Source organism: Acartia tonsa, chromosome 6, assembly GCF_053477335.1.
Source record: "Acartia tonsa isolate MP-2025a chromosome 6, ASM5347733v1, whole genome shotgun sequence".
Taxonomy (NCBI): domain Eukaryota; kingdom Metazoa; phylum Arthropoda; class Copepoda; order Calanoida; family Acartiidae; genus Acartia; species Acartia tonsa.
Genome location: NC_137265.1, coordinates 42,497,596 through 42,785,953, shown reverse-complemented (window position 1 = coordinate 42,785,953; position 288,358 = coordinate 42,497,596). Strand labels below are relative to the sequence as shown.

At 33.0% G+C, this 288,358-nt stretch overlaps 7 protein-coding genes and 1 long non-coding RNA gene across 15 annotated transcripts in view; 3 read left to right on the top strand and 5 right to left on the bottom strand.

Annotated features, from left to right (window-relative positions):
- The window catches only part of LOC145323390 (uncharacterized), a 16,116-nt gene extending 1,510 nt beyond the window's left edge, over positions 1-14,606 (bottom strand). The window contains exons 1-14 of the mRNA XM_080165812.1: positions 14,495-14,606; positions 13,372-13,419; positions 12,875-12,914; positions 12,338-12,425; positions 6,975-7,061; positions 6,584-6,629; positions 6,009-6,109; positions 5,484-5,514; positions 3,932-3,967; positions 3,470-3,538; positions 3,014-3,119; positions 1,234-1,277; positions 1,062-1,093; positions 433-518 (exon numbers count right to left, since the gene is read on the bottom strand). Of these exons, the coding sequence (XP_080021938.1) occupies positions 433-518; positions 1,062-1,093; positions 1,234-1,277; positions 3,014-3,119; positions 3,470-3,538; positions 3,932-3,967; positions 5,484-5,514; positions 6,009-6,109; positions 6,584-6,629; positions 6,975-7,061; positions 12,338-12,425; positions 12,875-12,914; positions 13,372-13,419; positions 14,495-14,546 (866 nt within the window). The 5' untranslated portion in view covers positions 14,547-14,606. The remainder of the gene's footprint in view (positions 1-432; positions 519-1,061; positions 1,094-1,233; positions 1,278-3,013; positions 3,120-3,469; positions 3,539-3,931; positions 3,968-5,483; positions 5,515-6,008; positions 6,110-6,583; positions 6,630-6,974; positions 7,062-12,337; positions 12,426-12,874; positions 12,915-13,371; positions 13,420-14,494) is intronic.
- A 24,321-nt stretch (positions 14,607-38,927) lies between these two features.
- LOC145322720 (protein unc-45 homolog B-like) lies at positions 38,928-42,766 on the bottom strand. The gene is made up of 2 exons (XM_080164951.1): positions 40,150-42,766; positions 38,928-39,794 (listed from the first exon to the last, which is right to left on the bottom strand). The coding sequence occupies exons 1-2, from the start codon at positions 42,610-42,612 to the stop codon at positions 39,243-39,245; spliced, it is 3,015 nt and encodes a 1,004-aa protein (XP_080021077.1). The 5' UTR covers positions 42,613-42,766; the 3' UTR covers positions 38,928-39,242.
- Positions 42,767-66,610: 23,844 nt separating this feature from the next.
- On the top strand, positions 66,611-114,970 carry LOC145322719 (putative G-protein coupled receptor Mth-like 11). Of its 2 annotated transcripts, none has more exons than XM_080164950.1 (33): positions 66,611-66,729; positions 67,266-67,335; positions 68,129-68,190; positions 69,393-69,461; positions 69,954-70,013; positions 70,342-70,380; positions 70,648-70,758; positions 71,479-71,536; positions 72,075-72,125; positions 72,688-72,758; positions 73,223-73,317; positions 73,747-73,841; positions 74,254-74,296; positions 74,725-74,804; positions 75,523-75,604; positions 76,346-76,396; positions 76,920-77,005; positions 77,345-77,423; positions 77,807-77,900; positions 78,332-78,372; positions 81,307-81,373; positions 81,722-81,749; positions 81,989-82,025; positions 82,813-82,878; positions 106,685-106,760; positions 107,093-107,119; positions 107,562-107,628; positions 110,419-110,532; positions 111,247-111,327; positions 111,837-111,957; positions 112,482-112,611; positions 114,190-114,228; positions 114,702-114,970. In XM_080164950.1, exons 1-33 carry the CDS (start codon positions 66,699-66,701, stop codon positions 114,770-114,772), a joined length of 2,292 nt encoding a protein of 763 aa, XP_080021076.1. In that variant the 5' UTR covers positions 66,611-66,698; the 3' UTR covers positions 114,773-114,970. The 2 variants fall into 2 exon arrangements, with proteins under 2 accessions (XP_080021076.1, XP_080021075.1); XM_080164949.1 differs by having other exon boundaries at positions 114,190-114,224; positions 114,702-114,904.
- LOC145323460 (uncharacterized) lies at positions 92,731-94,503 on the top strand. The gene is made up of 4 exons (XM_080165862.1): positions 92,731-93,176; positions 93,416-93,472; positions 93,910-93,950; positions 94,288-94,503. Exons 1-4 carry the CDS (start codon positions 92,987-92,989, stop codon positions 94,501-94,503), a joined length of 504 nt encoding a protein of 167 aa, XP_080021988.1. The 5' UTR covers positions 92,731-92,986.
- Positions 94,782-97,428, top strand: LOC145322718 (uncharacterized). 3 transcript variants are annotated; one of them, XR_013880798.1, is made up of 4 exons: positions 94,782-94,883; positions 95,277-95,361; positions 95,548-95,613; positions 96,435-97,428. It is a non-coding gene; the product is annotated as an uncharacterized LOC145322718 (long non-coding RNA). The 3 variants fall into 3 exon arrangements; XR_013880796.1 differs by having other exon boundaries at positions 94,797-94,883; positions 95,277-95,613; XR_013880797.1 differs by lacking the exon at positions 94,782-94,883 and having other exon boundaries at positions 94,900-95,613.
- Positions 114,971-116,626: 1,656 nt separating the features above from the next.
- On the bottom strand, positions 116,627-197,494 carry LOC145322717 (uncharacterized). Of its 4 annotated transcripts, XM_080164944.1 has the most exons (18): positions 197,368-197,494; positions 194,915-195,505; positions 192,235-192,293; positions 191,806-191,884; positions 190,856-190,933; positions 179,406-179,488; positions 179,013-179,100; positions 178,616-178,672; positions 178,052-178,417; positions 176,258-176,457; positions 175,384-175,494; positions 136,141-136,209; positions 135,634-135,722; positions 131,331-131,484; positions 130,922-130,985; positions 126,122-127,253; positions 124,802-124,870; positions 119,892-121,905 (listed from the first exon to the last, which is right to left on the bottom strand). In XM_080164944.1, the coding sequence occupies exons 3-18, from the start codon at positions 192,267-192,269 to the stop codon at positions 121,592-121,594; spliced, it is 2,988 nt and encodes a 995-aa protein (XP_080021070.1). In that variant the 5' UTR covers positions 192,270-192,293; positions 194,915-195,505; positions 197,368-197,494; the 3' UTR covers positions 119,892-121,591. The 4 variants fall into 4 exon arrangements, with proteins under 4 accessions (XP_080021071.1, XP_080021074.1, XP_080021070.1 ...); XM_080164945.1 differs by lacking the exon at positions 124,802-124,870 and having other exon boundaries at positions 116,627-121,905; XM_080164947.1 differs by lacking the exon at positions 190,856-190,933.
- A 17,125-nt stretch (positions 197,495-214,619) lies between these two features.
- On the bottom strand, positions 214,620-221,337 carry LOC145322716 (uncharacterized). Its single transcript, XM_080164943.1, has 8 exons — positions 220,288-221,337; positions 219,010-219,508; positions 217,769-218,024; positions 217,409-217,532; positions 216,917-216,980; positions 216,462-216,666; positions 216,131-216,324; positions 214,620-215,326 (listed from the first exon to the last, which is right to left on the bottom strand). The coding sequence occupies exons 2-8, from the start codon at positions 219,114-219,116 to the stop codon at positions 214,693-214,695; spliced, it is 1,584 nt and encodes a 527-aa protein (XP_080021069.1). The 5' UTR covers positions 219,117-219,508; positions 220,288-221,337; the 3' UTR covers positions 214,620-214,692.
- Positions 221,338-247,279: 25,942 nt separating this feature from the next.
- Positions 247,280-277,694, bottom strand: LOC145322714 (putative aminopeptidase PLBD2). Of its 2 annotated transcripts, none has more exons than XM_080164941.1 (23): positions 277,559-277,694; positions 274,088-274,140; positions 270,800-270,862; positions 270,483-270,533; positions 267,589-267,648; positions 262,022-262,081; positions 261,457-261,531; positions 261,224-261,284; positions 260,890-261,006; positions 260,242-260,338; positions 255,630-255,670; positions 255,109-255,201; positions 254,707-254,794; positions 254,309-254,396; positions 253,871-253,952; positions 253,679-253,707; positions 252,799-252,878; positions 252,013-252,078; positions 251,232-251,298; positions 250,869-250,951; positions 248,974-249,048; positions 247,929-247,994; positions 247,280-247,485 (listed from the first exon to the last, which is right to left on the bottom strand). In XM_080164941.1, the coding sequence occupies exons 1-23, from the start codon at positions 277,674-277,676 to the stop codon at positions 247,395-247,397; spliced, it is 1,704 nt and encodes a 567-aa protein (XP_080021067.1). In that variant the 5' UTR covers positions 277,677-277,694; the 3' UTR covers positions 247,280-247,394. The 2 variants fall into 2 exon arrangements, with proteins under 2 accessions (XP_080021067.1, XP_080021068.1); XM_080164942.1 differs by having other exon boundaries at positions 270,483-270,539; positions 270,806-270,862.
- Positions 277,695-288,358: the final 10,664 nt, after the last annotated feature.

The following is a 288,358-nucleotide window of genomic DNA, read 5'->3' as shown; positions in this document are numbered from 1 at the left end:
TTGATGATAAACAAATTTCCCTTTCTTTATATTAAAATTATTGGTTCTAGTTTAAACCAATAAATTAAGATCATACTACCAATGTCCCTCATTCCTTGGATTTAATACAATCATATTTTTAAATTTTATCAAGAATGGAGGTAGGGGTCATTTGGCACTCTCCTATTTGTTTTGTCTATCCGTTCGTAAGTCAGACCATAAAGCTATTGGGGATTCCGATTTTCATGACTGCTCTTCTAGATAAAATGATCGGATAGTCTATCAGTCATTAACAAAAATATAAATATCAAAACATTTATGAGACATATGTTAAAGGTTTCGTAATTTATCTTTAAGTTTATTTTCATAATTATCTGCTAATAAAGCACTTTGTCGGTACAACCATTATTTTGTTTTTGTCATCTTTGTTATCTTTGTTATATTTCAGTTTACCTTGGTGGTGGGGGTGGAGAGTGAAATCTGAATCTGTTTTGTCTGGTTGGTCGAATATTTTCAGGCAGGGTGGCTGCTGACAAATTCTGAGAAAATATTTTTGTATAAAAACTTTTGAGCGTATTGAACATTATAAAAGTAACAGATTCTGTGTCTGTCTGTATATATACCCATTAGTCTTGGAAAGTTTATGACTGTTTTGGGGAAGGTATCACTTCCCTCCCAAAAGAAATCACCGCTAGAAAAAAATGTATCCGCTCCTCTTAAAAATATTTCTTTTAACATTTTCTTTTTAAAATCAAATTAGAAGTGAAGGTTTCCCTTTTTCAGACCTCTTGGGGCGTAGCCGCTAGTTAGGTATATATTTATGGCTAAAAGTTTGGTTTGCATTAGAAGAAGCAAAGCTTACTTTGACTGTTTGTCCATACATAATTTTTAGATTATGGATGTTGTCATCCTTGTTTTTATTTAGTTTGAAAGATAAAGGTGACAAGACCTTCCAATTAAACAAAACTCCCCACACCCTTGAATTTACCAAGAAAATCTGGCGATCCTTTTCTGAGATCCTACAGATATTAAAAGAATACACAAAAATCGAGAGAAAAAATGAGCAAATGATTAATTATTACCTCAGGTTCTAATGCCGCTTTGTGTTCTTTAACTAGAAAATAAAAAAAAAATTAAAAATGTATTAGAAAAATGAATTTAAAATCACATCATGGACGGAAATTAATTCTTTAATTCTAAATTTTAGTATCTGCAGAAAACGGTCTATTATTCGAACTGATAAATAACTATTACCTGGTGATTCCTGAACAGGGCCAAATTCTTCCAGAATATCAGGTCTAAACAAAGTATTTTATCAAAAATTTTATCAATAATAGTTTTGCTGTTAGAATTCGATTTTTAAATTTACTTTCGGACTTGTTATGAAATGGATGTAGAATATACAAGGAATCATGACATGGGAAAAAATGTGGTAAATTTAGCTTGCAAAAATTCGTTTATTGGTCAGTTTGTTCATCAAGAAGAAGGGGATGGGAAAAATTCCATGGAACTTTGGTGTGAGATCCAAGATGTAATATATCCTTTGTAATATCATAATGTTTTTTTCCTTCTAATTTTCAAACAAAAGCTTTATGACATATTTTTTTTGCATAGTTTGTAGTTGTAAGACAAATGTGTTTTGAAACTTAATCAACCACAAGATTTTCACGATATTGGTTAGTAAAAACCATAAGTATGCTTTCATTTTAGCAAAAACAAACAGCAGACAAATAGCAAAGGGATCTAAAATTTTATATACAATGTTTGATTAGAGGCGGAGCTGCTCTTTAAGTGACTGTGTCTCCCTTTATTTTCTATGCGTCACGCTTGTTTTATTTTCCTGTTTTTTCTCTCACATTTTTAGATTCCTTTTTTTTCTAAATTCAATATCTCATATAATTAAATCATGACGAAGTTTAAGTTAATTGACTTATTTTTGCTTTTGGCTTTAGTATAAGTGAAACCAGATGCCGGGATTCAACAATTTTTTTCAAGTTAAAATTGTCGAAAAAAGAAAATTCTTCTGCGGAATCTTGAGGTAAAATTGAATTCGGGTTGTATGTAACCAAAAAGGCCAAGGGAAAAATTGTAAGGTATAAAGGAAATTATTTACGAAATTGTTTCAGATATTTTAATTTTAAGAATGTTCGCTTGTCCCTGAGTAAAACAATGAGAGCCTAGTTATGATATCCAAAGGTTCCGCCAAGATTTCATGATGGCTATTTTCAACCCGTTACATTTTTGTACGATACTAATAATTTAATAAGACTCTAAATTTATTTTAAAAGAAAGATTCTTAAGGTTATGTGCGGAATCACTAGTTGTTTAATAAAAGAATATTATTAAATAAAAATCGGTTAAATTCATCTAAGCCTTTAAGATAAATTGTTCTACTAAATAAACTTCAAAATATGAATATGACATAGAATATTTTTTTTGTAAATCCCTTGTGTATTCACTTATTTCTTATGGAAAAAAAGTATATATTGTGTCATAATATTTGTAACGTTTGATTTGCATTCTTTCTTTTGTTTTCTGAATTTTTTTTATCAATCATATTATTTTATTTTTCTAATAGCCACATCAAAAAAGGCAAAAAAACACCAACTTTCAAAAAAAATATGCCAGACGACTGACAAATCCTTTAGAGTCAATGTTTAGAGGCCTGTAGAGTCATACAAATATCCTAAAAAGTAAATTGGTGGAAAAGTTTAAAACACTACGATGCTTTTCCTGAAAGTGCCTACTTAGCACAACCCCCCCCCCCCACCACCCTTGTTTTTAGAATAAATTGAAAAATACCCTGCGGAGCATATACTATCGTTGTCATGTCATAACCCCCCGTGCTACCCTGCACCCAATATAACCAACCCCAGCCTAACAAAAGTTGACAAGAAAAACAAGAAAAAATCACCCCCCCCCCTTCCTTACTTTTATTTAATTTCAAAAGGGGAGTTCTGTCCTCGATTAGTCACTTTGACACAAACTGTCAAACACTTTTTTTGGCATATAAATCAGGTAAAAAAATGCTTACTTGAGATGTAGATCTGAGGAAGGATAGGCAATGGAGAAAGGAGTGGAGGAGTGGAAAAAGGAGAAAAATGAAGGAAAATAATTGTCAGGAGATGGGGCGCTGGATACTGGAATATAGGATTATCAGGATTAAGGAGGGGAGCATGCAGCCCCCTTAATTAGTACTGAGGACCATCCAACAAATTAATTTATTTAGTTGGTATTAGGAATACACCAATGGATTATGGTCCCCCCTTCCCTCCAACTTTTTTTGAGTTGAAATTAAAGAATTTGCTATAAGAAAATAAAATCAAGGCTAAAATACTTTTATTATATTTAAGGTCTCAAAATTTACTATTTTTAATGATATAATAATACATTAAATATATTAAATACATTGAGAATAAAATGAAAATATTGAGGCAAAGATTATTCATCATCAAATGTTCATCATTAAAAATAAAAAAATGTACTTTACCACTACGTCTGTATCTTCCATTTTGTTGGGCTGTTATTTCATCAATTATTTCTTCACTGCTCTGGTCACCTGTCCCAATAGTTTATAAAAATTGGTTAGCTAACTCATTTCGCAAAAAAAATATTTTTGGCGCTTTCACATAAAGTACACTTTTGAGTAATGAACCCTCCCGCCCCTTTTTGTATTAAATGAAAATAGGGGAAGTGCTTTAGTTTGTTTGCTTTTTGCTTTAGGTCAGGTTAGGTTAGGTCATAATCGTAGTTGGCATCGTAAAAAAATTCAGCCCCTCATTTTAAATTTTTTTTAAAATAAGGAGGGCGTTATCAGGATTTTTAAAAGACATTTAAATCAATGCCGGGCACACGCTTTGATTTTTAAAAAGTAATATGATAGGTCGATGTACCGGGCCTTCATAATCATATTATACAAAAAAATATCAGAATATAATGTGATATACTCAACCTTGATCACCACTTGAAACCACTGGTTGTGCTTCTTCTAAAATTAAACAACATTTCAAATTCTTTACTTTATTAATCACTAGGTGCTGCGCCCCTAAAAGCCTCTAGGGATCCTTGGTAGGATGGGGTAAATTTGACCCCCCCTCCTCAATTTTAATTTGAGTTATCTATAAGAAAAAAGTAAAATATGAGAGTCATATAAGAAGCTTTACTGTAAAGGAGAACCATATCGGTCTAGTGGTCAGAGGAATCCTCGCTATAGACAAAAAAGCTTATTATTTAATATAGCATGATATACAAAACTTGCGTCTAATTCTTAATCTAATCAAGTTGTGCAAATACACCATTCCATCCCTCCTAAGTTAATTTTTAATGCAAAGCTATTTTAAAGTCAACATATTCTTCGTTAAAATTGGTGGTTTCCTTCAAAGTACCAACTAGAGTTAGAAACCCTCCACTGGGGCATTTTTTTGGAGTGTTTTGTTTTACTTCAGGTTCGGTGAGGCAAGGTTTTCAATTATCTTATAGAATAGGTGGAACCTAGTAATAGTGTCTAACTTTTTATCGTTGTGACGTAACAAAAATCGAAGGATGAGAGGGGAGGTGGGAAAGGAAACTCCTAAAAATGAGATGGATTTTTGTTACGTCACAAAGATAAAAAGTTAGACACTAGTACTAGGTTCAATAGGTGGAGTGGGTACTTTTAAGGAAAGCACACAAAAATAAGAATATACATATGTATATTGCATTATACAGTGTGTTTTTTTATGAGAACTTTTTTGAAAGCAATTTTACCCCACTTATAGTTATCAGAATTTAATGATTAATGGCTTATTTTCTTCGTTTTTTAAGGCAATTAGTAGAACAACAAAAAAATATTTCAGTTTTTATTTAAAAAGTACAGTAAAATCTAAAATTCAAAACTTAGGTGTCAACATATAAAATGGTTTTAGCGCATTTTTCTTTAAAAAATGGATTTTCTGTAGTCGACTTTGGGGGGCCAGTACTCCCTCCCTGGTTGAGATATGACCTTCAAACTTTGATAGGTTCTAGTACATGTCCCTAATAGTATCTGTATACATTTTTAGCTCTATATCTCAACTTTGAAGTGTTTAGCAGCCATTCTTGCAAAAGGTTGATTATTTGAGCATAAGAAAAATGCGCTAAAACCATTTTTAGATGTTGACACCTAAGTTTTGAATTTTAGATTTTACTGTACTTTTTAAATAAAAATTTAAATATTTTTTTGTTGTTCTATTAATTGCCTTAAAAAACGAAGAAAATAAGCCATTAATCATTAAATTCTGATAACTATAAGAGGGGTAAAATTGCTTTCAAAAAAGTTCTCATAAAAAAAACACACTGTATATCTCTCTCTTACTTCTACAATTCTCTTTCTTATTTCCTTTTCTCTCTCTTTCTTTCCCTTTATTTTAAGCTTGTTGTTATATTACAGCTTCGCTATAACTAAACGAATTGTGGCTCGTCCTTGTTAATTTTCACCTCTATTACACCCTGCGGGGCTTATTAGAAATTTAGAAAAAAAATGCTACCTGCTGTTTCAACAATGGCTGTGATCACTGAACAAAAAAGCATGCTTTGGATCAATAATTTTATTTTTATTCAATGATAATAATAATTTCTTTTGTAGATTTTTATGACAATATAATCAACTAATAAATATTGTGAAATAAAACCATAGATTTTATTAGTATTCCAATATAATTTTTGGTTTTACAATTCTTCTAGAAACAAAAAGACATTGTATAAATTACATGGATCTGAAGGGATAAGACATTAGACGATAAATTTAAGGACATCCCCAAAGATGATAGACAAAATTACCCCTTCTGTATATTGTATGACAAAACAATTTTTGAGAGGTACATTTTTTCTATAGCAATTTATCGTTGGAGAATGGTGATATTCTCCAGAAAAATGGTTATAAACCTTCCCTTGAATCCTTATTGTAAACCATATCGGCTCAACGGTTATTGAGATCCTTCCTTAAACACACACTCAGACAACCATATCATATCAGGATTATTGAATCTAGATGAGCATGTTTTGTTTCCTGAGGCAGCAGTACTGAAGAGGTTTGGATCAGATCCAGGTACAGAGGAGAATAGCAGCGGGTCCTCTCCAACTATTGCCGGCTCATCCAGGTTAAGGGGGATCTTCAAGCGCAGAGTTTATAATCATTTTCAAAATCGTCACTTTTAGTTTAGAATTAATCTATTGATATAAGAAATACATAATAAAATCTTGATAACTATTTACCGCAAAGTCCCCAGTTCAGTACAACCTCCATCCCCCCTTTAATTTTAAAACAAATTTAAAATAAGGACTAAGAAAATTAGAGATACTTTTTCGTTTGTCTGTAAGGTTATATCAGGTTATATTGGTTACTGGGTATTCCCGCAGGGTCATTCCCCCCCCCCCCCCACACAAGCAGGGGTTAGTAACATTGAAGAAAAAACCATCCCATCCCCTCCTTATAATTTTGCAGTATTTTAATGAAGTGTTTATATAATGATGAATTCATTTTGTAAATATAAATTATATTACTGTTAAAATAAAAAAAAATCACTTTTATTATTACATTGTAATGCATGAATTTGTATTTTTCCATAATTAAAATGATTAGAATCCTGGGGAATGGAAAATGTTTCTGGAGTGATCCCAACATGAGCGGGCTCCTAAATATTTGCATATTTATTATACTATAAGCGGCTTCACCTCTAGTATCTAGGGAAGCTTCTCGAAAATTAGAAATTAATAACTCAATCACTTCAGTAGTTAACGAGATCATAACAGACAACGAAAAAAATATAATAGATGAACCGATAGTCGACTCTAAATTTTTTTTCCCTTTCTAATAGCAATTGCTCTTGATAGGCTGGAGGTTCCCATCACCAAAATAATTATAAACCTTCCATGGACCTATAAGAAGCTTTGGTTCACTGAAAAGAATAACCATATAGGTAAGCAAGATTTCTTAAAACACGTAGATAGACATCCTGTTACTTCTATATAAGGATTACCTTGAGGTTAGGTTTAGGTAAGCCCGCCAGGGAATCAAAAGAATTGAATCTGTCCGCTGAAAAGAATCTTGTAGGGCTCAAATCAGCCTAAATAATAAAAAGAAATTAGAATTGAAACTTTCATTTAAGCAAATCAAACAATAAAAATATATTGTAATAAACTCATTCTTTTTAACATAAAATTTGCATTATAATCTGTATACAAAATGAGCATAGTTATTTATCACATCGTATAATATACAGCTTTCCGAGGATAAAAAAATTAAAAATAATAAAATTAATTCAAGTTTTTATGGCCCCGGGGAATTTATGGTTTTTTTTGTGCAAAATTGTCTATAATACATGGTTTTTCAGTATGGCCTGAGAACCGGTTCTCATACAACAGATATCAATCGGTTTCGAAGACATACTGGAAAAACTTATAAGTCTTTTTAAAGGTGACATTCAAGCCTAAACTCGAACTCGCCACCTCCCTGACAAAGCTGCAATGTTAATACGTGTAAAATCATTTAATTATGAATCAGCAGTTTAGACAACGAGCAATTTTTGCAAGTATATAAGCACGAGCAGAGATTTAAAAAATATATTATCCAGGGCTTGGCAGTAGATGTCTGGTTCTAGATTTTTCCCCCCAACAACTTTACTTAGTTCAAGCCGCCACCAGATGCTGCCTATCAACCTAAGACGGCTATGTAGCGACTAGCATTTTTGTTTGAAATCATTTAAAAGAAAAGAGGTTAGATTTATTCTGCACTTTTGAGGCTAATCTTATCATAGAGCGGTCTGTTAAGGCTGACTGTAAAAGTGCTGTCGGTACTTTCGCTCGAAGTGCCCAGCGAGCATAGGAACCCGTACATTTGAAAGAAAGAAATAATAAGTTTTTTTAGTTTTTACTTTTTTTGCCTAATCACCGCAAAGGGGACTAACCCTACGGGTTCTACACTTGAGGGGCTACCTTGTTTAAAATTTACTTAAGGTAAAACACTTACACACACAAAACTTGCCCCATATCTGCCGAGCCCCATTCTTGGTCATCATAATCTCTCTTTTTCTCTCACTCTTTGTCTCTTCATATTTATCTATGTTTGTCTTTATCTCTTTCTTTTAGCACCTTTGTTATAAGTATAATATACATATTTATAGTTTATTGGTATCGTCAAATCAAACTGACCAAAAATAAGAATAAGGTTGTTAATGAAAATTCCACCTTTATGTACGCCAAAGCAATACTCGTTTACTATTCTTGGGTGGTTTTGCCTAACCCCAGTTGGGTTCATTAACCCCCCGGGACATTTATACATGCGGTGCCCCAACCATGCAGGGCTATTCAGTACCCAGTTTAACATAATAACCCAAATAAAAACAAGGATGACAACATCCATAAAAGCGAAGCACTGAAACGGTAGGACAAACGGACATTACCACTTGAATAGTGTCAGAACTGAATAATCATAATATAAATTCATAAGGGTCAAAGCAAAATTGTAAGTAAATTTGTTAAAACACTGCTTGATACAGGATAATGTTTATGGACATACTTACATTTTTAGGACTTAATTATAGCGTTGCTTCGCTTATTACATTATACTTTGTCGTCCCAGGAATCAATATAACAAAAATCAGATCAATCAGATGATTAGTTCAGATTAGTTCAGATGAAGTAAAAAAATCAACATGTTTAAAATGGACGTACGGACATTTTGGTAATGATTATAGAGTTGCTACGCTTTCTAAATCGTACCTAACTACTGAAGGAATCACCATGCAAAATTTGAAATCTCTAGAGTTTTTGTGTTCATAGATAAAAGGACAAATCGATTTTTTTCTTCGCCTATTTTTATCTTCTATACTGATGTTTGAGATTTATTTTGTGGATACCTTGTCCAAAAAAGCATCCAGTATACAACTTACTTAAACATTTATAATGTCTTTAATTCTTTTGCTTTGCTGCTCATGGATGTTGTCATCCTTGTTACTAGATTTGCCTCTGTCGAATATAAAATTTACATTTGAAAGTTCTCTAAATTAAGTCCTAGTTGTAATCAGAAGTAAATTGACCCCCGTTACATGGATTTGGCAGAATAATATTAGGTGTGCCTTTACTTTCGCATATTTTCACATCCGCTTATTCATTTTAGCCTAGTAAGATTGATAAAAAAACATAAAAAAATCATGAAATAGACTTACGGACAAAGAGAGTAATTGTTCAATAGTCAAAGCAAAGAAAAGAAAGAAAGAGAATATGCAAAAACTAAAAGACAAACTTCAAAATCTTTAAAAAATATGGCATATGTTTATTGCAGAATGACCTACAGACAGACGACAATATATGGACTAGATGCGTATTGCGAATATGTCATAAGAACAGTATTATTGATGAAATAGCAATAATACTGTTTTAATAATTCGCGGTTTTGATGATTTTACAACGTGATGCATGTACAGAAGTGAATAAACACCTTATCATATTAATGTCGATTCAATGTAGCTTTAGGCTACTTAACTAAATTTGATACTTTGTAACTACAAATGAAACAATTTAATGAATTAATTAAATAAAACTCTAAAAAAAATTTCTATTAATCTATACAGTTTAATTATGAACCAAAAATTTCAATAATTTGATCTGCAATAGGGTTTATAAGAAACACAGCTAAACAAAAACATAGACATCAAAAAGACATGGAAATTTATGCTGAAGCGTAATTGGTATTTCAAACAGTGAAAAAAATGAACAATGTAAAAATCTACCTATCTTTAAAATACACACAGTGATAACCCTTTAGATTGTGTTTTACATTTCAAAGAAGCTTCATATGGGTCCTTGTATGGTTTTAGGCTATTTTATTTTTAGACTTAAGTCAGGGGATGGGTTTATGCTATTTTTTAACCCCTCCCTACACATTCCAATATAGAGACCCAATAAGCTAGGCGCGCAACCGCTAGTACAGTCATAAAGAACTTATTTTTAAGATTAAGCTATAATCTTATATAAAGAGATTTCCAAACCTTATTTGTATAATAAACTGTGTCATAAAACATGCACACAAACATTCTATTATTTGTTTTTAAGAACCTTTATCACTTTCTGATTGTGTGCTCAAAGTAAATTCAATTATAAAATGCATTAATTTTTCTTACACCCAATTTATATAACGTTACTAACGCAACAAATTGGGTTCAGGGAGGGAAATGACATTGGACTGTAAAATACACTAGTACCCAAAGTAAAAAAATAGCTGTCTCATTTTTTGCCCAGTGATTAAACTTTTGTTATTCTTATTTATTCTGATTGGTTGTTTAATAAAATTGGACTAATAATTTTCATCTACAGAAGGGGTAATTTTGTATATTATAATTTACAGTTTACATCAATTTATTGTCCATTGTCTTATCTCTTTAGATCCCTGATTGGAATGCAGTTAATCAAGGCGTAAACTGGGGTTGATGATGGTTTTTCAGATTAAAATATATTTTTTATAAACATTTAAATTTTTTATATTTTTATTATGGTACCTTTTTTTTCAAGAAATCCTTTCTGAAGTTTTAAGGACTGTGTAAGAAAATTTAATAATTTTGGATGCATTAAAATAACTGTAAGAGAAATCTTTTAAAAATAGTTTACCCTCAATTTTTCCTTAAAATTAAAACTAAAGAATCGAACCCAATTTGTCCAGCGATTACCCAGATCTTAAGATTCAGGCGGACAGAATGATAGACATCTTTCTACTTTATATTATAGATACCCTTTACCAAAAACCAACCTAAAAATATATGAAAATTGGGATATATAGGTAAAGTTTTTGTTACATAAAGAGTTAGTTATCTGTTGAATGAAGTATACGTTATCATTTTAGATAATGGTTTAGGCTAATTTATTTTTAGTTTAATGTTTTTTTTTTTATGGTTATGAGCTATTTGTCTAGCCTTTCGAATACAAAACCCTTAGATGCTAGGGGCGTAGAAACTAATATGAGTAAAAACTAAAACTTATGTGTTTAATATTTTAAATGCTAAATAGTCAGGGAGATTGGGAACTGTAAATACTTGTCCCCAATGTTTTCATGCGTAAACAGGCTTTTACCAGGGGGGCTAATAACCTTTAGGGGGTAAAAAGTTTCCGATATTTTTTAGGGGAAGTGGACAACACCATCAGCATTATGGTTGGCATAAAAACTTTGGGTATTTTTATTTTATTTTGAGTTCTTGGTTAAACAGTATCTAAACTTTTATGCCAATGTAGTTTTAATCTACAGAAGAGGTTATTTTGTTTATAATAATTTTGGATATACATCAATTTATCGTCTATCGTCTTATCCCCTCAGATCCATGTAAATATAACACAATTGTTATTGTCGTGACAAAAAAATGTCGATGGTGTTTTCGTATTACGACAAAGTTGTTCATGTCAACAACAAGGACGACAACGTTTGATAAAAGCTAGGTTTTAAATCATCTACTAAAATATTGCTGTGTTTCTTTTAAAAAAAGCATGGTTTTGGTTCAATGTTTAATACAATAAAAAAAAAACTGTTTTTATATTTTTTAACATTTTTGAGAAAACTCTAACACAGATATAAAAGATACATTTTATGATAGCCCATTTTGATTTAGTTGTCTTTAAGGCATTTTCTAAAAAGTCAACACATAGATAATATTTATGATACGCTAAACACATGGTTTTGTTAATTCTAAGTTTTTTTTAAAAGCAAAGAGATTTTTATAAAGCTTCGTTTTCCTTAAGTTTTCTGTTTTTTCACATTGTGACTTAACATCTTACAGTCAGCTACAAAAAAGGTTGTACAAGGTTAAAAATCATACAAAATAGAATGATGTCTGTCCGTCCGTCCCTTAAGATCTCGGTAACCACTGAACAAATTCTAACATCAAACTCTACTCTACAGGGTATATACCTGTTGGTCCTGTGGTGGTTTAAGCTATTTTCTTGGGGGGTGAGACAACCCCAACTCCCCCCCCCCAAAAAAAAATGTAAATTATTTTCTGGGGAAACTACTTAAAGATAAATGTCAGTACCAGAAATTGTTAATTAAATTTTTTTTAATTACGTCTTGGGGCAAAGCAGTCCCAGTGATCTTAAGGAATAAGACAATGGACGATAAATTAATTTATACATCACCAATGATGTTTCACAATTTTACCTCTTATAAAGATTGAAATTATTTGTTAAATTGTGGGATACTACTGGAATTAACCAATCAAACTTCAATTACGTTTTTGAGCCAACGAATAAGATAAGGTGGTTAAAAAACGTTGGATATTAATCAAATTTACAGTCCGATGTCCCCACCCTACTTATAACAGCTTAATTAAATATATCAAAAAAATTACTTAAAATAAAATACCTGTGGTGTTTGAAGCTGATCGAATGAATCCAGGTGCAGAAATGTTGAAATACTTGGGAAGTTATTGTTCAGTATGGCTTTTCCCTGCCTAAAACATTGGTATAAATCTATCAATGATAAAGGGCCAGGATGTCTATCTGTTTGTCTGTTTTTTTGCTATTAAGATAGCTACCTCTGGGGATGGATAATAACAACGTAAAACCAGAAATTTATTGTAGGTCCCAAGGCACTAGCTTCCCAACTATGGTAGACCTACAATTCATTGATTGCACGACCTATGTCTGGAAGTTTTAACAAAACATGGTAATGAGTTGCGCCTGTTTTAGCCAAGGCATTCCCTCTCATCTAACTATTGATGTAAAGCACCTGACCTATCAAAAGTAGGTACTTCTTTAGCTGTTACCAACCCTCATCTCCACAAGGACGAGAAACCTATATCTTCAATGTAAAGCTATTCTAATAATAACATTGTGACAACCCCAATATTCTCTCAATGTTCTATGTTGATATGTTAACAGCACAATTGTTTAAATGTACCTGGTAGGTTCCTGTACAGGATCTTGCAGGTTGGAATCTCCTGAAATAAATGCCCATATTTAAAATATACGGTGTCCAATATGTTGCAATATTTTGAATATGTCACTATATTATATTCTAACTAACGGCAACTCCCCCTAGAAGTCTCTAGGAGCATTTGAGAACTGGGGGAGTTGAATTCGCTACCCCAATTTTTTTTTTAGATTTGTAAAGAAAAAAATTTTAAAAAAAGTTTCGCCCCCCATTTTAAATTTTGTGTTTTTTGGGGGGTGGGGGGTAATTTTTTTTCTAGGGGCGATATCTCTTGAGAGGGTAGTTATAAACCTTACCAGGATCTATGAGAAGCTAACCTGTAAAGGAGAACTATATCGGTTTAGCGGTTAGCGAAATCAAACACACAGAAGACAGACATTCTGTTACTTTATTACAAGGATTGTAGCTTCTCCCTGCAACCCCCAACCCCTTCATGTTTTTAAGAACCCAGGATCTAATTATACCTGTAGCTTGGCGGTCATTTTGAGGGTGTCCATGCGCTACTCCTGCCACTAAAATAAATTTACATTTATTTTTTTTTAAATGAAACATAAATGTTTATAAGTATCGAAGCATAATAACTTCATGGATGGACAAACGGATAAAGTGAGTTATAGCTTAGATTATCAGTGGTCATAAAACAAAGAGGAGAAGGAGAAGAAAATTTTTAAAAATATTAGAAAATCACGAAACCTTTACACATCAATATTTAAATGTCTGCATATAGCATGACGGACATACTGCCTGATAAAGCAGATAAAATATGTTCTTATGGTTAGAGATAAATTTGCAAAAACGAATTTGCAGTATGTCCTAAAAAGCAAAAGAGAAAATCACGTTACCAACGGGCAATTCTATGTTGATGCAATTCAAAGAGATCCTTAAATACGGATTGCTTTAAAATTAGATTTAACTTTGAAACCGTTGTAATTAAAACTACTCAAACTACGTCAATAACTGTCATAAAATTAAGTTTAAAGTAAGTAAGCATGCATCTAAATTTAAGAAAAGCTATGCTTCAAATAAAAAAAAACCATAGACATGTTGCATTTTAAACCTACTTTGGTAAATTAAATTTTGGTTGCTAATTATTAGTAAATATTAATTAGGAGAGGGAACAAATAAAAATTAAATTTGCGGAATAATTTTGGTTATTTTTGTGTAAAGCTTCCTTGTAGTTGTAAGAGCAAAGCATCTTTATAATCTTACATTAAAAAGATCTTTCAGAAACATGTTTTTTTTTTTCAAGTATGGGACCTGCAAGTAACAACATCAATAATTAGGTCGTTCAGAGTTGGGTTTAAAAAAAAGTTCTCTGCCTTTAAAGTTTAAATCAATCAATTAAAAATCTATTCTACCATGTTACAGAGAATTTAATTGATTGATTTTAAATGCAGTTACCTTTTCGTCTTCAAAACCTAACTTTGGAGTTAAACTCACCACCGAATTGAAAATGTGTTTGACTTTGAGTCTATCAGTCTGTCTTTCTGTAAGTATATGCAAATGCCGCGCAGAATTTTATATACCTATGGATAGGGTGAGAAGAAAGGTATAGTATACGTAGATGCCGCGCATCAAATTCTATACCTGTGAATAGGGTGAGAAGAAAGGTAGTGTGTACGCAGATGCCGCGCAACATTTTTTAGATTCACATTCACTACACAGAAACAACTAATACAGATTAGATTTTCAATAATTGATCTGAAATGAATCTCATAATATTGATTCAGAGGCATGCAAACTGAGGTTGTGTATCCAAAATTAAGGAGGGTTAATACACCTCCCTACATTGCATGCATTACCTTTTAGGCGCTTTGCATAAAAAAAAACAAGGGTGACAACATCCATAAGTAGCGAAGCTCAAAATTTATTAATAGACATTAGGAAAAAATAATCTTTTGAGTATGTTAAAAAGACATAAATGAAATAAATCACGAAACCTTTTAAAAATGTATAATATCTTTAAGCTAAGAAGAAAAACGTGAAATCTAGGAATCGATCTAGCACCCCAACCAATAGCAAGTCTTTAATAAACTTGGTGAAAATATGTATAATGTTAACTTAATTAATCCCTAAAAATTCCAGCTGTTTATCTTGAACAGGAGTCGAAAAAATCATGAAAACTTGAAAAACTAGGAATCGATCTAGCACCCAAACCAATAATCATATCTTTAAAAAAGCTTTATAAAAATGTGTAGAATGTTGACTTAATTAATCCCTAAAAATTCCAACCGTTTATCTTGAACAGGAGTTTAGATAATCATGAAAAATTGAAAAACTAGGAATCGATCTAGCACCCCAATCAATATACAAATCTTAATGAAACTTATCAAAATTATGTAGGATGAAAATTTACTTAATCCCTGAAAATTTCAGTTGTCTGTCTTGAAAAGGAGTCGAGAAAATTATAAAAACAAGAACATCTAGGAATAGATCTAGCACCCCAATTAACATACAGATGGACTAAACAATGTATAGATTAGATGCGCATATGTCATGGGAATCTTCACTAAAAATTTCAGCTGTCTATCTTTAATAGGAGCCGAGAAAAAGCAAAAAACAAGTGTTTCAATTCTTAAAGTATATATTGTATGGCTACAATTGACATGTGAATATTGCAATACATATCTTAGACGGTAGCTGTAAAAAGGCCTTAGATATTTTAACACTCCTAGGAAGGTTCCATGGTCTATTTGTTACATTAATTTAACTTTTAAACTACAGTTAGTAGGAGCAAAGCTACTCCTCGTTTCGTCCGTCCGTAACTAAAATAATCTAGTATCTACACAGCCTGCGTGATTTACGCACGTAAATTCCCACTCACCCACAGTAAACTTTCTTTAGATGTATTTTAAACTTTTGTCATTTTAACTCAGTATATGAAGTAGTAAGTTTTTTGTTCATCCGAATAAATCTTACTATTCACAGCTCTATTTCATGGGAGATTCGCACATGTTCCGGCATGGTTTTTGGCTATTTTACTTCCATCTCAACCCTGTATACTAGGGGCGCAAACGTTTGTGCAACAACCTGTAGTTATTTTATTTTGACTTTTGGTTGCTGCGCAACTTGTGGACAATAATTTGCCCGTTTTGTTCTGAATTGTTGATGGTATTTGGAGAGATTGCTTATCTAAATTGGCCAACACAAAATACTCGAGTTTTAAAATATAGTGTGCAATTATCTCCGCGCATTTTTTTTTATCGGAAGAAAGCTTTGAATTCAACCAAAGTCACAATTACATAGATTGACGTTTTCTATTTAAAGTGCCCAGTTGAACATAAAACACAATAATACCTTAGGTTAGGTTACAGCCCCACAGGGTTGTGGCTACTCGTAGGTGTTAGGCATGAAGAAGGAACAACTGCCTCCCTTAATTTTCAATGTCAAAAAGAAGAAGGAGGGAGCTATGTACCTTGTGGGTAAGCAACACGGCTGTTGGGGTGGTTTAATGATCAGAATGAAATGAAGGGGAAATGAAAAATGTAGTTTTGTGTCGATTTTTTGTATAATTTTGTGATACATTTCGCGAAAATGAATGCACACTGAGATTAAAAACATATAGGCAACAACTAGTTTACATATAGGTATGTAATAAATTTTTAAGAAAGGGTTACTCGTAATACCCAGGGATCTAAAGGGATAAGACAATGGCCGATAAATTGATGTACATCCCCATTGATTATGCACATTATGTGACAAAATTATCCTTTTATGTAGATTACAATTAGGGGTTGTAAACTTGTAACGTTTGGACACTCAACTTAATGAAACAAACAAATCAAAATTCAATGAAAGTCCCCAAAGTTGTTAGTCAAACGAATAAAAAAACGTTATTTTTAAACTTTGGTGACCAGTGTAATAAACAGCCCAATGCCCCCTTCCTTCCTGTGTAGTACCAATGTTTTTAGAGTGCGGCTATTATATATTTAGTCTGTCTGTACGTTCGTCATTATAGAAGATTACTTAGCTTTGTTTTATTTATTGCATACCGACCTCGGAGGATTAAAAAATAGCCTAAAAATATCCCCATTCTTATGTCTAAATCTTAAATTGCCTAAAACCATCTTAAAAGCTTAGACAAATATACATACTAATACATAATTATTAGGATAGGGGCTAAGCAACTTATTTTATACATGCCCCATGAGGTATTTTTTTTTTTAAATTAAAAAAAAAATTCTGTTGCTGCTGTCAATAATTTATGTGAAGTGTGATTTTTTTTTTTGGGGGGGGGGGATTTTCATTTTTGGGGGGGTTAGGGGTGTCCCACCCCCCAAGAAAATAGCTTAAAAGCACCACAGGACTAATATGTATATACCCTGAAGAGTAGAATCCGATCGGTTCAGTGGTTACCGAGATCTTAAGGGATAGACGGACAGACAGACGGACCTAGAGACAGACGGATGAACAGACATCATTCTACTTTGTATTATAGATTAAACATTAATAATAAAGAATTTTGGCCAAAACAACGGTAAATTTTCTTTAAATTAATGAATTTATGCATGGAAATTTCATTAATAAAATCTTCGTGTTAGTGTGCATCCATTATCGCATCAAAACATTTTTATTTGAAGCGCTAAAATTACAAGATCTAAAAACTATCGGTTGCGCCGTCTCTGTATCGAAAAGTTGGGAAAGGGTAAAAATGCGTAAATCCATCCCAAAACATATATCTAAAAATATTAAGACAATCCTGTAACCTATTTGTGAAGGTTTCCTAACGTGGAGAACTTTATCGGTTCGGTAGTTATCAAAATTTCAAGCAACAGACTAAATGAACCTAATTTCTTTTTAAAAAATGACTAGCGGCTGCAACCACTAAATTAAAACAGTTTTTTTTTTTTAAATTGAGGGGGATTTTTTTGGTGGGGTTGGGGGTGTCCCACACCTAAGAAAATAGCCTAAAACCACCATAAGACCAGTAGGTATATTCTCTGAGGTGTAGAATCCAATAGGTTCAGCGGTTACCGATATCTTAAGGGACAGACGGACGAACGGACAGATGGACGGACAGACAGACGGATAGATATCATTTTACTTTGTATTATAGGATATAAAATAATTTCATAAACTCCAAACGACAAACATCTTATTAAATTTTTATGTGTGTATGTCCTAAAGGATCTCCTAAACGGTTAGACCGTTTAATGATCCAAAGAAGGTTTTAGGCTATTGTTCGATACATTCAACCAGACTAAAGAAAGTGCCGATATATATTTTTTAAAATAAATACTATGAATTTATACATCAAAATATATACTTAAATTATTGACAAATTAATCACAAGCGTTTCTTTTTTTAAAAATTTCGCTATTTTTTTTATTGAAAAAGGAAGGGACACCGTTTATGTTTGAAAATGATGTATCAACACATAGAAAACAATGGTAAAATTAAAGCATTGTTTTGGTTACGCTTAGCTTAGGCTTCTCTGCACTTTATTATTATATTAAGTCAAATTGATAAACATTTAACAGTAGGGCTTTTGAGTTGACTGCTCTCTACTGAAGTGGATGTAAAATATCTTCTTCGGACGGCTACGCCCCTAGAGGCCTCAGAGCAATATATCTAACCTCCACTTGAACTAGGAAACTCCACAGAAAAGGAAACCGCTAAATGGTTCAACGTTAGCGAGAACCTTCGCTACAGATGAACATCCTATTTATATCAGAATTATCACAAGTTACCCCATCCCTAGCCTCTAGGGCATCTAACTTTATTCGTTTTTTTTGCATTTTAAGAAAAGGTAATTTTACATGAAAAAAGGAATAGTTTTTGTTGACTTTTAGGTACATAAAAGCAAATATTTAAAAAAAAACTTGATAATGTTGAATTATACGCATAAGTATTCAATAGTACATTCAAACTTTAAAAGTCCATACTGTAGAAATAATATGCTATAATTTTATAATAATTTCACATACCAAATTTAGATCATATCATAATCATATATTAATTACTATTAATTAAAAAATTAAATTATTTTATTATTTGTCTTGGACAAAGCAATAAGATTTTATTTTTAACAACGATTTGTTATTCTATAATAGTGATGTTTATCTATAATACAAAGTAGCTTGATGTCTGTCCGTCCGTCCGTCCGTCTGTCTGTCCGTCCGTCTGTCCCTTAAGATCTCGGTAACCGCTGAACCGATCGGATTCTACTCTTCATGGTATATACCTATTGGTCCTGTGGTGGTTTTAAGCTATTTTCTTGGGGGGTGGGACACCCCTAACCCCCCAAAAGAACACCCCCCCCCCATTTTTTTTTTTAATTTTGAATTATATACTGGGCAGATCCAATTTTTTTCCCCGAAAATTTTTAAATTGATTCTGGGGCAGCTGCAATTTTTTTTTGAATTACCTCTTGGGGCAAAGCCCCCAGAGGCTAGGGGCGAAACCGCTAGTTAAAATATAAAGTAATAAGATTTTTTTAAACTAAAGCTTATGATCTCAATAACTACTGTACAAATTAAGCTGTGATGGATCCTGTGATAGTTTAAGTCTTTTATATTTTCAAATTTAAATCTTGCAATGGTTTTAAGTTATTTTTTTACCCCTTCGAATAAAGAGCCACTAAATGCCAGGGGCTTAGTTGTTATTCCTAAATAAAAGTAGTAAGGTTTTTTTGCCTGAATCTAAAGATTGAATTGCTGATCTGAAAAGTTTGTAATTTTCAGTGAAGCTTTATAAATTTCGTGGTATGGTTTTAGGGTATTTTCCTGACCTCTTCCACACTTCCCAATACGCTTAGTGCGAAGCATCTAGTTGAATATAATGGATCACTTAGAAACTAGAAAATGATGTCCCAAATTTAAACAGTGTGAAAAATATGCCTTTCAGACTTAGGGATGAATATGTAAGTGTCCACTGCCTAAATAAATTAGACTGTAAAGTTTTGAAAATTAGACCCTTGACAATTGGGGGTGTATCAAACCTCCTTAATTTTGCCAGGGGGTAAAAATAATCCCTTTCTGGAGCCTCTGATTCAACGCTTTTAAAATTATACCGTTATGTTAAATCAATAGAACGAAAATATAAATAAACAATCAAAGCCCAAAATGTATTTTTTCATATCAAAAAAAAAAAAAAAAATTAGAAAGCGAAAAATAATAAAGAACAATTATCAAACTTGCCCAAAAGTTGAATTTCTAATTTCCTTTAAGAAATTTTTATCTCTTATATTTTAAATTTTGTAGTACATTATTATAATTATGACTTTTTATCATTAAAGTTATAATAATAATGAAAAGATGAGACCTAAAAACTTTAAAATAAACTAATGTTGATAAATGTCAAAAAATCACAAAAATGTATAAAAAAAAAGTATATTATCACACTTTACACAAAGCTCGAGTTGTTTATTTAGCGTTAAAATCTTTAAAACTGCACGAAGAAATAATTTGTCGAATACGCAGCTTTCCTCTCTCCTCACACCACTACTCATTCCCAATTAGCAAACATACGCAGTGCGTCAAAGGGGCGTCATTTCACTCCCCCCACACTGCCCTTAGTCTCCGTTTGACGCGTGCGTAAAGAAATTATTGGACGCATGGTTGGCAATTATCCACGAAAAATCTTCGAGTTTTTCATTTCGATATTATCAGGGTTCTTAAGGCATAGGACCATGGACGATGAATTGAAATCATCCCCAATAATGATAAACAAAATTAACAATTAAGTATATTAAAGGGTTGATAAGAGGTTGATAAAAGAATAAAGAAAAATCTAGAGGTATTGGCGGTTTCGTGGCATACTTTCGTGAAAATCGACGAAACGCTCCTTAAGAGGCAAGGTCAAGAAACCGATAACACCCAAATTTTTTTTTTGTGAATTTAGTCCCCTAACAAAATTAAGACATTTTGAAAAAGCTGTTAAAATAAATGATCCATTTAATAAATATTGTCTTAATATGTAACATTTTTTATAATGCAAAATATGTTCTGTAAATCTTAGCTTTCCATCTTTCAATTTAGTAACACATTGACAAATTTATATCTTTAAAAGAAATCTTAGCTTGCGCTTGCCTTTTATGGTATCTACGAGCGGCTACGCCCCTAGAGGCTTGTAGGGGCACTTGAGAAGTAGATAAGTTGAACTGTTTTTATAGTAGATTTTAAAAAGAAAAAGTAAAAAAAATTGGGTGGAGGGGTAATTTTTTTCTAGAGGCGATTTCTCTTGGGAGGGCGGTGGTACCCTCCCCCAAAATAGTTATGAACCTTCCTAGGACCTATGAGAAGCCACCCTGTAAAGGAGAACCATGTCGGTTCTGCGGTTAGCGAGATACTTCGATACAAACAAACAGACAGATAAACATCCTGTTATTTTATTATAAGAATTTTCGTAGGGTTAGATAGACCCTTTTAAATTCTTTCGACTCAAAGCAGTAGGCTTTCTGTCGCTGTACAATTTTTAAGGTTTAGCTATTATAAAATAAACACATCTAACTTTAGCTTTAGTTATTTCATCTTTATATTAATGCAACAAGAGGTCTTTAAGTCTGTCTGTGTGTGTGTTTGTCTGTTTGATCTCGCTAACAACAGAACCGATATGGTTCTCCTTTACGAAGTAGATCTTCATTTCTTTTTTCTTTTCTTTCTTGTTTATATTCTGAACTTGTTGATAATGAAAATTGCAGGGAGTAAGGGAGGGGACAATGGGCAATTAATTCAATATAAGAGTTATCAAAGAAAGGGCATGAAATCCAGTTTAATCCAATAAATTTGTAGGAAATTATAAAGGGATTGTTAATTGAATAATAGATTTCCATAGCGTCATGTAAAGTGAAATCACAACTTGTTTTTGATGAAATATATTGAGGTTTTTTGGTGTGATTTTTAAAGATTAAAAGATTATTGGACCCGTCCAGCTCCTAGCAAGAATATGACTGCCCCTTTTTATTCTGTTTATTTCCCTTGCCCCTTGCCCCTTTCCCCCACCTCCCTTCTCCCCGTCTGCTACATTCCAAACTAACACAACGAGTGTTTATTTCCCTTCCCCCACTTCCCTTATCCCGTCTCCCCGTCTGCAATATTCAAAACATACATAATGAGTAGCGGCATTTTATGCGCAAGTCCCCAAACTCAGTCAAAAACTGCTAAATACTTGCACATTCCCTTTAAGCCAGTCCCCAAAGTCTGAGACTCCTAAAAATTGAATATTCGATCTATTGTCCCCTCCCTTACTCCCTGTGAAAATTGGGTCATAAAGCAAAGATATTTTATGTTTGAAGTTTTTAGTAATTGGTTTGCTAACAATTGATTATTAAATAAACAATATTAAACAAAATAACACAATTGACTCAAACTAATAAATACAAATTATTATTACTTTATGTACCTGGACTAATTATTATTTTTAAAATTTAATAGCTTGAACATATTATTATCCCATTAAATAAAGTAGTAACATTGTAACATTGTTTTGTCTGAACGATTGAGTTGCTCATTTCAGGAAGGCATTGCATTGATCTCGGGATGGTTTACTTTAAGATTTATGTCTTGGGAAATTTCTTTCTCGTTTTCATTCGAATACGGTGGATAGGAACCGGTTCTCATCCATACGAAAAAACTATGTCTAGCATCGTATTATATCCAGCTTTCTACGAATTATCAGGCATGGTGTCCTGACATCTATGTATGTCGGGTCACAATCATAAGATTAAAACAAGTTTTTAGCCCGTGCCTTTGGCACCTCGGAGCTGAAAAAAACTGGTTTTAATCTTATAATTGTACATTCTTTATCCGCGGAAAGCTGTTTATAATACGATGCGAGAAATAACTATACCATTACTATAGATGAAAATAATTGTTTAAAGGTTTGAACACTTCTAGTTTATAACCAACTAATCAAGATTTAATAAAAGTAATCATCGTTTTAAGCCAACTAGTGAGAGAACCTGCTTATAAAACTTTGAGCACCAGTATAATTTACTTTCGAATATCCCTCCCCCCTGTTTCTAACTAAACATATGATGAAAAAGCTAAAATAAAAAGTCTTTATTTGGCCGCTTAACGTTTTCTTTGATAGATCAAGAAACAGAGATAATAATTCTATGAATATTTCTAAAAATACTCTTTTGAATAAATTGACGTCATACAATACAAATGACCAGCGATAGGCCAATATACATTGTAATTGACCAATAGTAAATTATTTATTGGCCTGTCATTGGTCATTTGTATTGTATGACGTCATTTTTTATGGACACTATACGTTGTTTCAAGAAAATTTAAATTTCTATATAAATATAGCATTTAAATTTGTTGATAGGAAAGGGAGGGAAAATTTAAAGAATGAGTAGTTATGGGAAAGTGAAGGGAAGGTGGTGCATTATCGGCAAACAGACAGAAGTACTGACATACACAATACCAAGAATTTTCTGCTATTAATTTTTGGATTCTTTATCCCAATTATGGGTTAGACCCATTTTACAACAAAAATACATGTTGTCTAACATCTAACAAGGAAAAATTTGTTCATAAGTAGGGCAGCATTAGTAATCAGCTAAAGAAAACTTATTACAGTAAAAACATAAAATCTTGGTTGGGTTGTCTAAAAACAGATTTAAGTGAAAGAGCCAATTTAAAAAATAAATTTACTATTTAAAGTTCAGAACACCAAAAAATATTATATCGGATGGTGGACATGACTTAAATGTAAATAAGTTTTGCTTTTTAAATTAAATGTACGTCAGGGAAAGGACATTGGTCGGTAAATTTGTGTATGGCCCAAATTTAACCTTTCTCTAAATTAAAACTATTGGTTGAAAGTTTAGACACTGCTAGTTTGTACCAACCAATCAAGATTTTTTAAAAGTACCCAAAGTTTTTAATCAAACTAATAAAACTTTGGGTGCTAGTATAATTTACAGTCCAATGTCCCCTCCCTACCTCCATGAATGTAGGTATTTACATGTGGTGGCGCGTATGCGTCCTAGGGGCTTTTTTACACTTCGCTCTAAAAGCTTCAATTATAAAGTTTTAGATCGGTTGGATTCATTGATTTTTGTAAATCGAGTACAAAAAAAGTAGAATTATGTTTGTATGTCCCTCTGTCTGAAGTTGAATTTTAATAATGATAGGGAAGCCCTTCAAGGTAAAAAAAACAACAGAGAATTGAATCATTTAAAAATAGGGGGGGGGGATAAGGATGAAAATGTTTTTAACCAACCAAAACTAAATTCGCCGATGTCCTGGGGTTGATCCGAGTTTCCAGATCAAATTCTCGATCAATCCACTTGAAAATTCTGTAATGAAAGGCAATAATTGGTATATTAATCATAGAGAAAGATGTTTTGGGCCAGTTTTAAAAAGCGGGGCATTTTTAAAATTGGTTTGTCTGTCGGAAAAATTATAATTTTTAGTCATGTTGTATTTGGGATGTCATAATGTCGATAATATGTCAGCTATGACCACTTTTAGTCATAGTGTCAACATGTATATTATGTCAATGAATTTAGTAGAATGATTAATCAATAAATGTATGTCGATAATTTGTAAGCATTAACCACTTTTATTGAAGGCCATTTAGTCGACATAAACTGTCAAAATTGTATAGAATAATTAATAAAATTAATTTAGCGTTAAGTATTAAATAATATTTTTCAAGATAGAATAACCCCATTGATTTAAAACTTAACATTGCGATTTATAGGAAGATAAAGAAAAAATGAAAAGAAACATAAAAAACATACTTTGCTAAATTGCTATTTTCGCTTTAATTTTATTCTCCATAAAAGTTTTTAAATCAGCCTTTTTGTGTTGTGTCGTTCTTGTTAACATAAAGATTCCGTTGTTTTTTATGATGTCTTAGTCTAATTCTCGATACATCATTTAATAGTTATATTATGCTTTATCTAAACTATATATAGCTTTTGTTGTTAGATCATAATTATTGTCTAGTCGTTTGCTGTAAACTAGCGGCTACGCCCCTAGAAGCAATTGAGGGAGGGGATTGATTCCACCCCTCATATTTTTAATTTAATTTAAAGAAATATTGGGGGGAGGATATTTTAGGGCGATTTCTCTAGGGATGGAAGCGGTACCCTCCACAAAAACATTTATAAACCCTGTCAGGATCTATGTGAAGCTACATGTTAAAGACTCATAAAAAGGACTATTTCGGTTCAGCGGTTTTAGAGATGCCTCGATACACACAAACAAGCTCATGGACATCTTGTTACTTTGATGTTATGATGAAATATACTAAAGCAGCTGGGTAAGATCATAATTTTAGATCAATATCAAGAACAACATTTCGAACACACATACATATTTATTCACGGTTGCGATAATCATGCATTGATATAATAGTCCTTGTCTTTTAGGACCCTGGCCTCACGACCTTGCTGCCAAATAAGAAAATTATAATTTCATATTCATTAGTTTTGTTAATTAGATTTTTGTGAAATTTAAACAATACATTAGGAGTTGTGCAGGTTCTCTTTAACTAACGTATCAATATCCTATTTTATAAGTAGTAAGGTTTTCTTTGTTCTCCATTTTAGGTTAGCTTTCTAGGTCCTTAGATAGTTTAAGGCTTTTCTATTTTTAAATTTAAATATATGGATGGTTTTAGGCTGTTTTTTACACCCCTATCTCCCCTAAATGCTAGGGGCGCATACGCTAGTAATATGTATAGAATCCTTATTCATTGTCAAAAACAATAATGTATGTGTTAAGGTAAAGCAACTTTGATATGATCTGAGGGGGGGGGGGGAGGGTCTTTTGTCTTTTTGGTAAGATAGTAATTTTGTATCAAATTTAATTTTTACCTCTCCATGTTTAGGTAAATAATTGAAAATATTATCTAAAAATCTATTTCAAGAGAAAATTATGTTTGTTTATTAAGAACTTCTTTACATTCATTTGATTTAATTTATGATTGCTGCGCTGTTCATTGATATTGTTGTTCTTGTTGAAGCATATTTTATTGTGTTTATGCATCGATAAATTTCATCTTAGAAAGAAATTACGATAAAAAACAACAGATTTTACACAGAAATCTAAATTATTTTGTTTAGATAGTTAATTTAATAAGGGGTCGGCAGCCGGCTGCGGCTGAGCAATACTGCAATATTGTCGGCTCATCGTTGACTGTATCTCACAGCTGCGGCTATAAAGTATCCCAAATAAGTGTTGCTGCAATTTGGCTGCGGTTGTTATGTTTAGCGGCTGAACAGTATCCAAGGGCGGCTGTCTGTAGCCGCTAATTGTCCAAAACTATATTTCGTAGACCCACAAGAGATTAATTACGCTTGCAGCTGCAGATCCTCAATTAAAACAACAGATTTTACATAGAAAGTTAAATTGTTTTGTTTGAAAAGTAAAATTTAATTTAATTGTTAACAAAAGCTTTTACTTTTTAATCAGATCAGTTGTCTCAACCATGACACTTTGGTTGAGCTTGACTTCCGAATTAGCGGGAAGTTCACGAGATCAGTTGGCGAACATACAAACCCCCAATACCAGGAACCATCAAGTTTCAACAGCAGGTTTGAATATAGATTTATTGATGAAATTATTTCAAAGACCTGAAATTACAATATCAATTAGTTCATAATTCCAGTTATTTATAACCACGTAATCTTATTTGCTTTTTTAAAAATCATTTTTCTCTACGGTAAAAATCTTTGGAAACTTTGGCTTTAAAGGAAAATTATTTGGTTTAATAAATCATTGTTAAATGCAAAAATAAAGGCACATAAAAATTACTAAAACATATATTAAACATAATTAAGTTTCATGCTTAGCTGGCTAAAGCCTTTTTAAAACTACATATAATCGTCCTATACACCATACTTCTTAATCAAATTAACAAATTCTACCTGAAGCTCTTATGGTTTCAAATCCCTGATATACAAGGGTCGTTCACACACTATGAGACCAATGATAGGCCCAATTTTGTTCTCCGAAATCTTCACACACTCATGTCTCATTCAAAAGTGAAAAACGTGGGCGCATATAAACAATCCATGCTGCGTCACTTTATGAAGGGAAAGTCAAAAAGACGACATTTGCGCTTAATTCTAGGATTAATGATAAGGAATTAATTTTGCACTTGATAAACACAAAGCTTCCTCGAAAAGAGGTTAAGACACACCCCCCGTTTGAAAGTCAAATTAACTTCCTTAACGAGATTCAAGGTTTTTTTCGCGCTGAGCATTAGCAACATTTCTCACTAAACTCAACTCACCATAATCACATGAGAATGGCCACATCCCGAAAACGTGACAATTTTGCTCCTAACTAAATGAAACCCCGTGAAATGCATACACAATATTATACTCCTCACTAGGACTCATAATACCTCACATTTTAGGATAGAAGGATGGGGATTGGTTTGTACCATACAACATTCCATGCACATGACAATCACAAGATCACATACACAAATCCTAAAATGGATAATCCTATTAATCATGATGTTGTAAATATAACAACTTATACTAAATAATAATCATTTCATAATCAATAGGTAATAAATCATTATTAATAAATCAATAAGTACCTACGAAATCAGGTCGAAATGTAAACAATAATGGTAAAATAAAACGAAATAAATCTTAGACAAGAAAATTAAGATTTATAGGTACTTAAAACTAATTTGTTAAGCATCAAAAAGAGTAGTAAGAAAAAATGTTTCAAAATCCTTGGGCAGAAAGTTTTTCAAACTTAATGAATAAGAACTGTAATATCTTAATCAACAATAAAACTTTTTAATACTTAAAGAATAGCAAAATAATATCTTCGTTAGAATTTTCATTGAAATTATGAAAAAAAAATACCAATTTTTCTTTGTAAAAGAAATATGAGACTTTAAATATGAATTTTCAATCATTCCTTGATCTGAATAAAAATGTTTTACTTGATTGAAATTCATATATAATTTTAAAAAAAATCTGCTAAAATTATACTTGATTTTTTTCTTAGAATAAATATCGAATCACGCAACCTCGACACATTTATTCTTTTTGGTAAACTTTTCAGGTAAGTTTTTTTGATGAATTGTACTTTTGAAAAGAATTTAAACTCAATAAAATTAAATTTGAGCATATGAAATAGAATAAAAATTAATCGCATTTCATTTGATTCTTATTTTAGGCATAAAAATAGGCATATGAAAATGTGGCTTTTTTTACTAAAAAAAAATCTCAATTTCCATAAAATAAGAATCAATTATTAATCATAATTTTTAATAACCGCTTTTATTTTAATATCTGCGATAAAAATGAAGGAAAGGTTAATTTAAAATATGCATAGTTTATCTTAAATTAATTCTGTGATATTCATATAAATAATAATCAATAATTTAATAATATCATACATCGTGTTCATTATTATAAATGCTTATCTCATAGAAAATAGAGTTTATATTTAAACATGAACGAAAATATATGTACCTAGGAAAATAATTGCTATAAAATACTTCTCAAGGTTTAAAATGGCCCTGTCCGAAATCGCTAGGTACATATATTACTACGAATCTCTGCTCTCGGAATGAAGAAAAATCTTTACGCGTGGATTATTAGGAATCCTTGCCTCCGGAGTGAACGAAAAACCTTTATTTGCTTACAAAATAAAACAAATATCTTGATTTTTTGCGATAATCTTTTTAAAATAATAATCAGAAATATTTTAAACATTATCATAATAATTTTACATGTTGTGTTCTTTACTTTAATGCATTATCTCATATGAGAATCTGAGAAATAACATTTTTTAAGCAAACGTGAACCATGAAAAAAAAATACCTCGAAAAATAATTTTAAAAAATCTATTTTTCTCAATCTAAAAAAATCTGCAAAAATCATTTGGTAGTTAATACACACAACTTTTGCTTTTCGAAGTCATACTTAAAGAAACAAAATCTTTTAAAATCTGCTTTAAAAGTCTAAACAATTTTGTAGAATTTTTGTGCTTAAATATGAACAATAAAATTAGTTGAATAATGAATACTTATTCTTTACAGAACCTTTTTAGGTTCCCTTCACAAGCTTAATATATAACTTGTATTATTTTTTCTTTAAAAGATCATTTTCACACATAAATAGTTTATGTTGTAAATTAGATTTGTGGGTTGGTAGACTTTCAATAACTTTCTGGCGGCAACACCCGCCATATTGCAGGCCCTTTACCCTGTGTCGGGCGGCCAGCTTGGCAGCAGCCAGGTCGATTCTTGATTCACAACAGCACCAACCTCTATATCAGAACCGGCTGCAACACAACCAATTTCAGCATCATCATTGTGAACGGCTACAGCCTCACCTGCCGTAGCAATGTTATCAACAGCTATGGCAGTATCTTTAACATCAGATTTGACTGCAACACAAACAACAGCGTCAACTGCAGAAATAACAGGTTTCTCAATAACAGCATCACAAGCAGAACCAACAGGTTCATCATTAACAGCTACGGCAGACCCAACCGGTTCATTATCAACAGCTACGGCAGTACCAACCGGCTCATTATCAACAGCTACGGCAGTACCAACCGGTTCATTATCAACAGCTACGGCAGTACCAACCGGCTCATTATCAACAGCTACGGCAGTACCAACCGGTTCATTATCAACAGCTACGGCAGTACCAACCGGCTCATTATCAACAGCTACGGCAGTACCAACCGGTTCATTATCAACAGCTACGGCAGTACCAACCGGCTCATTATCAACAGCTATGGCAGTACCAACCGGTTCATTATCAACAGCTACGGCAGTACCAACCGGTTCATTATCAACAGCTACGGCAGTACCAACCGGTTCATTATCAACAGCTACGGCAGTACCAACCGGCTCATTATCAACAGCTATGGCAGTACCAACCGGTTCATTATCAACAGCTACGGCAGTACCAACCGGTTCATTATCAACAGCTACGGCAGTACCAACCGGCTCATTATCAACAGCTATGGCAGTACCAACCGGTTCATTATCAACAGCTACGGCAGTACCAACCGGTTCATTATCAACAGCTACGGCAGTACCAACCGGCTCATTATCAACAGCTACGGCAGTACCAACCGGTTCATTATCAACAGCTACGGCAGTACCAACCGGCTCATTATCAACAGCTACGGCAGTACCAACCGGCTCATTATCAACAGCTACGGCAGTACCAACCGGTTCATTATCAACAGCTACGGCAGTACCAACCGGCTCATTATCAACAGCTACGGCAGTACCAACCGGTTCATTATCAACAAAGAAGGTACAGGGGCTGGGTGCAGAACTTGACTTGTAGACTGTATTCACACCAGCACTAGCCTCATGGAGCAACCTACGACTATAATAACTGTCGCAATTATTGGTGCCACAGACACCAAGCTTATCCGAGTTAGATGAACGACGTTCCATCTCTCTAAGCCTTCGGTATATATCACGTACTTCTTGGCGCAACTCCATGGAAATTTTAAGCACTCCCATGTCCATCCTCACCTTCTCAACGACGTCGAGGTTCCTGGCGACAGTGCTCGACCTCGCGTCGTCTGAATCATTGTCAAGCCAGTGCAGAATTTTCGTACACTGCTCCAACGACGCATAAACTTTAACTGCAACAGTTTTCTGTTCACTAGCTTCATACAAATCACGCTTGAACTTGCGCATCTCACTAGTCTCCACGGCAGATTTTAGACTTTTTATTAGGTCAGATTGGTCCTTGACCTCACTAAAAATGTCACGAATTGATTTTAAATTCACATTTTCACATGAACTAAAACTTTGGCAGGCTTTTAGATTTTCATAAAACACTTTTATCTGTTCGTCAAACACCTCTAGCCTTTCATTGCCAATAGCGATAGCTCGCTCAATTTTCTGCTTTTTAGTGAGCACCATATTGATTCACTAGGTAATTATTTCACAGAAAAATTGTCAATGTTTTTTTTTTCATCAATACACTATATGCTATTGATCTATTGAAGAATGCTAACGCCTATTCTCCAGATTCTTTGAAGAATGCTAATGCCTATTCTTCAGAACCATTTGAAGTTGCTTGTGCAGCTCCTTCAACCATCAGGTTATTTGAAATTTGCTAATGCCTAAACTTCAACCTTCACTTCTTTGAAATTGCTTGTGCAGCTCCTTCAACCATCAGGATATTGAAATTTGCTAACGCCTAAACTTCAAGTCCTTTGAAATTGCTTGTGCAGCTCTTTCTTTTTTGCATCAATACACTATATGCTATTGATCTCTTGATGAATGCTAACGCATATTCATCAGATACTTTGAAATTGTCTCAACCATGACACTTTGGTTGAGCTTGACTTCCGAATTAGCGGGAAGTTCACGAGATCAGTTGGCGAACATACAAACCCCCAATACCAGGAACCATCAAGTTTCAACAGCAGGTTTGAATATAGATTTATTGATGAAATTATTTCAAAGACCTGAAATTACAATATCAATTAGTTCATAATTCCAGTTATTTATAACCACGTAATCTTATTTGCTTTTTTAAAAATCATTTTTCTCTACGGTAAAAATCTTTGGAAACTTTGGCTTTAAAGGAAAATTATTTGGTTTAATAAATCATTGTTAAATGCAAAAATAAAGGCACATAAAAATTACTAAAACATATATTAAACATAATTAAGTTTCATGCTTAGCTGGCTAAAGCCTTTTTAAAACTACATATAATCGTCCTATACACCATACTTCTTAATCAAATTAACAAATTCTACCTGAAGCTCTTATGGTTTCAAATCCCTGATATACAAGGGTCGTTCACACACTATGAGACCAATGATAGGCCCAATTTTGTTCTCCGAAATCTTCACACACTCATGTCTCATTCAAAAGTGAAAAACGTGGGCGCATATAAACAATCCATGCTGCGTCACTTTATGAAGGGAAAGTCAAAAAGACGACATTTGCGCTTAATTCTAGGATTAATGATAAGGAATTAATTTTGCACTTGATAAACACAAAGCTTCCTCGAAAAGAGGTTAAGACATCAGTAAATCTATACACCAATTTCAACAAGGCTGAACATTCTAAAATAACGTAGCATGGAAATATGAAGAAAAAAATAAATCCAAACCCAGTAGAAGAAATGAGTAAATAATTAGATAAATCTTCAGAATATGTTAGACTTCTATCTTTAATAGCAACTGAATAAATTTGATGTCTCCTTTACGACAAAGACAAACAATAATATAGAGTAACTACTAAAAATAAAAACACATATCTACAATAAACTTTGACTAATATAAATATCTAGATCGGCAATCTGCCTCTATAATCCGTCAAACTTAAAAATCGTTTTTCCATTGCTTTGTTTTGGATTTGCATATCTTTTTGGTTCACCAGTTTTTCCCCCAAATGCTGTTTTTGAGATCTTGTGCTTCATTAGTGCCGATTAAAAAAAATAACATGGAAACTTGTAACCAAAAGATGCATCTACATTTTATATTTACAGTAAAATCATCCTAAATGAATAATAAAGCTGCTATTATGAAAATTCAGATTTGCATATTTTTTTGGTTCGCAGTTTATGAATTTACATTTACAGCTGTCAAGTTACACGAATAAATAAAAAAACTAATATTTCGTACCTAAATCTGTACTTTCCTACCAATAATATGATCGGATTGTTCCTCCGCTGTTTCCTATTGGCTGATTTAAAGAGTATGTATCTAGATCTTAAACATCTATTATTTGACTGTACAGAAACATTTTAACATGACAAATAGAATCCAATTACTTAAATACAATCTTTGCGGTTTACAAATTATCTTCATGAATTTTAAAAGTATTTTGTTACAAACACAGGACATAAAAAGCAAATAAGTTATATGACTTATTTTTTTCTTGAAAATAGTTGTATTCAGGGACGAAGGGGACAGTGGGCTGTTTATTACACTAGTCCCCAAAGTATAATAATAACGCTTTCTTATTCTATGGGGACTTTTAGTCAATTTTGATTGGATGGTTTATTCAGTTGGGTGTCCAAACGTTTCAACCACTAATTATTATCTACAGAAGGGGTCATTTTGTACATCATTATGTGCATAAATATATCGGCCCTTTACATCCCTGAGTTGAAATTGTCATATTTTTTGAGTAAAGGTGTTCTATTTTTTTGGTCAGTTCGTAACGAATTGTTTTGAAAGTTAATTAACACTTTCTTTAACCATTGAACCGATATGGTTCTCATATACAATATAGCTCTTGATAGGTAGGGTATAGCACTATCCTCCAAAGAGAAATTCCTTGCACACCCTCAAAGAAAATTGTCTTTAATTTTTCTTTTTTAAAAATTAAAAAGAAGTGGATGGGGGCAACTTCACATCCCTCACCACAAGTGCCCCTAGAAGCTCTAGAAGGATAGCCGCTAGTATTCAATAATTAATCTAGTAAATGAAAGTCAAAGTCATATTTTTTGTTTTGTTTTGCTAACAATTAGTTCAAGTCTTTAATAATAATTTCTAGACCAATTATTTCTAGAATTAAAGCAACTCTACAACTGGCTTTGTATCAATTTTAAAAATTTTATGTTTTATGACAAATCCTGTAACACTATGGTAAAACCAAAAAAGCAGGGCAACTTTAAAAAAAAAATAATGTTAAAATACAAATTATTAAGTATCTCAAATTTTAATTAAGTTTAAATTTAAAAAAAATAATATTTCTTTATCTTTAAAAATTTCCTCACTCTTTTCTTTTGTTAATATTTATTTGTACCATTTTATGATTGACTTAGCTTCACATTTAAGGATATCATCATACTTATTTTTTAGTGTATAGTCTCTAATTGATTATTATTTTAGAATTCGAAGCGTAACAAAGTCGACTATTTTGGCAGGCAGAAAGTAATTGGTACTTTATCTAGTATCTCAAAATGTCAGTTCATATACTAAGGGCTATAATATACTTCACTATGAAGGGGGGGGGGGGGGGGATGAAAGGAAATGAAAAAAAAACCAAGAGGCAATTTTAAAGATTTCCAGAAAAGCATTATCTAATCAGAATAGCCAATTCTAATAACTTTAGCTAAAAAAGAATAATTACTACTTTATTAAATAAGATAACATCTTCCATTCCCCTCCCTCGGATAGGATACATTAATAGAAAATGTAGAAAGCTGCAAAAATAAATCAATTTTTTTTTCGACTAAAATTCCTTTTCCTTTATCCATCCTTTATGATTCCAGATTTTTAAAAAGGCTACTTGACTCCATCTCATAAACAAAAATAATTATTTTAATTACTGTAATAATAAATATAAGAATTTATCATCTCGGTCCGTGTTTTATAATTTTTGTAATATTATAATCTGGAGGTTTCATACCAACTAATCGAAAATTTAATAAGGTTCTAAAGTAATTCAGTCATCAAATGAGAGAATGTTTTTCTAAAACTTTGGGTACCAGTTTAATTCACTTTCCAATGTTTACTTCCTCCCCATTATTTTGCGGATAAACCTGATCAATAACAGTGTAATACTATTTTTCCTTGGAACAGGGCTGCCTCTTATGTATAGGCCCGCAGGGGTTTACACAAAAAGGAAAACTCTTTTCTCTTATAATGATAATTTTAAAAAAAAGGGGGAGAAGGGTTTTGTGCTCGCTTTGAGAGAAAGCACAGAAAAGGTTGGCTATAATGATCAATTCGAATTGGACACGAATAAGACCATGTTGATAAACAAAAAACAGGCTCCGATTTGTACATAATTTTTAGTTCTTTTACGTTTTAAACACAACTATTCAATTGGTTGCGCGACCATTGTACCAAGGTCTTGCAGGGCATTTTAAAAGGTTGTACAATGTTTTTAAGGTAATTTACTTTTCATTATAATAATGTAAAAAAACCTATATTGATATAAAAAGTGAAAATAAGCAAATAAATTCTTAGTTTCCAATCTTGTTCCTCTTTATCAAAATTGTATGATATTATCAAATTGGTAGCAATGGTATTGTTATTATATAACAAAATTTCACGCTGGCATACTCTTACAAACAAAAATTAAACATCAAGCAAAAATGTGTTTTTAAAACATAACATTTTTTTTCTAGTATGGCTTTGAAATTGATTAATATCCGCTGCATTAGAACCGATTCTCGACTATTCTGAAAATCATATACTGCAGACAATTTTCCAAGGAAATAAACATCATACAATTTGTTGATCCAAGTCTCCGACAAAACTGGAATTAATCTTATTATTTTTTAAATTTTACTTTCCGTGGAAAGCTGTCTTTGATACGAATTGATAAAATAAAACTGTTGATACTCCATTTTTAGTAGCGAAGCTACTCTATAATTCACTATGTCCGTCCGTCCGTCCGTCCGTCAGTCCGTCAGTCCGTCAGTCCGTAACGCTATGGGGGAAATGGGATTTACTCAGCTCCTATAAAAGATAGAATTCTGAAATTTTTTGACAACATTCCCATCATTAAGGAGCACAATTGACTATAAAACATCATTGGCGGTCGGACCGCTTTTTAGCAGGTTTTAGGCTATTTTTATATTTTTCACATTTTTCTCCATATCTTCAGTGTTTATGGTCCGATTTTCAAAATTTTTTCAGTTATAGATATCAAAATCAAATTTCCCGTTGTTTAAAGAAAACAACCATGAAGGCCAGACTGCCTTTTTAGCAGGTTTTAGGCTATTTTTATGTTTTTCACATTTTTCTCAATATTTTCAGTGTTTATGGTCCAATTTTCTAAATTTTTTCAATTATTGATATCAAAATTAAATTTCCCGTCTTTTAAAGAAAACAACCATGACGGCCAGACTGCCTTTTTAACAGGTTTTAGGCTATTTTTATATTTTTCACATTTTTCTCCATATCTTCAATGTATATGGTCCGATTTTCCAAATTTTTTAAGTTAAGGATATAAAAATTTAATTTTTTTCTGTCGTTTTAAGAAAACAACCATAGCGGCCAGACTGCCTTTTATCAGGTTTTTGGCTATTTTTATATGTTTTACATATTTCCTCATATCTTTGTTTTTTTATCCAACTTTTTTGGGATATCAGTATCAAAATAATTTTCCCCATTGTTATGTGCATCTTAAATGTAATTTACTTTGACCATCGTCATCATACAAAATAAAACAAGGTTTCGTGTTTATTTTATCCAATAAATCTATTCTTGATTTTAATAAATACCCTTTAAATCTACTTATACGTATTCCCATCTACGATATTTTGTGCTTCGCTACTTATGGATGTTGTCATCCTTGTTAAATCTGTCAATCTTAAATTGCATTTTCAGGGTCTTAACAATTGAACTGGCAAATTTGGTGGCTGAGACTGTTTTTATTCAGCCAACAACATCTTTCTCCCATCCAAATATTTTTTCTTTTGTCGCAGAGATTTAACCAAAAAAGTTGCTACAAGCTATAACTCCATTTTTTAATACAATTTTAAAATATTGGTTTTATCGAATAAACATAAAAGACAAAAGATACAGATAGCCTGATATCTAGTTGCCGAAAGTGTACGCAGTTTCCTGGGTGTTTCCTCATCCTAGCTCAATATTTACTACTAGCTAAAAAAGCTTCAAACTTAAAAAAAAATAAAAATTTAAAAAATTCAAATGTATAATGTATAAATCGTTTATACATTCAAATTTTGATTTTTTTAATGGAAGTTTGAAGATTTGTAGCTAGTAGTAAATATTGAGCTAGGATGAGGAAACACCCAGGAAACTGCGTACACTTTCGGCAACTAGATATCAGGCTATCAAGATACAACAACACTTTTATTTGATAATAGTGTTTTTACATTAATTATACTTTATTTGGCATTTTAAAACTTCATGGTAAATTTTGCAGAAATACAAATGATTTTTTTAAGGGTCAACTTTATGGGTCTCAAGCTTTAGCTTTTTCGGCGCTTTACATTAATTAGAAGAATTCACTGGCTCATAAACAACTTATTAGAACTTCAAGACAAAGGTCTTGTAATCAAGCAATTGGTTGTCTGTTGGATGTTGATTTTAGAACTTTATACTTTTTTGTATGGACCGAAAATGTACACTAATACCCAAAGTTTTCCTATTTATAAAAAATATTCTTTTGCTTTTTCAAATTTGTGGTTTGCAGAAAACATCCGATAATAAATATATAGATCATAAAGATTTACTGATGTGATGACAAAATTGTGTGCATACAAAACAACTAATATATTATTTGGAAAAAAGCTGCATTTGTCGTCTGTAAATATGTAGGATGGTGATGCCCTTAAGTTTATTTGTTTGTGTAAGTGTAGCGGACAGCCCTACATTAGGAATGGCTGCACTCCTTTTAATAACAATGTAAATATATAGCTATTTTAGGTTAACCATGATTTAGATTTTTTATAGCTTTTGTGTTGTTGATTCCTTCCCCCAAAATATATAAAGGGAAGGAATCCATTATTATCGAATTTAACCCGCCTTAATTCTGCAAATATTCCTTCTATTATGTTGTTGATGCCTTACCCCAAAATATAAAAGAAGAATGAATCTATTATTATCGCATTTGACCCATCCTAATTCTGTAGATATTGATTTTAGTATTGTTAAACTTATGTACCAATAAACTTGTGATTTTAAATTTTGTGCTATTGGAAATAGAAGCGAAGTTTCTCTACTCTGAATCTATTTAAAGTCCGTCCGTCGTGTCCTCAGCTTAAGCCTGTTACGCTAGATAACAATCTATCAAAAGGAGCTTTTCTAAAAGCTGGTTTTGATTTTAAAAGTTTGAATTTTGCAGCAATGTATGGGCTTAAATGACTGATGAATGCATGGATATATGGTCATAACTGTTACAATATAATTTATAACAAATTAGAATATTTTTCAACAGAAAAAAGGATTTATTTTGTCTGAGAAAAAACTTGGGTCTTTTTGTCAGTTGAAGAAATTGCGGCCTTCGAGCTCTAGTAAAATACAAAACTTTCCTACATTTAAGATCGGTCGGTCGGTCCGACATTTCTATTGTTAATTTAGGAATGTTAAATTCCATTGATTTTAAACTTGGCCATCTGATTTGTTGAGCTTCGCTTTATGGATGTTGTTATCCTCCTTTGGTTATATGGGATCTTAAATAATTGTTTATTTGACATTTTAAAAACAAAATATAAATAATTTTCTTTTTATTTAAACTGTACACAAGTTTAAAAACATTATATGTAAATTAGCCTTACTATAATTTAGTGCTTTTTGTTAGCTCAGCACTCACATAGACATCCAACTACTTCAGTGAAACTTTGCTTATAATAACCTATGTAAATCTACCCTAAAATGAAAAAAAGTCAATTGTATCAGTCGTTATCGAAATCTTTAGTTACAAACAAAAAAAATCCTACTGCTTTATATAATAGGATTGAATTTTCATACTACTATAAGGTAGAATTTAACATATAATGATTTGCAGCAATTTTTATCATTAATTGTGCTATCCCTGTATTCTTAACTTTATTGTGCATCCCAGCGCACAAATGCACATAGAGAGAATGATATTAAAGACTTTGTTGTTAGAAGCAAAGCTACTCTGTAATTTACTTAGTCTATCCGTCTGTCAGTTGGTAACATTATTTAAGGAGATTTTCTTGGCTGCTATTCAAGAGAGATTGCTGTTTTTTTTGCTGAGGTACCTCTTTCTGATTTTTTTACTTACTTTCTTTTTTATACTTTTTCTCCCCTTCTTTATTATGACCACTGAACATCCTTTCACTTTGTCCATACGTTATTCGCCTTATATGGATATTGTCATCCTTGTTTTTTTATACTTTATTATACAATACTGTCATTATATTGTATCAACCCTTTAGTATCATAACAAGGACATTATGTCCATAAGTAGCACACAAACAGGTTAAGAATAAAGTATTTAGTATGCCCCTGTCATTATGTTAATTTTAAAATAGTGTATGAGCCAAATTATGAATAACAAAGTTACCCATTCTATAAATCAAAACGCATTAAAACGATTTCATAAAACATTGGGTACCAGTATAAATTACAGTCCGATATCGTTGGTTATAGAGTAGCCACACCATTGAAAAGCATCAATAAATTCAAACAATGAATTTGAATTGGGTATAAATCATTTTTATTTCAATATCTATTTAATATGTTCACTTTACATTTCATTATAATTTACTAAATCATAAACACCTTAGGATTTTTTTTCAATGGAAATTTATTACTTAGAAATCAAATAAGCTAACTAACAGTCTATAATATAATATTTGGCATTAAATAATATATTTTTATGTGGCAAAGGAAAAATTAATTTTCTGTAAAATTTTAGAATTATTCTCATAACTGTGTTTTACAAGATGTCAATTCAGAACAATGTTTAAATACAAATTATTTCATATCTAAAGTACAAAACAGATCATTTAATTTGCACAGCCTTTGTTATAAGGTTCTAACTGTGCAGGATTTGAATTCTTTTTAGATCCTGGATGGTGGGCCCATTCTTCTAATTTTTCATCCTCTTCATCCTCCTTGACTGCTTCAGCATACTTCTTAATGACATTAAGCTTATAAGCAGCCTCCAGAGAGGCCTCACAAACAGGTCTGATCTTCTGGAGTAGCTCATTCTTCTCAAAGTTGCCCTCATCAAGTTTTGCCTTCATGATAAGAGCCTGGAGCACCTCCGTGATCTTGGTATCATACAGTCTGTCTGCAATTTCTTTGCCAGCCTCGGTCATGTTTTTGATGACAACAACACCGCGGAAGGTAATTTCATAGTCGGTGTTGGCGAGTAGATTCAGGAAGCATTCCTCCCACTGGGTGGAGTCGAATACCTTCTTGCACACCTTGGAGGACTGAGAGGTGAGCATAGCTAGGGAGCCAGCAGCTGCTTTTACAACTTCAGGATCATCTGGGTCACCACAGAGCAGCACCAGGTACTTCACCTTGTCGTTATTGCCTTCTGCTCTGGTCACCTTAAAAAAAAACATTTATTAAATAAAATAGTAACATTTTTTATTTATTTTTATGTAGCTTGATTAATAATTATTCTAAAACTTTTAAATGTTTGTTCCTCAATCTATTTAACTTGTAAACTTTGCCACCCCCCCACCCCCTCAAATTAAATTTGAAATGGTGGATTGAAATAACTTTACGCCACATAACATACCGTTAACTAATTCTAAGCTTCCCTAAAAAATAAACTTTATCTGAGTAATTGATTCACTTCTAAGATAAAATATTAATTTAGACTTTATCAAGATATACAATACAATGCAAGCTTGCTGTTGCTGCGCTATTATGGACAAATTTTGTTATTAAACTATTTACCTGAATAGGTGACTGGCAAAGATTCAGGTAGCACTGGACAGCAGCTCTCTTCAGCATGGGGTGATCCTCATACATATAATTCTCAATACTCATAACAACATCTGACTCCTTCATCATCCTGCCCCTGGTGGATTCATTAACTGTTGCCAGATTACCCAAGGCCATCAGAGCCTCAAAGTTCTCCAGAGATGTGCAGTCATCCTTGAGCAGGCTGGCAATTGGTCGGACAACATCACAGCTTCTCTGTCCAGGAAATGCAATGGTGGGGTCCTGTGTAATGCCGATTCTTGACAAAGCACTGGCTGCTGCTCTCTTACCCTTGTCGGTACCCTCAAGAGCTACTGGTATTAATGCTTTGCTGCCTCCTTGTTGCACAACCAAACCTCTCAGCTCAGCATGTTTGCAGAATGCATTGATAACTCTGGCAATTAATTCTTTCATGTTCTTTGAGTCTGTTTTGGAAAGAGCAACCAGAGCTGATGTTGCACCATACTGGCAAAGTGTAAAAATTCTTTTGTCAACAAAATCAGGGTCATCCAATTCGTGTTCTTGTGGAATATGATGTTTGGCAAACTTAGCAAGCTGGATCATCTCTTCAGAAATTTCTTGTTTGTCATAGCTGTTGGTAAGATTAACAAGTGTGGTGACAACTCCATACATACAATCCTGACCTCCAGTTCTGCCAAGATCAATCAGAGCTTTGATAGCAGGTTCATCGTCAACAAGTTTTTCCTTAACATCAGCATCAAGTGTGAGGAAAGCAAGACCTTCAGCAGCCCACTTTCTCAGGTCTCTGTCTTTAGCTGGGTTAACCAAGAATCTTCTGCAAGCCTCAGCAAGCTTCTCACTGGATCCATCAGCCAGAGGTCTAATACTAGCATCATGACCACCACTAGCACCAAGCTTACACATACCAACAAGAGCTCTCACTTTGATGTGATCATTCTTAGATTTGTACAGAGTTTTGAGAATATCCATACCCTGGTTAATGATGGCGCTAGCATCCTTCTTCTTGGCAGTGGCAGCAATAAGAGCCTCACTGGCAACTAGTTGTTCAATATAAACATCTGACTGGGCCATGGCAAGTAGCATTTGTAAGAAGCCATCTTTTGTTAGCTGTGAGTTTCCTAGATCAGGGGCATGCTTGAGTAGAGTTGTGACAGCAACTGTTATTCTAACCTTACTTTCAAGACTTGGATCCATTAGAGCTTCTTTAGTAAACTCATCAATCTTCTCAATAAGCTTGTTTCTCATTTCATCGTCCCACATCTGATCATACAAATGTCCAAAGCAGATACCAGCAATAGTGTTGGTTGAGTCAGTGATCTCCATAGCAGACTCATGCTTGTAATGTGACAGCTCACTGGCAACCTCCATCAACCTGTTGTAGGCATCAGATTTCAACATTTTTTCAGCCCACCTCATCTTGTCCCAGGAACAGTTGGCAATAATAAGATTAAGCAGAGAATCTCTGCCCATACCTGTTAATGTTCTGGAGACAACATTGAATGTGATAACATGCATAATAGCATTCAGTTCCTTGGCATTTTCTTTCATCAGAACATCCCTAAGCTCCTCATCTTTTCTCATCTGCTTTCTCTCCTCATTTGTCATTCTCTTTTGATCCTTTCTCTTCTCCATCCACTTCTTTACAAGATCAAACCTGGAGATTGAATCAAGAAGACACTGAATAGCATATTCCACAGCATTTACCATCTCCTCATGTTTACAATTCAATGCGGATAAAAAGAAAGTAACACCAGCCTCTGTAAGAATCAGTTTTGCCCTTTCATCACTCTTTTTGGACAACTCTCCAAGGACACGAACACAGGATAGTCTAATCTTCATATCCTTTTCAACCTTCAGCAACCTGGTGATCTGTTGAATGATTCCATGCTTGAACAAAAGCTCAGCCCCGGCCCTTTCTCTTGATAGAACAATAAGGTTATCAGCAGCCTTCTCACGCTTTTCAGAGTCAGCCTCAATGTTGAAAACAATATCAAACATGCTCTGTACTTTGTTAGCAGTTTGAGACATTTCATCCATCTTTGCCTGTACAGCTTTGTGCAGTCGGACAAGCATTGGCTCAATTGACTTGTCCTTTGGGTTAAGATTATGAATAAGTTTAGCATCGCCATAAGCTTTGTCAATCTTACCAAGAAATTCATAAGCCTGACATCTTCTAAACAGCGCCTTGGGATCATTTGGTGTAATATCAAGAGCTAGGTCACAGTCAAGCACTGTCCTCTTGTATTCTTCAAGCTTAAGATAAGCAGCAGCCCTATTTTTGTAGTAAACTGACTTCTCCTTGCAACCATCAGGGGCCAGATCAATTGCCTTGGTGTACTGCTCAATAGCTTCATCCCAATCTTCATCCTTGAAAGCTTTATTGCCCAACTCCTTGGCTTTGTTGGCCTCTACAAGGAAATCTTCCTCATTGATAACCGCCTCTATAACCCCCATTTTCAAAGAACTTTGTCTATATTATATATGTTTAGATTACAGCTTTATCTGTATATAACTAAATGATTGTATTTCGGGCACCTGGGTTATATTACTGTGAGCTAATTCTAGCACCTACTAGAAGTTTCATTCTATTTTGAAAAGAAAGCATTGACATGCCTCTATGTATTGTATATATATAAGAAAAGGAGAGTAAGAATACGGGAAAGTAAAATAATACAATTGTCTTTTCTGATGCAACAATAGTGAAAGTTCTAGAAAAATCATAAAATTTGCTTTCATCTTAATTCTACTTTAAAAAATTACTAAATCTATAAAATGAAAAATGTATTAGATTATTAAGAAAAAGGCATAGAGCCCTATTTACAATAGATACGTTTTTATTTCAATCTCCCTTTCTTTTCCCCTAAATTTTAGGGTGCATGCATACGGGCTTTCTTCGGCTTTAGAATTGACTTGTATGTGTGTGTGTGTGTGTGTGTGTGTGTGTGTGTGTATATAAGTCAGTGTAGTAAAAGGGGAAAATTCTACTTCTCTAAATTTCAAGAAAATTCACATTATGAGAAAAAGGACAATTATGTACATTGTATATAAGTAGCGCAGCATTATCATTCAATTTAGGATTATTCTTTTTCAGGAACTAGTGGCTTCGCCCTTAGCATCATGAGCTATGTATTCTAAAGAGGAGGGAGAGGAGACAAATAGCCTAAAACCATCCCTAGACTCGAATGAAAATAAAAATGACAAACTTAAAACTATCCTGGAATCTATGTGAATCTTTCATAAAAGGGAGAACTCAATCGGTTCTTTAGTTTTCGAAATCGTAAGCCACAGACAAAAATTCTTACTATTTCAAATAATAAGATTGTCAATTTACCCCAAAGTCGATCACTGACCCAACCCCCCTCAATTACATTTGAAACAAATTATAAATTAGGGGGTAGTGGGTAGTTTTTCGTTTGTTTTTAATGGGTTGAGTGGGAAATTTAGTTAAGTTATTATTGGGTACTATTACATTGTGTACTGGTAGCCCCCCAGGACTTTGTTTCAGTGCTCGATAAGCACCATGAGGGAAAGCATCGGGAATTCTTGAAAAAGGTTTTAAACAACACATAAATTCAATCTCGTTAGAAATATTGACGGACAAATTAAGTTTAAGTATAAGGTAAAGATACCTTTTCTACTATTTCTTGATTTACAACAGACCCACCCCCCCCTTATTTTAAATTTTTGAAAACTAATTTCTTATGTAACTTAGAATCTAATTTTTTATTTTTATTTAAAATAAATTAGTTTGACGATTAGTCAATTTTTATTGAAGATAGTAGGTAATTTTTTGCATTTTTAGTTTCGAGTATGACGCGGTTTGGGAAAAGAAACAAACAGTAATGAATTATAGACTGAACCAACAACCTACAGTTTCACAGAATTTTTGTTAAGACATCTAAAAAATTTTAAATACATTGTTTCTTTTATATTTGTCAATATTTGAATATTCATTCTCTGTCTGAATAGTTAAGTTTCGCTTTTATAGATGTTGTTATCCTTTTGTTTTATTAATAGCGAAGCTACTCTATAATTTACAATGTCCGTCCGTCTGTCCGTAATTAATGAATTGGGGGAAACGTGATTTTCTCGGCTCCTATTCAAGATAGACAACTGAATTTTTTGTGAAGATTTCCACTATACATGCTCATCTATTATATACATTGTTTTGTCCGTCTGTTTGTTATTTGGGGTGCTAGATCGATTCCTAGATTTTTACGTTTTCGTGATTTTCTCAGCTCCTTTTCAAGATAAAGGGCTGAAATTTTCAGGGATTAATTAATTTTATATTCTACATATTTTCACTAAGTTTTATTAATATTTTTTTTATTAATTGGGGTGCTAGATCGATTCCTAGATTTTTAAAGTTTTCATGGTTTTCTCAATTCCTATTCAGGATTGACGATTGAAATTGTCAGGGATTGAGTATGCACATGTTCTACATATTTCCATCAATTTTCATTAAGACTTGTCTATTAATTGCGGTGCTAGATCGATTCCTAGATTTTTAAGCTTTCATGATTATAAGGTTGCGTGATTTTAAATATTTATTATATGACACTGCTTTATAGTATTTTTTTCCTGATATACAATCATAATTTTTGAGCTTCGCTACTTATGGATGTTGTTTTCCTTGTTTTAATTATGTTTTGGTCAAATGTTAGAATAACGTGACAATTGCTTAATATTTTAAGAAACATTAAGTATGTAAGAATTTTAAAAATTTAAGTCTACTTCCGTTATTACGTCGAAGCTCCTCTATGTCACAAAGAAGATTTGACCAATATGAAACTTTTTGTCAAGTTTTTTTATACCCAAAATTTTATTAATTAATTCGTTAGATAAAAAGCTATGGGTATTTACATAGATTTGATAGGTTGGTTCCGAAAAAGTAACGTTCAAAATTTTCAGGTAGATATTATTTTTTATCTACTTAGGGGCTAATTTTGTTTATCATGATTAAGGAGATGTATATCAATTCATTATCCATTGTCTTATCCCTTATGATCCCTGGTATCTTATAATTGCTTATTATACAGACTAAAAATAGGTACTAAAGTTTTTATAACATCAATATAACAGAATACTCTCTATAATATTTAAGTCACATTTTTTATGTGATCCAGTTTATTAAATGACTCCAGAAATCTGACATTAAATGCTTTCTATTCTGTCTAATCCCCTATATTATCTATTTAATTTGCAGAGAAAGGGGGGGGGGGGGAGATTCTATTGTTACTCTAAGTTTTATAAACAAGCACCTTTGATAACTTTGGCGATTTTTAACTTGTCCACCAATAATGTTCATCTAACAAGGGACTAATTTTGCACAACCTGGGGGTTTACATCAATTTATTTATTATTGTTTAATTTTATTGACTTTGCTATGATCTGCTTTAACACTCTTTTTTGGTATATACAATTTTTTTTAAATCTTACATCAATTTTAAAAAATAATTCTTGATTTTATCTACAAGATTATGAAGTTTTTAGGAAAATTTTTTAAAAGGGTATTCCCCCCTCCCCTCTCTGTCTGAATCTCTAATTTCTAACTATTGGATATAATTGTTTTGCTTTAAAAGTAAAAGTTTTCAAAATGTTACAAAACAAAAATGTTGTGATATGAAATGTTTACAAAAAATAGCACATAAAGAACTAATGTCTCCTATTTATGAAGAAACAAAAAAAACATTCTTGATTCATGTTTTTGAATATTCTTTGACAACAAATAAACATATGAAATATCTCTCTCTAAAACCAATCAAACAATTCTTGCGCTAAAATTACTATAACTTGTTGTTGTTTAAAAATTTATTTCAATGAAACAAATTAAACACATTTAATATTTGGTATAATTATCATGTTATGATAATACAATATTGTAAATTATAATATCTAACTAATGCGAAATAAGTGGACATTATTTTTACTGAGCATCAAATAATCAATAAATTTATCAATTAACCCTTAACGGTCGGGGGGGGGGGGGGGGCGTTGAACGCCCCCCCATCCGGTTTTTTCTATCTCATTTTCTGTGTATGAAAGATAAAGAGCCCAAACTGCTTGACTTTTTAAGTATGGGTATGACACATAACTGAGAGTTGGAATTTTTTGAATATCTTCATCCTGGCGGGCACAGGATGCCAGCAAACCTGGCAGGGTCATCCAGGTAAAGAACAAAAAATTGTTTTTAACTTTAACAAAGCATTTTATCTTACCAAAATACTGAAATATCCTCTAGTAGTACATCCTCATATTAAATACAGGTGTTCAAGTCAATTTCAGGTTCCAGGTATGATCCTGCAGGTCCTGATCCTCCAGGTCTCCAGAAATCTTTAAAATGCTCCTGTGGCCGCAATTTTTGACTTAGAAACTTCAAATTTTAAACTTAAGCTATTCTTACATGTCTACATAATGTATTAAAACTTCATAAAGATCCGCCGCCGTTTTCCCGCCGACTGCCGACTGCGGCGGCTGGCAGCTGCCAAGTACAGCTGCAGCCGCTGAAACTTATGTTTTGATATTTCAAATATAAAATTTAAAAAAAAATAAACATTTTCTGCAAAAAAAATTTTCTTCTAGCTTTAAAAATAAAAAAATTACAGCCGTTTGAAATTTTTAAGTAAAAAAGGACCTAAAAACAAAGGTTGTTAAATAAAAGGGTGAAGGAAGCGGAAATTGACCTTGACTTACTTAAGGTCGGAAATTTACCATAGCACAGGGAACTTGCACAAAAATTTTTAGCTCTCTAGCTCTAATAGGAACTGAGATAATGAGGGGGGGCGTTGAACGCCCCCCCCCCCCGACTGATTAAGGTGCGGCAAGGGGCCCGACTGTTAAGGGTTAAGTTACTATTAATTCCAGTGTTATTGAGAATTTTAGAAGCAAATTGAGCAATAAACATTGTCTGAGCAAAACAATTAAAATCGCATTGTAAGAATGTGCACTAGAATAAACAAAATTTATATCAAAAACATTTATATATAATAAATTGTACAAAAAAAACAATTATACATTTTTACAATCATTCAAAAAATAAAACATAAATATTATCTTAGCTAATACATTTATGTACGATTACAAAGAAAATTTATGTGAAAAACATTTATATCTAATGAATCAAAATTTACAACTGAATTAATGTCTTTCAGTAGCACAACAATGACAATCAAACAATATTTTTACTAGTAGAAAACAGTAAGATAAGACTTAAATCTTATTAATAATAAAAGAGCCTAAACTATCCCTGGACCTATGTGAAGCTTTCCTAAAAAAGAAAACTCAAACTTTTTAGTATTTGTATGATCATTGATCAAGCTTGACATTGACAAATAGGGATTTAAAAAGTCACAATTATTTGGGTTATAAAAGCCATTCATCTACAACATTTTGTAATACATATTTTGAGTTAAGCATTAGAAGGAAATAGCAAGAAAACATGAAAAGGGAAAAATTTATATTAATTAGATCTGTTTATTTTAAATGTCCTTTATTTAGCCCTCTTGACTTTTCCTTTTCAACTGAGTTAATTTTAATCCTCGCTTTCAATCATTATGTATAAAAAGAGTTTAACTGCTAATCTTTCATCTTTCATTAACTTGAGATTGGGAGGACACTTGCCGAAGTTATAGTTATCTTTTATGTCACTAATGGGTTAAGCTATCATCCTGGTCTAGTTTATATTACAATTGACATATTTACACTAGATACTTGATGGAGTAGTGTTCCTGCTGCTCTTATATCAGGTTGTCCATATTTTTTAATGGTAGCACTTGCTTCTACTCAGATTGTAAAATTCTAAGATTTTGTCAAAGATACTGAGAGCAGATAACCCCAGCCACAATCCCAGAGCACTCCCTACATCAACAACAAGGTTGAAACCATCATAAGCATACACATCTTTAAATACTGTAACTGCTTCAGCAAAACTAATTATCATAGTTGACTGTTTTAAACGTTTCTTGATATGTCTCCTTAGATTGTAATTCAGTTGCATTGTCATACAGGGTTGCATGCAGTGTTTGAATATGTCCATTTCATTTCCTGTTACAAGCTTTTCCATTTCATTGTACATATCAGTAATATTTTCTTCATTAGAAATTATCTTGAACATGTTTGTTTCACATGTACTGATTGAATCATTCTGTACCCAAGTTGGTAGGCATCCATACCCTTCTAAGAACATGTTTTTAAATATGGTTTCTGTACACTCTCCATAACTGGATCCTGTTCTTGCATAGTTAATACAGTCACTTCCATCGTGGACGCTTAAATCATGTAGACTGAGTTTAATTTCATAGTGATAAGTCTCAAAGAAGCCATCAGGAGTAGGACCAAATCCAAATGTTCCGTACTGAATTCCCGGTATCCTTATTTCTGTTTCCAATGCAGGATCAGTAAGTATGACAACTGTTTCTACTGTTGATAAAACTTTTGTTTGTTTTGTTGGCCTTTTCAACTTCATGCAATAACCATATGGGATAATAAAGATACTGTCATTATAAGATTGCACATAATGGAAATCATTATCCCTAGTTTCAGATGAGTGAACAGTTGTTGAATTGTAGGTGACATTGAATAAAATTTGCTGAAGTTTGGCAAATGATTGATTTCTATCATTTCCTGTCCAGGTAAAGTTGTTTGAATCCTCCAGTTTTCCAATAAGGAACTTCCACAGTGTAGGATAACCATGAAGGCTAGCTTTTGCATAGTCAAACTGTGCATCTTGACAAATATACATAACAGGCATTTGATCTATATCATCAATAGAAATAGTAGATGTTTCTTGGACAATAGGTTTGTCAGTATATTTCACCAAAGAGGAGTACATCTGATACAGAAATATTCCTATGGATATTAACTGAAATAATCTTCTTGAAAATTTAAAGTCTATCATGTCAAAGCATTTAATATTTGATCTGATATAAACTTAAAAATTATATCAAGTTTAAATATTGAATGCAAAGTAATAACTAAGTAAAAGGTGTTGAACCTGAATATTGTATAAGAATAGACACCAAATTATATTCATTATTGATTATAGAAAAAACTCTATAAATAAAAAACATAAATTACATTTCAGCATAATTTCATATGAGCTAAAAATGAAAATAAGAGGATAATAATTAAGGGACAGTAAACCAGTAAAGTCTAAATTCAATAATAGTTATTTCTCGCATTGTATTATAAATGGCTTTCCGCGGATATAGAATGTACAATTATGAGATTAAAACCAGTTTTTTAGCCCCGAGGTGCCGAAGGCACCGGCTAAAAAAACTGGTTTTAATCTTATGATTGTACATTTTTATATTCGTAGAAAGCTGGATATAATTCGATGCTAGACATAATTTTTTCGTATGGATGAGAACCGGTTCCTATCCACCGGATTCGAATGAATACGAGAAAGATATTTCTTTAACAATCTTGAAAAAGGCAATTCAAATACAATTTGAAAATTTAGCTGAATTAGGCGGATGTTCATTTAACACTAATTTTGAAAAAACTTTTTATTAACAATATTGGAAAATGGTTTAATAATCAAACTAGAAACCACCAATAATTTATAGAAATAGAAAAAATATTATGTAGTTTTAAACTTTAATATTAGATTATGAAGAGTTTATCATATTAAATACAATTAAAAATTATAGGATTAATAGGAGTTGATAGCCTGGCCAAATAGAACAGTAATTTATCTTATATTTTTATTTTATTATCCGTTGAATTTCCTCTACATATAGCATGATACAATATAAGATTTTCAAGTATGGCTCAAAACCGGTTTGGAGCCATACTGAAAAATATTGGTTCCATTGGAATTCAGTCCACACAGGATTCAACCCACGAAATTCAGCCCAGCGGGATTCAACCCAACGGTATTTAGTCCACAAGGGATTCAACCCACGGGATTCAGCCAATCCGAGATTCAGCCCACATGGGACTCAACCCACGGAATTCAGTCCATATGGGACTCAACCCACGGAATTCAGTCCAATACGGGACTCAACCCACGGAATTCAGTCCATACGGGACTCAACCCATGGAATTCAGTCCACAATAATTTCTACAATAAAAAAAATTACATAAACTCTTTTTAAAACTTTTTTTTTAAATTTCTATAAATTTTGTTCTCAAATTTAAAAAAGAAAATTTTTTTTTAAACTGGTAATTTTACATATATAATGGGTTGAATCCCGTGTGGACTGAATTCAGTGGTTTGAGTCCCGTATGGACTGAATTCCGTGGGTTGAGTCCCGTATGGATTGAATACCGTGGGTTGAATACCGTGTGGGCTGAATACCGTGGGTTGAATCCCGTGTGGGCTGAATACCGTTGGGTTGAATCCCGCTGGGCTGAATTCCGTGGGTTGAATCCCGTGTGGGCTGAATTCCAATGGAACCAAAAATATTATATAAAAGAAATCAAAAACTACACATTTTTTACTAGGAAGTAGAGGGATATTGAACCGTAATTTATACTGGTACCCAATGTTTTATAAACAAATTTCTCATTAGAGGGATTAAAACATTGGAGATTTTCATTACATCTTGGTTTGTTGGTTCAAACTAATATAACAGTGTCCAAACTTTTACAACAACGATTTTAATCAACAGTAGGTTAATTTTGTTTATTTCAATTGGAGGAGTATATCAAATACCGATTTTTTTTCATCCTTGTAAAATCTAGGGATCTGATGAAATAAGACAATGGCCGATAAATTGATGTACATTTAATTTATGATACACAAAAATCGGTAGATTACAATGAGTGGTTGAAATGTTTGGAGACTCAACTAAACGAACCCACCTACTAAAATTCAATAAAAGTCCCCAAAGTTGTTAAGCCAACAAATAAGAAAATGTTATTATAAAACTTTAGAGATTAGATTAATAAACAACGCATTGTCCCCTCCTTCCCTGATAAAATAATTTGTTGAAAATCAATCAAAAAGAAACCTTTGTACAAAAATGATAAATAATTGGATTCTCATGCATCGGTACAAGGATAAGATATCTGCGGGTAGCGCAGAAATATAATGATTATAACTGCAAATTAGTTAATCCCCACTATTTAATTAAATTTGAAAGCAAAGGTTTAGCTGAGCCGATATAATAAAATTATTTAATATGCATATTAAGGAGTGGGGACAAAACACCTAATTTAAAAATGCCTAACTAAAAATGCCTAACTAAAAACACCTAAGTTTAAAAATACCTAATGTTAAAAACACCTACGTTAAAAACACCTAATTTAAAAACACCTAATTTATAAATGCCTAATTTAAAAACGCCTAACTAAAAATGCCTAACTAAAAATACCTAATTTTAAAAATGTCTAATTTTAAAAATGCCTAATTTAAAAATACCTAATTCTAAACTATCTAAATGCCTAATTTAGAAATGCCTAATTCTAAAATATCAAAATACTTAAAATTTTGAAAACATTAATCCAATCGCTGATTGTTCTTTTGGGGGGGGGATAAACAAAATTTACCCCTGCCAACAGATTTTAAGGGGGGTAATTACCCCCCCAAGCAAATTTAACCCCCGGGGTAAAAATTTTATGGGGGGGGGGAATAAAAATTAACCCCTCCCAAAAATGAATTACCCCCCCCTTTAAAAAATTTTCCTCCCCACCCCAAAAAAAAAAGCTTGGACGCCCCTGCTCTAGGGAGCGTAGCTGGTTTAATATATTTAACAACAGTTTTAAGATATGCTTAAAATTAGGTTTTTTTAAATTAGGTATTTTAAAATTAGGTATTTTTAAACTTAGGTATTTATAGTTAGGTGTTTATAAAATTAGGCATTTTTAAAATTAGGTGTTTTGTCACATTAGGCATTTTTAAAATTAGGTATTTTTAAATTAGACATTTTTAAAATAGGTATTTATAAATTAGGTGTTTTGTCACATTAGACATTTATAAAATTAGGCATTTTTAAATTAGGTATTTTTAAATTAGGTGTTTTGTCCCCACTCCCATATTAATACATCAATTTTATTTATTCAACAAAATATATTTAAGATAAGCTACGCGCAAAAAAATATGCATGAAATTTTGCATATACTATACTACTACAATACTTAATAACAAAAACACACTTTCATGTATAATAGAGCACCTGAAGGTTGGTCATGTTGAAATGCTGAAACCTGACCCTAGCTCTAGAATATGTTTTAATTGCAAATAATAAAGTGTACCTAACACAGAGCCTGGATCTTAATTACAGAACAAATTTTTAAAAGGTTGGTTTATGAGTAACCGAAAATAATGCTCTCAAAACAATTGTAATCTTTCATATAAAAAAGTTTATCAGAACCAGACCATTTAATGTGATTTAAAGAGTAACCCATGAGCATACGAAAGGCTAGGTGTGTCATCACCCCCCTTGAATGTATAAAGATGAAATAAAGAAGTTTTGCCTTGTCTTTTTCTTCACCCCCTCTGTTATGTACTCTAAATGATCAAGTTCTTAGGTTCTTTAAACTGTAATAACAAGGTCTTTCGCGTCATCTGCTGTTCATTTTATCATGCACGCAAATGAACTAGAATGAAAACTTGCATAGCATTTAAATACCAGTGGTTTCCCTTAAATAGCCTATCAATCGCTATAAAACCAACCACCCCTTTTTCTAGAAAAAAAACTTGAAAATAAGTGAGGTGGAGTTTTCCCCCAATACCTAATCGCTGCGGGGAACCTAACCCTTTTTGGAGCTACCCTAAAGCCCAACATAAACTAAACAAAAATATCATCCACAGATATTTTCAATTTTATTTAAAAATGGGAGGGGGGGTGTTTGGTCCTCAGATAGGAACTTTGAGAAAGTGTTCAAAGCCGGCCAGGCTTCACGGATTAACGCAGTTATTAGCGGTTTCTACTTCAGTTTGGTCTAATCTGTTTCACTAGGTATTACAGCGTCAACAGCTGGTAAAAAAGCCGCTATAAAGGCTGCTACAAGGTTCTAGAGTTGTGGATCCTGATCTAAAAATTCAGTGGCTGTTGTGCTCTGAGGCTTATTAGGTAGCTAAAAGCCACGCGGCTAACATAAAGAATTATTATTTGGGTTAAAAAGCAGCGCGGCTGTTAGTAGCTGTGGCTGCCGAGCCCAAAATAAAACAAGAAATAAAACCAAATAAAAGTTAGCATGTGATTTCAGCTAACATTATAATTTTACACCAATTAGTTTCCACGTCATAAATATCTAAAATATTTACCAAGAACATATGTAAAATCTAGATATTAAGTTAAAACAAAAAAAAAGCAATTAGATCCTTTTGTCATAAAAACCAACACATTTTAGTTGCTAACCTACTCTTTAACTTCTTTTCCGTCTGTAAAGGTATTAGGAAAAGTTTATTTTCTCAGAAGCTATTAAGGATGGACAGCGTTTTAAAAAAGATTCTGCCTACCCATAAGCATTCAGTCTTTTGTCTGTCAATACGTCGGTAATGGTGTGGGAATGATTTTAAAACAAATTCAAATAGACATTTACGTTATGACTTACTTTGTGCATCTGTTTTCAACTTCTTCATTTGTCATTCTTGTTTTACATTTATATTCTTTATAATTAGAATAATCATATAAGACATATGGTTAAACGATTTCTTTCACAGATAAATAGATCATATATTAGTGAAAATTTATGAGTGAGGAATTTTGTAAAATAAAAGCTATTTAAGTACAGTCCATTTGTATCAGCAATTATCGATATCTTAATCTTCAGACAAAAAAACGTTACTACTTTATGTTATACTATGTGGTTACCGAGATCTTAAGGGACGGAGGGACAGACGGACGGACGGACATTATTCTACGTTGTATTATACACAGATGATGGAAAGAAACCTATTATCTATCTTAATTTGAGAATTTTTTTCTAAAAAGTGAAAAACAGACTCTAAATTAGTTTTTCCCTCAAACTTTTAAATCTTATCTGCTATTGGTTATCTCAAACTTGTTGGGGTAAAGGTTTGATAAGAATTGTATTAGACATGACAAAGAAGGGGAGATTTATTTGTGTTTCTCAGGTTGCAGAGGAGATCTCATCTCCCTTAATTCCAGATTTTTTTAAGAATAAAAAGCCACAAGGTCAAGCACTGTGATTATTCAAATTATAAACCAGTAAAGTAATAAATCAGGGATTGTACAATGGATGATATATCATTCTTCTCGCCTTCAATTCAGTGTAAGATTTTATCTTGTTTAGAGTTAATTTATCATCATTAAGTGTATGGAAAATCAACCGCTATATGATTACTTGGATATTGCACCAGATTTCCGCATACTCTAAGTAATAAAACAGATCTTCCAATTGGCTAAACTAACGATACCTTATCCCCTCCCCTCCTACTGGAGGACCGTACTGACCAATAAATGAGAACTATGGTAGTTAACTAAATTGACGACAATTTAGAGTTATATTTTTGTATTTTACATTTTGTATTTTGTTAGCCTTGAGGAAAATAAGGACTGGGTTAACAAAACTAGTGCTAATTTTATTATTTTTGCATAATATTCGTGGAAAATTGTCTGTAATACGATGCTATTTTTTAGTATGGCTGAGAACTGGTTCTAATCCTGGGGATATCAATGGGTTTCGTAACCATACAGGAATATATTTTTCATAGGAGTGTAAACTGAATTAACCGTTAAATATACGAAAATGAATGTTAAAGAGCAGCAATGCTAAGAAATAACAAAAAAAAATTTTAAATGTCGTCGTAGATGTATGATATTTAATAGTTTTCTTTTTACAATTTTTTTATTTTTTCCAAATATATCAAGGGTTCTTCAAATTTATGATTCAGCGATATAAAAATAGAAATCTATAAAATCTTTAAACTGATTCTTATATTTAGATATGAAAAATAGTTAACAAATTATTTTGTTTGTTTTGGAGAACCCTATTTTCATCTACCTTTTTCAACCAAGAAGAGATAACCATCTTTCGTGGTGTCAAATGTACACTCCTTTTTTTCTGCTTAAACGTGCAGCTTACTTTTATGGTTTGGTATAGTCCCATTTGTAAAATAGTTCAAGCAATTTTCTTTACAGAATAAATAGCTGCTTTTGAGGGGGGTGAGAGGGTTGGGGGAATATAGGCACGCGTTCATACTTTATATTAGGATTTAAGTCAATTTCGGGCCTCATTGAGAAAGCAATAAAAGGTAAAACTGCTCAATAAATTGGTAATATTCTGTCTTAATTTGAATTTTACTTGTTGCTTATCCCTATCCCTAGGAAAGGAAGGTCAGAAAATGTCCTAAAACAACCCCATCAAATTTACAAAGCTTCCCTGAAAATTACAGTCCATTCAGATCAGTAAATTCCGAGATCTTTAGCTTCAGACAAAAAATTACTTCTTTATATTATAGGATTTAAAATTATCTAAATCATATTTAGCAGCAAGAGCATAATTTTTATATCCCATCGTCTTCGTTCAATCAATCAATGTCTAAAAAATTGTCGAAAAAACGCGGCATTTTTAAAACCCCATCTCTGTTTCGGTAATTCACAGTTAAATTGAGTTTGAGAGCCCCAACAATACCGGACCCAATCTTAGTCTGCATAATTTCTATTCAGTTTTATCATTTAACTGTGAGGTTATTATATATGTATGAACTTGGTGTGATGTGTTGGAAATATTGTGGATTTTTTGTAAAGTTTATTGTTGGTGTGATCCTGCCTATCGTTGATTTGGGCACAGATATCAACTTTACAGTCACAATGTTTATTACTGGACATCCAATATACGGGTATATTTCAGGAAATTTATGATAAACTATATATCAATAATACAAAGTAGTACGATGTCTGTCTGTCTGTCTGTCCGTCCGTCCGTCCGTCTGAAGCTTAAGATCTCGGTAACCACTGAATCGATCGTATTCTACTCTTGAGGGTATATACCTATTGGTCCTGTGGTGGTTTTAAGATATTTTCTTGGGGGGTGGGACACCCCTAACCCCCAAAAAAATAAAAAAAATCCCCCCCACAATTTTTTTTTGCAGTAGATTTCCTTGGTCCTTTTTATTGCAGGAGATTTCCCTGGTCCTTTTTGTTTTTGCAGAAGGTTTCCTTGGTCCTTTTTATTTTTTTTTACGAATTTTGCCAAAAAAAATGTTTTGATCCCCTCTTGGGGCAAAGCCCCTAGATGCTAGGGGCGAAGCCGCTAGTGAAAAAATATAATACCAACTCAAACCAATTTTTAAAGGCGAAGCTTTCTATGATTAGAGTCTGTCTGTCCTTAACAGATCCTAGGCATATTATAATTGTCTTATAGATTTCAAACTTTGCCAAGTGATTCTTGTAGTAAAATTTCGTTGAGACTTATACATTTATATTCTGATAATTCAGTTCTGACACTCTACAATTATTAATATTAAATTGTCCAACAGTTCGCTTTCATGGATGTTGTTATCCTTGTTTTAATAATATTGGAAGTTTAGATAACAGTTTAATCATAAAGTTTATAATTAGTGATTGTATTGTTTCTACCCATCCTGTTCAACCTGATAAAAACTGCCAGAAATGTGACCACCAGGTGGACACTTGGAGAGTATGGCAAGTGCCTGCTTTGCCAGTTCCTAGTTCCATACTATGCCTTCAAGAGTATGAGAAATCCTGAGAATGCACAACTGAAGGCCAATCTCTGGAAATATAAGGTTAAAGTTGGAGACATAATTCATTTGGATACCGTAGTTCAAGAATCTTGCACTTTTAGACTGGAATTAGGTATAACCAACAAGAGAATTAATTATTTGGGTGGGCCTATTTCACCAGAGTTGCTAAAAACATGTTTTTTGGGATTATACAATTGTTAGCATCAAAACAGTCCACAGTGCGTTCGAAGGTGCTTTGACTTTTGTGTCAGAACCTAAATTGGGACAAAGTGCATCTCATTACCCTAGATTAGGTAACTCTCTATATGTGATTTATTTAAGGCCGAATTTCCGTGACCTTGGCAAAGCTTACATGCAACTGATAAAAATGGCCATGAATCAACTCACTTGAGGAGTGGTTTTATGAAGAAACATGTTCAAAATTTTAAATAAATAATCTTTGCTTTTCTTGTCATGATTATGCGGTAACTCCTAGGGGATGAAAATTGAACTTGAAATTTTCAAATCTAATTTTCTCAAAAACAGCTGCATTTTAGATTTTATTGAAAAGTGAAATAAAGGTACCTAACCTAGGGTAATGAAATGCACTATGTCCCATTTTAGGTTTTGACACAAAAGTCAAAGCACCTCCGAACGCACTGTGAGTCATACTATTGCGGCATATAGGAAAAAAGAAAAGATAGAATAACCTAAAAGTTGGAGGTCAGACTTTTCAAAGTGATTAAAGGAACACTACAAGAAATACACTACATTAGCTGCTGAAAGACTGCCACACGTAGACCCAATACCCCAATTCCAAAGCCTTCAGCTTTAATAACAAAAAAGTTGTGGGCATTTCTAAATGATATTTTAGATATATGAAAATTTTAAAAGTTTTCTATTGCTTGTGTTAGAAATTTCAATATGAAATAAAGTTGCATAGAAACAAAATTATAAGCTTATTTTGGGCAAAAAGTTAGGTTGCCTGTAACTGATTACATTTCTTTTAGATAAAAATGCCCTTCTTCATAGTAAAAATCTGTCTAAATATTATTTCAAAGTAGATTATAAAAAAACAGTAGAAATATGTACTGATTTTGATTTTTAGTTGGCAACTTCATGTTGATAAGTGTTCTGATAAACAGATCTAAAGTATGGATAGATGTATATACAGAAAACTACCTCCCTTCCTTTTTGAACGACCTTCTTCGTCTGCTTCTAAATTATTTTCTGCTATTTGGCTGTACTAATATAAGCAACACCATTGGTTGATTTTCAATGACCCAATAGAAAGGTTGCACAAGGTGGTTGCGATGGGGAGATACAGTTATTTAACCCTTTCTCCCTCTAGTGTTTTACTTTCAGCAAAATTAAAACGCTGTTTAATTTGGTAACTGAATGTAACTGATTGATTTAAACACTGACGACAGAAAGAACAAATACAGAGAAAATCTATTGAAAACTCACCTCTGCTGTTAAAAGATTTTTTGTTTAGAGACAATGCTCACAATGACACGATTCACCTATATTTTATTCATGGTGAAATACAAATCCTTGCCCTTCAATGATAACGAAAGAGGCTATTTAATAAACTTTGCGTCATTTTGCCCCCCATTAAATTTTTTAATTAATTTGATTGTTGGTTATACCTTATTCCTGACTTTATTCAAACTAAACATTCATATCCCTTTTTAAAAGGGAAGCTTTTCTATAATTAGGGTCGGTCCGTCCGTCCGTCCGAGATAGATAGCTTTTATTAGTTAATTTAGGCATGTTAGAATTGTCCTATTGATTTCAAACTTTGCATAGTGATTCCTGTAGTAGTTAGGTACGATTTAGAAAGCGTAGCAACTCTATAATCATACCAGAATGTCCGTACGTCCATTTTAAACATGTTGATTTTTCTACTTTTTAACAACAAATTTTTATGTGATCTAATTAACCGTTTGATCTGATTTTTGGTATATTGATTCCTGGGACAACAATGAACAATATTATAAGCGAAGGAACTCTATAATCAAGTCCTAAAAATGTAAGTATGTCCTTAAACAATATCCTGTATTTAAGCAGTTTTTCATCAGATTTACTGACAATTTTGTTTCCTTCGACTTAATTGGATCAATAGACTTGTGTGGTATTATTCCATCAAATATTTCTGATCATTACGTGCTAGTCAACTTAATTAAACTTAATGTAAATCCTAAGAATAAAGTTAAACCTCCACCAATATATAAAAGGTCTTTTTGCAACGAGAACTTAGAAAAATTTAGGACAGCACTAGCAGTTACGGACTGGAGACACGTTATGGCAGAGAAAGATGACGTTGACAGAGCCTATTCCATATTTATCGATAAATTCTTGACAATACTAGACCAGAATATACCAAAAAGACTGATTAAATTTAATGACAGAACTACTCCTATAAATCAACACATGACTAAAGACCTAATGTTGAGCAGACTGAAAAAGAGGCAACTTTATCTTGCCAGACGGAACTCACCCCAGGACGCAGAGAACTACAGGATTTTTCGTAACAACTTTAATAAGGCAAATAGGAAAGCAAAGAAATTACATTACAGAGAGAGAATTGAAGACTCCAGAGGAAACTCGAAAAAACTTTGGGACGTTTTAAAGGACACAATGGGCACAAGTAAGAAGGACACACGGATAGAATATATTGAAGTCAACAATAAAAAAATCTTTGATGACATAGAAATTGCAAATAACTTTAACGAATATTTAGCTAACATTGGCCATAACTTAACACCTCTTTTGCCCAAAATACATAGCAAAAATTTTCAAGATTACCTCCCCCCACCAGCCAAAGATACTTTTTTCATTAGACCAGTAACTGAGAGGTCCTTGCTTGAGATTTTGGGCAAAATGAAGCATAAAAAGTCATCTGATGACAATGATATAAGTTTATTTCTAGTTAACTTTGTAAGAATAACAATAGTTAGGCCACTTCTACATATAATTAATCTTAGTTTTAAATCAGGCAAAATGCCTGATAAGCAAAAGATCACGCGCACCATCCTCATCCATAAAAGCGGACCTTTTTATCTATTAGATAACTATAGAGGAGTATCTCTAATTAATAGTTTTTCAAAAATTCAGGAAAAGTGTCTTTACATTCAACTAATGGACTTTTTAAATCAAAAACAATACTTCAATAAGTTACAATATGGCTTCAGACCAAAAAGGTCTACCTATCATGCAGTATTACACCTGATAAACAAAATAACACAATGCCTCGCATCTGGCAGACTAGCAATGGTAGTCTTACTGGATGTGAGGAAGTGTTTTGATATGTTGGATCGCAACTTATTATTGAAAAAACTTGAAAACTTAGGAATTAGAGGCCATAGCCTGGATTGGTTCAGGAGTTACTTTTCAAATAGGAGGCAGAGGGTTTTCTACAAAGGGATTAACTCATCAAATTTAAAGGACATAGACTGGGGGGTACTACAGGGTTCGATTTTAGGGGTTTTGTTGTTTTTGATTTATATAAATGACATTGATGCCTGTTCTGATATTCTTTTAAGCTACCTTTTTGCTGATGATAACTGCGCCTATTTGGAAAGTGACACTTTAACCAATCTTATTAACCTAGCCAATACTGAATTGCCCAAACTATTGGACTGGTACAACAGTAATAAACTTTTGTTACATCCAGGTAAGACGAAGGTCTTAATCTTTGGATTAGCCAGGAACGACAGATTTTTGACAGACACTGACCTAGGACTTTTAAATGAATTTCCAGTTTATTTTGACATGAACGACGAAGGACAGAACCTACCCGAAAAGATAACCAAGTTAACCTTAACACCAAATGACAAAGAGAAATTCTGCAGACACTTGGGAGTATTAATAGATAATAAGTTGTCCTTTAAATACCACTTTGAAAACCTTCGTAACAGAATCAGTAAAATTATATTCTCCATGAAAATGATGAAAAATCTCTTGCATAAACGTCACTTACTTTTAATATATAATTCATATTTAAAAAGTATTTTAGAATATTGCGCGCCTATTTTTTCCGGGGTTTCGGAAACCTACTTAAGGCCAATAACCATTTTGCAGAAACTCATACCAGAGACTTATTTATCGAATTAAAACTCCTTACTTACAAAAAATTACTGCAATATAACTCAGCCCGTTTTATGTACATGTACAAAAGAAATGCAGTTCCAGCTACATTCGAAAATACCTGGCAGCTGAACAGGGAGGTAAGGGATAGGGACTTAAGGAACAACGAAGATTATCACATACCCTTCACAGGGAAAAATTATCTTAAAGCCCTCCCAAAGTACAGGTTCCCAACAATTTGGAACAACTTACCCACCTACATTAAAAACATAGACGATAAAAACGAATTCAACCGGAAGCTATTTTCTTATTTATTAAATTTAAACTAAATTCAGGTTATCTTTCTTCCTTTTTTCTGCATTATTTTTCCTTTTTTCTCGCAAGGCACGTATGATAAAAGAACCACAAATTATCTAACAGTCATCCTATTACCTTACTTTATATTTCATCGTAATAGTTTCTTATTCACCAAATTTATAGTATTCAATCAATGACATGTCTTTGAATTAGAAGCTTACTAAATTATTTTCTCTCAACAAATAGTGTTAATAAAATTCTTTTTTATGTTCAGCCTCTTATAAATTTCCTTATATACTTTTTATTCTCGCAAGGCATAAACTATCAAACAGACATCCTATTACTTTACTACTTTCATCATAATAGTTTTATGTTCAGCTTTTTATATTCTCGCAAGGCACGTATGATATAAGAATCATAAATTTTTTCTTTCAAACAGACATTCAATTACTTTATTAATTTATACCTCAACATAATATTTTCTTATTTACCATTTTTATAATAAATCGAACGTTAAAACATCCAGCGATCCGTAACCTAAAAAGAACATTTATGCCAATACTCTTAAAACTCTTTTCTTTCATTTCAACGTTAATATCAGCAATATTAATTTGATTAGAACTTAACGCAAATAAACAAACATCGTATCTACTTTCAACTATCTTAAATGATAAACAATTGATATTTACGATATCACTGTTATATTTTGCAAGTTATTAACATAGTAAATATATTGTGAAATGCATAACTAGATAATAACTACATATATAAGCTGTTGAATGGGTGATTGATCGGTGCTAACCGGGACTAGGCAGATAAGTTGGGCAGCTGAGACCAATTGAACTCATCGTCCGAACTAAAGGTGGGCTCCTCTACACAGACGGGCTCGGCGGCAGCATTGGATTCGATGCTACCATCACCCTCAGGACCACCCTCCTCTTCTTCCTCGCCAGAATCCTCGGGAAGTAGATCACTCAGATCACCGGCGGCGGAACCAGGCGCATCGCTGAGCTCGATGGTCTCATTCAAGTCCAAGACCGCATCCGCTACTTCCAAGGAAGTCCAGACATCTTCTGCGTATTCGCGGGACCGGACTTCCATTGTATTGAGAGCCTCCATGTTGGCAGAATGTGACCGGTGTGTGATCGGTAACGTCTCAAATAACTGGCCGACTAACGCGGCGCCGGATTGAACGAGGCTTAATGCATGTTCATTTGCAGATTCTTGAAGCCCAGTTCTATAAGATAGCCTAATTGCCTCGTCGAACCGTGCCCGCAGAAACTTGGACTGATTATACCAGATGGTGATCAGCTCGCGGTCGATGGGGGCGATGTCGATGACCGGCGGAACACTGTCGATGACCGGCGGAATACTGTCGGCAGAAGTGTCGGCGGAAGACACTGGCCCGTTGATCGCAGCGGATGCTATGCTATCAAAAACCAAATCTGGTATACAGGGCGGCAGTGTAGGATCAACCGGCTGATAATCACTGTCCTCACTATCGGACATTTCTATTCTTTTTAACGATCGATTTAAAGCACGTGTTGATGAGAATATAGTATTAATTACGTTGACCTCTTGTGAGTTAGAAAGTCGGAATGCAATTAAATAGAATTTTTTGTAGGAGCAACCCCTTCCCCTTTATTATTGATAATCTCACCCCTTTCCCTCCCCTTCTCTTAACTGATCCATAAAATCTCTCTTTTCATTAAAATTGAACCCTTTCCCCCATTACATTATTGAATATGATATTCTCTTAATCCACACTCATTTCCTGGAATTGCGCAATTGTGCTAATACAATTAGGTATTTATGTAACTCCGTCAACACCTCCCCTCTTTCTCTCTTCTCTCTTTACTCACCATTTTCTAACTCTTTTCCTCCCCCCCTCTTTCACTTACTGTCGCCTTCCAAACACTTGTTGGCATTTCAATAATTTACCCCTTTTCCCAAATAACACCCACTACCCCTTTATTTATTTATTTGTACTATATCCTATACTAGCCTTACTAAGTGTGTTGCTATGCAAAACTTTATTACGGATTTTGGAAAGTTCTTATTTTCGCTGACATTATTACTAAACCTAAAAATTTCTCTTTTATAAAAAACGGAAGTCGTCTCCTATAGCATACTATAGTATATTACTACATCGTCATTCTTTCCTTTTAGCATCATAACAAACAAATTTTTACTACTTTATTCTTTCTTTATTTTACAATATTATTTCCTGAGATCTCTCATTATAATATAGCGAAAACACAATCAGTAGATCAAGCATAATATAATATAATGTAATAAAATAATAATAAATAGATATCAAACAAATTTGGTAACTTCTTATCATTGCAACCATTTATCCACCACAAACCCAAGTGCGCCCGCCCCTGCGCGCTACCACACCCAACCATTGGAACTCGTGTTATCCTTTGATGCTTGGATCAGATACAAAATGTACTGTTTCAGGATAAGGACGATAACCGAGGGGACTAACGCATACGGTATGTCGGCCAATCCGGCCACAATCGCAAATGTGATTGGGGAAGCTTCTTATCATAAGCTTCCCTATGACAGTATCTGTAGGGTAGGTTTTTGTACAGCATAATGATTGAATTGTTCACTAATTTATCTCACATGTTACATCATATTATTGTAAACCGGATGGGTCAACGACATCAAGTCTTCGGCCAATCCGAATAGTCAGTGGACTATTTTCTCTATGCAATATTGTACCATTATCTTCCTGAAATAAATTATTATTATTATTATAAACATTTATATTCTGATTATTCAGTTCTCACACTATAAAGAGTTAATTTTCGTTTGTCCTAACGTTTCAGTGCTTCGCTTTTATGGATGTTGTCATCCTTGTTTAACAAAAAAAATGTTAAACGCGATACAAAAACTGTACTAAAGACCAATAGAAAAGTTTTTACATAAATCAAAATGAATTTTCCAAAGTTTTGTGTTTAAATTTATTTTTTTCTTGGCTTTATATAACTGTTAATTGTATATTCCTGTCAGCAATAAAAAATTTATGACATAAGATGAAAAATAATTAACGTATCCTTATAAATGATTTTAGGTTGAAGAACTGACAGGAGAGAGTCTATTCCAGCTTCATCTGCAACTATTCAAAGTTTTAAATGATGGATTTACTACATGGTCAAATACTTCTACTGCCATATTCATAGACATTTTTAGTATTTGTGTTTCAATTATGAGTATCTTTTATGGATTTGCAAATTATAATTTATTTCAATTATATCAAAACAAAGAAATCTCCCCTTCAAAAGTGGTGAAGCATGCTTGTCTTAATATTTTACATTATTCAGTTTTGGTAGTAAGAAATATCTATGATGTAGTTTGTCTTATGTATGTGATAAACTTTTTCATACAAAAACAAATTTTGAATAACTCTTTCATTATTTTTTTACCTTTCTTTTATTTTTTAACATTTATCTTTAATGTGATCATTATTTCAATTGTATTGTTTACAGATGAACAATCTGAGAATTTCTGCAGATTTTTTGTAGAAAAAATACTTGTAGAAGTAAAATGTGAGGTTAATTGTTTAATTAATCCTATAAATCTGATATATAAATATAAAAGTGAAAAAGTTACAAATGAAAGGATACTGCAACTTCGAAGAACTTCTGCAAGTGTCCTATTTTGTTTGTCTATGAGTATGATTCTAGTTGTTGTTCTGGTTACCTTTTTTTTCTTTTCTGGTGTTCAGTCTGATAACCATGGCATGGAAAGAGACAAGTTTGGAAGATATTACATATTTTTAAATTACTGCATAGGACTTATGACACTAGGAACTATAGTTGGATTTGCAGAAGTGTGTTCACTTAATATGAGAAAGTTTGTAGCTCATCATGCCTATATACTTGAGGATGAGACTCAGAACAATCTAGAGAATTGTGATAGTGTGGTAAGCCGAACGTTTCAGCTCACAGCTGTAAACTGCCCGTCCGTCTGGTTGTCGTATTACCACAATAGATATAAAATACAAATTTCAATAGTTTTTGTTATAATAATTGTTATAATAATTGTTGCTTTTTATATGCTGTTTATATTGTTTTAGATAAAGTATTATTATTTAATTGTAGATGTTATCTGAATACTTTTTTTCTGTATATAAAAGTTGATATTTCAAACTTATTTATATAATTTAAAATATAAAAGTAAAATATCGTTATTTAGTTTCTTTTTAAAATTATAATTAGCAATATGGCTAATATCTGAAAAAAGGACAATAACATTCATAAAAGGATAATCTAAAAGCAGACAGTAGGACAAACAAATATCAACACTTGTAGAGAGTCAGAACTTAATAATATTAATTTATAGGTCTAAACAAAATTGTAGATGAATTTGTTGCAAAAATGCGAACAGTCAGGATACTGTTTATTTAAGTACATTTTTACATTTTTGGGACTTGATTATAGGGATGCTTCGCCTAAAATTTTATACCTGTATACTAGAAATCATAGAACAGTTCTAACATTCATAAATTAACAGTAATAGCAATTCATACAGAAGTACATACGGACTGACCTTAATTTTTAAAAAAGCTTTGCCTTAAAAATTACAGCCCTATTCATGTTTTCATAAAATTTGGGTTCAAATCAGGTAGTTTCTTGACATTTCACACCTAATTGCAGGAATTTCCATAGGAAAGTAACTTTGTGCTATTATGCCCCCTTCCCCCTCCGAGATATTGAGATTTTGTTACCCCTGTCCATAAAATAAAAGCTAAGACGTCCATGAATTCAATACAAGTTTTGCAGTTCTTATTCTCGGCAAATTATTCCTTATCAACTATCTATTAACATTTAAGTTGGGTGGTGGAATCTTTTACTTAGACTAAATTTTTTTTTATTTTTAAAGGAGACGCCAATCTAGATCTATGGTTATAGCATGTTAGAATTGTCTAATCAATATCAAACTTTGCAGGTACAATTTTGAAGGCTCTAAGTTTATTTTAGATTTGTTGTTTTTACCTATGAAATGTTTATGAGAAATGATTGTCCTAAAGCTTCTCAATCGTGTTAATAGTTATTGAAATCTTAAGCTACATACAAATATTACTACTTTATTTAAATAACAAGTGGCCATAACCATAGAAGCCTCTATGGGCTCTTGATGGAGGGTGGGGGGGGGGGGAAATAAGTGCACCCTCCCCTTTCAATGTTAGTTTTTTTCAAAAATTAAATGTAGAGTATTTTTTTCCAGGGGCAATTTCCTCTTGGGATATTTGAGTTACACTTCCCTAAATAGTTTTCCTTAGTTAATAGACTTTCCTGGACATATAAGAAGCTTCACTTTAAAGAGGAATGATATTTGAAATCAACTTTTTAGATGTCAAACATTTTTCATTAAATTAATTTGACAATAACATTATAGGAAACAGAAAGGAAGTTAAATTTTTATCAAAATATTCTAATATTTATGATTTTTCAAATTGGAATTCTCTTTTTTTAGTCATAGCCTTTATACTACAAAATAATGTTCTAAAAGTTTAAACGGTGTTTGTTATTTGTAAATGTGAAAAATGAAGAAAATAATATTTCTCCTAATTTTAGGTATTTGGGTTTTTATTAACAGGCCGTCTTAGTCCCTCCATCCGTCTGTCTACTAATGAGAGAACATAAAATTTACATTGTGGAACCTTTTACTTAATTTTCACAACTGTAATGAAAAATACTGTTGTTTATTTTTGAGCTGAGCAAATTATGGATTTTGTCATCTTTGTTTATTTTATCGGTTTCAAACACGACTTGATGATTCCTGTCACAGTTAGGTACAAAATCATTACAAGAATCTCCATTTTTAACATGTCAAACACAATATTTTATGTAATTCAATCATTCCCTTTGATTTTTAGAATATTGATTCCTTGGATTATTAGGTACAATAAAAGCGAATCATCTCTATAATCAAGTCTAAAAATGTAACTATAATCATTCAAATAATTTTGTGATATATTTTTATGTTTATTTTTGTTTAAACTTATTGATTACTTTTGAATAAGAAATGGTTTGTCAATCGTTTGTTTGTCTAGTATGACTGATTTATTAAGTTTCGCTTTTATGGATGTTGTCATCCTTGTTACTTTTAGGTAACCTTGTGTTTGTGAATGGTCAAATTGATCAAGATCAATGGAAAGATATTGACTGGGAAATAAGAAGGAAGCCATTTGAAACATAATAATTAGAAGCAGGGCTTGGCAGTTAGCTATACATTTTTGCTTTCCCTCCCTCACTTATGTTGCAAGCTCTTACACTCCAAACAAAAACCAAATAGAAAAGTTGGGACTTGACTCCAGGGGCGTTGTGACGCTTCGGGTACAAGTCCTCTATACGTTACCTTTGAACATACTCCGCATTGTAAATTGCAATGTAAAGCACTCAATCGCCCAGGGTATTATCAGACAACCAACCCTTTGATTGCACGAACTTTGTCTGAGATGTCATATCTGTGCATGGTAATAAGTTGCGCCAAGGCATTCCCATTACTCTAACTATTTATGTCGTGCATCTGACATAGCGGCAGTAGGAAACATTTTAACATCTTTAGTTATGACGCGGTGTCGGACCGAGATTCAAACCTACAACCTTTCCGACGACGAGCGGATGCTCTACGTATTGAGCCACGGTCGCGGGTTAAGCTGGCACTTAGTGCCATGTCTTAAAACCATTAATTTTCACAATAAAAGTGCATTTTTAGTAGCGAAGCTACTCTATAATTCCAAAAATGCGCCTGTCCGTCTATTCGTCCGTAAGACACAAAATGGTGAAACGTGATTTTCACGGGCGTTAATAAAGCTATTATCTTGACAACATTTTCTTCATTATATAAGATCCCTGGCGGTCCGACTGCTTTATCTTTTTTTTATTGATTTTTATATATTACACGCTTTGTTACCTTAATTGTCCCCTCCCTCCCTGAATGAATAAAGGTTTTCAAAGGTTTGGTTTAAAGAGAGATGGAATTTGACGTATCTGCAACTGCCTGTACAGACATTGAAAGAAAAGTCAACTTCAGTATGTTTTTTTTATGCGAACTTTTTTGAAAGCAATTTTTCCCTTACTTATAGTTATCAAAATTTAGTGATTAATAACTTATTTACTTCATTTTCAAGGCAGTTTTAAAATCCGCGAAAAAAAGTTAAAAAAATATTTAAATTATTTTGTGACACAAAACGTCATGGCACACAAACCTGCGTATTCTCCAGATCAGCAAGAAATTTGCACAAAAAAATTGCCATTTCGAGGTTTTTGCTTGAATGTATGTAGAACGCTTCAAAGTTGAGATCTAGAGGTAAAAATCAATACAGATACTATTGGGCATATGTACTAGGACATAATGTTTGAAGGCCATATCTCAACCAGAAAGTGAGTACTGACTTCCTAAGTCGACTACTGAAAATCCAAGTTTTGAGATTTTGTGTCAAAATTTTTATACCCTGTTTTTTTTGTTCTAATATGCACCAGCATAGTCCCCCACACCTAAAAACAACTTTGTAAGTGTTTTTTGACATCTAGAACTGATTCTATGGGAGTATAAAAAATGTATCAACAACTCATTGACTCAATTTTGAATTTTTTTTCGATTCTCGTCTTTGAGGGGCCACTTCTCCCTCCCTGGTTGAGATAATGGCTTCAAACTATAGCATGTTCTTGTACATCTGCATCTATTTTTAGCTCTATATCTCAGCCATTCTTGCAAAGGGTAGAAGATTTGAGCATGAGAAAAATGCACTAAAACCATTCTTAGATATTGACAACTAAGTTTTGAATATTAGATTTTACTGTACTTTAAAAAAAAATTAACTATTGTTTTGTTGTTCTATTAACTGTCTTAAAAACGAAGAAAATAAGCTATTAACCATTAAATTCTGATAACTATATGTGGGTAAAATTGCTTTAAAAAACAAATAAAAAAATAATGGAAAGTGATGTCTAGTATAAAAATTCACAGGTTCTGAGCCTAACTGAAAAATCGTGTATCGTATTATAGTCAATTAAAAAACTTTGGGCACTTCTCTTAAATCTTGATTGGTTGGGACAAACTAGAGTGCCCAAACATTTCAACCAAAAGTTTCAATCTTCAGAAGGGTAACATATATTTATAATCTTCGGGGATCAATTTATTGTCTATTATCTTATCACTTAAGATCCCTGACAAAAGTTTAGCTTTGCACAGGTTTCAAGCCATATTACAAGTTTACAATTGTTTGCTATAGAGGACTACTATGAATACGAATACGGAGAGTGCAATGAAAAAGACAATGATAATGTAATTGATCATATAGGTAAATTTAATGTATTTTTAGTATCGAAGCTACCCTATAAATCTTATTGTCTGACTGTCCTTCCATCTGTCTGTAAACAAGAGTAAGGCTGCTATTCAAGATAGAGGTGTTAAATTTTTGTAAAGATCATCCAGAATATTAAATTTTCTTAGTCCATTTCAGCGAGAGAAAAAAAATAAAGCCTGTAAAATATGTATACTGGTAAGTTTCATAAATACTTTCTCTCATTCGTTGGCTTAAAAACTTGGTGAAGTTTTCTTAAATATTGATTATTTCAAACTAGTCGTATTGGGACTTTCAACTAATAATTTGAATCACATGAGATATTTTTGTTTATCATTATTGGGATGTACATTATCTAAAAGCTTATCGTTGGATCTGGATTGAGTAGCCCAAAATAGCAATAACCAATGATTTTGGGGTAATTTTGTTCATTATTATTAGAGATGTAGATAAATTTATCATCCCTCATTATTAAAATCAATGTTTCAGGCTTTGAAGTTGACCGCTGTTGTGGATCTCATGGATTTATGACAAAAGCGACTTGTCCAGGTATAAGAACAATTTAGACTATTACCAGAGTTACAGACAGATATACAGACATACAGAGTATTCTAGAGCCATTACCTATAATAAAAGAAACAATTCAGTCTGCTAGTAGTGCAACAAATTCAGCGACATTATGCCACTATGTGTGCTTGTCCCCAAAGAATAGTTGATTTTAGATTCAATGTCTCATCTCCATTTTCCTTGAGTAAATGTTGCTTTTGTGAAACAATTTTTCGTACACGCAGTGAGACAGATGAACAAACTTACATATTTATATATCATGATTTAAGAGTAGCTTTGCTAACAAAAGTATAGGAAGAAAATATTTCAGGTGGTTTGCCACAAAGTGAAAAGAAGGATATACTAGGAGGTAACTAAAAATTTAGTAGATTTATTTAATGAATACAAATTAATTTCTTTATTGATCTATCTATCTGTATATATATCTTTCTATCAATATAATTATCTATCTATGTGTCTATCTATCTAGTGAATGTATATATAATTATATCTATCTAGTCCCTGTATGCCTACACCATGAGCCTGGAGTAAAAAGAGAGGATATAGAAGTTCATCAACTTCAAACTTATATATATCTACCTATCTAGTGCCTGTATACATATATCTATCTATCTAGTGCCTGTATGCCTACACCATGAGCCTGGAGTAAAAAGAGAGGAAATAGAAGTCCACCCGCTTCAAACAGATTTCTGTCCTAAACATTGTTTACCTACCGAGGTGGACGAAGGTATTGTAAAGAATAGAGAGAGAGAGAGAGAGAGAGAGAGAGAGAGAGAGAGAGAGAGAGAGAGAGAGAGAGAGAGAGAGAGAGAGAGAGAGAGAGAGAGAGAGAGAGAGAGAGAGCGAGAGAGAGAGAGACAGGGAAAGAGAGAAGGAAAGAGAGAAAGAGAGAGAGAGAGAGAGAGAGAGAGATAGAGAGAGGGAAAGAGGGAGAGAGAGAGAGGAAAAGAGAGAGAGAGAGAGAGAGATAGAGAGAGGGAAAGAGAGAGAGAGAGATAGAGAGAGGGAAAGAGAGAGAGAGAGAGAGAGAGAGAGAGAGAGAGAGAGAGAGAAGGATTGAGAGAAGGAGAGAGAGAGAGAGAAAGAGAGAGAGAGAAAGAGACAGAGAAAGAGACAGAGAGAAAGGGAGGGAAAGAGAGAGGGAAAGAGAGAGAGAGAGAGAGATAGAGAGAGAGAGAGAGAGAGAAGGATTGAGAGAAGGATTGAGAGAAGGAGGAGATAGAAGGATTGAGAGAAGGATTGAGAGAAGGAGAGAGAAAGAAAGAGAGAGAGGGAGAGAGACAGAGAGAGAGGGAGGGAAAGAGAGAGAGAGAGAGAGAGAGAGAGAGAGAGAAAGAGCGGTAAATAGATAAATAGATACGAGGGAGAGAGAAAGAGACAAACAAATACATAGAAAGGTATTCTGTTTATGCTTCGCTACTTGTTGTTATAATTTTTATTATTCTAGTAAGAAAAGAAATGTTCATAAAAGAAGGAAATAAAACATTCTTTAAATCTCTAACCAGGTAAAAAGTATTTTAGTATCGCAACTGCTCTATGATAAGGGTATGTCTATGCATCAGTACGTCCATCTGTCACCCTTTCCTCTCTTTAAAGTAGGCTAATAGTTAGAGAAGATATAGGCTTACTAATCCTTCCCGTTAAATTTACCGTCCTTTTTTTATAATAAAATGTTTTTGTTGAAAGTTTTTTTTTGATGCACTTCTTAAGAACATAATTGCTTATGGTGAACCTAGTAAAAGTGTCTGACTCTGATTATGACGTAAAAAAATTAGACAATGAGAGGCCACTATAAATTTTACCATTGGTCAATTACAGTGTATACTGGCCTCTCATTGGCTAATTTTTTTACGTCATAATCAGAGTCAGACTTTTTTTTACTAGGGTTATTTTAGTTATAGATAAAGCCATGGGATTGTTTTGGTATATTTTTGCCCCTCTTTGAATTCCTAGATGCAAGGGACACAGCCGCTATTATTATATATTATACTCTAAAAAATCAATGAAGAAATAAGATTAAAGAAATATTTTCATATGTTTCAGGAAGCATCCTTTTTGTGTAGATTTTCATTGTCCTGACGGTGTAGAGTACAGGTAAACATGGTTCCTACTATGTCAGGTGCACGGCATAGAGTAGGTGGAGTGGCTCAAAATAGGTTCAACTCATTACCGTGCACAGTTAGGACTTCTACACAAAGATCGTTCAATCAAAGAGTTGGTTATGTATTGGGTGTTCAAGGTGGCGTGAAGAGGTCTTGTACCCATAGCGTCAACGAGCACCCAAAGGTCATGATAATTATTAGAAAATTACAAAATAAAGACTGTGCTAAAATTTAAAAGATTTATTATTTTACAGCAAGTCCTATATTATGCTTGATGTGTGTCTCTATCTAAAGATTTGTAACTTATGAATCTATTGGGTTGAGATTTTTAGGGAAGTCGCTAGTTTGTTATAAGATGAATGAGATTTTGCATTCATAAACGTGTAGAATCTAAATTTATCTCTGATACAGCTTAGAAATATTTAGTAGATAAACAAAAAAATATTATCTATCTAGCTACCATCTTTAAGAAGCTAACTTGGACAAAGAGAAGTATCGACTCTAGCCCTAAGAAAAAATAATAAGATAAAAGATCAAAAAATTTTTTTTTTCAGTTGGAAATTGAAAGTTATTGAGTGTATATGTGACAGTGCTTTGGAGAAGAACAAAAATCTTGTTAAAAAAGGTATGACAATTTTTCTAGCTAATTTATGAAATCCTTTAGTCTGAAGCTTAAGATCTCAAAAACTACTGAACCAATGCATGGGGGTTTTCTATTTTATTGAAGCTTCACATAGGTCCCAGAATGGTTTTAGGTTATTTCAATTCTGTGGGCGACTTTTTTTTCGAAGATTTTATACACCTTCAAATACAGATATCTTAGATGCTAGGTGCATAGCCGCTAGTAAATTTATAATAAGTTAATAACTGATTTTGACAATATGATACATAATTAGTTCATTTCAGAGGCAATGATTTTATACTAAAATATAAAGTATTAAGTTTTTTTTTGTCAGATCTCGAAAACTGTAGGTCCGAATGGGTTGTGGTTTTCAGAGTAGGTGTTCATGTTTGGTTTTATGCTATTTTTCTGATCTTTCTTGCCCTCCTCCAGAGGCTAGGGGCAAAGTAACTATTATTTTTATTAAGTACCCGACAAGCCTCTCTGCTGCAAGCCAACAGAGTTTCTCCGAGTAACAGAACAAGATACTTTGGTCTGTGATGAGGATGAAAATCAAGATCAGGTACTCAAAGTTTTAAACAACTTTTGTAGGAGGGCCTTTTGTAATTATTGATAAACCCCTTAAAAATGTTGGGTTTTAAAGTCATTTCTCAAGCTATGAGCAAGATATTTGTGTCGATAATTCTACCCCTGAAGACCTGTTCTGATGCAATTAATTTTTGATCCCCATTAAAGGGGCTTAATAAATACAACTGCACTTCTTTAATTTTTAAAAAAGGATAGAAAAAAATTCTGATTACAGAGGAATAGTCAAAATTGTGTAAGAGTAATATGTTTTATGGCAGGAAAGAAGGGGGCATTAGATGGATTGTTGATTACGCTTTTGTACCCAAAGTTTTATAAACAGATATTAAATTTAAACTTTGGGTAATCTATTTTATTAACTCTTGATTGGTTAGTATCAGTTACCAAAATATCTATTGTTAAATAGGAATTGGGGGATTTAGCTGAAAAAGATGTACTGAATCCTACATGTGATTGGAAACATAAAAAGAGCTTCCAACTTGTCGACCTTTCAAAATTCAGGTAAAAGTAAAACATATGAGATGCCTTGATATTGCTTAAATGAAACATTTTTGAATATTATGTCAAAACATTTATCATATATTTTATCCTGAAACCTCTGCTTCAAAATAAAAGATGATTCTTAAGTAAAAGATATTAATGATAATTTTCCTAATGAAAATTATTGTGTCAAATTTTGATATTTTTGAAATCTGTCAACAAGCTGAAACTATTTATGGGTGCATTCTCTAAAATAAATCCAAGACCAAATAAATCGCCCTCCGTATCCACTTATTTTAAAAAGATTGAAATAAGATAAGTAGAGTGTTTTTTTCGCAAAGGAACCGACTAAAAGTCTAGTCAGTTGGACACACAATTGTGGCCAAAGTTATAGAGTATCTGAAACAAAAAAAGTAATTTTATGAATTTGTAGGTTACCAGATTTAAATGATGTTGTTTGTATTGGTGCAACACAGGTATTGCAAAAGCCGGGATAGGTGACTAGGAAAAACCTATTAGACTTCTAAAAAAGGATTACAATTAAAATAAGCAAATGTTATCTAACAAGATAGTTAAATAAGACAGTAACACAAAAGTTTTGTAACGTATTCAATCTATACCCATTACCCAAGGGTACATTGCTACATTTAAATCAAACTTTTCATACCTTATGAAATTCAATGAATGTTGGTTCTAAAATACTCAAACAACAAATTGAAAAAAGTAGGATTTTCTCATATATAATAATCTCAGAAAAAGCAAAATAGTGTTATACCTTTTCTTAGTTAATAAGATACTTTACAGTATAGGAGGACCATATTGGTCCAGCAAATTACGAGATCCCTCGTCAAATACACAGTCAGACATCATGTTACTTTTGTATAAGGAAGATGATATTTACTAGGAGAAAAACAGTGATCTTCTATCTGAAAAAGGAGTAATATGTGGACAAATTTGTAATGGAAAAGGGCATCCTTGTATCAGGTAATAGAAATCAGAGAGTGAGGGGACAATGGGCTATTTATTACACTAGTCATCAAAGTTTTATAATAACGTTTTCTTATTCGTTGGCTTAAAACATTGGAGAATTTAGTGAATTTTGATTAGTTAATTCATTGAGTTAAGTGTTCAAACGTTTCAACCACTAATTTTAATCTGCTGAAGTGGTAAATTTGTGTATCATCATTGGATATGTACATCAATTTAGCAGCCATTATCTTATCACTTTTTAACCTTGAATAATAATAAACTATTCATATATTTAGTAGCAAATGTACTCTATATTTCACTTTGCCTGTCCGTCAGTACATCTTAAAAGCTATGGAGGAAATGGGATTTACACATTTTTTATTATATCTGCTACTATTGAGGATGATTTTTTTTATAAAGATAACCCTTTCAAAAGAGCATTCAGTATTCAACATTGTCCATCTGTAATGCAACTTTCACTACTTTCACTTATTCTTGTTTTCTTTTATGCTCACGTCCTTCATTCTCTTTCTTTTTCTTCCTCTATTTTTTATGATTACTGACCATTTGCATGATTATTCACTTTGTTCGTTTGTCCATCCATGTTTCGCTGCCATCAGTGTTACATATATATTTTAGATTACAGAGATTATTAAAAAGATTAATTTTACTTTAAACCATACTATTTGTATACTTGTATTAAATAATCTTTAGATCCTTATTACTTGTTTAGAAAATGTTGCCCTGATGGTGAATATAAGATTAAGTTGATCACATGTTCCACGACTAATAAAAGCCTCACCTATTTCTCCGATGTAAGTTTTGAATAGCTACTTTGATACTTTATAAGTGTGTATATTCGTCAATAGTTGATACTATGTTTTTTATATATCATCCTTGCCTTATATAAATCTGCTCTAGGGGCACATAATAAAAGTTAAACAAAGAGCCTAGAGGAAGGGGATGTTTGTACTGTTGATATCTATAATACAAAGTAGAAAGATGTCTCTCTATCCGTCTGTCCCTTAAGATCTCGGTAACCACTGAACTGATCGGGTTCTACTCTTCAGGGAATATACCTACTGGTCCTGTGGTGGTTTTAGGCTATTTTTTGGGGGGGGGGTGGGACACCCCCAACCCCCCCAAAAAACAAAAAATCACCCCCATTTTTTTTTTTAGGAGATATCCTTGGTCCTTTTTTTTGCAGAAGATTTCCTTGGTCCTTATTTTTTTTGCAGAAGATTTCCTTGGTCCTTATTTCTTTTTTTTTACTATTTTCACCTTAACCTTTTTTTATCATCTCTCGGGGCAAAGCCCGTAGAGGCTAGGGGCGAAGCGGCTAGTTTTAGATATATAGTGATACATTGACTAAAAGACTGCATTATCTTTGTGAATAAAATAATCATGCTTTTTAAACGTAAGAATAAATAATAAATCGAATTTCATTCATTGATCATTATGTTTCTGAAATAACCTAAACTATAATTTCTTGGCATGATATTTAAATAAAGTCGTGAAGCTCAGCTGCTTTTTAAAGTAATTATTCTTATATTTAGAGAAAATTGAATACAGAATATATGCCAGTGGTATCTCCATTGCAGAATCAGGTGTTTCAATATATTTGAGTTAAAAATCCTCCAAATAAAATATGAAAACACTCGAAAGGTTTCGTAATTTTTAGTGTAAATAGAAGATGACTTAAAAGATATTTGATGTTTGTTTTTGCCTCTAATTTGAAAACAAAACATAACATCTTTAACTTTAATTTTTGTTATCAAAGATTTTTTATCTTTAAATTTTTAACAGTATAAAAAAAAGATAAATTAGTGTACTTTCCACTTAGCACCTAGAGAGAACCCCTTCCATGAGTATTTTGTATAATTGAAAATAATGGGGGGGGGGGGGAGTGGGGGGGGGATAGAATGTAGTATCGAGATATGAGGATACTTCTTATTAGACCCCCCTTAATACCCGCGACCGTGGCTCAACACGTAGCGCATTAGCATTATTATACCCCCTTTAGAATTAGTAAAAAAAAGTTTATTTCATGACCAACCCCTGAATGGGGATTCCTAACTTTATATGAAACTTTAAAGGAAATTATGAATTAATGTTTTATATGTTTACTAGGAGAAAAGAATTTTGTATCCTGAAGATATGTGCGAGAATAGATTTGAATTCAATAATGAAGATAGCTCTATCATTCTTGTAGAAAGGTTATTAGTAGTTAAGCTACTCTATAGTTAGAAATGCCTGTCTGTATCTTGTCTTGGGAAATTTTGCACGTTGATCTGTCGGCAAGGCTATTTTGGAGCATTTTTATATTTATATTTGCACAATAACTTTCTTTCTTTCGTCCATCGATGATTTTTGTGCTTTGCTACTTATGAATGTTGCCATCCTTTTAAAATCTTACGAAAATTCTCGCCCCTCCCCCAAATTTAATGAGTGTTTGATGCATCTCTTGGAAGCTTTAGGGGGTGTGGTTTAAGGAATGATGAACCTTGAACCAGAAATCCCACTTTGCACGCCTCTGCTTAAAATTCTTTTTTTAGAGGTATTAAGCTAGAATATGGAGAATTCTGTTTAGCTGAAATGGACGAAAACGACGGTAAAGGTGGTCTCTATTTAGAGGTATTAACATTATTAACAATAGATCTATCACACTAGTTGGTCAATCAAACAAAAATTTCTGACAATGTTTTTATTTATGTTTTACACAATTTTTTAGATTTAGCTTTGGAATATAATAAAAAATTTGGAAAATTTTAAAAATGTTTATTTAGGATGCTGTGAGTATTGGTGCAAAAAATGGGGACATGATTCCAGTGACGTCAAATTTTTCTTTCCCGAAAAAGGGAAGGGGGGAAGAAAATCTCTTCAAAAGAGATGGGGAAAACCCCCTTTTCTCCCATATCTTTTTTTCTTCCCCCCTTCCCTTTTTCGGGAAAAAAATATGACGTCACTGGAATCATGTCCCCATTTTTTGCACCAATACTCACAGCATCTTTATTTAGGCTCTGTTTAAACATGAAAACCGTCCAATGCACTATACTGCTCAAACCTCTATTCTGTTTGTATCTATTGGATGTCTAATTATTACAATAACAGGCAAGAACCCTATTATTTTTATATCCATTGATGAATGAATTAGTTATTACAATAAATGTATAAGTGTAGATGTGTAACCCAGACAACTACCAAGTTTTGGGGACTTTTTCCGTATGCTACCAAATTGCTCATTTATAGCAACTTAGCTGCGTTTATATTTCCGACGCAATTGTGTGATAATTTAAAGAAATGGAAAGTCGGCACAGGATCCACACCCCGTTGGTAGATTTACATAAAGCTCGTGCCGTGCCCCCTTTATCATTTAACTTTAATGGAATTATATGTATACAAGTTATAAATTTATTCTTCTTATATCTAATATATGTCTAATCATTATGATAGCAGGTTATAAATCTATTATTTTAATGTCTACGCTTATGAAAATATGTTTTGCTGTTTTCTAAATATATCTTATTTTTATTATATTTTAGTTTATACAGTTCTTCCACCACTAAGAAATGCCTATTCGAAGGTAATATAATGATTATACAAATAATTTTGTTTTATCACCAAACCTCTTCTGGTAAAATTTTGAAAGTAGTTAGTTTGTGGTATCCGCCTAGGGTAAATGGCAGACACCAGAGTTCGAATAAAGACTACGGCAGTGTGAACAGACGTGGACACCTTACTATAGAGAAGCTACGCTTCTCTAGCATTCACTAGACAAGAATCAACATCTATTTCAGTTGTCACTTTATTGAAGGTGTAAAGGATACTAAAGCTATATACAACAAACATTAACTACAATGGATAGGAATAAATAATCATAACATAAAAGCATTGTAATACATATACAATAGTCAGTTTGGGCAATCATGGTCCCCCATCCCTGGAAAGGGTGGGGGGAATTAAGAATACAGTTAACCATAATATAAATACATATGGATTAGGAATAAAGATAGTTAAAGATAAATCATACAGTAAAACATAGATAATTGCAATGGTTAGGTAGATGGCTATCCCTGTCTGGGGCAGGCAGGATAGCCCATGGAGCAGCACAATAGGTAGATAAGCATAGAGGGGTTGAGTGGTAGGTCTGGGTACTAAAGAGGGAAGGTTTGATGATTACTTGTGACAACAACAGTCTGTGTGGGGGTGATTATATTAGGTGAGGGCAGGTTTAGATCCTTTATCCTCAGGGTTGAGGTGGTGCTGATAACTGGGTGGTTGAAGGGGAAGGTTCCGGTGCTTAAGATGGGAGAGGGAGGGGTAACACCCCTCCCTCCATTTGCAGGACAACTGAGAGATAAAATCAGTACCGTTATCTGACATCTTTTCAGGTGGCTTCATAATTGTAGAATAACAGGATTTAACTAGGTGCGTAGCATCACTATAATGTCTTGGTTTCTGCATGGTCCAGAGCTGCCGCATACCACAACTCTCCCCTCGGAAGGCTGGAGGGGTTGTCTGCACCGCCAGACTTCCGACAGTGGTTGCGGCCTTCAGTTTGTTGTCCTTGTGGAATGGGTCCGCCAGGATACCAGTTGCTGGACGGTGGTGGACTCCAGCCCTCCCCAGGTCTAACGGAATCGGCTATATCTGCTGGAGTAGCTGGTCCTGTTGGATCTTCTGGCCGTTGGATGTGTACCTCTGAGGCCACCCTGGCAACCTCCAGGGGTGGCACAGCACTTGAGGGGGCTTGGACCAACAGCCGCCTGGTATACACCTCTGCAGGTTTCTCCACTGGGCTGGTGGTCTCCATCGTGTTGGTCACCTTGCTGCTGGCAGGCTGGCTACTGGATGCAGGCGCAGTTTTCTTCGCCCTCGGGGCTGGTCAGGTTCATTCGGCTTCCAGGGTCTCTGTCAACGCGGGCAGGTGGTGGTTGCCATACTGTAGGAGCGTTGCCTCCTTCAGGCTCATTCTGGACATTGGCAGGGTGGTGCATGGCAGTCCGACCTGCGGGGTAGGGAAAGGTAACAGTCCACCCTTTATGCCGGAGGCTGTCTTGGATCTGCAAGGGTGGCTCCGCTCTAGTTGGCTGGGAGACAGGCCCATCCACGGACACTGCTGCTAGTGGACTGGAGGCACAAGGCTCCGGATTTCCTCCCCTAGCCTGAAGGGGTCCAGGCACATTGTCTCCATCTTGGGTAGACATAATTGTTGGGGATCCTCTACTTCTATGGTTAGGCTCGGCACTTGGCGCATCTAGTTGTGTTACTCCCCAGGCAGCGGTCAAAGCTTCTTCAGTTTGGCTGGTAATGGCTGATATCCTGGCTCCTGGGGCAGATGCAGGGGGCGCAGGCAAGTTTGGCCCAGCCCAAACTTCCTGGTACACCAGTGCAATACAATTACCCTGGCTTGGTTGAGGGAGGTAGACAGCTGGATGCAGTTGAGGGTGAGGGACAGCTGGACTCTCCCTGCTGGCTGGGGGCTCTGGCTGGCTGGGGGTGACGGGTGTCACCCCTTCCTCTGGGGCTGCGGGCTCATTCCGGGGTCCAGGTATCTCGGTGGCGGCGACGGTTGTCGCCCCGGGCACCAGTGTGGGGGCGCTGGATAGCACCCCCCCAGTCTTCACAGGGGTCCAGGTCTCTCGGTGGCGGCGACGGTTGTCGCCCCAGGCACCAGCGTGGGGCGCTGGATAGCACCCCCCCAGTCTTCACAGGTGGCGGCGACGGTTGTCGCCCCAGACATCAGCTTGGTGGTGCAGGGAAGCACCTCTCGTTCCTTCCAGGTGGCGACGCCGGTTGGCGTCCCATACATCGACTCAGACTCGCTGGGTAGCGCCCCTCGGCTCTTGCTGGGGGTGACAGGGGTTACGGACACCGGTCCCCTGTGATTGAGGCTGAGGTCCAGGCCAACCCGGTTGGGTTCAGCCGCTCCTCCCAGCACGTTGCTCCTGGCCACTATGGTCCCAATCTGAGACACAGACTCCTGGGTAGCCGCGGCCCCAGCGGCGGCAGCTAGTTGGGGTGACGGCTGGGCATCTCCCTCCAGGTGGACCTGGGTGGCAGACTGGTTGCATGCAGGTTGTTGGGCGGCCTGGTGTTTCTTCATTGCTTGGTCCCAACCGGTTCTACACTTGGCGGCTGTGTGGCCGTTGAAGCGGCAGCGCCCCTTCGTCCAGCTGGGTCCCATCAGGCCGGCTTCCCCAGGGTGTATCAACCTGCCAGGTCTCTCCTCCTCCAGTTGGGGCACCAGCTGACAAACAGGGTCTCCCCTACTAGGGGTCAGGCGGTGCTGGGCTGCTTGTGGTGGCTCCTTGGTTACATTCAGCCTCCTCCCCATACACACAGGTTCCTTCCATCCAACAGCGGCTCTCCTCCCCTGGGTGGCGAGGCCAGCCTCGGCCTTAGCTTCTGCAGGTGCTTCTTCACATGAGGGATCCTGCCTCTGGGTATGCCAGGTAGTTGGTAGCAAAGGCCGTTGATAAATCCGGAAATTATAAAATTTATGTTAAATTTTTAGATTATGCTAAATTTCTGTATCTCGATGTTGGCAGCATTCCTGTCACTTACTGTCATTAAGAAACCAGGTATTTAACCTCATATCCTTATAAAACTAACAGGATATTTTTCTGGATGTCTCTCTGTAGCGAAGGCTGCCCTGATCGCTGAACAAATATTGTTTTCCATTACATTCCTATGGGTCCAGAAAAGGTTTATAATGATTTTCCCCTACACATCCTACGCTCTAGAAAGAAAAAAACATTGTGATGGTATTATTTTGTTTAATGTAATTTATTTTAAAATTAATACATTAGAAAGACAAAATATAAACATCTAGAGTTTCAACACTGTACATAATATTTTAATTTAAAAATTTTGAGATCTTCATCAAACTAAACCCAGTTTAGTTTTCACAATATTTTAAATTTATTTAGATTGGTTTACCGAATCACATGTCCTTAGGTAAGAAATTTATAATTTTAAGGTATCATACAACAATGTCACTATAATACCTCCTAAATTTTAAAACAAATTAAAAAGTTCTTCAATTTCCTGCAGGTATAGACACGTCAGGTATTTGTTCGCAGAGTGAGATCCCCCACAATGGTTTTGCATAGAAAGAGGATAAGAGCTAAGAGTACGGACGGTCCGATTATTAGAGAAAGCTTCGCTATTAAAGATTAATCAAATATTACTTTTAGTTATAAGTCGTGTAAGTTTGTTGGTTACTTCAATCAGGTAATAGTTATCTATCGCATCGTATTATAGAGGGCCTTCCGTGGATATTAAAATGAAAGGTTAGATCAAGTTTTGTTCACCCCAAAGGGCTAGAGGTCAGGGCTAACAAAACTGGTATTAATATTATCATTTTCATTATAGTATTCGTGGAAAATTGTCTCTGATAATACACTATTCGCGATTTTTCAGTATGGCTGTGTACTGGTTTTAATCTGTGGGATATTGATCAGTTTCAAGGCCACAATGGAAAAGATAATTTTAATTTTAAGTTATCAAACGCGTTGTTAAAGTCAAAGGAACGTAAATTGTTTATTACGACATTTTTCTATTAGATTTTGTTAGAAAAAAGAACACCATAATGTTTATATTACCATATTAAACAAAAACAATAAGGACAATGTCACCCATAATTTTCCCAGAAATTGTTTTGAGTTCAAGTACAGAGTAGCGAAGCCAATCCATAATCTCAAATTTCAATCTGTATGTCTTTCCGTCTGTCTAAAAAATAAATTTATTAGTATACATTTATAGCCCAGACAACAACCTGGCCCAAGTGGTGGGGACCTTCTTTGTCTGCTGAAAAATTTCTTTTTGTTCTTTTGTAGCGACTTGACAATATTTCCGATGCTATTGACTGAAATTCAAAGACCTAATTTACAAATGATTTTGTAGTATTTTAACTATTCATTATCATCACGTTCTCTCTCTAACTCTCTTACTACTGTAAAATTTTTGCATTCATTTTTTTTTGCTACCCTTCTTATGTCAGTTATTATCCTTGTTTTAGTATTGCTTTCTGTCAATGTTCATGTGGATGACAATTATGAGCTACGACATATTCAAACAAATCAGGGTAAGCATTTGTGGATGTTGTCATTCTTGTTTGGATACTACTTAGTATTTCATGGAAGGATGTTACACAAAGTAATTTTTACTTTTTTATTGAACAACCTTGTTTTTTTTAGGGCCGTTTTTACTTAGAAATTTCAAAAGGCTGTAATTTCTGTACTCTTAAAGCTAGAAGAAGAATTTTTTTCAGAAAATGTTTACCTTTATGTATATACTAGCGGCTACACCCCTAGAAGCCTCTAGGGGCACTGGTAGGAGGGGGAAAAGTCGACCTTATCCCATTTTAAATTTGCGTTTAAAAAGAGTTAAAAAATATTTTTGGGGGGAGGGGGGTAAAGAAACCCTCTCCAAAAATAGTTCAAAACCTTCCCAGGACCTATAAGAAGCTTCACAGTAAAGGAGAACAATATCGGTTTAGCAGTTAGCGAGATCCTTCAGGACAGACAAAAAACGCTTACTACTTTATATAATAGGATAATATTAGAAATCCCAAATATAAATTTCGGCGGCGGCAGCTGTACTTGGCAGTTTCCGGACGCTGCAGACAAAAGTCGGTAAGAAAATATGTCATGTATACATGTTAGAACAGCTTAGGTTTAAAATTTCAAGTCTCTAAGTCGAAAATTGCGGTCACAAGAGCCTTACAAAAAAAAGTTCATGAAATCAAAAGGTTTGTTGTTTGATTGATATGTGGGGGGGGGGGGGCGGATCTGACACTTTTGCGTAAACAGAGAGTATAGGCCTTGTCTTAGGAGTGAGAGGATAGGTTATTTGGGAAAAAAGTTTAGTTTTGGGGTGTATTTTCCTTATATTTAAAATTTTTTTGATAGGTCTCCAGGTTCAGGTGCTGCAGGCTGGAAGGTCACTTCTGGACAGGTATAAATGAAAAAAACTAGTTTGAAGAGTTAGAGATAAACTTATTAAACCAAATATGCATCTTTTGGGATGTTATGAGCATATATGAAGAAAAAATAAAAATCAGCCTCCAGGTTCAGGTCCTGCAGGCCTCCAGGTGAATCCTGGACAGGTAAAAAATAAAAATTTTCACTTTTAAAGTTAGATTATAACTTCTTTAACAAAAGTTGCTACTTAATGGATATTATTAACTAATTTGAAGAAAAATTTTAAATCGGGCTCCAGGTTCAGGTACTGCACGCCTCCAGGTGGATCCTGGACAGGTAAAACTAAAAATTTTCACTTTTAAAGTTAGAGCATAACTTCTTTAACAAAATTTGCTACTTTATGGATAGTATTATCTAACTTCAAGAAAAATTTGAAATTGGGCTTCAGGTTCAGGTACTGCAGGCCTCCAGGGGGATCCTGGATAGGTAGAAAATAAAAATTTTCCCTTTAAAGTTAGAGCATAACTTATCTAGCAAAAGTTGCTACTTTATGGATAGTATTAACTCATTTGAAGAAAAATTTGAAATCTGGCTCAAGGTTCAGGTAATGCAGGCCTCCAGGTGGATCCTGGATAGGGGAAACTAAAAATTTTCACTTTTAAAGTTAGAGCATAACTTATTAAAGAAAGTTGCTACTTTATGGATAGTATTAACTCATTTGAAGAAAAATTTGAAATCTTGCTCAAGGTTCAGGTAATGCAGGCCTCCAGGTGGACCCTGGATAGGTAAAAACTAAAAATTTTCACTTTTAAAGTTAGAGCATAACTTATTAAAGAAAGTTGCTACTTTATGGATAGTATTAACATATTTGAAGAAAAATTTGAAATCGGGCTCCAGGTTCAGGTACTGCGGGGCCTCCAGGTGAATTCTGGACAGGTAAAAACTGAAAATTTATATTTTTGAAGTTAAAACTTATTTAACAAAAGTTGCTACTTTATGGATAGTATTAACTTGTTTGAAGAAAAATTTGAAACCGAGCTCAAAGTTCATATACTGTATGCCTCCAGGTGGATTCTGGACATGTAAAAATTAAAATATTTAACTTAAGAGTTAGAACTATATCTATTTAACTAATTCAAAGAGAAATTTTAAATCGGGCTCAAGGTTCAAGTTAAATCCAACCATTTTGTTACATTTTGAATTATATCTGCAAAAAAAATAATATAAATTGACTAAAATAAAAAAAACATATTGTCAACAGGTCAGTCACTAAAGGAAGCCTGCAGGAAATACACTGCTCTAACTGTGGTAAAATTCCAACAAGTAGACACAATACCCCTAATTTAATGAGTTAATACTATCCATAAAGTAGCAACTTTTATTAAATGAATTATTCCCTAATTTTAAAAGTGAAATTTTTAGTTTTGAGCTGTCCAGGATCCACCTGGAGGCCTGCAATACCTGAACCTGGAGCCCAATTTCAAATTTTTCTTCAAATATGTTAATACTATCCATAAAGTAGCAACTTTGATTTAATAAGTTATGTTCTAAATTTAAAAGTAAAAATTTTCAGTTTTTACCTGTCCAGAATTCACCTGGAGGCCTGCAGTACCTGAACCTGGAGCCCGATTTAAAATTTTTCTTCAAATTGGTTAATACTAGTCATCTTGTAGCAACGTTAAATTAATAAGTTATGCTCTAACTTTAAAAGTTAAAATTTTTAGTTTTTACCTTTCCAGGATCCACTTGGAGGCCTGCAGCACCTGAACCTGGAGCCTGATTTCCAATTTTTCTTCAGATGAGTTAATACTATCCATAAAGTAGCAACTTTTGTTAAATAAGTTATGCCCTAACCTTAAAAGTTAAAATTTTTAGTTTTTACCTGTCCAGGATACACCTGGAGGCCTGCAGTACCTGAACCTGGAGTCCGATTTCAAATTTTTCTTCAAATATATTAATACTATCCATAAAATAGCAACTTTAACTTAATAAGTTATGTTCTAACTTCAAAAGTAAAAATTTTCAGTTTTTAACCTGTCCAGAATTCACCTGGAGGCCTGCAGTACCTGAACCTGGAGCCTGATTTAAAATTTTTCTTCAAATTGGTTAATACTAGTTATATTGTAGCAACTTTTGATTAATAAGTTATACTCTAACTTTAAAAGTTAAAATTTTCAGTTTTTACCTGTCGAGAATTTATCTGGAGGCCTGTAGGACCTGAACCTGGAGCCCGATTTAAAATTTTTCTTCAAATATGTTACCACTATCCATAAAGTAGCAACTTTTGTTAAATAAGTTTTGTTCTAACTTCAAAAATAAAAATTTTCAGTTTTTACCTGTTGAGAATTTATCTGGAGGCCTGTAGGACCTGAACCTGGAGCCTGATTTCAAGTTTTTCTTCAAATTAGTTCATACCATCAATAAAGTAGAAACTTTTGTTAAATAAGTTCTGTTCTAACTATAAAATTAAAAATTTTCAGTTTTTACCTGTCCAGAATTCACCTGGAGAACTGCAGGACCTGAACCTGGAGGCTGATTTTTATTTTTTCTTTATATATGCTCATGACATCCCAAAAGATGCATATTTGGTTGAATAAGTTGATCTCTAACTCTTAAAACTAAATTTTTTTTCATTTATACCTGTCCAGAAGTTACCTTCCAGCCTGCAGCACCTGAACCTGGAGCCCCTTGCCGCACATTTATCGGTTGGGGGTAGGGCTCAACGCCCCCCCCCCTTCTCTATTATCTCAGTGCATGGCCCTTGTTGGATAATGAATTTCCGACTATAACTGAACCTAAGTCAATTTTCGCTTTCTTCACCCTTTTATTTAACAACCTTTGTTTTTAAGTCCTTTTCTACTTAAAATTTTCATTTTTTATCTTTGAAGCTAGAAAAATATTTTTGTCAGAAAATGTTTATATTTATATAAATTTTATATTAGAAATCTCAAAACATAAATTTCTGCGGCCGCAGCTGTACTTGGCACCTGCCAGCCACCGCAGTCGACGGTCAGCGGGAAAACGGCGGATCTTAATAAAATTTTGATACGTTATGTAGGCGTGTAAGAAAAGCTTAAGTTTAAAATTTGAAGGCTCTATGTTAAAAATTGCGGTCACAGGAGGCTTTTAAATCATTCTGGAGACCTGGAGGATCAGGACCTGCAGGATCATACCTGGAGCCTGAAATTGACTTGAACACCTATATTTCAAATAAATTAACCAGAATAGCTAACTGTCCCATAATGATAAACTCACATACAGACGGACAGACCCTAATTATAGAAAATCTTTGCTTTTAAAAAACTAATATTTATTCACTCACTAACAAAATTAAAATGTTGGCAGATAAACACATTTTTTAAAGCAAATCTACTCTGTAACTCACTTTGTTTTTCTACCTGTTAATCTGTCACTCTGTTTCAAAAGCTCTGAGGAAAATACAAAAAAATATAAAAATTAAAAATAAAAGCAGAAAAAAAGTTACATTGACAAGCTGACAGACATTTCAAATTATAGATAAACTTCGTCAACAATTTCAAGATCCATATTTCAACTAAATTTATTCCTGTAAACATAATTCACTTTGATACGAACTTATTTGAACACATGCGAACGAATTCAAATTAATAGATACTTAATCTAAAGTTGCTTGTAACTGTTCAAATAAACGTTGCTAAGGAATTAAATTTATAACATATATAAAATACATTATTATATAGATTTTTATTTTTTTTAAATCTTAATTATTGGTGGTGAATAAACCACTTTTTTGAACCGCCCCCATAAAACGTTCCCATGTATAAATTAAAGAATTATTTCTCTTAAAGAAAGTACACAAGTGTGATATAGACAGACTTACATAAGTTAATGATAGAGTAGACTTAATGTTCAATTCAAAATGCAAACAGATTTTTAAGTATTTATTATATTGGATTAAATGCAGTTTTTGAGTAAATAAGATTATATATTGATACTATATTTAGAAATGATTAAATATGTTAATAAGTCAAAACTACTGATTATTCAAAGCTGGATAGTTCTGAAGTAGCAGGATGTCTGTCTGTATATCAGGACACCAATCAACAGGATGACTGTCTGTTTAATTAATACAATGTATTAATTAACTATGCACTTTGAAGGGGTAGAATATCTGCCTATACAAACTATCTAAAGTAGTAGGATGTCTGTGAATAGCTGTATTGGTCTTAATAAAGACTCGAACCCAAACCAGATAATGTTCTGTGTTAGGACTCTCAATATCAACTGACTTAAATATATTTTCTCTTTATTCTTTCTGAGAGCAATTAAAGAGTAATTAAGAGTAACAACTAACATATGTCTGCAAACTTAAATATATGACATCACAACATAAATATATGACATTTACCCCCTTCTGAAACCATCCAGCTAAGCATGGTTTCACCATCCATCAGGCTGATCCAATAAACTGGGATCAATGTCTTCACTGGGTGAACCTACATCGAAATTAACCCCGGCCTCAAGTCCTTCCTCTCCTTCACCCACTGGAGGAGGAGTGTTCAGCGCCCCTCCACCAACCTCAGCCGAGACACCCACTGTTGCCGCCATGACAGCATTACCCGCTGCAGCAGTTACGGGCCCTCCTACAGCAACCATCACAGCATCATTTACCGCTGAGGCGGTATCATTCGCAACAGCCACCTCTGCAGCAACCGCTGGTCCATCTGCCGGCATTGCCACCTCCATATCAACACCACCAGTGACCTGAACACCTCCCGAAACCAACATCACCCCGTTGTTAGCCTCAGCACCACCAGAAGTTCCAGCCTGTTGCAACTGCCAATATGCCGCCGCCGGTAAGTCATTGTTTATTCTGCGCCGGATCTCGCTAAGCTCACTAAAAATATTAGACAGGTGCCGTTGCACTTCAGCCTCTTTTTTGGCCATCTCAGAAATAGCCTCTTGAACCTTAGTTCCCTGTCCTGCCAAAACACTTTCCACCTGTTGGCCCACCTGCTGTCCCAACTTGGTTGAACTACTTTCCCAATTATCAGTCATTGCTGTCTGTACACTCTGTACCATATAAGAAGCCTTTTGCTGTGCAGTAGTAGCCACCATTTGCTGCATCTCCGTATCGACCTTCCTTATACAGTCCATTAGATCCCTCTTATGCGAGGCCAACATATCTTTAACCCGATTATGACTGTCCGTCTGCCAAAGTTTCTGTGCAGTGTTCAAACTTTTGACTGATTCTCTTACAGCTTCACGAATTTTTTCCTCAATCATAGGCTTTAGAGTCACAGCAACAGAATTACTGATTCTACCTATATCTTCATCACTGAGCGGCGCTAAGCCCTGTCTGTCATTCTTGCGTTCAGCCTTATTTCTCTCAACCTCAGCACGTAAATCTGGTAACTCCCTCTTTTGTTTAGGCCCAAGAGAATCTGCCCCAGCAGGCCGCTTGACCACGCCCCTTCTGGAAGTACCTTCCCCAGCATCATTATAAGCCTTGCTGGCTCCCCTTGTGGAAGTACCTTCCCCAGCATCATCATAAGCCTTGCTGGCTCCCTTAGTCCTGACCGACCCAGCAGCCTGATTTGGCACAAACTTACCAAACCTGCGCCGTCCCTCACCAGAACCAGTATCTGCCACCTTTCCAGGCTTGTCCGTTGGAGGCTCAATCCAACTGTCTACCTCTGAACCACTCTGTTCACTAGGCAGACGATCCCTGGAATCAAGCTCAACCTCAAGACTCACGTTGCCAACATTGTCTTCATCATCATACCCAGGCTCATACCTGGGCGATTCTACATCATACTGCCTCCTATCATCTCTTCTATACACAACATGCCGCCGATTAGCTCTACCAGCATCCAACATCTCAACAGACGGTTCACGCTCCTCCCGCCGACCAGACCCCCGTTGATACCGCCTTTCGTTTCCATCTCCATTTCCTGATTTGAATTTATTATTATGACCAGACATTATTAGCTGATAACTGTTCACCAATTCACCCGCAAATATCAACTGATTTAGCCTTTCATTGCAGGACAACTTTCTACCTACTAGCTTTGTCAGCACATATTTGTTATTAAAATAATCAAATAACAATTCATGAACTCTTATTATAATATATTTTTTAAATATTTATATATATTTATATAATATTTTTTTTTCAAAAATAATTATTATCAGCTCTCCTTTCCCTACTTTCTCCGTCCTCGAGTTCCTATCTGAACATGTACCACAGGACCCCCTACCTGAGATCTTAACCTCCTCCCAGTGTCCCATAAATATTTCGCCACCCGTGATCCACTTTTCTTAATTGTAACTAATCTTTCAGGTGAAGATTGCGGCGGCGCCGTAGTCAAAAACGACTGTTCCGATGGAAGCTCAACCTCGTCAAAATTACCCTCAACTACAGGAGCAGGCACCACAGATTCATCTGTCACTCCCACCTCTACTCCTTCACCTACAGGTATAATTTCTCTATTTCCATCCCCTGAAACTCTGTCATTATCAACCTCAACCTCACTCTCCTTCTCCTGAATCTCGTCACTCTGTTTTTCCTCTGCCAATTCAAAACCATCATTTTCAGATGACAAATACACAACATCTTCACTCTCTCTCTCCTCTACAGTTTCTCTCTCTACAGGCATATTGTCAACCTCCAAAAATATCTCATCGGACGGACAATTTTCAGGTAAAGGAAAAACGTTAAAATTAACCTCCTCCCCTAAAACTTCCGTTCGAGCATGAATTTTTCGAATTTTATCCCTAGCCACAACCTGATTTTTCTTGATGGGATTATTCCCAAAAGGTGCCAACTCATACAATGCATCCGAAAATTTCTTAACTACAATAAAAGGCCCTCCATAGAAAGACTGTAATTTCTTGGACACATCAGTTTTCACAATATTAAAGAAAGCATAACAAACATCTGTCACTCTTAATGCTTCCCTCTGTACTCTGTGTTTATTTTGAACCTCTAAATATAACTTGGATTTTGTAGAAATTCTCTTAATTACATCCTCCATATTTTTCAGAAATTCCAAATACGACCGCGAGGATGAAGATTCAACAGACGGGACTGGTGATAGAAAATCGAGGGGAATACGTGGCTGCCGACCAAAAACTAGAAAAAATGGAGAATATCCAGTTCTAGTACTCTTGGAGCAGTTAATCACCAACGTAGCCAAAGGTAATTTTTTAGCCCAATCCTTTGTTCCATGATTTTCATCTACTTTCAAAGCAGCATACAAACTTTGATTTTGCCTCTCTACAGGATTCGAATTTGGATTCCTGGGGGGAATTAGGACAGTATCCACCCCCAATCCTTTCATCACGCCTTTAAACACACTGCTTGTAAAATTTGTACCTCTATCCGATCTCAAAGCTCTAAATAAACCATAGGTAGGTACAAAATTTTCCAATATAGCCTTTACAGTTGTTTCAGTTTTAGCATCAACCAACGGACATGTAAAAACATATCTAGAAAATAGACAAACCATGATTAAGACAAATTTAACCGTCTGTCCCTGATGATAACATGGAGTCCAAGGTCCAACTAGATCCACTGACATATTAGCAAAAACTTCACTACTTTGAACAGAATGAGTTATAGGTGAAACATGTTTAGGATTACTTCCAGCCTTTTTCAAACATGTAATACAACTTCGTATTCTCGATTCCACAAACTTGTTCACGCCAGGCATAAAAAATCTCTCATTTATCTTACGTATTGTCTCCTGCACACCTCTATGTCCAGAACCATATCCACCATGGGCTGAATCAAATATATCATTGTATAAAGAAAGAGGCACTACAGGCCTCTCGACAAAACCCCCTTCGGCCAAAGGCTGTCTGAAAATTACAACCCCCTCTAGCACATACATATGGCCAATAAGATTGTACAATAGTTCTTTTCTGCCCGATAGCTCCGCCCTCTCATAAGACGACAACTGTCTCCTTTCCAATATCCATAACCTTATTTCATTTAGGATCTCGTCCTGCTGAAGACTACTTTGCCAGACAAACTCAACATCCGCCTCATCCTCTGCAAAATGTACCTGCATAATAGAATAGATTTGATCCAGAAATGGTGAATCATCCAGGTAAGGATCCAAAATTTTATTATCTGTCTCTCTACACTCCTGACAATCCTTCAGTCGATGGTCCTTACAATCTAACTCAGTTCTCGACAAATAATCTACATTCACATGCTTAGTCCCCTGTCGATGGATAACTGTAAAGTCAAAACTTTGCAAGAAAGTTATCCATCGATAGGTGACACCGTTTATTGATCCTTTAGCCCAACGTTTATAATGCACTAGTGAAATACTGTCTGTCCGAACCAAAAATTCACGAAACCTACAAAAGTGTAAAAAATTCTTTAATGCATATACTAATGCACCTAATTCTCCTTTATAGGAAGGATAATTTTGTTCTGCAGCATTACACTTTTTACTACAGACACCAAACACTCTCTCTACACCATCCTGTTCTTGCGAAATAATCCCTGCAAAATACTGAGAACTATAATCTACATCCACGATAAAAAGATTAGGATTATCCCATTGAGGATAGCCTTTACACATCTCAGTCTTGAACATTTCCATAAATTCAGTCCATACTCTGTTCAATTCTTCTGTCCACTTTATTATAGTATCATTCCTGTGACTATCCAACATGCACGACCTCTTGGCATAATCAGCAAAATATCCTCTGTAATAATTAGTAAATCCCAAAAATTTCTGCAACTCCTTCCCTGTTCTAGGCTTGCCCCAATCCTTAATCCGTTCCAAATATGCAGGATTCATTTTCAATCCATCGGCACTAATAATATGCCCCAAATAATGGCATTCTCTAGTCAATAAATCACACTTATCTAAATTCAATTTCAGGTTGACCTGCCTAAGAACTTGAAACAGTGCCTGCAGATGCTCTACATGTTCCTCTGGACTTGATGAAAACACGATCAGATCGTCCAAGTAACTGATACAGAATCCATACATACCTGGCAGGATAGACAGCACCTTATCCATCAGAGCACAGAACAGGCTGGGTGCATTACACAACCCAAATGGCAACCTGTTAAACAAATACATCCTGTTTGCTGCACTAAAAGCTGTCAACGGTTTAGAGTCTTCATCCATAGTCATCGAATGATAGGCAGCTGTCAAATCAAGAGTACTGAACACCTTGCCAGAACCCAGCTTCGTCAGATTATCCGAGATCAGTGGCAGCGGCCACGCCACCAGCTTAGTCACGTTGTTCAGATTGCGGAAATCGATGACAAACCTCAACTTAGCCTCTGCTCCAGGTGCAGCCTTCTTTTTCACAGCAAAAATAGGACTAGACCGATCCGAGAAACCCTCCTCAATAATGCCAGCATCCAGCCATTTGGTTAACTGTTCCTTCAATTTAGCATCGTACTCTGGATTCAAAGGAATATTTCTGGCCTTCACAGGTTTAGCTCCAGGTAACAATTCTATATTATATGTCATTAATCTACAATCACCAATATCTGAATCATTCATTGAAAAGATATCAAAATTTTCCAAACAAATTTTAATAATCCTGGGTTTCAATTTTGGATTTTCCTTAATCATCTGGTTTTCATCTAACTTCAATTTTTGAATAATAAACTGTACCCGTTCATGCATTTTTTGCCCCGACAACTTTTCTGGCTTATCCAATTCATTAATTGTTTTATTACAGGTGACATCTTGATTATCCATGATGAAACAATGCCCCATCTTCACATTTCTCAGCAAGGTAATAGGTTTTATTGACGCATTAACCACATTAACCACGCAGGACCCATCTTTCCGTGGCTGATACACCCCCTCAATAATCATAATCCCATTGCCACTTGTCATCTTAGAAGAATTAGGGGACACGTACCAAAGCCCATCATTCTTTAATCCAGTCACATGCACCACAGCGGTAGATCCTCCAGGATAAAAAATAGTTTTATCCAGCAACTTCACATTATACTTCGTTGAATATAACTCTCCAAACCCACCCCCCTCCTTTAACCCTGGCAAGGTAGGTTTAGATGGAATTTCAGAATTCATTCGTCCGGACAACATAGGAATTTTCTGTATCTCCGCCACCACCTGTTTCTGTAAACAGGAATTAATAGGAACAGATTCCCCACAAAATTCAAACTTATCTTCATCCAAACAAATATTAATTTTATTCTTTTTCAGGAAATCAGATCCAAGATTTACCAACCTACTCGTCACCTCAGGTACATAAAATATCTCCGTAAACACAGCTTGAGTTCCAGCAAATCTAAATTTCAACTCAACATATCCAATAATATTAACTTTCTTTAAATCTACTGAATACGCTGATAATTTAGCAGGACAAAACTCAATTCCATGTTTATCAAGAATTTCTCTAGATATCAAAGAATTAAAATTATTTCCTGTATCAATAATTCCTAACTCCTTCACCGGAATATCAGCCCCAGGCACAAGAAATTCTAAATCCGCACAAATAGGCATTTTCGTTATCTTCAAAAACTTCACAATCTCTTGAAAACACTAGTCATTATAATTAATTAATATATCCATATATTTTAGATATACACCATTCCACTACACAGCAGTCAGCCCCCCATCTGTCACCAGCCGCCAACATACTGTTCAATTTATGAAATCCTGTACATCTCCCAAACTACCAGCATCACACAGCTACACTCCAAGCCTTTTCTTATACAAGTAAGTACCTCTCGAAGTATTCAACCTTGCATAGGTACCTATCAAAATATAATATATAGTAGATATATATATATATAATTATATATATAATGTTTTCATTAACACGATCACACCTTGACTGAAGAACAAACAAGACAGTAATACTTTATAAAGTTGAGAGCAATAATGTGAATACAAAACAGCAAAATTAACTATTTACAGTACTATAGCCTATATAATGAATATGAATAAAAGAACGATCTATAAATTTCATCCTAAAATGAGATTTATACATCGAATCAATCATATCCATTACATAGGATATTGCTGAAAATTGTTTCTGGCTATGTCAGCAATCATAGCCTCATACTGTTTCTCATCTCTGCTTTTTTCAGAATCCACAACAGGTCCCACCTGATTGCCCCACCTATCCACAACAGGCCCCACCTGATTGACTGTCTTCTTCAGAAACTGCTCAGGTATTACCCTATTATTAGGCACTCCAGGACCCTCTTTCTTCTCGCTACCGACTGAGAAAAACTTAGCTTTGGTCTTTCCTATGCGAGAATCAGGAGCTGGCGGCTTGCCGTCTCTCTTCTGCCAGCAACTAGCCACTACATGACCTTTTTTCCCACAATACCAACAAATCATAGTTTTAGCCTTCGAATTCAGAGCCCCAATCACGTTCTCAACCTGATCCCAAGGAATATCATCATCCCCTTCAATCCACGCATTATTATCGCCAACCTCTGTCCTGCCCTCCATATCAGATACATGCACTTCACTGATTACAGGCCTAGCTTTTACCTCCCTAGAATCCTCTAGCCTCAACCCTTCCATAGCCTGAGAATAACAGGACGTTACATTTTCAGGTGACACGTGTCCAGAACGAGCCCAGCTTATATAATGCTGACCTCTGCGAATCAAATAAGTCAAGAAAGCACTGTAATCTTCCAGGTAATGCATAGATTCAATGAAATTAGCCATATCTCTAGCTAAATCAGAAAACAGCAAATTCTTAGCCACATTATTGTAAAAATCACGCCAAGATTGTCTAGAAATTTGACCAGGATGCATAAGCCTAAACAGCCGCAACTTAGCATTGAAAAACACATCCACATTCTGACCACTCTTTTGTTTCAGGGCGTAAAAGAATTCGGTAGCCGACTCTGTATCAGCAAAGGGTATCACCAACCTTCTTATCAACAGGTAATAACCTAAAGCACTTAAGGAAGCATTAGCCTCCGGCGTAATAAGCCTCCCCATCTTCTTCCCTTTGCACTCAAAAATCCTATTGTACAGGACGTCCTTGAAAAGCATAGGATCCTCCAACTTTGCGAACCTAGCAACCCTCCATAAAGATAAGAAATAATCCTCAAAATCAATGTTTCCATCCCAAAATGGAGCATCCCGCACAAAATCACTATCCCACTTGACTCCTCTTACAAGACAAAACTCCTTAAACTGCTCCTCTACAGTCTGTTGGCTTACACTACCGCCGGCCACCTTTTTATAGGCCTTAAGCACTTCAGCCCTTTCCTCAATTAAAGGAAATATATCCAACAATTGATTCTCATATTCGGTCAGACAACTCTCACGAACATTCATCCAATTTCCATTCCCAACAGGACCCAAAAACTCAATCTGCGAAAACTTCAAATGTCCAGGAGCACTTTTCACCCTTTTAGCCTCAAAATTTGTAGAATCCAATTTAGCCTCCACACTCAAACGATTAATGAAAGATGTATTAAACGAATCATCTCCCGTCGCTTTGACTGCAGATACACTAGCCCCCATACTTGTCTCATACAAAAAACCGCTAATATCCCCATCCACTGGCAATTGCGCCACCTTTTTCTTAATAGTAGCCAAATCAACATCATAACCTAACTTCTTATGCTCATCAGAGTTCTTAAACTCTTTCACCTTATTCTCCAGCCGTTTATTCGCCGCCGTTAACTTATCCACCTGACCTTTGACAGTCGTATGCTCCTGCAACATTGCCCTAACATATTTTTTTATGCTTTCAGGCACAACGTCATTCTCCACCTCGCCCAACGCCAACTCCACATTCGCATTGGCACCTGCACCAGCATCCTCAGCCGCAGCATCCTCCTCCTCCCAATTTTCGGGAGTTCCATCATCATCCCGACTGTCATTCTCCCGCGGACGTTTAGGCGGCCGTCCACGCTTGCCTTCATTTTTACCCCGCTCTCCTTTTTCTCCATCAGCCATATCCGAGCACTGGAACTAGATCCGCCGTGAAATTTAGATCAAAAGAGTTAAAGAATGAAATCCCACAAAAACCTGAAATATAAATCAAGTTAGAAATATAAAAATTAAAACAAAACTGTGAAAAATCCGAGATAAAAAAATATCTCAAAAAGTGATTGACTTCAAATTAAACACCACTTCCCCCACCCTTAACTCAGCAGCAGGTCTAAATAACACGTAGCACAATAAGACTGCGCCAAATGTGATATAGACAGACTTACATAAGTTAATGATAGAGTAGACTTAATGTTCAATTCAAAATGCAAACAGATTTTTAAGTATTTATTATATTGGATTAAATGCAGTTTTTGAGTAAATAAGATTATATATTGATACTATATTTAGAAATGATTAAATATGTTAATAAGTCAAAACTACTGATTATTTAAAGCTGGATAGTTCTGAAGTAGCAGGATGTCTGTCTGTATATCAGGACACCAATCAACAGGATGACTGTCTGTTTAATTAATACAATGTATTAATTAACTATGCACTTTGAAGGGGTAGAATATCTGCCTATACAAACTATCTAAAGTAGTAGGATGTCTGTGAATAGCTGTATTGGTCTTAATAAAGACTCGAACCCAAACCAGATAATGTTCTGTGTTAGGACTCTCAATATCAACTGACTTAAATATATTTTCTCTTTATTCTTTCTGAGAGCAATTAAAGAGTAATTAAGAGTAACAACTAACATATGTCTGCAAACTTAAATATATGACATCACAACATAAATATATGACACAAGATTAATTATTTTTTTCTTCTTAGTATTTAAATTAATTTTTGAAACAAAGTTGGAAAAGAAGAGATTTTAATAATCAACTATTATTTCTTTTAAAAAAATTAATTTAAATATCTGAAAATTTGCCGTAAGTTCTTAGTTGGTAAAAAACAAAATGATTTCTAGTAGCGGGGCTACTCTATTACTATTAATATTACAGAAATTTTACATGAGTATTAAAGTAAATATCATAAGATTAGCGCCAGTTTTGTTAGCTCAGGCATTTGGAACCTTGTTTTCACTTATTATCCACGGAAAGATGTCTATAATACGATGTGTTAAATTAATCAACTCAATTTATTTAGGATCTACAATATTTTGATATATAAAATATATTTGTTTTATTTAATGAAAAAAATATATTTCTTTTATTTCATGAAAAAAAATATTTTCTACTTTTCATCCCTTTTGTCCTTGTTAACACAGTATAAACTTTGTACAGCAGAGAAAGAGTGGGCAATGACAATAGTCCCCAAAGTTTTAAAATAACGTTTTTTCATTAGTTGGCTTAACAATTTTGGGGATTGGGTCAATTTAAATTGGTTGCTTCATTAGGTTGATTGTTCACACTTTTCAACCACAAATTTTAATCTACTGAAGGGGTTATTCTAAGTATCATCATTGGGGTATATATTAATTTATCGGCCATTGTCTTATTATCATTATCCCTTTAGATCCATTATACCCACTACTGTATACCCCTTCTAATTTAATTTGCTTTTGTGTATTGATGAAACAATATGCTGAAGTGATAGCATGCGGAAATGAACGCCCACCGTTGAATTGGTACTTTCCCCCCCAACTAATTTGTCTAACTACGCCTCCCACAATACAAAACTGTATAAAAAGTCGTAAGAAATTAAGACGGAAAAAACTCGAGATATCTGTCATGCACGTAATGCGTGGACCCACCATTTTAGGGGTCACCGTTTTAATTTTGTACCTAAATTTCAGCAGAAATGTTGAACATTTTTTTGTACAGTCTAGTCTCCTGATATTTTAATGCTCGTATTTACTTTGAGTTCTTTATGTTGTAAACCCGCGACCGTGGCTTAACACGTATCGCATCCGCTCGTCGTCGGGGGTGTGATGGTATCGTGTCTCGGCTCAACACCGCGTCAAAACTAAAGTCGTTAAAAATGGTTCCTACTGCTGTTGTGCCAAATGCGCGATATCTATAATTGGGGGTAGAGGGAAATCCTTGGGCTAAAATAATTTCCATTCAAAGTTAGGATTTCCAGACAAAGGTCATGCAATTAAAGAGTTGGTTGTCTGTTGGTTGTTACCTCACAGAATACACTTGGCGATTGAGTGTGTTACACTGCAATTCACACGCAGAGTATGTTCAAGGTGGCATGGAGACGACTTGTACCCGGATCGTCACCTAGCCCCCAAAATGTCATCATCAAATCCGTATAGTTGTTTTAGAAAGACCTTATAGGTTCAGCGGTTAGTGAGATTCTTTGCTAAAGACAATAATGCTTTATAGAATAGGATTGATTCTAGCGTTTGTCGTATCTAATGTTAGTCTCCTTTAGAAAAAAATCTAGCATTTGTAATATTCTAACGTTTGTCACATTCCCGTGTTTGTCGCATCTAGGGTAAATCGTTTCGAGGGTTTGTCTGTATAGCGTTTGTCGCATCTATTGTTTTACGTATCTAGGGTTTGAAATAGTACCGTTTTATAGAATGAAGTACAAAATAATATTTTGTACACTGCCAAGTTCGGATTAAATCTTATTAGACTTTAATATAATTTTCAACTTTTTGTTTGAAGTAATTAGATTTCAATAAACTTACTCTATACTTATGGACAGGGATCTTAAGGGATAAGACAATAGGCGTACATCCCCAATGGGTGACATACATAATGATGATAAATAAAATTTTACCCTCTGTAGATAAACCTTATTATTAGACCCAACCAATCACATTCAATGGAAGTACCCAAAGTTTTCATACTAACTGATTCTAATATCTTGGGTACCAGTGTAGTTTAGAGCCAAATGTCCCCTTAATCCCTGACTTATAAGTCTGGAAAAGATACATTTACATAATAATTTTCATTTATATTTTCCCAGAGTATTTTGCGACTGTATAAAACTTTGTTCAATTCTGTACAAGATTGGATATGTTTTTTTAAAACTTCTATAAAATGTACTATTGGAATCTATTGGTGTTATTTTAATTATTTGTAGGTGGTTTTGAGCTTCCCCAAAATTTCATAGTTACACTAACCATTAAGTTTAAGTTTTAGGAAGGATTAGTAGGACATACACAGACAGACAATCCACCTACTTTTTTATTGGATAAAATTATAAAATTAGATTTCAAAAAATAATTTTGCTAGGTATAGTTATGAAATTGAAAGTGGGTCGACTTCCTCCCCATTCGATTAAGCGACCCTCCCCCAAAATATCTAAAAACAAGCCCTCTATTCGCTTTCAAAGAGAAACTTATCGTTCAAACATTTATGTAAAAATAGGAACAAAAATATGGAAAATTTTACTCATACTTTGAATTAAAAGTTTTAAAGAAAACTATAACAGCATGGGATCTCTCTTCTATTAATATTTTTTACTCTTTTTATCATGTCTGCTATTGATGTTTTCTCATATAATTAAAGACGTGACCTAATTAAAAAAAAATCATTGTTCATTCCCTTCCGCTTATTAATAAACTACCAAAACCGTATTAAAACGACATAAATGTCCTTACCCTAATCAATATATTATTACTTGGATGTTGCACATGGTTTTCATTTAATCTGATTTTAAGTGATGCTTGCAGCTAGCTAAAATACTACTACCCCCTATGCGGAAGTGAATCCATACCAAAATATTTGTATTTATTAAATGACCTAAATGTGACAAAAGAATATAAAAAGAATAGAAACTAGGACAATTATGTCTATAAATATCGCATCGATAATAACCTTACAGTACACTGTTATACAGTAAAAGTATATTTTGTAAACATAATGGTCAGATCGCTCATCCAGTAGGATCGGAGTAGATGGAGTAAAGGGGATGGATGTTTTAGCTAGCTGCGAGCATGACTTTGTCAGAGTACATGGAAATCTTGTGCAACATCTAAATAATACGGTGACTACTAAAATGGTGGGTCCACGTATTACGTGCATGACAGATATCTTGAGTTTTTTCCGTCTTAATTTCTTACGACTTTTTATACAGTTTTGTATTGTGGGAGGCGTTGTTAGACAAATTAGTTGGGGGGGAAAGTACCAATTCAACGGTGGGCGTTCATTTCCGCATGCTATCACTTCAGCATATTGTTTCATCAATACACAAAAGCAAATTAAATTAGAAGGGGTATACAGTAGTGGGTATAATGGATCTAAAGGGATAAAGATAATAAGACAATGGCCGATAAATTAATATATACCCCAATGATGATACTTAGAATAACCCCTTCAGTAGATTAAAATTTGTGGTTGAAAAGTGTGAACAATCAACCTAATGAAGCAACCAATTTAAATTGACCCAATCCCCAAAATTGTTAAGCCAACTAATGAAAAAACGTTATTTTAAAACTTTGGGTACTATTGTCATTGCCCACTCTTTCTCTGCTGTACAAAGTTTGTACGGTGTTAACAAGGACAAAAGGGATGTAAAGTAGAAAATATTTTTTTCGTGAAATAAAAGAAATTATTTTTTTTTCATTAAATAAAAGATATATAAATATATTTTGTATCTTGTTTATAAAAATATTTTAGATTCTAAATAAATTTTGCTGAGTAATTTACCACATCATATTATAGACATCTTTCCGTGGATAATAAGTGAAAACAAGGTTCCGAATGCCTTAACTATAAAAACTAGTGCTAATCTTATAATATTTACTTTAATACTCATGTAAAATTTCTGTAATATTAGAAGTAATAGAGTAGCCTCGCTACTAGAAAACGATTTATCTTTGTACTTAATACCCTTTCTTTAAGAGAAATAATTCTTCAATTTATACATGGGAACGTTTTATGGGGGCGTTCAAAAAAGTGGTGGTTTATGCACCACCAATAATTAAAATTTAAACAAAAATAAAAATCTGTATTTTAATGTATTTTATATACGTAAATATATTCTATTCCTTAGTATCTTTTATTTGAATGCTTACAAGCGACTTCAGATAAAGTATCAATTAATTTGCATGCGTCGCATGTGTTTTAATGTGTTCGTATGAAAGTAAATTTTGTTTGCATGAATAAATGGAGTTGAAATATGGATCTTGAAATTGTTGGCGAAGTTTATCTATAATTTGAAATGTCTGTCAGCTTGTCTATGTAACATTTTTTCTGCTTTTATTTTTAATTTTTTTTGTATTTTCCTCATAGCTTTTCAAACAGAATGACTGATTAACAGGTAGAAAAACAAAGTGAGTTACAGAGTAGATTTGCTTTAAAAATGTGTTTATCTGCCAACATTTTTATTTTGTTAGTGAGTGAATAAATATTAGTTTTTTAAAAGCAAAGCTTTTCTATAATTAGGGTCTGTCCGTCTGTATGTGAGTTTATTATTATGGGACAGTTAGCTATTCTGGTTAAAACTATGCCCCGCCCCATAACTCAAACAAGAATTATTCCCTACTCCTCCTATTTAAAAAACCAATGTTTTAATCTTTTTTTAAAAACTTTTTCAGTCGTCATACCTAAGATTCAAAATAATTTGTGACATTGTTCTATATAAATGTATGTTTAATATCTTTGATCATATTTGCTGTTATCTAATATGTCTCATACCTATATTTTTTAAGACAAAATGAATTGAAAATGATTGCTAAAATCGAAATATATCTTCATGTCTTAGAATAGTGTATTTTTTAAAAAATAGGTTGAAAAACATACTAACTTTAAAATAGGTTAATTTATATAAAATATAGGTGTTCAAGTCAATTTCAGGCTCCAGGTATGATCCTGCAGCTCCTGATCCTCGAGGTCTCCAGAAATCTTTAAAACCCTCCTGTGACCGCAATTTTTGACATAGAGCCTTCAAATTTTAAACTTACGCTTTTCTTCTACGTCTACATAATGTATTAAAATTTTATGAAGATCTGCCGCCGTTCTCCCGCTGACTGCCAACTGCGGCGGCTGGCAGGTGCCAAGTACAGCTGCGGCCGACGAAATTTATGTTTTGAGATTTCTAATATAAATTTTACATAAATATAAACATTTTCTGAAAAAAATTATTTTTCTTGTTTCAAAGATAAAAAAAAATTACAGCCTTTTGAAATTTTTAAGTAGAAAAGGAATTAAAAACAAAGGTTGTTAAATAAAATGGAGAAGAAAGCGAAAATTGACTTAGGCTCAGTTTTAGTCGGAAATTCATTATCAAACAGGGGACATGCACTGAGATAATAGGGGGGGGGGGGCGTTGAGCCCTACCTCCAAATGTGCGGCAAGGGGCCTCACTATTAAGGGTTAATGTCTAGTATACTTATAGTTTTGTATTAGATATATTACTTAAGGGGGGGGGGGGCGGATCTGACACTTTTGCGTAAACTTGGAGTATAGGCTTTGTCTTAGGAGTGAGAGGTTAGGTTATTTGGGGGAAAAGTTTAGTTTTGGGTGTATTTTCCTAATATTTTATTAAATTTATTTTATATGTCTCCAGGTTCAGGTGCTGCAGTCTGGAAGGTCACTTCTGGAAAGGTATAAATGAAAAAAAATAGTTTGAAGAGTTAGAGATCAACTTATTCAACCAAATATGCATCTTTTGGGATGTTATGAGCGTATATAAAGAAAAAATAAAAATCAGCCTCCACGGTCCTGCAGGTCTCCAGGTGAATTCTGGACAAGTAAAAACTGAAAATTTTTAATTTTATAGTTAGAACAAAAAAAACTGAAAATTTTTAATTTTATAGTTAGAACAAAACTTATTTTACAAAAGTTTCTACTTTATTAATGGTATGAACTAATTTGAAGAAAAATTTGAAATCAGGCTCCAGGTTCAGGTTTTGCAGGCCTCCAGATAAATTCTAGACAGGTAAAAACTGAAAATTTTTACTTTTGAAGTTAGAACAAAACTTATTTAGCAAAAGTTGCTACTTTATGGATAGTATTAACATTTTTGAGGAAAAATTTGAAATCGGGATCCAGGTTCAGGTACTGCAGGCCTCCAGGTGGATCCTGGACAGGTAAAAACTAAAAATTTTCACTTTTAAATTTAGGGCATAACTTATTTAACAAAAGTTGCTACTTTACGGATAGTATTAACTCATTTAAAGAAAAATTTCAAATTGGGCTCCAGGTTCAGGTACTGCAGGCCTTCAGGTGTATCCTGGACAGGTAGAAATAAAAATTTTCACTTTTAAAGTTAGGGCATAACTTATTTTGAACCTGGAGCCCAATTTCAAAATTTTCTTCAAATTAGTTAATACTATCCATAAAGTATCAACTTTTGTTAAAGAAGTTATGCTTTAACTTTAAAAGTGAAAATTTTTATTTCTACCTGTCCAGGATCCACCTGGAGGCCTGCAGGACCTGAATCTAGAGGCTGATTTTTATTTTTTCTTCATATATGCTCATAAAATCCAAAAATATGCATATTTAGTTTAATAAGTTTATCTCTAACTCTTCAAACTAATTTTTTTTTCATTTATACCTGTCCAGAAGTGACCTTCCAGCCTGCAGCACCTTAACCTGGAGACCTATCAAAAAAATTTAAATACAGTGTGTTTTTTTATGAGAACTTTTTTGAAAGCAATTTTACCCCACTTATAGTTATCAGAATTTAATGATTAATGGCTTATTTTCTTCGTTTTTTAAGGGAAATTATGAAACAACCAAAAAATGTTGAAAAAGTACAGAGCTGGATCTTTAAATCGTTTTTATAGTGCGCTGAATCGGGGCGATTCAGAGGTGAACTGTAGGTGCGCTGGTGGTTAGCCACAGCTCGCCTATAAAACAGGGATTTTTAAAATTTCGGCGCGTTGTTGCTAGATTGCTGGCGACACTCAATAACATATCCATACGTGCCGGTACAATTTTATAACTTAAAATGGGTCAGTACGGTGTTTTATATAAAAAAATATATAATTTATTTTAAAAATAACTATAAAAATGTTTTCACTATAGTTTTGCAATAAAATATTAAACTAATTTTAAAAAAATATTTATTTATTAAATATGAATCACCCCAATTTAGCGCGGCAATGCCACTCGTTGAGTGGCATTGCTGCGCCGGTTCGGCGCAACTGACTGCGCTGAATCGCCCATGCCATTTCTATTTAAAGATTGGTATTTAATAATTTGATGGCGCGCTGAATGAATCGCCCCGGTTTAAATCACCTATAAACAATTTAAAGATCCAGCTCAGTAAAGTTGAAAATTAAAAACTTAGGTGTCAACATCTAAAAATGGTTTTAGCGCATTTTTCTTATGTTCAAATATTCTACCTTTTGCAAGAATGGCTGCAAAACGCTTCAAAGTTGAGATATAGAGCTATAAATTTATACAGATACTATTGGGGACATGTACTAGAATAGGTCAAAGTTTGAAGGCCATATCTCAATCAGGGAGAAAGTACTGGCCCCCCAAAGTCGACTACTGAAAATCCAATTTTTTTCTTGCAAAGGGTAGAAGATTTGAGCATAAGAAAAATGCGCTAAAACCATTTTTAGAAGTGGTCACCTAAGTTTTTAATTTTCAACTTTACTGTACTTTTTCAACAAAAACTGTAATTTTTTTTGGTTGATTCATAATTTCCCTTAAAAAACGAAGAAAATAAGCCATTAATCATTAAATTCTGATAACTATAAGTGGAGTAAATTGGCTTTCAAAAAAGTTCTCATAAAAAAAACACACTGTATAAGGAAAATACACCCCAAAACTAAACTTTTTTCCCAAAAAACCTATCCTCTCACTCTGAAGACAAGGCCTATACTCCATGGTTACGCAAAAGTTTCAGATCGCCCCCCCCCCCACATATCAATCAAACAACAAACCCTTTGAATTCATGAACTTTTTTTTTGAAAGGCTCTTGTGACCGCAGTTTTTGACTTAGAGACTTCAAATTTTAAACCTAAGCTGTTCTAACATGTATACATGACATATTTAAATTTCATAAAAATCCAACGCTGTTTTCTTGCCGACTTCTGTCTGCAGCGTCCGGAAACTGCCAAGTACTGCTGCCGCCGCCGAAATTTATATTCAAGATTTCTAATATTATATATACATAAAGGTAAACATTTTCTGAAAAAATCTTCTTCTAGCTTTAAGAGTACAGAAATTACAGCCTTTTGAAATTTCTAAGTAAAAAAGGACCTAAAAACAAGGTTGTTCAATAAAAAAGTAAAAATTACTTTGATCCACTTATTGTCGGAAATTCAATATTAAACAGGGGACATGCACATTAGAAACAGAGATAACAGAGTGAACGTTCAATTCCCCCCTCCCCCCCCTCCTCTCCTACCCTCGACCTATTAAGGTCAATAAAGGGGACCAACCGTTAAAGGTTAAACATAAAATTCGCTACTAAAAATAAACTGTAAAGTCATCTTAGAATTGATTAAAATTTTTACTTAGTTTCCTGCGAAGAAATCTGCGATACCGTCGCTAATTTTTAAAATTATAATCTATGCTATAAAAATTGAATTCTTTAATAATTTGTATTAAATTTAAATATGGAATGTAAATATAAGTAGAAATTATTTGTTTCTATCAATGCGTTGCAAAATTTTAAGTTCGCCAAATTTGAGATATGTCAGAGAGCCAGACCCACCATTTTAGGGGTCACCAATAATACTATATTTACATGATATAAGTTGTATAATTTGGAAGTAAGACAAACAATGCCAATATAGAATATAGAAAGTATGCTTATACGAAATATTTAGGTTAAAAATATAAAAGAAAAGCAGGATAACAATTTTAATAAGAGTTATTTTGTAAACAAAATTATTAGATACTGTTTTTTTTAATCAACACGAACACTCTCTTTTTAAAGTGTAGCATTTCTAAATTTAGGGTAGGTTCTTCCCTCAGTAAGGGATAGATCTAGTAGTTATAGTATGATGATTCCTGTAATAATTTGGTGCAATTTATAAAGCGTAGCAATTCTAATCATTGACAGAAAGTCCGTGAGTCCATTTTGAAGATAATGAATATTGTTTGGGGGGCTTTTAAAAAAACTACCTATGAAAAAAAGATTTTGGTGATACCAAAGATATATCATGGTCGCGCTACTACTAATAAATTGTAAAATTTAGGAGCTGAAACATGTTTTTGGCAAAGGGGACTGTTCCGAACTATTCAAACAGATGCTGGTGGGGTATGGTATTCCAGGTAAACCATTGTTAGGAGGGTGTACCCCCATGACTTCCCCTCCCCCTAAAAAAAACACTGCAAAATTTGAACTTTAAAAAGGGATATATATATGTATTTCAAGTGAAGAAAAATTTGTATTTTAAAAAATAATTCACCTTCAACAGTCAGGAGCTCTGAGCTTTTTGGACTTCAACCATGTAGATCTCTCTTAGCCATTATCTAACCTAACCATACCTAAAATATTCTTTAAAGTTCGTGTCATGAAATTATTGTATTGTATTGCTGTTTAAACAAAAAGTTTAAAAAACAAATAAAATTGTTGAGCGTACATAAATTTTATTTGTTTTTAGGTCTAATAACTATTATGGCAGTAATTGGTAAGTAAACAAACTAATTTTTAAATTTAGTTCTTATATAAAAGTAACAGGATGTCTATATGTCCCTATCTTAGGATCTGACTAACTGATTAACTTATAGGGTTCTTCTTTACAGTGAAACTTCTAGTAGGTCTATGGATGGTTTTTAAACTTAAAGGTAGGGGTACCACCACCATCCTAAGAGAAATCGTCCTGGAAAAAATTCCCTTCAATAAAAAAAACTTCTAACATTCTAAACCTAAAGTATGACAGGTGTCCTAGTTTGGATGTGATAATAAGTGACCTTCGTTAAGAAACAAACTTTAATCCAATGTTTAATTATAATCTGGTATCAGGCCTTAGAGCTCATACCAAAAACATTCCTTCGCATCATATGGTTGTATCTCATCCCTGGCTATAAAAACAGTAATACAAAAATGACATAATTGTTCTTGTTATTTAGTTGATGCAGTAGATGAAGGAAATCTAGAAAAAGATTGTCTTCCCTTGAGACCTAGATTTGGAAAAAGGTGAGCATTACCCACCAACTGAAAACAATGGATATATAATATACGTGGATATTATGACAGGGAATTTTTTTGTCATTTTAGGTTACTTATTGTCAATCCAGTAGGAGGGGAGTGGATAGGAGTTGATACAAAACCGCGACAAACAAAACCGCGACAGTTACAAAACCGCCCCATAACAAAACCGCGACAGTTACAAAACCGCCCTATAACAAAACCGCGACAGTTACAAAACCGCCCCATAACAAAACCGCGACAGTAACAAAATCGCGACATTACATATAAAAAAAAATCTACTAAAAAAATAAGAAAATCTTAATGCTAGAAGGTCATGGCCGCAGAGCTCGGCCCCCTGGCCTGCCTAGCCGCGGGCGCTCGGCCCCCTTGCCTATAACCTGACCTAACCCAACACATATCAATTTTGGAAAGTATATACTTTCCGGATTCCAATCCTTATGAGGAAGGTATTTTTAGAAAGGGGAAAATGTGTAGAAAACACTTATGTAAATTAGAAAATCCGCAGAAATCATTTTTAAAAGTTATTGGCAAACATTTGCAATGTTAATTTGCAAAATTAATTTTATGCCCTAAATGACAAATTCTGAAATAAATCTTTTATGAAAGTTTATTATCTATGAGTTTAGGACATGCTTAAGACAAAAAAAAATATTTTCAGTGTTACTTTTTTCGCCCTACATGTGAAAAAAGGCATTTCTCACATTTTATTATAGAAAATTGCATATAAACAAAATAATTTTTTTTTCTTCAGTCAACATAATAATTGGGATAAAATCTTTCATTTTAAATGTAGAAGTCAGATAAAGAATCCTTTTTAGAGCAAATATAGTGCAAAAAGTAACCAAGACGTTTTAGCAAAGTATGAATATCTAATGAAATAGATACTTTTAAATTTTGATATACATATCAGATAAAAATATATAAAAAAAGAGATCAAAAACTATAAAACAAGGTATATATTTTTTTCACTCTGTCACTGAATAAAGAGCACTTTTAGGTTTGATTTTAACCAATGCAGCACTTAAACACTCATTTTTCAAGGTAAATAAACAAAATGAATGCAATTATACAATTAAGTCAGTTTAATAATACAGTAAGCCTTTTTGTAGCAATTTTTTTTGTTGAAATTATTCTTTATTTCTATAATAAACTGTATTAAAATCTAATGATTTGAAAATTCGTAATTAAGAACTTCATTTTTACACTGTTTAGACATATAAATTACAAAGAAAAAGATTAAATCCTTTAAGTTTGAATAATACTTTATATATTTACATAATAAAAACATTAAAATTGTTAAAGATTAAAAAAAAAGATAAAAATAAGTAATTTTTAAAATCATTTTGTGTCGTCTTCATAAACTATTTCCCCTTTTATATTTTAGTCTGGTAGAATTCATAATTATAAATAACCTTTCTTGAGCATATATATGTTTTATTGAAATTAATTATAAGAATGTAAAACATTTTTTGATTGATTTAATATTAACAATTCACCTAACATTTTGTTATTTTACTATTTTTTGAAACTCTTTTATTCATATTAATAATTCTATTTAACACAAAAAGCTCATAGGGAGTTGATAACCTTTATTTCTTGCTTTGTATTCTAATCAGGTATTTTATGTGACTAAATTTTTTAAAACTATACAGCATGCATGTTTGTGTCAATAATGAAGACATTACGGGTTTTTATGTACAAAAAGTTGTTTTAAAGCAAGAAAAATAATATAATCTTTCTAGTAACTAATATACAATTTTGTAGTTTTAAATATGTCTGTATTTTGGTTTCTAAAAAAAGTACTATACCAACAAACATGCATGCCTGAAAATTAGTTTTAATATTCGAATTAAACAGGAAAAAGAAACTAAGTCGTCGTTATAATTATTGTTTGTTATTTTTGGTGTAAGGTTTTTTTTAATGAAACTTTTTTGGATCTCGTTAATTCGATTTCTGCGGATTTTCTGGTTGCAAGAAATGAAATCTACGCATCTTTTTTAGCTAGATGGCATTTGTCTGGTTAAGATTGGATAAAAAATTCTTTGGTTGGTTAAATTTAATAAGTGTGCTAACCTATATGTTTGAATGTTTAATGTACATTAACTTATTCATAGTTTAGAATTTCGTGGATTTTACAAAAAGTGGTTGGTAGATTTTTTTCAAATTTTTAATTTATTTTTTACAATATTTAGGTTAGGTTAGGTTATGGACAAGGGAGCCGAGCGCCCGCGGCAAGGCAGGCCAGGGGGCCGACCGCTGCGGCCATGTATTCCTACAAAAAAACCTACATAGTTATATTTTTGTTATTGTCGCGGTTTTGTTATTGTCGCGGTTTTGTAACTGTCGCGGTTATGTAACTGTCGCGGTTTTGTTATGGGGCGGTTTTGTAACTGTCGCGGTTTTGTTTGTCGAGGTTTTGTATCCACTCCTATGGATAGGGTGGGAAGGGACTGGGAGTTTTACTTTATTATAGAACATTAAAGTCACATCCAAGAAATAATAAATCCACTCAGAAACATTTAGGGGAAAAGAGGGTTGTTGTTACTTAATAGTAACACTTTTAGTTTGTAAAAGTTCCAGTTTAAGTTCTTATGTTGACTCAAATTTGTGTCATAATATATTTATATAACATTATCTGTATATGTGTTATGAAATACAATCATCATATTTACAATAATATTCTTAAAATGCCACGATGACATTAGTCTTATAATAATGGTAAGAAACATAATAGGGTTTTAAAAAGATTAATTAGTTAAAACTTTATAATCCTAGTGTATGTTCATTCCAAAACCGCGGAGCCAAGTTTTTCTGGTTGCTATTACCAATTCTGCTGATGCTCTTCTTCAACACTTTCATGTTCATCTATGTTATTCTCAACATTTGCAAGTAGGCATTTTTTTCAGAAATATGCAAAGCTAATAACCTGTTCCTTTTTTAGTGATGTAAAGGGATGGGACAATGGCCGATAACTTGCTGTACAACATCCCAATAATGATAAACAAAATTCCCTCTTCTGTAGATTACAATTATTGGTTGAAACGTTTAGACACTCAACTTAATGAATTCATTATAAGTCCCCAAAGTTGTAAACCCAATGAATAAAAAAACATTGCTGTAACTTTGGGGACTAGTAAAATAAACAGCCCATTGTCCCATTCCTTCCTGTTTTTAATGCACAAGATTACATTGTATTTGTCCGTCAGTCACATTATACAAGTAAGGTTTACTTTTTTGTCTTGCATGCTCAAATCTAATTACCCGACTTTTTTTTTGTTTATTATTAATTTTTGATATTTTTACGCCTTTGCAAATATGATTTTCACTATTGTTTCCATCTGTAAACTCAAAGTTAATAATCCAAAATTGTTAGAATGATGTCTTACTGGTCTAACATTGGTCAATCAAAAAGTAAATGGCCTGCCATTGGTAATTTAGTCTTTGTAATGGCCTATCATACGAAATTTTTTATGTACTCACAATAAAGAGCTTCAAAATTATTTCAATTTTGATAACATTTGTCAATTTTAAAGTTAAAATTAGATTTTATCGTTAATATGTCTATTTGTAATTCAGCAGAAGAGTGCATATTTAATCTTGTAGATCTGAAGCATTAAGAACTGAAGTAGTGTCATTGAAGGAGAGAAGAAAAGAAAAAATGGACAAGACTCTGCTTTACCTAAAGTAAACCCTCTTTATTTAAAAAAAACATCTTCAGGTCTGATTGTTCGCAACTCTATTTATGTATAAATATTTTTTTATATTGCAAAAAAGTTTTAAAAATTTGTCAAAAAATAGGTTATTGTCCAAATTCATTGACCTAAATAACCTTTAATTGGTTTATCCTGATTTCATCAGTTTTTGAGCTTTAAGTAATAGATTGTCTATCTGTCTGTTTAAACCGAATTATTTCGATTACCGTTGAACTGATATGGTTCTCCTCCACAAAGTAGCTTCTCATAAGTCCTGGTAAGGTTCATAATTTTCTTTGGGTGAGGTACCACCACAAACTTCCATGAGAAATCTCCCCTAGAAGAAATTATTGCCCCCCCCCCAAAAAAAAAAAATGGACTTTAAATAAAATGAAGGGTCGACTTCCTCCCTTCGACACCTAAAGAGGCATCTAGGGGCATAGCTGCTAATTAAGAATTATTTATGATTAAATATTTTAAAGTATTTGATTGTGTTTTTAGACTTTTCTTTGGGATGGGCTTTGTATGGTACTTTGAGATCATTGGATTTCTAGCCTATGCAAAAGATGATGAAAAAGAGTCTGACTTCTGGTGGCTGCCTGATACACTTAATATGCTACAGGTATACTTATATACAAGGAACAGGATGTCTGTGTATACTGTAGGATCTTGCTAACCACTGCACTGATATTGTTCTTCTTTACAGCGAAGATTCTCATATGTCCTAGGAATGTTTATAACTATTTTAGGGGAGGGTACCTCCTTTCTCCAAAAAGAAATCGGCCAAGGAAAAAATAACACATTCAAAGTTTTTCACTTTTTTTTTTTAACTGTAATTTAAATGTAGGATCGACTCTCCCCCTCCCCTGCACACACTTCCTTCAAGTGCACCTAGAGGCCTCTAGGAACGTAGCCGCTGGTATATTACACAGAGTAAGAAGATATATCTGATGACTACCTAATACACTAATTTTCTGAAATTGCTAGAATAAAATTTATTTAATACTATTATCAAAGTTTTTTTTTGAATTCACAATAATTATTTTTGATCATTCCTGGCAAGCAATGTTTGCATTGTCCCTTTCTAGATCTTATTTTTGTGTGATTTGCATTGTCAATTATTGATATACTCGTCCTTGTTTGTAGGGAGTTTGGGTGTTCCTGACCTTTGTGTGCAAGCGGAACGTGTTGTCTGTTATCCTTCTGAAGAGGAAGCAACTGTACCACTCCCTCAGGAGAAGTACAGGCGGACAGCCCATTGAACTCAGAGAAGGAGGTATCAATCGCATTCTTTTGGTTACTTTAGTTTTCTAAGGCATAGGGATAAGATACATCCATAGGAGAAGTATGCCTACTCGAGCACAAACAACCCTCCATCTACGTTTGTTTTAAATAAATTAAAATCAGGGGGTTGGGCAGTTTTTGTTGTTTTGTTTATTACTTTAGGTTATATGTTATATTAGATACTTAATAGTCCTCACAAATAACCCTCCCCCCTTATTTTCAATTTATTTGACCAAGGCGAGTGACTATGATTTATAGACTAAACTTCTATTTACAAAGTAAAAGGATGTTTATTTTTAAGACTTTAAATATAAAGATTCAAAGAATAAATTTGAACATCTTTAATTAATGAAGGTTCTTATCTATAGTTTCTGTCAAAGTTAAATCTAAACTTGAAATCGATTATAATTATGAAATTTGTGTCAAATCACCTTTTTCAAAAAACATATGTAGATAGCAGGCGGCGGAACAGACAAACATACGAATATCTGAAACAATATGTACAGTAGATTCGCTACTGAAAAATATAACTTTTTTGCTATTTTATTTACTTTGTATGTAAAAGGCATTTATTATTTAGCACAAGTGTGCATTTATCTCCTGCGTAGCTTTCCTACAAGTATATAATTCCGTACATCAATGGAAAATAATTTAAAATAACCTTTATAGTTTTGGATTTTAAAATCTTGAAAATAAAAATTGCCTAAAATTTAATGAGCTAAATGGAGCAAATGTCATATTATGTGATTTAGACAGTTTCCGCGGATATTAGAATGAAAAAAAATAAAAGATTAAAATTAGTTTTGTTGGCCCTGGTTAACATTACGGTACTGTACATGATTTTTCTGTATTTTTTTTTGGAGAACCGGTTCTAATCCAGTGAATATTAATCGGTTTCGAATCCAAACGGGATAAGTCTAATTACACAATGAAATACCTTCTAAAAAGATGTTTATTTTTATCACTGCGCTACTTATGGATATAATTAACTTTGATTATTTTTACTTTTCAAGTGTTAGAGTTCACGTTTGCAAAGGTTTTTTATTTATTAAATATTTTCCTTTCAGTGGAAACAAGAACGATATCACCTATTTTTAAGTGAAGCTGACCTTATAAGCAGAACTTTTTACCTTAACGTTAATGGCTTAAAACCTTGAAGTATAAATAGATCATTATAAGCGTTTTTTCAAAAAGAATTAATCATTAAAATCCTTACCTTAAAAGGTTTTGTGATTTTATTTTTCACTTTCTTGTTTGTTTTCTCTTGTTTTATCTACACTCACTCACTTATTAATCTAATAGTTTCTTTGTTGTGCTGAAACACCCCTTATTTTTGAATGAATTGAAAAAAAAAATGTTTTTCCTATGCCATACTTCTGCAGAAGGGCCTAACCCTGAGGGGGCAATCATTACCTAATATAATCTAACGTAACCTAAAGTATTACACAAACAAACAAAAAATCCCCCCCCCCCCAAAAAAAAAGGGGGAGATATTTTATTGCTCAGCAAGGTACTTTGTGTGAATGTAATCGTCCTTGTTTTTTCTCAAACAAATTTAATTTAATTTCAGCCCGGAAAAAGAAGATGCTGATGATGACTAGCGAGGCAGGTTGGATACCATTTAATGTAACAACCTTTGTCATTTGGTCTTTTTTATCTTGATTGGGGTATTTGGGAAGTTTCTTTTTGATATTGGTAATTCAATCAAAATAAGATTTTTCATTTATTAATGGTTTAAAAATTGCACACTAGTAATTTTAATAACAAATCAAGATTTTTTTAAAGTACCCAAAGTTTGTAGGCCAACCCATGATGAGAACATGCTCTAAAACTTTGGGTACCAGTATAATTTATAGTCCAATGTCACCTACCTTCCTAGATGTACAGTCGATAATGAATTTAATCCAGGAAGGAAGAGAACATTGGACTGTAAATTACACTGGTACCCAATGTTATATAACCACGTTATCTTTTCCGCTAACTCAAATCTTTGGTACGTTCAATAAATTAAAATTAGTTGGGTCCAAACTTGTTAACCAATAATTTATTCTATATATCGGTTATCCTAACCTGTGGTACCAGGGTGTGACTACGATGAACCAAACGACCAGAATCAGCAACGTCACAACAGTGTCCACGGCGAGGGGATCTAATGAACCAAACAATTAAAAAGAATTAGATTGGTAGCTTTTCTATCGACAACTAATTTCATCTTAATAAAGATTTTAAAATATTCCTATTTTTTATTGTAAGTTGATGTAATAAGGAAATATACACTTATTCTTTGCAAAGGCTATCTTAATATTAACATAACAGGTTTAAGTTAAGGCTAGCCTTATATTGATACTAGAGTTGGGCTCGATATAATTATCTCGCTATTGGCTAGGTTTATTTAATGTTTTATTTACTTTCTTTTGCATTATCTGAATTCTGACTATTAACCCTATTCTTCCATTATCTTCTCCCTGACGATTTCTTTCTTTAAACTATTTTAGGATCCTATTATTTTTTATTTCAAATTATCATCCTGAAAGGGTTAAATATTTAGTTAAATGTTAAATTTTAGTTCAATATCTGACCACATTATGCACGCATCGCTAGTATCAAATTATTTTAAAACTAAGTTTTCTTTTATTTACTATATTATAAATTTAAATTTTTGGTTTTATGGATAGAAATTTAATACTTCAATATAATTCAAATAGCAACATGAAATAAAATTCATTCATTCTTCATACAGTAAAATAATGGGTCTTAGCGTTCTGGTCAATGAGAGTTTGTTACGGATTATTGGAGCACTATGAGTGTTAAACATTTATCGCTTGGAAAACTTGAGCTCATATATAGACATTTATTTCCTATATAGATCTGTCATGGATCTTGATGAAATAAAGCAGGCTGTTTTGTAAATGTTAAAAATTGAAAGATTTCATGAAACAAAAGTTCCCGCAAATATAAGTATTAAATAAGAGGTTTATGTAACGCTAAAGTTTGCCTATCAAAATCATTACCTAAGCTTGACATTAATAAATTTAAGGCTAGTCTATAACTCCCTTTAATTAAAGTAAAGCTAAGGGAACCCTTATTGTTCCTAAGAAATCGTTTGTGATTTCCCTTAGTATCTATACAATTTAAGGTGCTCCTCTAACGTTGATAAAAAGTCAACCAAGACCATTTCTTTTATTTAATACCATAGTCGAAATATAGGTATATCTATCATGTTATTTGAATGACATCATTTAAACCATAATTTCTTTAATTTGATACCACAATATAGTTACCACCTACATAAATAATGCATTATATCTCCAATGCTACACTTTTGACAGGGTAGCTTTATAATTTATACTTTTTGATATTATTAATTATGTTTTAATAAATTCGATTATGTTTAATTAAATCTTGTTAAACTTAATTTGTACGGCAACGTTTTCCCTGTTTGATAATGAATTTCTGACCATTAGTCAGACTCGGTTGATCCTATTTTGGTTCCTCCGCCCTTATATTTAACAGCGGCTATGCATCTGCGGGAAAAAGCGGCAGATTTTTACATGTAAGATATGCCTAAATTTGAAATCCAAATTGCGGTTACAGGAGCCTTTAAAGTTTGCTGGAGATCTTGAAGATCAGGGTCTCCAGGATCATACCTGTAACCTAAAATTGACACAAACATCTATATTTCATATTATGTTATACAACTAAATGATATTTTAGTGTTTTGGCCCTGTAAAATGCTTTGTTTAAGCAAAAGACATAATTTGCTGTAATTTGCTCTTTAACTGGATGACACTGCCAGATTTGCAGGCATCCTGTGCCCGCCAGGATGATGGGAGGAGGCGTCCTGTGCTCTTTATGTATTTATAATGATAATGAAACCGCTGAAAACTGAAACCACTGTAAGTTTAAGCCATACAGTAATACTAATAATAATCATTACTATATAACAGACAGACTTCGTTAAATTTGTAGAGTAGCTTAACTAAATACTGTAAAAAAGGAACAATAAATTGAATACATAATCTTTATTATTTGTTTGTCACAAGTGCTATTTTTTTACCAGCATAATTAATATTTATAATAACTAGTATACACTGTTTTAAGCTAAAACTAACTTTTTTTCTTCAAATTGTAACAAATTCTATTGAAATTTTATTTCATTTGGAGTTGGAGAACTTTTTAATTATTATTGTTATGGTAATACTTGATTGAGAAATGAATTTCAGTGTTTTTTTTGGTAACTTTAAAGGTTGACTATTGGCAGTTAAGGTTGGGAGCAGCGTGGCTACTCTATAATTAAAAGGCTTGTTGTAAAGACTCCAACTCCATTACTATGAGGTATTCTAAGATATGAGGTACAGTTATGCAGTTTTTAACATTATTTTTTTGCCATTTTTATTTATCCCCAAAAAGTTGCTGAAAAAGTTATTTTTTTACTTTTATTGATTGTAGAAATGTGAAAAAGTTAAAGTTTATATAAAATATTCTTTAATATTGTCATTTTTGAGCTGGTTCTAGTTTTCTTTAAATATTTTTTCTATACTGAAAAATGTAAGGGGCAATTTTAAATGGCAAATTATTATGTAGATTAAAATTGCCAAGTTTTAATTGAAATTAAAATTACGGACAAATAGTTTTAATTTAACACACAAAAAATAAGTAACATTAACAACAATTTAAAACAATTTAAATTTTTATATTCTTTCGCCAATTAATTACTTGATGTGAAAAATACTAAAATTTAAACTGTCGTCGCTAATAAAGTCAATCCTTAAATTTTAAAGGTAAGCTTGGAATCTAAATTTTGCCTACTTTTTAAGTATTGGCCATAAACTAATCAAAAGATGTATCACACAAATTAAAGATATACCAATCCAAGTATTTAATGTAACCTAAATAGTAGATAGAGTTTCTATCTAGAAGATAGGTACATTATCATAGCAATATAGGAATACCATTTAATTGTGCATCCATCTATTAAATATTTTTTGATCAACACTGCAAAAAGAGGCAACTACTTGGCTTGCGGAATATAAAGAAATAGAAGCTGGAATAATAACCTACAAAGAATTGACAATTTATGGGGTTTTCAGTAACTATAACATAAATCAAGTCATAATATGTCAAAAATCTATTAAAATTTACTGTAAAAATCCGCCAATTTTTTGTAAAAATCAATATTTTTGCAACTTTAGTATTTTTATTAAGAAATGACTTATGTTGAATAATTCATAAAGGTGCTAGGTTCATTATTTTATATAACTATGCATTTTTGTATAATTTTTTGTTCACGGGGGGAGCATATGGGGAGTGTGCATTGGATGCTAAAACTGGTTTGGGGGGAATGTGGGGACTGACAATACGCCAGGCCTAGGACCTAGGACTATGATTTAATAAAAATCTCTAGAATAAAATTTGTATCATATAATTTAGATGTGGTTTTCCTAGCACCTATAGTAGAAGAAATATTACATACACACCTTATTCAATTAGCAAAGAAAAAGTTACAATTAATAATCTAAAATAACAATCAGCGCATATTAATAAAAAAATGTATTCTATAAAAATTAAATATTAGCTCTAAGAAAATTGTTAAAAACACCGGTTGGATTTTTAAATAAATTTAAATTTCACCGAAATATTAATTTTTCTCACCGGGAGGGAAAATACTTATTTTGCATCAGTTTATTCTTGTTTTTAAGTTATTTTAAAATAATAATTTAATCACTGGGTTGGTTATATCATCAAAGTTAGGGACAATATATACATTTTTAAAATTGATACATAATAATAGATAAAGGGCCCTATTTAAAAAATGAAAAAAATAATAAATTGCGTTTTTTAAATATTGATCTTTCTCTTTAAGAGTCTAGATCAATTAATTTCTAACGCAAATTACAAAACGAACAAAAAACTATAATATTCAAAATTGACTTTATAAAATCACCTACATTTTTTATCATATGAGAAAACATTAAAAACTCTCCAAAAATGGATCAAGTTATCTTATAAATATACACAAAAAAATTCATTTAATAAAAAAATCTGCCCACACAATTAAAACGAAGAAAACAAAGCAAGAGATTGGGGACAGAATTAATTGAATTTTGATTTGAATAGTAAGCTGGCTTTTTTTCCTTTTTACTTAATTAGAAAGATAATGCTTTTTTTCATGTAGGGTTGTTCTGTTTCAGTCTTCAACGTGTTTGAGATTAACCTGGCGCTGCACTCAAAATAACGCGCGCGTAATTTTGGCGTGCATGTGCATAGGGTTAACTCATAGGCACGCGCACACACTTGGCATGATGTCAACATATTATATGCGCAATTAACAAAACTACAGATAACCAATATAACATCACCACCAAGTTATAGTTTAACTTTTAGGACCAATTTGTTTATAATCTTAAATTTACAAATAATTATTATTTATAGCAGAGAAAAGGAGAGATTTTTACCCGTGAAACTTTCTTTTTTTACTGAAAAGAGTCTGATTTTTTAAATCTTCCTTTTCTCTCTGACTATTGTTACTATTTTTTTTTTAGAGTTTTAACAAACTATTGACAATATGGCGAGAAATAAATTTTTCAAACATATTTTTTTTACTTATCCTAAAACATAATTATAAAGGGAAAAAAAAAGATTTACAATTCAATAATAAACTATGGATAAATAACAATACCAATCAATAAAAAATGTAACAAGATGCAATTAAAAATACTTTAGGATATGTAAAAAAAATGAAAAATAATATGAATATGATAATTACTTGTTGTTTTGTAAAGGCACTGCGACATCCAGGCAAAAATATAAAAAAGAATAAAAAATGTGAGGTATTGTTGAATAAAAAATCTCAAAAATAGGGCCGGTTAATTAACAATACTTAACAATGTAAATTTAGTCATTTTGGCCCTATACATGGTGATTCAAAAAAAACTTTGTTTTTAGCTTTTATGGGACATCCAGTAAAAAATTATGCCTTTCTTTCTTGTACACAAACTCATAATTTATTTTCTATGTCATTGTCATTTTTAGTTCTTAAAATTGCAGCTATAGGTTTTTGTTGAATCACTCTGTACATAAACTATTATAATTATATTGTTATATCAAGGTACATCAATGTTAAATTATGAACTGAGGTATATTATTGTCTTGAGATGTATTGGCCTGAATGTCGCTGTTTAAAAATACTGAGATACACACAAAAGTAAAATTTATTTTGGACTCGACATTTTTTTGATTTTCTGATTTGTTTATTTTTTAGTCAAAATTGAATTTTATTTTTTTTTCATCAATACAATCTAAAAGGCTATTTGAGCTTTAAAAGTAAAACACAATCAGAAGCCAAAAATATCTAAAATCCAACAATATTGAATCTATTATGATCATTAATATTTTAATTCATGAATAAAATAGCAAAAAAGCTTTTGATGTGTGCATATGTATGTATAGGTTTTTTTTCTGTTAACTATTATTTTAATATTATTATGAGGTAGGTTGTGTGTTATGATGAAGTGAAGAGAGGAGAGAGATATAAATAATAGATCCATATACAATATAAATATTAATGGTTGGAGGTCAATTGGTTACGAGGTGGGCGGTCAGCTGAGCCTTGAAGCCTCAAGCCCGGCCGCCCAAAAGTTACCCGAAATTGGCATTTTTTTGAAACCCGCCGCCGCCCTGTAAGAGTGTTAACAGCGTAGCGTCATCCCGCAAAATTTTCTTCACATTTTTTTTAAAAACCTTAAAAAACTTTGAGGTAAAGGTCCAGTGGTTAAATCTTGACGTGGGAATGACACCTGCCGTTTTACATGCATACAATTGTTAGGGGGCATAGAGGTTTATAGTTGATCTGAATAGTAAACACTGTTTATAACAGCATAAAATGGGTTGAGGTAGGTGGATTTCACCTGAATAAAACATTCCAAATCCCGTTTTTTGTACATACATAATCCTGTAAGTCTGTTCATGTTATTTGTTGCGTGTACTGCACACACACACAAATAAAACACAACTTCTACATACTTCTGTTCATAAGCAGCACTAGCGTTGTAACTTGTAATTAATATTATTAATATGTGTAAAAGCAAGCCAGGAAAATCAGTCTTATCCGTTTCGAAGAGGTTCAAATTGTTCTTTTCTTTACGTATAAAAGCGACTCATTCCTTGATTCAAAGATTTTCTTTTTTCTGTTCGGTTCAAATTTCATTTGCGCGGCATTTACTCGCACACGGATTCAACATCCTTGTTTGAACATACTTTCATCATGTCATTTTTTCATCAACTTGTACACTTTTCTTTCATTCTACGGAGGACTCATTCGCAATTATCTTTGTGTTTTTTTTCTTTTAATAATTTGTCACTGGACCAAACTACACAGACAAGAATCATGGGAGTTCTAAGCTTGTAATTGGAGGGGTGTGTAGTTTCATTGGCCAGTTTCTCATTTTATATTTGTTTCAATTTTTGACAGCAGCAACTTAACTTTTCAAATATTCTCATTTTTTTGATTTTCACATTTATCTCCAGCTTTGATTATTTAAGATCATTTTCAAGAACATATCCTGACCACCACCAGAACTGCCCTCCAGCCTCCAGCCATGTCCAGGTCTGGCAGGTAACATTAGACCTCCAGGTACTGGCAACGGCTGGATGTTTTTAAATTTAAGCGGCTGAAAAGCCGCCACAAACGATGGTATGCTTGGCGGTTTTGGTAGTTGTTGAATTATTAGCGGTTGTTTTGTAGCAGTAACGGCGGGTGACAGCCATCAGACACGTGCCCAGTTCATGGATGAGCTGGGCGCTTCACGCTCCCACGGCGACGGCGTTGATGTAACACCATTGCCGCCTATGATTAGGGGTGTTGTCGGAGGTGTGGCGTTTCTACCGTTGCCAATCACGACTGCTCCTGCCGCTGCTGATGAAACCGCTGATGTCCGGGTGGTGGTGGTGCAGTCGAGCGGAGCTGATGAGTGTCAGGGCTGCGGCGACGAGGATGGTGGCAGGCCGCCACCACCGCTAACACTGTTGTGCAGCGCATTCATGGTGTCAAGATACGGCTGGTCGGGCAGCACCTTGGTCTGCCCGAACTTGGTCGGGATGAGCTTCGGGTTGACGTGGTGGCGGTGCTCGCGGGCAATATGGCGGCGCACCGTGTTGTTGCGGGTGAAGGTGCGGTGACAGTACGGGCAGGGCACGCGGATGCCCTGATGGCGCTGGCGAATGTGGGCCCTCAGGTTGGTCTCATAACCGTAGGTCCGTTCACAAAAAGGACATTTCAGCTTCGTACCTGAAATAAAAACTTTATTAGAAATTGAAATTAAAACTAAACTAAAATCAAATAAGAAATATACCTAGCCTGCCAATGTGATTTTAAAGTTTCTTCTTTTTGACTTAGAAATGACAAAGGGTAGTATAATTTGTATAATTTTCTCAGAAATGCAGTAAACAAAAAGAAGTAAAATATTGTCAAACAATATTTTACAATTTCCCAACTGCTTGTGGAGCATTAATGATCTTTACGTTAAAAAAAATATATTCATGATGTATTTTAGTTTGATCAGTATGCACTTTAGAATGTCTTTTAGGGCAGAGAAATATGTTTTATGGAAAAATTCAAAATTATGGGGTGCGTGTGGATTATTGGGATACTAATTACTAGGATATAATTTGCGTGATTGGTTTGATGTTGATTTGTAATATTTCAAGAATCCGCACACGCTTGCTAATTCATGCTAGTTTAAATTTGCGCGTGCAAGTTTTTACCCTTATATAAAAGTAACAGGATGTCTTTCTTTTTGTTTGTGTGTCAGTCTGTTGTGAAGGATCTACTTTATGTTCTCCTTTAATTCAGTAAAGATTCCTAATTTTCAAAAAAGTATCAAACTTAAAAATATGTTTCTTAAAAAACAGTTTTATATGAGTGTAAAAATTCATTAGCCAAAAAATTAATGCGGAAAAATCATAAAAATCAATTGTTTATTATCTTAACAAAAACAAATGCTGCTGGCTGGGGGGAAAAAAGTATAAAATAAACCACATTCCGTTTTTTGCAACGCTATGTAATTATAATTTAAATGAATAAATTCAAAGGATTGATATTTAACAAAATCTAATATTTTGTTACAAATACTTAAAATTTTCATTATATTAGTTTTAGTAATTTAATCTTTAAATTAGAAATTTCAAATTTGCAATTAATTTAATGATATTTGAAAAAAAAGGATGATGTACCAAATTTAAAAGCGGAGCATTTTACAATTAGATTTAGACTGTACATTTATTGCCCAAGTCACTTTATTTGACTTTAATTATTTTTTTTATAGGCAGATTTTTAAGAATATTGGTTAAACATATCTCCATATTAAAAGCTCTTTTTAGCATATCTTTAAAGCACTTTTACAACTGCTTATTATTTTTGCGCTACAAATATACATAATCATTCTTGTTAATTAAAATATTTGCTAAATTTTATGATATTTTCAAGGACTTTCCATTAAATAATAATATATCTTTAGTACTTTATTGAATATATGTTTCAAGATAAAATTTTTGATCAATTTCTCTAAATTCAAGTTCATTTTTTATGTTCTTTTACTTGATAAAAACTGTAAATTTGTGTTTTCTAAACATTGTAACACAAATAAAAATGTAAAAAGAAGTTTTAAGATTATGTAGAACTTAATTGCATCTTGTCGACATGTTGACAAAAAAGCCTTGAAGGTTAGCTTGCACTAACATCATGTTAATGACGTGTTAGAAGAGATCATCCAAACTAAATATTAATAGTCGAAATTATTATATGTCAACAAAAGACATCCAAGTTTAGCAGGGATGTCGACATATGCACTTGCTTTACAAGCACGTGTGTGCAAATTAATGTAAACAAACACACAAGTCAAGTCTACATTTTAGAATTTGGACTTTTTTAGAACATTTTGTCTCCTTAATTTTACTCAAAAATCTAACAGAAAGATTGGATATAGAATATACGTGGATATTATGACAGGGGGAAATTGTCGTCAAGTTAGGTTTCTACCATAGACATCATTTATTGATCAGAAGAAGGGGAGGGGATGGGGTAAAGGGGGGTGGAAGGGGAATCAATGCTTTAGCCAGCTAAGAGTTTCACTTTATTAGGGAACATAAATATCTGGTGTAAATTCCAAGTAATAATATAACTATTACAATAAGTCATATTTTGTTTTGCGGATTTTTAACACACAAACAGAAAAAGAGAAAAAAAAGCATCTAAAATGTGGGTAACAAGAAATTAATCTGAAAAAGACAACCAAAATGTGTTATTATTAAATGAGAAAAGGCAATAAAGGCAAAACTGCCTTTTATTGGAATTACATTTTGCTTTCGTCTGCTGGCCTTGAAAGTTAAGGAAGGAAGAGAGATTTATTATTATTATCGGAAAGTCAATTTTATTAGAGATAAAATAAGTTGTACTTAATAGTAAATTTATGGCTTTTATAAATAAATAAATGAAACAAAAGATTCTTAGCAATTCACACTTTAAAAAAAGAATTTTCAGGAAAATATTTTTTAAGCCACAGTTTATCGGAGACTGTAATTTTATCAATTGCGTACAAATTCAACAAAATGTCTCTTTCAGAGGTACAGGGATATAACAATGGACAATGGAGAGATTCCCTTCACCCCAAACTCCCATTTCAGTAAGGAGTTGTAGTTTTTTTGCTATTTTTGCCCATAAACCATTAGGTTTGATTTTTAAAAAAAAGCTTAGACGTCCTGATTCCCCCCCCCCCCAAAAAAAAATCTTGATGCCTAAATAAACTTTTTAAAATTTTCAAAGAATAAAATAAAGAGTAGCTGTGCTTTTTATATGAAATATTACCAAAAAATATAAAAGATTTATAGAAATAAAAGTTTTAGTTAGTTTTGCAAAAAAAAATACTTTCTTACCCACAAACCAATGTAAAAAGTCTAAACTAAAACACAAAACTTAGGGAAAATACAAAAAAAAACAATGATAAAGTTTTTTGTTGTAGACAGATAAATATAATAAAATACTGGGAATTTATTAAGAATTAATATTAGTTATTTTTTAGAAAAAAAGGAAAATAATTTGCTGAAAATAAATTGGTTATTAATTTTCAATATTAAAAATTGCGTCAAAATTGTAAATAATGGCGTAGCGCAGCTATTCTATAACCTACTTTGTCCGGAAGTCTTTGATTGTCTGATCAGCTCTTCGATTATGTTGAACTTTTGACCAACAAACATTCCTCATGAAATTAGTAACAATTATTGTGGCCCTTATATTTATAGTTTTGGATACTTTTACTCCCAAAGGGATTTTGGGGTCACATTGGAGTATAAATTAATCCTCCCCCCAAATCTTTATAACAAAATTACTGCCTTTGATAGCTTTGTTGTGAAAAAGGGAGGGGGGAAGGTTTAGGAAGGTTTTAAAGGACAATTGAATACAAAATTCTCCCCATAATACGAATCTATCAAAGGAGTTTGTGATTATGGAAAGAAAACGAAGTAGCGGGTTTCTTCGTATTTTCATAGTAGTGCTTCTCCTTTTTCTAGCCCCTGCGGGTGGCTCTAACCATGCGGGGCCTATATCGTAACCCTTCAGGACAATCATTAACATTTACCTAACCTAAACTTAACTAAAATAACCTAGCAACAGCTACTGTTAAAATACGATGAAACCCGCTTCTTTGTTTTCTTTCCTTGCTTATCAAAATTGGAGGTAAGATTAATTTGTCCATCCCTAATTTTTGTGAGGAAATGTCTAAATAGCTGCGCTACTAGTATCAAATAAGAGTAGTTAAATATTTTAGCAAAACTAATTAAAATTATTAATATTAATTTAAGCTAGAGGTGTACAAACACGTGTATACAAATATAAATAAACAGGCAAACTTCTAGCCATAAGTAACGTAGCTATATAGTATATTTAAGACAAAATTTGAATAAATATAATAGTAAGTTGTATAAAGTTAATAAGTTCGGGAAAAAATGGGTTGCTTTTAAAATACCAATTGATTGTCAGTTGTTTTTTTAAGTGAAATTTTAGTTTTGGATGGTAAAACGGACATACATTTGATAAGACAGCAGTTGCGATACTAATAAATAAATAGAAAATAAGGTCAAAATACTTTTTTGCAATGCATAAATAAAAGAAAAATATATGTTATTGATGTTTTTTTTGTATATTTACAGATGTTTCTATTAAAGTATGAAATAACAAGGCATAAATTATGTAAAAGCTGAAGTTTTAATAAAAGCATTTATTACTCAAATAACAAAAATATAAATAAAGTTTTTTAATTAGGTAAATCTTATCCATAATCTTATTTTAATTTAAATTCATGTTTTAAGGAAATTATTTAATTTAGAAAATTGAGTTAAATTTGTCTATCCAGAGAGTAGAATTTTATATAAATTTTTTTTTTGGGGGGGGAGGGGATGGGGTTAGGATTGGTGTATTATCTTATGTCCTTTCCAAGGAAAAGACTTATTACCTGTTCCGGAAGTAGGCTCCCCCGGGATAGCAGCCGGATCCGGAACCGACTGTGCAATTCTGGCCAGGTCACTTGCGGGAAGCGAAGTCAGGGGGGACGTCAACGGGCCGCTGAAGCCCCCCGTTCCCGCTAAAAAATGATCGCCTCTAGCAGCTGTGGCCTGTCGCAACAGGTCCATCTTTTGTATGGTGGCCAGCTGGTTCTCGCGCTCGCTGTTGACCTGCGCCAGCCGACGTAAAAAGTCCTGGTTGTTCTCCCGTTTTATCCGCTCGTCCGTGTCGATAGTCCTGAGATCCTCGGCTGTGTCCGCAGCTGACCTGGTCGCGCCAGACTTGCTGCTTACCACGTTCAGTCGGCCGACACCGTCACGTGCCGCGTTGACAGCGTCGTTGAAGTCGCCGGAGAAAGATCGTTCTCTGGCGGGACTTCCATCAGTCTTCATTCTCTGTCTCTCTGGCTCGCCACCGTCAAACCTGCCGCGGCCGGACTGGGACGGTGACGAGGAGCCAGGCAGCCGGTCGTTTGCGTCGGACGCCGGATGTTTGCCGATGCTTCCCGTGCTGCGTGGTGTGCTGCGGTCATAGGGCTCCGATGCTGGGCGGTGGCCCAGTGGTGGTGACCGTATTTTTCCAAGTTCCGATTTGATGCCGAATTCCGAGAGGTTGATGCGGTCGCGATCAAGGGGCAGTTTGCTAAAGTCGCTACGGGTGATAGAGGGCGGCGGTGATACTGCGGACGATCTGCCGCCGCTCTTGGCGCCGGGAAATGAGTGAACTGAGGACGATGGGGTTTTGGAGCCAGTAGATTCTGGCCGACTAAACGGAAAAGAAGGATAGATGGAGGGCAGGGATGTAAATGGGCGGGGATACGGCTGTTGCGGGAAAATGGGCAAGTTGTGGGTTATCGGCGACTCTCCCTGAACCGCGATCCTACCGCTGGGCACGGGCGAGCCGTTGTCGCGGTCTGGACCACCACGGCTCCCGGCCCTGCTTGGGCTACCGCCATCCACTTCCTTCTTTAGAGAGTCAACTGGGGGCGGGGACCAGTTGTTTCTGTCTCCGCCTCCTGTGCTGTTAGAGCGATTGTTTCTTGAACCCGAGTCTCCGCCTCCTCCATTGAATAAACCTTTCACCTGAAAAAAATATATTATCATTATGAATATTAAATTTTAAGAATTGTAAAAGAAGCGCAAAGGGGAAAGGCTATTTGTTCTGTTGTAATAATAAGCGGTTCTAATGATTAGATAGATATGTATTTCAACATAAAAATACAAAATAATAATAGTATTATTATTACACATTTTCACATATTTTTATGCATAGTTTGGTTACGGTACCCTCATAACCTGGGGGTTGGCCGTTGCAAAAGCTGAAAATACCAGTTCCATATAAAATGATATGATATGATACATATACGGAGGTGAATACACACCATAATTAGTGCATTTCTTCCCCTTGCTTATGCAAATATTTATAGAGCTTCTACCCTGTTAGCAGGATAAGCATGGTATTAACATGAGATTCCAATGGTTTGTGTCGACTTTCTAATATTTAGGAAAAGAAACTTCTACATTATTAGTATTATTTTAAACCTATTACAGTAATGGAGTTGAATCCATTTTTATAGAAGCAGAAATATAATCCACCATTCCACTTTCCTCTCTCTCGGTGATGATATCATCAACGTCGATATGATTTTTATAATCTACCATTCCAATTTTGCCTCTCTTGGTGATGATATCATCAATGCCGATGCGATTTTTGAAATGTAAGATTCCACTTTCAAGAGAGGCGAAACTGGAATGGTAGTTTACACTTTTAACATCAACATAATTGAACTCATGCATACTATTTTTAAATTATGCTAATTGTAGGAATGTATGAAATAATATTTATAATTTAAAATTTTTTATGTAAAATAAAAATAATAACTAGAATATACCATTACTATTATGTTGATTTAAATAAGGAAATCAATGTTTATGAATACGCTGATATGTAAACAATAAATGTACCATTCCAGTTTCGCATCAATTGAAAGTGGAATTGTACATTTCAAAAATCGTATCGGCGTTGATGATATCATCACCAAGAGAGGGGAAAGTGGAGTAGTAGATTACGTTTTTATAGGGTCAAAACCGTATTCATAGATTATATTTCTGCTTCTATAAAAAATGGATTCAACTCCCTAACTGTATTATAAACCAATAGCTTTTTGTTGATATAATAACAACACTATTGTTTAACAGGGGTGGGAAGAAGCTATTCTTAGATGCACATTGAAGGGTTTCAGTAACTTTTGTTTGCTGATTTTTTTAGTTAAGCTTATTTAATAAGAAATGATTGTTGTTAAAGAATGAACTCTGGGGTGGGAGGGTACATTGGGTTATAAATTATACTGGTATCATGGTTTTATAGGCATGATTATTTTTATTCTTATAAGCTTTAAAAATTTAAGTACTTTGTAAATCCTGATTGGCAGGTAAACAAATTATTTTAATTTACAGAAGTGATTATAAAGTTAATGTTCTTATTCCTTAAGATCCCAGTAATTTCATGAAACAGTAAACTAGCTAGAATAGAAAACTAAAAGGATTGTTGACAGACAGACAGACTTCGAAGATTTTTATAATAGCGTCACTAAAATAAAAAAAAGTAAAACATTCATTGTGACGGAATAATTTAGAAAATACAGGGAAAAACTACGCAATTCAATAAAAAAAAGAAAAAAGGAGGATAATCCATTGGGGATAGCAAATTTTTGGGAAGTTTTTTTTGTGGAAATGTATTCATTCATTTCCGCATATGTATCATATATTAAAACATCACAACAGCAGATTTCAACAGCTAAAACTACCACTTTCCAATTACTTCACTATTATCCAACATTTATTATTTATTATCACTATTAAACCAACCTCTTATTTATTGTTACAGTGTATATTTTCTTTGTGCAAATAAAGCAATTTGCAGATTTGATAAAATGCGGAAGTGAATTCACACCTATAAGGATAGCAAAGTTGGAAAATTTATGTTTCCCAGGTTCAAAGGATTCATGGACACAGAAAGAGATAATAAAACCTTATTTAACAAATATTTTTGCATTTTTAAATTTCATAGTGTCTTTTTCCCTATTATACAGGAGCTATAGACTTAAAGTGGTACAAGAAAAGCCTAAAACCATCCAGGATTTATGTGAAGGTATCCTAAACTGGAGAACTCAATCAGTTCAGTTGAGACAAACAAAAAAACATTACTACTTAATATAATGGGATTAACAGCACAAAGGGTTTGATTAGGATTGTAAAAAGCTTAGATGTCATTATTGTAAAGGATACAATCTTTGTCTGCTTTGTTTTTGAGAATATTTATTCCCGATTTTAGAGAGAGGGAGAGGAAAACTTATTCTTGAGAAAACTTGAAATTTTCAAACTTTTAAAGTTTTATCTTTTTAACCCACTTTTCTTTACACTTAATACACTCCCCCATAATTCAACATAGCATAGTTCTAGCACCAGGTATCTTTAGGGATATGACAATGGGCGATAAATTAACATACATTTAAGTACACTAGCGGCTACGTCCCTAGAGGCTTCTAGTGGCACTTTAAATGTATGGTTTTGAAAAAAAAATAATACGATACCTTGCAATGTTTCGAAGGAGTCTCTATCAATATTCTACGATACTTTGCAATGTTACGTAGGAGTCTCTATTCGAGAGAAAAAAATTCGATTTATTGTGATTTCTCTTGGGAGGGTGGTGGTACCCTCCCCCAAAATAGTTATAAAACTTCCCGGGAACTATGAAAAGGTACCCTGTTAAGGAGAACCCGATCGGTTCAGCGGTTGGCGAGATCCTTCGGTACAAACACACAGACACACAAACTCACAAACATCCTGTTTGTTAGTATAAGGATTCCCTCAAATTTAGAAACTACTAGTTTTAAACAAATCAACTTAAAATCAAGAAAAACACTCAAAGTTTTAAAGCCAACGAATAAGATAACGTGCTTATAATAATAAAACTTTTGTTATCAGAATGAAATCTTCCCAACCTACGCTGAAATGTGCGCAAGGTTTTAGAAGCAATAAGACATTAACAACTAATATACTGTTTTTAAAAGTTATATTAATATATGCTTTAGTTGTATTTAAAATTTTCAAAATCAGTCAATAGTTGAGGATAACGGTCAATACTTTTAACAGAGGGAATTACGAATATATCTTAGTTATAGAGTAGCTGAGCTACTAAAATCACTATGCATTTCACAGGGCCTTTATTCTTTGAAAAAACAAATGTATCGAACCATATCTAATCTTTTACTAATTACAGCCAGATTTTATAAACAAAAAACTTAATTTCTTAGAATAAAAGAATAATACTATATAGCAAAAACAATAAAAATTATATGCCATGTCTTTTTATGCATTTTGCTTGTATCTCAATAATGAACAATAACAAGATGCGATTGTTATCATAAAGAATAACTAATCATTATTGCTGTTAGAATAACATCTCTTTAAAATTTGTAAACCCTACAGTAAAAAATACTATGATATTTTTTCGCACAGTATTATAGACAGCTTTCTGCGGATACTAAAATAATATAGAATTACTTTCTGTTTAAGTATTTAGGGATTAATTCTAAGATTTTGAATTTAATTTCAATGGAAAATTGCCTGTAAAACGAAACTATACACGATTTTTCAGTATGGCTAATAACCAATTCAAATTCACGGAAGTTAATGGGATTCGAAGCCATACTTGAGCAAAGCATAGCTGTTACAAAAATGTAGTTTACCTGTAGGACTTCGCCTGTGCGTAGGACGCTTTCAATTCTATCAGAGGGAAGGAACGCAACACCCCTGTAAAAAATATAAATTAAATAAAATGATTGTTGTGACAATTAATAATAATTTTATCTAGACATAAACACTGTCAAAGATATTAACAATCTTTTGATATGATAAGGAAGGGAGGGTGCATTAGACCGTAAATTACATTGGTCCCTAAATTTTTAAAATCACATTATATCAGTTTTCTCAAAAATTTTGGTAATTTGATTGGTTGGTTCCAAACTTGGAGTGTCCAATTTTTTAAAAAGAGGTATTTTTTTTTAACCTTAGAGATTATACAACAAATTATCACCCAATGTCTTATCCCTTAAGATCCCTGGATATGCTATACTCCTCTGAAAAAAAATTGCTTACCTGTACATAAACTGTAGCAGGATGTGGAGGTCTTCCGCCTTGGTTCCATCCAGAATAACAATGAGCTGACCGTTCAGCGGTGAGCTAGAGAATATTTTTGAAAAGTGTGTGCTGCAAGCTGCCAATACTAGCCGATGAGATTTAAATGATTCGCCTGAAAAAGAATATTTTATTAGAACATTTTCATTATATTCTATGTGTTTCTCAGCTGCCATTAAAGATACAGTGCTGATAATTGCCCGTTTGTCTAGCTGTCCGTTTTTCCACTGTAGAGGAATACGTAATCAGTTGCTATTAGTGATTATAAAGTTTAACTCTTATTTATACAATTGTATACATTTATGTGCAACACTACTTATGGAGAATTTTGTAATCCTTTTTTTGGATGTATTACCTTCTTATCTTTTGTTTTTATATTTGAAATATTTGCAATTTAGAGGTATTCTAATATAATATATATTAAATTTATCAAAACATGGCTTTTTATTTAGATAATTTATTTATTTAAACATCCAACTTTCAAAAAAAAAAATTGGTTAAATAAAGAAATAGGTAGTTATTATTGAATAGAGAAAACAACTTGCATATTATTCATCTGAATAATAAAATGCAAAGTTAACCAGGATGAGAAGCAGAGAGAAAGAGAAAATAATTTCTTTTTTCCTAACCCTTTCCCCTTTCTTACCCTCAACCATTCAAACAAATTTGCTTTGTAAGTAGGCTTATATAAAAGCCCCGGAGGAAAATCCGGAGACAAAATTCTACTCCACCCCCTAAACATTCTTACCCCAATAAAGTTTCAAGTCCTCTTGGGGATGTGTAGATCTTCCTATTTCTAATTTGCCATTGAGTGGCTCAGGCCCCAAGTTATCCTTCTATCTATTTTTGCAACCGGAAGCCTGTTAAAGTCTCTCTTTGTCTCTTTATTTCTCCTTCTCTCTCTATCTCTCTTTGCTGTCACTCTTACTCCCTCTGAGAATTGACCCTATTTTGTTCTCTCTCAACTCAAGTATTTTATTTTCCTTTCAGAGCTCAGGGATCTTAAGGGATAAGACAATAGATATGGTAATGTAAATTTGCAATTTTTATCAACAAAATTGCCCTTTCAGTATACTAAAATTATTAATATAAAAGTTAGTTTAATCCAAAAAATCAAGATTCAATAAAAGTAATCAAAGTTTTTAAGCCAACAAATAAGAAAACAGGAGTTTAAAACTTTGGGTACTAGTGTATTTTACAGTTCAATTTCCCATCCTCCCTGCTTAAGCCACTCCGTTCAAATAATATTTGGGCAATGTACAAATTGTACAAATATATATTTCCATTATAATAAGTTTAGGTATAGGTATGTACATGATTAGAGCTTAGAATAATACTACTTAAGACCTTCATCTCCCTTTATATAACATTTTACAAATTTGTGACGTTATTACTAAGTTTTTAAGTTTTTTGACAGATATCTTAATAAAACTTTTTTCCTGTTTTTTTTCTGATTTTGAAGTGTGTTGTGTATAGTGTTGAAGTGTATTGTGCCTGTCAAATTCTAGTGTCTTGTGTCTGTACACTCCCACATCCTCACTGAATTCCCCCCCCCCCTCCCCCTTAGAACTCCTCTTTTCTAAACAATTTTAAAACTTGTACAGAGGCTTTGAAGTATACGGAATGTGGGAGTATACCCCCCGCCCCCATCCACTTCCCTTGAAACTTTAAAGTTTTGCCTTCCCAAGGGGTATCATCAAAGAAATAGGGTTTTGAATTAGAAAGGGAGAGAGAGAGATTTATTCTTATGCCCATTTGTGTACTTCATAAACCCACCTCCCCCCCCCCCCCCCTCCTTGCGGCCCTCGGAAAATTTGCAAGGGTTTCATAACTTTAGAAATTTGACGCAATTTGTGCCAGGTTCTAGCTGGATGGATGGAGAAAACCTGCAGGTTTGTAAAACGAAGATTTTCTACAGTCATGATCATTAATCTTATAATTGGTATCTATAATCTTTCAAAAAGGCTTGTTAGAATCTTCCTATCCATTATAAGCATTTCAACATGTGTAACAGGTATAACTCTTATAATTGTCGAAAGAAAGACCATTTAAAATTTGACAACTTTTTTAGATTTTTTAACGATGATATTTTTCTAATTAATTTTAAATGGTGAATACCATGACGAATAGGAATAATGTTACAAGCTTTGCATCTCTTTAATTGTGGCATGCTGCATTATAATCAATTTTATGAAAGTTTAAGATAAAATTGTGTTTATATTTCTGAAGAATATCCTTTTTTGTAAAGATACGCTACTATGAATGTTATCATCCTTGTTGGCCATACATCCACGCTCTGTATAGTGCCAGATTTTACCTCTGGAGGACCCGCACCAGCGGGACCAGCCAGGTATAAACGAATATTAATTAAGTGGGACACACATATTAGAAAACAGCAAAGTGTGAGGGGGGGCGGGGTGATGAGAGTTTTATCTTTTAATTAAAATGATTTCAAAATTTAAATTTGGGATTTTAGTTTTGTTTTGCTAAATTTTAGCAGTTAAAGTCTTTAGAATTGGATGTAGGTGAATATGAAATAACCCCCTCTTCCCAATTTAAAACTATTTCTTTAAAGAGGTATTAAACATCATGAATATATTCTACTAGAAAGATGGAATATATTTTTGTAAAATTTATGTAATCTAGAGAAAACTACGCAAAATAAATTGCAGAAGCCTCCGCGGTGTGGTGCAAAATGTACACATCCTATATCTATCTATCCACCCACCTCCAGCTTTCTTTTGAATCAATGATTAATAAAAGCAGCGCCACTAGCCAATAAGGACTTGTAAAACTTTAATTTTAATTTAATTTTAAAAATAAAATTGAAATATTCTATTTTTAATTAAGGTAAAGCAAGGTGGAAAATTTTGAACCTTGCAAAATAGCTTGAAACTTGTCAAATGCCATATCAAAGCCCTTTAGAACCATGTTTTAACAGAAAAAAGAGTCACATCAACATGCAAACACAATTATTCAGTAATTTACTTCATAGATTTATAAATTAATCAACTCCAAATTTATTGAAAGTTTTAGAACTTTTTGCAATCATTTGATTGTTGAAAGAAAAATGATTAATAACATTTAAATTTTATAAATGTATAGAAAATATATGTTCATGATGTGTTTCTCATTAAAAAAAGTGGAAAAATCCGCTAAAGTTGCCTGTGAACCTTCCCTAACCCCTTACTTTTAACTATTTAAAATAAACAAAAAACAGGTTAAAAATAAAATTTTTCCTTATTATTTAAAAAAATTTATTTCCATGATTTTTTTAATACAAATCAAATCAAATACAATCGAGAAACTTTTTTATGACCAAAAAGTTTTTTAGATGCCTATCTTCGATGGCAGCTGAGTAATTAATATTTCAGCAAACCTTTAAGGCGATTATTAGGACGCTCCTTTATGGTTAGGTAAATTAAGGTTAAAAGGCTTCTCACAAGCTTACAGATATCCATAAGTTCTAGAGGTGTGGGTAAGTGGTACACCACTTGTTAGAAATGTTATATATCAAAAAGTATAATTAAGGTCATTAATATATTTCTTGTTCAAGTGCGCACAATTACTATTGCTATTTTAAAGCACAACAACTCTATATTAAGGTTATTTCTGTATGTATTTCCAATTATCTTTACCTTTAACGTCTTATAAGGACAACCAAACTTATTATGTTCAAATAATTTTTTAATAAAAAAGTACTTCTCATTAATACAATGGTGTAATAGGGGGTTATCTTTATCTTAGACCGCTACAAGTTTCACTTTATTAGAGAGTACATGGTAATCTGGTGTAATATAAAAATCCATTCTTGTTTAATTATTTTTGTAAATATTTGCTAATATTTACCACTTGAGAAACTAGTGGGTGGCTAAGAGCATTCTTTCATTAAAATATCATGAAAATAAAATAAAAGGATAATTAGCTAAAAAACATAAAGCATTATAAATCCACTAATCCTAACTTTCTTGATGTTTTTTTTTATTAATTTTGAACTTTTTTCCTATTCGTTTCCTAACCCCTTTAAGAAACGGATAATGGATTTTAGGGGTTTGGTTTCAGAAAGTAGACTAAAACCATCTTATAGATTATATAAAGCTTTCTTGACAACACAAAAGTATTTGTCCTTACGTTTTTTTTTTAGATGTTTATCATTAAACTACTATTATAGAAAGTATTATATAACGTTTTTGTATCTCGTAACAAACTGACGAAAGCACAAATTATAGAGTAGCTGCGCTACAAATGGTAAGTGCGTCCTTACCTTCGCAGAAAAGTGTGACGTCTGAAAGAGCTTCTGAGTCGAGGAGCCCACCGAATGTATCGAGGATGTTGGACTCATAGCTGTTCCACCTAATTATATTTGTAAAATTAGTTTTCATAATATAAAAAAAACTATGCTTTATTGTCCTAGGAATCACCTTTCAAAAAAAATAATAGGATAATTATTATCAGTATATCATTTTCAAATAAGGTGCAAAAAGGTTAAATATCAACATATTAAAAAAAGCATAAAGAAATTTTCTCGTATTTATTCGAATCCGGTGGATAGGAACCGGTTCTCATCCATACGAAAAAACTATGATGAAAGAAATAACTATTATTAACTGTAACCCAACTTACTTAACTAATCTATAGAACAGAAATGTGTGATTTTATGAGGTTGGAGGAGCTACTTTACAAGTGACTAGTGTCGGTTGAACGGTTTGTCTATGTAATGCACTTACCTAAGACAATACTGATCAGCTGTACTGCTATGTAATGCACTTACCTAAGACAATACTGATCAGCTGTACTGGTAGTCATTCTCTTTCCTGAGTCCGCTCCCCTACTCCTACTCCTAAAAAATAAATAAATTTTTTAAAAATCTAAATTTACCTTAATATAACTTAAAATATTAGTATACTAATTTAATAGTGCTTTGTTTTGTCTTTAAACGCTTATTTATTCAAAAATAATTCCTTTTCTTTACATTTTAACACCATTATTATTCCTCATTTAATTTTGAGTGCTTTAATACAGTATCAAACAGTATAAGTATTAAGTATAAATTTAAAGTTTACGATTTTAAATTTATACACATATTAAAATATCTTAAGGTGTTTTGAATAAGTCTAAATATTATTTCTGTTGATGAGACATTTTCAATGGCTATTAATTTTAGTGTCTAGAATTTTTCAGGGATAAAGGCATAGATAATTTGGTCAAAAACTTCAATTCTTATTTCCTCGCTTTTTGTTTAAAATTCTATAAAATATTTAAACTTAGAATGATAAAAATTTAATATTTATGCCCAATTTTCAATGAAATTACTGATTATTTTTGTATGTTACTTGGTGTCTAGGATATATCTGTAAAACCAGACATGTCTAATAACTCATGCACCATTTTCAGACATAAATATATACACAATAATATACCAATACAAAGACTATTTAGGCCTAAAAAGGTGTTTTCCAGAGATTAGTTAGCAATACTTATTCATTATTTGATATTTCCTCTAATAAAAAGATTAGATTAGTTAGCTTTAATAGTTAGACAGCTTCCAGCAGTTATTTAGATGATAGATTATAAGATTTAAACAAGTTTTTCAGTTCTGAAGGACCGAAGGAAACCGGTATTAATTTTATGATTCTTTTTAAAGACAATCTTTTTATCAATAAATATTTTATGATTTTAAAATCATACATACAATCATTTTCGTTTGCTGGAAGGAAAATTTAACTTATTTGCTTTAAAAGCAGTTAAGCATGGGGTTATTTTCGAATGATTGTGTTGAAACCTAGAAAATGTTCTAAGAGCTAAAGATATTCGTATTTTAATAAAAAAAGAGTTATTCATAAATTATTTTTGGCGTTAAAAAAAAAGTATTAAATATGTAATATTTCAACGTGTTTTTTAACTCAAGCTTTAAAACTACTTTATCATTCAGATTATTTAAAAAAAGACTTATCAGTCTTTAAAAACTGTTATCCTTGTTAACTTTTGAATTTTACAACAAAATTGCAGCCTGCCTAGATTTGGTGTGCATACATTAGCGCATATTATCAAATACAAATTGTGCTTAATAAGCGCAAAAACATAATAGCAAATAAATAAAATAGGGTGTTTAAATATTAAAAGGGGTCTAAAGGGTATGACAGTTGTTTTATAATAAACATTTTTCATGATTTGATACTGCTTTATGTTTGGGGAATTGTATTCACACCACCGCCTTAGTTTCAACAAAACTATTTTCAAGGAAAAGAGAAACATTTTCAAGCCTTAATGAGGGGATGGGATTTAGAAATATATTAAAAGGGAGACAATTTGAAGGGAAAGGGGGGTTAAGAAGGTATTGCAAAAAACAGATGGGGGTAAAAACAATCAAGGGTAAAATAGGGAAGGGTTAAGGGGCACAGTGAAATTAGTAATTAATTAAAGTAATCTTTAATAAAATCTTGCTTTTTTAATTATTGATTTAGATATTCAAAAATCTATAAAAACTGAAATAGAAATCAAAAAAACTTTTGCTACAATATTAAATTTCCATTATATTTCAACTGTGATATCATGTATAAAAGCTAGCAAGGGTTAAACTAGACTATACAGATTTGAGAGAAAGTTTTACAATGCAAAAACTTGAAATTGGTGTGCACAGCAAGGTGTTCAATCAATTTCGTAGATATTTCAAATCATGTGATTTGCAAATTATTACTACAGCACAAATTGTTTCCCATTGCTTCATTTACTATCAAACTAAATGATCTTTCTTCAATTGCAATTATGTCTTATGGCAAAAATGGAAAAATGATGTTTTGCTATTGCGCGGTAGTGATGATACACCGTGCATAACTAAGTATAGTTAAGCATACACGGATAGATCAATGGCAGATACAATATTTATGGTTGTAGTACCTACACATTTAGTAAAAGTAATGATAAGTGACATATGATTATTATATGGAATTATTAATCATTAACTCTATAAACAAAGATTTTTTAAGCAATTGGCTTTAACTATTTCCATGATTACTAAGCTAGAGTTTGTAAGAATAAGAGAAGGCAAAAAATATTTAAATTTACAATCCAATAAAAACATTTTACATATGTTCATTTGCGATTGTTCTATCCCCTTCCTCCTTGCAAAGAAGGATAACTGCTTTAAAAAAAAACTTGTTTTGTCTGCCATTATCAAATCCCTGTAATAATTGTAAAGAAGGCAAATATTTATATTTACAGGCTAGCATAAAAAGTCTTTGCTATGAATTTAAATTCTATTTTTAAACCTTGTAAAGATTGTTCAATATTTTACTTTGTCAACATTTTGACAAAGCATTAAATCAATGCACAAGTTTGATTTTTTAAAACTATTAAATTCGATGAAACCCCGCTGCTAACCAGCCGTCAAAAGCATGTGTGAAAATTTTTTTTATACAATTTATATATACCATTAGCTGCTAAAATGGCAAATCCGAAAACAATATTTTAGTAAAAAATATCCTAAAGATAAAACTTATCACCATAAGGATACAATTAAAAAGTTGCATTAAACAGTAAATATAAAATATCTATGAAAGATAAACAAACAGTTTTTTACTGTATTGAAAAGTCCTTATCATTTTTGCATTATATGTCAATAAGGGGGTGCGTTCATTGGCGCAATTTAACAACTCTGCGTATTCGCAAAATTATACAAATGCAAACAACATAAGAGATTGATTAATGAAATAAATAGGAAAGAGGGAGGAAGAAAGAATAAGGGTAGTTTGTGCTGTTTTAATAATATGCAGTTATGAAGATTTAATATGTGATACATTATCGGAAATAAATGCACACCAATGCATAAGTTGTATAAAGAAGAAGCTTTATATACAAATAACTTATGAAACTTATTTTTTTAAACTGGTTTAAGAAATTCCTGTTATGTATTTAAACCTGTGGGTTCTTAAACTTTATATCTAAAGTTCTAAACAAATTATTTTTAAATTAAATCTATTTTTGTTTCTACTCAAAATGTTATTAAAGGCGCTATTAATGGTCATAATTATCCTTGTTCAATAAAAAAATAACTGTATTTTGTAGCATAAGTGACAGACTGACGGTCCAAGTAAATTGTATACTGGATTCTCTTTGGTAGCAATATATTTATATAAAATCAGCAGATTATCTTAAACAACAGCCAATAAAGGCACATTTCCACCATAGATGGATAGTTAATTATGTATTTCAACATAGCGTTACAGACGTACAGACAGACAGGGAAGTAAAAGAATAGCTTTGCTACAAAAGAATATGCAAAACAAACTAATAAGCACTTGCATGCGTAAAAACTTTGAATTCCAAATTGTAATAATAAAACAATTACATTGTTAAAAACCAAGTAATAAAATTAATATTTATTTCAATGTTTTATTGCAAATTATTATTATACTAGCGACTGCACCCCTAGCATCTAGAGGCTGTTTATGGGATGGGAGATACAGAAAAATATCCAAAGACTTAAATAAAGAAATACCTTATACTATTGCCTCTGTAAAGGTTATAAAATGGAGAACTTTAAAATGTAAGTGGTTGGCGAATTCTTAAGGGACTAACAAAAACAAATCAACTTAAATAAATTAACAAAGAACATTATATCCATAAATAGCGAAGCAAATTAGAAATCCAACAATATATTCTATTAAAAAAGAACAGTAAAGCCAATTTTAAAAGTTATTGTCAAAAAATCCCTAAAAATGCAACATTTTCGTCTTGTTCTACTCTATATATGCTTTTTTATTGTCAATATTGCTTTTATAATATCTGTACTTCTAAAAATGTTTAGATATATGTAAAAAGTCAAGACTTACATAAACAAAAACTATTTTTAAACGCAAAAAATATTAAAACACACTCACACACACACACACATACACATATGTATGAAAGACATTTAGGGGTGCAGTTTTGGTTGGAAAGAGGGTGGGGGCTTGAGAGGGGGTGGGGTAAGGGAGGTAGATGGTTTTAAACCTCTTTAATGGTTCTTCTTTCTTGGCTTCAATACTAAGGGTGTTTTTTCTCCACCTTTTAACCCCCCAGATATTATATATATTATGAATACATTTATTAAATATCTATCTATTCTATACGCACGCATGATTTTTAAGTACAAATCTAAACCATACAAAAGATTTGATTTTGAATTGAGCATTTGTAGGTTTAAAGAATGTAAACTTTTGTTTGTATTTTTAAAATAAAGACAAGCAGCTTCGCCCCTAGCCTCTGTTTTAGAATAGGGAACAAAAAATATCACAAATATATATGAAGCTTCATAGAAAAACACAGGCCAAGATATTTATTATTTATCTTAAAAAAACTATCTACATAATAAAAAAGATAACTTTTTAGAATTTGCTTTTTCATTCTCTATCAAACATTTAAAAATATAGAGAGCCAACAAGAAAAAAGAACAGAAAAGCCAATTTTAAAAGTTATTGTCAAAAAGTCCCTAAAAATGCAACATTTTCGTTTCGTCCTATTCTACTCTATATATGCTTTTTTTTTATTGTCAATATTGCTTTTATAATATCTGTACTTCTAAAAATGTATAAATATACATATTTTTACATTTTTACTCACATCTGCATATATTTTCTTATAGTTTGACATTGCAAAGAGAAAAGGCATGTTTAGATATATGTAAAAAGTCAAGACTTATATAAACAAAAACTATTTTTAAACGCAAAAAATAATAAAACACACACACACACACACATACACATATGTATGAAAGACATTTAGGGGTGCAGTTTTGGTTAGAAAGAGGGTGGGGGCTTGAGAGGGGGTGGGGTAAGGGAGGTAGATGGTTTTAAACCTCTTTAATGGTTCTTCTTTCTTGGCTTTAATACTAAGGGTGTTTTTTCTCCACCTTTTAACCCCCAGATATTATTTATATTATGAATACATATATTAAATATCTATCTATTGTATATACGCTAAGCATGATTTTTAAGTACAAATCTAAACCATACATAAGAGATTAGAATTTGAATTGAGCATTTGTAGATATAAAGAATGTAAACTTTTGTTTGTATTTTTTAAATAAAGACAAGCAGCTTCGCCCCTTGCCTCTGTTTTATAATAGGAAACAAAAAATATCACAAATAATCTAGATATATAAAAAGCTTCATAGAAAAACATAGGCAAAGATATTTATTATTTAACTTAGAAAAAACTATCTACATAATAAAAAGATAACTTTTTTGAATTTGCTTTTTTCATTCTCTATCAAACATTTGAAAATATGTATTTTTCATACTCATAAGACCATCTTATTTATATAAAAAAACAAGGATGACAACATCCATAAGTAGCGAAGCACAAAAAATCGTGGATGGAAATACGTAAAAGTAGATTTAAATTGTATTTATCCCAAAAAAGTTTGAAAATTGGACCAAAAACACCAAATATATGGGGAAATATTTAAAACATATAAAAATAGCCAAAAGGCAGTCTGACCGCCAGGGTTGTTTTCTTTAAACGACGGGAAATTTAATTTTGATATCTATAACTGAAAAATTTTTGAAAATCGGACCATAAACACTGAAGATATGGAGAATAATGTGATAAATACAAAAATAGCCTAAAACCTGCAAAAAGGCAGTCTGGCCGTCATGGTTGTTTTCTGTAAACGACAGGAAATTAAATTTTGATATCAATAACTGAAAAAATTTTGAAAATCGGACCATAAACACTGAAGATATGGAGAAAAATGTGAAACATACAAAAATAGCCTAAAACCTGCTAAAAAGGGGTCCGACCGCCCTTGATGTTTTATAGTTAATTGTGCTCTTTAATAATGGGAATGTTGTCAAAAAATTTCAGCTGTCTATCTTTAATAGGAGCCGAGAAAATCACGTTTCCCCTATTCTGTCTTACACGGACAGACGGACGGACAGACGGACGGACGGACATTTCGAATTATAGAGTAGCTTCGCTACTAATAATTATCAATAAATGCATATATGTACATAGAGGAATAATAATTGTTTTTTTTTCTTTCCACTTTCCTTTGCCCGTCCCCGCCATATTAGTGCAGCTTAGAGTATATAGTGTATACAAAATACTATACACTTACAAACATTAACAATTATTTTCAATTTTCACACTTAAAATGCACTTTTTCGGCCATTTAAACACTTTTTTCGTCACTTAACATAACCAGCACTTAATATGGATGTATATTTGAGTATTTTTTATTAAGTAAAATATGAAAATTTGTATAAAAAAGTGCATACTTTTTTCATGATGAAGAATATGTGTGTGTTTTCCTCCCACAACCTGCCTTACTACAGGCGCAGCAAGAGCAACATTTTAGCAGGCACAGCACCTCACACGGGGAGAGAGAATATAAAAGGGGAATGACGGGTGTGTGGAGTGGAGAGATTCATTTATTGGGGGGATGAACTGTCTAAAAAGGGAAAGAACTTTACATTCACTGTATTTTACTGTACCAGAGAGAGATTCTGCAAGATACATAAAAATTCAACAACTCTCCCGAACCTTCCACTTTTTAGTCATTTTCTCTGCTCAGCTTCGAGCCTTTATACAATGATATTTTCTGTGTGTTTGTACATATTCAACGGAGAATTGGGAGAGGATTAAATTAGGAAAATAAGAGAGAGAGAGAGAGAGTTATTGCGAAGTATCGACAGTGGGAGTTAAGTGCTAAATTTATGCAATATAATGAACACACCAGTTCTCGTCCAAGGGAGAGAGAGGTAAGGGCAGCTTTAGCAAAGTGCCGAGGACTTCAGCGAGGTTGCCCTACTTTTCTGTTCAAATTTCTTTCGAGGATGGTAAAATGTGCAAGAGAACGGAGCCACGGGGAGGTAGATAGGGAGGTATAAATGTACAAATACTATGCTGGGGGGAAATTCGGGGGTGGTTGGCAAAAGTTGCACACCGATTATTTGGGGTAAAGTTAGAGGGGAGGTGGGATGAATGTAAGAAGCTGTATTCAGCGCAAGATTAAAGGGGGGGAAATAAGGGATGGTTGTTACTCCTGAAGAATCTTTCTCACCGGAGGCTGAGTGCACATAAAAGCAGCAAGATACATTGAGTGCGCCTAGAGCCACGGACCCTTCCAGTACTCCAAACGAATCTTCCCCCAAACTACAACTTTCCCTCCCCTTTGCAAACCTACCCTTTGTCGTTTTAGTAGCGCAGCTGTTCTAAAATGATATGCGTCTGTCTGTACTTGATCTTTTTTCTATTTTCATATATTTATTGGGTATTTTGCTTTACTTAAATTAAAGACATATCAGTTGTTCTCTTTTTTCCCCTTTATATTGTACAGCATGCAGAAAATCTACATAACCCTCTATCTAATTACCATCAATGCTCATATACAGTGATCTTTCTCTTACGTTACACAAACAATATGGTCTTTCTCTTTTAACATTCATACAGTTTGCTGTTCTTTTTCCCATGTAAAAAGTTTATGATGCGCTACTTATGGATAGAATTCTGCCTAGTAGCCCCACTAGTGTTTGCTCCCCTCACTCACTGCCCCTCTTTTTCCTCCGTCCTTGAACTCTGCACATTTGCAGCAGCACTTTACCAGAGAAGGGGGATAACAAAAGTACAGTAAAAAGTGAGGTGGGTGGTGACTGGGGCAGTGATTCAGCACAGTTTGGGGGGTTAGGGGGTGAGTCAGTGTGGTGCAGGGAGAAAAGCTGCCTACTACAATCACTAGAGGGGAAATGTTCCCCTATCCCCTATATGGATGGACAACTATTGAAGCTGTGTGTGTGTGTGTGTGTGTGTTTGCTATGTGCACTATTTTCCTTCTATGACTGTATACTCAGCTCTCTTTCTATCATCTTTTTCTTACCAACATGCCAGAAAAAGTCATTTGAGACGTATTTAGCAAATCTGTCATAATCATCAAAAATATTATATATAATGTTTTTAAATAAAATTGTTTTAAGACAAAAATTTTGATATTTAAAGGGGATGTGAACCAATAGTTTTTGCGTTCAAAATTGAGAATGAATTTTGTGAAGCTGCTCTTTGGTTAAAGGGGTAAGAAATGTTAGGGGAAGTGAGTAGTTGAAGTTGCAGATTTAAGTTAAAGGGGTTAGATCGATAGAGGAGGGGGATAGATGAAACTTAAAGGGTGCGTGAAGCAATCCAAGAAAATTTTTTTTTCAATAATATAAAAAAACTCTAAATTTTTATCAATTTAATAAAATACATTCATTACTTTTTACATAAACAATGCACTTTTATCAAATTATCAAATAAAAAAAATGTACTTTCAAAATATTTTTTCATTGTCCATTGATTGACTAAAAAGCATGACTTGAAAGTACGTTTATGGCCTGAGGCACATATTATTTATTTTTTTTGTAGCGCTCTCCCTAGCTGCATTAAAAATTCGACGCAATAAAACTCTCTATTTCATTTAGCTCTGCGCTAAGACTTAGCTATGTAAAAGCTAACTTTCTTTGCCTAAGAATAATATTTTGAATTTGTATTTAGAAAAAATGAAGAATTTAAAGCATTTCAAATTAAAAAAAAATAATGCATTTTGTGCATCTAATGATAATATTTTTTAGAAATAAACATGTAAATATATTTATAAATTCAATAACTTTACTAAAATCATTTATATCTCAATAATATCCCATTTAAGTAATGTTCATGTTATTTAAAAAATAAAATTGTTTGTGATAAATTTATCTTTTTATTGATATAGATGTTTTTTGGACATTAAAAAAGAATGAAAAATAAATTTCAAATTTTCATCACTAACCCTTTAATTGGCAAAAGTTGTAAAGGGGTTAGATAAGAGTTCCAGAGGAGTAAGAGGAAGGGGAGAGAGAAGAAATGGCAAAAAAGGAGAAAGAAAAAGGGTAGACCAGCAGTCGGCAAAGTTAGGATTGGTTCCATCCTAAAGATATATCGATTAGCACACACACACACACACACACTCGCACTCCCATTTTGCATGCGCAGAATAATCTGGGCCGGGAGTGCGATGGCGTGGAGGGCGGGGGTTGTCTTGGGGGGGGAGTTTAAATTGGTAGAAATGGCACAAGTCATAAAAAGATCACACGGAAATGAGAAAGAGATTTTGCGAGTGAGAGAGAGAGAGAAATAGCAAAATTTTCAAGAGATGGAAATATGTAACTTTTGGGGGGAAGATTTAAAATATGGAAAGGATAGGGATAACAGGACTGTTGAAGGGTTGGTTATTGCGTAGATGTGTGTGTGTGTGTGTGTGTGTTTAAAGAAGTTAGACTTGAATTTTACTGCCTTTTTTGCCTTTAAAACCTTTTCTTCCTTACAACACAAGGTTTTATGAGAATAAAGAGAGGGTGGAATATTTATATGACATCAATACACACAAGGGTTAATTTAAATAGGGTATCCAAATTACAAAATTATGACTTTAAAAACATAAAAAATGACTGGATCAAGTTAATCAGAGTATGCCAAACCCAACAAGTAAGGCAGACCATTAAACCCAAACATACTAAAACAGGAAATTAGCTCACTCTGCTTAACTTGATCCAAATGACCATATTTTAGGCAGAGATATGGCACCTAAGGTGAAACTTTATTGCCTCCAATTGTTCTATCAATCTAATTGTACAATAGTAATTTATTCTAAGTAAGAAAACATTTTATTTTCTAACCCCAACTAAATCATCCTTGATGAAAAGCATATAATATGTTAGAACCAACCCCCTTGTATTTTATCTCATATGTATGCTTAATGCTTGAATTCAAAAGGGTTCGTTTTACAACCATTCTCTACATACATACAGGCATGTGCTTTTAGGATTTATCATTAAAATATTGTTTTCTCACATTTACTTCGACATTTTGTTTACAATTAAAAATTACTGCTAAAAACCTCAAAGCTCCATGTATTTATTTCAATATTAAATTTGCATCCAGTGCAGTGGCATGCATAGGGTTTTGCCAAAGAATTGCGAAGCACCCAGAAAGTTTGACACCAAAATCTAGAGGGTTTAAGAGTTTTAACAGAGGGGGGGGGGGGTGGGCGACTACATAATATTCGCATATTTGTTAAAAACAATTGTGTACACCCATGTTCTATGAGATCTACATAAAATATGCATATATAGTTTCAAACTAGTATGAACTCCCTTGCTCTATGAGATCTACATAAAATATGCATTGCATATATAGTTTCAAACTAGTATGAACTCCCTTGCTCTATGAGATCTACATAAAATATGCATTGCATATATAGTTTCAAACTAGTATGAACTCCCTTGCTCTATGAGATCTACATAAAATATGCATATATAGTTTCAAACACATCTTGTAAGAATTTAAATTCATACAATAGAATATAGTTTTCATGGACGCGTAGCTGCTCTATAATTCATTTTATTCGACATTAATCATATAATCATATATAAATTCATTAATTTGATATCTTTTAGATGAAATACTTTTTGCCATTAAAAATGTAAAATATTTTTTTTGACAATAAAAAAAATTCAAAATATATAATGGTAGCGCCTCTAGCATTTATGGACATTATTTTCGATTGGGTAGAAATAGCCTAAAACCATCCTTGGACCAATGTAAAACTTCCTACAATAGAGAAGAGTAATTTAAGAGATCTTATCTGAAAAATTAACAAAAAAGCTTACTACTTTTTACAATATGATGATTGCTATCTTTGTTTTTGATAAATATTTTTGTCAAATGCAACTTATGAAAGTACATTTAGAAGACAATAGGCAAACAACAAGCAATAAGGCAATGTTAAGCAAATAATCACTCTTTACAATGCTTAGAAAGTTGACAAAAATTAAGGAAAAAATCATTACTTACTATGAGTTTAACATAGGGTAAAAATTGAAAATTTTTAAGCAATTCTTATCTTAAATCTACCAATAAACAAGGAAGTCAAAAATATTTTAACATACTTTCATGGAGGGATGTAGCGACAGACATCCTGTTATTTTTATAAAAGGATTATTATCTTAGAACAAATATCCATATCGATGGTATGGGCCTAAAGTAAATTTGGATGACATTGCACATTTGTCATGGAAAAGCCAGTTATTTTTCTGCGTTTTTTTGTATTTGTCTTCTATTTTTTATTCTCAGTTAGATCTCGAAAATGGCGAAGCCTTAAGTTCGACAATTGTTAGGCAAGCTCAATATTGGTCCAAGGTAGAATCATGATGAGATAATACCTACTATCCCTAGAGATCTAAAGGGACAAGAAAATGGCTTATAAATTGATGTAAATCCCAAATAATGATACGCAAAATTACCCCTTGTGTAGATTACACTCAATTTAATGAACCAACCAATCAAAATTCAATAAAAGTCCCCAAAACTGGTAAGCAAACGAATAAGAATAGTTATTTCTTTCATCGTATTTTACCGCTTTCCGCGGTTATAGAATGTACAATTATAAGTTTAAAACCAGTTATAATTGTACATTTTTATGTTCGTAGAAAGCTGGATAAAATACGATGCTAGACATAGTTTTTTTTTCGTATGGATGAGAACCGGTCCCTATCCACCGGATTTGAATGAATACGAGAAATGTTATTAAAAAACTTTGGGGACTGAGTGTGTAATAAACAGCCCAATGTCCCCTTCTTTACTATCCCCACCAATAAATATCAAAAGTAAATTTTTCCAAAATTTACAAGACAAATATGGGAGTTATAGAGAAGCTGCGCTTCTGAAGATTACTAGGATATCAGCAAATTTGTCCAAAATTGCTGTAAAAACATTGGAAGCTGCCAAGGGACGTGCGTGGAGGGGGGGGTGGAGGGAGACGTGTAATCAGAGATTATGACAACAACAGGAAGAGGTGGTTCTATTTTTAATCATTCTCTCCCCCCCCCCCCCATCCGTGGGCAAATCTCTGTGCACGCGTCTAAAGCTGCCTCTTAGAGGTCAAGAGAGAGACATTGAGATGAGAGAGGAAAGAGAGAGAGAGAGAGAGAGAGAAAGAGAGAGAAAAAAAGAATGAGAGAGTAATACAAAATTGGTAGCATACTATCAGAATTGGCAAGAATTTAGATTAGCCAGGAGGCAATACCTTAAGGTTATCAACTACAGGACAGGTATAACACAATTCATTATATTGGTGGTACCCAGGAAGGAAGAGACTTTAAAAACACTGGTAACTTTTTAATATATTTACCAACCATTGCCTTAGCCCTTAGTTATCCAAACCAGATTTTGCTAGACGAAATTATTAATTATAATCATTTGTCAAAACATTGTAAAAATGTAAAAAACTTGATTGTATGAAATTTATTAGAAAGTTATCTATGTGTATGTCATTTGCCTGTTAATATGCCAAGTGTAAGGCTCGAACCCAACACCCAGACAACTATGAAATACCCTGACTTGAAAAAATAATCCTTGATAAAATGTACAAATGTAAATGTAAAAAAATGTTAAAAGGAACAATTATATAATACTTTGTTCTTAATGTACTTAAAATATACAGAAATCGATATATTTTTATAATATTTTTCATTGGTATTGTTGGTTTAAAAGGAGTATATTGAAGTAAAGACATTTTGTAAGATCTTTACTCAATATCATTATTGGGCAATCTAAAATAATATCCAGTAAGGTTTATTTTGTCTTTATATTTAAAATGGGATGACCATAAGGAAGAGGCTAAGTGATGATATTAGGTTGGTTTTATGCTATTTTTCAAATCTCCATTATCTACTTTTGAAGGACCTAGAGGTTAAGTTTCAAAATCAGTCAAGTATCAAGAAGCATCAGACATTTGACGCTTTTTTGACTGACAGACAAACAAACAGACATATTCTAGATATAACTGTTAACACCTGGATGAAATAACAACATTAAGTATTTTTGCTTAATCGACCTAATTATCCAAATAATATAAAGTACGGGAAAGTAGGTCATTTTTTGTTAATCATATTTGGAAGACCATTGGTCTATATATATAGTTTTTGGGTGTGCATTCACTACCGTAAATCAACACATAATACAATAAAGCATATTAATTACACTAGTTGTTTCTTCAATGAAGATACTGAATGCGGTTCTATGTTTTAATGTTACAAAAGTGCTAATTTGAAATCCTCTTACAATATAGAAAGGGCTTTATTTAAATATTGTAAGGTTATTTGTAGTAGCTCAGAAACTCTATAAAAAGTGTCTGTTTATTCCGCTTTAACGTTCATTTGTCTGAGTTAAAAGAATGTTACTTTATGATAATATTTTCCGAAAAAAAAACTATACTTCAAAATACTTTCAAATTATTTTGAGAGATACCCTTTTTAAAATGTTGCTTACGCCCTTACTCCGACCACTTACATCTGCAACCTCCGTTCTCTTCCGATACTCTTCTAACTCCCAGAGAAATTTATCACACTTCGCCAATCTTTTTATTTTAGATAATGCACACCTCGCTGTTCCCCAACATAGGACTAACAGCAGCCATAAAACTCAATCACAACAATAACATATCAGACAAACGAACATTAACGATTCAATTATAGAGCCATTGCAATTTCAATATTAAAGAGGAAGAAATTGGAACAAAATATTAATATGTTAAAAATATTTTCCCGTTGCTATCCAAATTACACCTTATTTGTTACGGGAATCCCAAAGGAAAGGTTGGAAATTTATATGGTGATTTTAACATGTCTGAAATAACGATCAGATCTTAAATGTGATATAGATTTGATCCAATCTATTAATAAAAATTAAGAGTCTTGAAAATAACTAAAAGCAGAGTATAAGAATAATTAATAATCTTGATAAGATTTTTAGGATAGCTGAATAAAACTATCTATAGTATATATTATATATCCCTGTGTATGTAATCCAAGTTTGACCTGTATAGCTAAATATTGACCAGAACAACACACAGCTAAACACATATATTTTAGTCAGGCCTAACATTTGCACTTTTTTCCTTGAAGCAAAGATTTTCTACATTGAGAGTCTTTACATAACATTTCTAAAGTCATTATTGTTGTAACCCAGATAATTACCTGACCCAAGTGTTGTGGACCTTTTTAGTCTGCTCTTATGTAGTGACTTGGCTGTGTTAATATTTCCGATGCTATTAGCTGATATTCAAAGACCTAATTGAAAGTCAACACATGCCTATTTCAAAATTTTGGCTTGAAAAAGTTGTCTAATTAAGTTAAAACTTTATAGCAATGATGATTCCTTTGATGAATTAGTCATAAAACAGCAACCAAATGACTTAATGTTCAAATACACAATTTTAGAATCGATTCTTATAATTTTTTTGGTTATTATCACCCTTGTTTTGACTCTCCTAAAATGTGGAAGCATTTTCTCAGATTAGCAAATGAAAAAAAAAGCTTTCCCCGCTTCTCACATAACTAAAGCTTTTTAAGTACATTCTTACATTTTTGTGACGCTAAAATAGCACAAATAAACACTGACAATTATACTTTCTAAGTATGTTCAGTTTTGAAATAGACTTTTTAAAACAATACATATTGCTTGCAAGGAATAACATGTCCATTCACAAAATGTTAAAATGTTGACACATTCATTCAATTAATGAACATGGCGTTTACAGACTTTATTTATTTTATAACTTTTTAAAAATCAATCAATAAACAAGAAACACAGTCTTATTTGTTGTCAATGGTCATAGTGTAGCTAGAAAATCGTAAACATAGTAATGGCAAACTTCCTTGGTGTAAAATAGGCCTTGCTTAAATAGCATAAAATGCAGAATTCCAAAAATTAAAATTCGTACAAAAAGTTTATTTTTGAATATTGTCATCCTTGTTTATAATATGATGCATTGCAAGCTTGTAAGTGAAGTTATTAGACAAGACGAAGGGATAGGAAAATGGATGATATTAATGTATACACCTTGCTAAGTTGCTACCCTTTATATTCATTAGCTTCCAATAGCTATAATTTTAATAAAAGCCTTGTTGATAGATTAATTTTTCATCAATTGGCCCATCCCTGTAAACCTTGCATAATTTGAGCCTAGTCATGCAGTTGAGAAATTGGGAACTTTTTATTTGAAAGATTTTTTTGCATTTATAAAAACATTATAGCAGAAATTATCTTTTAGTAAAAGGTCTTTTTTTGCTCAAAAGAATATTTGAATAAACATATAACAGTTAATCATCAAACAGATAATTTTACCAAGTATTTTCCATCATATCCTTCTTATTATGTCATAAGAATTTATGATTGATTGGAGGTTTTAAAATCTGCAAATAAACAAGAAAACTACAGTCAATTTTTATTGGAAAATATTTTTAAAAATATGTCAAATTGATGTTATTACAATGAGTAAGCTATGAAATAAAACTGATCTAAAAAATGTGTGATTTAAAAATATGAATTTTGAAAATCAAATTTGCTTAAAAATTTGCATGTTATGTTGCTAATACAATCTATCTCATAACATGATTCATAATAAAGAGTGTTCAAGTTCTAAATATGAGATATGTCCATACGTATGTTTGTCTGTCCTTACATGAAAGTTACATAAAATGGTTCAAAAGACACACTTCCTTAGTTTACAAAGTATATTTCTCTCTACACTACAATTCCTAAATAAGAAAATTTTGTAATAAAACTTTGGGGACTAGTGTACTAACAGCCCAATGTTTTTTTGGCGGGGAGGGGAGGGTTGAATACAGGGCAAAGATCAAAGTGGCATTCTTTAAAAAGATATTATTTTGAATTGAGAAATTTCTGTTTTTGAAAAATAATAAAATAATAGAATGACAAAGTCTTGAAGTATTGCTTTTTTTTCCTTTTTATGTGTTTTTTTCTTTCTCCTTTCTTTTTAAATAAAAACTTTACTTATTAATCTTCAATGAAATTTTAAAACTTAAAATATGGTATTAAAATTATGATCTATCTTATAATTTTTTCCTTTTATACTCTCTTTGCTTTCATAATTGATTCATTTTGTTTTATTTTTCTCTAAAATCCTTAATCTATTTTTTTCATCCTTCTTATTATTTACTGATTTCTCTAACATAATATAAATGTTTATTTGTGTTTTTTCTTTTTTTTACCATCCTCACAACTCAATTTAACTAAATTAAAGTTTCGATTTTCCCTTTAACATTTAATTTTTTATGTTCTTTTTTTCTTTTTGTTTTCCTTAAAAAAGGGGCTTCAGGAATCAAATACACTATCCCCATTTTGGTCAAGATAGTACTTCTGTAGCTCCTGGTGCATATCCTGAAAATTTTCCTTTTATTCCACCAATTTATATTTAGTTAATAATTAAACTCTTAGTATATATTATTTTATTTTTGTATGAGACTAAACATCATAATGTAAACTCTAAATTGTCGATAGATAGCAGCAATTTAGAGTATTGTATGTGCTATCTCCTAAGCTAGGGGGTACCTAGCAGCACCAAATAAACATTATTATTATTATTATGTCTCCACCCTCCCCTGGTTTTATATGATTATTCTATTTTCCAAACTTTCAAACAAGATCCAATATAACCACTAGCTGGAATTTTTTAAGCCATCTCAAAACAGCCAAAAGGCTTTGTCTTTAATCAGCCTTTTTTAATTTAAAATATTTTTTTAAAATATAAGTTATATGTTATTTGTTTAAATAATCGCTGAAAAAATATATTTAATTATTTAAAAATATGATTTTTGGCGTTTTTGTTTAAAATTGCAAAATTATGAGAGCAGCTCAGCAAAAAAAGATGAGAAAAAGGAAGGGATAAGTCAAGTGCTTCCCCTACCCCCAAATGGTTAATCTGCACCCCTTTCCTTCCCCCTGTTGTAAAATATTTGATTGCATGAACCTAGCCCCGTCCTGGTCCTGTCAGCCTTGTGAACATATTCAAATAGGATGTCCCATTTTTTCCTTTAATTATTTTTTTTAAAAGTGGAAAAATATTTATCAATGTGTAAGTCCGACTGTCTTATATACGCCATCAAATAAGATATTTTACAGCTAATAGGCTGTCTAAACAGACCTTTGCCCGTTTCCTTGTTAAATTGTGTTGGGGCCTATAAAAAAGTTTATCCCATTGAAAGAAATATATATTTGATTAGTCTTATTACAAGCTCTGTCTTTTGTTGATTTTGGCCCCTCATTTTTCTCAAAATAATGAGCTTGTAATGAAAAAAGACGCAGCCTGTTACAAGCTTGTTATTTTTTATCCTTTAACATCTAATCATCAAAAGGTTTTCAATGAAGAAAAATGCTTTTTATCTTCAATTTTATTCTTAAAAAGCTCCATGTGTAAATTTTGTAATCACGAAAAAAAAGGCTGTGGCGCCGAAACTATGAAAATTTGTTAAATCCGAGCCAGCCTAACCTACAGTATACATACAGCTTTTTTGCATAACCCATCTGACTCCACAATTCAATTCCTAACTCCTCCCCTCTGTGCTTGCAGCCTGCAGATTCTCCACACAATTTATCTTCTCTTTTTTTTAGCATTACTTGCCTTCCCTCTAAATGTCACTGTGAGTACAAATTTTTGGAATATTTTAAGATTCTTGCCTTACAACTATTTCTTTGCGTATCCATGGTCAACCTTCTTTGAATACAATGAGCACAAAGACAAATTTATAAAAATTGAAGAAAAAATCATAATGTAAATCATTTTATGTCTTCTTCTAGTCTTTCCCTGCAACAATTTAAAGCTAGCAAACGAAGAAACAAGTTTATAACTGGGAGGAAGATTCTTCTATAATTTTAAAATCAAATTTGTAAAGTCGCACAGTGATCATTCTCAAATTCACTGCTTAGCACTGCCCCTCTTGAAACTTTCCCCTTTTTGCAGAATTACCATCTTTTTTCCTCCCATCTTTCACTGTGCATGCCCCCCCCCCCCCCATCTTATTTGATTTCTCTTTCAAGCATGGCCCCCACCAGTTTTTTGCTTCAAGCAGCATTTTTACACTCTCAGGGTAGACACTTACCTAAAAAATAAAAACATTTTTTTTACATTTTTAAATAAAAATTTAAGTATAATTACAACAAAAATATCAATAAGTAGTAAAGAAATATGAATAGTATTAAGGTTGCTGTAAATATTTGTCCCTGAAAAGAATTACTGCGAATGCCTTAGTGCATGCATACAACTACACTGTCCCTCCACCTCCCTTTTTTACAGCCCTCAATACACCGTTTAGGGGTTCATTTTACCCTCCCTTTTTGTGCCCTAACCTTTTATGTACAAGAGAAAAAAGGGAAGGATTTTTAGAGAGTATTTTTCATGCAATAAAATGCTAACTACACCAAACACTTGTTATTCTTTTTTTTCTGCGCAAAAAAAATGCTCTCTCTCTGGCAATTAGAATGTCAAAAAGACGGACACACACACGCACACACACACACACATTTTTACAAAAGTAGGCCGTAGGTAGAAAAGGCATATTATTTTGATGTGTATCATATACTTTTTGAATAAGTACAACGCAGAATCTTGTATAACATGAAATTTATTAAACCAACAGTTTAATAATAGAACCTTAAATTAAAATATATTTTACTTTTTGAAAATCTATTATAATTAGCCATTTTATAACATGGCTGCTTCCCTAGCAACAAGGATCTCAGTATTCGAAAGGGGAGAAATTGGGTGGAAAAGTAAACTAAAACCATCCTAAGACTTTAATTTGAAATTAGAATAGTCTAAAACCATCTTTGGAAACCTATGTAAAGTTTGATTCAGTGGTTACCGAGATCTTAACGGACAAACAAAAACCCTTACTACTATAAAATACAGTTTTGATTGAAAAAAAGTAAAATTCTTAATTTATAAGAGATCTAAAAATGATGTAGATTAGAACCCTAAAATATGACATCATACAAAAAATATGAGAAGGTTGCGTGATGTTTTATCTGTAGAGGTTCCGTGATTTTAAACTTGAGATATATATTTGTATTTATTGGGAAGAGGTTTCGTGAGTTCTATTCAAAATACATATTACTAAATTATTTCAATATATAAAAATTACCTGATATGATAAAAAAATCCTAGATATACTAAAGTAATTGGATGTATGTAGATGGTTGTGTGTGTGTGTGTAATAAGATCTAAAAAAGGGATTAATGGATCAATGGACCATTTATAGGTCTTGGTCAGGTTTGGAGTTATTTTTTGAGAGCTAAGTGGCAGTTATAAAACAACTTTAATATAATATTTATCTAATTAAAAAAACATCATATTTTTTACAGTTTCTATAGCTTTAATAAATCAGGGCCTTCCCCATGAAATTTAGGTTAAGAGAAGGGAAATGGTATTCCCTTTTTGCAAAAAGCCTAAATTTGCATGGCTACAAAACACCTCCACGTGTACAAAGTTCAAGTTGTGCAAAATAAAATGATATTTTGGCAAATTGATATGAAGCATAAATTTCGCCCACCCCTTTGACAACAAGGAAAAATAAATAAATATGTTATTAATAAATGTTATTTAAAACTTACTTAAGGTTAGCATGACTAGAACTTGTCAATGCATCTTAAAACTTATAGTGGGTTTATAATACTTGCCAAACGAAATTAAATAAATAATACCCAATATCTACCCTCCAACTCGCGACCCACCCCCCACACCTTACCCTGCCCCACCAAAACTTACCCTTAAATATGCAAGTTTTGTGGTGTATTTGCAATTTTGCCAAAACAAAGTGACAAAAAATGTCCCTGTTTATGGGGAGAGTTAAATCCCTACTCATAATTCTAAATTCACGCACCTAACATTGCAAAATTAGAACCATAGAATTTTTTGGTTATTTTTTCATAATATTCTAGTTATAATAAGTACAAACCAACCAATGTGGTTCATGATTAATTGCTTTATACTATGTGTATGTTTATTTCAAAAATATTAATAATTTATTTGCTTTCAAATATTTGCACATACAGGGTGGGGCAAATAAGACCGGACAAACTTTAAACTGCCATAGCGCCAAAACTACTTGACCAATCAGGACATTCGACCACACTATAAAAAGCTTAGGTAATGACCTTTTAGCACAAAAAAATCGTTGGACGAAGATGGACGTGTACAAAGAGCTGGCCGCGCATATGTTCAACAAGGCAGATTCCAAATGCGCCGGTGGTTTAAACTGGATTCTCGACTAGGGTCCACTAAATCTGACCTCAGCCCATCTGTACGTGAGGTAGAGTTATGTAACTTGCTGGGGATACTGTCAGATACATAAGTAAGACACTAGAAAAGACTAGAGCTCTCTATCTGAAATGGCTTGGCCGTAGTACTCCAGCAAAGTGAAACGGGGCAGATTTTGAGATGTAAAAAACGTCAAAAACCGTGAAAATTTCTCGGTTCTTGACTTCACTGACCCATATTGAACTTAAAAACTCATTTTAGACTATGGGTTGCGCTGACAAGCCTAGCTGAAACTTCATGCCATTTCTAAAAATGTAAAAAAAACCGTTGTTCTAGCTCAACTGTGGTCCAAATAAAAGCCTCCTTGTATAAGGGTAGCTGGAAAGTTGGGCGAATTTGGATCCTGCGGTTACTCACGTTCCTAAGAAAATGTGGCCTCCCAGCAGTCCGATCTTAATTCAATGGACTATTGGGCCTTGGGCTACTTTGAAGCATGCACCAATAGACGTGCCCATGCCACCAAGACCTCCCTCATTGCCACTATCAAGGAGAACTACGCCATCTTGGACAGGTACATTTTGACCTGGACCTGCCGGCGGTTGAGGAGGCGGGTAGAGGCGGTGATTAAGGCTGGCAGCGATTTTATTGAATAATCTAATAGTCATATACCTATTTTGCTTGCCAGTTTTTAAAATTCAATAAAATCTTTAAAATTGACGATTTTATGTTCATTTGTTTAGAAGTTAGAATTTGTCCGGTCTTATTTGCCCCACCCTGTAGTTCCTATTGCAAAAACAACCATACTAATAACCCTTCCCATTTTCCTTTAGTGCAAAAATTTTCCCTACCCCCCACTTATTTAAAAATCTCAAAGTATACCCCGAATTTTTATTATTTTTACAATTTTCATTTATTACATTTTCATGTTTTACCCCCCCCCCCCCCCTATGAATTTTATGATATTTTAGCTTTCCTGATAAATCCATTTTATTACTTTTTACCTCCTTCCCAAAACTTTAAAATCTCGCCACTCCTATCTATCCATTCCCCCCAATTTAATGTACAAAACCCCCTCTTATTTCTTCCCCTTTATTGGAAGTAAAATTTCCTTCCCCCTGTGCGTGCAAAACCTTGCCAATCTTTGCAAATCTGTGTGTACCCCAAATCCCCACTACCCCATATTTTCGCCTGTTGCAAAAAAACTCGGAGGCCGCAATTTGTGAAGATATCAGGGTCAATACCCCCTTCACCAAGATAGTCAGGGGCACAACAAAAAATTAAGGCCTATTTCTAAAATTTTAGATTTTTAAAAGGAAGGCTTTCCTTCATATAGATCGGTCCTTGCGTCCATCCATACGTAACAGTTAGCTCTGGTGGTGGTTTATTTTATGAATGTTAAAAATAACCTTTCAATTTCAAACTTTGCTTGTGGATTCAAATGGTTTAATTCATTAACCGAAATAGAGAATCCTTAGACGAATTATGAATGATACTAAAAGCTAGCACTTAATATTTTTTCTTTTCGGTTTTACGATTGTCTGTTTGACTATATTGAGTTTATGGCAATTTTCTTTTTTTTTTAGGACGTAAAAGCTATTATCCCAAAAGGGATTTTTAGAGATCATAAATAGTTATTATATTCACGTAAAGAAAATTGCAAGATTATATATGCGGTTAAAAGTATATTCACGATTTTCAATGTATACCAAAATGGTTAAATTACAAGATTTCTACAGCAAAATATTCGAATGATATTAAATCAAAACGGTCCCTACTTCTGCTATGTTAGATGCGTTACATTATTGGTAAATGTAGAGGGAATCCCATGGTCTATAAAGAGTCGTATACAAAGGAATTTTCTTATCAAAAGTTAGGACTTTAAAACAAACATTTTGCAGGTTTTAACAGTAAACCAATACAAATCTCGTGTTTTATTGGTATAACAAGCTGTACATAACTCATATAAACATCTTTGCGACCTTATTTAAAACAGGAAAAAAGAATATACAATTAAAGAATAAATTAGTTTTTTAGAGTAATACTTGGATACTATGTAACAACTATCTAAGACAAATGCTTCTTTATTGGCTCTGTAATGATTTACCATAAGCTATTGAAATTAAACATTAAAAGCTTACATATAAAAATTTGTAAAAGTCTTTAATTTTGCAGTAAATTAACGAACATTGAAACATTTTGCAGAATGTAATTGTACATTCAAATACAATACGTACACTTGCAAATAATTATATGTGTGCAAAAACATATTTTTGCACAGGCAAAAATGTGGCGCCCCTTTTGCAAAAGTTGTTAAAACTGTGTCTGCTAGTTGGCTAGATTGGATAGAAACACTCCGCTAGCTTTTAACTTATGTTGTTTAGATGACATATTTTATGTCGACAATAGGGGCATTTATTGAAAGTAGGCATGGCTGACAGTACGTTTCTTATTGATATAATAACTGCACAAGTTTTGACATGATTATATGACATTTAATCGACAAAAACTATGTAGATTATACTTCAACGAAAGGATTCTAGGTTTAACATGGAAATAACTTCTTATGAAATGCATAAACCCAACGAATTCATTTTAAGTTGGGGCCAAATATTGTTAATTTTCTACTTTCTAAATTAATATGGCGTTTGCCGTTTCAAAACTTTTTACAAAGGGTATTTTTTACTGATTATATTTATCATTATATGAAAAAACCTAGTATACAAAGTATTACAATTTTATTGCTTGTTAGTTAAGATCTCGCTAACCTCTGAACTGTATGTTATAGGCTATTTTTTGGCCTTCAATGCTAGGGGCGCAACCGCTAGTACTTATATAGAGAAAAATAATCTAAAACTTTAAAGAATACGCCTATTCAAATTACTCATATGGTTTTAAAGTACATCCAATGTAAAAATATTAATCACAAAACCCAGTAAAAACTTCTTCTAGAAGCTAAAGGCAAGGCTACTAATTTTGAAAATAAAATAACAAAAAATATTACAAATACCTTTTTTTATATCAATCTATTATTTTTTCTCGTTATAAAAGAAACCATTTAGTTATTCTAGGAAAGTGCGCAAAAAAACTGAAACTCATTTTATCCCAATAAAATAAAGAAAAATGTATAACACTAAAATGGTAAGAGGGCAGAAAATGGCAAAATGTTAGGATCTAATTTTCTTGCGAAGCTACTCTATAATAGTTAGTTTGTCTGTATGTATTGTATAAAAATACTAAGTAAAGAATAAAAAGCTTGTTTTACAAATATATATTATGTTATTTTAGAAATCATGCTTTTGTATTATGATAAAATGATTATTAATGATATAAAAAAAGCATTAGCTAAAACCGACAATCTATTATAAATTAAATGTTTTCATAAAGAAAATGCGAATTTAATATGAGTTAAATTTATGTATATTATATTGTTTTGTTCATAGGCGTCCAAGGGGGGGGTAATGGGGTGATTACCCCCCCCCCCCCAAACGAATTTGGGGGTGCCGTAGGCACCCCCAAAATTTTTTTCATTTTACCCCCCCCCATTTAAAATTTACCCCTACCCTGGGGGTGCCGTAGGCACCCCCAACCATTTAGGAGGGGGTATTTACCCCCCCCCCAAACAATTTTGGGGGGGTAAATACCCCCCCCAAAATAGAAAATCTCTAACAAAAAAAATTTTTGCGCGCTTCGCGCGCATTTTTAATACTAAATTTTTGATAAAATTTAACTTACCCCCCCCAAAAATTTTACCCCTGCCAACAGATTTAAGGGGGGGTAATTACCCCCCCCAAGCAAATTTTACCCCCGGGGTAAAATTTTTGGGGGGGGTAAAAAAAATTTGCCGCGCGCTTCGCGCGCCATTTTACCCCCCCCAAAACCGAATTACCCCCCCCTTAAAAAAATTTTACCCCCCCCAAAATAAAAAGCTTGGACGCCCCTGGTTTTGTTTATAATCCATCATGAAGAAACCATTGGATTTTGGCATGCTGCTGGAGTATAAAATTCTGACGAAATAAAAATCCGATTTAAACCTTGCATGATGATTCCTGTAACAGTTAGAATTATGTTAAAAGTTTTGAAAACTGTGGAAAGACTTTTAGGATATGTTGATTATTTGTCTAACTTTTTACTGCAATATTATCTTTTACAATCCAATATCAACTTTTTGAATTTTAATGCCTATAACGATATTGTACATTGCCATAAGTAAAGTATCTCTCTAATCAATTCCTAATTTTGTGATTTACCTCTAATCTATTTTAGACTTTTATATCGCTTTAAACATGTTAAGCTTCGCCTGACATCCTACATGTTGTATAGTCTGGTTTTTTTCGCGCCATCATTGCAAATTCCATGGACTCTCTATCTATCATATTTCGCATAGCGCAATCACGAGTAAGAAAAGTATATAACCTCGCCAAATTTTCATGCATTGTTTTAAAGTTGAGTATTCACTTCCGCATATTTTTACAAATTCGCACTGTGTTCTATATTCGCAAAAAGACACATTTTAGGGGTCGCATGAAGGGGCTAAGGAGTTGGGATCGAAGAGCAGAAAAATAGGTTAAAACAATTCCAAGACCTACATCTAAAGCTAAAACACATCCCGACGCATATGTGAAACTTTCCTAAATTGAAGAACTCAATCGGTTCAGTAGTTATGTACAGGCAAGAAAACCTTACTACTTTGTATTAAAGGATATGCTTGCTTGTAATGATTAAATTTAATAAGTGTGCGAAAGTGAATGAATATATATTATCTTAATCAGGGAACCAGGGATCATATTTAACATAGAACAAAAAGTATTATGCAGTAAAACTGGAACAATTTAAAAAATGTATCCCATTAACTATATTAAAGAGAGAATACATTTTATTTTATTTAATAATGACTGAATAATAAGAAATTTGTAACTTTTAACTTTTTTTATTATCAGATTTTTAAAGCGTACTTTTCCCTCTAACTCTGTTTGTTTATACAATTTCTACTTTGGCTTGGAGGCTATATGTTTCAAGGAAGTTATCTATTACAAGATATACCTATGTATTATCCTTATATAAAAAAGTTTAGATATCCGTCTGTGTGTATGTCTGTTTGTACCGAAGGATCTCGCTAACCGCTGAACCGATATAGTTCTTCTTTACAAGGTAGCATCTTATAGGTCAAGGGAAGGTTTATAACTATTTTGGGTAAGGTTACTATCCCACTCCTCAAGTGCTACTAGAGGCCTCTTGGGGGGGGGGGGCGTAGCCACTATTCCAAATATAAAAGGGATGTCTGTCAGTGTGTCTGCTTTAAACCACTGTCCTTTTTTGATTCACCTTTATAGGGAAGTATCTTTGAGTTCCTGGGCAGGTTTTCATCTTTTTCTTACAGAAATGGGACTAAAATACCCCATAAAAGTATTTTTTTTATTAAAAGCACAACTATGAAGATGGAGAACCTCCGCCATCGCCCCCCCCCCCCTTTTTTTCTTTTCGCAACCATGTGCCAAAATTACCTTTTGTACATTTTACATTGCGTACAAACTGTTCAGAATGCTCGAACGAAGCAAAACATAAATCAAAGTGCCAAAAGGCTTGGTGATCAATTTTAAGCCACAATACTATGTACAAATTAACAAGTATTCGAGATGAAATGTCGTGTTTTAGTAAGGACCTAAACGCGTTATAAATTATAGATACTGCTGTCATGTCAAGCACGAGACAACAATACTAAGAAAGCGGAGAATACCTATAACTAGAATAAGCCCAGTTAGGACTTCTAGACAAAAGTAAAAAAATCAAAGGGTTGTTTGTCTGCAATATTATATTCGATGTCATAAAAAGCTTAAACTTCATTGTGCCAAAACGTAAAATACACTGAAGCCTTTAATTGGTCATCAAAGGCACAAATTTGAACGACAACGGCAAAACATTTTGACCTAAGGAAAGGTCAAAGCTATATACATATTATACACTATTACTTTAATAGGCATAAAATATATATTATCTTTGAATATATAGTTTGTGTAAGATAAAATTAATATAAAGAAAGTTTCGGTGTGGTTCTTTTTGCGGTTTTCTTTGGTAATTTAATTACAAAAAAAAGTTAGATAAAAGTGTGTTTAATGTCTTGAAAATTGCTACATCCGTATATTTTTTTCGATTTGGTGCAAAGGGGGAAAATTGTCTGAAGAAGAATAATTTAAAACAGGGATAAGACAATGGACGATAAATTGATATACTTTCACAAAATTTCTCATCTGTAGATTAAGATTATTGGTCGAAAAGTTTGAACACTACTTGTTTGAAAATGATCAATCGCAATTGAACAAAAGTACCCAAAGTTATTGTGTGTTGTGTGTTTATAAACATTGGGTTCCAGTGTAACTTAAAGTCCCCACACTCCCTGAGTCTAAGCACTTTATTTTCTCATGCCTTTCTTGATATGCTTCAGCTCATACAGTACCCCAAAAGGAATCTTGCTTACCAAGAGCTCGGTAAAATGATTCATTAGCCTTCTTACTGCCAACTCTTTAATTGCACGACATTTGTCTGGAAGTCCAATCTTTTCATTGAGTTTTGCCTGTTTCCAAGCCGATGCATCTTTATTCCATTAACTTCAAGCTTCATCCGCCTGATACAGCAGCAAAATGGGGGTCTAGACTTGAAGCCATAACCTGAGCTTTGGAAATAAGAGACGTGTTGAATGTTAAATTAAAAACATGGTTTGCAATTTGAGAATTAAAATAACAATCGTGCTTAGTGACAGAGGTATAACTGACAGCAGAGATCTATAGGGTAAGACAATGGCCGATGAATTGATATACAACTTCAATGATTATAAACAAAATACCCCTTCTGTAGACTACAATGAGTGATTGAAACGTTTTGACACCTTAATGAATTAACCAACCAAAATTGAATAAAAGTCCCTAAAGTTGTCAAGCCCAAGACATGTTATTCTGGGACTAGGGTAATAAACATCCCAATGGCACCTTCCTCTCTGAATTGACGTACAGTAAGTTTTTTTAAAGCAGGTATAGTGCTTGTGAAGAATTTATATCTATCTAAAAATGTGAATTAAGGCCATTTAATTGTACTATGCAGAAAACAATTCATTTTGATTCAATAATAATCAAGTTTCATTGGGGAAAACAAAACTCTTGACAGTAAAACAGTAGGACTAACGGCAATACATACTTACATACCATCAATTTTTTTTGCATTACCTACCAACAGACAGACAGACATTTTCTATACTTTGTGCTGTATCCTTTTATAAGTGGTTTAGAAAGTTTACAAGTGCTTTTCTTAACCTATAATGTTAGGTTTTTAAAATTTCTTTTTTCGCATTGAAAATATATAATTTTATTTATGAATATTTTTTTGCGATGCTACTCTATACTTTCAATGGTCCATACATCCAATTTTTTATTGAAACAAACTGTTATTTGCTAGTTTAACGACTATTTTATCATCTATAATAAAAAAGAATAAGATTTTGAAAAACATTATTCCGAATTAGTTATAATTCTTAAAAATGTTTTTTCAATGACTTAGGGTGGTTTTAGGCTATTATTTTACCTTTCCCGACCTTCTCTTCAAGCTAGGGGTGAAGCAACGAATAAAATTTCAAAGCATCAACCTACTTAATTTTATTTATTAGAATATATAAGGAAAAATGATAATTCCTTTTCTTAGAAAAATAAAGTACTTAAAGAACTTAACATTCGTCTATTTTTGCCATGCATTATTTTTCTAAATAAAAAATGTCCAAAAGTTAACCTAGAATTGATGAACTGAATTTTAAAATCCAGAGAGATATAAAAATTCTATCAAATAATTTTTAAGACAAAAATCAAGGAAATGTTTTTAAGAGAAACAGGGGCGTCCAAGCTTTTTTATTTGAGGGGGTACAATTTTTAAGTGGGGGGGGGGGTAATTTGTCGTTGGGGGGGAAGGTAATCACCACTTTACCCCCCCTTCTCCTTGGACGTCCTTGAAGAGAAAGTTTAAATTTGTCTTATGCATCAAAGAATTGTATTCAACACTAATGGATTTATTATTATTGGATCTTACACCAGATTATCATATACTCTAAAAAAGTGACACTTGTAGATAAAGATTTCTCCCATCTTTACCTTATCCCCTCCCCTCGTACTGGATGAACGAACTGACCAACAAGTAATGTCCTTGCTATCAAAATAAATTGACGAAATTTTTTCTCCTGACACAACATCCATGTATATTCTAAATCCATTTCATCACTCCAAGAAAAGCTTTTCCCGTTTAAATAACTTTTTTTTCTTCTCTTTTCTCCAATTATATTTAAAGAATTCTTATTCTACTACCTACTTTCTTAAATAAGAGTATATCTATCAAAAACATCATTTAAAACTTAAATAAAAAACTTATATTGTTCATTGTTTGTATAATGATAGTACATTTATGATTTAAAAACATTTTTGACCTATTATTGAGATAAAACTTTGGTGTTCGTGACTACTATACAGCTAGAGTAATGTAAGGAATAGCTAGTCATTATGACAATCTTAAAACAAATTAACTGCTTTTATGACAAGGGAGGGGGGGGGGGAGATGAGCATTATTCTGTTCATAACACTGGTTTCCAAAGTTTTATGATATTGTGTTCTTATTCGTTGGCCTAATAACTGTAGGGACTTTATTGAATTTTAATTGCAGTTGCTTTATAAAGCTGAGTGTCTAAACGTTTCAACCACTAATTGTAATCTCAAGGAGGATTAATTTTGTGAATAATATTTGGAGATTTTTTTGGTCATTTTCTTATCACTTTAGATCTCTGTTTTTTAACAGTTTGTAGAGAATGTTTCACAAGAATGAACAAATCTTTGAAATAATTCTTGTCGACAAGAATGACCATTTCAGATGAATAATGTCATTCTAGCAACATATACCACCACGTAATCAAACTAAAAGTACATGAGAAGCAAAAAAAGGTTTCCTTACAAAACAACTCTTAGATTATAAACCTATATGTAAAAAAGTTAGATGTATGTTTTTCAACGTGTTGTATTTTTTTTATTTTGATGACTACTAAAATACAACTTTTGGTAATCGGGATAGGTTTTAGGCTATTTTGGTATATAAGGAACCATGGTATACACCTAAAGAAAGACTATTCTAAACAGATATAGCCAATGCTTAAAAAGCTTGGACACTGCAAGTTGGGAACAAAAAGTACTCAAAGGGTTTGGACCAACGAATAGGTATTTACAGTCCAATGTTCCCTCCCTCTCTAAATTAAAATAATAATTGGTAATTTTGCTAAAATACTGTACGGAATGACCATTTTTGCAGAAATCAATGAACTATAAAAAAAAACTAAGTACATTTAAATAGATCAACAGTAATTTGAAGTTTTTTTCCTTACATTTTACAGATTTTTTGGTGGTACTTTATTTATCACTAGTGGCTTAGTAGCACTTAAGTTAGGAGAGGGAAAAGTTGACTTCATCCCATTTTAAATTTGAGTTTCAAAAGGGTAAAGGAATATTTTTAGGGGGGTGGGTGGGTGAAGACACCCTCCCCAAAAATAGTTTAAAACCTTCCCAGGACCTATAAAAAGCTTCACTGTAAAATAGAACAATATCGGTTTAGCAGTAAGCGAGATCCTTTGGGACAGACAAAAAACGCTTACTACTTTTTAAAATAGGATTACGCTCCGAGAGGACCTCCTCCGAAATAGTTAAAATCCTTTCCAGGACCTATGAGAAGCTACAATGTAAAGGAGAATGATTACAGTTTAGCGGTTACCGAGATCCTTCGGTACACACAGATAGAACGGCAGACACCCGTTTACTTTATACAATACAAGTACTAGCGGATACGCCCTTAGAGGCCTCTAAGGAAACGTAAAATTGTTTCTTTTCAATCTATTTTAAAATCAGCTACTCACCAAAATATTTTTTTCGTCGCTAGATAGGGTTAGTTATGTTTTTAGCTAAATGTATAAATGTCCGCAGGGCGGCGTTTTTAATTTTTTTTTATATTTTTGTCGATTTCTCTGGGGTGGGTGGTGGTATACTCCCCCAAATTAGGTATAAAATTTCCCGTGACCTATGAGAAGCTACAATGTAAAGGAGAACGATTATGGTTGAGCGGTTAGCGAGATCTTTCGGTACACACAGACAGAACGGCACACATCCTGTTACTTATAAGTTTAAGGACTAAATCAAATTAGAATCTTTAGTCAACACAATGCCTCAGGTTTAACTGGGTGTTTCTGTTTTGCAAATGGAGTGACTACAGCACAATATCAACAACAGGATTTCAATGAATTGCAGAATTTACAGGGTGGAAGGGATTAGACTATAAATTACTATGGTACCCAAAGTTTTATAACAACAATAACTTTTTTGTTGGCTCTAAAATCATAAAAGCTTATGAATTTTGATTGTTTAGTTCCAAACAAGAATTGTTTAAACATTTCAATCAATAATTTCAGAAGTGGTAATTTTGTTTTCATCATTGGGGATAAAATTCAAATATACTTTTAAAAATTAACTTATTCATCTAAACCCTAAAATTCTGCTTATCATTCTTTAGCACTATAATGATTAATGATTTTTTTTGCAACAGTACTTAAAGTACACTTAGCCAGGGATGGAGGGGATATTGGAATATAAATTATTCTGCTTCCCAAAGTATTAGCCACGCTGTCCTATTCATTGGCTCAAAAGTTTCCTTGCTTTTATTGAATTGTAATAGGTTGGTTCCAATTTAGAAGTGTCCAAACATTTCAACCAATAATTTAAATCTATTTATAATCATTGAGATCCCTTTAGATCTCTGAGACTAAGCTATTAACATCTTGGCCTATGTGTGTATGTTTAGATTACAAATTCAAAGATAAATTAGCCAGATAATTAGAAAGAGATAAAAACAATTAAAAATGAATACGTTCAATAATAACTTAAAGTTAAAAAGATAGAGAGAGTGAAAAAGAGAAGAAGGACAGACAAACTAACATACAGAGAAGCTCAGCTGCGGTAAAGTAAAATGAAGAAAGAGTTTTTTTTAGGTCCAGCGCAGGTTTGCCGGACATAAAGCAAATATGCAATAAGCAAAAAATATTTTCTTTACAAAAATCACGAAACTTTACCATTTAAATTTTTTTTACATTTTTATATAAAAGGATGTTTGTCTGTCTTTCTATTTCTTATTGTCATAAGATATTGCAACCGGATGAAACGATAAACTTCTTCTTTTCAGAGAATCTATATTTTAGTCTAAGATATAGTTTCCATTCAAAATATCTTATAGATGCCTTTAGGGGCGCAGCCACTAGTTTTTAATTAAAACAAACTTATTGATAATCCACATATTTTTAATCAAAAATTCAAAACATTTCAATAATCTTTCCAAATTCCTCAAATGTATTGAGAGTTGAATAATCTTCTTAGAAAACATTTCAAATTAAAACTTTGCATTTGTAAAAGAACTGCAAAAAACAAGGGTTTTGCCAAAATTTCCCTTTGCGAAATTTGTATAATTATTATATCGACATGAGAATATAGTTACAATGTTTCGAATATCACTGTTTCGATGATATGTCAGCCATTATCACTTTTAATTAATTTCACGCAGTCGAAATCAGAGATCTAAAGGGATATAAGACAATGACCGATAAATTGATAAACATCTTTAATGATAATTCACAAAATTACTTCTTCTTTGTAAATTACAATTAGTGGTTAAAACGTTTGAACACCCAAATTAATTAATCAACTAATCAAAATTCAATTAAAGCCCCCCAAAGTTGTCAAGCCAACATTAAGTGAACGTTATTATAAAACTTTTAGGGACCAGTGTAATAAACCGACCCTCTGTTCCTGAGTCGAAATGTACCATTAAAATGTAGATGTGCTAAAGAAAAAAAAATGTTCGAAATTTTGACACATTACAAGCATTTGCATTTGTAAAACTACATCAAAATCTTTTGAGTTAAAAGTTTTTTTCGCATATAGTTAAAGGGTGTAGTAATAAGTAAATACTCATTTTTCCCTTTATTACAGTATTGGGATATTTTTTAAATGTGTGTTTATTTTTTTGGAGGTCACTTAGGATACCCAGAATGATTGGGCAAATAATAATTGTATGATTATTAACGGTTCTATTTAATTTATAAACTATTTTGGTTTTTGTTTTAGTTTAACTAACTATTGAACGGATTCAGTTTTCCATTTTAGGTTCTCAGAAGGCTTTAGGCTATTCTATTTCAAAATCAAAGAGTATGAATTTGTGCCAATTTTCATATCCTTTTATTTTTGCACACAACTCCATAAAAAGTGCAAATCATCCATTTCTTTTATTTAAAAATATGTGCATGTTGTGAGAGAGAGATTTTAAGTAGCAACGCTACTCTATACTGCGTGTTGGTTTGTACGTTAGTCTGTCAGTTTTGCATTAGTGACGTTGCTTAGAACGTCTTTTAAACTATGTGACGAAAACAATAAAATATCTTTTATTTAAATCATCAATTGCTTTTTTAGATGGCAAGAAAAAACTTAAAACTATCACAAGAGATATATTAAAAATCCCTAAAAGCATAACTCAATCAGCCCAGCAATTTTACTTCTTTATTTATAGAATAAGATATTTAATTGATTTATACCAAAGTGATTCTTCAATTTTTTTTATTTTAATTTTCTTTTAGAAGCCTTACTGCCAATGGAAGTAAATGTTCTTGCTTTAGTTCATAAATTATTCATAAATAAAAGCAATTTTTGCTTTTATATGAAAACACATAAAAAATCTTACGAAATTCTATTTTTAGTTAGCAAAGTCTTTATGGCTTTAAAACCGATAAAATATCAGCTGGATAAGAACTGTTCTGAGCCATATTGAAAAATCATGTTTTCAGAACTGGAAAAAATGTAATAAACACTCTTTTTTCATCCTATTAACTAAAATAATTAGATTCATGTATGTGTGTCCAGTATCATCTCGTAAATGGCCTGACTTTTGTAGTTTGGAATAACTTTAATAATCCCCTTTTCCCCTTTTGTAGAGCCTCTAGGCGCTAGAGGCGTAGTCACTTATCATGAAGTGTAAAGTAATTAAAATAGTCATCCAGGTAAATTAATTTTATTCAACTTACTGGTAATATCTTCGCGCGTAATTTATTGATAGCTAGTCCTGTGATAAATATAATTTTATATATTGAATTGATCCTGACGTTTTAGCTGGCGGATCTCTGGATAATAATCAGGGAACCAGGGAGAGAACAATGTATGAAAACGTTGGGTACTTTTAAAATAAAGCACGATTTATTGGTTCTAACTAACATTACCCAAACTTTACACACAAATAATTAGTTTCTAAAAAAATGGTAATTTTGTTTATCCTGATTGGGGATGTATATCAATTTATCAACCTTTTAGAGACATAATTTATAAGGGAGTTTTAATTCATTTTCTATTGACCTTCCCCTCCCGGAAGATAAGGATCATTAAGAAAATGCGTATCAGGTAAAAATGCAGGTTCTCATGTGTGTATTTTTATAAAGTGGGCCTCTTTAGAACATACACACACACACAGAACTTACACAGACATACTCAGGATATTGTACACACACAAACACACATAGAATCTCAGGAAACCTCTTAGACATATTAAAATCCCTTTTTTGACCCTTTTCTAACCCCAAAAAGAAAGGGACCTTCTTGTGCTAACTTTCTACTATCTAGAGGCCTTTAATTTCTTCACTTTTCCTTATATTGGCAAAATCTTGTAGTCTACAGGGTGTCTACTAGTAAGAAGGATCTGAAAATATACTTTGTAAACCCCAAAACTCGACATGTGATAGCTAAGTTTTCTCTAACTATATTATAGAGTACTAAGGGTTTTCATATAAAGCTAAAGATCTCAGAAATTGCTGGGATAAATAGGTTGTACTCTTCAGAGAAGCTTTGTAAATGTTTTAAGGTGGTTTTATGATGTTTTTTTCTGAACTCAACCGCCCTTCCCTTGAGGTTTGGGGCGAGGTAACTAGTACCTATTGGTCCGACCATCCTATTATATAAAGTTCTAAGGATTTTTGTCTAAAGATTAAGATTTCAATATCTGCTAAACTGAAGCTTCATAAAGGTCCCAAAATGGTTTAAAGCTATTTCAATTTAAGACTTAATCCCTAGAATGGTTTCATGCTATTTATTCATAGAATGCTACCATTTTAAATACAGACTCCCCTAGATGCTAGGTGAGAAGCCGCTAGTATAACATAAGGTGTCAATTATTATTATTTATAAAAGCCACCCTGTGAATGTGTGGTTGAGTGTGTGTATTTGCAGCATCTCTGTGATGGCTGGTGCGTGTCTGATCTGTCTGGAAATATTGCAAAATTCTGCAAACATCTCCTCTAACATAGAGCAAAAAAATAACCAACAGGGAAAGGTGCCTATAGGGTAAAAAGGAAGGCTATGCACAGTGTTTTAGAAACCAAAAGGTTGGATTACTTCCAAATTACATTAAAATTCCCTTCATGTGGCTCTGATCCTGCGGGGCCATATCTATGTTGGGTAATATTCCTGCGGGGATATTCTTAGATTTGCCTAATCTAACCTAATCTAAATATTTAAATTAATTTTTTCTTCAAAAAGTCTCCATTTTTTTAGTATTATAAATTTTAGTATAAATTAGAAATTTTTATGTTCATAAAATTAGTTTACAAAAAAATCTTTCTTAATTTTACATTTTAATAACCTTGATGTTCTGTAAAAACGAATATTACGGTAACATAAATATTATCTAATTTCTCCTTTGTCATCATAATATTAATCTACTCAATGGGGTAAATCTTACATTGAACTTCTTTTGATTTTGAACAAATAGTGATTATAGCTTGTGATTAAGAAAAGATGCATAGAAATAAGATGCCAGGGTATTATTATCAAATTATACCATGCAAAACCATAATTGATCATTTTCATTTATCTAACCTTGACTGGGGAATTTGTTTTCAATTAAGATTATGATTATTCTATTTAAGGGTTTAAAGATGCTGTCTAAAATGGTGCAAAAAATGGGGACAAATTTCAAATTGTTTTGGCGTGTGACGTCATACCCACATCTCTTTTCTAGGGGGTTTCTTTCCTCCTTCCCTTTTCTTTCCCCTCACTTGTGACGTAAATAAACAGCCCCGTCAAATCAATTTGAAATTTGTCCCCATTTTTTGCACCATTTTAGACAACATCGGGTTTAAATAATTATGTGAAACATCACAAAACAACTTTATGTGGCGAGCTATCTTTTGTACAAGCTGAGAAATTAAAGGAGATATTCAAAGCCTCGTTGTAATGAAAAGCTGAATATTGCACAAACTTTAGAGGAATCTACACTAAAAATTTTAAAATTAAAACTTTCACAGCAAAAACTTGTAGAGTAGCTGCATCAAATATTATGTTTAATTATTTGAAGAAAAAAAATTAAATATGAAAATATTTTTGGAAAGGAATTCTAAATATGCCATGATGATATTAATAAATTTTTTTATAAAAAAAACTTTGAATATGGGGGAAAAACTTCAGTTGTGCATGGGGGGGGGCATGGGGAATATAAAAGGGTTGCAAAAAAAGACAAGGAGACAGGGGGGGGGGGTAGAAGACGGGGGTTTAATTTTAAAAGAAGGCCCCCAGAAGAGAATTATCCAGAGACTGCGAAATGGCAACTGGGGGCTGCATTTTGATGAGGAGAGGGGGGGGGGGCTCTTGCAGAGGGGATGGTAAGGAGGGGTTTATGTGTCTGGAAATTGTGCACCAAATGCAGACATTGTGCAAAGGTGTACACATACACAATTATACACACACACACACACACACAGCAAGTAGTAGTGGTGCCAGTGCAGAAATGTGTATTAGCATTATTATTGCAGATCTCCCCCCCCCCCTTTTTTTGGCGGGTAATGTAGGAGAGTAAATTTGTACATTCATGGATAAAGGGATAGGGTAATTGGCGAAAAATTAATTGCTTTATGCGGGAAAAGGTGTAAACATCCCATTCAATTGTTAACCCTCGTTGCAAATGCACGCCAATTACTTTGACAAAATTTTTAAATTGAAGCTTATGAATATTGGGAGATAGACTGTTTTTTCTGCCATTGTCCCCTCCCTTCATATTTAAAACAAGAATAAATTTTGTTAAGTCTTGTGCTTATAAAATTTTGTTCTTTTGTATACAAAAAGATAGAATGGAGGACTATTCCTGTCAAATTTGTTGACATTCTTCTATTTATATGCAATTATAAGGGTTTATGTCGACTATTTGACTTTAATAAAAAGTGGTACTTATAATGACGAAACAATGATTTGGAAGAGATAAGAACGTTATAAAGAATCCTCCTATCCTATTACAAATGTTATTTATACACACGTACAAAAAGCTGTAAAAAAAACTTTCTAGCATAAAATGTGAAGTATGAAACCCGCAGACAATATCAAGTACCGCCACCAAACAATTTTTACTAGTGGTTGCTAAAATACTTTATGTCTACCATATTTTGTCTTTAAAGCCTTATGCGAGAATAGGCCTGCAAAATTCTCACAGATTTAATACAAAAAGGTTGATAAAATAGTTTTTCCAAAGCTTAAATTTTGTGTATCATTGATGTAAAAATAAAATTAAGATTTCAGCTATATGGTATAATTGTGAAGAACACAATTTGAAAAATGGTATGTTGATATCACTTCAGTTATGACCACTTTTAATAGAGACTCTTTAATAACCGCCAAGGGGATGGGGGATATACGCTCTTAATCCCCGATGGTAATGGTATAAACAAAAGGCAGTTAATACCAGATTTACCTTTGTTATTACTTATTTTTAGATTTGTTATGGTTTTGATTTTTGAAAATTTTATGATGAACATTAATTTGTCCTTTATTGTCTTATCCCTTTAGATCCCTGAAATATCTAATACGAAATATGTATGCAAAATTTAAGATAATTATAATGTACGCGTAAACTTTTTAATTGGACCACCATAACAGCTTTATGTCCTATTTTACTAATTTACAAGCATGCATCCTTGAACATAGGACAGCTATTCTATAGCTAGGATCTGCTCGTACGTCCGTCTGTATGTCTGACAGACATTTTACTTTTCTTATTTTTTTGTGGTTATGCCCCTATTAGGCCTATTTATGGAGGGGAGTTATTATTTTTTCCAATGGGCGATTCTTTGGAAGGGTAGAGTTACTCACCCCTAAAATAGTTAAAAACCTTGGACATGTATGAAGCTCCAGTATATAGAACAACCATGTCGGTCAAGTGGTTACCAAGACCTTAAGCTACAGACAATCAGACAAACTTCCTTTTACTTTTATATAAGAATGAGCTATTTATCCAAACTATTTTTATTTTTTGACAATACATGCAAAAATAATGATACTCTTACTGTGTTATTAAAAATTGTGTAGCTTGTATAGTTCCTTCTTTGAACAATGACATACTTGTTCAGTTGTCTTTAATAATCCCTTTAAATTTTGGCTATCCCAGGATATGAAACCTACCCCTTGCTACCCCTGTGTTACCCCCGGCTAGCTGGCTTGCCCTGTCTAAATCCTGGCGGCTAGCTGCTGTCCTACTTTGTAACAGAATGGCATTCTTGTCTAGACTAGATTGTAATATTGTAATAATATGCCCTTTATATTTTGCATTTAATACACATTTCACTTACATGGTGATTGAAAAAAAAATAATTTTAAAAAATTTAAATTGCAGATAATCTGTATTAGTTTTCAATAGAAATGTCCTTCTAAAATTGTGACGAGTTTAATTTTATTGATTTTTAACTTCCACATTAAAAATGCTATTGTTGGAGCTAATTTATCTGATATTTCAGTCGACATTATGGCGTTTTTATCCTTAGACAGTGAATTTTTAGTAGCGAAGCTATTCTTTTACAGTCCTTGTCCGTCTGTCTGTCTGTGTATTAGTTTTCGAGTACCAATTCTTTAACTATTTATATAAGCCAAAACCACCTTATAATATGTTTTCTAATATTGTATCCTCTTTATTGAAATCTTTTTGAAATTTTAAATAGATGTTTCCTAACTTTTTTGGTGGTCAGTCGTATAATATGCCTATTCTATAAAATAGCTTCGCCTTTATTGGACAAAATCGTCCATGTTTTAAAATGCAGACTATAAAAGTATTCTTGATTTTTAGTCCCCCCTTGCGTGCAATACATATTAAACATTCACATGAATTAAGATAAAAAGAATAAAACCTCCCCCCTCCCTGCCTCCAACAAAAACTAAAATCCAGACAATTTTTGCAGACTTATCTATTTTACTTGGGGTATTTTGCATTTATATGCATTCTTATCAAGAAATGGGGTTTTAAAAAGAGAGAAATTTTCCTTGAAAAATCTAAAATATATGCCATGTATTATTAATACAGTTGAAATTGCAAAAACGATTCTTAACCCTCAAGAATTTAGCCTTCTTCGAGCCCTTAATAGGTCAATTGGGGGGGGGGGGGGAGTTGTGTTTAGGTAGTAATCATTACGTTCAATAAATATTTAAAAACCTAACCTAACATGAAAAAAGCATCGCAAATACTTTTAATTTTGTGTGTTACAGGTTATGGGTGTTACATGCGGTCCAGTGGTGAAATAATTGACATGATTCTATACTTTCCATGGATATTAAGGAATAAGACAAGGGACGATAAATTGATGCACATTACCAATGACGATAAATAAAACCCCCCATTTCTGCAGATTTAAATTGGTGTTTGGAAATTTTTGAAATTTTTAGTTTGAAAACAACCAATCAAAGTCTAATACAAGTACCCAAAGTTTTTCAGTATGGTGTTTGGGTACTAGTGTAATTTTCATTCCCATGTCCCCGTCCTCCTTGATGCTACAACAAACGTACTCACCAATTTGCTTGATAATGATCCTCTCTGTGCGCTTTCTGGTCATAGAGTCCACCTGGAGGCAGGTAGTCCCTGTGCAGGCTGTCCTTGCCATACCGTGGTATTTCCATGTTTCTAAATTGAATCAATTTAGTTTATATTATTCCGACAGATGTCGATACTAGTCTAGGGCAAAAATGTCCGCAAGATGGTGCAAGATAGTGCATAGAGTCCACCTGGAGGCAGGTAGTCCCTGTCCTTGCCATATCGTAGAATTTCCATATTCCTAAAGTGTATTAATTAAGTTCAGTTTTATGTCGACAGATGTTGATGCTAGTCTTGTGCAAAAATGTCTGCAAGATAGTGCATAGAGTCCACCTGGAGGCAGGTAGTCCCTGTGCAGGCTGTCCTTGCCATACCGTGGTATTTCCATATTTCTAAAGTGAATCAATTGAGTTCAGTTTTACGCCGATAGATGTAGGTGCTAATCTAGTTCAAAATGTCTGCAAGTTCCTAAAGTGTTTATGTCATTTAGACTGATGAGGGTGCCATGTTCAACAAAATATATTTTAAATAAATAATTATGAAGTATCCTACTTTTTAACAGCTATGATTTTTTGTCTCAATTTAGTTCCGTTTTAATCCGACAGATGAAGATGCTAATCTAGTTCCAAAATGTCCACAAGATGGGGTTCTTATTCTACAATATTTCTAGATTATATATAGTTCAGTTTTCAGCCAATAGATGTAGTTTGTATCAATAAAATTTTATTTTACTATTAAATGTCCACAAGATCCAATACTTTAACATGGTTATGAGTAATTTTTACGGAAATCATTCTGCCTGATTTTAAATCGAAAGGATAATTCTAACTCACCTAATTATATAGTGTCATACCTGCTGTATTCAAGAATACTGCTTCTATCAACAAGGGCAGGGCCAGGGGCGCCATTGGGCCCCTCATCTGGGGACTCATAATCCATCCTGAGGTCAGGCCTCAGATGATCCTGGCCGCTGCCAGGCTGGTTCACCTGTTGCCGCGGCTTTCCAGGGTCTATAATGTCGTCGTCCTTCATACCACCATCCATCATGTTCTCCTAGAATAAAAAAAATAATCAATTGTAAGTCTAATTTTATAGTTAAACCTTTTTAATTTTACAAACGCGTTTTTATCTGCAATTATAGCATAAACATTATAAAATACTTCATCTCTGAAAAATTTATCATAATCATGGATCTTAAGGGATAAGTCAATGGATGTAAAGTTTATGTACATCTCCAATGGTAATAATTAAAACTACCCTTCCGTAAAGTATATTGTATTTATTGGTTGGAAAGATTATACACAACACTTTGAGATTGCAACTAACCAATCAAAATTCAATAAAGTATCTAAATTTATTAAGCCAGTAAAACTTCGGTTTGCAGTCTAAAGTCCTCTCCCTCCCTAATTATAATTAAAAATCGATTAATCAAATTTGAACTAGTCTTTTAAATGGTTTCTTTTCCATCTTCTTTTTTTCTAAAATAAAGCTCTCAAATATCAAGATTAAAAAACCTTAATTAATTCCTACTAGTGGCTTCTCCAAACACATCTTTTTAGAAAGAAACCAAAAATAATTTTTGGGTTGGGATAAGTTTTTCCTCAGGGATATATTTCCCGTCCGAATAGCCTAAAACCTTCTCATATTTTTCTGAAAATTGGTGTCTGTTTGTAAGATCTCATCGGACACACATACACCCAGTGTTATATTATCATACAAAATTGCTTATGCATTTAAAACCAATATATGCATGTGAGAAAAAAGAAAAGCGAAAATGAACATTGATTATTGGATGTAAGGACAGACAACAAGATTTTTTTAAAAAGATTATCAAAAAGGACTTAAAAACTAGGGATCTTTAGGTAAAGACAATGGTCCATAAATTGAGTACATCCCTTTGATGATTAACAAAATTACTCCGTCCGTAGATTAAAATTATTGTTTGTAAAGTTTGGACACTGGTAGTTTAAACAGACCAATACTTTTCAATAACACCTCCCAAAGATTTTAAGAGAGCAAGGTTTAAAACTTTGGTACCATCATATTTACATTCCAATTTACCATCCCTTCCTCCATACTTATAATGCAAATTATTGTCTTTTTTTAGCGTTGCTATACTAACGTCTTGAACTCTTATGGGCAAAATTTACTCTGTTTAAGAGACAGTACGGAAAATTGATAGACTTTATACACTTTAATTCTACAGAATGCTTAACCCTGTCCGGCAAAATTGCGCAAATATCTGTTGAGCAAAATTTAGATTGGTCTAATGCAGAAAATTGTTTGCAAAAGAGATCTTCTTTTAAGCGGCCAGACAGAATAAATATCTTTAGCAGTCTGGGTCGAGATAGATATATAGATAGATAGCCAGATAGATAGATATATAGATAGATAGATAGATAGATAGATAGATAGATAGATAGATAGATAGATAGATAGATAGATAGTTAGATAGATAAATTGTAATTAAAACCCTACTGTGGACCATATATAAAAGTAACAGGATGTCTATGTGTGTGTGTAAAGCGAAATTTTCCCCCTTACCCACCCAACCTCCTTTAAAAAAAAGTTGATTACTGATATTATGATAGATAGATAGATTGATGTTTGATGCTAAATTAGACAAGTTAAATAAGTTTAGGTTTACCTGTAAATTTCTGGGTTCTTTGAAAACCCTATTAGCGCCGTTAACGCCACCTTCTGCCCCCATAGGATGGCGAGAACTATTATTTGGCCCGCCGCCACCGCTGCTTACACCGCCTCTAGAATCAGACCGCCCAAGGTTGAGAGCTTCGCCGTTACTGCTGCTTGCAAGCTCGTGAGCTCTTTCAACCGCCGCCGCCAAAGATGTCGGTGGGGTATGGCCAAGGCTGCGGCTGGGCCGGTTGGCCACGATGCCGTTTGTTCCGCTGCCACCAGCCATCCGCCGATCACGGTCCATGTGACCGGTTGGCGGGGTGAACTGCTGGCGCCTAATTTCTTCGTCTCGTTCTTCCTCGTTACGGGAACGAACCTATCGTAAGAAAAATCTTTGACTAAAAGTATTGGTTAAAAAGTTTGGACCTACGTGATTTTAAATCTTCAGTCCAATATACCCTCCCAGTATGATAGAGAACAAAAAAAAAAAGATAATTAAGACCATAACTCGCGCAGCTGGCATGATTTTTGATGATAATAGAACAGTAAAGTATTATACAGTTAAATTTCTTACCCCGTTATTATCTTTTGTTCTTGAATTTTGATCTTCCTGTCTTAATTGTCCTCTTTCCTAAATAAACACAATATTTAGAAACATAAATATCACAAAAAATGACCATTATTAAGGCCCCAATAACGATGGAATGGTTTTATTATTACTTGGATCTTACACTAGAAAACATGTACTCTAATAAAGTGAAACTTGTAGCTGGCTATAATAACGTACCCTCCAACCACCCCATATAACCCCTCACCCCATTCCCTTGAACGATGAACAAACTAACTAATGCTCATATTAGCAACATTTAATTTTTCCCCTGTCATAATATCCACGTATACTCTATATCCATTTCCATAAGGGCACATCTTATTACTAAGACATAGAGACAAATGTACTAAAATGAAGGTACCTGGTGCAAATCTTCCTGTCGCTGCTGGATGCCTCTGTTTTGGAGATGTTCCTCGCTGCGCTGACCTGCACGGTGGGGCTCACGGTATCTAAGCAAATAATCATGGTTAAAACGAGAAAAATAGCCTGCGAATTTCCCCAAATTTTGTGCTTTTGTCAAGTAAAGTTAGGTTTTATTGGGTGCAAGATAGCCAAACATGTGTATGACCCCCGCAGGGGTTAGGCATAATGAAAAAATTAACCCCCCCCCCCTCTTTAACATTTTTAATGTAATAAGGTATCTGAGTTCGCTAGGCACTGTATTGTCATTATATTAAAAAAGCTTTATATTTAGTCAAAAACCATTATAAGAATATTTTCATTGCTTCAGGGTCTGGTTTTTAGTTATTTTTACCTTGTATCCTGAGCCCTAGGTGGCAATAGTTCATCTTGATGTCTCAAAGTTACTCCACTAGATACTGCTGTTAAGGTGAAACTCTGAAAAATAATAGGATTTATTGACAATACCTGTTAAAAATGTAGCTTGACAAAGTGTCTCAAAAACTCAACCTTATGACATTATTATAATAATGAGGGATTAATATTATCCTTCTCTTTTTTTAGGGGTTTTCTTTTCCACTTCTCCTCTCAACTCTCTCATTTTTATGACGTCACATGGCTGATTTTTGAGACACTTTGTCCAGCTACGTTAAAAAATTTTAGTTTGAATTGTTTAATATCCTAAAATGATTCAGAGTTCTCACCAAACCTTTTACTTTTTATTAAATTTTCATTATGTTATTTTTGACAATTGTCCTCCTTTCAGTGATCTAAAGGGGTAAGCCAATTGGCGATAAATTTATGTACATCCCCAATAATTATGCACAAAACTGCCCTTTCTGTGGCATAAAATTAGTTGTTAAAACGTTTGGGAACTCAACTTAATGGTCCAACTATTCAAAATGCAATAAAAGTTCAAAAAGTTGGTAAGGCAACGAATGACAAAACGTTTTTTTAAAACTTTAGGGAGTGGGACTAGTATAATAAATAGTCTAATGTCCCCTCCCTCCCTGCCACCTTTACTTATTGATATTTGTGTGTTGATTCAGAAAGTAGATTAAGAAAAAATTGTAAAAATTGAAAATTTTTACTTCAGCCCAAAAAAGGATAATAACCAAATTTTAAAATATTTTTTTTTTTTTTATAGGTTGTATGGTTAGGTTTTGGTTAAGATAGTTCCGCATGGCTAAAGCCACCCGCAGGGGCTTGATTATTTTCAGGGAGGGGAGGGGTCAATTGGTCCAATTTCTGTTGGTTGGATTGAACCTAAATTACATATATCCAAAGATGTGGAAGTTAAATATAATCTTCGTTTCAAAAACGTAAGGAAATAAATCCTTCGAATGCAACTTGAGCATTTCAATTCCAAGAAATAAACAAGGATGATATTGTCTTCTAGTAGCGAAACTAGATTTTTTTAAGGGATTTGAAAAATACTTTAATGAAGTAGGGTATTTTAAGATATCAGACAGCGGTCGTTAAATTGGTGTACATCCCCATTGATAATTAATAACCTCATACATGACAAAATTAATTTGTTGACAAGTTTGAACCAATCAATCTAAATGATACAATAAAGTAAGCATAGTTTAATAGCCAAGGAAAGGGATAATGTGGTTATCAACGTTGAGTACCTGTGTTATTTACAGACTACTTAAGGGTAGGGGAATAGCCAACATAATGTTTTTAAAAATATTCATTTATTCAGAGACATTTTTGTAGAGAAGCTGCTCAACTAAAATTCTAAAAAATGTCTTGCTGCACGTGTACATTCAAAGAAGATGTGAATTTTTTTTTCATTTTTAAATTAATAAATTTTCTACCAATCGTTTTACATTATTAATCAACTTATGTTTATAATGTGATGTATAGTAGATGGAAGTTTATCAAACAATGTTAGGGATCTAAAGGGATAAGACAATGTACGATACATTAATACACATACATCCCCAAAACAATAGGATAATTACTTCGTATGTTGTTGGTTGAAAAGTTTCGACATTGATTTGACACAATCAATTAAAAATTCAATAAAAACATTTTCCATGTGTCAAAACCAAAAAGGATGTATAATATTCTATTTTTTAAAATCTTTAGAAATCCCCAATCATGAACTCGCTCATTCTTGTTCTTTACTGTTTTGTAAAAAAAATAGTTGCAATTTGTATATTTACTTTGTGAAATATAAACTTTAAAATGCACATTTAATATTTATGCTCTGCATATTAGAATATATACAAAGTGAGGATCAAGTCCAAAATACAAAAAAAAAACTTTTTGACAACATTAATGGATAAAGTTTATGACCACGTTTTCTTATTAGTTGGCTTAAAAACTTTGGTTACATTGTCATATTCCCTAAGACCCCAGGCTGACCGCACAGTGGAAGCTCGCTCCTCATTAGCTCTGTGTCACTGCAAGGCCTAAATGTTTTTTAAAACAGCTGTTTGGCCATAAGCATCAATAAAAAGTTACTAAAAAATACCCAACTTCAATTTGCAACATGATCCAAAAGTATTTTGTCGCAATATCTATTACATGAAATATGTAAGGGACAGGATACGGTAATGGAAGAAAAACTGTGGTGCCTCAAACATTTTCATGTTAATAATGTGCAATCAATGACATAAATGTTGTTGTTATGAAGAAACTAGAGTTGGCTCGATATAATTATCTCCCTATTGGCTAGTTTTCTATATGCATATCTATTTCTCAATAAATCTATTTTCCTCGCCCGGCATTACTATCTAAAAGAAAGTAAATATTTAATAATTTAAATGATTTTTAAAAGATTTTTTTAAATTATATTTTTTTCTTTACATTACCATCACCAAAGGGTTAATGATGATGATTACAATTTTAGTTTAATATTTGAACACACAAAATGTCGCCACAATCGAATTCTTTTAAAACATAGTTTTCTTAAATTTATCATATTATAAATTTAAATTTTCTTTTTTATGATTAGAAATTAAATACATCAATATAAGGTAAATAGCAACATGAAATGAAAAAAATGAATTTATTTTTAATAAAGTAAAATAATGGGCAATGAGAGTTTATTATGGATTATTGGAGCACTATGAGTTTTAATCATATATTCCTTGGAAAACTTGAGCTCGTTTATAGACATTTATTTCCTATATAGATCTGACATGGATCTTGAAGCAATTAAGCAGGCCGTTTTGTACATGTTAAAAATTGGAAGATTTCATTAAATAAAAGTAATCGCAAATATACTTAGTAAATAATGGAAATTTAAAATTTATAAAAAGTCGAGTTCCATTTCCCTGCCTCTAAGATATAAATTTCAATTTTAGTTTCAGTGCTTATTTATGTATCTCCTTTTTCATTTAACAAGTGTGACTACTTCTTTAAAAGCGAAGCATTACAAATCAGAAAGTCAGACAAACTAATATGAACAAATTTAGATACAGAGGGCATTTAATATTCAACATTATTTAGAAGTTTGAAAAAAAGTCCATTAAAACAAAACTGGTATGAAACTGGAAACTATACAGTACATCTATACAGTTATAGCAAGCTGGTTTCATGTTAATTCTGTTTGTGTATTGTGTTTGTGTGTGTGTGTGTGTGTGTGAGTCAGTGTAAAGTACTAAATTTCCTAAAAGTCATTGGCCCCGCGCACAAGTATAAAAAGTAAAACTGCAATTCAGCACTGCTGCAGCAGCTGTATCCCATTTGTACCCAACGGCAGCTGTCGCCCATTAGGGCTGGAACCAAGCCTAGTAGTCTTTGTGTCAAAAGGGACAAAGACTGATCAGCTGCCAGGTTAGGGTCGTTCTTTAATTCAGGGGAGGCAAATTTAAGAAACCAGGGATCTAAAGGACAACGAACAACTAATTAATATTCATTTCAAATAATGATAAAAAAAATTACCCCTTATGCAGATTCAATTTATTGTTTGAAATGTTTGGAAACTGCTTGTTTGAAACCAACCAATCAAAATTCAAAAATTTCAAATTTCAAAAAAAGCCAAATGCCATCTTCTTGATTTAGAAAAAAGTACCCAAATAACGCAGCTTGGCTGCATTAAATGGCATACAAAGAAGCCATAAGATGTACCAACAATGTTTATTTACAACTCATAGACTTTGTACAATTTCACATCAAAAGCAATTGTTTTTGGATCATTAAGTTGGTGGATCAATAGAAAACAGAGTCCGGTGTCTTGTACATCAACTTTATATTAGGCTTCTTGAAGTGCTAACCTTCCTATTAAGTTCAAAATTAAAAACAATTAAGTTGCAATATTGGATTTTAAAAGTTTATTAGAATTGTATTTGTAATTTAATTTTAATTACTTTGAAATTAATATGCATTTCATGACACCAATTTGGCCATTAAAAATGTTTTTATTAACTCTATTAAGAAGACATTAAATCTAAAAAACTTTACTTAGACAATACACATTTAATAAATCAGCCCAAGAGGCCATTGAATGGATGGTGAATGACTTCTAAATTTTGTTGTTGGTTTGAGCCAATAGCAGCAGCTGGGCCAGCAATACAGACATATACAGAGAGGCCTAGGACCTGGAGCCAAGGGCCCAGTGAACTTGCACATTTTCAATTTAACGTGCCACCAGAAAAGGACATGTTTTCTGAGAAAAAGGACAGTAATATAGTTTTTTAGGAAATAGTGAAGAACCATCAAGTGTCCTCCCTTAATAATTCCTTTGCAGGATCCAAAAAAAAATGTAAATATTCAACAAAATATCTATAATTATTAACTAAAATCAATTGTTTATTAACACATGACTAACAATTTTAAGTTTAAAAAAACTTTCTATGTATTTATAGTACTTAAAACTTTTCCAAAACTCCCATCCCTGTGGATGGCAGCTGTATAACTTTAGTATATGGGGGGGGGGGTGTGCATGAGATTGTATATTTCCGCTGGCAGCAGCTCCAGCCATTGCCAGCAGCAGCACTAACAACCATCAGTCAAGAATGCAATGTCATCATGGGCAATTCCAGGAAAATTTGCAGCAACTTTGCTTTTATTAATCAGGAGACACTTTAGAATAAGTAATGAAAGAATAAAAATATACTGGCATTATTATGATATAAACGGAGCAATTGACAGTATTTGACTAGATTTGTAAATTATGTATAATCCAAAAAATTCTTTAATTTAAATTATTTCTGATATAAATAGAGCATTTGATATTATAAATTATAGAAAAATAATTGCAAAATATCAAGTGAAAGCAATTATCTAATGGAAAATTTTATATTACACTTGATTAAGAATTTATATAACAACTTGACCTTGATGTAAAATGTAAAACAACGCAGATATGAAAGTAGCCCAATCCCAACGGACCTATTGTGATGGGGCCTCATAAACTCCCAACTTCACTCTCCTCTGGTTCGGTTATACCTTCTACTCTCATAGTTTCAGACGGCTGGAACCAAGGTTATTTATTCAGGTCGAATTTTTTAAAATAAATAAAATTCTTTACCCTTATACAAACCCTATGAGTTTACTGAAAATATACTTTATAGAAAAGATGATCTTTAAAAAGATAACCTTATTGTTCAAGAGTCATATACCTTCTTTTCAAACTACAATAAGCATTAAGGATAACCTCTGTAAACAACCCTGACAAGGCTCACAAAGATCATAAGATCATGAGTTATCGAAATACATAAACGTTTAGGCTTGCTAATTTAGCAATTTGGTGCAAAATTTAACTTGTTCAAACTAGATTTATTTACGTTTGTTATTAAATAGAAAAATTATACCATTATTAATTCTATTTTTCAAGAGTTTTTAAGTGTTTCTTTTAAACAAAGGTCATGTTTTCAATCATATCATACTATTTTTGGTTTTAGAGATTAAGTATTAGCTTATAAGTATAATTTTATAAAATAGATCTGCCACGTATAACCAACATTAAGTACTATGGTAAGAATATTAGAACTCATCATAAAAGATCATGTTTGATAGCCAAGACATCTAAGAGTTCAAAAGTTAATGCAAATATGCTATATAGGAACTAGGTGCAGCACAACAGCTTGAGCTACAAAAAAAAACATTCAGAACCTTGAGTAATTTTCAAATCATTGGAACTGCTCTAAAAGCTTTAATTGTGTGAGAATAGTAATGAAAATAATATCATAAACAATGACCACTGACCAACCTGTATCAATAATCTTGCATGGGCTAAATAAAATCATAAGAGAGTTAACTGGAAAATTAATTAAGTTTCAAACCTTGTGCTTCATAGTACCAAACATGAACCTGTATTTACACAATTGTTTTAAACCTTGCGGTGTGTCAAAATCATTAACCTCAATCATTGACCTTGACTGGGTTGAGCAAAGAACTAAGTTTCAACAAATTTGTTTAAACTTGCACATTGACTAAATGATTAACCTTCATCGATAACCTTGGCTGGGCTGAGTTAGTGCAGAAGAGCATGAGTTGCAGAAAAGTTTAATATAATTCAGAGAAACTGCAAGTTGGTCTCCTCAATTGGATGCTGGCCCAGCTTGGTTTACTATACACCAATGGTGGGCACAAAAATCCGCCAAAAATTAAAATTCAATTCTATAGAATATGTGATAGGTATCTTATTTGGTTTTAGTTAAAAGTCCTTAGATTTCTTAAAAACAAAATATAAAAACTTTATCCAATTTTGCAAAAGAAAATTTTCTAATTTTACTGTCGTATGTGTGAAAACAGAAAAAAGCAGCTTGTACTTAGATTATTTCTCATAGTACTTTTTCATAATCAAATCTTCTTTGGGTTGCATTATATTCAAACTATAATTTTCTTCCTTTTAAAGGTACACCATTCTAATCAGGATATAGGAAAAGAGTCGACCCCCCCCCCTTTTTGCTTACTTCCTCTCCATTTAGAAAGAAACTTTACTTTCTCGTTTATTTGCTCTGAAGTCTGATTACTCTTTTATGTAGGAAAACTAAATAATTTTTTTTTCTCATGTTCCAGGAAAATTTACCTAATGTTGGTAAATTAAAACAGGTTCTTCTCATATATAAGATGTTTGAAAATTAAGATGTTGAAAACCGCGTCATACTAGAAATGTTAAAAATGATTCTTACTTGCTACCCACTGTTATGCATGTCTTTTATAATTATTATTAATAATAGTTTAGGGTTGGTTGTCTGTTAGGTGTTGTATCAACTTTACCTTAACTTACTTGTTCAAATTTCCCCTGTATTTACAAGAAATTCAGTATTAAATTACAATATTAAGAACTAGCGGCTACGCCCCTAGAGGCCTCTAGTGGCACTTTAAATGTTTTTGTTTGATAAAGTCTCTACTATAATTTTTTACGTACGATACCTCTTCATTTGACGTTGAAGTCTCCTAAACGTTTTTTAAAATTTTCATTTTTTTGTCATTTCTCTTGGGAGGGTGGTGGTACCCTCCCCCAAAATAGTTAAAAACCTTCCCGGGACTTATGAGAAGCTACCCTGTTAAGGAGAACCCGATCCGTTCAGTGGTTAGCGAGATCCTTCGGTACACACAGACAGACACACAGACAGACAGACACACAGACATCCTGTTACTTTAGTATAAGGATTTGGAAATTTATTTTACAAAAAATTTGCTATTAACTTTTACGACAATGAAATTGATTAAAAAAATTTTTGTGCTGTAACTATTCTAATTTAAACCAATAAAACAAGGAATTTTTTTCATACTTATCTTACCTATTTCTTAACATTTATGTGATTATCCTAGCTTTAAATTCTAAATTTAGTGATGTGTATAAAAACTATATCTCACCATGCAGTAACTATTCAATTCAACCCTCCCCCTCCCCCATTTACATATATTGAATTTCAACTTAAATGGACTCTCCTAAGTAAGAAAAATGTGACCACTTTTCAATATTTGATTGACACCATCCCAGGAATCTGCAACCATAAACTACACCCCATAAGGTTGTATGGATGGGCATTTTAATACGTAGTAGTGGCTTCGCAACCCGCAAGAAAATAGCTCAAAACCACCAAAGGACCGGTAGCTAAATTTCCTGATGAGTAGAACCCAATCGGTTCAGTGGTTACCGAAATCATAATCTTCAGGTTTAAAAACAGACAGACGGTCATCATTCTACTTTGTATTATAGATATCATCAAACAGTACATCGCCACTAAACCACTGTTCGCCGCGAACCAGTTCAGATAAACATCTTATGATTAAAATTAAAATTAAAAAAAGGAATTAATTGTTTCAGGTTTTATTTAAAATTCTTTTTATAACAGAGACACTTTTTAAGAGTCCACCTTTCCCTTCCAGCTAAGGTACAAGTCCCCACTCACACACACTCAAACACACACACACATATTGAATATTCTACTAAATACAAAACGAAAATAGTGAAAGTCATGTTCAGAAATGAATCTCATCAAATTTTCAGGGAAGCAGGGAGGTGGCAACTATGAAGATTTAACTCTGCAAGGTAATTATAGTGCAGACTTGTTAGACTCAACATTCATATTTCGCATACTGCTATTTTATTAGAATAAGACTGTAGTAATGTTGAAATTATTAGAAGTGCGTCATCTGATCCAACATGGAGTTAAAACCTTATTTTTTACATCCCTTTCATCCCTGTTTCAATTTTCCGGCTATATGCCTACCCACAACGTGCGGGGCTCTGTCTGATATCAAGTCCCCCCCCCCCCTTACAATATCAAATCGTTGGGGGCCCTTGATCTGTCCTCATTCTAAACTTAAGAGTGTGTAGAAGTTAGGTGTGCGTTCACATCCGCATATAATTAAATTACAAGTATGGTTTCGAAACCGATCAATCTCTTTTCGATTAGAATCGGATTTGAGCCCTACAGCTTTTATTATCATATAAAAATTGTAAACCATATCGGTTCAGCGGGTAGCAAGATCCTTCGCCTGTGCCAAAAAAAAGCTTACTGTATACTATGATAAAATAATATCATAAAATTAATACCAAAATTTTAAAGTCAGGGATTTAGACACCCTTGAGGTCAACAAAAATGGAGAAGAATCTATAATGAATTCCATATTTTGTAATTTAAAAATCATTTTACAACTCATTATAACCAAAGTAAGAATAATTTACACTAGCTATTAGATTAAACACTTCTTTCTAACTTTTAACTTTTTAAATAAGTTTATCTAACTTTATTTCCTAAATGTAAAAAAAGTAATACAAAATTGCATTTTGAAATAAACTTTTTTTTTCGCATTTTCAAAGCATGTTCTTTAAGACTTAGAGTCAACCTTTGTAATGTATATAACAATGTAACACGATAAACTTTGATTTTTAGAATTATATTATAATCGTTGTTTTAGAGGCGTCGTTTTTTGCATCTAAGCAATTATGTCAAATGCTACGTTTAAGTCAAACATACAAATATAGTCTTTAATTATATTTTATTTTTGACAATCATTGATTAACTCAAACTTTCTGAAATATCTCATTATAAATCTCTCTTTCATAATTTTAGTTTTTGCGCAACTTTTAACATAAAAACGTGAGACTGCAAAAATCTGCAAAATCTCATAAAAAATTTTGACACTTTTTTCTACCTCCCTCCGCAACCATCCTTGAATTAAAATAACTCAATAGTTATTTTATAATAATGATTATAAAAGATATAGTCTTTTTATTAACTCTAAAAACTAATTTGTAATATTTTTACAAAATGGTTAAATGCGTTTTGATTAATAAAGAAATTATGTAATTGCATAAATAAGCTGCAGAAAAGTTGATGTTAATCAGGAAGGAAAGGGACAATGGGCTTTTCATTACTCTAGTCCCCAATTTTTTTAAATAACGTTTTTAATTAGATGGCTAAACAACTTTGGGGACTTAATATTGAATTTTGATTGCTTGGTTTCATAAAGTTGAGTGTCTTAACGTTTAACCGCTAATTGTAATCTACGGGAGAGATACTTGTGTATCATCATTGGGAATGTATATAAATTTATCGGCAATTGTCTTATCCCTGTAGATCCCTGATGTTAATATGGATTGAGAGTGGTAAAGTAGGAGATTAATGCTAAAAGTTACAGTGTAGATTATATGTTCTGATGATCACGCAAATTTGAATAAAACTTTAATATGATCCAAAGTTTTGTATATTCTATATATAAAAGTATAACAGAATGTTTGTTTGTCTGTCTTTAATGAAAAATCTCAGAAACAGTGAAGCTAGGTTTTATATCCTATATATAAAACTAGCGGCTACGCCCCTAGAGGCCTCTAGTGGCATTTAAATGTTTTTAATTTATTTTAAATATCTAATTATTTGAGAAATAATTTGTCTATGTTATCAGCTCTTAAATTCATGCTTCTACGCAGCGCGACTACGCTAACGAGACTACGCTAGCGACACTATGCGGCGAAAATATTTAATTCTTTTTCGATTTTATTGTGATTTCTCTTGGGAGGGTGGTGGTACCCTCCCCCAAAATAGTTAAAAACCTTCCCGGGACATATGAGAATCTACCCTGTTAAGGAGAACCCAATCGGATCAGCGGTTCATCCTTTGGTACAGACACACAGATACACACACAGACAAACAAACATCCTGTTACTTTAATATAAGGATTAAAAGGATGTCTGTTTGTCTATCTGTAAAGAAGTATCTCCATCTTGTAGGATCAGAGAGGGTTTAGCGGAAGAAGTTTAAAAAAGGGGGAAATACTTTTTTTGTCGGTAATATTGACGGTAAAAAAGTATTTATATTTATGTTTAAAATGCTAAATACAAACACAATTTTATCGATTTTTTGAAAGCTCTCTCACGCCCTTACATATGAAACTTGAACTTTTTTTAAAAAGTCAATACGTCATGTACAGGAAAATTGACCAAAATTTTTTTTTACGCTGAACATGGAGAAAACTCGGAGCTTTCCCTATAAGTGTCTGTCAAAAAACTTTTCATGGGAGGGGGGGGGGGGGGGGGTCGTTGGGGTGAGAAAGAAAACCCCTAAAAAAGAGATGGATAATTCCTCAATTTTATGACAAAATTTGGTATCTGTCGGATTGGGTTCCTGTGCCTAGTCCCTTCAAAGATCTCTAACCTTGTGGAACTATCCAATATCCAATTAAAATAACCTAACCTGACCTATAGAAATACACAAACAACTACTCCCCCCACACGTTTATTTTTTAAAAATGAAAAGGGGGCACTTTGATGAAAAATTTATAAAATTCAGTTAAATTTACCAATACTTTTATTATATCTTAAGTTCAATACTTTTTTTCTTTAGCAGCATAGTTACAAGAATAAGAAAAAACGAAAAATTGATTTTGTAATTTTTACATAGTGATTACTTTTTTTTATTTCATTAAGTTGAAACTCAGGCTTTATTTTCATAATTACCTTCTTATACATATAAATTTGAAGAAATATTGCATAAAAATATTTTTTAATATGAAAAATATTTTAAAAATCATTCAATTCGTAGGACAAAGCTATAAAAACTAAATTTCTAAATCTAAAGTTAAAATGATCAATAGTCAAAACTAAATATGTGTAAATTTTTTTAGTCGATTAGTGCAAACATCTTTTAGTTTATTGGAGAATGTTAGAATTGTCCTATTGATTTCAAGTTTTGCCTCAAATTCCTGTAACAATAAAGTAATCTAAAATCTTTAATATTCCTTTGTTAGTATGCCCGACTCTCATTTTGAAGAGTTTCACTTAATGAATGTTGTCATCCTTGTTCTCTAGATTTGTTGATATATTTTTCACAATGGATATAATAAAATGTACAAATTTAGTTTTATTTTATTGGTCATCAAATCAATTACCATTAAATCCAAAAGATGTTGGCCGTTTGACTCATGTCCATTGAGTCGGATACTTACAGGGCTGGCCACACCCGGGGCCTTAAAATAGAAACAAATTCTTCTTTTTTAATAATAAAATTTTCATGCAATATTTCCTAAAATTTAGCTAATCTAAAAAACTAATTTTCTATTTAATTCTGATCTATTTTCCTAATTTGTAAGGTAAACAAATAAAACATTGTGTTTGGTGTTCTTTAATTGCTTTTTACCCTCCTCCCAATAGTTAAAAACCTTCTCCGGGCCTTTAAGAAGCCTCACTGTAAAGGAGAACCATTTTGGTTCAGCGGTTAGTGCGAACATTTGGTCACACAGACAGACAGACATCCTGTTACATTACTATTCCAATTTAGATTTTAATCAAAATTCACACAATTAGAGGTAAATAAATAAATTTTAAAAAAGTTATTTATAGTAAAGGATGACTTATTTAATGTAATTTATATGAAAATTTGATACAATGTAAAAAAAAGTTTTGATATGAAAAGGTTTACTGACAAAATATTTAAATTTTAAAATATCAATAATCAGTCAATGCCTAAAGCTAAAATAATTAAATAGCATAAGGCAGATTTTAAAATATTTAACTAAGATTTCGTTTTTAATATTCCAGTTGATTTAGGTATGAGCTAATAAAAATATAATCACGTAAAAATCAGATATACATACATACTAATTACTCAGATATGTTAAACTCTGAATAGGTAAAGGTATTAATAAAATACATACAGTATATACTTTCATGTAATTCAAGTTAGGTAGGTAGCGGACATTGGACAATAAATTATACTGGTAGGAATCAAAAGTTGACTTTAAAACTTTGGGTTCTTTGGGGATGTGCATCAATTTATGGTCCTTTGTCCTATCCCTTAAGATCCCTGAATTCCAGGTACAAGCTGGCACTATTTCCTTACCTGCATAGTGCTGCTGGATGATGGAGAATAACAGGATTTCAGTCGCTTCGGATCCCTCTCCTCTGGAGTGCTGCTTTCTAGTTTTTTTTTATAATTTAAATTATCAACAATGAATATTGCTTGAATGCACAACTTTTGTCTGGAAGTTCCAACCTTTGGTATGGATAATTAATTTCCTATTTCTTACTAATTATTTAATTTTTAAGCATTACCTAATAACTTAACCTAACTTTGAAATTCACGAATAAAATTTTTTACTTTAATCACGAAACCTTGAAAATAAAAACCAAAAATTTTTTCCTTAAACTTTTCTGTCAGGTAAAAAGGATTGATTGGTTTTTTCTTCTACAGTTTTTAATTACAAGGAAAAGAAACTAAAGTGACTGTTATATAATATTTTTAAATAGATGTTGATAATTAAAATTTCCTTTATATTTATGTCGATTTTGTTCTGGTGCATACATGATTATAAAAACAAGTTACAACGCCTAATAAAATTTAATATGTCATGATTTATAAAAAAAATAATCTTATATTTATCTTATATTTTTACTGGTTCCATCTTAGTTTTACAATAATATAAAAAAAATCATGGCTTTATAGATATTGAGTAATTTTATTTTAATTTAATTGGTTGGTAAAAACTTTAAACAAATCTATAGGCAAGTAAATATTGTTTATAATCATTGGTGATGATGTATATAAATTTATTGCCCATTGTCCTATCCCTTACAACACTTTTATTTATTACTGTTTTTGAAAGTGATAAGAGCGACAAAAATAAACAGAACGCCAAAATATACTTACAGAGTTGCTTTAATTCTAGTTAATAAAGAGAAAAGCAGCGGGACAAAGTGTCTCAAAAATCAGCCATGTGACGTCATAAAAATGAGGGATTATTAATCCCTTTTTTAGGGTTTTCTTTACCACTTATCCTCTCATCTCACTCAATTTTATGACGCCACATGGCAGATTTTTGAGTCTCTTTGTCCCACTACATCAGACAAATAAACAGACTGCCAAGATATACTTATATAGTTGCTCTATTTCAAGTTAATAAGGAGAAAGAGAGACATATAATCTTGCAAGAAAGAATGTATATCTTTAATTGCAGGTTGCTTAAAATTAGTTTTAACACATGTACAGTAACAAAAATACATTTATCAAGTTTGGAAGATATTGAAAGAAAGAGAGACAATTATGAATTAATTTCAATTCATTTGAATATCTGACTTATTCTTTGTTTTTTTCCATGTAGGATGGGGACATTAGACTGATAATTACATTGGTACCCAAAGTTTTAACCACGTTATGTTCCTCGTTGGATCAGAAACTTTTTTATTTTGAATTTTGATAGTGACCAACCTTTTTAGGCAAAGATTTTAATCCCAGAGTTTTTCATATCCACCTTTTTAAAATGCTGTCCAAATTTTGAAAAAAGTTTTTCTAACAGCAAAATTGCAAAGAAAAAAGTATGGCACGTTTTTGCAAAATATGGAGAAATTTTTCTTCTATAATTAAGAATTATCTGCTATTGTTTGACTTTTTAATTATATACTTAGCTGCAGTCATAATTTTAAAAAGAATAGCTTTATCCATATGAAGCGAAAAAGTATGAAAAAGTTTAAAAAAAAAACTTAGTAGTGGTACAGAAAGAGATGGATAATCCCTCATTTTAATGACGTCTCATGGCTGATTTTGTAGTTACTTTGTCCCTACAAAATTTAGAAACACTAGAAAAATAAAAATAAACTTTCTACTTTTTACATTAATTCTGCTGGAATAAAGGGTCTGAGAAATTATGTAAAAAAGCAAAAACAGATATATTAAGCACAAAAAATATTTTGCCTCTAACAATACCTAAGAGTCCTAATAATGTTAATTTCTAAATATCGAAGAAATAAATCAAATAAGTTTTTCTTTAGGTGAACTTTCTAAAAAATACTTTTTACCCCCAAATCAGTCATTCATGTACAATGCAAAATTAAAATTGTATTAAAATACGTTTTTTTGGTTATATCCAGTTAAAAATCAAATAATAGAATAGCACTTATCTCCAAATAAAAGTGAAAATATGAAATTTTGAAAAGATCAATGACGTTCTGGTGCAATAGAAGCGCTGTATCTTTATATACATACACTCAAGTATGATATAAAGAATAACGAACGTTACTTAATGAGTGTAAGTTCCTATAAACTAGATAAAGAGTAGATAAATATGCAGCTTTAATACGCTTAAATACGGGATGCTGTTTTAGAATGCGCGCTCATACCCACATTTTATAAAGATGCTTTGCATGCAGACATGGTAATTACAGATCAATAAACATAAAAATGATATGAAGTAAAAAGTTGGTGTTTATATAGTCAAAAACATTGTTATTATTAATCTGCAGAATTTCTAGTAATAACCTTAAATGGTGAAAACTTTGCTTAAAAAAAAATATAATGGTTACTTATTTTATCGCATCGTATTATATACATAATTTTTTGTAATACGATGCTATACATGATTCTTCAATATCCGGTTATATACAGCAGATATTTATTGATTTTGAAGCTATATTAAAAAAGTATTTAATGGTATTAGAGCTTAAATCTTTTGATTTATATAATAATTGGCCAAGGTCCCATATGTGCACGATCTAAAAAAAATGTCTGGATTTAATAATTGATAATTTTTATGAATAGACAGTCTAGTCTAGAACATCTACAGGTGTTAACTATAAATATTAATATCTCTGATATAGCATTGCATAAAAGAGACACTGAAATTCAGGGAGGGAGGGGACATTGGACTGTAAATTACATAGGTACTTTTGTAGTCATATGTTGTCATATATGTATGTTGGGTCAAAAACTTTTTGTTTTTTAAACTAATCTTAATTTGACTTTTCACCTAATTATTTTGATCTGTAAAAGTGGTGATTTTGTTTAAAATCATAGGGTATGGTTATCAAGGTATCGTCCATTGTCTTATCCCTTATGTAACTTACAGAAATTAGAGTGACACAATTGTGTAGTGGAGGAGTAAGCTTATTCTACATTAGTAGTGATTTTAGAATAATTCAAATTAAAGCTTGATTTTCATGACATATCAAATAATTACCTTAATGTAGAAGTACTACTAACTGTAAACACATTGATAAAATAAAAACTAATCACTATTATATATATTGTTTGTATGTAGATTATTGTTCAGGATTTTTAAAACTAACTTTCATATTTGACCTCAACCTCACTTCGTCACCTTTTTTGATATAAATTGTCTTCTCCTTTTTTCACCTCTTCTTTTATAACACAACCTTGCTAAGTTTATTTATAGTATTACTGTACTTTTATGTACAGTACCCGTACACAAGTATGTACATTTGATCTGTACCCTTAGGTACAGCTTTCACAATTAATTGCTGGGCTGTACCGCTTTGATCTACCCGTTCAAAGTGTTTTGTTTAACCCAATTTTGTTACTTTTAATGTATTGTTAATTCATATACCCGTGAATTTCACTATATTTTGCCATACACACAAGTGTACGTGTTGTACACTTGGTTTACGGCGTTTACCCGCCAAAATTTGCCGCGTGCAAGCTTCTAATGTCGTCTTCCTTCTGGATTTCTAGCTTTACTGCATTTCATCAGCTGATGTTGATAAACCCGTACAGTACAAAACCAGTTTGTTCAGTAGTCAGTAAAACTATCCTAAAATAGTGGTATTGTCATTAAACAAGAATGAAGATGCCCTAACCCATAAGTAGCGCAGCAATATTTCTCAAAACTCCGACCAAAAAACAAAAATTACAGAGTGTCTCTGATACTTAAAATGGATGAATAAGCTTAACCCTGAAATCCTTTCTAAAATAACCATTATATGCAATAAATATACATCATACATATTTAATGCACAAAAATTGGTTTTGATAAATTGAGCGGAGGGAAAATTCTTTTTAGAGTGTGCTTTCACTTCCGTTAAATGTCACATCAGCATCAGGGATCTAAAGGGATAAGACAATGGCCGATAAATTGATGTGTATCCCCAATAATGATACACAAAAATACCCCATCTGGAGATTATAATGAGTGGTTGAAAAGTGTGGCACTTAATGAACCAACCAATTAAACTTAATTAAAAGTCCCGAAAATTGTAAAGCCAACCAATAAGAAAACGTTTATTTAAAACTTTGGGGACTAGTGTAATAAACAGACCAATGTCCACTAAACTTCCAAGACAAAAATAAGATAAAAGGCTTAAAAATAAAAGTTTAACAATGGGCAAGTAGTTGCAGTTTGTGCTGTTTTAACAATATCCAGTTATAATATGTGATACATGTGCGAAAGTGAAAGGACACCTTCTTTTTGTTGACTCTAATGCATTTGCATGTTTAAGCTTGATTTATACTTGCACATTTTTTTACATTATTTGAAAGGTTTCTAAAGCAAAGCTTTTAAGGCTACTGATTTATTTACTATATAAAGCTAATAGAATTTATGGTTTAAGTTTTGAAAACTTTTCTTGTATACAAAGTACTTTTTAATAAAATTGTATATTAACCAATGAAAACTTGAGCTAACCCAAGCAGCAAAGAAATATTAAGTTTATAGTCAAAATAATTTTGTGTGTGTGTGTGTGTAATGAGTTATACAAATAATTGTACCCTTCTTTTACAGTTTTATTTCTTAGTCTATCAACTTTATGAATTTCTTGAAGAACTAAATCGTTTTTGAAGCACGCGATAAGTGCAAAGTTATGTTAGGTTTAGTAACTTTGTAAAAAGTAAAAAAAGGGGGGGGGGGGAGTAGGGATATTTTGACAAGAAAAAAGCAAGAATTATATAAATTATTTTGTTGAAAAGGTGTACCACAATGAGACTGCAATTTTGTGCAATATTTTATACACTATTTTTCTCTTATACATGAATACAGGAATAGGGCAGTGGACTAGAAACAAATCTTCTCACATTTCTTATTTGTTCAAAGAGAGAAGCTCAACTAGAACTTTAATTAAAATCAATAAGATAGGTTTTGTTTTACATACATTGATTTGTTTTAAATTAAATCAATTTATGTTTTTTTTTAATTTAAAATCTGTCTTTAAAGACTAAGTCGAGAATTTATGATAAAATTCCATATTAAATATTAGCCGCGCTTATAAAAACTCCAATTTTTAGCATTTGGAATTTCTTTATTCCCATTAGATTTAAAATATTAAAATATGTTTTTAAAAGGCCCAATTTAAAGTAAAAAATTTGATTTTAAATTTTCATTTTTACATATTCTTTATCCCAACGTTTAAATAATATATGTAAAACAAAAAAGAAAGTATTTTTGTATGATTTCTTTTCTAACAAAATTGCACTTTATTTAATGTATTCTATGTTCATATATGTTTTCTTTTCATAATATCATTATCACACACATACACACAAACTAAAAACAAAATAGCAAAAAAAAACATGTAAAAAGTATCACTAATATCTAACAATGGCTAAAAAAATCACTATTGGCCGTACTTTTGCAATGACCGAAATTTGGAACTAAAGATATGTATATATGTTACTGTGTACCTTGATGAGGTAGAATGCGCAGGTACACACACACACACACTGTGTAGTTGTTGTAGTACACGCGAGCACTGCAAATGTTGCACTGTGCACAAATTTTGCAGAGTTTTGCATAGTATTGAGGCCCCCCGCCCCCAGCCCCTCTGAAAACTCCATTTATCTACCTTTACCCCCCCCCCTAATCCCCATCCCTCTCTTTTGCTAAATAGAAACCCGCAATATTTTGCAATTTAACACTAGAGAAGGGAACACACACACGCACACCTGCTTGTGTGTGTGTGTGTGTGTGTGGATAAAAGTGCTAAAGGTTCGCAAAAATTATCCCAACCATGGTGTGTTAGTGGGCCGAACCGTGCAAAAAATTCGCAAACTACGGGACGGTACAATAATCATATACTCATTACACTACCCCTTCCCTCGCCCTTACAACTCTTTACCCCTTTTCAACTATATTCTAATGCCAGGAAAGGGTTGTATTTTCGTAAAAAAATATAAAAATTCTTTAGAAGTTTAATTTATTTTAAATTTGTATTTGTTTTAATTGTTCTTTTGGGATGAGGATTCCTAAGACGATAATAAATATTTTTGTCAAATTAAAGCATTTTGCAATAGTTTAAGCGTTATTTAATGTGTTATTTGAATATTTTTAGAATATCTTAAACTTTTTCTGCAATAAGTTAGAGATTTATATCAATATCTGTAATGAAAAAGGACAATTACGCCAAAAGTGGCGAAGCTGTATGAATTATAAGATAAACATAAAGGCATAATTTACTTTTGATGAAGAAATAGAGCGAAAAGGTAAGGAAGAAATCACCTTACCGGCCTCTTCTATACATGAATGAGCGGAGAGAGATTTGAACTTACATGTAGACAGATCTAAGGAATTGCTGCGCTAACAAAAATATACACTTCTCTCCTTGTCCCTTATTAAATGCAAACTTAAATTTGCAAACTGTGAATGTGCGAATAATATGATTATAACGCCATAAACCAGTAAAATACTTAAGCTGTTCTAGGGCGTCTAAATAAAATATATTTATATAAAATTCCCAATCGAGTTTCTGTCTTCCTTCACTTCTGTCTGTTTGTCCTTCCATCTGTCTGTTTGTCCTTCCATCTATCTGTTTGTCCTTCCATCTGTCAGTCTGTCATTCTCATTATGTCTGTATTTATTTCCTTCTATCTATATGTTCTTCCGTTTGTCTTTCTGTCCTTCTGTCTTCCTATACTTCCTTCTATCTGTCTGTTCTTCCATTTCTTTCTGTCCTTCAATATGTTTTCTTTTTACTGTTTGTCTGTACTTCATTCTGTCTGTCTTTCCTTTTGTCAGTCAGTCTTCTCTTTCTGCCTGTCCATCATTTTGTTTGTCTTTCCTTCTGTCTGTCTGTCCTTCCGTCTGTCTTCCTTCTGTTAGTCTGTCCTTTCTTCTATCTATCTTTCTTTCCTTCTGTCTGTCTGTCTTCCTTCTGTTTGTCTGTCTTTCCTTCTGTATATCTTGCCTTCCTTCTGTCGGTCTGTCCTTCTAACTGTAAGTAAGTCATTCCATATGTCTGTCTATCCTTCCATCTGTCTCTGTTCTTCTTTTTATCTGACTGTCCATGGTTCTGTCTATCTGTTCTTACTTCTCTTTGTCTGACCTTACTTCTGTCTATCTGTTCTTTCTTCTCTTTGTCTGACCTTACTTCTGTCTATCTGTTCTTTCTTCTCTTTGTCTGACCTTACTTCTGTCTATCTGTTCTTTCTTCTCTTTGTCTGTCCTTACTTCTGTCTATCTGTTCTTCCTTATGACTGCCCTTCTTTCTGTATGTCCTTCCTTCTGTCTGTCATTATGTCTGTATTTATTTCCTTCTGTCTGTCCTTCCATTTGTCTTTCTGTCCTTCTGTCTTCCTATACTTCCTTCTATCTGCCTGTTCTTCCATTTCTTTATGTCCTTCATTATGTTTTCTATCCTTTTTACTGTTTGTCTGTACTTCATTCTGTCTGTCTTTCCTTTTGTCAGTCAGTACTTTCTTTCTGCCTGTCCATCCTTCTGTCCGTCTGTCCTTCCTTCTGTCTATCTTTCCTTCCTTTTGTCGGTCTGTCCTTCTATCTGTAAGTAAGCCCTTCCTTCAGTCTGTCATTCCCTATGTCTGTCTATCCTTCCATCTTTCTATCTGTTCTTCTTTTTATCTGACTGTCCATGGTTTTGTCTATCTGTTTTTCCTTCTGTCTGTCCTTCTTTCTGTCTGCCCTTCCTTCTGTCTGTCATTATGTCTGTATTTATTTTTTTCTGTCTATCTGTCCATCCTTCTTTATGTCTGTCCTTCCTTCTGTCTTTCTATCCTTCCTTTTGTCTGCCTATCCTTCCTTTTGTCTATCTATCCTTACTTCTGTCTGTATGTCCTTTCTTCTGTCTGTCTGTTTGTCCTTCCTTCTGTCTATCGGTTCTTCCTTCTATATGGCTTGCCTTCCTTCTGTTTGTCTGTCCTTCATTCGTGGCCTTCTGTAAAGATGCTTTCTATTCGGTTCTCTCATTACCCCCAGACTTAATCGACAATACAAACTTAGTGTAACTTTTTCTGATCCTCATTATGTTGAATCCTACCTTTGGTAGCTTGAAAATATTGAAGAAAAATTAGAATTAAGTTTAACAGAAGATTCTGCTTTAGATATCAGTTATTTCAAATAATAAGAATTATTGATTTTAAAAAATTATATAAATATTTTTTTTATTTCTGTATCAATGCATTTTGCTAATTGAGAATTGCGAGAGAGAGAGAGAGAGAGAGAGGGGGGGGGGGGGCGCGAGAGAGAGAAAGTGCCGGAGAGGGAGGGAGACGGATCCATTTCTGAGCATAGTGTGAATGACCCAGTGGCCTGGCTGGCAGACACAAGATCCAGGGCAGGACGGCATCGGCCCGGCACGGCAGCAGTCACACAGTAACACCCACTCCCCCCCACCCCTCTGATTCACTCTCTCTGAAAACACAGACTTTGACAAAAAAAATCGCAATTGCAAATTATTTTTTTTACAGCAAATAAAACTGGATTTTTTTTCTTAACTGAATTTAATCTATTTAATGCATGCCTTAAGTAGTTTAATTTATTAAACATTCTTAATGCATAAAATAATATTATCATATCGATAAAAGTACTTTTTATAGAAATTTAAACTAAAGGCAATGAAAAGGTAATTGTTTTTTTGGTAAAGGCTGAAAATTTTGCACCTAGCCACCAGGCTGATGTGGTAATTTGTATAAATCTGCAAGTTGCTTCAATTTGCTTATGTTTATTTTTCAGATCAGGGATACAAGAATAGGACAATGGAGGGTGTATTTATCTTGCAATAATTTGGTTCCCTATCTGAATTTTGTGTGCCTAGTAGTCGAAATAATGTCATCATACTGTCCATGATATATGTCATAGTCAACTAGAATGACGTTCATTAAATTTTAATGCCATTTAGTCTACTAATAGCCTAAAACCATGCAACCAAGATTTAAATATAAAAATGAAATAGTCTAAAACCATCATAGGAAACATATGAAGCTCCCTGAAAATAGAGAACTCAATCGGTCAAATAATTATCGATATCTTTTAAGCTACAGACAAAAATTACGTTACTACTTTATAAAATAGGACTTACATAATATGACAATGATGTCATTCGGAAAAAAAACCAACTCGATTATATGTCAGCTATGACTACTTTTATTGTCTGCTGTATAGAAGTCTAATCATTATCTAAAAGTAACAGTATGTTTGTCTGTATATTATGTGTACCTTAAGATTTCACTAACCACTGGACAAATATGTTCTTCTTTATACATTGAGCTTCTTATAGCTCCCGTAAGGTTTAGAACTATCCCCCCTGGAGCAAATTTTCATTTTTTTTCTAAAACAAAAATAAAATTTGAAGAGTTGGATCATCATCCCCTTCCCAACCTCCCTCCTTAAACAGTCTCTAGGGGCGTATCCTCTATTCTAACATAAATCAAACAGAGGCGTACACATAATTTTCGTGACATATTTACCCTTCCCTACTGGTAAAAACAAAGACAGACACGGTCTAGTGGACATAATATAGGATAATGGATTCATTATTACTTGGATCTTACACTAGATTTTCATGAACCCTAAAAAGTGAAACTTGTAGCTGGCTAAAACAACGATCTCTCCCATCCACCCCCTTTTCCCCTTCCCTCCTACAGAATTAATGATGTTCATGATAGCAAATTGACGATAATTTTTTTCCTGTCATAATATCCACGTTTATCCATTTATAGGATTCATTGTGTATTTTAGGCAATTATCCTATATACTTAACTAGCTGGATGCATTTGTGTGTGCTCATTAAGATATCGAAACATCTTAATTAATTGGTCTACAATTTACAGAAAAGCTTGGTATTGGTACATGGAAGGTTTTAGTTTAGGCTAATTAATATGCAGGGAGTAAAGTAATATTGGATTGTAAATTATACTTGTACCCAAAATTTTATGAAGATGCTCGGTTCTTCGTTGACTCAAAAGCTTTGGATACTTAATAGTTTTTAATTAGTTATTTCAAACCAGCAGCGTCTAAACTTTTCAACCAATGATTTGATTCTACAGAAGGGCAACATTGTTTTAATAATTGGGGATGTCATTGTCCATTAATTATCTACTTATTATTTAACCATTGACGGTCGGACCCCTTCCGGGCCTTCATCGGTTATCTCAACTCCAATAAGAGCTTCATGTCTGTCTCCCTTTTATTTAAAAGCCTTTCTTTTTTTTGTCCTTTTTTACTTAAAAATCTTAAAAGCCACCCCCCCCCCCCCCCCCAGGACCGTTAAGGGTTAAGATCCCTTTGCACGTGACGGGAAATGTAAAGACCTAGTTTTGTAGATTGCATGTTCCAAAAAATGTATGAATATACATTATTATTGCCGTTGCATTTTTTTCATTAAGAGGATCAGATTGACCTATTTTAGAAATGTTTGCTCTCTTTTTTTATACACTTTCTCTCTTTTTATATTTGTTCAATCTATACATACAAATAAAAATCAATAAGTTTTTGATGAAAAAAGACGTAATACTTTTTAAAAGCGAAGCTTTTCTATAATTAGGGTCGGTCCGTCCGTCCGAGATAGATAGCTTTTATTCGTTAATTTAGGCATGTTAGAATTGTCCTATCGATTTCAAACTTTGCATGAAGATTCCTCTAGTAGTTAGGTACGATTTAGAAAGCGAAGCAACTCTATAATCATTACCAGAATGTCCGTACGTCCATTTTAAACATGTTGATTTTTCTACTTTTTGAACAACAAATTTTTATGTGATCTAAATATCCGTTTGATCTGATTTTTGGTATATTGATTCCTGGGACAACAAAGAACAATATTTTAAGCGAAGCAACTCTATTATCAAGTCCTAAGAATGTAAGTATGTCCATAAAGATTATCCTGTATCAAGCAGTTTTTCAACAAATTTACTTACAATTTTTGCTTCGACTATTATACTTTTATATTCTGATTATTCAGTTCAGACACTATACAAGTGTTAATGTCCGTTGTCCTACAGTTTCAGTTCTTCGCTTTTATGGATGTTGCCATCCTGGTTTTCTAAAAATTAAAACTTTTGGCTGAAATTGTTGTTTGCAAGGAGGAAGGAGGCGTTGGGCTGTTTTTACACTTGTCCCCAAAATTTTATGATAACGTTTTCTTTTTTGTTGGCTTAACAGCTTTTGTGGAATTTTGGTTGGTTAGTTCATTAAGTTGAGTTTGCAAACTTTTCAACCACTAATTGTAATATACATAAACGTACATGAATTTATCGTTTATTGTCTTATCCCTATAGATACCTGAGTTGTTTAGCTACATTTTTTTTTAAAGCGAAGCTTTTCTATAATTAGGGTCGGTCCGTCCGTACGTCCGTCCGAGATAGATAGCAACTCTATTATCAAGTCCTAAGAATGTAAGTATGTCCATAAACATTATCCTGTTTTTAAGCAGTTTTTCAACAAATTTACCTACAATTTTGATTCGACATTTATACATTTATGTTCCGATTTTTCAGTTCAGATACTATACAAGTGTTAATGTCCGTTTGTCCTACCGTTTCAGTGCTTCGCTTTTATGGATGTTGTCATCCTTGTTATAAAAGTAATCCAATATAACCTAACCTAACCTGATATTAAGTAAACAACAAACGGGTATACTCCTTTTCACGACATCCCTCCATATGGAGCGATGATTTTCTATAGCTCCTTCAAGGAGCTATAGCATAGCCTCTCATCATATGGAGCGATGTGAAAGCCCCTTTTAAGGAGCGTTCATATCGCCCCTTATGATAAGAGGCTATGCTATGGCTCCTTCATGGCCTCTTAATAGCTCCTTTAAAGGGGCGTTCATATCGCCTCTTATGATAAGAGGCTATGCTATAGCCCCATGATGGCTCCTTTATAGCCTCTCCATCGCCCCTCCGTAGTCCCTTACCTTAATTTATATAACAACCCACTTGATGGCCCCTACATCGCTCCTCCATCGCCCCTTCTCCAAATTTATATTACATTGTACTTTGATGGCCCCTACATCGCTCCTACATCGCCCCTTCATCGCTCCTACATCGCTCCTTCATCGCTCCTTCTCCAAATTTATATTAATTTGTACTGTGATGGCCCCTACATCGCTCCTACATTGCTCCTTCATCGCTCCTACATCGCCCCTCCATCGCTCCTTCTCCAAATTTATATTAAATTGTACTGTGATGGCCCCTACATCGCTCCTACATCGCTCCTTCATCGCTCCTACATCGCCCCTTCATCGCTCCTTCTCCAAATTTATATTACATTGCAACTTGATGGCCCCTACATCGCTGCTACATTGCTCCTTCATCGCTCCTACATCGCCCCTCCATCGCTCCTACATCGCCCCTCCATCGCTCCTACATCGCTTCTTCATCGCTCCTTCTCCAAATTTATATTAAATTGTACTGTGATGGCCCCTACATCGCTCCTACATCGCTCCTTCATCGCTCCTACATCGCCCCTTCATTGCTCCTTCTCCAAATTTATATTACATTGCAACTTGATGGCCCCTACATCGCTGCTACATCGCTCCTTCATCGCTCCTACATCGCCCCTTCATCGCTCCTTCTCCAAATTTATATTAAATTGTACTGTGATGGCCCCTACATCGCTCCTACATCGCTCCTTCATCGCTCCTTCATCGCTCCTACATCGCCCCTTCATCGCTCCTTCTCCAAATTTATTTTACATTGCAACTTGATGGCCCCTACATCGCTCCTACATCGCTCCTACATCGCTCCTCCATCGCTCCTTCATCGCTCCTACATCGCCCCTTCATCGCTCCTTCTCCAAATTTATATTACATTGTAACTTGATGGCCCCTACATCGCTCCTCCATCGCCCCTTAATAGCCCCTTACCTTAATTTATATAACAAAGCTCCTATATGGCCTCTCTATCGCCCCTTAATAGCCACTTAATTTAATTATATAACATTGCCCCTACATAGCCTCTCCATCGCCCCTTAATAGCCCCTTACCTAAATTTATATAACAAAGCTCCTATATAGCCTCTCCATCGCCCCTTAATAGCCCCTTACCTTAATTTATATAACATAGCCCCTACATAGCCCCCCAATCGCCCCTTAATAGCCTCTTACCTTAATTTATATAACATAGCCCCTATATAGCCTCTCCATCGCCCCTTAATAGCCCCTTACCCTAATCTATATAACATAGCCCCTACAAAGCCTCTCCATCGCCCCTTAATAGCCCCTTACCTTAATCTATATAACAAAGCTCCTACATAGCCTCTCCATCGCCCCATAATAGCCTCTTACCTTAATTTATATAACATAGCCCCTAAATAGCCTCTCCATCGCCCCTTAATAGCCCCTAAACTTAATTTATATAAAATAGCCCTAACATAGCCTCTCCATCGCCCCTTAATAGTCCTTTACCTTAATTTATATAAAATAGCCCCTATATAGCCTCTCCATCGCCCCTTAATAGCCAATTTATATAACATAGCCGCTACATAGCCTCTCCATCGCCCCTTAATAGCTCCTTACCTTAATTTATATAACATAGCCTCTCCATCGCCCCTTAATAGCCCTCCATCGCCACTTAAAAGCCAGTTATACACCTTCCCAGGATCTATTGGAAGCTACCCTATAAAGGAGAACCATATCGGTTCTGCAGTTAGCGATCTTCTTTGATCCTGTTACTTTTTATAAGGATTAAAAATAAAATGGCCTAAAGCCATCTCATTACCCATAGGAAGCTTCACTGTAAAGGAGAACCATGTCGGTTTAGTGGTTAGCAAGGTACAGACAGACATACATACAGACAAAGATCCTGTTACTTTATTATAAGGATTAAAATAAAATAGTTATTAACCTCCCCAGGACCTATGAGAAGCTACCCTATTAAGGAGAACGATCTCAGGACCTATAGGAATCTTCACTGTAAAGGAGAACCATATTGTATCAGCGGTTAGCAAGATCCTTCGGTACAGACAGACATTCATACATACAGACAAAGATTCTGTTAATTTATTTTAAGAAATACAGATAAAATTGTTATAAACCTTTCCAGGCCTAAAACCATCTCAGGACCTAATTTCTGCCGTTGACAACTCGAGTTAAGTTACTATATTATTTTTACAATGTTTAACTTATCTGTTATTATTGGCTGACGAAAAGTTTGGGCAAAAAAAAAGATTTATTCTTCAATGAAATATCTCTCCAGTATAATTTTGGCAAGTGCTAATTTATTAAGAATAAAGTTTGCCACAAATTTACCAAAAAATCTCATTGTCATTTCGCCAGGGAGGATTGGGATAGTTCCCAAAGTGTTATAAGTTGGCTTATCCAAGAGTGCTGTCTAGTCTCCAAAGTTTTATAATACCGTTTTCTTATTCGTTAGATTAACAACCTTGGGGACTTTTTATTGTTTTGTGATTGTTTAGTTCATTAAGTTGAGTGTCTAAATGTTTCAACCACTAATTCTAAACTAAAGAAGGGGTAATTTTGTGAATCATCAATGGGAATAATTAATATATAAACATACATATATATACAGTGTTTTTTTTTATGAGAACATTTTTGAAAGCAATTTTACCCTACTTATAGTTATCAGAATTTAATGATTAATGGCTTATTCTCTTCGTTTTTTTATAACCATTAACAGAAAAGCAAAACAATATTTCAGTTTTTATTTAAAAAGTACAGTAAATTCAAAATTTCAAAACATGGGTGTCAACATCTAAAATAGTTATTTCTCGCATCGTATTATAAACGGCTTTCCGCGGATATAGAAAGTACAATTATGAGATTAAAACTAGTTTTTTTTAGCCCCGAGGTGCCGAAGGCACCGGCTAAAAAAACTGGGTTTAATCTTATGATTGTACATATCTATATTCGTAGAAAGCTGGATATAATACGATGCTAGACATAGTTTTTTCGTATGGATGAGAACCGGTTCCTATCCACCGGATTCAAATGATTACGAGAAATGGTTTTAGCGCATTTTTCTTATGCTCAAATCTTCTACCCTTTCCAAGAATGGAGGGAGTACATTGGGGGGCCAGTATTCCCTCCCTGGTTGAGATATGGCCTTCAAATTTCAAAATGTTCTAGTACATGTCACAAATAGTATCTATATAAATTTTTAGCTCTATATCTCAACTTTGAAGCGTTTTGCAGCCATTCTTGCAAAGGTAGATTATAAGAAAAATGCACTAAAACCATTTTTAGATGTTGACACCTAAGTTTTAAATTTTTTAATTTACTGTACTTTTTGAATAAAAACTGAAATATTTTTTGCTTTTCTATTAAAGGTTATAAAAAAAGAAGAGAATAAGCCATTAATCATTAAATTCTGATAACTATAAGTAAGGTAAAATTGCTTTCAAAAAAGTTCTCATAAAAAAACACACTGTATATATGTATATATATCATTTTATCGACAATCGTCTTATCCCTGTAGATCTCTGATTATCAGAGCATTTTTGAAATATTTGCTGCTTATTTTTTGGCTGCCTTTGGCAAAATAATTTTTTTTCATAAAAAATGTATACAAAATTATCGTATTAATTTGGTAAATATATCATTGCACTTGAATTATTTTTAAGTCACTAACGGCTAATCCCATAGATGACCCTAGGAGTACTTTAATGAATAGATGTGGTGGAGAGGGGGGGGGGGAGGGGTAAGGTTATGAATTTAAGGGAAGTGATACCTTCCGGGGGCTGAAAGTGTTGGTCCCCTCCCCAAAATGAAAACTTTTCCTGCGAGTAAAATAAGCTTCAATGTAAAGGAGAAGCATATCGGTTCAGTTGATACTGATAAACATCCTGTTACTTTAATGTAAATATTAGTTTAAGGATAGTCTGTATAATCTCGGGGAGAAAGGAAACATTAGGCAATTTTTACAATAGTCACCAAAGTTTTATAATGAAGTTTTCTTATTCGTTGGCTCAAAACTTTGGGGACTTTTGTCATATTTTGGTTGTAGTGTTGCAATTTTGTGTATCGTTATTAGGGATGGATAAAAATTTATCGGCCATTGTCTTATTCCTTTAGATCCTTGGTATAATCAACTGAATAACAGTTCCAACAACAAAAATTAAGATATTGCTTCGCTTTTTATGGACAAATATCCTGTTATTTTATTATAAGGAAAAAAATAAACTATCTTAAAATCATCTCAGGACTCAGTGGTTAGCAAGATCCTACGGTATAGACAGACAGACATACATCATATCGGTTTAGCAGCAAACGAGATCCTTTGCTACAGACAAAAAAAAACTTTGTATATCGACTAGCGGCTACGCCCCCAGCATCTATTGGCTCTGTATTCAAAGGGGAATGAATAAAAGCCTAAAACCTTCCCAGGACTTAAAATAGAATAGCCTAAAACCATCCCTCGACTTAAAATAAAATAGCCTAAAGCCATTACAAGACAAATATTAAGCTTACCTGAAATAGAAAGCCCAATCTGTTTAGTAGTTATTGAGATCTTAAGTTTCAGAACAGAAAGCCTTACTAACGTGGACAAACGCAGGATATTTCGGACAAATGTCGGAGTGGACATTATATAAGTAAAACGCAGAAGTGTCTATAATATCTTAAAAATTAGGTTTCAACAACATTTGTTTAGTTATTTCTACACAGGTTAGGTTAGGTTAAGATATAAATATACAAATAAGCCCCCTGCAGGGGTTAGGCATATAAAAAAACATATTTGATAGTTGTAAACAATGTGAGAAAAAAATATGTTTTAGTTTAATGAAATGTTCTATCTGTTTCAAACCTTTGCCTTTCGATAGAACTTACCTACTTTGGAAAACTGTCAGACTGATTTTAAAATTTCAGTCTGTGAGAAAAGATATTCAAGATTTTTTTTTTGTTTTGAAAGATTTTTATCTTATAAATAAAATAAAAGACACTCCTGCGTTTTACATAAGCAATGTCCACTCCGACGATTGTCCCATTCCTAGGTTTGTCCACTCCAACGTTTGTTTATGTTTTACTACTTTATATAATAGGATAATATGAATTCTCCTTTTATATTTCTCTTTTCTTATTCACTTGCAGCTGCGCTCTTTTTAATGTAAGGAGGCAGAAAAATAGCCTAAACCAATTAGGGGCTTAAATCTGAAAATGAAAAAGCAAAAAACCATCCCATGACCTATGTGAAGCTTCCCTTAAATGGAGAATTTAGTCAGTTTATGAAATTTTTAAGCTTCAGACCAAAAAAAATACTTTTTTTGTTAAAAGAGAAACTTTTCTACAATTAGGGTTAGTCCTTTCGTCATTGCTCTTATCATTAAGTTAAGCATGTGGTTTTCTCTGCTATTGTTAAAGATAGACTGTTGAGATTTTTAGTGAATATTCCCATGACATATGTATATCCAGTCTATAAATTATTTTGTCTGTCTCTCAATTATGCTTCAAAAGACTTAGGTTTCGTGATAATCTTTGAGTAATAGCATATTCTCTTAAAGTCTGCTCTATAACTTACTTTGTCTGTTTGTCCATTATATGATCCTTATTCAATATTCGGATCTACTGCAGTTCACGGTAAAATATTGCTGGTAACGAATATTGCCAAAAATCTATGAATTTTAAAGGCTGGTAGCTGCCAAACGGCTGAACGTACCCGCACACCATTTTAAGCGGTATAAGAAGGCCTACAATTAATCTGGAATAGCCAAGATCCAATGATGCACAGGGAAAGCTTCACTGAAAAAAAACGCGTAAAATAGGCCTTTTTCGCGCATTTCTCTGCACTGCGAGATAATTATGCATTATTGATTTATGGCTATTCCAGATTATTTGTAGGCCTTCTTATGCAGCTTAAAACAGTGTGCGGGCATGATCTGTACGTTCAGCCGTTTGGCAGCTAGCAGCCTTTAAAAGTCATACATTTTTGGCAATATTCGTTACCAGCAATATTTTACCGTGAACTGCAGTAGATCCCAATATTCTATTTAACTAAAAAATTTCATTCTCTTAGTTTATTTTTTTTTCTTTATTTCATTATGTTATTATATTATTTATATTTATTTTATTAATTCATTATATTTTCATTATAATTTTCCTTTTTAAATGCGAAACTTTTCTAAAGTAAGGATTGGTTTGTCCATACGTCCAAACGGTTAGACGACATTTTCTTTAATTTAGACATGTTATAAATATCCTATCGATTTCAAACTTTGCAGAATGATTTCTATAACAGTTGGGTACAATACTATATTCATTACTAGAAAGTATGTACATCCATTTTTTTGTATAATATCATTGTCCCATTAATCTGGGTTTTGGAGTAATGTTTCTTAGGACAACAAGGTTTAGTATTGTAATCAAATACTAAAAATAAAATTAGTCCCTTTTACTATATTCTATACTAGCAGATTCGCCCCTAGCCTCTAGGGGCTTTGCCCCAAGAGGTGATAAAAATTTTTTTGGCGAAATTCGTAATAGGACCAAGAAAATCTTCAGCAAAAAAAGAAAAAATGGGGGGGGATTTTTTTGTTTTTGGGGGGGTTGGGGGTATCCCACCCCCCAAGAAAATAGCCTAAAACCACCACAGGACCAGTAGGTATATTCCCTGAATAGTAGAATATAATCGGTTCAGTGGTTACCGAGGTCTTAAGGGACTGACAGACGGACAGACAGACAGACGGATGGACAGACATCATTCTACTTTGTATTATAGATTGTCGCTAATTTTAACAAAATTTATGTTTGACCTCCTGATTTTAGAGCTTTGCTTTTGTGAATGTTGTTATCCTTGTTATCTTGCTTTTTTTTCCTTTTTCATAACCTATTATATAAAGTAGTAATCTTTTTTTGTCTGTAGAAAAGCTAACCGCTGAATCTATATGGTTCTCCTTTACAGTGAAGCTTCTTTTAAGTTCATAGAGGGTTTATAATTATTTCGAGGGAGGGTATCTCCACCCTCCCAGAAAATTCACCCAAAGAAAAATATTACCCCATCCCCTCAAAAAATCTTTTTAACTTTTTAAAAGCAAAGCTTTTCTATATTAAGGATCAGTCCATACGTCCGTAACGGTTAGCTATTTTCGTTAATTTGGGCATGTGATTCCTGTAGTAGAAAGGTACGATTTAGAAAGTCTATAATCATTATCAGAATATCCGTACATCCATTTTAAGCATACTAATTATTAACTTACAACAAATTTTTATGTATCAAAATTATCCGATAAATCTGATTTCTTGGATACTGATTCCTAGGACAACAAAATAGAATGTTATAAGCGAATCATATCTATAATCAAGTCAAAAAATGTGAGTACGTCCTTAAGCATTTTCCTGCATGTAAGCAATTTCTCAATAAATTTACTTACAATTTTGTTTCGAATTTTAAATTTATGTTCTGACTATTCAGTTCTGACACTCTACATTATTAATGTTCATTAAACTTTTTTCTACCGTTTCAGAGCTTTGCTTTTATAAATGTTGTCATCCTTGTCATCCTTTTAAAACTTAAATCTAAAACTGTAGAGGGTCACATTCCTTCCTTACCTTAATGCCCTACCTTCTATAATGAAGGGGCAATACAATTACAGAGGCTGTACACTGTACAGGAGCCATAAAGGGCCTATGTTATATAAATTAAGGTAAGGGGCGATGAAGAGGCTATGAAGGGGCTATGTTATATAAATTAAGGTAAGAGGCTATTAAAGGGGGATGGAGAGGCTATGTAGGGGCTATGTTATATAATTAAGGTAAGGGGATATTAAGGGGCGATGGAGATGCTTTGTAGGGCCTATGTTATATAAATTAAGGTAAGAGGCTATTAAGGGGCGATGGAGAGGCTATGTAGGGGCTATGTTATATAAATTAGGGTAAGGGGCTATTTAGGGGCGATGGAGAGGCTATGTAGGGGCTATGTTATATATATTAAGGTAAGGATTATATAAATTAAGGTAAGAGGCTATTAAGGGGCGATGGAGAGGCTATGTAGGGGCTATGTTATATAAATTAGGGTAAGGGGCTATTTAGGGGCGATGGAGAGGCTATGTAGGGGCTATGTTATATATATTAAGGTAAGGATTATATAAATTAAGGTAAGAGGCTATTAAGGGGCGATGGAGAGGCTATGTAGGGGCTATGCTATATAAATTAAGGTAAGGGGCTATTAAGGGGCTATTAAGGGGCGATGGAGATGCTATGTAGGGCTATGTTATATAAATTAAGGTAAGGGACTATTAAGGGGCGATGGAGAGGCTATGTTATATAAATTAAGGTAAGGGGCTATTAAGGGGCGATGGAGAGGCTATGTAGGGGCTATGTAGGGGCTATGTTATATAAATTAAGGTAAGGAGCTATTAAGGGGCGATGGAGAGGCTATGTAGGGGCTATGTTATATAAATTAAGGTAAGGGGCGATGGAGAGGCTATGTAGGGGCTATGTTATATAAATTAAGGTAATGGGCTTTTAAGGGGCGATGGAGAGGCTATGTAGGGGCTATGTTATATAAATTAAGGTAAGGGACTATAAAGGGGCGATGGAGAGGCTATGTAGGAGCTTTGTTATATAAATAAAGGTAAGGGGCTATTAGGGGCGATGGAGAGGCTATGTAGGGGCTTTGTTATATAAATTAAGGTAAGGGGCTATTAAGGGGCGATGGAGAGGCTATGTAGGGGCTATGTTATATAAATTAAGGTAAGGAGCTATTAAGGGGCGATGGAGAGGCTATGTAGGGGCTTTTTTATATAAATTAAGGTAAGGGGCTATTAAGGGGCGATGGGGCGATGGAGGAGCGATGGAGGAGAGATGTAGGGGCCATCAAAGTACAATGTAATATAAATTTGTGGAAGGAGCGATGAAGGGGCGATGTAGGAGCGATGGAGGAGCGATGTAGCAGCGATGTAGGGGCCATCAAGTTGCAATTTTATATAAATTTGGAGAAGGAGCGATGAAGGGGCGATGGAGGAGCGATGTAGGAGCGATGAAGGGGCGATGGAGGAGCGATGTAGGAGCGATGTAGGGGCCATCAAGTTGCAATGTAATATAAATTTGGAGAAGGAGCGATGAAGGGGCGATGGAGGAGCGATGTAGGAGCAATGTAGGAGCGATGTAGGGGCCATCAAGTTGCAATGTAATATAAATTTGAAGAAGGAGCGATGAAGGGGCGATGTAGGAGCGATGAAGGAGCGATGTAGGAGCGATGTAGGGGCCATCACAGTATAATTTAATATAAATTTGGAGAAGGAGCGATGAAGGGGCGATGTAGGAGCGATGAAGGAGCGATGTAGCAGCGATGTAGGGGCCATCAAGTTGCAATGTAATATAAATTTGTAGAAGGAGCGATGAAGGGGCGATGTAGGAGCGATGTAGGGGCGATGTAGGAGCGAGGTAGGGGCCATCACAGTACAATTTAATATAAATTTGGAGAAGGAGCGATGAAGGAGCGATGTAGGAGCGATGAAGGAGCGATGTAGCAGCGATGTAGGGGCCACCAAGTTGCAATGTAATATAAATTTGGAGAAGGAGCGATGAAGGGGCGATGTAGGAGCGATGAAGGAGCGATGTAGGAGCGATGTAGGGGCCATCACAGTACAATGCACATTGGGGCAAATCAAACAAAAAGGGGATTTAATTATTTAGAGCCCGAATTTCGTGTTCAAAATGTCAAATTAGGGGTTTTTGAGGTCAGGGAATGCATTTCTAAACTTATCAGAGCAATATGAGAATTTTTTAGTAGCGCAGCTACCCTATAACTAGCTTTTTGGGCCCTTTAAAGTGTATCTATGTCAATTGTAGTCCGATTTTAGTGTTCAAAGTGTCATATTAGGGGTTTTTGGGGTCAAGGAATTCATTTATAAACTTATTAGAGCAATATGAGAATTCTTCATTGGCGCAGCTACCATATATTTAGCTTTTAGGGCCATTTAAAGTGCATCTTTGTCAATTATTGTCCGATGTTATTGTTCAAGGTGTCAAATTAGAGGTTTTTGGGGTCAAGGAATTCATTGATAAACTTATCAGAGTATTAGAAGATTATTTCAGTAGAGCAGCTGCCATATATTTCGCTTTTGGGACCCTTCAAAGTGCATCTTTGTCAATAGTAGACCAATTTTAGTGTTCAAAGTGTCAAATTATTAGCCTTATAATATTTTTTTAGGATCGCAGCTATTGTGTATCATATTTTTGTATTAAACTTATAAAAATAAATGAATTATGATTCAATAAAGCCCATACATCAAATAATTTAAGCATAGGCAATTTCAAGCAATTAAGCAAAAGTTTAATATTGTATTAACACGTTTAGGACGAAAAAAATATTGGCAATAGAACATCAAATTTTAGTTATAGAGCACATCTTTTCTTTGAAATACTTAACTCCAAACACTTTTCAGAGTAAAAACGTTTACATCTATAAGAAGTGCAGTATAAAAAGGATAAAATTATTGCCCCTAGAGGTTTCTCGGGGCACTTGAGGATGGGAGAGTTGAAACCCAAAACCATTTTTTAATTTAGATTTTAAAAAAAGAGTAATTCTGGGGGTTAATTTTTTATAGGGACGAATTCTCATCGGAGGGTTGTGGTAGCCTCCCCTTAAATAGTTATAAACCTTCCCGGGACCTATGAGAAGCTACCCTCATAAGGAGAATCCAATCGGTTCAGTGGTTAGTTAAATCATTTGGTACAAACAAACAAAGACAGGTAGACATCATTCTACTTTGTATTATAGATAATTAAGCACAATTATTCGTTAAAGTTCAATTAGTCTCTGAATAATACAAAATTTTATTTATGCAAGTAGAAAAAAAGATTAAAGAACAAATAATAATTATTGCCATTTAATTTCCTTTAAGCAAGTTTTTGACCTCATCTGGAAGGTCAGTATCTGGCTTTTTTGATCTTTCATATGTACACAATTCTGGGTCTGAAGCATTTAGTAGCCTCCTCATAAGGTCAAAATTTCCGTCAATTTGTGAACTACGACGTATATTAAATTTTCTAAACTTTTTCACCACTTTATTACTGGATTCCTGAGCCTCTTCAGAGTACATGCCTAATGGCAGGTTTAATTCCCTAGCAACTTGGTGTGAATGGATTAATAAAACATGAACTCCTTGAGGCACATCATACCAAGGAAATTCCTTTCTTATCAACTCAAATGTCTCTAAACAGAAGTTCTCAAATTTGTCGCAGTTAAGGGGCTGCTGGCAAGATATGGCAACCATGACTATTCTCAGTCTATGGATTACCTCAGCAGGGAACTCAGGGTGAAGGATTTGAGCAACTTCGTCAGCATGCTTCAAAAACCTTCTCCCTGTGTTCCCTGCATTGCTGTTGCCAGCGCCCCCTTGTTTTGGCGTGTCAACTAAAATGCCAAGTTTGGCAAAAAGTTCATTTCTTATACGCTTCTTGGTCTTCTCCATGGTGATTTTGTCCTCAGAAGTGTAGGAGCCGAACTTTTTAAAACTGAACCTAAAAATTATAATTAAGAATTGTTATTAAATTTGTTTGATTTGATTATCAACAAGGATGACAGAATCCATAAAAGCGAAGCACTGAAACTATAGGACAAACTGACATTAACACTTGTATAGTGTCAGAACTGGATAATCGGAATATAAATGTGTAAGCAAATAAATAAGAGTGTAAGCAAAATTTAACGTAAATTTGTTGAAAAACTTGATACAGAATAATGTTTCTGGACATACTTACATTTTCAGGACTTGATTAAAGAATTGTAATACTGTACTTTATTGTCCCAGGAGTCAGTATACCAAAATCAAATCACATATAAATGTGTTGCTAAAAAAGTAAAAAAATCAACATGTTTAAAATGGATGTAGGGACATTCTGCTACGCTTTCTAAATCGTACCTAACTACTACAGGAATCACCATGCAAAGTTTGAAATTGATAGGACATTTCTAAGAAGCCTAAATTAACGAAAAAGCTATCCGCCACGGACGGAAGGGCGGACGGACGGACAGACTGACCTTAATTATAGAAAAGCTTCGCTTTTAAAAAATGTACACAATAATTTTTTTATGCAGGAGTTTATAAACTATATCTTATATTCAATTGGGCTTTTAATCATCTTAATATGTGAACCCCCTCTCCTTCTAAAGGTAATTGGCAGATACCAATATAGGTCTAACAGAAAGCTTCATGTTAAAGCCATTTGACGCAACAGAAAATATATTTGCTATGAAGAAGGCAAATTCATGCCTTTTTTATATTGTATTTCTCTATTTTTATGAGCAAGGAGCTTTAACTATACCTGTAGGCAACATGCAGAATAAATTCCATACACTTGATCCATTTGTGCATAATAGAAATTCCCCATTCAAAATTTGTTGTTTGTTTCTTTGCCAATTCTAAGCTTGTGGTCAACGAATTCATTTCTTTCGGTTTAGCTCCACAGATAGCGCAACATCTGTAGGAATTTGTCAGTTTGCTAAGATGGGTGTGTACCTGCAAAACAATTATACTAAAAGCCAAAAAGGATAACCAAATAACTTTTAAAAAAAGAATGTATTTTGATGCTCATTTTAAGTTAGACTGCTAAATTAGATCAGTTAAGATAAATCTTTAATATCTCAATATGTTACCTTGCCATCTGTCATAGTTTTTTTAATAGCATGATGGCAATCCACTTTTCTTTCATGTAGGTTGTTGTCATCAACAACGAGGGTGGATAGAGCAGTTTCTATATTCTTTTCAGTAGTTTTCAAACTCAATACTGTGGGCTCCAGCTGCAGGGAGTCAAGGTATTCATCTTCTTCTATGTTAATATCTTGTGTTTCCTTCACAAACCTATAGAAAAATTGATACATATATAATTAAATATTAGGCATTTAATATTTTCAACAAATAAATCAAATATTTCTTACAAAAATCTAAAGCTTATGCTCTTGTAATGTCTCTGGGGAAATCAAACTATAGGACCAATTCTAATATCATATAATCATTCAATTCAAGCTGTAAATATCACGTCACGTATTGATGATAATAAGTACATATATTTAGTATTACATAAACTATGTTTAAATAAAAAATAGCTTACTTAAATCTAAGGGGGCGACACATCCTGGTGCTGGAAGGTTTTTGGTTTCTCCATATAATTTGGCCTAAAAATATAAAATATGAATAAGAGCAACTTTTAAATCGTGTATGATCTATTTGTAACAATTATATTTGTAACTAAACATCTAAAAAGGAGTAAAACTTGGTTCAATATTTGTTTATCAAATGTTCTTCTTAATTCAAACTGTTTATATATGAAGATGTTTATATCCACTTTTTGACTATGACCATTAACCATAGATAGTAAGCTTAAAATTATAGAATTAACCCGATCTCTCCCCCACCCTCCTACTCTAAATTTTTTTACTCTTTTACATTTTAAATCACGTTTTTGTTGTAGAAAGTTTGTTTCTAGTTCTAATACAATTTAAGGGAAACCATAGATATGCGTTTTTTTTGTTTATAATCATTTTTTTCTTTCTATTCAAGTTTTTGCTATATATAAACACAACGTTTATGACAAAATAATTACCTGAAGCTTTTACTGATAACTGTAAAGGAACCATAGCAGTTAGAAATAAAGTTTCTGTGCATGCCTTAGCAACAATGTTATCACCATCTTCAATTTGTTCATGCTCAGGTTTGTGTGTAAATACCTAAATGAAAAGAAATCATTTATTTTTTTCTATTTTTGGTGTAAAACTAAATCATACCATTTCTAATCTATTAGAATTTTTTCTTTGCAAATAAAAAAATAAATCTCATAAGAAAATAATTCAATACTAAGATATGTAAATTTGTTTTATAAAATGTAAACAAAAATAAACATTTTACTAATTGAACACTCAGATACTTGCAGCTTAGATTTTGTCTGTCTTTAATATTCCTGTACCTGTTGTCCTGAGCTTCCGTCGAATCCTGCCTTATATTCAAGCACAAGAGTATCTGTTGGCTGAATCTTTTCTTTTATATCATCCTCAACTAGATGATCAAAAATTTTATTTGCAGTTTGGTCAAACAAGTCTTGTGTGTCTGTTTCAGCGCTATCCACATCAGCTTTAAATTTGCAAGAACATCTTTTTTTTGCCTCTTGAATTCTTTTCCACGAGGGGTATAGAGTACCTGCTCCCTTTTCACTTGCGCCATTCCTAATAAAAATGCAAAACTGTAATATCTATAATACAAAGTAGAACGATGTCTGTCTGTTTGTAGCAAAGGATCTCGCTAACCGCTGAACCGATCGGGTTCTCCTTTACAGGGTAGCTTCTCATAGGTCTCAGAAAGGTTTATAACTATATTCTTGGGGGGTGGGACCCCCCCCCCCCCCGAAAAAAAAAATTTCTCCCCCCCCCCAATTTTTTATTTTTTTTTATTTTTCTTATTAAACCTCTTGGGGCAAAGCCCCTAGAGGCTAGGGGCGAAGCCGCTAGTAAGTTCATATAGCATAACCCTACATAAATGATATATATTTTTTAAAGACAAATTATGAATAACACTTAAACTGACTGACAGACATAAGGTTAGAAATTTTATTTTTTGTCTTTTAAGTTAACAAGATTTTTCTCAGGACATTGACAACATGTTAGATATAAATTATATTCACTTTAAAGATAAATTCAGGAAACTAAATAACTTATTAAGGACATAACAACAAAGACAAGAAAAACATATTTCATTTTGACTTTCACTAACTAAAATATTGTCACCTTACAAAAAAAAAGTTATGTTAGCATCTAATTCCTATATTTAACTTTTAAAAAGTTGGAATGAAGTAGTCTTTATTTAGTTTCATTAAAGCCTTAAGTACTATTAATTTTTTTGTGGCGAAGCTACTCTATAATTCGAAATGTCCGTCTGTCTGTTAGAGACAGAAAGGGGGAAATGCGATTTTCTCGGCCCCTATAAGAGATAGAAGGCTAATATTTTTAGGGATTAAATATATTAACATTCTTCATATACTCACTAAAATTTCATTAAGATTCGTTAACAAGGTTTTGTATTTTTTTTAGTTTAAAGTTATTTTATAAAACTGCTCTATAGTTCATTTTTTTCGGATATCTATAAATAATTTTGAGCTTTGCTTCTTATGGATGTTGTCATCCATGTTGTTATTATAGGTATTCAATATATTACCTTACAGTCTGGTAGGTTTCTCTAGAAAAATCACCTTCTATAACTAGGTTCAGGGCTTCTACACTATTGTAGGATTTCAGAGGATTTGTTTGTTTTTTCATGCGCATATTTTTAAGAATATTAGCGTCCTCCTCCCTGTTAACTCGTCTCAATTTTTTCTCCGCAGCCCATAGTAATTGTTGAAGAGAATACTCATTCTTTAAGTGCGATGTTAATTTTCTTATTGTATGCTTTGATTTGGCTTCTTTTGGTGATACTCTAGGCCTACCAGGTTTTTTAGATTTTGGTGTTGTAAGATCATTTTCAGGACTAAAATCTGGTGAATTTTCTCTAGAAGATTTTGGAGAACTTCTTCTAGATTGTGATTTTGATGAATTATTTGATTCTGGTCTTGATATAGGGGACGCAGCTCGAGAACTTCTTCTAGAATGTGATCTTGATGATTCATTTGATTCTGGTCTTGATAAAGGGGAAGCAGCTCGAGAAGGTATGGGAGTATCTAAATTACCAACACAACAATTATGTTTTTTTTTGTTGAAAAATTATATGCAAATTATTTATCAATCTATTTGATATACATTATACATAGATAGTGAAAACGTAATGTATCTTATTTTAGTTCTTAATATCATTAAGACCCTATACATATTTTAATATAAAATATTAACTAATTTAAAGCCAGTATACAAGGGGAGTGTTTACCAGTTATCAAATAGTTTAATTTACAAAAATAAAATTTTTCTCATATTATAAAAATTGATGTATAGACCCATAGAATATACAGCATATATAGAGTAGCTGTGCTAGAATTATCAAAATAAGAAATATAACACATGAATGTACACTAAATACAAATTAGTATAAGTACTAAAATATTCAATGGTTATTTTTTCCTTCTACTACACTACTATAAAATGAACTAGCGGCTTCGCCCCCAGAGGCTTCTAGGGGCAATTGAGGAAGGGGGAGTTAAATCCCAAAACCCACTTTTCAATTTAGATTGTTTTAAAGAAGTGAACATAATTTTTTTTAGGGGGGGGGTGGTACCCTCCCCCCAAATAGTTATAAACCTTCCCGGGACCAATTAAAAGGTAACCTTTTAAGGAGAACCCGATCGGATCAGCGGTTAGCGTGATCCTTCGGTACAAAAAAATAAACAAACAGACAGTCAGATGGACAACAGGCATCGCTCTACTTTGTATTATAAAGTTTCAGACAAAAAAACTTACTACTTCATAATATTGGATATAAAACTGTTTCGATTTTTTAATGACTAACCTGTAATTAATTCATTTAGAAATTCATGATTCTTTTTCAGTTCCAATAGTCGATTTAAGTTGTTCTTTGCTGCTTTATATTTCCTTGAAATTACTTTGCAAAATTTTCCGCTTTCCTATGTTCCAGGTTATACTTTTTTGTTAACAATTCAACAGTATTTCTATGATTAAAAATCTGTACACTTTTTTGCTTTTGTTCATGAAATATACTTTGTATAACATCTTTTTTTAACTTCACTTTGTTTTGAGGTTCCATAATTCAAAAACACTTATTTTATTCTTTGAATTTTGCTGTTTGTGTTTACTGTTTAAATAGTTTATTTGTTTTGGTTTGCGAGCAGAAATGTTTTTCATGAAGCATAAAACGCATGCGCTATAAAAAGAAAGCTAAAAACAGACGGACAATTTTTCCTATCCAAAACTCATTAATCTTTCCCTTTCTCCATGACAGACTATTTTAATTTTTGAGGTTTGCTGTTAAGAATGTTGTAAACTTAAACTTATTTGGTTTACTATTGAAGAAAAAGGAGTATATCGTACTCCAGCAGCCAGAAACAAAATACTCTGTTTAGAAGTGAAGCTTTTCTATAATTAGGGTCCTATCGATTTCAAATTTTGCATGATGTTTCCTATAACAGCTAGGTACGATGTAGAAAGTGCAGCAAATCTATAATCATTACCAACTAATCCTATTACAACAAGGTTCAATGTTATAACGAAGCATATCTATAAACAAGTCCTAAAAATGTAAGTATGTTCCATATTACAGTATCATCTATCTATGCAGTTTTGCAACAAATTTAATTACAATATTGTTTGTACTTATGCATTATTATTCTGAATATTCAGTTCTGACAATCTACAAGTGTTAATATTCATTTGTCCTTCCATTCTTGTTTCACTACAATTATAAGCTTTAATGATAAATTAGCATGAAAATAGTTTTTCATTGGATATCTGTAATAATCCTTAGAAACGATTATTTAGTTACATTAAAATTTCGAACGTAAAGAGGTTTATATTTAGGCTTACCCCCCCCCCCTCTCATCATTTGGTGCAATAGAACTTGAAAATATTCATTACTAACTTTAATTTAAAGTCTGAATAAATATTTACTATATTTTGCGTCTTTTATTTATATGTATTACATCTCACATTCTGACTTTAAAAGCGCGTTTAAAAGATTTTCCTAACAAACTTTTCGTGCACCAACCCTCAGAAAACGCGCTAAAAACCCCTACGGGGGCGCGGGGGGGTAATTGAAACCAGTACAGGCGATTATAATATGTCTTTGGGTAATCAAATATCGTTTTTTTAGCCGGCGACACCCGGCGAAAACATGTTTCCTCTTACTGTCTTCTGAAATGTTGATTAAAAAACAAACAAATAAAAACTAAAATCTTGACTTCAACTAGAATTATTTAGGACTAATTACTTCAATTTGTGTTTTTTTCTTTTATACTGTCAAAATATATGTAATGCATGACTCACCAGAAGTTATTTTGTCTAATTACATTAATTCTAAGAGATTTTATAATACTTTTAAAATTGTTGGTGAAACACAAAAAGTATACCTTTTTCTGTAAGAAAATTTTTGCATTTCTTGTATTCCATGCATTAGAATGCTTACTTAAAAAGCGTATTTTTACGATTCCTTTGAAATCTGATGTACATTGGGTATGATAATACTCATGGAATGTTTAAAACTTGATTTGGGGGTGGTGAATTGTTGCCCCTGGTTGCCCCTATGTGCAATGTAATATAAATTTGAAGAAGGAGCGATGAAGGGGCGATGTAGGAGCGATGGAGGGGCGATGTAGGAGCGATGGAGGGGCGATGTAGGGGCCATCAAAGTACAATGTAATATAAATTTGAAGAAGGAGCGATGAAGGGGCGATGTAGGAGCGATGGAGGGGCGATGTAGGAGCGATGTAGGGGCCATCAAGGGACTAAGATATATATAATAGTGAAGGGGCCATGAAGAGGCGATATTTAATTAAATAGCCCCTTGGGATAAGAGGACATATCATCTCCTCTTTAGAAGGGGCGATAAAGGAGCGATAAAGGATCATTTAATCGCCTCTTAGGGCAAGGGGCTATTAAATCGCTCCTTTCAAGGAGTCATAACATCGCCTCTTATTATATGGGGCTATTAAATCGCCCCTTTCAAGGAGCCATTACATCGCCCCATGTCATAAGAGGCGATCAATTAAAATCATCGCTCCATATGGAGGGATGTCGTGAAAAGGAGTATACCCCAACAAACAAAGAAAAAAACTCTCCACCCTTATTTTTCATTTATCTAAAACATAAGGTTGGAGGTTCTGTGCTCAACAAGGCACTTTGAGGGAAATCACCAAAGATAAAAACTTTGAGAATTTTGGTTAAATGTCCTTGTTTTCTCTTTCTCTTAATCTAGACTATCTATAATACAAAGTAGCTTGATGTCTGTCCGTCCGTCCGTCCGTCTGTCTGTCCGTCCGTCTGAAGCCTAAGATCTCGGTAACCACTGAACCGATTGGATTCTACTCTTCAGGGTATATACCTATTGGTCCTGTGGTGGTTTTAAGCTATTTTCTTGGGGGGTGGGACACCCCCAACCCCCCAAAAATAAAAAAAATCCCCCCCATTTTTTTTTTTTTTTTTTGTAACCTTTGTGGAAGATTTCCACACTTTTTTTACCATCTTTTGGGGCAAAGCCCCTAGAGGCTAGGGGCGAATCCGCAAGTATCAATACAAAAGATTCCAAACAAACAAAAAAGACAAATAAAACAAGAACGATTACGTTCCATAGTGAAATTATAATAATAAATTCTTTAATAGACCAATAGAAAGTGAAACATTGAAAGATTTGTTTAATTTGGTTCGAATATCAAAATAAATTTCAATCTTTATCTAACTTATCTAAATATTAATTCCCAGAGCAGTGTACACTGTACAGTCCTGCTATTTTAATAAATTTGTTGGTTTAAAACAAAGTTAATCTATAACATAAAGTAGAATGATGTCTGTCTGTCTGTCCGTCCGTCTGTCTGTCTGTCTGTCCGTCTGTCCGTCCGTCCGTCCGTCCGTCCATCCCTTAAGATCTCGGTAACCACCGATCGGATTCTACTCTTCAGGGTATAAACCTATTGGTCCTGTGGTGGTTTTAAGCTATTTTCTTGGGGGTTGGGACACCCCCACCCCCCCCCCAAAAAAAAAATGTAAATCCCCCCCCCAAAAAAATAATTTTCTTGGGGACACATTAGACCAAGCACCAATAGTACTTTATTTTTTTTTAATTATCTTTTGGGGCAAAGCCCCTAGAGGCTAGGGGCGAAGCCGCTAGTACATTTTATAAAGGGTTTAAAGAAGCCATTTTACAACAGTCTCAGGTTTCACATGGCCGAATTGTAGAATGGTTGCACAACTCAAAATTAATAATGCAAAATATAAAATATGGAGTAGGTTAAAAGAGCAAACTGTGGTCTATCCTTAAGTATCTAATAAAAAGAAACAGGATATCTGTCTGTGTGTGTGTTTGTGTCTGTCTGTAGCAAAGATTCTCGCGGATATCGTTCGTCCACGCAGTAAATCTTATAATCCTGGTCCAGAGAAGATTTATAACTATTTTGAGTAACGTCACGAAAAAAGTTCTCTGATATAAAATTTCTATTTGATTAACGAGTTTTTAAAGTAAGTGTTAAAACAATGGTTATAATTAGATGCCAGATTTTCATGTACTCTTATGAAGTGATGCTCGCAGCTACCTAAAATAACACGATACCTCCCATCCACTCCCTTTCCACTATCTCCCCTAGTGGATGAACGAACTGACCACTAAATGAGGTCCTTATCAACAAGTCAAAATATTCACGTATAGTCTATATTTATTACAACAATAAAACGTGATATTCTATTTACCTAATTTCCAATTAAAACAATCCAAAAAATATTAAAATTATTTAGTCCAAAAACAAAAAAAAGAGAGAGGACATAAATTGATATCTTTTACAGAAATGAAGCTATTGAATACTAAACCTCTAAAAGTCAAAATATACTTATAAAATAAAATAACACACAGACATATCGCTTATCGCTTTAAATTTATTATAAAAAAATGACATTTTATATAAAGTGTGTGTCTGTCTCAATGTGCCCAAAGATCCCGCTAACCGCTGGACCAATTTGGTTCCCCTTTACAAAAAAAGCTTTTTATAGGATAAAATATACATTACCAATAGAAATAGCCACTTAAAAATATCAACATCCCCCCTCTCATCCCCCCAAGCAGTTAGTTCAAAAACAAAGACTTATATATAATAGACTTTATTTTCATTGCACAATTTTGCATGCATAAAGACATGGTGTGCAGAAAAGTGTATGCAAATTATTGTCGCAAATTTTGGCACAACCCCTCTCCCCAATTAAGATTCCCTCCATTCGCTGTCACCCCCTTTTTTAGATTAGCTTATCTTTGTCGATAATATAAGGATGATAACATCCATAAAGGGAAGCTCAATAAGTTAGACAAAAAAAAAATTTTGACAAATATCATCTATAATACAAAGTAGAATGATATCTGTCCGTCCGTCTGTCCGTCCATCCGTCCGTGTGTGTGTGTCATTTTTTTAAAACTCAGTTTGAAATTAGTGGTTGCATCTCAATTTTATTTTAAAATATCTCTTGGGGCAAAGCCCCTAAAGGTTCGGGGCGAAGCCGCTAGTGTTATATATATATGTTTTTTGTCTTTAGCTTAAGATTATCTACCGAACCAATTAGTTTTCCAATATTGGCAAGCTATATTTCGGTCCCAGGATGGATTAAGACTATTTTTCCCTTCAATCCCTATATCTTCTTGTGATGGTTTTAAGCTATTTTTTAAGCCCTCAATGCCCTAAAAATTACTGAAATACAGGATGCTCATTATGTAGATTTTTAGACTTAATTATAATATCGTAGGTTCGCTTATAATCGTCCACCGAATCAATAGTAAAAAAATCATTCAAATAGGGTAGTTATATCATTTGAAAAAATGCTATCAAATGATTTTATATTGACTTTATGACTTTTATTAATGATTTTAGAGTTATAACTTTCTTTATCTTGTAGTAAATGTAAATTCTAACATGCTTAATAAACTTAGCTATTCGTTACAGGCTAAGTTGGACTGACTGACACAAAATGTAGAAAACTTTCACTTTTTAAATATGTATATATTTACTAGGTCTTTAGCAGTAGTAGCGGTTACGCTCCTAGAGTCCACTCTTTCATTTTTTTATTTGAATTTTTTAAAGTAAAAAATTGTTTGGGGGAGGGCATTTTTTAAGGGCAAATTATTTTGGAAGGATGGTGGTACGCTCCCCCAAAATAATTTTAGACCTTCCCAGAATCTTGGAAGAAACATTATAAACGAGAACCATATCGGTAAAGCGGTTAGGGAGGTCCTTTACTGCAAACAGACAAACAAATTCAAAGACATCCTATTACCTTTATATAAGTATATCTATCCCTGTTATTATAGCAGCAACGCAAAGGAGCGCAGCAAATACTGCAATACACCGGGGCACTTGCAACAGTAGTGTATCTTTAAAACAGCATATTTTTTAGCTAGATTTCCTTTATTTTTTTTCATTCAATCATTTCTTTTTCTTTCTCTCTGTCTTTTAATCTCTGTCTTTCTCTCTTTTTTCTCACTCTCTTTTTCTCTGTTTCTCTCTCTCTGTGTCCTTATGTTTGCTTTGCATTTTTGAAACGAAATCGTCCAACCTTTAAAAAACTTAACAATTTTAAATTAAACTATTTACGCACATACCATATTTACAAGCTTCAAACTGCAGTATTTCACAACAAAAAAAGTATTCCCCGGCCCCAAAGTTTTTTTTATTTGTCTTATTATAGGAGTTGGTTTTTGTTTGGCCCTTTTATTTACTGATATAAAAAAACTTTATTATTGCGCTATAATTCAGAATTTAAAATTAGCTGTTTTGTCCGCTAACATCTGCAGCTACATCTGAATAAACCTCTTCAAAAATTCAGACGTCTGAACAAATTTGATAAACTCTTACTTAATTCTTTTGCTCTTTGTCACTTTTTTACATCTATTTTGGGTTGAAATGAATTTTTTTGCATAATGATGTCATGTAAATAACTGGCCTACAAATCTGTCTGACTGTGTTCGGCATAAGATCTCATTAATTAAAGGCTGTTTTTTTGAGTAAAGCTGTTAATTGATCCTGTGGTTATTTAATGGTTTTTTATACTGATAAAAACAGTGCATCAAATCTAATTATATAATTTTCAGCTCCTTGAAGTATTGGACGAAGCCACATTGGCAGATGATTAAGGGTTCGTGCACAGATATTTGACAAATTGGGCTTGGGTTCCTGGGTTTAAGAAGTTGGTTTTGACAAAAAATGCACAGAGGGAGGATGCACTTGACTGTAAATACACTGGTACCTAAAATTTTATAAATACATAAATTTTTGATTAGTTTGTTACAAACTTTTTACCAAAGATTTTAATAACAGAAGGGTAAATTTTGTTTGTTTTCATTGGGGATGTACATTGTCTAACACCTTAAATCCCAGGAAAATTGCAATTGGCAGCTCTGAAGATCAAACAAACTAAAAGAAGCATCTGCCGTTACCTTACTTAGCAGCGGGTTTTGGTCAGGCGGTTGCGGCACCACCACTCACCAATAAAAATCCGCCAACCGTCTTAATAAGTCCTAGATACATGTAATGGCAGCAGACAACAGCAAACAACAGCAGTAACAGCATCAGCATTCCAGGCATGCACAAAGTTTCATCTGACTACACCCCAGCTATCCAGTACTGCAACCCAACAACACTTTGCACCGACCCAGCTAGCTCTTCCAGCTATAAACAACACTTTTGCCTTCATTTCCGACGACTGAAAAGATGAAACTAAATCTGAACGAAGTCTGACAAAGTCTAACCCTTACAGAGTCAGGGGTGTGCCATTATTTGCGCCTAAAAATCAACAATTTAATTTGATATCGCCGCAATATTGTTTTAGACAAAACAGGCTTTTTCAGATCGCCAAAAGTCAAAATAGCTTGGTATTAAATTTAGGAATTATAGTACTGTTTAAAAATTTCATAGATATATGATTGTTTGCTATCTTTTTTGCTAGCTAATTTCAGGGATAAGACAATAGATAATAAATTGATTTATATCCCCAATGATGATATACATAGAAACCTTTTTGTAAATTTGCATTATTGCTTGAAAATTTGGACACAGCTAGTTTGAACCAACCAATCAAGATTTTACAAAAATACCCAATGTAAACAAACTCTTTGAAATGATTAGCTTATCTAACTTTGGCAATTCGATCTTATACATTAAATTGCTGTTATTGTGATAAATGCAATTATATTGATTGATTGCATGGGGGAAGTGATAACCCACCCCTAACTTGCATAATAGACGACTCACTCTCTCTCTCTCTCTCTCTCTAACTATGTCTTAAAGTTGCCACTGCACCAAAACAATGCATTAGAAACGCAGAAGCAATAGAAGGGGAAAAGCCTGCTCTGGTGTATTTTATTGCATAAGGGAATTTTTGGAAAGGGTAGTTTTATCCCCCACCAACTAGGGATTATTTTACCAGAGGGTTATTTGCAATAAGGGAAGATTTCATTTGAAGGGTATGTATAGAGGGATTAATGCATACTTGAGTTGCAGACTGCAGTATATTTGTAATTATGTCAGCCGTCTTGCAGCCGTCTTATCCTCGCTGTCGACTTGCTGCTATGCCATGCTGTCTTCTCACTGTTCCTATGGCTGAGTTTCACTGGATGGATTATGGTATATTGCATTGGTATGTCGCTATGGTGGAATAACAAGGATGACACATTCCAACATTAACCAATTACGCATAAAGATATTTTTCTCTAACCAATCTTTTTAGTTGGCCTACCCCTATCATAATGTCTATTACTTTTGATATGGTATACCAACAATATAATCATTGGCTTTAGACCTGCCTAAGATCTTTCTAAAGCTTTTTTGAAAGTTTTAAACCTTTTAATAGAAGAGTACTAGTAATTATATTATCTGATCCTTTTTAATTATAACCATCTGCGTGCCCAAAGCTTTGAGATGATAATTTAAATAATAGAATTCGCTATATTCTCCAAATTAGATAAAAAAAATCAATAGGGCCTAAATGAACATAAGACAATGCACGTTAAATTGATGAATATTCTTGTGGAAAAATACACATTCTATAGGTTGAAATTATCGATTAAAAATTTCATATGATCATAAAATGTACCCAAAGGATTTGAGCTAAGGAATGAGAGAACGTTTTTAAACTTGGGCACCAGTAAAATTTGCATTCTGTTGTCTCCTCCTCCCTCCCTGTGTATCTAGGACCAAGCAGAATGCATTGGCCTATAATGAGAGTGAGACTAGTCGGGGAAAATTTAGCAAGATGGTTGCCAGCTATTTGGAACACTAGCCACCCAATTTTGCATCCTGCAATTATGGCAGCACTTGCTTGGGAACGTTACTGACAGCTGAGTACTTTATTACAAGAATCTGAAGCCGCAAGTTAACCGCATTTCAACTTCATCGCAATCTGACTCTAGATTAAATATTTTTAGGAACTCAAGCTGATTTAATGCGCTTAGAGGGGCAGAAAACTAATCTTAACTCATCCCAAGAATCAAATTTAAAAAAAAATTTAAAAAGGGGGGACAGTGTTCTCGGTGGTCAAGAAATTGATATGAGTGAAATCACAAGTATATCTAGCTAGTTAACAGAAAGACTTTTATCAAATGTTTTACACTTATATACAAATAATTATATTCTAGAAATTGCATCAAAAGGTTTGTATTTCATTTGACAGAACGCAAGAAGTTATTGTCTAAGGACTGAATGGGTTACTATGAAAGCTATTATGGCTAAGGAAATATAGAATCAGCTTTAGAGTAGCCGCATCGCCAAGTTGGTTAATTTTTTCTTGAAATAAAAAAAGGTTTCAATATCATGAAGAGTTAACTTACAATTTTTGAAGATTCTTTGTTTGATAAAAAAATATTTATTTGGGGATCTTTTTCAAAATCTTGATAAAAGTTTATTGTTGTCTTCTTCTAAAATTAGTTATAGTAGCTAGGCCCCTAGCTTCTTGTCCAGATAGATTTTTTGTAGAGATGTTTCACTGAAAGTATTGTTCCTTGTTGTCATAGTAATCATTGTTCCGAAGCTAAGATTGATAGGATAATTATATATATCACATGATTTATTTCTGTTAAAAATTATCATGTTTTATAAGCAATTTCTAACAATTATTTTAGAGTTGCTACGCATTCGAAATTGCGACTAACCATTACAGGAATGAATATAAATTTGAAATCGATATGGCGATTATAAAATGTCTACATCAACGATGTATGTCACGGACGTATGGATGGATCCTATTTGTAGAAAAGCTTTGATTTCCAAACTAAAAATAAATTTGAGAGGAAAATCCATCCCAAATGTGCACGAGTCTGAAGTTATAAAGTTTAAGCTGTATATTGTTTATATTACATTTTCCTGGAGATACTCTGGCTGCAGCCTGTTAAACCTGGATCTAATGTGTTGACATTTAATATCAATCGTTCTAGTCGACAATTTATAATTTACAGCTATTTGGCTGGCCCATATTTTCTTCTTGCTAAAAAACATCATAGAAATCTAAATCGACTAACTGCAGTTTTATGTTAATAAAAAAACAGCACTAAAAACTATTAAAAACTATGGATGGTGAAGCTTTGCAACTTTCTCAGGGAGGGGGGGGGGGGGAGTTCATTGGACTATAAATTACACTGATACCAAAAATTTTTCAACTGCGATATCTTATTCGTTCACTTCATCCTTAAGTTAGTTTAAACAATTGGTATCCAAACATTTTTTTATAAATAACTTTGATCTATAAAAAGGGTAATTTTGTTCATACATTTCCTTCTTTCTATGGAAACATCCCCTATGATAAACCCCCTTCTGAATACTAAAATTATTGGTTGTAATGTTTGGACACCAAAAAAGATTTGAGCTAACGAATGAGACACTGGATTCTTTAAAAACTTTGGGTACCAGTATAATTTACAATCCAATGCCCCCTCTCTACCTGGGCACTATAGCTGGAGCATGGCAACTTAATACAGGAGTTTTTAGGTCACAGTCAACGAAATCAAAATGGGTTGTCTGGTTTTATCAGGGAATAAAGGATAGGACAATGGAAGATCTATAAAAAATATTTTCGCAATTTGCATATACTTTAACCAAGGAGGCAATGTTATGATAAGTTTAATTTAACTTTGACCTCAACCTACCTTCTATTTATTCTTTGAAATTGTTAATTCCTTAATTTACATATTAATCTATCAAAAATATTACATTAATCTTTGTAAAATCTGTATTAATCTGTAGGAAAAGCATTGTACTTGATAATTGAGGAAAGATTATATTGCCTTTCATTGACCTATACTTATAAAAGAATGATATCCCTATTCCATTGTATTGTCCCTGTATCACTGTAAAAGAATGATCTCCGACCATAATGCACCAGAGGCGTCTGGGAGAATGAATATATGTACAATTTAATATACGCAGTTTTCCCTCAATGGTTATTTTGAAGGTGGATGGGGCCCACAGGGTTAAGTGTGAAGGGATCAATTTACAACCAACAAAAATCAGAGAGCGAGGGGATAATGGTCTGTTTATTACACTAGTCCCCAAAGCTTTATGTTAACATTTTCTTGTTCGTTGGCTTAACAACTCTAGGGAATTTTTATTGGTTGGTTCATTTAGTTGAGTGTTCATACGTTTCAACCACTAATTTTAATCCACAGAAGGGCTAATTTTGTGCATCATCATAGTGGATGTACATTAATTTATCGGCCATTGCCTTATCCCTTTAGATCCCTAAACAAAAATTAACTTTTTTAATTAACGCTTTTCTATTATTATGGTCAGTCCGTACGTCCATAACGTTTTGCTTTTTTCGTTAATCTAGCCATGTTAGGAATGTCCTGTTCATTTTAAACCTTCGTATTTTTAAAATATGATTTGGGGGTCATACTATGCAGGCAGGTATACTTCCTGTGGTATTTTTTATCCTTTTCTAAATAAGCTGATATTTTTTGTTAAACAACCCTAATAACAACAATTATAAAAATTAATAATTATAAAAACATGCAAATAAATGAATTTACATAAATTAAAAACTTAATTCAACTTTTACTTTTAAAGTTCTATGAAGTTCAACCCAAATGATAAGAACTGAAAATGCATTGTTAAACAAAACAAGAGTAAAAACATCCATATTTTAGAAATAATGTGATAAAAAATAAAAGGTTTTGTTTGATTAGTAGCTCACTCGTTTATATGAATGAAATATGGGTTGCTTAATCTTAATGAGCTTTTAAAGAACATGATGTATATGTGATTTAATAACATTACCTGCAAATAATTAGTAATATATAGTCTTTTAAATCATATATTTCTACTGTAGCAAAGCAAAAAAAACATATATTTTCCTTCACAAGATCATAAAAAGTAATGCAAAGGGGCGGAACAAGAAAATCACAAATGCTGAATAGCTTAACGAGAATTTGCAGCAGTCTATTTCAAACCAAAAACAAGTAAATACAATCCCATGACCTGCGACCGTGGCTCAACACGTAGCGCATCCGCTCGTCGTCGGGAAGGTGATAGGTTCGAATCTCGGACCAACACCGCGTCATAACTAAAGACGTTAAAAATGGTTCCTACTGCTGCTTTGTCAGATGCACGACATAAATAGTTAGAGTAGGGGGAATGCCTTGGTCCAAAACAGGCGCAACTCGTTACCATGCACAGTTGGGACTTCTCAGACAAAGGTCGTGCATCACAGAGAGTTGGTTGTCTGTTGGATGTTACTTAACCTAATATTCTTGGGTGTTTGGACAGAGAAGGGTGCGTAACAGTCATCATTATTTCACCTGGAATGCTAGACCAGGACCTGGACTGTACATCAAGTCGATAAGGTCCTTGACTGCAATCCCGCCCGTACGAGGTAATTGAAGGTAAATACAATCCCATCTATTAAATATCCAGGATCCAAAGCAGACCAACGGAACACGATAAAAATCTACATGAGCCGTCTATCCCAAATGGCAGTCAAAAAATAAATTAACGACTGAAGGACGGTTTGTCAAATTGACGGACTAACAGACAAAGTGATTTATAGAGTAGCTAGCTCACTAAAAACAAAAGATAAGAAAACTAAATGTAAATTTAGATCACATTTTTTTAATTTCTAAAACAAACTGCTATTTGCATTTCTTTGCATATAAATAAACATGTTAAATAAGTCGAATTTAATATCTCATTAAGAGAATAGTTATTTATCGCATCGTATTTTCGCGGATATTAATACGAAAAAGTAAAGATTAAAAAATGTTAGACATTATGATTTTTATTTTAATATTGATTTAAAATTGTCTAAAATACGATTCTATACATGATTTTTCGGTATGTTTTTTTTTTATTTCTGTGTTTTGCAGGAATCATAAGGTATAAGACCATGGACACTAAATTAATGTATAGTAGGATATATAAGTTGGAAGGAATTTTAATGTTAGAGGGAGATTTGAAATCTGCATCAAATTTTAAGGATTTTTTTTATAAAATTCATTTTTTGTATAATTATTTAACTAAAAGCGGAAATACAATTTAAGTTAATAAATTTTGACCAATAGGATAGGTGGATTGGAAACTACCTACACTATAATTGGTTGAATGATGTGCGACACTTAAGCTTCTCGAATCAGAGCGAAGATAATTTTCAATCCACCAATCACAGATGTCAAAATTAATTAACATTGTATTTCCGCTTTTAGATAAAGAATTATACAAAAACGAATGTTATCAAAAAAATCCTTAAGATTTGATGCAGATTTTAAATCTCCCTCTAACATTAAAATACGTTCCAACTTATATATCTTAATGTATAGCCCTAATGCTGATAAACAAATGACCCTTTTTGTGGATTAAAATCATAGGTTGAAACATTTGAACACTGCAAGTTTGAAACATCCAATCAGGATTTCTTTTAAGGATCCAAAATTTTTAAGCCAACGAAAACTTAGGTACAAATATAATTTACAGTCTAATATCCCCTTCCACCCTGGTGTTTCGCAACTTATATGCATCTATTTTGTCAGACTATATACCATTGTTTTAAACGATTCTTTCAGGTATATAAGACTGATATCCAAATTTATATTATCTAACATTTTCTTAAATTTTTAAGATACAAAACTTTAATAGTAATGGTTGTTTATTGCATCGTATTATAGACAGCCCACCGTGGATAGTAAAATGAAAAAAATTAAGATTGATATGATTTATCAGTATGGCTCAGAACCGGTTATCATCCAGCGGAAATGAATCTGTTTAGAAGTTTTACTGGATATCAGGTTCTCAACAATTTTATAACAGTTTCAAATTTAATAAAATACAATGATTTTCACTTTTGTTTGCAAACGGTGAAATTAGACACCGAGATTTTACAATTTTAGGTTCGTGTTAGGTCCAGTGGCGTGCACAGTGATTGACAGGGGAAGAGGGTGGTGGTAAAAAGAGGAGGGCATCCCATTCCACTCACTATTGGTTAATTCGTTGTAAAAATCAAATTATATAATGTATAAAACTCATATTATTTGCAACGACTGTGTACCTACCTTATTTATGAACTGATTTTATATATTTAAAACTTAGATTGCTCATATAGAATTTTACATTTTCTAAAATTTATCTGCTAATTAGCCTTATTGTAAAAATTATACATTTTGTGATTTCTCTAATGTTTGATATTAATAGAGACATATTTAAAATTACTTTTAAAAAATTCAAAGGAAGTTTTCCGCAGGGTTCGGAAGCCGCGCCTCAGCCGCGCATAAGCCTCAGTTTTAAACCTGCTTGTGAGCAGAAAAAAAAATTTCAGAAAAAAGGATTTATACATCCAGCTGAATTTTATAGTGATAAAATGAAGATTTCACTGAGGCTTACACGCGGCTTACGCGCGGCTTCCGAGCCCTGGTTTTCCGCGTTTTTGTAATGCAGAAAATTTAGGGAGGTTTCCCTCGAAGTACCTTGTCGAGCCCAGAAAACTTGAAACAAAGTGAAAGTAATATTTGCGGCTATGGCCGCAGTTTCTGCAATAAGTCAACATTCAGCCGCTGGTATATTAGCTGCGGCTTGAATATTCCTTCGGCTGCCGAGCTACTGATTAAACTAGTGAATACTTGGGAATAGAATTATATAATTGTCTATATTTAACATATAAGTTTTCTTTAGCTTTGAGAATATCTCAAGGATACAAGCATGAGACAGTAAAATAATCCACCCCCAAATTTCAATGTCTAAAATTCTGTCTTTGGATATTAAAATAATCTGGAAAAAAATGGGGATAGTTAAATTAAAACCCTATTATCCTTTTCCTACCTGAAAAAAGTAGACGACTCCAAGTATGGAAAGAGACAGAGGTTGGAATAGTACACAAAAATGTACATTGTACAATGTACATATATATACTCGTAGAAAAATGTACATATACTGTTACGAAATCTTAAAGGACATGCTCTCTTTTAGCTCTGTATCGGCAGCGAGGCCAAAAAGTTATACACTAAAGAAAAAAAACATTACTTTATCAGCTGCTTTTTAAGAAATGTATTATTTAATTGAAAACTCGTTTTGTCCGTCCGTCTTTCCATAACATTACGATAATTCATTGGAAACATTTTGAAATAATTAGTCTCTAGAAGAGGCTTTGCCCCAAGAAGTAATTTTAAAAAAATTGGAGATGTAACCAATGCAACCACTAATACATTTTTTTTAATGGGGGGGGGGGGGGGTTGTGGGTGTCCTACCCCCCCCCCCCTCCCAAGAAAATAGCCTAAAACCACCACCGGACCAGTAGGTATATACCCTGAAGAGTAGAATCCGATCGGTTCAGTGCAGTGGTTACCGAGATCTTAAGGGACGAACAGACAGACAGACAGACGGTCTGACGGACAGACATCAAGCTACTTTGCATTATAGATTTGTAAATTTACGTTGACATTTTGTTTAAATTGATAATAGATGCCCTTTGCTTTTTAATCAGATTATATTTTTTGCATAAAATTTTAAAGGTCAATTTGCTAGACAATTAAATAAATGTTCCTGGATTTAAATTTAGATGCATAGCTGTTCATAAATTAGTTATACATAATTTGTGTAAATTGTCTCAAATTTTCATTTTGCTCATCGGCCAGTTTTAGAAATTAGGCTTTTTAGTCTAAACCATCACCTTTTCGTCTATTTTCAGGGCCTTCTAAAAACAATATATACATAATAAAGGTAAAATTTCTCTATTTCTACCAGGAGATCTTTCTAACCACTGGAAAGATAAGGTTCTCCGTTTCAGAAAATATCCAATAAGGTCCAAAGAAAGTTTTAAAATGTATTTTTTTAAACTTCTAAGAAAAAATTTCCAATAGAAAAAATGTATCCCTAAAACAACATTTAATTTTTTTTTTACTAAAACCCTAAATTAAAATTACCTAAGCAACTACGCTTTTAAATTTTATACAGTAATAAAAATAGATTCAAGTCATTAAAGATTTTCAAATAATAAAATATAATTAATTTACAAATAGAAATTTGATGTTTAAAGAAAACATTTATGTAATAATTTTGGGAGAAATGTTATTTATACTTATTTCTCTTTCATATAATATCAGGGATGAGACAATAGACGATAAATTAATCTTACCCCAAAAGTCTTTGCGTAAAAATTTGCCTTTGAAAGAAAGAAAATTTTATTAGGAGGGGTTGGTAATCTAATAAACCCTACCTTAAACTGCCCTCTCACTCAGGAAGTGAGGGGACATTGGGCTGTTTATTACACTAGTCCCCAAAGTTTTATTACAGCGATTTCTTATTTGTTTGCTTAACAACTTTGGGGACTTTATTGAATTTAATTGGTTAGTTCATTATGTTGAGTGTCCAACGTTTTTAACACCAATTTTGATCAACAGAATCGGTAATTTGTGTATCATCTTTGGGGATTTATATAAATTTATCGGCCATTGTCTTATCCCTTTAGATCTCTGCCCATTTACTGATATTAATAAAAAATACTTTAAATTAAATAATTTGTATTAAGTATTTGACTTAATTTTGCAATGATTTAATAGTTTCAAAATTTAATGAAGCGCAGCGTATCTATTATATTAATGTAAGTCAGTCTATTCTATGCTCTAAGTCTATTTCGTAAGTACCAAAGATTATGTTAATTTATTTATGAAAAATCTGAAAATTAGAAAATATTCTATATGATCTGCCTCATTAATGGGTTTATTGACAATACCCACCTCCATAAAAATAATTCATGTATTTTTTGATAGTTTGTTATTGCTGCGAATGCGATACCTAAGAACACAATTGTCTATGTCTTTTATTATAATTATACAAGTGTTCCTAAAAATTTTTGTCTAAAACTTTTAATTTCGATTATTTATTACATTTTAGGAATAATAGACGCTTGCAAGGGTCTGTTTAGATTATTTTAGGGGGGGGGGGGGGTTAGGGGCCCCCTTGACCCGCCCCGACCTGCACATGTAACTGCGAGGCGCAGCAACAACAACGTGAATGCAAATTAGTGCTTCAACAGAAAATGAAAGAAGGAAAAAATATTGCAGATTTTACTGCAAATTTATTTGCAGTGGCAAAATTCGCGACGTCTACGGGAGCTGCTGCGTTTTATCCCTACTATATATTTCTATTTAGCAATAACCTTGGAATAAGGAGGGTATAGGACTAACCCCACCCCTGTTACAAGGGGGAGGGAGTCCTTTATGCACTCTCCCTCTCTATTCAATATTCAGGACAAATATCCTTCGATAAAAAAATCTAGGCCACAAAAAGGCCTAATTAGGAATAATAAATAGCAGAAAAAAATACATTTTAGATCACATAGAAATATTTTTAAAAAATATTTTCCCTAAAAGAAAAATACCAAGTTTACCCCTGATTCACGGCACCGTCCTTGAAAGCGGTCATGAACCTGGTGCGAGGCAATGCTTGGGAGCATTGACCCGATGCTGTGAGAGCCCCCCCTCCCCTCCTGACTAGCTGTAGTACAAGGTGAGGTAATCACTCCACCCGCCCCCCCCTTCCACATGTTTTCTTTATGCAAAAATTTTGCACAACGGTATCTACTCTCTCTTTTTATCTTCCCTCCCCCCTCCACAAATTCTACTAAATTTACAGAGAAACAAAAAAGAGGGGAAGGGGGGGATAGGAGTATAGATAGTGCTCTAGCATGAATTTTGCACTAATATTGGCGCGGACACACACAAATTTGCACCCCGCACTGGCACGATTTTTGCAACATGGACTTATTAGAGAGAGTTTTCATAGGGAAGGAGAGAGAGAAAGGGGTAACTAGTATTTGAGGGATAGAAATTAAAAAGAGAGTTTTAAAAAGACGCAGCAAGGCTTTTTACATTAACACAGATATATCATAGATATATATGTGTGTGTGTATGATATATTATTAAATACACACTGTATATAACAAAATACTTTTTAAACCAGCGCTTTTCTACAATTAGGGTCTGCAAATTTAACTGTGATAAATGGTTTTGGTATGTTAAAATCATACAGTCGATTTAAAATTTAGGATTTCTGTAATAATATGGTATACTGGAAAAGTCCCTTTCGTGGCAACGCCACTTAAGGGGCTAGGCAATTGGCCACGCAGGGTTAGAGCCCTCCGCAGGGGCTAGAAATAGGAGAAAAGCTATTGTGAAAATACGAAGAAACGCCCCTTAAGGGGCGTTGCCACGAAAGTTACTATACCCGGGTAGACTATTGAAAGTTTAGCAATTCTTTTTTTATCAATACAATTATTTTGGTATTTTACGCTCTATTTTTCATGATTTGTTTTATTATTTGAAATAGTAATCACTAAGGCAATGTTACAAGCAAAGCACAACTATAACATGTCATAACATTGTATAAGTACGTTCACAATTAACATCCTTTATGAAATCAATTGTTACTAATTTTAAATTCACATTATTTTGTACAGACTTATTTTTTAGTTTTGCTAATATGAATGTTGTCATTCTTGTTACCTCTTTTTTTCTCTCTCACACAAAGCGCTCCAAGTCAATTATTGCAGCAGATTTAGCATTTAATTGGTTTAAACAAGGAAAAGTGGAAAGATTTTTTTTGTGCGCTGAAATTATCTTCAAAATTGAATTAATAATTTTAAATGTCTGTGTCTTTTAGAAAACCTTAGAAAAGTATATAAAAAAATAGAAAATTTATTAGTCAGTCATCGCATTGTAATTAAACAGTTTTCCTCGGATAGTAAAATGGAAAATCATCGAATTCTTCTTTTGTGTTTTTTTTACTTTCGTGAAAATTGTCTATAATACAATACGATAATAATATGATGGCTTTATTATTACTTTGATATTAAACTTAATTATCATGGACTATGATAAAATGAAACTTTAGCTGGCTAAAATAACGATTCCCCCCTTAACATCCTTTACCCTATCTCCTCCCCTCCTACTGGATGAATGAAATGACCAACAAGTTATGTCTATTTAGCCACCTATATTGTCGACAATTTTCCCCTTTTCATAATATCCACGTATATACTACATACATTAATGATATTTTAGAATTGTCAAAATCAAGTAACTATTTGGATTCGAAGATATACTGGAAAAGAACTATTCTTTCTATCTAAAAATATCAACCGCAGCATACAATATTGCGGTTGCACATCCATAATTTAAATCATTTTATGTATATTGATTATATTATGTGAAAGAATTTATTTAATGGTTGATGAAATATGCCAAATTGCAACAAATTTTATTTCAGTAGCAAAGGTACTATAAATGTCATCCATTTCTATCAGTCTGTAATGGTAAAGTTTTTTTTTCCAGACTTGAACCCGCCGCAGACCCCTAGACCCATAGACGTCCAAGCTTTATATTTTTTTGGGGGGGGGGGGGGGGGGTAAAATGGCGCGCGAAGCGCGCCGCAAATTTTCTCCCCCCCCAAAATTTTTTACCCCAGGGGTAAAATTTGCTTGGGGGGGGGGGGGGGTAATTACCCCCCCTGAAATCTGTTGGCAGGGATAAATTTTGTTTACCCCCCCCCAAAATTTACCCCCGGGGTAAAATTTTGGAAGGGTAATTTAAATTTTATTAAATATTTAGTATTAAAAATTTTTTTTGTTAGAGATTTTTTATTTGGGGGGGGGGTATGCCTAGACCCCTAGGTAGATATATACAAGGTTAAACAACCATAAGTCGCGAAACATAAAAAAATAATTGATTAACAAACTAACAAAGTTAGTTATAGGGCAAATGTTCAGTAGTCATGAAAAAGAAAAAAGGACAGAAAAATCAATAAAGTTAAAATACATAAATATTTATACTTTTTAAGCATGACAAATTGACAGAAAATCTAAGTTGTAAACTGGTTGCTTTTTGGCAAGGGTTATCTCTGGAAAATAAATGAGCAGGTAAACTCACATTAAGAACGTGCAGACAGACAGACTAAGTGAATTATAGCTTTGATAGTAACAAATTATATTTCATTTCATTTGATATCAATACGACATTTTTTTCTAATGTAGGAGTTAGATTGCATTAATATCCTGTAAGTTCTGAAGGAAAAATACTGGCAATTTCCCTCAAAGTGCCTTGTCGAGCACCCCCCCCCCCCACCCCCTGCTAACCAACAGTTGGTGAAAAAAAGGTTTATCTTGTAGTATAGTATCTTTCAAGCACTTAGCCCCAACCCCTCGTTCGTTTTAAAATAAGACAAAAAAGGGGCGAGGCATAGAAAAGAACTACCCTCATATTTTCAATGTATAAAAAAGAAGGGTTCTGTGCTCGATGGGTACTTTGAGGGAAAGGACAAAAATACCATTATTTGCACCTACTGTTATGTGCACCGAACGCACAAACCTTTGAAAAATTGTCTGGAAAATGTTCAAAAGAGTGTCTGGTGTCTAGTTAAAAAGAGTTTCTGCAATTTTAAGAAATAGAGAATGCATGGCAAAGTTTTCAACTGAAGAAGGAGTATTCTGTCTCCAACTTTTGTTCAAAAGCATTCTATAGTTGTTGTCAATTATTCCTATTTAAGGGATGGTTGATAACAGCTTATAGCTACTATTGATTTGTATCAGGTACAAGGGTATCCCAACTAATGCACACCAACAACGCTGTGATATCATGATCCTATGTCTTAAAGTTCTTTCATTACATGTTTCTGGCACACAGACTAGCGGCTAGTCCTGTAAAGGTCTCGAGAGGCACTTTGTTATTTACAAAGGGTGGGGGATAGTCAACTCTCCACTTTAAATTTTAGTTTTGAAAAAAAAAGTAAAAAAAGGAGAAACATATCGGTTCTGAGGTTAGCAAGATCCTTCGCTACACACATTTAGCTGGCAGACATCCTGTTACTTTATCATTTTTAGATTACCTCTCTAATGAATTAATAACTTTAATATCTTCATTTTAATTTGGTCAAATACATACACTGCGCCCCCAGCACAGGATAATATACTAACAGGTGAGTAATAAGTTTTTTTATCAGCCAGAACAAAACTTACTTTTGTTTTACTTAATATTTTCTATACGTCTGTATGTCCGTCTGGCGGCCAGACTGTGACCTATCTTTTATAGATAGTTATGTTGAATAATTATGCTATTGCGCTTGTTTCTACGCAGTTTCTCTAACTGTATACAAGCACTTATTATTTTTCCACGAAGCTCTGGAAAGATTAGCAGAGACAGCGTAAAGTGGCACCAAAAACGACGTCATACGATAAAATAACCAATGAGAGGCTAGTATAAGTTTTACCATTGGACAATTACGGTATATACTGGCCTCTCATTGGTCAGCTTTATTGTATGACGTCATTTTTTGGTGCCACTTTACGCTGTCTCAGATTAGCATTAACATTATTGGATGTTTTGATTGGAGGATTTTTTTCAAGAAAAACAATCACCAAATTTACAGTTTATTTGTCTCTTCATAAGTTGCTTAATTTTATTATTCTTAATAAATCCAATTATTTTCAACCATTCAGTTTAAAACAATTTACCTTCAAAACATGCATTGGCATTTTAAAGAATGAAGAATTTATCTATCTATCTACCCAACTGTCTATTAACCTAACCTTAGTCAGGGAGAAGAGATTTTTTATCTAAAAAGATTTTGAAAGGAAATACTTAATCTACTAGAAAAGAGTTTTAATATATATAGATAATCTGTATTTCTATATTTCTTAATCACACAATATTCAAAGATTTTTTTATGGAGGCAAAAGTGGTTTCCAAGAGATAAACTACATTGCCCTTAATTTTTCCGCGGGTTAAAAATGATGATCTTTTCTTAGTCTAAAACTTGCGGTTACGCCCCTAAAAGCCTAGTATTTTTTTCTATGGGCGATTTCTTTTTGGATGGTAAAGATCCCATAGTTGTAAACTTTCCCTGGACTTAAAGTAAGCGATATCCGTTCAACATAAAGCGAGGTCTTGAGTTACCAACAGACAGACAGACACACGTCCTATTTTTTTTTACAAGGATTGTACTATATTTATGTTTAAGTTATGTTTTTTTTAGAAATAGGTTAGACAAAATAGATTTGTTTTGGGTCTAATATCCCGTTTACTCTAACAAGGATGACAACATCCATAAAAGCGAAGCACTGAAACAGTAGGACAAACGGACATTAACACTTGTATAGTGTCTGAACTGAATAATCAGAATATAAAAGAATCGAAACAGTCAAAGCAAAACTGTAAGTAAATTTGTTCAAAAACTGCTTGATACGGGATAATGTTTCTGGACATACTTACATTTTTAGGACTTGATTATAGAGTTGCTTCGCTTATAATATTGTTCTTTGTTGTCCCATGAATCAATATACAAAAAATCAGATCAAACGGATAACTAGATCACATAAAAATTTGTTGTTAAAAAAGTAGAAAAATCAACGTGTTTAAAATGGACGTACGGACATTCTGGTAATGATTATAGAGTTGCTACGCTTTCTAAATCGTACCTAACTACTACAGGAATCATCATGCAAAATTTGAAATCGATAGGACAATTCTAACCTGCCTAAATTAACGAATAAAAGCTATCTATCTCGGACGGATGTACGGACGGACGGACGGACCGACCCTAATTATAGAAAAGCTTCGCTTTTAAAAATTATCATTGTAAACACAAAATGTATCATCTATCTGAATGTAAATGGCTATTATCCTAATGTAGTGATTAGTGTAGGATGGAAGTGATCATTATTAAGACAAAATTTAATTTTTCTCGGTGTCAGTTATGCTGAAACTCATATCAACAAAACTTCCTGACAATTTTGAAAGAAAAAAATTTTTTTTTTTTAGATAAAACATTCCTCTCAGTTCCAAAGTTGATAAATCACATAAGTCTAGGAGTCTAAAAAAGAGGGGAAGGGGCAAAGGGTGAGGAGACTTGAAAAATTACTGCTATAAGTGACGGTTCTTTAAATAAAATTTTTGTTTTAGTTACAGTAATACGAGTTTTTATCTTATGGTGTCGGAGTTAAGTTCGAAATATTCTGTTTTATGCCAAAGACATTAAAAACGTTCCTAATGCTGCTAAGTTTGTTGTATAACATTAAGATATTAGCTATTCTTTGGCCTATACACAGGAGAACCACTTACAGTGAGAACTTTCAGACAGAGGCCGTAAAATCTAATCATGGATAGACAGACCGACTAATTGAGCTATAGAGAAGAAAATAGATATAGATTGTTCAGTTGAAAAAATAATAGAAAGTAGAAATTCACAAAACCCTTTTACATGAAACATCTAAAGGTCTTTTGTAGCAAATTATATTCTAAATGCTATTTGATAAAGGGAATCTACACTAAAAAATTCTCGTTTATCTTATAAGGATTCTTAAAGACAGACGGACGGTCGGACTAATATAAATAAATATTATTATTTTTAGAAAACCTGTAACCTTACTGTTATATTCCTGCAATCATGAGACTTTAGTAATAGACCAGGAGTTTAAAATTGCAAGTTGGTGATTGCGCCAGTCTATTTAGAAAGTGTCTGCATGAGTGTTTGTGTGTGTGTATGTGTGTGTTTTGTGCATGTGTGATTGTGTGTGTGTGTGTGTGTGTGTGTGTGTGTATGTGAGTGGATATTTCTGAGAAAAGTAAGAATAATAACTAGCTAATTTAAATTCAAGTACTACTTTTATAATAATGTGATCATGTAAGTCTGTTCATCGGTAATGCAATTTTCAATATTCTATTTTTAACACACTTTTAAGTTTGTTATTCTCAATTAATAATCTTACCAGAATTCAAAAGCCCAAAACTAAGCATTATAAAAATTTAAAGCTTTTTTAATGAACAAACAAGGATGACAACATCCATAAGTAGCGAAGCATAAATAATTAAATAAGAATTTAGATATTAGTTGACAAAAGCATGTATATTAGGTAAAAATCACGAAACCTTTTCAACATTTGTTTTTAATTTCTGAATATTTATTTATATTTCAGTACTATGACTAACAGACTGACGGTCAAAGTAAATTACATACTGGATGCTCATAACAACGGGAAATTTAATTTTGATATTTTTAACTACAAAAATTTAAAAAAAACGGACCATAAACACCAAAGATATGAAGAAAAATGTGAAAAATATAAAAATATCTAAAAACCTGCAAAAAAGCAGTCTGACCGCCATTGATGTGTTCTTGAAACGAAAGGAAATTTAATTTTGATATCTATAACTGAAAAACTTTGGAAATTGGGCCATAAACACCAAAGGTACGGAGAAAATTGTGAAAAATACAAAAATAGCCTAAAACCTGCTTAAAGGCAGTCTGACCGTCATAGTTGTTTTCTTGAAACGACAGGAAATTTAATTTTGATTCTATAACTGAAAAAAATTTTGGGAATCGGACCATAAACACCAAAGATATGGAGAAAAATGTGAAAAATACAAAAATAGCCTAAAACCTGCTAAAAAGCGGTCCTATCGCCATTGATGTGTTATAGTTAATTGTGCTCCTTGATAATGGAAATGTTGTCAAAAAATTTCAGCCTTTTATCTTTTATAGGAGCCGAGAAAATCACGTTTCCCCCAAACTAAGACGGACAGACGGACAGACGGACATATGGACATACGGACAGACGGACATTTCAAATTATAGAGTAGCTTCGCTACGAAAAAAGGGAATACAGGCCATTTTCCTTCGTTTGATTGATTGATTGATTAGCCATAGTTTCTTAGGGTTTGGACCTAAGTAGTCATGGAGTAGGCTGAGACACTTTTGTATAGCCACTAGGGCTATCAAGCTCCACGTTCAAGCACATTATGACTTGACCCGCTATCTCATGAGAGCTACTCATTATTACCTCACCCTCGCCGAGTAAGTATTTTCCTTCGTCATATAGTTTAGTGTCATGTATCTATACTCCAAAATGACAAATTTCTGAGGTAACCTAATGTACATGAGTAAGTGTCTGTCTTTGAGTCTAAATATTTGCAAAAGTGGTTTTTACAAATAGTTTAATACATAAATAAACAATATATTGTCTGCCACTTTGGCTAAACGTATCTAATTTAATTTTGGCTTTTTTCAGTTGATCAATCATTTACAGGAAGGGATATAAAACTGGACCCAAATTTTTGTACACAAGTTATTTCTTTCTTTGCTTAAAAAATTAGGTGGCCTTTTATTTTGATTTATTGGTACAAATTCTCAGCGTCAAAACTTTTCTACCAATGTTAATCTACAAAGAGGTTTATAAACATAATTAGGAATGGGAGGGGGTGGCGGCACTGGCCCCTATGGAATTAACAATTTAGTAAAATATGAAATAAAATCTTTAAAAACAAACAGTCAAAGTAAGTTAAATAGTAGATCCTCATTGGTCATGAGAAATCTTCACATGTAAATCCCATTTCCAGTTCCAGACGGAAGGCCGGACTGACTTAGTTAAGAAATAAGAAGTTTTGGATCATGGAAAGAAAACGAAGTAGAGTGTTTCGTCGTATTTTCGTAGTAGCTTTTGATATGTTATTTTATGTTAGGTAAGGTTAGATAAATGTTAAGGATTGCCTCGCAGGGTTAAAGCCCCCCGCAGAGGTTAGGAAAAGGGGAAAAGCTACTGTGAAAATACGATGAAACCTGCTACTTTGTTTTCTTTCCATGATCCAAAGTTTTTAATAAGATTATAATTAACGTTTCTTTTGCAATGTTACACATTCATTTGTTGAATAAAACAAACGTGTCATAAAATGTGACATTAAATAAAAAGATTAAAGCTGACTTATTGCACAAAGTTGCACATTTTGCATTTGATAATTGCAGATCTTAGCAATAATTTATGCTCCTTAAACCATCCGTTTCCTACCAATAAAAAAGTTGATGTCAGCATTATAATATCGGAAAGATAGAAATAATATTTAATAAAATTATTTCACAATTAGGGACTTTCCCTTGAAGCATCTAGTCTAGATCAGAAAACCTTTGGCTAGGATAGGTTAGGTTATATTGGTTACAGCAGTGTAGCACCTTAGTATAGACACTGCAAGTCCCAGACTCTTATTGTTATTTATTTTAGAAATAAGTGGAGGGACTTTCTGTACTCAATAGGCACTTTGAGGGAAAGCGCCCACTATTCTAAGCATTCTGCTTTCCTATCCATACACCATTAATTAATTCAATCCCAATATTAGCCGACAAAAATGTTCAGGTGGTCAGTCCATCCATAAACTAAAATTTTAATATTACATACCTTATATGAGTAAAATGGGGTAAAAATGAGGGTAAAATGGAATTATACATTATCTTTTTTATAGGGACAAAACCATAATCATAGATTGTATTTCTACTTTTATAAACAAGATATCAACCTCCTAACTGTATTATATCATGTATTAAGTATTATGAATAAATAAGTATAAATCTAATAAATGTATATTTGTCAATAAGTAGGTGTATAATTGACAAATCATAAATTAAATAGATGTATTTTTGTCAATATAGGTGTATAATTGACAGCAAAGCTGTGAATATGACAGTGCAATGACTGTATTTTTGTCATACCACCTAAAAATGCAGGTATGAATTTGACAGTAAAACTGTGTTTATGACATCAAACCACTGTGTTTATGACAGTATTATCACTGTATTTATGCTATTGGTAAATCTACCATGTACCCATTTTTTAGGTTGCTATTTTAGTTCATATATCCAAAGCATCTGATAAACAACTTACATGGTCCGTTGGTCTATAGTCATGCTTTAAATCATATGTTCTCTACATTTTTTAGCAAGGTTTACTTTAAATTGTATGGATATTGTTATAATTCCATGCATCTGTTTAGAGAAGCCAAGTTGAGAGGATTAATTCCAATTGTATTTACATAAAATGACTGCACTTTTTAGTAACATTGCAACTCTATACCTACTTTGTACAGTTGTCTTATTATGAATATTTTTCTACTTCCCACTCAAAGAGACTTTTAGAGGGACTTAAAGAGTGAGGGGGGGGGGGAGATTTTTTCCTTACATTTAGTTACTAACGGAATTTTTCCAGAGGTATTTAATCTAGGGGTGATTTCTATTTTGAGAGTGATGGTTCCTATCCTAAAATAGCTATAAACTGTCCCATGACCTATAAGAAGCTTTTTAGTATAGGAGAAACATATTGGTTTAGCGGTTAGCGAGATTTTTCACAACAGACGTGCACACACACACACACACACATCTTGTTACTTTTAAATATGAATTAAAGACAAAATTAATGTTTATCAGAATAAATTTACTTTTTTAAAAGGTTTTATTCTGTATAGTATTATGCCATATATGAAGAATAAAATAAGGTTTTCATGTAAAAAGAAATAAAATGCGCAAAATTCAGAAATTTTATTTAAATAGTTTTTCATATATAAATTACATTTTGTTAAGTATAAAAAATTTAGATTAATATTTTTTGTACATCTTTTTCAATGGCTTTTTGTATTGGTTATTCCTCCCACTTAACTCTGATGGGATCAAACTGCCAGAGGTCAGGTTGTCCAATATGAGGGGTATCCTTGAAATCCTGCTCAGACCATCTACAAACAAATAACTTTTAGTTTAAAACAAGACATTCAAATTTCCCTAAAGACAGATATACATACATCCCCCCTACTTTTGCAGATAGACATCTAACTACATGAGTTTTTCTTATGCCAGATTTTAAAACCTAACTTTTTGAAGGCCATTGTTTTAGAGGTCTTCAGGGGCGAGAAAGTCATAAAAATATATATAAAAATTCGTTGTCTAAATTTAAAGATTGTAAACGTAACTTCTGAAATGATTTGGGTGCTACTTTTTGATAAATATATAATTATAATTAAATGGTCACACTTGTCTTTTATTATTTTCTTGGAAGCTGGAAAACACAAATTCAGAAGAAGAAAAAAAGTCCCAGATAAAAGAAAAATGTTTATGCTGATTTTAGAAATAATAATAAACTTTAACTTATACAGAACATATTTTGTAATTAAATATTCACCTGAAAGGAGGCAAAGGATCCCAAGTGGGCCCTCCTTGAACTATCATCTCATAATCTTGGGACATACTTAAAAAAAGTGTTAGTTAAAATGGGGTTTTAATTTCCATGGTTGGTCGTCCCTGATTTGATTAGAGGGAAAACATAATTTCATCTAAACATTCAGAATCCTTAGCTTTTAAGTATTTTGTTTAGTTTTGTTACATCATAATTTAAATGAAGTTTTAGAAAAATTCTTAGAAACCTCCAAAACTGTTATTTTGTCGTTTGTCGCATTAAGACGATTATCGCATTAGGAGGTTTGTTGGTGTAGCATCATATCTAGTAAATTAAATTTTTCCTGTAGGAAGTTAACTTCATGTCAGTGTCACCATGACTTTTATAGCTTATATCTAACCAAGCATTTTTAGCTGTATGAATTTAACTTCATATCAGTACCACCATGACTTATATGGCTCATAGTTAGTAAAGTATATTCACCTGTAGGAAGTTAACTTCATATCAGTAATACCATGACTTCTATGGCTAAAAGCTGGTTAAGTACATTTTCCTGTTGGAAGTTAACTTCTTGTCTGTACCACCATGACTTATGTAGCTTATAAGTACTAAAGTAGCAAAGTATATTTACTTGTAGGAAGTTAACTTCATGTCAGTACCACCATGACTTCTATGAATTATAGTTAGTGAAGTATATTCACCTGTAGGAAGTTAACTTCATATCAGTACCACCATGACTTCTATGGCTAAGAGCTGGTTAAGTACATTTTCCTGTTGGAAGTTAACTTCTTGTCTGTACCACCATGACTTCTATGGCGCATGGCTAGCCAAGTATATTTACCTGTAGGAAGTTCACTTCATATCAGTACCACCATGACTTCTATGGCTAAAAGCTGGTTAAGTACGTTTTACTGTTGGAAGTTAACTTTATGTCAGTACCACCATGACTTCTATGGCTCAAAGCTGGTTAAGTACATTTACCTGTTGGAAGTTAACTTCATATCAGTACTACTATGACTTCTATGGCGCATGGCTAGCCAAGTATATTTACCTGTAGGAAGTTAACTTCATATCAGTACCACCATGACTTCTATGGCTCAAGGCTGGGAAAGGATACTTACCATCCCTAAAAAATAAATCATTATAAAAAATAATAAATTGTTCAAGATGAAATATAAATTCATAAAATACCCTGAATTTATTTTTCTAAATAGGTCTATCTCAATTTTCTAAATCACTGTATATGTAGAAACGCATTTTCTTTTGAAAGAAACAGCATTTTAGTTTTTAAAAATTTGGTTCTAAAAACTAAGAAAACTTTAGACCATAAAAATTACAGTATGTGATAATAAAAAAAACAATACATAATTGATTAAATGTTTTCTATAAATAACACTTCACAGGTTGCCTAAAACTTTTAAAATATGATTATAAAGTTGTAGTTAAGTAAAAGCTTTGACTTTGTTAATAATAGTTTCCTTGATAGTCTAAAAGAGTGAGATAAAAATACAGATACTTTGTGTCAATTAGGGAAGGGAGAAAGATAGTTGCAAAGATGTTTTGTATGAAAAACATAAATGGATGAACCACGCATTTTCATAAATACCACAATTTTGTCCAATTTTCTTATAAAATATATTTAAATTCAGCTTTTTAGAAAAAAATCTATACTATGCAAAAAAAGGAATTTTGATGACATTGATAAAAAATTTTCATTGCATTTTCATTTTGACATATTCTGCACTTTTTACATTTTTGCTTCGAATTTTGAAACATCTTAAATAAGTTAATTTTTAAAAGCAAATCTTTTCTATAAATTAGACAGGTTTAGATTTTCGTTATTAGATTAGATTTATTTAGACATCTTAGAATTGTACTATCCGTTTTAAACTTTGCATGATGATTCCTACAACAATAAGGTATGATTTAGGAAGCGTTGATAGAAAGTAAGTACGTCCATTTAAATTATGCATATTTTACTTTTTTGACAAAAAAATTTTTATGTTTTAATAATCCTATTCATCTGATTTTTGGATTAATGATTTATATTACCTCAAGGGACAATGTTTTGAGCGAAGAATCTCTATAATTAAGTCCTAAAAATGTAAGCATGTCCTCAAACAGTTTCCTATATTTAAGAAGTTTTGCAACAATTTACTTACAATTTTGTTAAGACTTATGCATTTTGTGTATCTTACGCTGACAAGTTTTAATGATCGTTTGTTTACCTTTTTAGAGTTTCGCTTTTATGGATGTTGGCATCCTTGTTTAAAGTAAATCTTAAAGTTTTAGGCAAGTTATATTTCTAAGACGAATGCTTTTAAAAGGACCCTTAGTAAATGTATGAGGAAGTATACTTTGTTAGAAATGAAAAGAATATGTTACCAATCTATCAACTAAATAAATCATTTAAAAACAAGGATAACATCATCAATAAAAACTAAGTTAAACAAACCAAACAAAGTAACGAACATCAACGAATGTAGAGTTACAACGCATTACTCATTCTATAATATGAAGTAAGTTTTCTTTTTGCCTGAAGATTTGGGAAACTGCTAGTCCAAATTAATTGTACTTTTCAGGGCAGCCTTTTAAATATCTTTAGAAGGTTTTAGGCTATTTTCCTCGCCCCTTCACCTTCCCCTTGAGGCTTGGGGCGCAGAAAATAGTACAACATAACTCAGAAGTTAGAAAAAATACCATGTAAATTTATACCAAATTATTCTTATACTGAATGGTTCATATGGATATTTTTAAGTGAATAGAATGATTATATCACATAGAATATTATTTTTTAAAGTAAAAAATCATCCTGTATAAAAAGGATATTCTGGTTTAAGTTTTGAATTGATTAAATGCCTACTTTTTTAATGTATGGACAGGCAGAAAGACCCTAAATGTTGAAAACCTTCACCTCTAATAAAGTACATAAATAAAAAAAATTACCTTGGATTTAAATCATTCCTGGCAGAAATAGCATTCTCAGCACTGTAGGGGGGCATACACTCCTCACAAATAGATAGAGGATCCTAGATATCCAATCATATAGTAGAGAAAGAGAGAGAGAGAGAGAGAGAGAGAGAGAGAGAGAGAGAGAGAGAGAGAGAGAGAGAGAGAGAGAGAGAGAGAAAGAGAGAGAGAGAGAGAGAAAGAGAGAGAGAGAGAGAGAGAGAGAGAGAGAGAGAGAGAGAGAGAGAGCGAAAGAGATAGTGTAACTACTAAGGTAAAATAATTAAGTCAGCAGCTTTACAAACAGACAGACAGATATGATCACTTATAGAGTAGCTTCGCTACTAAATATAATGTTACCCTTGTATAATTGTTGTATCTCATTAGTTTAATCATGCTCTCAATATCAACTACACCAGGAGCGTCTCTGAAAAATTCAAGGACGACTTAAATAAAGATTTAAAAGAAATTACCTATCATCTTTTAAAAAGGAAGATTAAAAAATACAAAATTTAATTCTCATATAATCGGTTAAGCGGTTACTAAGATCGTGAGCTTCTTTAAATAGAAAAAATTATTGGATTCGGGTACTTTTTAAGGGCTCTTTTCTACTATAGAATAAATTAGCTTAAAAATATATGAGGTCCTGAAGGTATATTACCTAAAAAGTAAAGCCAACTTAATTTATTAGTTAATGAGATCTTATGCTTCAGACGGCTGTGACAGACAAACATCTTTCTACTTTGTATTAAAGATATTTGGTAAGGTTATATTAGAGTAAGGTCTGATAAGCCCCTGCAGGAATTAGAGTTTCCGGGTATAGTCCCTTTCGTGACATCGATGGGGCGATTCTTCGTATTTTTAACAGTAGGTTTTCTCCTATTTCTAGCCCCTGGGGGGGGGGGGGGGGCTCTAACCCTGCGGGGCCAATTACCTAACCCTGTGGGGCAATCACCTAACCCAATATAACCTAACCTAAAATAACCTATAAAAAGCCATTTTAAAAATATGACAAATTGCCCCTTATGGAGCGATGTCACGAAAGGGACTATTCCCGAGTTTCCTACTGGGACTAGATAGATTTAAAAACATAGGGAACAAGGTTTGTGCTACAGGATTGTATGCTATTGAAGATGCCAACCTTTGGAAAATTCTGGCTCTTGGTGTTCTATTATAAGAGAACCAATCCCCATATTGTTTCATCAACCTATAATAATAATAATAATAACCTATAAAGAAAATAAGGACAATTAAGAGCAGTCGTAGTGTCAACTAAAGTTATGTTTAATATTTTCATGTAAATCACTTTTAAAGTAAAATTTACTAATCATAGGACAAAAGAAAATTAAATAATAGTCATTTCTCGCATCGTATTATAAACTGCTGTCCGCGGATATAGAAGAGTTTTTTTTAGCCCATGCCTTCGGCACCTCGGGGCTAAAAAAAACTGGTTTTAATCTTATGATTGTACATTTTTATATTCGTAGAAAGCTGGATATAATACGATGCTAGACATAGTTTTTTCGTATGGATGAGAACCGGTTCCTATCCACCGGATTCGAATAAATACGAGAAAAAGGTTTAGTGATTTTAACTCGAAAAAGGTTTTGTGATTTTTTAACCATTATATATTTTCAGATTTATATTTTGTATTGCCTTAATATGATATAATACTTCAAAGGACATCCAATCTTTTTTTAGAAAGAAGAGTGGGGGTAGAAGTTTCAAGAAATGTAATTATCGGTATTAAATTTTGAATAATTTTAGGCGTTGAGGATTTTAATATCTTTTTGCAGGGGTGTTGATATATTACCCCTTGAATCTTTGTGGGTGCTCTATGCCCTAGGGGGTAAAATTTTTTAAGGGGGGAAGGAGGAATACCTCCTTTGGACGACAACCTTGTTTTAGTTGAAATGTATTTTCTTACTTGTAATCACCACTCATGTTGAATATGGTTTCAAAATATGGGGAATTATAGCTTGGCCAAAAAGATTGATCTCTCACCACCTAAATTAAAAAGCAACTTAAATAGTGCATTGTAATCGACCAATGGTAAAATGTATACAGAAATATCATTGGTCATTTATATTGTATTACGTCATTTTTTATTAGGCACTATTTGCTGCTTTCTAAATTTATAGACGTATATTTCTTTAAAGATTAATTCTGAGCATTCTTTACATAAAATGGGGCAGTATGTCTGTATAAATGGATCTCGCTGAATCGACAATTAGTTGGATATCCCATTATCGTACTAATAGCCTTACCATTAGCCTCTGGGTTCTTTATTAAGAATTTTATTTAAAATATGAGTTATGTATAAATTAAACTATCATGTTTTTATATGGGAGACACAACTATCATGTACAAAAATATTTGTAAAAATCCTTAAAATTCAAATTAAATTATTATCTTCAGTTTTACATTGACATCTGAAAGGATTGCTAATTTATGAATAAACTAGCGGCTACGCCCCTAGAGGCCTCTAGTGGCCCTTTAAATGTTTTTGTTTGTTAAAGTCTCGATAATTCTTTATGTTACGGATACCTCTTTATGTTACGTTTAAGTCTCCCAGATGTTAAAAAAAAATTCAATTTTTTTGTCATTTTTCTTGGGAGGGTGGTGGTACCCTCCCCCAAAATAGTTATAAACCCTACCAGGACCTACTCTGTTAAAGAGAACCCGATCAGTTAAGCGGTTAGCGAGATCCTTCGGTACAGACACACAGACAAACATCCTGTTACTTTAGTATAAGGATGTGTAAAATTTGTATTTTGTTTGTTAGTTAACCTCATATATCGGTTTACCTTTGTCATATCATTAGCCTCAATGTGACCTAGAAAAGAAATAAAATATAAATATGAATTATTGTTGTAAGATAAGGTCGATCATGTCCACCAAAAAACAAATTTTCAGTAGGGTAAAAAATAGCAAGTTTAAGACTAATTACAAAAATGTGAGCTGCATGAAAAAAAATTAGTCCATGGCGTAAGCTCTACCTGGAATCTGTTCCAGAATCCAGAGTGTATCATCCTGCAGGGGTTTGCCAGGTGTAAACTTGTTGTAATCAACTACCATCCACTAAAAAAAAAGAACAGTTGTGCACTCGTTATATACTGTTTTGTCTGCTTGAGACGTTAATTAATTGTTAGTATTTGTGAGAAGAGGGGCAAAGTCACTATTCTCATATATAAGTAACAGGTCGTTTGTATGTCTATCTGTACCAAATTATCTCGCTAACTGCTGAATCAATATGGTTCTTTATTACAATATGTAGTCTCATTGTCTCCCCCCCCCCCAAAAAAAAATAAGATTGTTTTCTTTTGATAATGGGTTAGTCAACTTCTCCCTTCCCCACCTCAAGTGGTCCTTGACGCATCCAGGGGCGTTGCCGCTAGTGTTCATATTAATCAATTCAATGAAAAAATAATGTCAACCTGATTGTTATAGGTTCCACTGTTGTGTCTGGAAAATATTTTGGTCCAGGAAGATCCATTTACAGCAAGTCTGTTGGCTACAGTTGATCTAGTAATAGAATATACAGGGTGTGCAAAAAAAGAAGACTTTTGTAAAATTATTATTGCGCGGATTGTGTTAATAATAGAAAAATACTACGCATACCGTTAGAACTGCTATGAGCTATAGTTTTTGGAAATATCAAAACGGTTCCTGTGCTATGTATATTTGTGGAGCTAAGTGGTAAAATGTCCTAACTGACTTAACTTAACTTGCAAGTAAAAAATAGAACATTTTATTCCTAAATTATTTGAATCACAGGAACAGTTTTTATATTTCCAAAAACTAGAGTTCATAGCGGTACAGATTATTGGTATACCTGATTCCCTCCAGTACAGTCTGTGGCTTCAACAGTTTCCACAGGTCAGGATTACTGTTTCCAATTGTTGTTTCGATAATTGTCAATCCTGTAAAAATATGTTTTTTACTTTAAATAATTACGAGCAGATAAGCCACCCCAGAAGCCGCTAGAGGCACTTGAGAAAATTTTAGTTTTAAGAAAAACTAATTTTTTTGGGAGGGGGGAGGGCGATGTTCAGGGTTGATTTCTCTTGAAAGAAATAGTTATAAATAGTCACCTGGACCTACAATAGATTTTACTGCAAAGAAGAATCATATTGGTCCAGCAGATATTGAAATCTTCAGCTACAGACAGACATTGATTTACTTTGATATATACATTCAAGGATATAAAGGTTTGGGGTAAAATTAGATGGTGTACCTGTAGAAACAATAGTAAAATCATCTCCACTGTAAATAACACCTGGATATCCGCTGAATGACATCGTATGACCAGGAATGCGAGCCTTAGATCCTGAATTAAAATATTGATTAAAATCTTAATAAATGTATTTACTGAGTTTTGAACCTTTAGCATCAAAGTTACCAAACAGACAACCAACCCTTTTCCTGGCACGACCCATGTATAGAAGTCCAAACTGTGCAAGGAAATATTTTCATTACATTAAATTTTACCGTAAATAATGTAGATATTAAGGAAAACCAGAGTTACATTCATTAAAATTACCCAGCAGACATCCAACCCTTTTCCTTGCACGACCTTTTTCTAGAAGTATGCTCATGGTAATGATAATAAGGTTAAACTTAAGCTATTTTTTTTCAATAGATTGAATAACAACCTAAACTAAATTCGATATCTGAGAAAACAAGAGTTGTATACTTGTACACATACGGACAGACAAAGTGAAGAATAACTTTGCATGTCATTTTATAAAAAAATACCTTTATGTTTTCTGAATGGTAGTTCGTATTTCTTGATTAACCTAAATCATAAAAATATAAATGTCGTCTTAAGTAGAAGTTGATCCAAATGTTTTAAAACTTATTCTCAGAAAGATGAATATTAGAATTTAATAAAAGTATGAAATTAAATTAAGTTAAAAGTTTTAAATGTAAGTTTGACATCAGAATAGCATTAAATTATGTTTTACTTTTGTTTAAACGTGAGGGTAGAAAGTCGCTCAAAATAATTCTGACGTCATAAAAATTAGGGATGAGGAGAGGAGGAGTGGGAAAGAAAACCATTTAAAAAGAGATTGAAAATCCCTCATTTTTAAGACGTCACATGCTGATTTTTGAGTGACTTTCTCCCCCTCTTTTTTAAACTTGCTTTTCTCATACTAACAGCTGTACCACTAGTATAAGTCAATTATAGAAATGATATCCCCAAAAAAAAGACTAAATCGTACCATACATATCTGAGATAATTTGCTTCAAACAAAAATAAATTGCTTTTATTTCACAAATGTCTGTAGATATGTATTAAAAATTATTTCTTGGCACATTTTAAATAAATCACAGAATATAACAAGTTTAATTCAACTAAAAATAATAGGATTTGGTTTATCATTAAAGTATTTGAGAAATTTTGTAAAACAAAGGTATATTTTCCTCATAAAATTGAATCTACGCAACAATATTTGCGAAAATGAAAAGGATAAAGTGCACAAATGACTATTTCAGGGGCGCTTTGGTACCTCGGATGCTATCTAAAGAGGGCACTAGCGGCTACGCCACTAAAAGCTTCTAGTGGCACTAAAGTTTGGGGGGGGGGGGGAGTCTTCCTCTCCCAATTTCAATATAATTGTTTTTAAAAAGTAAAAATAAATTTATTTGAGGGGGAGTAATTTTTTTGGAGGGAGATACCCTCCCCAATAATAGTTAAAAACCCTCCCTTGACCTGTAAGAAGCCCCACTAAAAAGGAGAGCCATAGCGGTTTAGCGGTTAGCGAGATCCTTCGTTACAGACAATAAAAAACTTACTACTTTATATAAAAGGACTAGTGGCTGCGCCCCTAGCATCTATGGGCTCTATACACAATGGGATATGGATGGGCAAAAAATAGCCTAAAACCAACTAAGGACCTTTAAGAAGCTTCACTGTAAAGGAGAACCATAGCGGTTTAGCGTTTAGCGAGATCCTTCGGTACAGACAAAAAAACTTACTACTTCATATAAAAGAACTAGTGGCTGCGCCCCTAGCATCCAGGGGCCGTATAATCAAAGAGTTTTCTTTGCCAACATATTATTACATCTTTAAAAAGTTGTAATAGCTAAAATGATACCAATATACCGATTTCGCAGTGACTGACCACAAGCATCCTTGTTAAGAAATCAAAGTTAAAACAGTTGAAAAAGTTTTTCTAATGCCCCTGAACTAATATTTCATGTTTATCATGGAGAAAGGGGACAATAGATTATAAATTATTTTTTCACAAAAAGGTTTAATTAGAAAAATATAACTCAAAAAAATAGTTTCAACATTTTTCTCGAAAGATGTTAAGCTAATTTTGTTTATCATGATTTATGGAGATTGATTTATTGTCCATTGTTCTATCCCTGTGTCCCTGATGTTTGTACAATGCACATTGTTTTAATATTCAAAATCTTAGTGCACACTAGGGGACCAAACAATTAAATCTTACAATACAAAATGTAATATTAGGTTTTCTTGGTTACCCTCACTCTGTATTTTTGTTACAATGTATGTAACGCATTGATTTATATGGTAAATTATTAGTTATTTGAAAAGTTTAATTTCCTTTATATTTGGACTTTACTTTTTTCCCCATACCCATTATTTTATTAATTTTAAGACATATTTCTGATACTAAACTGCGAACCAAAAAAATAGGCAAATCCGAATTCTCAAAATGGCAGCTTCATTATTCATTTGGGACGAATTTACTGTAAATATAATATGTAGATGCATCTTTTTGTTACAAGTTTCCACCGTTGATTTTTTATTAAATAGCACCAATGAAGCACAAGATCTCAAAAACAGCATTTTGGGTAAAAACTGGTGAACCAAAAAGATATGCAAATCCAAAACAAATCAATAGAAAAACGATTTTTTTGCACTTTTCTTCTGTTTTAAAGATTGATTCTGATAAATTAACAATTTTTAAAGGGATTTATGCATTAATTATTATGAAATGTAGTATAAGGTAGAAATTAATGACTTTTTAAAATAAGAAAAATTAGAAAAAAAGAAATTCAACCCCTATCACTTCAGAGGTCAGCTGCTGACCTCCAGTTTAATGGATGTAGCCTAATACATGTTAAATATAAAAATTACCCTGAAAAGTATACAAAAATGCTTTTTAATGTGTTAAAAAAAAAAACATTTTAAAATCTTGATTTTGAGGATGATGTCCTTTCAGATGCTCCTATTGGTGATGATGGTGAGCCAAATGTTATCTAAGTACATGCCCATTACAACAACTTGTCTATCAACCTATGTACCAATATTTTGTAGTCATAGCAATCTCCAATGGAGCCAACCGACAAGAAATATAAACATCTTCTAAAAACGACAGTATTTACCTTATGCATTTGAGTAATTAAAATTGCATTTTTTTTTGTTTTTTAATCCTGCTTGGCTGGAGGCTGCTATGAATACAAAAAATGGACCATAGTTCAATATATAAGTTGTCATCATGGTCATGCACTTTGATAACATTTGGCTCACCATCACTACCCATAGGAGCATCTTAAAGGCCATCATTCTCAAAATCAAGATTTTAAAATGGATTTTTTTAACACATTAAAAATCATTTTTGTATACTTTTGGGAGTAATTATTATTTTTAATATGTATTTAGCTTCATCCATAAGACTGGAGGTCAGCAACTGTCCTCTAAAGTGATAGGGGTCGAATTTCTTTTTTTCTAATATTTCTTATTTTAAAAAATCATTAATTTCTACCTTATACTACATTTCATAATAATTAATGCATAAATCCCTTTATCAGAATCAATCTTTAAAACAGAAGAAAAGTGCAAAAAAATCGTTTTTCCATTGATTTGTTTTGGATTTGCATATCTTTTTGGTTCACCAGTTTTTACCCAAAATGCTGTTTTTGAGATCTTGTGCTTCATTGGTGCTGATTAATAAAAAATTAACGGTGGAAACTTGTAACCAAAAGATGCATCTACATTTTATATTTACAGTAAAATCATCCTAAATGAAAATTTAAGCTGCTATTCTGCAACTTGCTTGTTATCTACTATGTCAATCCCCTTATACCGGAATGACTCTTTTCTCCCCTAGGAATAAGTTTCAATCCAACTCCATTTTATTCATTGTAAACACAAGGGTGTTCATCCCTGGCTTCTGGTTGCACAGAATCCATCTATCTATCCATGTCATCCCTTTCAAACATAAGACAACAGAATTTCAAATATATTTGGAAAAGGATTTGCATTATAATAGATGGATGGAGAGAGATGGGGGTGGGATGAACAAATGTTGTATATGAAGAACCTTTGTTTCATATCAAGGATTATGTTTAAATAATGTACTCTATTTATCATTCTTTAGTTACAATGTAAAAATGTATGAATTCAAATAACCTTGAGGGGTTTAAATGCTTAGTACTAAGTTGCTCCTTATTCTTCAAAGAAGACATTATAAAATGGGAATTGGTTAATTATTTTTGTACTAAACAATTCTCGTAACAAAAGTTTTAAGTAATTACAGTATAGATTAAACATGGTGGTTTTCAACATTAAATTCAGAAGTGGTGAGCTATCTTACCTAAGTTATTCTGGTAGTTTTTTCATGTATGATAAAATGGCAAGTGATGTTATACCTTATTATACCTAAGTATGCTGTGGTAACTGTTTTAGGTATCATAGCATGCAAGATGAAAATTAAATAAACCTTTGTCAGATTTTAGATGAAATGAGGATACTCTGGTAGCTGTTCCAGGTATCATGGTATGTCAGGAGATCTGAATTTTACTTGAGCAAACTTTAGTAGCTGTTCCAGGTATCATAGGATGCCAGGAGGTTAGAATTTTCTGGATTTTATCTGAGCATACTCTGGTAGCTGTTCCAAGTATCATGGGATGCCAGGAGTTCAGAATTTTACCTGAGCAAACTATAGTAGCTGTTCCAGAAACTCTAAATTTTACCTGAGCATAAACTGGTAGCTGTTTCAGGTATCATGGGATGCTAGGAGGTCAGAATTTTACTGAGCATATTCTGCTAGTTGTTCCAGGTATCATGAAATGCCAGGAGGTCAGACTTTTACCTGAGCATACTCTAGTAACTGTTCCAGGTATCATGGGATGCCAGGAGGTCTGAATTTTACCTGAGCATACGCTGGTAACTGTTTCAGGTATCATTGAATGCTGGGAGGTCAGAATCTTACCTGAGCATACTCTGGTAACTGTTCCAGGTATCATGGGATGCCAGGAGGTCAGACTTTTACCTGAGCATACTCTGGTAGCTGTTCCAGGTATCAAGGGATGCAAGGAGGTCAGAATTTTACCTGAGCAAACTCTGGTAGCTGTTCCAGGTATCATGGATGCCAGGAGGTCAGAATTTTACCTGAGCATACTCTGGTAGCTGTTCCAGGTATCATGGGATGCCAGGAGGTCAGAATTCTCTGGCAACAGTCTAATCAATGCAGAACATCTTCCATTGCCTGAAACCATTGTAAAATGTAAAGTAGTAATGTTTTTGGTCTTTTGTTGGGATTTAAATAACTACTAAATGAAAATAAGATCTCAATTCTTCGAAAGCTTCAAATAGGCCCTTGGATTATTTTAAGATATTTTTCTGTTTTTTTCTACTATTTAAATACAGAAAACCTAGAAGCTTGGAGAGCAGCCATTAGTTGTATAAAATTGATATAATAGTTATTTCTCGAATTGTATGATAAACGGCTTTCCGCGGATATAAAATGTACAATTATAAGATTAAAACTAGTTTTTTTAGCACCGAGGTGCCGAAGGCACCGGCTAAAAAAACTGGTTTTAATCTTATGATTGTACATTTTTATATTCGTAGAAAGCTGGATATAATACGATGCTAGACATAGTTTTTTCGTATGGATGAGAACCGGTTCCTATCCACCGGATTCGAATGAATACGAGAAAACATATTAATATTTCTATCTCCAATTTAATGAACCTATCCCTTTAAAAAGGACATGCAAATCTTACAAAAGCTAGACCTATCCTAGTACTTAATTACCTTGGACTTTGAGAGGCATCTTTTGTTCAGGATCGTTCAGGGCAGACTCTAAATCTTCAAGATCTCCGAAAATGTTCATTGTCAGAATATCATTGAAGGTTATAGTCTTGTTTTGACCTGAAATTGCAACAGCTTAAACAATTTAACTCCAAAAAAAAGTTGGATACAAGAAAAATAAAAAATTTTTTTAAAAACAAAACATTTATTTAAATTCTCACAATAAAATTATATGTCTATCTAAGATAACAGCCAAGAAAATCAGTTTTCCCTTTGGTGTTTTGGACGTACTGAAGTACGGACGAACAAAGTAAATTAAAGATTATAGATATTTTACCTTTCATAGCAGTTTGATAACCATGGGCTAGGCCAGACATTTGGTCAAGAAACAATGAAATCTAAACAGAAAAGATTATTATTATTTTTTCTATACTGTAAATTTGTAATGGGCGAAACAATAAAAGAAGATTTCATCTTACACGAGGACTAATATACACTCAGAAACGTAAAATGGATCAAAACCAACCTACCAGCGGTAATGAGATAAAAATATATACTGTTCATATTTACCTGATGCCAGTAAGCACTCTTGGTTGAATGTTGTCTTATCTTACTCCTGGTCCAAACCAAACTCTCATCAATCCACTAAAAAAATATTATACAAAATACCATTACAGATTTGAGTATGATTCTTTTCCGCTGGAAAAATATTGGTTATTTATATATATAACATGAATAATCCTCCTGCATTTTTCTTCCCCCCTTTAGCAGCGAAGCCAATCTATAATTAAATTTGTCTGTTCGTCATTCAGTCTATAACGTTATAGAAAAAATATAATTTATCTAGACCAAAATTTAAGGTAGACTGATTTTTTGGGGGTGGGGGATTGGTGAAGATTACCATTATCAGAAAAACATCCAGTATATAAATTAATGGTACGTCAGCCTGTCGGTCATGCTACAAAAGACTTATTCTTTGTTTATAAATGATTTATGATTTTTTACAATATTGAATATTCATCCTCCTATGCTTATTTTTTTCTATATCATCCTATTTATTTATGTGATAATTTATGGATAAACTCACCAACAACAGATAATGAATTATAGAGTATCTTTGTAATTACATGATAACCTTATCAATTGTCTGACAGAGCTTCTCTTTTCCATCACAGCGTCCAACAATTGTATTCTGTACATACAATTACAACTCATACAAGAGACATTAAAAAGGTGCCAACTACATCAGTTATGTCAGGCGTGTGATATTAGACAATTATAAAATTACAAATGCTCGCCTGGGATTTAGGGTTACCTTGAATAGGTAAATCCTAGAAAGAAATTGTTACTAGGCTAAGCAAAGAAAAATTTATAAGGATTTGACCTATTTTTAGAGTAATAAAGGAACAAATTAAAGGTTAAAAAGAATATGTTGGAAGCAACCAATCAAAATTCCCTAAAGGTACCCAAAGTTTTTAAACTAACGAATAAGATTACATGGTTATAAAACTTTGGTTACCAGTCAATTACCCCCCCCCCCACCTCCTTCCCTGACTACTCATTCAATAAAAATTCTTTAACAAATAAAAAATAATATTTTATTTTCATTTTATGTATTGATTGTTAATACACTTTGAGTACATTTCAAAGAAGAAAAGAAACGCAAATAAATGTTCTGAAGAAAAAAAAAGTTTACAACAAATAAATCATTCTCCAAGTTGAGTAAATTTACTTTTAGAAAATATTGCAATATTGTTCATCAAAAACTTTTAAAAATTTATGATGAATTATGAATTACAGAATACTGAGGATACAAAAGTATTGGATCATGGGCTGTTCGTTTGTTCGAAATATGAAACAAAAGATCTCTTAAACGCGATAAGGTTTGATTTACAAGGAATCTGTATTCGGGAAAAAAGGAAGGGAGGGGAGATTGAACTGTAAATTACACCGGTACCCATGTTTTATAACCTATTTGTTGGCTTAGCAAAATTTGGGTACCTTAATCGAATTTTGAATGGTCGGTTTCCATTAAAAATTTATAAACTTTTCCAATCAAAAATTTAAATCAACAAAAATGTAATTTTTTCATAATTATGTGGGTGTTTATAGATTGTTTGTCTCAAGCAAAAACCTACCAAATCATCTATCTGTGCTGATGATTTATATTTCTTTCTTTTTACAATGCCTAGACAGCATTACAGACAGATCAACAGACCCTATAACACTCAATACACAACCCCTAGTCTAGACTCTTTATCAAAAGCCGCTAAAGCAACGACAATTTTGTCCGTAAGTAGCGCAGCAATCTTATATAAACTTGTAGTACTATTATGACATGCCATTACTCAAATAATCAACATGGACTTTTGTCGACTTCATGGCATGAATAAAAAATGGTCATGGCTGACAAAATATCGGGGACATTCTAGTGACATTTTAATCACATAAAATTATTTTTAATCATAACACAATTGTTTTATAAAGAAATAAAAGACTGACATCCGGACGTACATATAGATATTAATGATTATATAGTAGCTGCGCTACTTATAATGATATTGTTGTTGTGAGTATTTCTATGGGAAATGGTCAAAATTTTGAATCTAAAAAAGATATTTCACTGGTTTACTTCACACGAATTAAAGGGATTTTTAAATTTTCACGACTGGGTGAATCCTTTGAAAAGAGGGCGAAGGGTACTCTCTTACATTTATCTGTCTTTTTATAAAAAAATAGGTTGAAACATTAGAGTAAACACTAGAGGGGGAAGGGGTTTAATAACTGTATCTCCTCATCGCAACGTCCTTGTGCCGTCTCTCAATTTGGTCATTGAAAATCAACCAATGGTGTCGAGAATATCAACACAGCCCAGTAGCAGAAAATAATTTGCTAGCAGACGAAAAAGATCATTGAAAAAGGGAGGGATGTAGTTATCTATACATCTATACTATACACAACTGTTGAAATTTAGGTGGATTAAAGTGGGACACTTGCCATACTCAAACCATGTTCTTTGTTGGTAAACATTTACATTTACATTTATCTTTGTATCTTATATTGAAAATAAAATAAAGGGGTTGTTTTCAAATGTCTAACCCCTGCCAAGACTATAACTGCAGTGCCCTAACCCTGCAGGACCACCCTATACCCTATATAACCTTACCTGACGTAAAGTTATAAACAAACCAACTAACCCTCCTCTTTATTTCCAATTTATTTGAAAATAAGAAGGAAAACATCCCTAAAACAAGGATGACAAAATCCATAAGTAGCAAAGCTCGAAAATTATGAATGTAAATCGGAAAAAAATTTTACTATAGAGCAGTGTCATATAATGAAAGTTAATCTTGGTAAATAGGGAAATCACCAAACCTTTAAAATCTCGCAACATTTAAAATTACTAAAACTTAAAAATCTAGATATTGATCTAGCACCACAATTAATAGACAAATCTTCATGATACTTGATCAAAATATGTAGAACATGAGCAAATTCAATCCCTGATAATTTCAGCCTTCGATCCTAAATAGGAATAGAAAAAATCACGAAAACCTAAAAATCTAGGAATCGATCCAGCACCCCAATAAAAAGACAAATCTTACTAAAAACTTTGTGGAATTATGTAGAATGTAAAATTAATTAAGCCCTGAAAATGTCAGCCCTCTATCTTGCAAAGTTGAGAAAATCGTGAAAACTTGAAAATCTAGAAATCGATCTAGTACCCCAAATAAGAGACAGATGGACAAAACAATGTATAGATTAGATGGGCATATGTCATAGGAATCTTCACTTAAAACTTCAGCTGTCTATCAGTAATAGGAGCCGAGAAAATCACGTTTCCCCCAACTTCGTGATTGACGGACAGACGGACATTGTGAATTATAGAGTAGCTTCGCTACTAAAAACATACGAGTATCTATCATACAGGTAATAGTTTTAAGAAAAAATATTGACTACGAATCATTTTACACCTGGGTTTATCTTGATCCACTGGGAGTATAATAGGATTTATGCTTTATACTCACTTACACACACACAAACACACACACACACACAACCAGACTCACACCCAACTCCAAAAACACACATACACAAATAGAATCACACCCAACTCCAAAAACACATATTTGCCCACCTAAAAAGTTACACACACACAAGCATAACAGATTAAATTTAGTACGAAAATTTTGCAAGTACAAAACAAAATTTGTAATATTACCTTTTTTAACATTTTTATGAAACAGAATATTTACTATACAGGCTAACATGCTTTTTAGTACAAAAATTAAATATTTTACACAACTTCTTAATTTTTTTAGGTTTATTTTCATAATTAGCCCAGAAATGATAAACTAATCAAACAGCATTTGTTATGGAAAATGGAATTATACCAATTTAATTTGAGAACAGAAAAACTTTGCTGATAAGGACAGTAAATTATTTGTTTATAATTTTTAATTGAAAAACTTATTTAGATTTAAAATTTAACAATCATGACAGTTTATTTCTTTAGATCTTTTACATAAGTATGGACTTAGTAGAACTAAAAAACGGATCTCGGTAACCACTGAACCGATTGGATTCTACTCTTCAGGGAATATACTTACTGGTCCTGTGGAAACCCACAACCCCCCCAAAAACAAAAAAATATCTCCCCCGCCATTTTTAAGCAAAGAAGATATAGTATAGAATAGAATCCAGGTAGAAGATTCTGCCTGGCTGGCCTGAAATAAAATTGGAACTTTTGAAAGCCCTAAATGGCTACAAGGCTTGTAGTAAAATCATATGATTTCAGATATTAACGAGAAATGATATGAAAAATAAATGCCTTTTTTAATAGTATACTAAAAGCCATACAGCCAATCGTCCAGCCATATTTGTCCTATTCACAATAGATTAAAAACCTAATAGTATTAGCAAAACTTTAAACAAAAATTCATTTCAACATGAATTTAGTAAAAAAATGATTTTAAAAATATTTGGTTAAGAAATAATGATCACAGCATTTGTATTAGGGTTGCGCATGAATTTGTTTACAAAAAATCCTTAGCAGCTGATTTTTAATTCTTTCAAGGTCTGAGAGTAAAAGATGTTTATATCCAATTATATATTTTTAAGTATTTTAATTTAAATTATTATCATAAATTATTTTATTAATTGTTGAGTTATACGCAAGTTGCGTCATAAAGTACATTGACAGTAGTGAAATGTAAACAATATTAGATAAACATAAATTTAATTTCTATGCAGTAGAGACATAAAGTTAGAGGAAAAATCTAATACTTTTCGATATATTTTCATTAAAAAGATATTATTTCAGTTTTGTCCCAACTTGACATGTGTACCATTCAAGTTTCATATTATGTTATTATTGCGCAAGCGCAACTTTTCTTCAATATTCCCTAAAATATTTGAGGTTTTCATTTCTATTCCTCCTTATTCTATGTTTTTAAGGCAATTAATTTAAACATAATGTAAAATAAATGGTTGCAGCACCAGATATACTTAATATTTTTTTTAATTTCCTTTTGGGGCACAGCCCCTAGAGGCTAGAGGCGAATCCGCTAGTAGATATTTAAATTAGTGAAAATGCTAAAAGCAAGATCTCATTTCTTAATACAATTATCTAGAATTAAAATATCTTAATTCTTAATACATTTGTTATACCGGATTAAGATCATATTTCATTGTAACCAAAACCGATGAAGTATGGTTAATCTATTCTAAATATGTAGGTCGTGTTCGTATTTTAATGCATTTCATTTCATTTTCAAGATTATGGAATAACCATTGTAATAATGATTTATTAACCCACAATCAACCAATAAAAAAATTTATAAAATATCTAAAAGAATCTTTGTTATCAAGCCTAACTCTAGTGTGTAACAACCTATTATGTCAAGAATGTAGATAAACTTATATTTCTTTTCAATATTGTTTAAAATCTGATAAATTAGTTAAAATTTATTTGTTTAAAATTTCTTAAATTTCTATTATTGCAATAATGGTGTGAGACTTGTATGCCCTAATCAATCCTTCCTATTATCATTCTTTCCTCTCCAATATGATTTCATCTATTGCTTATTATCTTTTTTTCTATTTTTTTTGTCTTACTTATATGGCCTGTATGAAAACAATGTGTGAATACACATCACTGCATATTTCCTACTTATTAGGAAACTGCCATTTGGGAAGAATTTTTTTTTATAAATTAACCATATCAATGAAATTTGACTGTATATATAAAATTATAAATGTATATTATACCAGCTCATACCAATAACGAAATTAATTTGGAAGAAAATCACGAAACCTATACGTGTTTTTCAGCTGTCGTTGAAGGGCAACACATCGTAAAATTGACGACCTCTCCATTTGCCCCCCAAATATTATTTTAGATTTATTTTGCTTGTTGGTTATACCTTATTCCTGATATTATACTCCTTTAATTCATTGATTATTGTTGTTTTTTTCTATGTATGTACACCCAAGAATAATAAATCTAATCTAATGCACGGTTCGAAAAAGACAAGAAATACACCAGGTATTTTTACAGGTGTTTTTTTTTCAGGCGCTTCAGGTTATACCCATATATATATATGTATATAAGGAGCCTCCAATAAAGAATATCCTAATTTGATAAGCCATTACAGAGGTGTTTATTAAAATTTTAGGATATTCATTTGTGAGTTGTTCCTGATAATACATGTAGAGAAGCTTACTGGTAACATATCCCTCATAATATCCAGCACCATAAGCCTAAATATGATAATATGATACTTTATAGTTCACTGGTAACATATCCCTCATAATAGCCAGCACCATAAGCCTAGATATAATAATATGATACTATATAGTTCACTGGTAACATATCCCTCATAATAGCCAGCACCATAAGCCTAGATATAATAATATGATACTATATAGTTCACTGGTAACATATCCCTCATAATATCCAGCACCATAATCCTAAATATGATAATATGATACTATATAGTTCACTGGTAACATATCCCTCATAATAGCCAGCACCATAAGCCTAAATATAATAATATGATACTATATAGTTCACTGGTAACATATCCCTCATAATAGCCAGCACCATAAGCCTAAATATAATAATATGATACTATATAGTTCACTGGTAACATATCCCTCATAATATCCAGCACCATAAGCCTAAATATGATAATATGATACTATATAGTTCACTGGTAACATATCCCTCATAATATCCAGCACCATAAGCCTAAATATGATAATATGATACTATATAGTTCACTGGTAACATATCCCTCATAATATCCAGCACCATAAGCCTAAATATAATAATATGATACTATATAGTTCACTGGTAACATATCCCTCATAATAGCCAGCACCATAAGCCTAAATATAATAATATAATACTATATAGTTCACTGGTAACATATCCCTCATAATATCCAGCACCATAAGCCTAAATATAATAATATGATACTATATAGTTCACTGGTAACATATCCCTCATAATAGCCAGCACCATAAGCCTAAATATAATAATATGATACTATATAGTTCACTGGTAACATATCCCTCATAATAGCCAGCACCATAAGCCTAAATATAATAATATAATCCTATACAGTTCACTGGTAACATATCCCTCATAAAAGCCAGCACCATAAGCCTAAATATAATAATATGATACTATATAGTTCACTGGTAACATATCCCTCATAAAAGCCAGCACCATAAGCCTAAATATAATAATATGATACTATATAGTTCACTGGTAACATATCCCTCATAATAGCCAGCACCATAAGCCTAAATATAATAATATAATCCTATACAGTTCACTGGTAACATATCCCTCATAAAAGCCAGCACCATAAGCCTAAATATAATAATATGATACTATATAGTTCACTGGTAACATATCCCTCATAAAAGCCAGCACCATAAGCCTAAATATAATAATATGATACTATATAGTTCACTGGTAACATATCCCTCATAATAGCCAGCACCATAAGCCTAAATATAATAATATAATCCTATACAGTTCACTGGTAACATATCCCTCATAAAAGCCAGCACCATAAGCCTAAATATAATAATATGATACTATATAGTTCACTGGTAACATATCCCTCATAATAGCCAGCACCATAAGCCTAAATATAATAATATAATACTATATAGTTCACTGGTAACATATCCCTCATAATATCCAGCACCATAAGCCTAAATATAATAATATGATACTATATAGTTCACTGGTAACATATCCCTCATAATAGCCAGCACCATAAGCCTAAATATAATAATATGATACTATATAGTTCACTGGTAACATATCCCTCATAATAGCCAGCACCATAAGCCTAAATATAATAATATAATCCTATACAGTTCACTGGTAACATATCCCTCATAAAAGCCAGCACCATAAGCCTAAATATAATAATATGATACTATATAGTTCACTGGTAACATATCCCTCATAAAAGCCAGCACCATAAGCCTAAATATAATAATATGATACTATATAGTTCACTGGTAACATATCCCTCATAATAGCCAGCACCATAAGCCTAAATATAATAATATAATCCTATACAGTTCACTGGTAACATATCCCTCATAAAAGCCAGCACCATAAGCCTAAATATAATAATATGATACTATATAGTTCACTGGTAACATATCCCTCATAATAGCCAGCACCATAAGCCTAAATATAATAATATGATACTATATAGTTCACTGGTAACATATCCCTCATAATAGCCAGCACCATAAGCCTAAATATAATAATATAATCCTATACAGTTCACTGGTAACATATCCCTCATAAAAGCCAGCACCATAAGCCTAAATATAATAATATGATACTATATAGTTCACTGGTAACATATCCCTCATAAAAGCCAGCACCATAAGCCTAAATATAATAATATGATACTATATAGTTCACTGGTAACATATCCCTCATAATAGCCAGCACCATAAGCCTAAATATAATAATATAATCCTATACAGTTCACTGGTAACATATCCCTCATAAAAGCCAGCACCATAAGCCTAAATATAATAATATGATACTATATAGTTCACTGGTAACATATCCCTCATAAAAGCCAGCACCATAAGCCTAAATATAATAATATAATACTATATAGTTCACTGGTAACATATCCCTCATAATAGCCAGCACCATAAGCCTAAATATAATAATATAATACTATATAGTTCACTGGTAACATATCCCTCATAAAAGCCAGCACCATAAGCCTAGATTTAACACAGTTTCAATTGAAGTATTAATATGATAAACCTATAAGTAGGTTACAACTCTTATTTTCTCTATTTTTATTTCTTAACCATTAAATTAAAAATACTAAAATTTTGTAAAAATTTATAATTGAATACATTTTGCTAATCTAAATTATATATTGAGCTAACAAAATAACAAAAGGTTGCAAGAATGAAGAATTTCTTTTAAAATTCGATAAAATATCCTATTTTGTGTCATCAAAAATCTTAAGGAAATGGAAAAGTGTAATGGAAATATTTACCCTAGCAAATTTATAATAATATTATATAACCTGGAGTTTATCAGAATGAACCTTGTTGGAAGCCAGACTGATGAATCCCCAGCCTGTTCAGGATGTGCATTCACTTCCTAATAAGTCTCATATTATCAAATCATTATTAGGTTAGAGAGGGGATGTCATTGGACTGTAAATATTAGCTGATCTCCAAAGTATCATAAAAAACATTCTCTCATTTATTGGATTGCAAAACTATTATTAAATCTTGATTGGGTTGTACAACCCAGAAGTGTACAATTATCCCCTAACATCCCTTTTTATTTTATTGTTATTGAGTTTTTTTTGTGAAAATTGCGAAAGTGAAGGTACACTCCTGTAGAGTTGACTGAGTTCTTGTATTCACCCTTTACCAGCCAGTCCTCTGCCAAACCAAACTAAAATAGTAAATTTTTACTATCAAGCCATCTGCAACACCAAACTAAAATAGTACATTTATCAGCCAGTCCTCTGCCAAACAAAACTAAAATGGTAAATTTTACCAGCAAATCTACCAAACCAAACTGAAATATGAAATTTTTGTTCTTACTTTATTATAACAGCTGAAATTGCTTACAACCAACCCATTGAATGCATGACCTTTGACTGGAAGTTCTAGCTGTGACATTTGTGCCTGATTTGGGCCAAGTGATTACCCCTATTATACCATTTAATGTTGTACATTTGACATATCAGCAGTATGTACAAATTTTATTGTCTTTAGGTATGATATGGTTTGGGCCATCCCCGGCTACCAGCGGATTCGCTCAGCAGCAGGTTAAATCACTTTAATATAATTAACTTGCAGAAAAGTTAGAGCAAAAACATCTTTCTTAAGCTGAAATATCCTTTGATGTATAAAATTACTTATACATAATACTTGGAATTACTTAGGCACAGATCTTTTCCAAGGAGGTTAGGAAAACTTTTATTAAACGGCAAAGCATGTTCTATACAACTTGCTTTCACTTAATCTGCAGATATGAAACTATACATTTCATTTCGACTATGTAAACTCTTAGTTTGACCTATTCTAAGCAGGGAGGGAGGGGCACTGGACTGTAAATTACACTTGTACCCAAAATTTTACAACTACATTATCTTCTTTGGGTACTTTTATTGAATTTTGATTGGCTAGTTTTAAACTAGTAGTGTCCTAATTGTGCAACAAATAATTTAATCTAAAAATGGGTAATTTTGTTTTTCATAAATGGGGATGTTTATCAATTTATCGTGCATTGTCTTATTTCTAAAGATTTCTTTTAATGGGACCATTATGGGGACAGATATTTTGAGTATTTGACATTTTCTATGATCTAGGATTGTATTAGTTTTAAATGTTTATTTCATTTTATCTTTGTGTGTCATGGCCGTTTACAGTCTTGTTTCTTATCAAAGCTAAGAAAAGGCAGAATTTAGTGTAAATTGAATAAAATTTGAATTCTAAACCACGAAATTTTGTGGAATTTGAAAGAATGGGTGGATAGTAGGACTATATACCAGGGAGGGAGGAGGCATTGGGCTGTTTATTACACTAGTTCCAGAAGACTAATGACTTCAACAAACTTGGGGACTTTCTTTTAATTTTGATTGTTAGTTCATTAAGTTGAGTGTTCAAATATTTCAACCACTAATTGTAATCTACAGAAGAGGTAATTTAGTGTATTTTCTTTGGCGATGTACATCAATTTTTTAGTCATTGTCTTATTCCTTTAGATCCCTGACTATATATAGGTTGTATGTTCTATATTCCAGAACTCTTACTATTCTTCATTCTTTAGATGGCGTGTCCAACAAACGGCCTTTTCTTGGATGTTTGTTAAACGTTTGAGCTTTCTACGAATATAAAAATGTACAATCAAAAGATTAAAACCAGTTTTTTTAGCCGGTGCCTTCGGCCCTCGGGGCTAAAAAAAATAGTTTTAATCTTTTAATTGTACATTCTATATCCGGGGAAAGCGGTTTATAATACGATGAAAGAAATAACTATTCCTTTACCTAAAATGAAATAAGCAAAATATTTTTTGCATACCCTATATCTATCTATGACTTTATACCAGGGAGTAAGAGGACATTGGACTCGACTGTAAATTCTGATGGTACCCTAAGCTTTAATATACACCTTCTCTAATTGGTCAACATAAAAACGTTGGGTACTTTTCAAAAATCTTGATTAGTAGTCAAGCTTTTCTACCAATAATTCATTCCACAGAAGAGCTAATTCTGAATATTAACATTGGGGTTCTATTCCAATTCATTGTCTATTGTCTTGTCCCTTCAGACCCCTGCTTTATACGTACAAGACCAACTATACATTATTCTTTGAATCTTACACATTGAATAAGAGTTAAGGGCGTACATATTTTACAGTTTTGGTGGGGCACGAATGATGATTATCTCTATTAACAAGAATGTACATGAGGAAAGGGTAGTAGGATGTTTACCCCCATACAATATTTTTTCTCGCGATATTTAAAATCGTTCCCACCCCCTTACAAAAAATGTACACCCAAGTTAGTGATGCCATTAGCACGCTAAAAACGTATGAGGGGGGTGGAGGGAAGTATTACCACATCCATAAAAGTAACACTTATAAGGCTTTAGTCATATAGATTTTTTTATCCCCCCCCCCCCCTAAAATTATAATTCCAAGAAACCACTCTCCATATTACTCCAACACACTTTAAATGGGATCATTGTAAAGAAGAATTTGCAGAAAAGTAAGTTTAAAATCAATATTACATAAAGATTTTTAGAAGAAAGATAGTTCATGTTTATATGTATATTGAGTTTTTAAAGTTTTTAAATATGTCATTCCTAAGTCTTAACAATAAATGTATAAGTGTAGATGTGTAAAAGGATAATCCAGACAACTACCTGGACCAAGTGGAGGAGACTCTTTACGTCTTCTAGCATATCGCTTTCTGTTCTTTGTGTTTTTTGACGCTAGTAGCTGATTTCAAAGATTCAATACAAAATTGGTACAAGGTCCCCACTTTGCGGGCAGTATTACATATAGATCATGTCCCCTCTATACTCTTACTTTAATGTCTCAACAAGGATAAGTGAACACTAAAAAAAACTTATAATTATTTATTGTATAGATGCTTTATAAAATTCTTTAAAGTTTTTATGATATAGACTGATTATTGCATATTGCATCTTCACAAATTAAACATTATTAAACCTGCCCTTAATGAACCTCTTTAAATTTTGATATGCTAGACTGTTTAACACATACATATTGCAAGTAGAACATTTTTCCATCTTAAATCATACTAATTTCTCGTCCTTTTTGAAATTGAATGCATTAAGTTTGGGCGACTGTTTTAGTTATACATTGCATTGTATTAAAGACAGCTTTCCACGGCTGTAAAAAATATAAGATTAAAATAAGTTTTGTTAGCCCTGAGATGCCTGGAATTTATTTAACGATTTTAATGATTTAATGATTTTGATATTCTTTAAAAATTGTCTGTAATACAATGCTTTACATGATTTTTCAGTATATATGGCTGAGAACCTATTCTAATCCTGCGGATATTAATCGTTTTCGAAGCCATATTGGAAATACATTACATTGGTTATAGAGTAGCTGAGCAACATAATTGAAACATACTAACCTCGTCCGTATTAACTATTTGAAAGTTTCCATCGGAATCCAACTCCAGATGAACTGAAAAACAAAAACGTTCTTTCAATCTAGTAAACACTACCATTTAGGGTTGTGAGTGCACAATAATAGCCTAAAACCATCCCTGGACCAATGTGAAGTTTTCCTGTATTAAGGTTTGCGATATCTACACGGTCAGACAAAAAGACTTTATATAAAAGAATGACTCAAAATATCAAAATTGTTATGGTTGACAAAATATCGACATGAATTTTTTTGAAACGACTTTTTTTGTATGGTATATAAGTGGTCGTAGCAGACATACAGTGTTTCAAGAGAAATGCATTTTTTTTTTTTAATTAATTAGGCATGGAAAATGAAACAATAATATAAAATGCTTTATAAATTTGGAGAACTTATTTAATTTTATTTCACAAATATTTAAAAATGATTGTTTCGACAGATCATGCCTTAAAAACCGGTTTTTCCAAATGCCTTATTTTTGAAGATTTACAGAATTAACGGTTGTGGAAAAAATGTGCTCATTTTTAAAATTAAAATTACGCTGCTTGTATTAACATTAGAAAAATGTTGTGCAAACTGTTAGAATCATCATAAACTCTAATTTTTGGAAATATAAGTGCCATTTTTGTGCTATTTGTAGTTTAGGAGCTACGTTGAAAAAAGTTTTAAGTAAGTTAGAACATTTTACCACGTAGCTCCTAAACTATATGTAGCACAGGAATGGTTCTTATACATCCCAAAACTAGAGCTTATGACGATTCTTGTGGTATACATAGCATTTTTCTACTATTAATACAGGCCGTGCAATTTAAATTTTAAAGATGTGCACATTTTTCCACAACCTTTAATTCTGTAAATCTTCAAAAATAAGGCCTTTGGAAAAACCGGTTTTTAAGTCATAATTTGTCGAAAAAAATAATTTTTAATATTTGAAACATAAATGTCCCAGAACAGGTTTTCCAAATCTATAAAGCATTTTATATAATTGTTTTATTTTCTATGCATAATTAAGTTTTAAAAAAACGCATTTCTCTTGAAACACCCTGTATAATCGAAATGACGATATTTTAACGAAATCATCATATTGCTGTATTATGAAAACACCAAATAATATTTTTACAAAGAAAGTATTTTCTTTTCAAAAAAGTTTTCTGGGTAAAGAAATAATCTTGATTTTGATTATGCATGATATCAAAAGTTCAGGAAGGAAGGGGACAATGGGCTGTTTGTTAAACTAGTCCCCAAAGTTTTATAGTAACGTTTTCTTATTTGTTGGCTTAGTAACTTTGGAGCCGTTTCATGAGTTTGGTTGGCTCTTTAAGTTAAGTGTCCAAATGTTTAACCACTAATTGCAATCCACTGAAGTTATAATTTTGTTAATCATTAATGGAAATTTACAGCAATTAATCTTCCATTGTCTTATCCCTTAAGTTCCGTATCAAATATATTTTTACAAAAGTATTATCAGTATATTCAGTAGACTATAAAAGTTTTTTAAATTTTTAATCAATATAATAGATTTGAAATCTGCATAAAATTTTAAGGATTTTTTATAAAATTAGTTTTTTATATAATTCTTTATTTAAAGGCGCAAATGCAAATTAAGTTAAATAATTTTGAGATCTGTGATTGGTGGATTGAAAACTATCTGCGCTCTGATTGGAGAAGCTTAAGTGACGTACATCATTCAACCAATTAGAGCGTAGGTAGTTTCCAATCCAGCTATCCTATTGGTCAAAATTTATTAACTCAAATCGTATTTGCGCCTTTAAATAAAGAATTATATAAAAAACGAATTTTATAAAAAATCCTTAAAATTTTATGCAGATTTCAAATCTATTATATTGATTAAAAATCTTTCCAACTTTTATAGTCTAATATTCCAGGGAGTAAGGGAGGGGACAATGGGCAGTTAATTCAATTTTATAGTTGTGACCCTTTAAGGTTGAAAACCCAGATATTTCCAGATAAAACAAGTATTTGCAAAATAGCAACCTTTAGTGGAAATTTTTGACTTTTGGAATTGTTTTTAATTCGAAATGCACCATCCTTAAACTGATGCATTACTACAAGCCTTTGATTCTAGAGATCAAAACCCTTGTTTACAAATCATTTCCATAATTGTTATTATTTAAACTTCGGAAAATTAAGCAAACATACCATTTTACTTTTACAACTTCTTTTACCCAAATTTTTTTATTGTATTTATAAAAAGCTTAGACATGAAAAAGCCTTTAAATAATTATATTACAAAACTTGCTAAAACAATTTCATTCCTACAGAACTTTTAACTCAAGTTATTTCATTTAACGAAATAAAAATGAGATACCTTGCGTCAAAATTTCATACTACATAAATAAGATAGTTGAGAACATAAGTACATCTTAATTTTAAAGATCTTAAGGTTTAAGTAACATATCTTAGGATAACTGGTAGCTGCGCTCCTAGCATCCAGGACAGAAAAATAAAATAACACCATCTTGAGATTTTAATGATAAACAAACCTTGAACAACTCAGGACTTCGTGAATTTTCCCTAAAATTTTGAAATTAATCGGATCATTAATTACATAAATATTAAGCTAAAGACAAAAAACTTTTGCCTTTACATTAAATCAATAAGAAACATCTAACATGTCTAAAGTAACGAAAAGAGCTAATCGTTACGGACGTACAAATGTGCGGGACCTAATTATAGGAAGACTTTGCTCATAATAACTAATAATCTTAATATAATTTCTTTCTACAACGCACTAATCGGAATGAATTAACATTAAACAAGAATTAGATATAAAAAATGTAATGATTCAATTTACAAAATAATTTTCAAAATCAAAATATTCTGTCTGCTTGTTATTGTTTATCTTTTTGTTGACGCGCTAGTTTGCCGCGAGATTATGCATGATTTTGCGTGACGTCATTCATAATTGGTCCCCAAGATTGGTTAGAAACTGCTAAATTCTTGCATGTTCCCTTTAAGCCAGTCCCCAAAGTCTGAGACTCCTAAAAATTGAATATTCGATCCATTGTCCCCTCCCTTACTCCCTGCTAATATTCAGTACTTTTGAGATAAAAGTTTTATCTTCGGGCAAAAGTACATGCAAAAGCAATGTAAACTTTATCACAAAATAAAACAAAGAAAATAGTAAGGCTTTTAAAAAAATCTTAGATGGAAGGATTTGGAAAATGAAGGAAAAAATATGTATAAATACAATTACCATTTTAAGAATTAAGAGGGTGCTTATCCTCAAAGTGCCTAGTGGGCATAGAACCTCTAATTTGTTTCTTTATGACTAACCCCTGCGTGGGGCCCCAACCCTGCGAGGCTTATAACGACCAAAAAAAACATCATCAAACAATCACACCCCACCTAATTTTCAATTTATTTCATAATAAGTAGGAGAGAGGGGTTTTAGTGCTCGATAGACACATTGAGGGAAAATACTGATTTAGCTTACCCTTGGAAGTAATATCCAGACTCTGGGTATTACAAGCCACCTGAGATATGGCGGCAAATATTAAAACAGCCACAAAAATACTCCGCTGCCCGCGAAAGGCAGCTGCCATTCTTGTCATTTCTAAAACCTGCAAATAAATTAATAGGGGATTGATTAAAAGGTATTAATATAGCTACCTATCATCAGGGTACGGGTACATTTCTTCTATAATGATATTTTACATTAGTAAAAATTATCATCTGATAAACATAATTAAATTGACTAAGCTTTTCCCAAGGGCAAAACATCAAGGTTAGAAAAAGGTCACCAGTTAAAGTACAACTATCATCTTTAAATAATTCTTTATATTACACTAGCGGCTACGCCCCTAGAGGCCTCTAGTGGCACTTTAAATGTTTTTGTTTGTTAAAGTTTATTTTTTATGTACGATACTACCTTATTTGACGTTGAAGTCTCCCCTAAATTTTGAAAAATTTCGATTTTTTTGTCATTTCTCTTGGGAGGGTGGTGGTACCCTCCCCCAAAATAGTTATAAACCTTCCCGGGACTTATGAGAAGCTACCCTGTTAAGGAGAACCCGATCGGTTCAGCGGTTAGCGAGATCCTTCGGTACAGACACAAAGATACACACACAGACATCCTGTTACTTTAGTATAAGGATTATTTTGATTTTTTATGCATTTTTCAAAAGCATAGCACTAAGATTTAAGTCATATTAAAGATGCTTTCAGTAAAACTTTTTAACATAATTGAAACAGAAACAAATTATACTATCACACTACTTTTAGAAAGTGATTGTGGCTTGACCCCTAGCCCTCGAGGGGATAAAGGATAAAATTAAAATTTTAAAAAGGAAAAAAAGCAATTTATGCCTAATGATTTAATCCTTTATTGCTGCTTTACTCGCAGACTTAATTATCCTTGTTTGTTTTTTTTTCTCTAATGCAAAAAACATATCATATTATTTTATAATCTCTCCATGTTTTTAAAATAAAAGTGAAATAACATCAAAGAAAAAATAATAAAATTCATGAAAATAAATCAAATTTTTACTAAATTTCATTTTATTTTATAGAATTATTTTACAAAAAAGTAATTGATAATTGGTGAGTTTTATGAAACGTTGAATCAGTCCTATGCTAAAAAACCTGCGCAACTAAAGTGTAACATGTAGCGCATCCGCTAGTAGTTTGGAGGTGTTGGGCTCGAATATCGGCCCAAACCGCGTCTGGACTAAAGACATAGAAAGGTTTACATTCTACTGATATGTTAGTTAAGTGACATAAATATTGAGAGTAGAAGAGAATATCTTAGTCTAAAACAGGCGCAACTCTTTGCAATGAACTGTTTGATAGATTTATAGTATAGATGTATAAACAGCTCACTACTTGCTTCCCAATTGCAATGACCTAAAATTCTGCAGACGAGAAAGAATGTTATTAAACTTTGCTTTCTAAATTCAGCTGTTTAATGCTTTCTTTTGTTCACATTAGTTTACAATTTGCTTTTTTTTCTTTTGCGAGCACCCGGCTGTATTTACATTTTTGAAAAATTCTGCTGATCTCAAAGCCCCAAACCAAAGTCGGTAGAAGGCCTTTGAAAAGGGGTGATTGTTACATATACTATTTATCGCTCTATATATATTACTTTCATATTCTAAGCGCCTTTAACCAAAGGAAAGGACAAACTTACATTTCTAAGGACTTGATTATAGAGATGAATCGCTAATAACATTGTATTTTGATGTCAGTATTCCGAAAATCAGAAAAATAGGATAATTATATCACATAAGAAATTGTTGCCTAAAAATTTAAAACTAAACATGTTTTAATTGGATTTACGGATATTCTGTGGAGTTGCTACGCTTTCTTAATCGTACATACTACAGTTTTCAACATGCCGAGTTTTGGACAACATGCCTAAATTAAAGATAAGAACTATCCGTTAAGGACGGACTGACCCTTATTATAAAAAAGCTTCGCTTTTAGAAACAGACACATGTCACTTTTATAAAGCTCTCAACTGAAATAATTATCAAGTTAAAAATCACAAAACCTTCAAAAAATAAAAATTAATAAAAACAATTTAAATATGTTAGAATCAATATGACAAAAACATTAAATTTTAAATCAATAACTGCTGATTAGGTTTTAACTAAAATCAATAACATATTGCTTGATCAAATAAAGAAATTGGGTAACAAAGAGAAAGGTGCTACAAAAAAATCTGATATTTTTTTCCTTCAAACTTTGAAAAGCTTTCAGTAAAAGCTAATTTTAAGTAGTCGTGTATTTGTATTTCAAAATATCTTTCTTTCTCTGTCAATTCGTGTTTTTAAAATAAAATGATATCCTATTACTGTATCTTGTATTTACGGAATTTTGCAACAAATTAAAGTACAATTTTGTTTAGACTTACAAATTATTGTTTTGCTTCAAGCATTATTGTTCGTTTGCCCATCCCTCTGATTGTAGAGCTTTTATGGATGTTGTCATCCTTGTTAGTGAAATTTATAATTTTCAAAATCATCGCTGTAATTTAACGCATTAACCCTTGTTGTTTTTTTCTTTTAGATTTTTCTTTTTTAATGTTATTTCCCTCCTTGTTTTCATTATTCATTTAGCTTTTCATTTTTTTTGTTCCAGCTCAATATTTCGATTTTTAGAAAAATGTAATAATGTAACACAATAAAGTCATATGTTTTCTTGAAGTGTCGTCTGCCGCTTGATAACAACATTCTAAAAAATTGCAATCCACAGAATCCTAGATGTATGGCAACAAAAGTTTAGTGTTTTCCCTGTAACTGCTAGTTGATCATAAATGAAAAATACATGTTTGCAATGCTTATTTTTTGGTTTCGTAATAGAACTTTGCAGGGTTAGAGCTCAATGTGGGTTCTGTTAAGAATGAACTGTATTTTTTTCATTAAAAAATTAAAAGATGTTGTTCACATAGAAAAGTCGCGCATTAAAAAATGCGGCAAAACATCCCCAGGACATTTTCTCCCAGAAACTTAACCGGTATTTTTGTCTTTTTCCGACAATGGAGTTAGACTAGCAATAAGAGCGTAGCTACTTTTCAAATCATTTGTGTTTAGATCGTATAATCTACTATCTATGAAATAATCAACTTAGATTTTCAGGTCTATATAATGTCAATTTGAATATTTTAAAGGACTTTCTAATATGAAATGAAATGAATCAATGTCTTTGTTATCTTTACTAATAACTAGTTGACTTGATCAGTCTATCTACAAGACATACATTGTCTAATAAATTATCCGACTAATTTTTGTTACATCTTTCATCAATAAACACAAATCAACATAGGATTAAGCCAGATTTAGAGATTTGGGGGGGACTGTTTTTCAGCAGGGATTTTAAAGGATAGGACAATGACAATGACCTGAAATACATCCGCAATGATGAAAGGTAAAATAACCCCTTTAAAAGATTTAAATTATTGGTTGAAAATTTTGGACAATGCTTAGTTTGAATTAATATGCAATAAAAGAGGCAACGAATTAGATAGCATGTTTCTACAACTTTAGGTACCAGTATAATTTACAGTCTAATGTCCCCTTCTTTCCTGGGGAACTTGTACTCAGTGATTATTTTTAAGGAATGCATTTGCTGCTGCACATAATCCATATAAATAATATAATATTTTTCGCATTTCTTGCCGTTTGTCGGGTCTCGTGTTCGAGACAGGACCACGCCGCATTAACTATAGATTTTTAAAATGGTACTTACCTGTAAAATACCTCATATGGGCGAGGCTGATGTCCCGAACCAACGCGTCCAAGTCCACCAGCCATAGGAAAACTAAGGAGAGCAGTAGTGTCCCCTTTTCTGTCCATTCACCCTAAATGGTACTTACTTACTGCACCTGTTAAGAATATTTAGCACATAAACTGGTTTAACCTTTTGGCATGAACAGTTAAGACTTCCTCAAAAAGGTTGTATAATCAAAGGGTAGGTTGTCTGTTGGGTATTACATAACCTTATATCCTTAGGCGAAAAAAGCAAAGCATATTGTTTGTTCCAACAATGAATATTAAACATTTTTGTTTTTTTTAGCTATAAAAATATTCATTAATTGCTAAAGAATTTAACCAATCTAGCGATATGGTGAGATATTTCATGTTAACAAAAATAATTATGCCTTCAACTTTTTTATCAGTCAAAACTAGTCATCTACTCCAGATATTATATTTCCATTTTCCCAAAATAAGGTTTCTACTTACAAAAAGACCTTTGTTTAAACAAAGATGATAACTTCCATAAGTATCAAAGCCTAAGCCAATCTTAAAAAAGGACAAAGGGAGTAAAATACAGCTGTTCAGTTCTTATAAAAAAATAAACCTAGAAATAGAAATCAGGGAATTGTCAATCTAAATTAGAAGCAGAGAGAAAAAATAAGCTTTGCCATCACAAAACTTTTCTGTACATATATTATACCCGTCTCATTTAGTGACCCTACTGCTCTATAGAAATAATTTATTATTGCCCCAAATACATAATCTTATGTAACATTCAGGGAACTATTTTATACAGGTATAAAGGATGATAAGCTATGAATAAAAGACACAAACTGAAAAAATCCACCCAATTATACCAAACATAACCATCACTCATAAAAACCTGTATTTCAGGGATTATTATTATTTATGGTATTATAGACAGTTTTTTTCCGGATATTGAAATGAAAAATTACAATATTAAAACCAGTTTTGTTAGTCCCCAGTGACCGAAGGCCCTGGCTAACAAATTGGAAATAATTCTGAGTTTTTTGATTAACTGTTCCTGGAAAATTGTCTGTAATACGATGCTATACATGATTTTTTAGTTTAACTGATAACCAGTTCATATCTAACGGATATTAATCGGGTTCGAAGTCATACTAGAAAATTTTCATTGTTTTAACACTCCATAAATAGTTTTTCTGGATGTATGTCTTAATGGGACTGAACTATTATTAAACAAGGACGAGAAATTTCAAAAGCGAAGCACTGAAACGGACATTAACACTTGTATAGTATCAGAACTGAATAATCAGAATATAAATGTAAAAGAGACAAAGCAAAATTGTAAGTAAATTCTTTGAAGAACTGCTTGATATAGGAAAATGTTTATGGTCATACTTAAATTATGCTTGATTATAGAGTTGCATCGCTTATAAAATTATACTTTATTGTCCCGGGAATTAATTTACCTAAAATCGGATCGATAGGATGATTAGATAACATAAAAATTTGTTGTTAAAAAAAGTTTAAAAAATCAACATGTTTAAAATAGACGTACATTCTGGTAATGATTATAGAGATGCTTTGCTTTTTAAATCGTACCTAACTACTAAAGGAATCACCATGCAAAGTTTGAAATCGATAGGACAATTCTATCATACCTAAATTAACGAAAAAAGCTATCCGTCTGTGACGGACGGACGGGAGTACGGACCGACCCTAATTACAGAAAAGCTTCGCTTTTAATAATACAAAAATGTATATTCAAACACACAAATCATAATATTTGAATAAACCGATTGATATCCGCTGGATTATAACCGGTTCTCAGCCACACTGAAAAATAATATAAAGCAGACAATATTACAGACAATTAGAGACAATTTTCCACGAATATTAAGATAAAAAAAACATAAAATTAAAACTAGTTTTGTTAGCCCGTGACTTTTGCCCCTCGGACTTAACAAGACTTTTTTATTTAAATATTCGCGGAAAGCTGTCTATAAAACAATGCGATAAATATCTATTCTTTAATTCCTGAGTTTCTATACTTTTATCCCTCTCTTCCTTCTTTTGATAAAATTAGACCACAGGATCAAAGTTGTGCATTCCTTTCCGCTTAAAATTTCCAAAATAAAAGCAAATAGCATATAGGCCAAAACTTTATAAATATCTCTAAAAATAAATCATTCTTAATATTTACATCAATTTTTTTTACATATGTCTCGATTTTCTAAAAAACATTTGAAAACACAACTATATAAAAAAATCTAATAACGAAATTATAAAATTAGAAATTTATATTTGGCTTCAACGTACCATCTATCAATATTTTGTGATTTCAAATGTTACTGATAATTAGATATACATTTTTTGAGTTTATTGACCTCTGAAAATTCTCTGTTATAGTGTATAATTGTCATCTAAATTTTGACTAATTTTTGTGGGGAAATGACGGCAACCCTAGGATCAAAGTTTTTTTGTCAAACAGAATTTTGGAGCAGTTTTACAAACTTTAAAAACTTAAGTTAAATGGTCTTTTTTCTACACATTATGATAGAGTTTCATCATAGGTAGATTTTTAGAAGTACAGCTGCTTTATTGATAGACATGTCCGTATGCCTGTTTGTCTAAAGGGATAAGACAATAGCCTGGAAATTTATTTACATACCCAATTATTATACACAAAATTACCCCTTTTGTACATTAAAATTAGTGGTTTAAACGCTTAGACACTCAACTGAATAAACAAATCAATCAAAATTCAATAATTGTCCCAAAAGTTGTTAAGCCAACGAATAAAAAAAGTTATTATAAAACTTTGGGGACACGTGTAATAAACAGCTCAACGCCACCTCCCTCCCTGGATTCTACGCAACGAGATACAACTTAAATCTCACTCTAGAGTATCTACAAACAAAATTTAAAATGCAAATGAACATTCATGCATAATGCATAAAATGTTGTGTTATTATAATTTGCATTAAGACATTTGAGCAATACATTTACTGAATGGATTACAAGATTTTTCAAATGTTTAACAGTTTTCTCATCCTTTTAGCTTGCTAACACTTGTTAATCTTGGACAAAATAACCCCTGTTAAATATAAGTTTAGATTACATAAATGGCTGTTAAAACGTTTTCAAAACTTTTAGGAAAAACAAGGATGACAACATCCATAAGTAGCGGAGCACAAACAAATCATGGATAGACAAACGAACAAAGAGTTCAGTGGTAAACATGATAAAGAGATAAGTAAAAGTAAAAATATATAAAAAAATCACAAAAACTTTACAAATTAATATATAAATTTAAGTATGTTCACAAATAATCGCAGGTCAGTCCGTCCGTCCGTCCGTAAGTCTGTAACGAATAGCTTTTTTTCGTTAATTTAGGCATGTTAGAATTGTCCTATCGATTTCAAACTTTGCATAGTGATTCCTGTAGTAGTTGGGTACGATTTAGAAAGCGTAGCAACTCTATAATCATTACCAGAGTGTCCGTACGTCCATTTTAAACATGTTATTTTTTCTACTTTTTTACAACAAATTTTTATGTGATATAATTATCCGTTTGATCTGATTTTTGGTATATTGATTTCTGGGACAACAAAGAACAATATTATAAGCGAAGCAACTCTATAATCAACTCCTAAAAATGTAAGTATGTCCATAAGCATTATCCTGTATCGAGCAGTTTTTCAACAAATTTACTTACAATTTTGCTTCGACTCTTATAGTTTTATATTCTGATTATTCAGTTCTGACACTATACAAGTGTTAATGTCCGTTTGTCCTACCGTTTCAGTGCTTTTCTTTTATGGATGTTGTCATCCTTGTTAATTGACATGTATTGTGGGAATTCCTGGGGGGATAATGGCGAAGCCACATGTAAATGGATTGCACAAAAGAGATAACATTATTTTTTTTCGCGTCAAAGTATTTTAAATCCCTAATAATACAGTTTATTTGATTATCCGTTTGTCTGGGTAGAATCTGTTTCTTATAAAATCGTGTCCAGGAAAAAACTGTTTTTATAACAACAAGAACGAAGTATTCCATAAATCTATATATGTCAGATAAATAATTCTTCTAACTTAGAAAGGAAATTTCTAGCAGACGAAGATTTTTGTATTCCATCCTCCCGGGATAAATACCTTCCTAAAAAAAAATATTTTTCTTTTTAAAATTTAAAGGTACGGTTAACTTCTCGTCTCCCCCTACCCCTCTATACCATGTGTGCACAGAGAGGCCTCTGGGGACGTAGTCGCAATTTTTCTGCTAAACTGACAATTATATATCAAGCAGTTCAAGCTATTTTTAATTCTAAGTGGATATACTCCTAATAACACCTACACGGAAATATTCTTCAACTTCAAATATCTAATATTTAAATTTAAATAGTGTGACATACTCGTACAATTACGTAAATTAAAAAGAGACTGAATAAATATAGACATAAGAGGGAAAATTGAAATAAAACCAAAACTTGCTTCATGTAGATTTAAAAGGTTTGTAAATAATACTTTTTTCTGGAACTATATGTTAACAAGTACAACAAAATTTTCGGGATTTAAAGGGTTAATTGAGATACATCCCCAATGATGAAAAACGATGTTACCCCTCATGTTGATTAAGATTTATAACAAACCTATTAATTACCAGAAGTTTTAAGACAACCAATAAGAGATCGTGTTTATTGAATTTTTGGTACCAGCCCAATGTCGTATTAAAAACATTGGGCCTTTTTTAGTGAATTTTGATTGCTTGGTTCCTAACTAGTAGTTGTCAAACTTTTCAACCATTAGTTTTAGTCTACACAAGGGGTATTTTTGTTTGTCATCATTGGGGATGTATATTAATTTCGGGTATAGTTCTTTCCACGACATCCTTCCATAAGGAGCGATTCTTCGTATTTTTAAAATGGCTTCTTATAGGTTATTTTAGGTTAGGTTAGGTTATATTGTGTTAGGTGATTGCCCCACAGGGTTAGGTAATTGGCCCCGCAGGGTTAGAGCCCCCCGCAGGGGCTAGAAATAGGAGAAAAGCTACTGTGAAAAATACGATTAATCGCTCCTTATGGAGGGATGTCGTGGAAAGGACTATACCCTTAATTTCTTATCAATTTGTTTAATTTTCGATTTTCAAAGTATGTTATGTTGGGAATTGGGTAGCCCCCTAGATATAGGCTCCGCAGGGTTAGGGTTTCCCGTTTGGTTTGGGGGAAAGAACCAAATAAAACCATTATCTTAAGAACCACAAGGACAGAATATGAAAATAGAGAAGACGCAACTTCTTTTGAAGAATATAGAACAAGTGAAAATTTTAACACAATCCCTTTTTTACTATTAACCCTTCCTGTAATACAAATCCAAAAAGCTCAAAATATAGATAATTTTGCATTTCAAGTAAATATTTTGTTCTTATTACTGTAGCTACAATTTAGAAAGCGTAGAAGGTCTTTAATTATTATCAGAATGAAAGTCAGTATTTACCTTTCAAACATGATTTTTTTGATTTTTATAATATAATCACCCTATTTACTTATTTTCTTAATTATATATTCCTAGTGCCATCTTTAACAAACTCTATAATCAAGCCTTCAAATGAAAGAGCCCTAAGAAGGTTTTCTTTCCACATTAAAAAAAATATTTTGGAGTTATGTAGGGTCTACCGGCGAAAAAAGGATGTGACACCAAATTTGCTTGTCCAGTGTCCAGCCAAAAGTAATTCAATTTTAAGATGACACGGCCAACATTATTGTGTTCATTCACTTCCGCATATTTTCACATCAACATAGTTTTCATGATAATATACAATAGCGTATAATTAAGATATATTGTTTAATTGTGAGCTTGAAACAAAGGGAGGTGGTTTCCCTCAAATTACCTAGTAGTGCAGTGAACCTCCCCACCTCCTTTTTTGAAACAAATTGAGAATAAGGTGGTATGTTTTTTAGGTAAGGTTAGGTTAGATTATATTGAGTAATATGTAGACCCGCATCGTTTTGGCACCCTAGTTATAGGCCCTGCAGGTGTTAAGGTTATTCGTTATGCACCAAAGGGAATGAGGTTAGCTGTGCTATTTTACTAATTTGATAACTAGATAAATATGCGGAAATGAATGCACACCCAACATTTTAACATTTACATAACAAATAGGGAAAAGGAGTGTGTCAATTTACAATCCCTGTCATCTTTGTTGCTGATATTATATCAACATATAATTTTAATAGCACAATATGTCTGTTAATGATGCTAGTAACACCCCTTGACCTTTGAAAGTTTTTTTTAATGGCTAAAACCCTGCCCACGACACATAGGGCACCCATAGACTTTGAAGTAAATTATTCTTTTGAAAAATAACTAAAACCCTGCACATAAGCTATATAAAGCTTCCCTGAAATTAAGAACTTACTCGATTCAGTCCTTAATGAGATCTTAAGCAAATTGGGGTTCCCTTTCCAAATAGAGATTACGAAAAAACACCTTTAACCTAGATGACGCTAATACAAACAAAGTATGACAACATCCATAAAAGCGAAGCTCCGAAACTGTTGGATGAACGAACATTAACACTTTTATATAGAGTGTCAGAACTGAATAAGCAAAATAAATAAATAAGTCTAAAAAAACGCTGGTTTCGTCGTAAGCTTTTGATAGGTTATTTCAGTTTAGGTAAATGTTTGTCCCGCAGGGTTAGAGCACCCCTCCCTGCAAGGGGCTAGAAATAGGAGAAAGGCTACTGTGAAATTACGTCGAAATCCTCTACTTCGTTTTCTTTCCATGATACGAAAAGTTTTCTTTTGAAATTGGTATATTACAGAACAGACATGCAAACATTCAAACATAAACCTTTTTTTTTGTAAACGGACTTCCTTCCCTGGAATTACATGCTATAGGTACGATCTCTGGAAAGCAAAGCCTCGATTAGCGACATCTAAAACTCCAGACTAACGGACAGACAGAGGGACGTCCAGTCTTCGTTGGAATCGTTAGAGTAAGAGTAAACATGTCTGAGAAAGCCATCTTTTATCCGTTAATAAGTGTTATCAT

Excerpts from the sequence above, each read along its gene's own strand:
- LOC145322720 (XM_080164951.1), bottom strand. The coding sequence starts at position 42,612 with ATGGGGGTTATAGAGGCGGTTATCAATGAGGAAGATTTCCTTGTAGAG. Across the intron at positions 39,795-40,149 it reads TTTGCCAGTCACCTATTCAG|GTGACCAGAGCAGAAGGCAA; the intron begins GTAAATAGTTTA and ends TTTTTTTTTAAG.
- LOC145322719 (XM_080164949.1), top strand. The coding sequence starts at position 66,699 with ATGAAGAAAATAATATTTCTCCTAATTTTAG. Across the intron at positions 66,730-67,265 it reads AATATTTCTCCTAATTTTAG|GTAACCTTGTGTTTGTGAAT; the intron begins GTATTTGGGTTT and ends TGTTACTTTTAG. Across the intron at positions 77,901-78,331 it reads TCTAATTATTACAATAACAG|TTTATACAGTTCTTCCACCA; the intron begins GCAAGAACCCTA and ends ATTATATTTTAG.
- LOC145323460 (XM_080165862.1), top strand. The coding sequence starts at position 92,987 with ATGACAAACCTCAACTTAGCCTCTGCTCCAGGTGCAGCCTTCTTTTTC. Across the intron at positions 93,473-93,909 it reads TCTTCACATTTCTCAGCAAG|GAAATCAGATCCAAGATTTA; the intron begins GTAATAGGTTTT and ends ATTCTTTTTCAG. Across the intron at positions 93,951-94,287 it reads CAACCTACTCGTCACCTCAG|ATATACACCATTCCACTACA; the intron begins GTACATAAAATA and ends CATATATTTTAG.
- LOC145322717 (XM_080164944.1), bottom strand. The coding sequence starts at position 192,269 with ATGTATGCACCAGAACAAAATCGACATAAATATAA. Across the intron at positions 179,101-179,405 it reads CCTAGGGCTCAGGATACAAG|ATACCGTGAGCCCCACCGTG; the intron begins GTAAAAATAACT and ends TTATTTGCTTAG. Across the intron at positions 136,210-175,383 it reads GATCATTATCAAGCAAATTG|GAGTAGGAGTAGGGGAGCGG; the intron begins GTGAGTACGTTT and ends TTTATTTTTTAG.
- LOC145322716 (XM_080164943.1), bottom strand. The coding sequence starts at position 219,116 with ATGCGCATGAAAAAACAAACAAATCCTCTGAAATCCTACAATAGTGTA. Across the intron at positions 216,981-217,408 it reads GTTATCAGTAAAAGCTTCAG|GCCAAATTATATGGAGAAAC; the intron begins GTAATTATTTTG and ends TTATATTTTTAG. Across the intron at positions 216,667-216,916 it reads TGTCGCCCCCTTAGATTTAA|GTTTGTGAAGGAAACACAAG; the intron begins GTAAGCTATTTT and ends ATTTTTCTATAG.
- LOC145322714 (XM_080164941.1), bottom strand. The coding sequence starts at position 277,676 with ATGACAAGAATGGCAGCTGCCTTTCGCGGGCAGCGGAGTATTTTTGTG. Across the intron at positions 274,141-277,558 it reads TCTGGATATTACTTCCAAGG|TTCATCTGGAGTTGGATTCC; the intron begins GTAAGCTAAATC and ends TTTGTTTTTCAG. Across the intron at positions 262,082-267,588 it reads AGCTTCTCTACATGTATTAT|CAGAATACAATTGTTGGACG; the intron begins CAGGAACAACTC and ends TAATTGTATGTA.